We start from the raw sequence: 285,206 nt of genomic DNA on the forward strand, positions 1-285,206 counted from the left end.
TGGTGTCGTCAAAAAAGCAGGTTCCGACAGTGAAAGTGAAAGCAGACAGCCTCTTTGGTGGCGCTTCCGTCTGCGCCGTCGATACAGAATGCGATGCAAGACGCGATGGATACCAGTTATACCCTCGACTCTCCGACGCGTCTGACTGCCGGGATGTATCTGACCAGTGGACGGCGTAAAACCAGAGCCCAGCCTAATGTCAATGCGGTGCTTAAGAGAAACACGCACCGAAACTCTAAAGACAACGTGTCTGCCGGTCACGGCAAAGACATCCATTCTGCAAACAAAATGGATTTGGAATGTGATAAGACTTTTTAGTCAGTTTTAAGGGATCGCACTGTGATCAAGACCCAAGCATATAAAATAGTCTCCCTGAATATAAATAAAATTAAATCTGCATTAAAAGCAGCATCACTCCAACAATTTGTTTATGAATCTGAAGCAGATATTGTTTTATTTCAGGAAGTTACTATTTTAAATTTGTCTCTAACAGGTTTCAAAACAATAGGAAACGTGACTCCTGAAGACAGCACAGGTACAGCTATTTTATGTTGGGGGGGGGGGGGGGGGGCAGTCCAATAACCGAGATTGAGTTTTTAGATTCAGGCTGAGGGATCGGCTGTAAAGTCTACAATGTAACCCTGGTTAAATTACGCACCGTCAGGCAACAGCAACAAATCACGAGATCCAGTTTTTACAAAGAAGTTATTTATCTGTTACGGAGAAGTCCTTGCTATCTTCTAATGGAGATTTTTAACTGTGTGTTACACGAAGATCAGGCCCCTAATTTTAACTATTGTAAAGAGCTACACAAGCTGGTTCGAAAATTAAAGTTGAAAGACGCTTGGGCACTTAAGTATCCGACCTTGGTGAAATACACATTTCTCACCTCAACCTCGTTCAGCCGACTGGATAGAATGTATGTATCCGACGGCGTAAGTAGTAAAATTCTTGCAACTGGTATTATCCCTGCATGTTTCACCGATCATTGCGCCCTTGCCGTAACTGTCAACTTAGACACACAGCCTACAAAACGGTGTAGCTCCCAGTGGATGTTAAATATTTCGCATCTGGGAGACCGCGAATTAGTGGATGTTATCACCACCACGTGGAGTACATGCTTACGCTCCATCAATAATTATTCGTCTAAGGCTGGTAGATCCATTTAGCGAACCAGAAACTGAGGCAAAGTTAAATTATGGATCACGCACAGCAAAGGACACCAAAAAAACCTTTGAGTTTTGTTACGCTGTACTGCGAGAATTGTACGATAAATCTAGCATGACAGGCAACACCATTTCTGAAATTAAGCGTGTCAAGGCCAAACTTTTGAGCTTGAAACGGAAGAAAATGGAAGGTCTGAAGATATTCAAAACCTAAATTCGTTGCAGATGAAGGGAGGACATCTATGTGTCATTTAATTCTGCACCGGTCATGCCGTCGACGCACGTTCTTTGATGATTTGGAGACGAACAGTGTGATATTACTCGCCAATCAAACGGAGATCGTTCAACAGATACAAAGCCATTTGGAACAAATGTATTCCCTTGAGGAAAGCGATGAAGCTTCTATCGATGAGGTAGGGCACGTTTTTCATAGAGAGGGTACTCACGCCGATAATGTGGAATTTTTATCGGATGTTGCTTCAGATGATGTTTTAGAGTTAATCACCAAATCGCCATCTAACAAATCATCTAGACTAACGGTCTGCTCAAAGAATTTTATCTCAAGTTTTGGAATGTCATTGACGGTATTTTTACTCAGATTATCAGTGAGAGAATGAGAGGCAGTCCTGTTCCCATGGCTCTCAAATTAGGTGTAATTATATTACTATCGAAGCGAACAGGTCACGAGACGGTAACGAACTTGCACCCAATCACGTTAACGAACTCTGATTACAAAACGATTTCCAGAGCAGTCAATAGCAGAATGAGACCCCTCCTTCAAAAAATAGTGAAAACTCAGCAAACCTGCCTTCCAGGGAGGCCCATTATGACTCCAGTCATGGAATACCAAGACGTTATTTCAGTAGCTATCGTGACAAGTGTGAAACGGGCCTTAGTTTTCCTTGATACTGCAAAGCTTTTGACCGTGTTATGCATCAATACCTAACTCAGATAATGACACAAATAGGATTTGACCAATGGATAACCAACGTAATCTGGAATACGATCAGTGGTATCAATGCCAGGATCACCATCAACGGACATCTAACAAAGGTCATCAGAGTCCACAGAGCCGTACCACAAGGCAGTCCGCTTTCGATATCGCTTTTTGTGTTATCACTGGAGCCACTGCTGAGGATACTATGTGCAGACCTAACTGGACTAACTATCTTCATTGCGAACTTCACTGCCCAAGCCTGTGCAGATGATGCAGTTCTCTTATGGCATGAACCTGGTGTCGCAGTACTGTAAACTAAGACTGATACCTACAGCAAAGCCTCGGGATCTAAACTGAGCGAGGATAAATTCAAACTTTTGAACATCAGAGGCTTTGACATGGTCATTGTATCGTGGGCAAAGGTTGTGGCAAATCATACAACATGAGGTGTCATCACAGATCGGTGCCCCTTAAAAATGGCAACAAAAAATTGGAAGCATGAAACGAATAAAGTACGGGGTGACCTATTCGAAAACAACTGTCGTTCGACAGATCTCATCCAGAAAATCAGTATTGTAGACACCTATTTACTATGCAAAGCATATTATGTGGCTCAGATTCACTACGATACCCTCGTGAAGCCACGAAAGACAAGAGGTTTGGAACCAATTGATGTCAGTATGAACGCGACAGAACTGTACGTCTGATCATTAACAGCAACACAGACAGTAATATGTCCAAGCTGTTCCACCTTGTCTGCCCCACCATTATGAAACCATCAATTCACATAAGTAGCATAAATTACAAGCTGAAGCATATTAGTGCATTTTACCTCGAAACGAGCTACTTTGGAGATACTACTCGTATTTTACGGACAACTATTGTAGCGACAAAGGCGCTGATTGCCAGTGGCAGAAGACAGGTATTTCGAACCCAATTGAACACAAACACCCGAACGTCACATGGAAGAGAGTGTGGGAAAATATAAGTTTGAAAACTCATTTGTCGGAAGTCCCTTCCACTTGGTTCAGAGTTACAGTGTCATTCCAACCAACGATAAACTAAACCGTATAGGATTAAGTGATATTGACAAATGCTACAAATTTTCGACATACTGCAACACAGATTTACTTATTTTCGGTCATAATGGCTATGTTTGTGAACCGTGACTGTGTGGCATAATTATTTACTTCTAATTTTTGCTACCAGTCACTTTTTTATTTTATCTTTAATCTAACATAATACAACGCTTTTCGAACATGTTCTGTTCATCTTCAGGCGTTTATACATACATACGTACATACATACATGTTACTTAAAAAGAAAGTCTTAAACTAGACCCCCCCCCCCCCAAATGCCACACCAGCCGCTATAGTAACAAACAATGGACAAAGAGTAAGATGAACAGAATATGTGCGAAGCGCGTTGTATTATGTTAGATTAAACATAAAATGAAAAAGTTACTGGTAGCAGAAATTAGAACAGATTTACTTGCTGTGGACAACTAATGATCTGCTCCGGAAGAGATTAGCGCTCCTCGCAAAAAGTACTGAAAACAATTTTACCACAGACATACTCCTCTGGCCGGACTCAGAATACTACACGAAAACAAAAAAAAAAGTCGGTGCTTGGCTGAATGGAGATACCAGCATATACAGGGTGAGTCACCTAACGTTACCGCTGGATGTATTTCGTAAACCAAATCAGATACTGACGAATCGATTCCACAGACCGAACGTGAGGAGAGGGGCTAGTGTAACTGGTTAATACAAACCATAAAAAAATGCACGGAAGTATGTTTTTTAACACAAACCTACGTTTTTTTAAAAGGAACCCCGTTAGTTTTGTTAGCACATCTGAACATATAAACAAATGCGTAATCAGTGCCGTTTGTTGCACTGTAAAATGATAATTACATCCGGAGATATTGTAACCTAAAGTTGACGCTTGAGTACCACTCCTCCGCTGTTCGATCGTGTGTAACGGAGAGCACCGAATTACGTAGGGATCCAAAGGGAACGGTGATGGACCTTAGGTACAGAAGAGACTGGAACAGCACATTACGTCCACATGCTAACACCTTTTTATTGGTCTTTTTCACTGACGCACATGTACATTACCATGAGGGGTAAGGTAAACGTACACACGTGGTTTCCGTTTTCAATTACGAAGTGGAATAGAGTGTGTCCCACTGGAAACGCGTCGACGTATGTGGTATCAGCATGATGGTGCACATGGACATTCCGCAATTAACACTAGGCTGACCCTTGACAGGATGTTCGACGGGCGTTTCATAGGACGTGGAGGACGCATAAATTGGCCAGCCCGTTCTCCTGGTCTTACACCTCTGGACTTCTTTCTGTGGGGTACGTTAAAGGAGAATGTGTACCGTGATGTGCCTAAAACCCCAGAGGATATGAAACAACGTATTGTGGCAGCCTGCGGCGACATTACACCTGATGTACTACGGCGTGTACGACATTCATTACGCCAGAGATTGCAATTGTATGCAGCAAATGATGGCCACCACATTGAACATCTATTGGCCTGACACGTCGGGACACACTCTATTCCACTCCGTAATTGAAAACGGGAACCACGTATGTACGTGTACCTCACCCCTCATGGTAATGTACATGTGCGTCAGTGAAAAAGACCAATAAAAAAGTGTTAGCATGTGGATGTAATGTGCTGTTCCAGTCTCTTTTGAACCTAAGGTCCATCACCGTTCCCTTTGGATCCCTACGTAATTTGGTGCTCTCCGATACACACGATCGAACAGCGGAGGAGTGGTACTCAAGCGTCAACTTTAGGTTACAATATCTTCGGATGTAATTAACATTTTACAGTGCAACAAACGGCACTGATTAAGTATTTGCTTATATGTTCAGATGTGCTAACAAAACTAACGGGGTTCCATTTAAAAAAACGTAGGTTTGTGTTAAAAAACATACTTCCGTGCATTTTTTTATGGTTTGTATTAACCAATTACACCAGCCCCTCTCCTCACGTTCGGTCTGTGGAATCGATTCGTCAGTATTTGATGTGGTTTGCGAAATATATCCAGCGGTAATGTTAGGCGACTCACCCTGTATACTTTTCAAGATTACATGAGAACAGCTTACTGGCACAGGAAACGATTGCACAACGTCAGAAAACACTTTGGCAATAAGTTAGCAGTATTATTTGAGAAAAAAGGAATTGAATAATGCTAGTTTGTGTCCATTCATTTGAGAAAATAGCAGAAAAACTATGTAATTCTGTCAGTTCACTTTCGTTTAGTTATTATTGATTTGTCATTATTTTAAGAAGAAAGAAATGTAGAAAATGAAATAACAAGACGAGAATCACTTCGTCGCCAACAACCACTGAAGGAGAAATGTGTTTGTTTAGTACATAGACAGTTTTTTCGTTGTTTTTTTTCAGTTGCAACCACTTTCAGCTCCAACTAACTTTCAGAAAGTGTTTTATTTACACCAAGAAGCAAGAGCATGCTTTTCAATTGTATATACAGTAAATATCGGAGAGCCAAAGGAACTGGTACATCTGCCTAATATCGTGTAGGCCCCCCCCCCCCCTCCGGAGCACGCAGAAGTGCCGCAACGCGACGTGGCATGGACTCGACTAATATCTGAAGTAGTGCTCGAGGGAACTGACACAATGAATCTTGCAGGGCTGTCCGTAAATCCATAAGAGTACGAGGGTGTGGAGATCTCTTCTGAACAGCACGTCGCAAGGCATGCCAGATATGCTCAATAATGTTCTTCTCTGGGAAGTTTGGTGACCAGCGGAAGTATTTAAACTCAGAAGAATGTTCCTAGAGCCACTCTGTAGTAATTCTGGACGTGTGGGGTGTCGCATTGTCCTGCTGGAATTGCTCAAGTCCGTCGGAATGCACAACGGACGGGAATGAATGCAGGTGATCGAACAGGATGCTTACGTACGTGTCACCTGTCAGAGTCGTATCTAGACGTATCAGGTGTCCCATACCACTCCAACTGCACACGTCCCACACCATTACAGAGCCTCCAACGGCTTGAATAGTCCCCTGCTGACATGCAGGGTCCATGGATTCATGAAGTCGTCTCCAGATCCTTATATGTCCATTCGCTAAGTACAACTTCAAACGAGATTCATCCGACCGGGCTACATGTCTCGAGTCATCAACAGCTCAATGTCGGTGTTGACGTGCCCAGGCGAGGAGTAAAGCTTTGTGTCGTGCAGTCATCAAGGCTACACGAATGGACCTTCGGCTCCGAAAGCCCGTATCGATATTTCGTTGAATATTTTGCACGCTGACACTTGTTGATGGCCCATCATTGAAATCTGCAGCAATTTGTGGAAGGGTTGCACTTCTGTCGTCTACAGTCGTCTTTGTTTCCGTTCTTGCAGGATCTTTTTCCGGCCGCAGCGACGTCGGAGATTTGATATTTTACAGGATTCCTGATATTCACGGTACACTCGTGAAATGTTCGCACGGGAAAATCCCCATTTCACCGCTACCTCGGAGATGCTGTGTCCCATCGCTCGTGCGCCGACAATAACACCACATTCAAACTCTCTTAAATCTTGATAATTTGCCATCGTAGCCGCAGTAACCTATCTAACAACTGCGCCAGACACTTGTTGTCTTACATAGACGTTGCCGGCCGCGGTGACCATGCGGTTCTAGGCGCTGTAGTCCGGGACCGCGCGACCGCTACGGTAGCAGGTTCGAATCCTGCCTCGGGCATGGATGTGTGTGATGTCCTTAGGTTAGGTTTAAGTAGTTCTAAGTTCTAGGGGAGTGATTACCTCAGATGTTAAGTCCCATAGTGCTCAGACCCATTTTACATAGGCGTTGGCGACCGCAGCACCGTATTCCGCCAGTTTGCATATCTCTGTATCTGAATACGCATGCCTACACCAGTTTCTTTGGCGTTTCAGCGTGTGTGTTTGTGTGTGTGTGTGTGTGTGTGTGTGTGTGTGTGTGTGTGTGTGTGTGTGTGTGAGTGAGAATGCTAGAGCATTCGAGTACAGATCGAGAGGTCCCGAGGTCCCCGTTTCACTTCTGGGTGGTCCCTTCATTTTTCAGTATCCCGTTTAAAAAATAATAAAAATATAAAAACAGCGGTCTAATAGTCCAGGTAAATATGCCGATGTTGCAAGCAGAGGAGGAAGAGAGAAAGTATATGGGGATACTGAATGGGTGATTCACTACATGTGAAGAGAGATGAAAATCAAATAGTCGTGGGGGATTGGAATGCGGTGGTAGTGGAGGGAGTAGAAGAAAGGGTAATGGGAGAATGTTGGCTTGGTAGTAGAAACAAGAGAGGAGATAGACTTAAGCAACAAACATCGGTTAGCAACAGCGTATACTCTGTTCAAGAATCACAAGAGGAGGCGGTATACTTGGAATCGGCCGGGAAATATGGGAAGATTTAAGTTAGATTACATCATGGTCAGGACGACATTCAGAAATCAGATTTTGGATTGTAAGGCGTACCGGAAGTCCTAAAGAATGAATAAATACACTTGAAATTCTCTAAGACTGTGGACACTACGATAATTATTAGTTCAGTAGGTAATATAGTTGGAGAGAAGTGGACATCTCTAAAGAGGGCAGTCATAGAAGTTGGAAGTACAAGGAAGGAAACTGCGAAGAAAGCATGGATAACAACTGAAATACTTCAGTTGACCGATGAAAGAACAAAATACAAACGCGTTCGGGGAAATTCAGGAATATACAAATACAAGTCAGATAGAACGAAATAAATAGGAAGCAGAGGGAAGCTGAGGCAAAATAGGTGCATGAAAATGTGAAGAAATCGAAAAATAAATTATTGTCGAAAGAACGGATTCAGCACATAGAAAAGTCAAAACGACCTTCGGTGAAATTAAAAGCAAGGGTGGTGACATTAGGAGATTCCACTGTTCAATGCAGAGGAGAGAGTGGGTAGATGGAAAGAGTACACTGAAGGTCTGTACGGGAGGGAAGACTTGTCTGATGATGTGATAGATGAAGAAACGGGTATTGACAGGAAAGATATAGAGAATCCACTGTTAAAATCATATTTAAAAGAACTTTGGAAGACTAAAGATCAAATAAGGCAGCAGAGATAGACAACATTCCATCGGAATTTCTAAAATAACTGGGTAAAGTGGCATCAAAACAACTATTCTCGTTGGTGCGTAGAATGTATGAGACTGGTGATATGCCATCAGACTTCCGGAAAAACATCATTCACACAATTCCGAAGGTCGCAAGAGCTGACAACTGCGATAATACCGCACAACAGCTTAACATCTCATGCATTCATGTTGCTCACAAGAATAATATACATAAAAATGGAAAACAAATTCGAAGATCTGTTTGATGACGATCAGGTTGGCTTTAGGAAAGCTAAAGGCATCAGAGAGGCAGTCCTGATGTCGCAATTGATAATGGAAGCAAGACTGAAAGATTCAGGACACATTAATAGGATTTGTCGACATGGAAAAAGCTTTGGACGATGTAAAATGGTGCAAGATGTTCGAAATTCTGAGAGAAATAGGGGTAAGCTATACGAAAAGGCGATTAATATACAATACGTACAAGACCTAAGCGGGAATAATAAGAATGGAAGATCAATATCAAAAAGGGTGTAAGGTAGGGATGTAGTCTTTCGCCCCTGTATTGTTCAGTCTATACGTCGAAGAAGCAATAAAGGAAATACAAGAAAGGTCCAAGAGTGGAATTAAAATTCGGGGTGAATGGATATCAATGATAAGATTCGCTGGTGACATAAGTGAAGAGGAGTTGCAGGATGTGTTGAATGGAATGAACAATCTAATGAGTACAGAATATGGTTTGAGAGTAAATCGAAGAAGGACCGAAGTTACGAGAAGTATCAGTAATGAGAACATCGAGAACCTTCGTATTACAATTGGGAATCACGAAGTAGGTGAAGTTAAGGAATTCTGCTACGTAGGGAGCAAAATAACATATGACAGATGGAGCAAGGAAGACATAAAAAGCGGACTAGCAGTGGCAAAAAAAAAAATCCTAAGAGATGTCTGCTAGTATCAAACATATGTCCAAACATCAGGAAGAAATTTCTGAGAATGTAATTTTGGAGCACAGCATTGCATGGTAGTGAGACATGGATTGTATGAAAATCAGAACAAAAGAGAATTGAAGCCTTTGAGACGAGGTGCTACAGAAGATATTGAAAATTAGATGGACAAATAAGGTAAGGAATGAGAAGGTTCTTCGCAGAATCGGCGAGGAAAGAAATGTGTGGCAAACACTGGCAAGAAGAAGGGACAGTATGATAGGACATCTGTTAAAGCTAACTTCTGTGGTACTAGAGGGAATTGTAAAGGAAAAAGCCTCTAGAGGAAGACAGAGATTGGAATACATCCAACAAGTAATTGAGAACGTAGGGTGAAATTGCTACTCTACGACGGAAAGGTTGGCACAGAAGAGGAGTTCGTGGCAGGCTGCATCAAACCAGTCAGAACCGTTTTGGCAGAAAGTTTTCTCATCCCTTGATTTACAGTCAACGTCAGGTGAGAATTTTTACAATTAATGTTCAGTTCGTTTGCAATCATTTTGACGGATAATCTCTGATCAGCTCACACAAGTTCCCCCCCTCCCCCCCCCACCCCCACCCCTTGGCCGAGTTGTCATCTGTTTATGCTGTTGATGGTCGCCCACTGCGGAGCTCATCTTCGGCAATGGTTTTTCCTTCTTACCAAAAATTTTGTTTATATGAAACGCTTATACCCCGATAAAACTTCGTTTCCAAAATCCTGCAGAAGCTTTCTGTATTGTCACGTAGAAGGTGTAATTAGATGAATGACGAACACTAATTTCACTTAACGAAGGTTTATTCAGCACTTGCACATAAAAGATCGCGGAGCGAACTGCCTACGGCCAGAACACATACAGTACATATACAGCTACAGAACATTCGAGTGCAATGATTCTTGAGATTTGTGGATACTTCTAGAATGTACTCGAACTGAATACAGAAATTAAAATTTTAGAGTTCAGGTGAGCTTAGAACTCACGACCCTCTCTGCAACAGTTTTGTATCACATCCACCACACCACGGTGCTACTCACAAGGGAACCTCCCCATCGCAACCCCCTCAGATTTAGTTAAAAGTTGGCACAGTGGATAGGCCTTGAAAAACTGAACACAGATCAATCGAGAAAACAAGAAACAGTTGTGTGGAACTATGAAAAAAATAAACAAAATATACGAACTGAGTAGTCCATGCGCAAGATAGGCAACATCAAGGCTGACCTGAGCTGAGGAGCGTTGTGGTCCCGTGGTTAGCGTGGACAGGTGTGGAATGAGAGGTCCTTGGTTTAACTCTTTCCTCCAGTGAAAAGTTTAATTTCTTATTTTCAGTTTATGTGACAAACTCTTATGTTTTCATCACTTTTTTGGTAGTGATTATCACATCCACAAGAAAACCGAAATCGGGTAAGGTAGAAGAATCTTTTTACCCATTCGCCAAGTGTACAAGTTAGGTGGGTCGACAACATATTCCTGTCATGTGACGCACATGCCGTCACCGGTGTCGTATTGAATATATCAGACGCGTTTTCCTGTGGAGGAATCGGTTGATCTATGACCTTGCGATCAAATGTTTTCGGTTCCCATTTTTCTACTAATCGCACGGTTTTGCGGTGCGGTCGCAAAACACAGACACTAAACTTATTACTTTCAACAGAGACGTCAATGAACGAACGGACAGATCATAACTTTGCGAAAATAAAGAAATTAAACTTTTCACTGGAGGGAAGACTTGAACCAAGGACCTCTCGTTCCGCAGCTGCTCACGCTAACCACGGCACCACGGCGCTCCTGAGGTCACTTTAGCCTTGATGTTGCCTATCTTACGCATGGACTACTCATTTTGTATATTTTGCTTATTTTTTCATAGTTCCACATAACTTCTTCCTGTTTTCTCGATTGATCTGTGTTCAGTTTTTCAAGGCCTATCCAGTGTGCCAACTTATATCTAAATCTGAGGGGGGTGCGATGGGGAGGTTCCCTTGTCAGCTCCTTCCGCGACATTGCTCCTTCCTTAAGGGAACAGTGTCTCGGTGTTACGTCGTCCTAGTGCGGGAACGAGTCATCGGCCCTGCATCCTCCGACTCCCGATGACTGATGCTCGCCCTGGCGGTGATCTTCTTAGAACTTCTTTTGCCGTTACGCTCTTCGTCACCTTTCCGCTTGTGGCTGGAGCTTCGAATTTACCCTGGATTGCAGGATCCTTATAGAGCTTCATTCGAAGGACGTGGACCGTATTTCTGCTCTTTTTTCGTCTTGTGCCAGGGTCGAAATCTTCAACTTCATAAGTACCGGTAACATCAGACAACTGTCTTACAACCTTATAAGGTCCAAAGTAGCGCCTGAATAGCTTCTCAGAGAGACCAACCTTCCGAACAAGAGTGAAGATCCAGACGAGGTCACGAGGCTGGTAGACAACAGGGCGGTGGCTCACGTCATACCTTCGGCGATCGTTTTCTTGACCCTGCAGCGTGCGGAATCGAGCTAACTGGCGAGTTTCCTCAGCTCTGATTAACACCTGGCCGATGTAGTCGTCGTCCACGTCATCAGAATGTAACGGAAACGCAGCGTCCATCGTCGTAGTCGCCTCACGCCCATGCACCAGGAAAAACGGTGTAAATCCTGTGGTGTCTTGTTTGGCGGTGTTGTAGGCAAACGTCACGAAAGGTAGCACCTCACATCAGTTGCTCTGCTCAACATTGACGAACTTTGATAGCATGTCGGCCAAGGTCTTATTAAGGCGTTCAGTAAGCCTGTCAGTTTGCGGATGGTAGGCAGTCGTCATGTAATGAGTAATGTTGCACCGACAGTTTATCTCTGTGACAAGACTCGATTGAAAAACTTGCCCTCGATCGGTAATTATCGACCTTGAGGCACCGTGTTTTAATACAATGTCTTCCACAATGAATTTGGTTACCTCAGATGCTTCGGCTGTTTTCGTGGCTTTTGTAATGGCATAGCGTGTCAGATAATCAATCCAATCTTTAGTATGGACAGGGACTGCGATTGTTGTGTGCGGATGTGAGCCGAGTTGGTGACACTTTGCTCTCAGCTTCAGGCTGTGATGGCTTCGGTTACACAATTTGAGGCTGCAGTGGATGGGCACCACTGTTGTGGGCCGGCCGTGGGGATCCAACGGACGTTCAGCAAGTCACGGTCCTCTGATCAATCCTCACCGGTGGCCAACCCAGTTACTGCTCGCACTGAGGCTGACCCTTCACCTGTGGTCGAGTGGGAGGTCGCCCCAGGGCGAAGCAGGTGGCGAAACACTTCCCAGGCGGCCGCACGTAAGGCCTCCCAGGTTTGCATGACAAACAGGTTCCAGCTGCTGTCTGTGGCTGACACTGTCACTGAGCCAGATGCTGTCGCCTGTCCTGTTTCAGAGGAAACCACTCAGCCTGCAAGATCTGGACAATCGCAGAGGGTGGGATTATGGGTAGTTGGGGGCTCTACGTTAGGCGCGTTATGGAGCCCTTAGGGACTTAGCTGACAAGAATGGTAAGAAAAGCAATGTGCACTCTGTGTGCATACCGGGTGGGTCATTCTAGATGTGGAAAGGGTCCTCTCAGATGCCATGAAGAGCACAGATTGCAGCCATCTGCAGGTGGTTACTCATATCGGTACCAATGATGTGTGTCACTTCAGATCAGAAGAGATCCGGCTAACAGAAGTGGTAAAGGCTGCCAGTCTTCCTTGCAAGATGAAAGCAGAGCTGACAATTTGCAGCATAGTCGACAGGACCGTTTGCGGACCTCTGGTACAGAGCCGAGTGGAGGGTCTGAATCAGAGGCTCAGACGGTTCTGCTACTGTATAGGCTGCAGATTCCTCGACTTACGCCAAAGAATGGTTGGGTTTCGCGTTCCGCTGAATACGTCAGGTGTCCACTATACGCAGGAGGCGGCTACACGGGTAGCAGGGGCTGTGTGGCGTGGACCGGGCGGTTTTTTAGGTTAGAGGGTCTTGGGAAAACACAAGAAGGGCTTCAGTGACAAAGGGTGCAGGCCGAACACAAGAAGAACGTAGATACGGGTACAATTGGTATAACAGTTGCAAATTGTCGTAGCTGTGTTGGGAAAGTATCAGAGCTCCCAGCGCTAACAGAAAGCACTGATGCTCAAATCGTTGTAGGCACTGAAAGCTGGTTAAATCCGGATATAAGATCAGCCGAAATTTTTGCGAAGAGCCTAACGGTGTTCCGAAAGGATTGGCTAAACACGGTTGACGGTGGCATGTTTGTTGCTGTCAGAAGTAGTTCATCTTGTCGCGAAATTGAAGTTGATACTTCCTGCGAGTTAGTAAGGGCAGAGGTCATTGTTGGCAACCGGAATAAAATAATGATTGGATCCTTTTACCGACCTCCCAATTCAGGTGAAAGGTTCAAAGAAAACTTGAGTTTGATTTCAAACAGGTACCCTACTCATATGATAATAGTTGGTGGTGACTTTAATTTACCCTCGATATCTTGGCGAAAATACATGTTTAATTGCGGAGGTACGCATAAATTATCATCCGAAATTGTCCTAAACGCATTCTCTGAAAGTTATTTCGAGCAGTTAGTTCATGAACCCACGCGAATAGTAAACAGTTGTGAAAACTCACTTGACCTCTTAGCAACAAATAATCCTGAATTAATAACAACCATCAAAACCGATTCAGGGATTAGTGAACACAGGCGTGACTGTATATTGTAATCCCCAAATTCTCGAAAAATAAGCCTATTCAAAAAAAGCAGATAAAAATTCACTTGACGCCTTCCTGTGAGACAATCTCCACTCATTCCACATTAATAATATAAGTGTAGACCAGATGTGGCTTAAATTCAAAGAAATACTATCGGCAGCAATTTAGATTTATACCAAATAAATTAACAAACGACGGAGCTGGTCCTCCTTGGTACACAAAACGGGTTATAACACTGTTGCAGAAACAAAGAAACAAACATGCCAAATTTAAACAGATGCAAAATCCCCAAGATTGGCGATATTTTACAGAAGCTCGAAATTTAGCATGGACTTCAATGCGAGATGCTATAACAGTTTCCACGAAAAAACTTTGTCTCGAAACCTGGCAGAAAATCCAAAGAGATTCTGGTCGTATGTGAAGTAAGTTAGCGGCAAGAAGCAATCAATGGCTTCTCTGCGTGATAGCAATGGAGATACTATCGAAGACAGTGCTGCCAAAGCAAAGTTACTAAACACAGCCTTCCGAAATGCCTTCACAAAAGAAGACGAAGTAAATATTCCAGAATTCGAATCGAGAACAGCTGCCAACACGAGTAACGTAGAAGTAAATATCCTCGGAGTAGTGAAGCAACTTAAATCACTTAATAAAAGTAAGTCTTCTGGTCCAGACTGTATACCAATTAGGTTCCTTTCGGCGTTCGCTCGGCGAAAGATTCGTACCCAAAGACTGGAAAGTTGCACAGGTCACACCAATATTCAAGAAAGGTAGTAGGAGTAACCCACTAAATTACAGGCCCATATCGTTAACGTTTATATGCAGCAGGATTTTAGAACATGTATTGTGTTCGAACATTAGGAATTACATCGAAGAAAACGGTCTATTGACACACAGTCAACAAGGGTTTAGAAAACATCGTTCCTGTGAAACACAACTAGCTCTTTATTCATGTGGAGTGTTGAGTGCTATTGACAAGGGATTTCAGATCGATTCCGTATTTCTGGATCCTGGGAAGGCTTTTGACACTGTACCACACAAGCGGCTTGTAGTAAAATGGTGTGCTTATGGAATATCGTCTCAGTTATGTGACTGTATTTGTGATTTCCTGTCAGAGAGGCCACACTTCGTAGTAATTGACAGAAAGTCATCGAGTAAAACAGAAGTGATTTCTGACGTCCCCCCAAGGTAGTGTTATAGGCCCTTTGCTATTCCTTATCTATATAAACGATTTGGGACACAATATGAGCAGCTGTCCTCGGTGTTTCGCCGATGACACTGTCGTTTATCGACTAATTAAGTCATCAGAAGATCAAAACAGACTGCAAAACGATTTAGAAAAGATATCTGAACGGTACGAAAAGTGGCAGTTGACCCTAAATAACGAAAACTTTGAGGTCATCCACATGAGTGCAAAAAGGAACTCGTTAAACTTCGGTTACACGATAAATCAGTGTAATCTAAAAGCCGTAAACTCAACTAAATACCCAGATATTACAATTACGAACAACTTAAATTGGAAGGAACACACAGAAAATGTTGTGGGGAAGGCTAACCAAAGACTACGTTTTACTGGCAGGACACTTAGAAAATGTAACAGACCTACAAAGGAGACTGCCTACGCTAGGCTTGTCCATCCTCTTTTAGAATGCTGCTGCACGGTGTGGGATCCTTACCGGATAGGACTGACGGAGTACATCGAAAAAGTTAAAAGAAAGGCAGCACGTTTTGTATTATCGCGAAATACGGGAAAGAGTGTCAGAGAAATGATACAGGATTTGGGCTGGAAATCATTAAAAGAAAGGCGTTTTTCGTTGCAACGGAATCTTCTCACGAAATTCCAATCACCAACTTTCTCTTCCCAATGTGAAAATATTTTGTTGGGGAAATCAGAGCTCGTACGGAAAAATATAGGTGTTCATTCTTTCCGCGCTCTATACGAGACTGGAATAATAGAGAATTGTGAAGGTGGTTTGATGAACCCTCTGCCAGGCACTTTGCAGAGTATCCATGTAGATGTAGATACAATAATCCATCTATTGCCACTAGCAGACGTTGGAAATCGTCCGAGGAGTCCAATCCGAACACGCTGGAAAGGCGTTTCGGCTGGTGGAATTGGTATGAGTCGGCTAGGTGGTTTCTGAGGAACTGCCTTTCTCCTCTGGCACTTACCACAGTGTGACACATAGTGACGGACACTTAAATAAACCTGGCCAGAAAAAATCTCTTGTGGATCCTATCGTATGTCTTAATAAATCCTGAATGTCTGCCCTCAGGTGTGTCATGGAATTTCTGTAGAACATCTAAGTGCATGTGTTTAGGAATAACTGGTAGCCACCTATTTCCAAACGGATCAAACTTTTTCTTGCAAAGTAATCCATTAACTACCTTAAATTGTCCATTCACATCCTCCGACCGATTTAAGGCAAGCGTAATTTGAGATATCTTGGCGTCCTTCTTCTGCTCATCAGAGAGATCCTGAAGTGCAGCGAGACAGTCACTATCTTCATCAAAGTCTTGATGGTTTTGCACAGGGTTTCTTGAGAGACAGTCGGCATCTTGGTGTTTTCTTCCACTTTTGTACACTATGGTAATGTCATATTCTCGACGATGTAGTGCCCACCTGGCGAGTCATCCTGTTGGATCCTTAAGACCTGTCAACCAACAAAATGAATGATGGTCTGTCACGACTGTGAATGGCCTTCCATAGAGATACTGTCGAAATTTGCACATGGCCCAGATCACAGCAAGACATTCTCTTTCTGTAGGTGAGTAGTTTCTTTCGGCTTTTGTAAGTGTCCTTGAAGCATAAGCTATAATCTTCTCTTTTCCATCCAAAATTTGTACCTGAACAGCACCAATCCCATACCCACTGGCATCTGTGTGTAGTTCTGTAGGTGCTCCCTCATCATACAGACAAGTACAGGGTCAGTCGTCAGAGCTTTTCGCAGCACATCGAAAGAATCTTGTTGAGCACCACCCGAGATAAATTTAGCATCAGCTTTTAACAACTCCTGGAGTGGCCTGGCCTTGATCCAGAAGTCTTTGGTAAAACGGCGGTAATAAGAACATAGTCTGAGGAAGCTTCTCACATCTCTAATAGTTTTAGAAATAGGAAATTCCGTTATAGATCTCACCTTTTCTGTGTCGGGCCGCACACTTTCATTTGACACAAGGTGTCCAAGTATTTTGATTTCTTTTGCTCCAAAGAGACACTTTCTTAAGTTTCAGTCCGCCTTGTTGGAGACACTTAAGAACGGCCCTCAGTCTTTTTATATGTTCATCAAATGTCTCTGAGAACACTATAATGCCATCTAAATAACAAAGACACATCGTCCACTTCAGGTGACTTAGAAGATTATCCATCATCCGTTCAAAAGTTGCTGGTGCATTACGCAAACCAAACGGCATTACCTTAAACTCATACAGAGGTGATCAAATCGGTTTTCTCACGAACAGCCTCATCTACTTCGATTTGCCAGTATCTCGAGTACATGTCCATGGTTGAGAAAAACCTATCCCCCTTCAGACAATCTAGTGTATCGTCCATTCGTGGAAGAGGTAAAGGTCCTTTTTAGTTATCTTATTAAGCTTCTTGTAACCAACACAAAAGCGCCAAGTGCCATCCTTCTTCCTAACGAGGACCACTGGTGACTACCATGGGTTCTCTACCTCGTCGCGAATTATTCTGTGTTCCATTGCTGACGCATGGTGTGCTCTCTGGCTTATTGGTTGATGGTCTCCAGTGCTAATCCGGTGCTTCACCGTTGATTTGTCTAATTTGGTCTTCACCTGTGGATTGAAGCATTCAGAGAACACTTGAAGAATGACAAGTAGCTTCTTCTGTTGCTCCTTACTGAGATCTGATGATAGTCGAGCTAGAAGATCTCGTCTCGTAGTAGTAGCACTAATTTCGCCCACTGACTTGGCGTGGGAGGTTTCTATGACGATCAGCTGTTCTTCAATTAACGGCTCAGCGTTTGCTACGCTCATGCGTCTTGAAAGGGTCTGCGGTTCTCCGCGTCAGTTAACTATCCACAATTCACCGAATCCGTTCTTAAACGAGACAACAGAGGCTGGGATGACAAAGTTATTCTTCAGTGGTATGCTTCTCTTGCTTTCCACTACAAGATCCATGGCATGACACGTGACAGTTACCTTTCTAGCACTGACTGCGGGAATGATCACTTCATCCAGCACACATAGTCTCCACACACTTGGATGCGCATCTTCCTGTCCACAAAATCTCATCTCATCTAGCATAATCTTCGAGTGACCACAATCTATAATTGCCTGAGAAGCTTTCAAAATGTCCCATCCGAGAATGACGTCATGACTACACTCTTGTAAGACGATGAATCCGAAGGGCTTTGTATGGCCACTTATACCCACATGAATGGTGCATCTTCCTGTAGGTTTTACATATTTCCCATTAGCCACCATCAGCAGAGATGTTTTGCTGTCGATGAATACGGTTTCCTGCAGATGACGCCGGTACTTCTCCGAAATGACTGAATATGATGCTCCAGAATTCACAAGAGCTTGGGCTGGTCGGCCATCCATGAGGGAATTGATGTAGTTTCCTATCATTTTCGTTGTGATCGACAGCGGAGGATTTTTCTCTTCGGCAGCCTCATCTCCAGGGAAGGTGGCACTCTTTTGTTTTCCAGGTTGCGGCAGCTAGGTAGTCAGCTGGAGCTTCTAAACGGCGATGGAGATCTTAATCGTCGTGTTGGGGAGCGTCCTCTCCAGCAGCTACCTTGCGGCGATGGTGACCTAGGTCGTCCTGCACCACATCTTCTTGTTCATCTTCATTGTCCCAGAGATGGTGTCAGCTAAGATCAGTCTACTGTCTTCTGGCGCGGGCGTCATCAAATATCCGCCGCCTTTCTCGACAATAGAGCACCACATAACCCCATCGTCCGCAGTGGCAACATAGTGGTTGGTTATCCTGGGTCCTCCAGATGTCAGTTTTCCTTGGTGCCCAAACAGGTTCCTCATGAAGCATAGTAGGAACGTATCTCCACCTGGGTCTAGACTTTCTCACTGTTTTAAAGGGAAATGAAGGACGAGAGATTGGGTTCAATTACTGTTCCACTGCCTCCCTTATGACCTCTTGAAGCGTCTCGGTTTTTTGCTCGCCTTGCAATCCAAGTGCCTTCTGAACTTCCTCTCTCACTATCTGGTAAAGAACACTTGTGAAATCAGTTGCTTCCTACATCACAGACATCGCTACGACATTTGGAAGCCATTCAAACTTCTTGCATGTAATTCTTTTTTGATGCATTGTCTCGATATACTGGCACCATTTTAAGAAGTCGTCTGCTGTCGAAACCTCCTTCAGGAGTAGGGCATGATACATGTCCCTTCATCATGATATGTGCAACCTTATCTTCCTCCTTCATTCTAGGATTCACTATTTTACACAGTTCCAAGACGTCTTGAATTTAGGATGCTGTAGTTTCTCCTGAACGCTGTGCCCTGCACTTTATCTTCAGCCTTGCACTTCTGTCATTATGTGTCCCCAAAATAGTTAAGCAGTTCCGACTGGAATACTTCCCAGCTTGTGAACTTCTCCTCGTTGTTCTCATACCATTGCTTGGCAGTGCCTTCCAAGTGGAAAAATACGTTAGCCAAATACATGGTGTCATCCCATTTGTTAAATCTGGCTGTATGCTCATATACCTTCGGCCACTTGTTTGGAGCTTGGCCATCGTCACCAGAGAACCTGGATGGATGTCTCATGTGGTGGCACGCAGTTGCTGTCATCATAACGTCTTCTTCTGTCTCCGATAGATTGCGATCTGTTGAATATGGCTCGAACTTGGGTTTCTCGCCACGTAAACGGCGGCTCTATCGTGGCCCATTCACTGTGTCTTCGATAATGTGCACTGTCACAAATTCCAATACCCAGCGCCTCCACCAGCATAATGTCACATAGAAGAAGGTGTAATCACATGAATGGCGAACACTAACTTCACTTAACGAAGTTTATTCAGCACTTGCACATACAAGAGTGAACTGCCTCCAGCCAGAACACATACAGTATATGTACAGCTACAGAACATTCCAGTACAATGGTTCTTGACATTTGTGGATACTTCTAGAATGTACTCGACCTGAGTATAAAAATTAAAATTGTACAGTCCAGGTGAGTTTTGAACTCCCGATCCTCCATGCAACAGGTTAGTATCATACCCACTACACCACGGTGCTATTCAGCTTCTTCTGCGACAATATCACAGCATTCTCACAGAGTTTCAACAGAAAGGGCTGGGACATCACTGCAGAATGTTTCGAGATTCCATTGCTGTGATGATGGGCAAATACAGTACTCCACTTTTCAAGTTGCTATTCCCGATTGAAACATTGTAGGTGCACGCCACTTGACGATGTGGTGAGGAAATACCAAGGTCATGCATTGCCTGAGGTAGCAGGATGTAGGGTTGCCACCCTAAGGAGGGAAAAAATCAGTCCCATTACTTTATTGTCACCCCCCTTGTACAACCATAAAAACCCTAATTAGTTAAGCTACTACATAAAACCTCTAGGATAGTTCCTTAGAAATAAATTTCGGTGGTCATGGAAATGCTTTCTATTCACGAAGTACAGGGTTATTCTAAATGGTGGACCTGTGGCGACTATTGACTCTACGATTCGTATATCTCTGCCATAGCAGGCTCTCTGCCCATGCGGACCTATTGTGCGCCGCCATATTGTTTTCCATTCTGTTTTGTGCTGCCGACTGTATAAGACGTAAATATTCTCGCATAATAAAGTTGTATCACTGTATGTTGGTTTGTTATTTAATGATCGCCGCCGCTCCGCATATCAGGAATAACCACATTGATGACCCCGATCTGTTTTAGTTCAATTTGCGAGTGGTATTAACAGTGATTTGTGTTGTGCTATGAACAATGTTTCAACAACTGTTCAGTCCCTGTGATCTGACTTCTCAGACGCAGTTTTTCAAAGTGAAAAATGAACCCATACCGGAAACCACGCCTCAGTTTCAGTGCCAAAGTTGAGTCCGCTGTTAACCGGATTTTAACTTACTTGGCCCCGAGATAACCTCAACGGTTCCCACTTGGCCGCCGCAGCATGTTCCCGCGCCTACGGCTGCCTCACAACCGTCGGACTGCATTCTGATTATCGACGCCCCAGCACTGCCAGCGCCTGCCATTCCTGCTCATCTGCTGCACCCACACATGACGCCTGCTCTACAGCCACAGACTACGCAACTCTCCATGGACATCTTACATCCGCTCATGTATGATGCAGCCGCGTCTCCCATGCCACGCGCCATCCCGGCTCCTGTTCGTCCTCCGCACGTTTTCCCGATGGTTTCGCCCATCTCTGCCGCGTCGGTTTCAACTGCGCCTGCTACACTCCCGCACCCATTGTTACCAGCTCCCACATGCCTACCGCCCGCTCCCGCAGCAGTACCGGCTGCCCCATCCGCGCCGGCCCACAACGTTTCATCGACTTCTGCGACGGGTTCTTTCGCTTGGCAGACACCGGTCGCATGCTCACCAGTCCAAACTGCACCTGTTTCCACGGTACTGGAGAGTCTTCTGCACCCAACCGTGCCCCCACCAGCCGGGGCCCCAGCAACTGTACCTACCCACACTATGCAATGGAACTCACATGTCAATACTGAATTTTCTTCTTGCACTCCTGCTGCTTGTAAATCGTGTGGTTTTGTCCCTAATAACATGATTAGTACAGCTACTGTGTGCCAGTCTCCTGGTGCCTACAATCCCGATTTGGCACCACTCTACACTGCTACACCATCTGCACCTCCAAGTAGTGTGTTCGCTGTACCGACCGTTCCTCAGTACCTCGCGCCTAGCAGATGTCCAAAACTGCCAGCCCTACAAATAGAGAACACTAAGACATGGTTTGCATTAGTGGATAAAATGTTGGACATTCACGGCGTCCTAGACGATGAAGCCCGATTTGTGTACCTTCTTAGTCACCTGCATGATCACACGGATCTTAAGAGCGACCTGCTGCTTTCACCTCCCGTGGTACGAATTTGCTAAAGCTTGTGTCATTGAACGTTTATCCTGTCCTCCTGCTGAGTCGATCCAACGCATTATTCATGAGGAACATATCGACGACCGTATCCCATCACAGCTGTGGTGCCACTTACGCGCCCTTGTGGACACAGACTTTCTACCAGATGTCGCACTTTGAACAATTTGGTTACTTAAACTTCCTTCTGAGCTACAACTGCAGCTATTGTCCCATGTCTCTGAGCCCCTCGAAGCACACCTGCGCATCGCTGACCGTGCCTACAGCATCATTCAACACCGATACCTCCAGCATTCGAGTCCGGCATCCGCCGCCCCCACGCATTATGCAGTAACAGAAGCCAAGCCTACCCACGGCCATGGCAAGACACGTGCCTCACTGGTAGCACTATCAACGACCCCGCCACCCCATGGTCGCCCGACTGAACTACCTACTTTTACGTTGCCGCCCCAAAGGTCACCGGAGACGGCCATCCGAGCACCTGAGTTCACTCCGGCCACACAGCTGGCCACCTCACCACCCAGCCATGCTCCTGCACCGCAAGCTGGCTCTCCTTATTGCTGGTTCCACGCTAACTTTGGTGATGCGGCTCGCAACTGCAAGCCCCCGTGCGCTTTCCCAAATGCTTATGGTGAGCACGTCTAGCCGCCACGTCCCGCCGCGCTGCCTCACGGTGCCTACTGGCATCTCGTCTGACGCCTGCTGCACTGTCATCCGCTTCGTGCCTCTTCGTCGAGGACACCAACACCAAACTTCGTTTTCTAGCGGACACTAGAGCCGAAATTAGTGTTATCGCGCCCTCCCTCGCCACTAACATAGATCCCTTATCTGCACCGCCACTGATAGCTGCTAGCAATTCCCCGATTCCGGTGCTAGGTTCCTCACATCTCTTGCTTAAATTTGCCACAGATTATGTTTTCCCCTGCACATTTTACGTCACGAAAGTTGATGCACCTGTACTGGGCCTCGATTTTCTTCATCTCTATGCCCTCTTGCCTAATCTGCAAGCTGGCTGTCGGACTCACGTCTCCGGTTCGAGTGTTCCTGGTGCGTCACAACATTCCCCCCCTCAGCTCGAAGTTTCTACTGACTGTTCACACTCTGCCCTTTCAGAGTGTATGTCACTTGCTGCAAACCTTTCTACTGCTCTCTCAGCTTTCTTGTGCAAGCATTCAGATGTCGATGTGTTGCACACTCAGAATGCCGACCTGCGTCTTCACATTGACGAAGTCTATGCACAACTGTTGCAGACACAACAGCAGCTTCTACAACTCTGCATACACACTCTTGCAATCTTGGACACGCCTCCTCAGCCTGGACATTGTTCTGCAGCTGTGATCCCATTAATGGTTCGGCCAGCCTCTGCCCCTACCCCCCCCCTGCCACTACCCCCCTGCCACCACCCCCTCTGCTTCTCCCACGTTTTTGCATGCAATTGCCAATGGCACGTGCAACAGAATAAACACAACTGAAGGACCCCCTATGCGGCATAAGGCGCACCACCTAAACGCGCAGAAATTTCGCCGTGCTAAAGACATTGTTAAAGATCTTTTGGATTCCAACATTCTCCGTCAATCTGATAGTAACTGGTCCTCACCAATCCATCTCGTGCCGAAGAAGGACGGTACTTTCCGCCTCTGTGGTAACTACCGTGCTCTTAACGCACACCGAGCGAGGTGGCGCAGTGGTTAGAACACTGGACTCGCATCCAGAATGACGGCGGTTCAATCCCGCATCCGGCCATCCTGATTTAGGTTTTCCGTGATTTCCCTATATCACATCAGGCAAATGCCGGGATGGTTCCTTTGAAAGGGCACGGCCGATTTCCTTCCCCATCCTTCCCTAACCCGAGCTTGTGCTCTGTCTCTAATGACCTCGTTGTCGATGGGACGTTCAACACTAATCTCCTCCTCCTCCTCCTCCTCTTAACGCACGCATACCATCGATAACTACCCTATCCCCCACATTCAAGATTTCACCCAGATGCTGCATGGTTCCCAGATCTTCTCCATTCTCGATTGTAGCAAAGCATATCATCAGATTCCCATGTTCCCTGGCGACATCCCCAAGACAGCCATAATCACTCCATGTGGCCTCTTCAAGTACTGTTCCATGCCATATGGTCTCAAAAACGCCACACAGACATGGCAACGCTTCATCAACGCACTGTTGTTTGACCTCCCTTTCCCCTATGCCTACTTAGACGATATACTGATTTTCTCTCCCTCACCTGAGGAACCCACTCTCCATCTTTCCAGAGTGCTTGCACTGCTCGCTGCTAATGGAGTGGACATCAACCACGAGAAGTCTCAGCTTAGCAGTCCTGAGGTCACCTTCTTAGGTCACACAGTCACGGCCGAGGGCATCCGCACTACCTCCTCTCGGGTTGAACTCATACTTAGCCTCCCTTCCCCAGAGGACTTCGCTGAACTTCGCCATTTCCTAGGCATAGTGGACTTCTGCAGGCGCCACCTGCCCCATGCTGCGTCTATCCAGATCCCTCTGACCGACGCTCTGGTGGGTAAGGATACTGAAGGCAAATGCAAACTAGTTTGGGCACTGGAGATGGCCGATTCATTCAAAAATTTCAAAACCGCCCTCTCTAAAGCTGTCACACTCGCTCACCCCGCTTCTGACGCATCCATTTCTATTACAGCTGATGCGAGCGACACCACAATTGGTGCGGTCCTTCAGCAACATGTATTGGATACCCCCCAACCCCTCCATTTCTTCTCCAAGAAATTAACCAAATCCCAGTCCAAATGGTCTGCCTTCAACCGTGAACTCCTCGCCCTGTACAAGGTGATCAAATATTTCAGAGCCGATGTCGAGGGTCGCCCGTTCACGATTTATACAGATCACAGACCCTTGGCAGATGCAATCCGTAACCCCTCACGCGATCTCCCGCCACGACACTTCCGCCATATGGATTTCATATCCCAATATACCACTGATGCACAATATATCCGAGGTGCTGACAATGTATTCACTGACTACCTGTCTCGCGCCAACATCATCACTAACCCACTTAACCTTACCGACCTGGCCCGCCAACAAACCGAAGACCCCGATATTCGTGCCTTGCAACAAGACACAACCTCTTCCCTTCAACTGGAACAACGTGCATTCCCCGGCACCACAGAACCGGTCTGGTGTGATGTTTCCACTGGTAGCCCTCGCCCTCTCATACCCGCAGCTCTCCGCCGCTCTGTTTTTGATGCACTCCACAACCTAGCTCACCCAGTCATCAAAGCCTCCACCAGATTGGTCACGGAAAGGTACGTCTGGCCCGGTGTTAAACATGATTGTAGGATGTGGGCTCGCGCCTGCATACCATGTCAGAGAGCTAAAGTGGGCCGCCATGCACTTCCTCCACCAGGCACTTTCGACATACCTAAAGGACATCTACAACATGCCCATATTGATATTGTAGGTCCCCTCCCTCCCTCCCTTCAAGGGCTTTCGATATATCCTGTCCGTTATTGATAGGGTCACTAGATGGGTCGACGCAGTCCCTTTGGAAGATACTTTGGCTGAGTCTGTGACTCGGGCCTTTGTTGCCACTTGGATTTCCCGATTCGGAAGCCCCAACTCACTGACCAGCGACCAAGGTAGGCAGTTTGAATCACAGCTGTTCGCCTCTCTCTGTTTGTACTGTGGTGTCGCAAAGTTTCACACAACCACTTATCACCCCCAGGCCAATCCACTTGTGGAGTGCTGGCACCGCACGCTTAAAGCCGCGCTTATGTGACACAGTGGCCAGTGGTCTGATGCTCTCCCCTGGGTTTTGCTAGGCCTCCGCACCGCATACAAAGAGGACTTGCAAGCCTCCCTCGCCGAGATCCTTTACGGGGAGCCTCTGGTTTTACCAGCCGAATTCGTCAAGGATACGCTGCTACCGAGCTCTTCCGAGCTCCCAGCACTCGTCGAGAGCATCCGAGGGCACATCGTACTCATCAAACCTCCCTTGCCCACTGTAGGCCTCGTGTGCTCATGCATAAGGAACTGGCCACATGTGAATTTATAATGTTACATGTCGACACAGTACGGACAACCCTGCAGCCTCCCTACACCGTTCCGTTTAAAGTCCTGTCCCGAAGCCCTTCCACATTGTCGATACTTAACAATGGCAAACCAGTAACTGTTTCACTCCACCGGGTGAAACCTGTGTGGACCTTGCAGGAGCACTCTGCAAGTGACCCCGACGTACATGACACCTGCCCTCCTTCCCAGGAATCCCATCATGATTTGGACTGGCCCAACACCCCTCCCCCCCTTCCTCCCCCCTTGCAGCCTACATCACGGGCCAGACGACTGGTGGTTCCACTCTGTTGGCACAGTGATTATGTCCTAGCTTCAGTCGAGCTTGCTACAGCTACTCCCAAGTGTTGTGCGTGTGATTTCACCATGGACAAGTGCTTTTGTGACCATCAAGTGTCCCACCCCCACAGGGCTAGCACAGGACTTGACACACCACTGTGCTCCGCACTGCAAGGGGGGGGCTCTGTGGTGACTATTGACTCTACGAGTAGTATATCTCTGCCATAGCAAGCTCTCTGCCCCATGCAGACCTATTGTGCGCCACCATATTGCTTTCTATTCTGTTTTGTCCTGCCGACTGTATAAGACGTTGTAAATATTCTCGCATAATAAAGTTGTATTAATGTATGTTGGTGTGTTATTTAATGATCGCCGCTGCTCCGCATATCAGGAAAAACCACAGACCCATTTTCAAAACTCCATATTTATTCAAGTACAAATCGAAAATAAACAAGCTTTACACTAATGAAGAGGAAGTTTTTTTCGTAATGTTTGACATCAATTTAATAAATTTAATAATTTGTAATTGATTACTTTCTAATAATTATTTAATAATTAGACATGTGATAAATTTTATAAATGTTCAATGTGGCTACCATTGGCTGCACGACAAACATGACACTGTAGCCAAATTCGTCCCACACATGCAAAAGCGTATCTGCTGTTACTGAGTGCATAGCAGCAGTGATCTGGTTATGCAGATCATTCAGAGTGGTTGGTAGAGGCAGGACATAAATAGCTTCCTTCACACAAACCCATACGAAATAGTCACAGGGGGTGATATCAGGAGATCTCGGTGGCCAGAAATGCAGAGCCAGGTCCTCAAGTCTCCTTTGATCGATCCAGTGCTGAGGAAAGGAGTCATTCAAAAAGCCTAGAACATCACAGTGCCAATGGGGTGGAGCTCAATCCTGTTGGAAATTGAAGTCCTGGGAATCTTCCATAACTTGAGGAAGCAGCCATTGCTCCAATATATCCAGGTATGTGATTCCTGTCACAGTTCTTTCCACAAAGGAAAATGACCCCTAAACCTTTGTACAGGATACAGCACAGAAAACGTTAATCTTCAGTGAGTCTCTTTCATGTTGCAATGGTGAATGTGGATTTTCCAAACCCCACATGCAAACATCTTGTGTGTTGGCTTTTAACCACTAAGGTGGAATGTCACTTCATCGCTAAAAATTACATGCTGTAGAAATGTGTCATCCTCCATCTTTGCTAGCACATAACCATAAAATGTGAGAAACTTCTCTTTTTCATTGGGGGTGAGAGCCTGCGCAAGTTGAAATCAATGGGGCTTGTACAGCAACCGCTGTCTCAGAACTTTCCATACAGTTGGCTGGGATATTCCAAGTTCTCGACTGGCTTTATAGGTAGACTCATTGTGACTGCACACCAAACTTTCTTGAATCCATCGGATATCATCCTCTGACACACGTGGTCAGCTTGTGCTTTTTCCTTTGCACACACTCCTAGTCTGTTTAAATTTCTTAAACCAATGACTAATGCTTTTGCAAGCTGGGGGTTGAATACCAAATTTGGTAAAATGCCTGCTGCAATGCAATTTGTGACTCACTTTTCACAAACTCAAGAATGCAGAAAACCCTGTGCTCCACAGTCGCCATCTCACTCACAACTGACAGTGAAACAGAATGACGGCCCTATTGCCGTGAGAACTCTACTGGTCGCTTCTGAAACCATCATTGCACCCGCCGCTGCTCACCAAGAACTTTGAAACTTCCTCTTTTTATTGGTATAAAGCTTGCTCATTTTGTATTTGTACTTGAATACATACAAATTTTTGAAAATGGATCTATTATTTAGAATAACCATGTACTATAAATCTGCCGTATTAATCATATTCAAATTCTGAGGTGGCTTGTTAATGTGACATTCTAGGGGAGTACTATTACTTTCTATCCAGGTTTTCTTGGTTCCAATTCTTGGTTTATCTGCAAACTGATTGCTCCTGACAAGTATTCTGGATGCATTCCTATCCTGTACTATGTCATCTGTGATGCATATTTTGCCTGAACATCTCTTTCCATTTCAAAGTGCCAGTTCTTCTCAACTTAATATTAAGCTGTCAAGATACAGAATTCTCTGGCAATCATTCTGAGAATATGAGCATAAAATTTAATTCTCTTTTCCTGAATATGTCAAAAATTTTCTCAGAATGCTGATGTACTTCCTGAATCTCCTTGTCATCCAAATTCTACCTAAGCAGAACAAACTAAAAACATTCCTAATGATTTTTCTTTCTAGTTTTTCTATATCTTAAACTACTAATTGGCCTCCAATAAGAAATGTGATTTTATTTTGTATTGTTGTATCTTGTATCTTAATTTTTTTTTTTTTGGGAGGGGGGGGGGAGAGGGGAGGGAGGATGATTAGTTTCCATTGTATCTGTTCCTGCTGAACTTAAGGCTTTTTGTAATTTAGAGTTTATCTGGTTGTTTGCTTTAATACTGTAAAGGAAAGAAGTTAAACAGGACTCAGAACAAGCAAAGAAGTGCCAGAGCAGAATCCAACCACTACCAAAGTCAGTTGGTGCTGGCCAGTGGACTGCACTGTCAGCAGCTTTGCAACCAACTCTGCTGAAAGACTACACATGCTGTTGCCAAGCAAACCTTCAGGGAGGTATTGCACCCTGATTACGGTAATTAGGTCATGGGATGTGGCCCAGAACTTTCTGTGCAACCCACTAATGCTGGTGGAATGGAGAAGTAGCATTTAAGGATGTGCCGAACCAGGTTATCATGAAACAGACTGATGACCTTAGCAAATTGGTCCCTTAGGTATTCACACACACACACATCATCAAACAGCTCAGCAATAACATAACATCGAGCCTCTGCTACTCCACGCCATGCCAATGATGCAGACAGTTTGAACAGAGCCAGGACACTAACTGCTGCCTATGGTCTAAGCATCCAAGCATCAAGGGAGCCTCGCACATGGGCACCATCCAGAGAGTATGACAAGAGGCTCCAGCCATCCCTGCCCCCACTGTGGTACCTACAGAAGACCACTAAGCTCTGAGTGTAAAGAAGCAAGTTTTGGCGCAGGTCACTATTCAGCAGTTAATAAACCAAGTAGATCAGCTGCTGGCAGAGTTATGGTAGGTAAGGGAGGTGAGGAGGGAACGGTTGCTTCCTAGTACCCCTATCCTGAACATCAACACTGCTGCATTGGTCACACTGTTTTCAGAAAAATCGGGAAGGATGTCTTTGTATTTTTCAATAATTTGGATACAGCTGCTAGGTTGGGAAATTGGAGTAATGAGCAATTATTGAATGTAGACAAGCTAAAACTAGCAGTGCATGCTACAACATATGTGATGTGCCATGAAAAGATAAGAGAAGCATAGTCATTCATTTTCTTCAGGGAAAGGCTGGTCGACAGATCCAGGAGGAAGAATACATCAAGATACCACTGTGAGACACTTAATGGTATATTTCAAAAGCATAGGGAATCAATAGTGAGTTTTGTAGACTGTATTCCCAAAATTAATGTCAATACAAATGAGTTCGTGGAAGGTGATAATGTTAACAATGCCATCTTGCAGGAAGCTGAGTAGAGAGCACTTGAGACGTTATTATGAGGCTTACTATCACAAAGTATTTGGATAGAGCTCCCAAAAGCTGTCATCAAGACATAATAAAATAAGATAATATTTAATACCGATGTTAATTGAGATGTGGGGAATCTGTAGTGTAATTGTAGAGAACAGTGACATGTGGACAATTTGGACATTTTACGCAGATTTGTAACAACAGAAATTCAAAGATGCATAGGAGTCATAGGAGACAGTCACAGGATGGCCCTGGCACCCTGCAATTAAATGGTGCAGGAGCTGTATGTCCATTGTAAAAAGCACTCAGTAAGAGTTATCCCAAATCAGTGGCAGACTTTTTCTGATCAGTTACGTAAATGAAAGTTCTGTAAATATTTATTAGATGCCATCTCTGGTATCTGCAACAACTATGTTTATACTACATAAAGAAAAATTAAATCCACTGCACTGCACATTAAGCAGTGTAATTGGGGATCATGCGAATTCACTGCAGCATTCACAGTAACAGGTTTCTGATAGAGAAAAAGGTAGCTTCCAGTTTCACGTAGAACTTCTTCCCTTGGTTGGCAGAGGCTACAAACTCATTCTCAGTTTTGATCTCCTAGTTGCACATCAAGCCAAAGTTGACTTGAACGGTGTGTAGAGGAACTGAATGGAGCACTGTTTCATCTGGGTTCTGTAGCCGGAATACCATTACTGTTGCAAGGTTCACCATTAGGCCAGGGGCAGCTGCATAAACTGCTTACTATGTCCCTTAAAGTTTACTCAAGGTGTATCACACTGAAAGGTACTGGAAAGATAGAAGAATTATACAAGATGAAGTGTTTTGCATGGTGTAGTTTATCTCATGTACAGGAAATTGAAGAATGCAAAGTAGTGCCTGTCAGTATCGATGACTTTATCCCTGAGGAGGTATGGCTGCAAAGTGCATTTGGAGGTTCAGGACAAGGAGGATGTGGAAAAACTTTTACAGGAATATGTGGGATTGTTTGCTCCTCCTATCTCATTCCCTTCCATGCCACTAGTTCATCATCACATTTCCACTGTAAATGAACTGCCTGTTTATAAGAAACCATACTGTGTTCCCCAATCCCTACAGGCTGTCATGGAACACTTTATACAACAACAGATTCAAGCTGGGATAACAATACCTGTAACAGCCCCTGGCCAGCTCCTATAGTTGTCATACCGAAAAAACCACCAAGTTGCAACAAAGTTTATCAGTTTTGTTGTGACTACTGCCACTGCTCTATTAACGAGACTAATTGTTGTCCTAAGGCATTAGGATACTCAAAAAACTAGGTAATTGAATGTATGAAGAAAATAAATTTTTCTGCCACTAACTTTAGGAAGATAAGTTACGTCATCTGTGTAAGGTTATCTTTTAAGCAGATTGTCATATGGTTACCTTCCTAGACCAATATATACCGTTAGATGTTAATTCAAATCAACAAAAACAAATTAAACTTGGTGAAATCAACAAGAATCAATTACAGACATATTTTCAAATGTGTGTACATTTTTTTTTTTTTTTTTTTTTTTTCAAATACTAGATTACTGCAACCTTGATCATTAAATACAGAACAAAAGTCAGATAGGACAGTCACTGTAGTTAAATTGTTTGGTAATTGTCATTTGATGTAAACAATATTTTTTCTTCATTCCTGCATCACAAATTTGTTTTAACTGTAGTAAACTCAGGGTTTCACACTCAGCTTGCTTTTCGAATCATTTGACAGCTGTTTCCAGGTCTTGAAGTTCTTCCACAACATGGTCCTGCATCATTTTCTGCATCTACATTTTCTTCTATGTTCGCTTTCGGCATTTTCTGCTGTTCATTTGCCTGCAATGTTTTCAACTACTCTGGCATGTGATGTGATCTGTCACAAGTGAGTCATTCTTCCATTTGATAGACATCACATATGTGGCATATTTGTCATTAGCTCATCTATATTTTCCGAAGAAGAATCATCTATATTGGTTATTGAATTTTTGTGTTCCTGTTTTAATAATCTGTTCCAAGCTTTGTTCAGTCTTCCTTTCAATCAAATCCAATTCATTCCCAGCCACAACACAACATTCACTTAAGTTGTTATCTTCGTCAACAGATAACAATTTACATGAAAGTGTCTTCCGTAAACTCATTTTAATGTTGTGGTAACACTTTGATCCATTACTTGTAGTAAGGATGTTACATTGGGAGGCAAAAATTTTACAGTAAACATTCCATTTTCTCTCTCTCTCAGTTCAGCCAAAGGATGTGTGAGCACATTATCAAGTAAAAGTAGGACTTTTCTTTGTTTACCAATTTGGTTTTGAATTTTATGTACTTTGGAGATAAAAGTGTAGTCATATCAGTCAATTAATATTTCAGTGGTTTTTATAAATTAAGGGAACCCTGATATTTCTGAAACATCTGGGATTTTTTATTTTTCCGTTGAGGGGCAAAGGGATTTTGTAGGTACCAGTAGCATTTGTGCAAACTAATATTGTTACTCTCCCTTTACTAATTTTATTTTCTGGAACTGAACTCATTTGCTGAGAAGCTATGGATTTTGATGCCAGTGGTTTCCAGTTTAATCCAGTTTCATCAGTATCATAAACAAAGTTAAAGTCATAGTCATTTTCAATCAGCTCTTTTTCTAAATTATCTTTAAATGTGTTTGCTGCTTCTACATCACCTGACACGTTTCCCCTTTTATTTCCAATTTGCAAATTCCATGGTGAGGTTTAAATATGTACAACCATTCTTTACCTGCCACAATCAATTCATCACCATTGATTTATTTATTTAACAGTAATTCCCTTCACAGAACAAGGAAACAGGTATCGGTTGCCAGTTTATCATTTTTGTAAGAAAATAACAATACAAAGCTTCCTCCAAAAGTCCATTTTTTGGTTTCTTCATCAATTTGCGATGTTTACTGCTGTCCTCATGGTCAAGTTGTGCTTCAAACTTGAATCAGTTAGGTATTCTTCTTAATATTGCTTGCTGGTATCACAGAAGTACCTACACCATACTTACCAGCAACTTATGAACAGTTTTTCCGTTTTTAATGAATTAAAAATGTTTATTTTACCTTTAAGCTATTATACCACTGTCTTGTGCTTTGATAGTTTTAAGCACAGATACAACATGGTGCAGTGGTGTAACGATTGTGAATCGTCTAACTCAAATAATAATGATTATAATAGAGGGAAACATTCCACGTAGGAAAAATATATCTAAAAACAATGATGATGTGACTTACCAAATGAAAGTGCTGGCAGGTCGACAGACACACAAACATACACACAAAATTCAAGCTTTCGCAACAAACTGTTGCCTCATCAGGAAAGAGGGAAGGAGAGGGAAAGACGAAAGGATGTGGGTTTTAAGGGAGAGGGTAAGGAGTCATTCCAATCCCGGGAGTGGAAAGACTTACCTTAGGGGGAAAAAGGGACGGGTATACATTCGCACACACACACATATCCATCCACACATATACAGACACAAGCAGACATATTTAAAGACAAAGAGTTTGGGCAGAGATGTCAGTCGAGGCAGAAGTGCAGAGGCAAAGATGTTGTTGAATGACAGGTGAGGTATGAGTGGCGGCAACTTGAAATTAGCGGAGATTGAGGCCTGGTGGATAATGGGAAGAGAGGACATATTGAAGAGCAAGTTCCCATCTCCAGAGTTCGGATAGGTTGGTGTTAGTGAGAAGTATCCAGATAACCCGGACGGTGTAACACTGTGCCAAGATGTGCTGGCCGTGCACCAAGGCATGTTTAGCCACAGGGTGATCCTCATTACCAACAAACACTGTCTGCCTGTGTCCATTCATGGGAATGGACAGTTTGTTACTGGTCATTCCCACATAGAATGCATCACAGTGTAGGCAGGTCAGTTGGTAGGTCACGTGGGTGCTCTCACACGTGGCTCTGCCTTTGATCGTGTACACCTTCTGGGTTACAGGACTGGAGTAGGTGGTGGTGGGAGGGTGCATGGGACAGGTTTTACACCGGGGGCGGTTACAAGGATAGGAGCCAGAGGGTAGGGAAGGTGGTTTGGGGATTTCATAGGGATGAACTAACAGGTTACGAAGGTTAGGTGGACGGCGGAAAGACACTCTTGGTGGAGTGGGGAGGATTTCATGAAGGATGAAACACACAGGTCATGGTGGCATCAGCATGAGATGTCCATGGGTGCATGGACTAGACGACAAAGATATTTGCTCACAGCTGACAATCCATATAATTGTAAATCTGTATAACTGATGTCTGGTTAATCAAATCTCCACTGCACTTAAATCAGTAAACAGTGCCAGATGCCTATCCAACAATGCTGAATATAAGAGAAACACTAGATAATCTGTGCCAGTGCAAATATAGTACAACTATGTACCTATGAACTATGAAGTGGATACCATCAATTAGAGGTCATGCCTAAAGATCATCCAAAGACAGCATTCCCTATCCTTCTGGTGATTGTCAATATTTTTTCATGCCTTTTGTGCTGAAAAACACACTAGCTACTTTTAATCTGTGCCATGAAGGTGTACTGTGGTTAAAATGAGAGCAGTTCAGGTCTATTTGGATGATGTAATTGTATTCTCCAAAGATATCCAGGAACAGATATTGCATTTACATGAAGTTTTTGGTCATTTAGGTTCAGCATGGTTAACTCTTAGCATGCAAAAGTGCCATTTCGTTTTACAAAAATATGTTACTTGGGTCATTTTATTGGCCAAAATGGGGTTCACACCAATCTGTGACTTGTTGATACCACGAAAAAATTTTTGACACTCATTTCAATAGAGGAATTGCAATCTTAGTTAGCCTCACAAATTTTTTATCAAAAATATGTATAAAAATTTGCTGAAATTGCAAGTTGTGTCACACAGTTGCTAAGAAATAGCATAAACTTTCATTTGAGGCCAGATTGTGAAGCAGCATTTCTAAGACTCAAAGGTTTGTTAATGTCTAGTTTGGTACGTGCCTTTCCAGATCTCCAAACACAGTTCATATTGTCCTGTGACACTAGATTACTTTCAGTCAGGAAACAAATGGACAGGAACACCCCACAGCATGCGCATCCAGGCAGCTAAATAGGATAAAAAGGATTTATACAACTGACAAAGAAATGCTGTGATTAATATTTGGAATAATGTATTTCCAATTATATTTATATAGAAATAATTTTAAACTATTAACTGATCATACAGCACTCAAATGGTTATTATGGTAAACATTCTATTATAGGTTAACTAGGTAGTCACTGGATCTCAATAAGTTTGATTTGAAAGTAATACATCATCCAGGACAGTCACACACAAATGCAGGTGGTCTGAGCTCCAAAGTACATGCTGTGGAATACACTGCTATAGACAAGAAAGAAGCGATGAATCACAAAGCAATGACCCAGATTGTCATTGGTTTGCCAGGCAACTACAATTCAGCACAGAGGACAGAGTATTGTACAGCAAGACCAGATGTAGCTATACTTTTGAGTGCCAGAGAGATTACAGAGCAAAGAATTGAGACATGTGCATGATTTTATTTTGAAATGACACGCTGGTCACAGTGCAGCTGAATGCAGAGTAGCACAAAATTACTGGTGGGTAACACAAAGATGACCTGAATCTTTACATAAATAACTGTGTACCACGTGCATGAAGGGTGGAGCTCACTCACTAAAAGCTTGTGTTTTGAAGGTTACCTGAGGCAGAAAAACCATCTTTTTTTTTGGACCATTTACACAAACACCAACAGCAAATCATTATATTTTGATGGTAATTGATCATTTTTCACATTTCATTTCTATTAAATAATTTAATACCACACCGTTCACTCATATCTCACTATCAGTCACTGCACACACTATACACACATTGTTTCATAACACTTCCCTCACTACACTACACACACACACACACACACACACACACACACACACACACACACACACACAAAGGATCTCTGGGCCATTTTCTATACCACAACTTCCGATTTCCTATCCTGAAAAACTGAGTCAGCATCCCTCCATAATGAGTGAGATGTTGAGCTCAGAAAGAGGAAGAGGTGTTAGTATTGTGCTATGTATAGCTTGGGGTTAAGTATTTCTAGAAAGGAAAAAAGAAGGAAAAAACATAAAGGTGTTATGTGCAATGCTGGATGTTTTATAATCATTATTATTATTATTATTATTTATTTGTACAACATTTTTTTATCAAACCCCTACTCTGTTTTATCTAAGTAATCCTTCAATGTATAAAATGTATTGTATGACAGATAATTTTTAGCTGACTTTTTAAATAAGTGTATTTTTTGCAATTTCTTTAATCTCTTTTGGTAATTTATTGTACAGTTTTATTCCTTGGTAGAAAATGCTGTTTTGAGTTTTATGTTTATTTTTTCTTGGTCAATGTAAGTTGAGTCTATCTGTTGTTGCACGGTCATGGACACAGCAGTTTGTGCAGTAATTACCAATGTCATTTTCATTGTGTATAACTGACTGGTATTCACATGGAGCAGTTAAAATCCCCAGTGTTTTGAACAGATCTTTACAATGAGCTTGACTAGTATTTTTGGTTATTTTTCTTATGGCTCTTTTCTGGAGTCTGAAAATTGTGTTCATATTTTGTGTGCTTGTTCCCCAAAAAAGAATGCCATATCTAAGAATTGAGCATACATATGAATAATATGTAACTAAAAGACACTGCATGTTACACACTGATGATAGGATTCTAAGGGCATAACATTCTGATGACATTCTGTTTGCAAGTTCCTTTGTGTGTTCACACCACTTCAACTGAGAATCAATATTCATTCCTAGAAATTCTGCATTTGTTACACAGTCTATAGAGGTGTCATCTACATTTAATTTAACATTGTCATTTTTCCTCTTCAAAGTGAAATTCATGGCATTAGTTTTCTTTATGTGCAATGTCACTTTATTGCTTACTGATCAATCATAAACTTCCTTGAGAGTTTCATTTGCTTTCTCGGCAAGGAGTTCTCTTGTTTTCTCAGTGACTATAATATTGCTGTTATCAGCAAAGAGAATTTTTTCATCATGAGTAACACTAGTGGGAAAGTCATTGATGTATATCAGGAATAGTATTGGTCCTAATATGCCACCTTGTGGAACCCCTATATTAATGTATATTGGTACTGATAAGTGTTTTACTAAATGTTTGGATCTGTTTGAAGTATGTATTATCTCTACTCTTGGTACCCTATCTGCTAGGTATGATCGAAAACAGTCATTAGCTACCCCTCTTATTCCTAATGCTTCTAATTTATTTAATAGAATCTTGTGATCAACTGGATCTAAGGCCTTATAAAGATCCAAAGATACGCCTGCGACACACTCATCTTTGTCAAGACCATCAAGTACAACTTTTGTGAATTCTATTACGGCTGACTCTGTATTTTGCCACTTCGGAAACCAAACTGTGATTTGCTTAAAAGATTGTATTTATTCAGGTAATTCATTAATCTGTCTTTCATAATTGCGTCTATTGTTTTTGACAATGCTGACAGCAGGGAAATGGGCTGGTAATTTTCTACGTCTTCTGCATTACCTTTCTTAAGCAAAGGTACAACTCTTGCTTGCTTTAACTGCTCTGGAAATGTCCCTGATGTGAAGTATTCATTTATTATATTTGTGGGGGGGGGCCTTGTATAATCCCTATGCATTGTTTCAGTACACAAATTGGTACTTCATCTAAGCCTAACTTTTTATTTTTTATTTTTTGAACAGTTTTATTGACTTCATTCTCTGTGGTTGGAAGTAACCTATTGTATTTAATGCAACATTATTTACAGGGGCTATCTTTGTTTTGGGGAATTTTTGGGGAAGTATGCTTGTGTACTTTGCAGCATTGGCACGAGTCACAGCACAGGAGCATGCCCATTGCTGGCAGTCCTTGTTGACATTTCTCCACACAAAGCGTTCCGCTACGAGGCGGGCGGACGCATGAACACCGGGGTGGGCTAAATTATGCAATGCATTGAAGACAGCTCGACGGAGTGTGGTTGGGATGATGGGGTGTAACGTGCTTGTATTGTTGTTGCACCAGATCTCTCTCCAGAAATGCCAGGGAAGGTGGTGCAGACGAAGTGTAGTGAAGAGGTAGAGTCTGAAATCAGATTTTGTGTTTCCTCGTTGGTCTCGTTGGTGGGTTGGAGGTTAGGCAGTTCAGAGAGGTCTAACAGCAAATGGACAGTGTTGACTCATGAAAGGAAATCAGTAACTATATTGTCAGCACCCTTTATGTGTCTGACATCGGTGGTGAACTGAGATATGAAGTCCATGTATCTGAAGCGGCGAGGAGGCAGGTCAGCTGGCGGGTTTGTAATGGCCGCAGCCAGGGGTTTATGGTCCATTAAAACATAGAAAGGGCATCCCTCAACATCCGTCTTAAAATGCTTGATTGCTTCATAGACCACGAGCAACTCCCTGTCAAACACGAAATATTTCCGTTGTGCATTGGTGAGCTTGCGCGAGAAGAACTGCAGAGGCGAAGTTTGGCTGTTGACTGTCTGGCAAAGGACAGCGCCAATGGCAGTATCGCTCGCGTCTGTGGTGATGAAAAGCTGCGCATTGGGATGAGGATGCGTAATGGTGCAGGCCTCGGCAAGAAGATTTTTGAGGGCAGTGAAAGAGGCAGTCATAGCAGGGGCCCATGGAACGGGCCGAGATCCAGAAGTTTTGGTGCCTGCCAAGGAGTCCGTCAGTGGAGCCTGAATCTCCGCAGTCTGAGGTAGATGTCGGCGATAATAGTTAACTGTCCCCAGAAAGTGCCGGAGCTCTTTGAATGACGAAGGTCTGGGTAGGTTTAGTATTATTTGTACTTTCTCAGGGGGCAGTGAAATGCCATCAGCAGACACACGAAAACCAAGAAAAGTGACAGCGGGTTAATGTAGCTGCAATTTGTCCTGGTTGGACTCGATGCCTGCTGCCGCGAGAGTGTTCATAACAGTTTGCACGTGTCGAATGTTGTCCTCGATGGAGGAGCTGAACACAAGAATGTCATCAAGATATGCATAGCAGAATTTTAGTTCGAATAGCACTTCGTTGATGAAGCGTTGCCAGGTCTGGGTTGCATTTTTCAGACCGAAGGGCATGAATCAAAACTGAAATAACCAGATTGGGGTGGTGATTGCTGTCTTCTTGATGTCTTCAGGTGGCATGGGGATCTGGTGGTAGTCCCGTTTGCAATCAGTGACAGAGAACGTGGTCGCACCTGCGAGGGAACTGGTAAAGTCGGCAATGTTGGGTATGGGGTAGGTGTCCATAATTGTTTAGGCGTTTAGTTGACGGTAGTCTCCGTACATGCGCCATGACCCGTCTTTCTTGGGTGTCATGTGTATAGGTGTATACCAGCTACTGGCAGAGGGTTCAATGACGCCGGAGCTTAGTAGTTCAGAAATCTGTTTTTTAAGGTCGGAGAGGCGCTCAGGACAAATTCGACGTGGTTTACTGGAGATTGGGGGGTCTGGCATGACGCGAAGCTTGTGAACCGTGCCATTGGTGACACCGGAAATGTTGCCGGCGGCACGGGAGGCGGTTTGTTTACAATGTGTGGCAGGTGAGGCGTCGTAGTGGTGTTCGGAGCCACTCGACGGATCCGACGGGAGCCGAGGAGGCGAAGTGTCCCAGGAGTCAATGTGACAAGATGGCCACTGGCCCGAAGCAGTGACACCATGGTCGGGTGAGCTCGGTAGAGCTTGTGAAGCGTTAGTGAGTCCATTGTTCTAGTACACGGCCTGTGGCAGCATGGTCACGGGCGAAACGCTTGGCGTGAGTGCACTGTTTGTGTTGTCAGTGGCAGCCGCACGGCGGCGCGCAGGAGCCGAAGTTGCATTGTTTGAGGTGCTGTCCGCGAGGGGCGTGGTAGGAGCTGTCAGTTCGGTTTCATATGACGCTCGACACGCATGCATACTTGTGTCCGGCCGAGTGTCAAACGCTGCCATGTTAGGGGGGTGTGGCCTTGCGGAACTGTTATTACATGTTATGGCAGTCTTGATAGCACAGTTACGAGGGGTAGTGGGAGGTAAACACACGGAAGCTCGATTGGTGGGATTGCAAGCAGATTCGGCGCACTGACTGACCTTGCTTTGCCCTTGCTGTAGTGTCTGTAATTCCTTTGCTGCATCAGAGGGCTGGAGCTGTGTTTTGTGGAGCTGGAGGGAGAGCTCGAAGCTTTCCTTGCGTAGGTGAGCGACGTTTTCAAGCTGGACAAGGCACTTATGTGTGGTTTCTTGTAACATCGTCGACAGAGACAAGCATGTACGGATGCGATGAGCCCGGACCGATGTTTCATTGGGGGGGGGGGGGGGGGGGCGGGGGGGGGGGTTGCTCAACGGAGCACAGGGGAAGTGAGTCTTGGACGTATGGTGGAACACAGTGTTTCGCGCTAAATTCGGTGAAAGTTTGTGGTGTCGCAAGAAGTCAATGCCTAGTATAGGTTTGTCAATTTTGCACACTAAAAAAGTCCACTCGAGGACTGCAGTTTGCAGAGAGAGAGACGACATGTGAAGTTGAACCAGAGCATTGTAGTTTAGTTGTATTCACAGCTTGCAGTGAAGTATGAGGAGGGCGGATGTTCGACGACGCTAAGGACGTGGGCAGCAGTGAAACATCGGTGCCTGTGTCCACTAGAAAAAGGTATCCCGACGAAATGTCTTTAATTTAAAGTCGTCCACAATTATCCGGTCGTTCCTGGACAGAATGGAGCACTGGGAGGTGCCTGTGATGTTGTGCACAGGAGGTGGCACCCGAACCTACCTGCGATTGGCATTTGGGAAGTAGCAGGGTGGTCTGCATTTCCATGCCGCCTCACCAATCCGTGTGTGGAAGTAACAGTACGGGTAGTGCGGTTGCATTTCCTGTGGAAAGTTCGTTGCCAGTGGTGGTGGTTGAGGTTCGGTGGCCACAGGTTCGGTTGCAGGAGGGGGCATGACCACGGGAAGAGCTGATGACTTCTCAGTTGCTTGTTTACTGCTTCCCAGAGCGAGTGGAATGGTCGGCACAGTACGGCCCCGGCTGCATCCGGCCGCAGGGCGATGAGCCTTAACCTGAGACTTGTCAGATAGGCAGTGGTTGGCGAAGTGGAACAGTGATGCATCATGCAGCTTGTCAGCAATCGTCATTCTTTGCTCGATGGGTTCAGGAGGCCTTTGAGTCAGATCAAAGCGGATGTGAGGAGATAGTTTATCTGACCAGATGGTGAGGAGAGTTGTGTCAGACAATAGATCGGTGCTGACCAGGGCACGTAGCCATCTCCAGAACTGGGAAGGTTTGTCGTTGCATAGTTGCTCAATGTGGAGCACTTGCCGTATTGCTGCCGCAGTTGAGCATGCAAGCCGATGTAGAACTGTCTCTTTGGCTAGAGTGTACTGGGTAGATGAGTCCAGGGCGTCGACCAGGTCAGCAACCAAGTCCTCCTGGTCGTGCAGATGGGTGATGAGGCACAGAAACCTGGTTGACTCATTGAGTTTGTAATGGTCGAACACTTCGTCCGCAATTTTGAACCAGGTTGTAGCTCTGTTGGGATTAAACAGCGACAGCATCGGTAAGCATTGTAGAATGTTCGGAAGAACAGGTTGAGTTGAGTTCTTCGGGGCACTGCCCGAAACAAGCTGTTGTTGCTGTAGTATTCCAGGGGAGTGTGCCTCCAGGGGATGTGCCAACGACGGCTGTTCGGGAGGCAGCGTGAAGGTGACACATTATGGTATAGTGCGATCTGTCGCGACGTGGAAGGCCGACGCGGGTGAGACACCATAATGTGTTGATTGAGGTTGCAGAACCTCAAAACGTTGTGGGTGTGTTAGGATTGATGCGTCGCGGAAGACTGACGCAGATGAGGCACCGAGATGTGCCGAGAATGGTAGCAGAAGCTTGACTGGAGTTGGCGCGTGGGCGACAGATGAGAAATCGATCAAAGTTTGAGAACGCGTGTTAGTCCGCGGAAAGCTCGACGTATGATCAGAGCCAGGGCCACCTGTGTTGCAGGAAGGCTGCGGAGGTGCGGGCAGTCCAGAAGCACAATGTGGGAAATGATGTCGAACATGGTTCAAAATGGCTCTGAGCACTATGGGACTTAACGTCTATAGTCATCAGTCCCCTAGAACTCAGAACTACTTAAACCTAACTAACCTAAGGATGTCACACAACACCCAGTCATCACGAAGCAGAGAAAATCCCTGACTGTCGAACATGGGGCGGAATGTGCGAAAGTTCACTGTTCATGGTCACTCACTCAAAACGGTGTGTAGATAAGGTGAATGTCGTGGCACGGATGTGGAGGTTAGGCACAGATAACAAGTTGTTGTTCCTATTGCAGTCCGAGGTATCGAAGTAGGAAGGCAAGTGCTGATGCTGAACCAAGGCAGGAGCGGGCGTGGTCAGATGCTGAGTAGGTTGACCTTAGAATGAAGCAGTTTCGGCCATGTGGCAGGTATCCGCATCGTACTGCACGGATTGCGGCGTGGCAAATCGTTGTCCTGGCTGTGGTAGGTTGTCAAACGAAGCATTTGCAGAAATCGGCATTGGTCCCGCACTGCACGGAGATCCGTAAGAGGTAACTGCACAGTTGATGAGGGAGGGCACATGTGGTGGGAACAAAGGCACACTCCTAACCTCACTTATTATTACAGGCTCGAAAACGTCCAGCGAAATTGGTGTAATCATCGAGTGAGAGGCATCGTGTTGCAGTTCTGGCAGGTGTACATCGCCCGTAACACGATGCATGTCAATCACAAAATCCGTCATTAGGCATTGGGCTGAAGTCATTGTTCGAATGCTGTGTTAAAGTAATACACATGAGAATAACTGACGCGGAGGTCGCGGACACAGTAAAACGGCAAAAACGGAAGATGTTACAACTCGCGGTCACCAGTGAGGAGGAAGTTCGGATCGGTTACACCAAACAACAATCCCATTTTCCAGTAATTTGTTCATTCACTTGAACATATCAAAGGCTTACAAAGAACTGACATGGCAGAACTGCACAAAGATAATCTTAGCTTAGTTCAAAGACAATACTCAGATCAATGCTGGTGTCAACCTCATCGGCGCCACATACAGCTACATCACATTTTTCCCTGTCCATATTTGTGGTGTCAAAGAGAACCACTTGCATGAATATCAAGAGCTCAGATGGAAACCCAGTTCTAAGCAAGGAAGGGAAAGCAGAAAGATGGAAGGAGTATATAGAGGGTCTATACAGGGGCAATGTTCTTGAGGACAATATTATGGAAATGGAAGAGGAGTAGATGAAGATGAAATGCGAGATATGATACTGCATGAAGAGTTTGACAGAGCACTGAAAGACCTAAGTCGAAACAAGGCCCCGGGAGTAGACAACATTCCATTAGAACTACTGACAGCCTTGGGAGAACCAGGCCTAACAAAACTCAAAACTCAAAACTCTACCAGCTGGTGAGTAAGATGTATGAGACAGGGTGAAATTCCCTCAGACTTCAAGAAGAATGTAGTAATTTCAATCCCAAAGAAAGCGGATGTTGACAGATGTGAAAATTACCGAACTATCAGTTTAATAAGTCATAGCTGCAAAATACTAACACCAATTATTTACAGACAAATGGAAAAACTGGTAGAAGCTGGCCTCAGTGAAGATCAGTTTGGATTCCGTAAAAATGTTGGAACACGTGAGGCAATACTGACCCTACGACTTACCTTAGAAGAAAGATTAAGGAAAGGCAAACCTACGTTTCTAGCATTTGTAGACTAGAGAAAGCTTTTGACAATGTTGACTGGAATACTCTCTTTCAAATTCTAAAGGTGGTAGGGGTAAAATACAGGGAGCGAAAGGCTATGTACAATTTGCACAGAAACCATGTGGCAGCTATAAGAGTTGAGGGGCATAAAAGGGAAGCAGTGGTTGGGAAGGGAGTAAGACAGGGTTGTAGCCTCTCCCCGATGCTATTCAATCTGTATATTGAGAAAGCAGTAAAGGAAACAAAAGAAAAGTTTGGAGTAGGTATTAAAATCCATGGAGAAGAAATAAAAACTTTGAGGTTTGCCGATGACATTGTAATTCTGTCAGAGACAGCAAATGACTTGGAAGAGCAGTTGAACGGAATTGACAGTATCTTGAAAGGAGGGTATAAGATAAACATCAACAAAAGCAAAACGAGGATAATGGAATGTAGTCGAATTAAGTCGGGTGATGCTGAGGGAATTAGATTAGGAAATGAGACGCTTAAAGTAGTAAAGGAGTTTTGCTACTTGGGGAGCAAAATAACTGATGATGGTCGAAGTAGAGAGGATATAAAATGTAGACTGGCAATGGCAAGGAAAGCGTTTCTGAAGAAGAGAAATTTGTTAACATCGGGTATTGATTTAAGTGTCAGGAAGTCGTTTTTGAAAGTATTTGTATGGAGTATAGCCATGTATGGAAGTGAAACATGGACGATAAATAGTTTGGACAAGAAGAGAATAGAAGCTTTCGAAATGTGGTGCTACAGAAGAATGCTGAAGGTTAGATGGGCAGATCACAGAACTAATGAGGAGGTATTGAATAGAATTGGGGAGAAGAGGAGTTTTTGGCACAACTTGACTAGAAGAAGGGATCGGTTGGTAGGACATGTTCTGAGGCATCAAGGGATCACCAATTTGGTACTGGAGGGCAGCGTGGAGGGTAAAAATCATAGAGGGAGGCCAAGAGATGAATACACTAAACAGATTCAGAAGGATGTAGGCTACAGTAGGTACTGGGAGATGAAGAAGCTTGCACAGGATAGAGTAGCATGGAGAGCTGCATCAAACCAGTCTCAGGACTGAAGACCACAACAACAACAATATTTGTGGTCACATGGTCAATTACTTATGCAGCCATCTACTAACCCTTGTTACACTATTGACCAATAGGGACATGCTAAAACTTTGAATGATGTTTATGAAGGTGCTGCTGGATTCATTTATGATATTAGTGTTGATGTTAATGTCCCCACACAGAATTATGCTGACCTTTGTACTAGAGACTTTATCTAGAACTTCTGTTAATTTATTGAAAACAGTGTCCACACTACCACTGGGAGATCTATACAGACACAAAATGATTAATTTCTTGGTGATATCAAGCCCTGTTAATTCAACAGCTGATATTTCTAATTTGTTTGTCTTCACTTACTGCTTGCAATGTTAGACAAAGTATGTACTTGCAGCACAATGGGACACCAGCCCATTTCAGCATTGTTGTGAAGAATCACCTGAGAGCCATCTTCAGGAATCAGTGGATTGGCCAAGGTGGCCCTGTGGCCAGACCACCCAGGGCTCATGTGTATGGATTTCTTCCTATGGGCCATACAATGCACCTTGTGCATGAAACCATTGTAGAAATAGAAGAAGACCTCATCCCTAGTATTGCCATCACTGTTCATGCCATTGCAGACACACCAGGAATTTTTGAAAGGAAACAACAGTCCATGGTCTGATGACGTACTGCATGCATACAGGCTAATGGTCATGCATTCAAGTATCCTCTGTGAATGCCACTGCTGTAATTAGCAGGCTAAACCACTTTCTGTGCAGATAGTTTAGCAGCAGAAACTGTCATATGTAACATAACTAAATATGTTTGTTTTGATGTTCTCTACCCCCTGTATTACTGTGAATGAATGGTTTCTTTACCTCTTACATCCTGCTGATATGCTCAAACCACCTCCTCCCATCCACTTCTGATGACACTGCTTTCCTCACCCTCTATCCTAAGATCCAGAAATACCAATGAATCATCCAAATCCATCTCAGTCAGTTTATCTTCAGGTGTAACAAATGGTCCTTAAGACTAACCCATCCAAAACCCACACAATATTACAGGATGCAACACCCTCTCTTTCTGTCTCCCTGACTTCTACCTCACCATTTACAACCATCCCATTTACCTAACTAACACACTAAAATACCTAGGACTAATCTTTGACTGGCAACTCCCCCACAAACCATCCAACAGAAAGCCTACAACAGACTAAAACTACTAATTGGCCGAGCTTGTGGACTACTCTCCTCCACTGTCTTTCACACATACAAATCTGTGACCCACCCCATCCTTTGCTACGCAAATGTTCAAATGTTGCATGGATATCTGTCTATGTCCCCTCCCCCCCCCCCCCCTACCCAGTTCTATTAGCTCTCCAGTTTCTTGAACGCCATGCTCTTTGCTTCACTTTCTGCATTCTCTTACCTTCCCCCACAAGAAACTTTTACAAACTCATCAAATTCCCTCCTCACCTCACTCAGACTGAACACCTCCTAATCACCTACATCATCGTTAAACTTGACTCCAACAATCCTTTTGTTTCTCTTCTCCTTTCCAATCCTTCACCTGCATTCCTTCTGCTCCCTCTCCCAGAAATGAACTCTGCCCTAACATATATACATTGTACTAACTCTGACTCCACCCTACCCTATCCACCCCCCCCCCCCCCCCCACACACACACACAGGCTCCCTCTCCCTCCTCCTCCTCCTCCTCCTCCTGCCCCATCCACACCACCCCATATGACACCAATATCAGTTACTTTTCTCACCCCTTGTCCCCTGCAGCCACCCGTGTCAACACCTCTTACCAGTCTTCAGTGCTCATCACCACCATTCTCTTATCCTCCTCCAAATGCACCCTTCTTTTCTCTCAGTCTACCATCCCACGACAGGGCCTTTTCCATTTTTAGTGAAAGTGCACGGTGCTCTGTTTGTAATGGTCATTGCATCTTCTGTCATGTTCATTGTTTTTCAAGTGTTCTTTCTAGTACTTCATGTTAAAGCATTTCTAAAGTGTTTTTAACTGCACTGCGTGTCCACATTTCATCATTGTTTTTAAGCAATTAATCAAGACAGCATTATATTGTTTATATTTCTCCCATTCACATTACCTTTTCAAATAATTTTAAATTCTTATTACACATGTCTCATATTTTTGGTTTGAGCATCTAAGTTAGTGTTAAGTTCTACTGGCTGAAGAGTGGGTTATTTGTGCTACTGCCAACCCCACCCACAGGTGGGGGGGGGGGGGGGGGGGGGGGGGGGAGAGATGATAAAGGAAAAAAAATGAAGTTTCAGCAAAACCTGTATAAGCAGGTTATTAACTGTTTCATGCAATATTAAAATAGTCTTAAAAGAATTATATTGTACAACATTATGATTTGTCATATGTGTGAATGAGCTTCAGGGGCAAATCTGCCACCACTGTTACAAATGTCAGACATGTTTTCCTGCAGACATGCCATTACCATCAGAAGAATAAAATACCAACTGAGAAAATGTTGACCACCAAAAACTACCAGCTTGATGAGGGGCAGTGAAGCTGAGTTGTCTTACATATGGGAATGCATGTAAATAAAATCATTCATCCTTACAAGTGAAACAGTATCACTTCAATGGAGATTCACTGAAGTGTTTTTTGAGTCACTTGAGTACGTGACTCTCAACTGTCCATGGCACAAGCTGTTGTAAAATGTAGATAAAGATGTACTGTGTATAAGAGCCATTCTTGCAGTCATTTCAGTAAGGTGACTTATTTCTCCCTTAAAGATTAGGTACTATTGTTTACTGTATGATCACTTAATTATAACCACACGAAGTCCAATAAATGCTCAGTGAGACTGGCTTCTGTGTAGTTTTGAGAGGTGATAAATTTCTGTACTCTTTCTTCGAAATATGCTTGCACTTGCTGGTCAGATTCATGCATTTTACATAAGAGCTTGTAATACTACAAACTGGTCACAACTTCAGCTGCAGCCAACAAATGGTCAAAGTTATTGCCACAAAAAGTTGCTCCAAGTGATTTACCTTACACCATGAACCCACTTTGTGAGCATGATGCCATTTGGGAGAAATGGACTTCCAGAAAAGTGATTTACATCCAGTCAATGTAAAGTTCTTTGGAGACGTAGAATTTGCTTGGACTGTATGAGAATTGGGAAGAGGATTAGTTGTGACCTACAGTCCCAGCACTGAACCCAATGGAATTAAGGGGAAAATTTGAGCCATGATGTTTGCACAGGAATTTGAACTATGCCCCTCCAGACTATCAGTTCACAGTCTTACCCTCTGCATCATTCCATTTTCCACTGTAACCTCATATTACTAGCAGCATTCTTGCATGCACACACATGTGTGTGCACACACATGCATGCATCCATGCACGCACATATGCACACACACACACACACACACACACACACACACACACACACACACACAGTAAAAATCATTTCCCTATAGACTCTACATCCTTGTCTAGGTTTCAGAAAAAGAGTTTTATATTCCGCTGCAAAATTCTGCAACAGCTTGCTGGTAGAAATCCAATGGGAAATTGAAATTCCCTGGATATTCACAAACAGATTGAAATAGAACTTCACCAGCTGCTGCTGCTATAATAACAATAATGTACTTTACTAGAATATTTGGTTTCAAGTATATAAGTTCTGACTATCATTAATGTTCATATTAAACAGATTTTTAGCTTATCCCATAGAGAGAAAGCTATAATGATCTGTGAAATCAACAGAGTTATCTAATTACTATGTAGAAGGTAGTAGGCAACACTTAGATTATTCAAAAAATTCTCTATCTTTTTTTTCCCATGAAGCTTCCCTGAAACTTTCACTACAAATGAGGTGTTATCTGTTACATGCAGATAGTACAGTAAGAAGTGGTGAACCTGTGTTTATTTAATTTAAGTCTATCCATGTTTTTCAGTTTTAGTGCACTGAAGACACAGAGTATATTAAATGATGCCTTCAGTCACTAATATTTGTTTTATTACACCACACTATGCATTTCAGTCCCTGTGATCCCACCCTCAGGTGTGTCTAGATGGTCATATTAATTTACTTCCTCCTGAGTGAGTGATGCTCTAGGATAATGTGTTCCTGTTATTCAAAGGTTAGGTTTCACCTTTGGATATTGTGAAAAAAGAACAATGAAAATCAGTATAACTGAAGAAACATGAAATTTAACAGATGCCACAGTTCCTGCATTTGTCCACTAGTTGCATGCTCGAAGGTTGATAATTTTCCATATTTAGGAACATGTGCATTAAAATTCTCTTCGCTGTAAGTAGTCTTAAAACTCCATGCATCGCTTTTCCTTTACATAGGGTTAGATGCACTTACAGAGGAAGAACTACATCTACATCTATACTCTGCAAACTACTGTGAGGTGCATGGCAGAGGCTACGTCCCATTGTACCAGCTATTAGGATTTCTTCCTGTTCCGTTCAAGTATGGAGCACGGGAAGAATGATTGTTTGAATGCCTATGGGCATGCAGGAATTATTGTAATCTTATCCTGATGATCCCTTTGTGAGCGATATCTGGGGGGTTGTAGTATATCCCTAGAGTCATCATTTATTTAAAGCTAGTTCTTTAAACTTTAATAGACTTTCTAGGGATAGTTTACATCTGCCTTCAAGAGGTTGCCAGTTCAGTTTCTTTAGTTTCTCTGTGACACTCTCCCATGGAGTTAACAAACCTGTGACCATTCATGCTGCCCTTCTCTGTATACACTCAATATCGCCTGTTAGTCCTATCTTGTACAGGTCCTACACACTTGAGCAATATTTTAGAATGGTTTTCCCAAGTGATTTGTAAGCAATCTCTTTAGTCGACTGATTGCACTTCCCCAGTATTCTACTAAAAAAATGAAGTCTACCACCCGCTTTACCCACGACTGAGCCTATGTGATCATTCCATTTTGTGTCCTGCAAAGTGTTACACCCAGGTATTTATATGAATTGGCTGATTCCAACAGTGACTCATTGATATTATAGTCTTAGGATACTACGTATTTTATTTTGTGAAATGCTAAGTTTTACATTTGTGAACACTTTGAGCAAGTTTCCAATCACTGCACCATGTTGAAATCTTATCAAGATCTGACTGAATGTTTATGTAGCTACTCTCAGATAGTACTTGTATAGATAACTGCAGCATCTGCAAAAAGCCTGACTTTACTATTAATATTGTCTACAAGGTCATTAATATACAACATGAACAGCCCCAACACACTTCCCTGGGGCATACCCATTGTTACTTCTACATCTGACGATGACTCTCCATCGAGGATAACATGCTGTGTCCTACCTACCACAAAGTCCTCAATCCAATCACAAATTTTAATTGATACCCATATGAGCATACTTTTCACAATAAGCATAGGTGTGATACTGAGTCAACTGCTTTCCAGAAACGAAGAAACACTGCATCTACTTGGTTGCCTTGATCCAAAGCCTTCAGTATGTCACGTGAGAAAAGTGGAAGTTGGGTTTCACATGATAGATGTTTTCGGAATTCATGCTGGTTGACACTGAGGAGGTCACTCTGTTCAAGATATCTCATTATCTTTGAGCTCAGAATATGTTCTAAGATTCTACAACAAATCGATGTCAACAATATTGAACGGTAATTTTGTTGATCACTTCTACTACCCTTCTTGTAGAAAAATGACTCCCCCTATAAAATGGAATGCCGTCCTTGGAGGAAAGGTCAAATCAGACTGGAAGGAAACCCAAGAGATCAAACCAGTCGTGTGGATGCAACTTCCTTTCTTAGAGCCTGCTAACAACTGGATGCTGCAATTCGAAAAGCAGCCATAATTCCTCCTTGTTAGATCTAATTCCATGAACCTTCCATTGGAAAAAGATATATAATGGGGAATAGGGAAGGGGGCAGCTGCCGATTGACAGCCTTCAAAGATTCACAGCTACAGGGCAAAGACGCTGGAGGATCCTCTTCAATAAAATCACTTTGTGTGTCGGCATTATCCGTGGGTCGGCCTGTGGACTCCACGGCAGAAAAACAGTAGGCGGTGCACACTGGCGAATTGGAGGTTGACTGGGTGGGGATATCACGTGGCAACACCAATGAAGATGATGTTCTAGTTGGGGAAGGAGAAGAGCATTTGCCTTTGTTTGATTTCTTAGGGCCTTTATGGTTGGCAACCAAAGACCCAGACGTTTGTCAGCTGGAGGGACATAAAAAATCTTTGCGGGAGCGTTCCTTTTGTTCTTTTTGGCCTGCCGGTTGTGACGGGACACTCGTGGGATGAGGCAGCATGGTCGCCATTAAAATTGATACAGCGGGGAGGAGGTAGGAATCACCTCATGAGCATCTCTACCACAAGGAACACATTTGGCTGTGTTTGGACAGGACCTGTGATTGTGGTTATAATATTGACACTGGCAGCAGTGCTTCAGGTTTGGAATGTACAGTCAGACCGCGATGACTTCATAGCCTGCCCTAATTTTACATGAAAGCACTACTTGATCAAGCGTGACAAAAAGAGTATGAGTAGGCACTAAGTTCGCATCAACCTCTTTCATTACCTGATGGATCACAGTGATGGCCTGATCAGAGAGATAATTCTGGATTTCCTCCTGCTCAGACCATCTAGCAGCTGAGAGTGAATAACATCACATGTAGAATACAGCATATGGTGTGCCTCACCATGAATAGGATATCCACGGATGAGCGAAGCTGTAAGCATTTGTGGGCTTGAAAATCACAATTGGTCTCCAGAAGCAAAGTTCCATTATGTAAATGAGAGCAGGATTTCACAGGACCTGCAATTTCATCAACACTTTCCTGAATAATAAACAGATTAACCACAGCAAAGGATTGACCACTTTTCAGAATAATGAACAGATTAACCATAGCAAAGGATTGATCTCCTTCAGTGAGTGATACCAAGAGGATCCGAGTTGCAGCTGGGAGAGTCTTTGAATCTTTAGCCTCATTTTGTTTATCTTTAGTAGACACAGACTGAGATGGCAATTGGCTCATTGTGGCAAAATTCCCCATGATTGCCAGCATCTCCATAGTGCACTCCTTCCATCTGGGGGCCCCCTTGGAGGGGGATCTCACCAACCTTAGGTGATTGTTCACACCTGTCACATCTCCCGAACTCCATACTCAGGGACCAATTGGTAATTTGAAAAGTAACAGCTGAGGTAATTACCCCTCCCTGGGCCTGGCCTGTATCAGGGGGTGCGTGTGAACTCTACCGGTCGACCCAGGGCTGGGAATTACGCATTACTTAGTCACTTGCTACACGTCAAATGCATGGGCTGGCCTTCAGGAGCACACAGGGAGGACAAAGAAACAAAGAACGTTGATGCAAATGAAGAGGAGGAGATGGAGAATGCAGAAAGAAGATAAAAACAGATGAAGGACTGTTCCAATGCCAAGCTATCAAAGCTTCCCAGAACACATTGGCAAAAATTACCAAGACTTCTGCCACAGGGAAGAGAGGGGTTAAAGAATAGCAGGAGGATAGACATGCAGCAGAGAGAGGGAAGAGTTGTTCCAAAGGCTGGGGCCCTTTGGTAGCCAAGCACTAACACACCAATGGGTGGTGAGTCCCCTGATGGGGTGGTCAAAAACTGTGAAGTTTTCTGGCATGCTTCCACCAACAACAGTTTTCATAATATCAGGACTGCATTATTACTATTACTGGGCTGATTATGGAAGTTGCTGACACCAATATGAAGGGTAACTCCAACCTGGCATCACTTCTTGCACTATCACAACATATACAAGACGACAGCACCATCGACCTTCAAGTGATCACCAAGTCATGCCAGCAGCACCACATGACCTCAGTGGTTCTGTTCATCCACAACTATAAATTTCGTTGACCATAATCAGATTCCGTGTTTCATTCTCATCATGCTCAGTAAGCCTCAAGTTTTGTACACCACTGTTGACAAGGCTGTCACCTGGACTGCTTACAGGGCAACTGTGATCGCTGTGCATTGGGCTCTGCTTACGGACAAATTATCTAAATATAAGTGGGTGCTGTCCCAAATATTTTATATGTACCAAGTTTGTAGAATTTATGGTGTTTCCATTGTTTCATTTATTTTAAGATTAGTTCTAAAAACCTAGTTTAATATTTCAGTATTCTTATAAGCCATAATCAACAAGTTTCTCTTTAGTGTGTAACTTTATCAGTTTAAATTAGAAGCTTTTTTTTTAGCTACATGTGTTCCACAATTTAAAAAATCTCAGTGAAAACATTGTCTTCTCTGTTGACATAAGAAGTGTTATCATAAGAAAAAATGTACCGTATTTACTCGAATTTAAGCCGCACTCAAATCTAAGCCGCACCTGAAAAATGAGACTCGCAATCGAGGAAAAAAAAAATTTCCCGAATCTAAGCCGCACCTGAAATCTGAGACTCGAAATTCAAGGGGAGAGAAAAGTTTTAGGCCGCACCTCCAAACGAAACAAAGTTGGTCCATTGTAATATGAGACACAATTTAGGTCAAATGAATGACGATACAGCTATAGTAGTTTGGCTCGAGTCGTAAGCTTAGCAGTTAAGCTTTACCAGGTAGCCGTTGCTAAGCGTCAGGCGCTCCGTCCGTATTTATACGGATACCCTTCCTTTTTCACGTGCTTGGTCTGGTTTGAATTGATTGATTATTTTTCTTTGATCTGATAAGTGCCGTTCTCTTTGTTATAGGTGCTTACGTCACTCAAAGCTGACAATGCATTACTGTACTGTGTCATGCATTGTTTGTCGCATTCAGATAATGAGTGTTTACGACCTGTCGCTGCTCGCGGCATTGCTTGCTTTTGTGCGCGCTACCACCGCTTACAATTTTTTTAAAAAAAGAGAGGAATCGTCTCATTAGGCGAAACAATTGCAAGAGACTGCTATTTGTTGTTACTTACACTGCTGCTTTCTTTGATAATAATCAACAAGAACCATATAATAGACTGCGTACGATAGAAGATGTTCTGAACGAGAGTTAGGTGAACATTTTTCTCCGTTTGAAAGTCTTTGCAGGCGCCTCTTTAGTACATTACATTCTGCACAGAAATTAGAGTTATCTTAGATTAAAAAATCTAGTCAATTGCCGTGCTTCAATTCTGACTGTATCACTATTCGGCATAAGAATAATACGAATATAAATATGACATGATATGTATTTTCGTCCGCGTTTGCTGTTGTCTCACTCTAGTTTTGTAGTTTATTAGCCAGACAGGATTTAAATGAGATAGCAGCAAACACGGAAGAATACATGGGAAAATGTTTATATTCGTATTATTATTATGGTGAAGAGAATACTGCATGTGATTCACAATTCATAAAAGTTCCTATTAGCAACCATCTCTTCTCACAGGTAGGAAAAAATTCAGAACGCAGAGTAGGCCATATTGACAAACATCCCAATCAGTCTTGCCAGTCGGATTTTCGTAGTCATTGAAATGCTGCTACATTCGAAGTTGAACAATACTGAATTTTTTTTTTTTTACTTCGTTGGATAATGTATGAAAATGCAGTGGTCGAAACTCATGGCGGAGAAAAAAGGCTCGTCTTCGACCTTTTTTCTTTAAAATTTATTTACTGACGCAGAGGTTTTAGTGCCAGTGTTTATCTTTGTGCCTGCGAAACGCTACATATATTCGACAACAGAAGTTAGTTGTGGCGGCACCTACCAACATTTTTCAGAACTTCCGCTTTGCACTCGATTCTAAGCCGCAGGCGGTTTTTTGGATTACAAAAACCGGAAAAAAAGTGTGGCTTAGATTCTAGTAAATACGGTAAATGTTTCCAGAATGAGATTTTCACTCTGCAGCGGAGTATGCTCTGATATGAAACTTCCTGGCAGATTAAAGCTGTGTGCCGGACAGAGACTCAAACTTGGGACCTTTGCCTTCTGCGGGCAACTGCTCTACCAACTGAGCTACCCAAGCATGACTCGCGCCCCGTCCTCACAGGTTTGCTTCTGCCAGTACCTCATCTCCTACCTTCCAAACTTTACAGAAGCTCTCCTGGCAAAGTTCCCGAGTTTAAGTCTCAGTCCGGCACACAGTTTTAATCTGCCAGGAAGTTTCAATGTAAATGTTGTCCCACATCTATAGTGTCAGCAACAACTGTTAAATATAGGATAGTAACTATGGTCCAATGATTTTCTGTCTCTAATACCAGCAGTGTGTTTTTTATTTAGCTTGAAAAGATTTACATGTCCAAAATCAATCATTTTACAGCACCAAACAGCAAATTAACATTCAGTTTGTATGGAACACATACAAAAATATATTCCAGACACACTATGCAATCTTATTTTCATAAATGTGCAGATAGTGACAGTAATACATTAGTTTTACAACTCTGCCATTTTTTAAAAAATTTTACCACTACAGCCAAATAAACAATAATAAATTTTATTTAATTTTGCATAGTCCATTAAAAGGTTAAGTAATCACAATTTAACTGTAATTAACCCTTCATGCATGTTTGACAGCATGTGCTGTGCTATCTGCTACTCTGCTATGCATTCAGTGTATGAAATGGTACATGCCATCACATTCTGAATATATTTTTGATTTCTTTCATTATAATGTGCGGGAAACCTTTTGTTGAATGACATTTTCTTAGCTACAATCAAGAAAGTTTTAATTTTTAATGTGGGAGGTGAAAGATCACGAGATACATCTAGATTAATAATAATCTTCACAAATTTTTGATATAAAGTGAAAATACGGGCAACAGGTTTGATTCCTCTGTTGTCAAAGTGATTTCAGAACACAAAAAGTATTTGTCTTGAGTGTAGCTTAATATGGAAATAAAACAATAACGATAGACAGCCCAGAAAAGAAGAAAATACAAGTTCTTCTCAGTTGTGGTGCTACAGATAAAGTCTAAAGATTAGATTGGTACATTGTGTAACTAATGAAGAGGTACTGAAGCTGTGAGCAGAAAGTAACTTCCCAGTGCATCTTTACTAAATGAAGGAACAGCTTGATAGGAGACATCAAGAACCAACAAAGAATAGGTAATTTGGTAATGATGGGTTATGTTAAGGTATCAGTTGTAGAGGAAGAGCACAGCTTGAATACAGTAAGCAAGTTTAAATGGTTGTAGGCTGCAGTACAAGTCAGGATAGAATGGAGACCTGCACAGTAATGTTTGAACTGGTAACAACAAAACGATGACATGATTAGGAAAAAGTTAATTTATTTCTCCTCTGTAAGCATTTATTTTGTGCTTTACTGAAGATGGCACAGAACGGTCAATACTGATTCCTGCACAAAACCAACTTATATTCCATTACTTACACACACACACACACACACACACACACACACACACACACACACTTTGAAATGTTCTTTTTAAAGCCATGCTACACTGTTTGTAACTGAAGAAATTTGTCCATTTCATTTTTATAGTACTGTTTGTACTATCTTTCTCAGAATGCTTCCTTGTGTAGTTTAGCAGATGTAGTGTTTGTAGTGTGCATTGTACATAGCACCCTCAAATACATGCAGTAAAAATCACACTACAAGGGTGGTTGGGAATTCACACCTAAGGGGTTAACCAGCTTAAATATAACTTCATCATGAGGCCATTGATTACAAGCACTTTTTGAATGGAATAAAGAATCACTGAAGTGCACACATTGTGCTAAAAAACAACACACTGTAATACTGTTCACAATAAACTAAATGAAGACAGATAAATGAAGCTGCAACACTGTCCACCATCAACTACACAACTAAATAATGTTAAACAGAAATTACTTATTTACTCTTATAAATTCCACAAGTACTATTTATTACTGAGTATTCAATATCACACATAGTAAACTTTCTTTTATTTCATAGATAAAGCTCTAAATTTGGTCTCTCCTCTACTGATGTCAATATATAAAAGAGCTAAACAATTATTTAACAAACTTCCTGGCAGATTAAAACTGTGTGCCCGACCGAGACTCGAACTCGGGACCTTTGCCTTTCGCGGGCAAGTGCTCTACCATCTGAGCTACCGAAGCACGACTCACGGCCGGTACTCACAGCTTTACTTCTGCCAGTATCTCGTCTCCTACCTTCCAAACTTTACAGAAGCTCTCCTGCGAACCATGCAGAACTAGCACTCCTGAAAGAAAGGAATATCAGCGCACACTCCGCTGCAGAGTGAAAATCTCATTCTGGAATTATTTAACAAGTTTGAAACAAAACAGATGAATGTTTGCCCAGAAGTACAATGAAGAGTAATCAAACTAATTAACTGTTCAGTCAACAAACAGCAATGTATTCTCATACATAAAAGTAACAGGTTCATTACATGAACTATATATATATTCTCATTTTACACTCTTATCATCTCCAAGAAAGGAAAAAAGAAGTACAGAACATTCTTCATACATTTTATTAATAATCTGATTTGAAAGTGGCATGTCAGTATCTTTTTTTATGAGCAACACATATGTGAAGAAGATATTAGTACATGGACATTACAGAAAACTGGTTTTCGGACAGTAGTGACAATATCTCTAGTCTTTCATTCAAACTACCAAAATGCCGAGTCATCAAAGTTTTGTATTAAACATGTTGTGTACAAATATCAACATATCTCAGTCTGAGTAATGGAATGTTGAACAAATTGTGGCTGAAAGACACAATTCACAATTATTGTAAAATATATATTTTTGAAACATATGAGTAATATGCATTAACACTGACAGAACAGGAAAGAGTAATTACTAAGAAAGAAATACAGGAACTATCACAAATTTTGAGTCAGGTACAATAGATATCAGATGATTATAGTTTTATCTACAAGCAGATATCTTCAAATATAATACTATATGACAACTTTCAAATATGATCACAAATCTGTTATTTACATATATATTAATGTGACCAAATTTTGTACTGCACGCATCACAACTTTAAAAATAATGAGCAAAGCATACTAGCTTACAATTCTATCATTCTGTTCCTGAAGGCTAGCTTTTGTACAGACTTCCTAAAGCAATGTACATTGTGTACTCTTAACAGACTGCCACATGATAGAGCCATGTAATAGCGACTGTTGGCACATCATTGTTTTATATCTACCATTTAGAAAAAGTTACCAGGACTGTCACCTGAAAACACTAGTGTTCATAAAAAACTTTGGAAATGTTAATCTGAGTTCTCTGCTGTCTCAAGCACCACTGAGTAATTTGCTGCAAACTAAATTTACAGAATAGTTTTATTGACTAGTCTGTGTTGTGCCGAGCTGTAAATGTACAAAAAAATCCAGACCTGGGTTACACCAAATAAACTCAAAACCACTGCTTATTGTTCTGAGTGCACGTTCATACAATAAAGCATGCACATTATGCACAGCTACATTCATCATTAAGCATTTAAAGCTATCAAAATGTAATTGTCTGCTGTAAACTGCACACTCCACTATACATCAAAAACCAATTTCCAAAAAAATGCTTTGACTATTGCATTTCAACTAATTCTGTTAAGTTTGGTCACAAATTATGTCATTCTCACCTTCCCATACCGTTCTATGGTCTAACAGCAAATTATTCCAGTGTAGTACTACAAATAATACGTTACACAAGTGAAATTTTAAAAGGTGCTAGTGTAAGTGTTGCTGGGAGGCACCATCTTTGTTTTCCTTGTGCTCTCATCTAGTCAGCTTTTGTTATCAGTCCATTCTGTTTAGTGCCCTTTCAATGACTGTGACATAAAAGAAGATGGTCAGCATTATGCAAAATTTTGGGGCTGGGTATATATGTCACAATATTATCATATATAATCACATCACAATATCTGCACCAAACTCCACTGTCTGCATGCATCACAAGCACAATATTCTTCAAGTAAGACACGCACAGAATAACTTTCAACTACACATAAATACACAACAGGAAGTTCTTTTCTCTTTTGTCCAGAAACTAGAATCTTGAACAGATGTTTTACTAATCAAGTTCATGAGATACATAGTGATCTGCAGTATTTGAAATTTAAAGCAACAATTGTACACCTTTCTTACAAACACACACACGCACACACACACAGTATTTACGTCAAACAATCAGAGGTGATAGATTGTATCATGGGAAATAACATTTTAGGACATCTAACATTGCCAGAAATTGTCAGTGAACATTTTGTCTCTAACAGAAGTTTTCTCTTGACACAATCTATCGTCCCTAGATGTTTGATGCAAAGACTTTGAAACACACTGACAACCACTTTCCTTGGTAACACAGTCTACATAATGACATTAGTCTACTGGCTGGCCATTATGTATTCTATACATTTACATAACTGTACAATAACATTCGAAAAGGAATCTAAGTCAGTGTGTCAGATAATGTTTTTAAAGCCAATTTATGAAACCAGAGACAATCTTTCTCCTTCAATTCGTTTCAGATCAGTAATCATGGGAGACATAATTTAAATGCTTTTTTTTTTCAGTCACAAAATAAGCAATAAAGCTTACAGAATCTCTTATGATTGATTTCTCCAGCTTTAAAAGCATTATTATGCAAGTGTACAGATCATCTTTTCTGTATAACATGTGTAATCTTGCTGAACAAGTCTGAATTAAAAGCTTGACAAACATAGCTCACATTAAATAGCATATATATCCAGTTCATGAACTCTTGACTAGCATAGCTTTCCAGTCTATACCTTTGAAGAAAGGATGTGACTTCAGTTTTTCAATCCCATTAATGCCAGAACCAAGTCTTTCTTCAGGATCATACCTCAGAAGCTGTAAAATACAAAGATATAGTTAGTGTTAAAACACACAGATTTATCTAGGTAGCTGGTGAATAAACTGTGAATTGTACATTATAAATAGGAATAACAATGTAATAGCAATCTCATTAAAATTCTTTTGGGTGTACCACCACGTCATCTTGTTGTTGTTGTTGTTGTGGTCTTCAGTCCAGAGACTGGTTTGATGCAGCTCTCCATGCTAATCTATCTTGTGCAAGCTTCTTCATCTCCCAGTACCCACTGCAATCTACATCCTTCTGAACCTGCTTAGTGTATTCATCTCTTGGTCTCCCTCTACGATTTTTACCCTCCACACTTCTCTCAAATACTAAATTGGTGATCCCTTGATGCCTCAGAACATGTCCTACCAACCGATCCCTTCTTCTAGTCAAGTTGTGCCACAAATTTCTCTTCTCCCCAATTCTATTAAATACCTCATCATTAGTTATGTGATCTACCCATCTAATCTTCAGCATTCTTCTGTAGCACCACATTTTGAAAGCTTCTTTTCTCTTCTTGCCAAACTATTTATTGTCCATGTTTCACTTCCATACATGACTACACTCCATACAGATACTTCCAGAAACGACTTCCTGACACTTAAGTCTATACTCGACGTTAACAAATTTCTCTTCTTCAGAAACGCTTTCCTTGCCATTGCCAGTCTACATTTTATATCCTCTCTACTTCGACCATCATCAGTTATTTTGCTCCCCAAATAGCAAAATTCATTTACTACTTTAAGCATCTCACTTCCTGAGATCTAATTCCCTCAGCATCACCTGACTTAATTTGACTACATTCCATTATCCTCGTTTTGCTTTTGTTGATGTTCATCTTATATCCTCCTTTCATGACACTGTCATTTCCGTTCAACTGCTCTTCCAGGTCCTTCCTGTCTCTGACAGAATTACAATGTCATTGGAAAACCTCAAAGTTTTTATTTCTTCTCCATGGATTTTAATACCTACTCCGAATTTTTCTTTTGTTTCCTTTACTGCTTGCTCAATACGCAGGTTGAATAACATCGGGGATAGGCTACAACCCTGTCTCACTCCTTTCCCAACCACTGCTTCCCTTTCGTGCCCCTCGATTCTTGTAACTGCCATCTGGTTTCTGTAAAAATTGTAAACAGCCTTTCGCTCCCTGTATTTTACTCCTGCCACCTTCATAATTTGAAAGACAACATTCCAGTCAACATTGACAAAAGCTTTCTCTAAGTCTACAAATGCTAGAAACATAGGTTTGCCTTTCCTTAATCTATTTTCTAAGATAAGTCGTGGGGTCAGTATTGCCTCATTTGTTCCAGTATTTCTACGGAATCCAAACTGGTCTTCCCTGAGGTCGGCTTCTACTAGTTTTTCCATTCGTCTTTAAAGAATTCGTGTTATTATTTTGCAGCTGTGACTTATTAAACTGACAGTTGGTAATTTTCACACGTGTCAACAACTGCTTTCTTTGGGATTGGAATTACTACATTCTTCTTGAAGTCAGATGGTGTTTTGCCTGTCTTATATATCTTCTCACCAGATGGCAGAGTTTTGTCAGGGCTGGTTCTCCCAAGGATGTCAGCAGTTCTAATGGAATGTTGTCTACTCCTGGGGCCTTGTTTCGACTTTGATTTTCAGTGCTCTGTCAAACTCTTTGCACAGTATCATATCTCCCATTTCATCTTCATCTACATCCTCTTCTATATCCATTATATTGTCCTCAAGTATATTGCCCATGTGTAGACCCTCTATATACTCCTGAGCTCTTGATATTCATACAAGTGGTTCTCTTTTCTCCAAAGGTCTCTTTAATTTTCTTGTAGGCAGGTATGTATCTTACCCCTAGCGATATATGCCTCTACATCCTTACATTTGTCCTCTAGCCATCCCTGCTTAGCCATTTTGCACTTCGTGTTGATCTCATTTTTGAGAAGTTTGTATTCCTTCTTGCCTGCTTCATTTACTGAATTTTTGTATTTTCTCGTTTCATCAATTAAATTCAATATCTCTTCTGTTACCCATGGATTTCTATTAGCCCTTGTCTTTTAGCCTACCTGATCCTCTGTTGCCTTCACAATTTCATCTCTCAAACCTAACCATTCTTCTTCTACTGTATTTCTTTCCCCCATTCTTGTCAACAGTTCCCTAATGCTCTCCCTGAAACTCTGTACAACCTCTGGTTCTGTCAGTTTTCCCAGGTCCAATCTTCTTAAATTCCCACCTTTTTGCAGTTTCTTCAGTTTTAATCTAAAGTTCATAACCAATAGATTGTGGTCAGAGCCCACACATGCCCCTGGAAATGTCTTTCAATTTAAAACCTGGTTCCTAAATCACTGTCTTACCATTATATAATCTATCTGAAACCTTTCAGTATCTCCAGGCCTCTTCCACATATACAACCTTCTTTCATGATTCTTGAACCAAATGTTAGCTATGATTAAGTTATGCTCTGTATTCACCAACTACATTTCCTTCTCTCCCTTTTCCTACTATCAAATTCCAGACACCCATGACTATTAAATTTTCATCTCCTTCACTATCTGAATAATTTCTTTTATCTCATCACACATTTCATCAAATTCGTCACATCTGTGGAGCTAGTTGGTATATAAACTTGTACTACTGTGGTAGGTGTGGGCTTCGTGCCTATCTTGGCCACAATAATGCGTTCACTATGCTGTTTGTAGTAGCTTAACTGCACTCCTATTTTTTTTTTTTTTTTTTTTTTTTTTTTTTAGATTCATTATTAGACCTACTCCTGCATTACCCCTATTTGATTTTGTATTTATGACCCTGTATTCAACTGACCAGAAGTCTTGTTCCTCCTGCCACCAAACTTCACTAATTCCCACTATAACTTTAACCTATCCATTTCCCTTTTTTAAATTTTCTAACCTACATGCCCAATTAAGGGATCTGACATCCCACGCTCCGATCCGTAGAACGCCAGTTTTCTTTCTCTTGATAAGGACATCCTCCTGAGTAGTCCCTGCCTGGAGATCCAATTGGGGTACTATTTTACCTCCGGAATATTTTACCCAAGAGTACGCCATCATCATTTAACCATACAGTAAAGCTGCATGCCCTTGGGAAAAATTACGGCCTAAGTTTCCCCTTGCTTTCAGCTGTTCGCAGTACCAGTACAGCAAGGCCGGTTTGGTTAGTGTTAAAAGGCCAGATCAGTCCATCATCCAGACTGTTGCCCCTGCAACTACTGAAAAGGTTGCCCCTCTTCAGGAACCACACATTTGTCTGGTCTCTCAACAGATACCCCTCTGTTGTGGTTGCACCTACGGTAAGGCTATCTGTATCACTGAGGCGTGCAAGCCTCCCCACCGACAGCAAGGTCCATGGTTCATGGGGGGCATGTCATCTTATGATGTACTAGAGACGATAAAATATTAAAACAAGTGTTTCTTTGAGTGGGAGGAAGGGGGAGGGAGTGGGGGTGGAAGAGAGAGAGAGAGAGAGAGAGAGAGAGAGAGAGAGAGAGAGAGAGATCGGTATTAGGAGGATAAGTGATAGACTGATTAATATATTCTTTCTGTAATGACCAGAAAATAATTTTCTGCATCTATATGCATACTCCACAATTCACCATATGGTGCATATTGGAGCTAAATGATGTCCTCTCATTACCTAGGTGGGAGGCTAACAACTGCTTATCTGCTTTCTCTAACATAAATACTCTCCTAACCTTCTTGACAGATTTAGCATCTTTATTTTGCTTTTTTATATAGACTGGAAAACAACAATGAGATTCATAATTTTTTGTTTTCTTAAGAAAAGTTTCATCCCTAGTAATAATGCATAAAGTAACAGCTACTGTTGCTGTCATCACTTAAGCCATGAAAATTACTGCACATCAGAAAAGAACATCTAGTGACAGAGGTTTGATTAAACAAGCTGTGTGATGCACATAAATGTCTGTGTTGCAGTGCCATATGCCATTTAATTTCTTTTATATATGTGGAGCCATGCAGATGTTCAGCATGTTGCTTCAATATACTGGGTGTCCCACTTTAATCTATACTGGCTGATATCTCTGGAGTGGCATAATTCTGCAAAAAAGTCTCTAATAAAACTTGTAAGCTTTGAAGGGGGTCATGGAATGGTTACCTCAAAATGACCTTGAACCCTGTTTTCAAGATCAAACCATGGTCAAGTTCATTCTTGCAAATAGTAACCCCTATTTTTATTTCATATTCATATTCTACATGAAAAAATATGCATTGTTTGTAGGGATCTTTTTTTTTTTTTTTTTTTTTTTTTTTTTTTCAAAAAACCAATGGTCTGTTGTGAGGGAGCACTTTATTGTAACTTTTCCAGGTTACCAGTATCTCAAGAATGAAGCGAGAGCAGGAAAATTTTCAATGAAAATCTTGTATGGTTTCTGAAATCTGTCCACTGGTGAAATTTTCGTGAACTTGAAATGGCCTTGAAATTTTGTTAGTAGAAATTAAATTGAAATCAAATACCATGGGCATTAGTGGAACCCAATGTGCACCACTTACAGGGTGCCGAATCAGAGACCTGCACTGTGCTTGTGCCGGCACAGTCAGAGAAGAGAAGGGTGGAGCTTTGAGGCTAACTAATAAGCATCACTGTAGGAGAATTGGAAATCGCGACTGGGGGTTCAGAGAAATTTTACCTTTGGAGACTGAAAGTTTCTCAGCTGTGCTCACTTAGAAGGATTCTTGACTTTCGTGACTCCCATAAATTTTTCTCTTATGGACTTCGAAAAAATCTGTTTTAAGTAAATTAGAAATATTACACCTTGTTGAAGTCTGATGAATTACGCCTCATGGGACTCGGAACAAGCTCGTCTCAAAGACTCTAATGAGTTCCTGTGAAGTGAAATTATTCCAAATCTGTACAAGCAAAATTATTCTCAACATGAATGTTTCGAGCCCACAAGAGGGGGGGGGGGGGGAAACTTTATGTGAGTCACCTTGTCACTCAACTGACTTTCTTGGGCCCATCTTTCGTTTCTGCTTTCTCTCCATATTTGAAAAGGACACATTACCATGGATTATTTCATTATTTACATCAATATCAAGATATGTAAAATGTGCCCTCTTGAAAGACACCCATCTGTTAGACACCTAAGTAATTTTCTGAAAGAGCGCACTTGGATACTGTATATTTTGATATTTTGGCTTCACATTGTGGCATACACAACAGCAAGCATGTGTAAACAAACAGATCATGTATAGTGTAATAAGTCAGTTGTCTTGCAACACACTTACCGGATGTTTCATTGAAGGAAAAACCTAAGAAAACCAATAATAGTAAAACTAATTGCTACAATTTATTGTTTGACTCTGATCTCTCCGAAATGGCTGATTACATGCCTTTAGAATTAGCGAGAATGATAAAAATTGTTGGCGAGTGTCATGACAATTATGGAGCCGTGCAAAGATTGTATGCCAAGAGATACCCCGATGCCCGTCATCCCACGAAGGTTACAATTAGGTCTTTGGTAAGACGAGCTGAGAGAGAGACCTTGAAAAGGCAGAGATGAAAGATGGGCCCGAGAGAGGCGACTGCACTGGGAGTTCATGCTAGCGTCGCTGAAGATCCACAGCTTTCAGCTCATCAGATTCAGTGAATACATGGCATGCCTCGATCAACAGTATCTTGTGTTTTAAGATACTTTAAATTCCACCCATATCACTTCCATATCACCCAAGCAATTGAGCCAGGGGATCCTGAGAGATTCCAGGCATTTTGTCGATGGGTCGATACGCAAATAATTCGTGATCCCTTTGTCTTCGCACACTCTCTCTTTACAGACAAGACGAACTTCGACAACATGGGAGGAGTCAATCTCCACAACGCACACTACTGGGCAGAAGCAAATCCTCACTGGCAATGAGATCACCAAACACAGAGATGGTGGTCAATCAATGTCTGGGCAGGTGTAATTGGAGGTTACACAATAGGTCCTGTTTTTTATGGTGAAAAGTTGAACAGCTTGTGCTATCTTCATTCCAGAATCCGGTGCTCCCTTTACTAGAAAATATCCCCCTAGACATAAGAGCATGTATGTGGTTTCAAACATGACGGTGACCCTGCACATCAGGCCTTACCTGTCAGAAGATACCTTAATGCAACTTATCCGAATCAATGGATTGGTATCGGTGGTGCAATTCATGAATCCCCACCAAGGTCATCAGACTGAACACTTCTTATGGGGAGCTGTGAAGCAGGAGGTGTACTCCACTCCCCTGACGACACAAGAGGATATGAGAGAAAGGATTGTGTTAGCTTTCCAGGCAATCACCCATCAGACATTGAATGATGTTGAAACCAGTTTCCTACAGAGAGTGCAAATGTGCATTAGGCAAAATGGGCAGTTGATCGAGGATCTGAGATCCTAAATTTACAGTGAGAAACATGTTAATCAGCCCTTTTCAGGGCTAACGATGTGCTAAGTCCACTGGGCAACCTCCATTTAGTGCGCATTGGATTCTGCTAATGCCGACAGTATTTGCTTTAAGGTTAATTTCTACTGAAGAATTTCAAGGCCATTACAAGTTCGCAGAAATTTCACCAGTGGACAGATTTCGGAAATCATACAATATTTTCACTGAAAATTTTTCCCGATCTCACTTCATTCTCGAGATACTGTTAACCTGGGAAGTTACAATGAAGTGTCCTCTGGTGAAAAACTACTGGTTTTTTGAAAAGAAATGTTCCCTACAAACACTGCGTATTTTTTCATGTAGAATACGAACATGGAATAAAAATAGGGGGTTAATATATGCAAAAACGAACTTGACCTTGGTTTGACCTTCAAAATAGGGTTCAAGGTCATTTCGAGGTAACCATTCTAGACCCCCTTCAAACTTTATAACTTTTACTAGAGACTTTTTTTTTTTTTTTTTTTTTTTTTTTTTTTTTTTGCAGAATCGTGCCACTTCAGAGATATCAGCTGGTATAGATTTAAATGGGATACCCTGTATATGAAATTCATGCCTGGCACTTACTATCTACATCACCACCACTGTGAATGTTATTTATCATTGTGATTCTCTTGCTTCATTTCAGAACTTCTTGTACTTTTCCGGAAGTATAAAATTTGTTATGAAGGACATCAACCCTTTGTAATAGAGAAGTATGGCAAACAAACTTATTTTATCACCAAATGAAAACTACAAAATATTCTAACATAACTACACAGTAAGGTGAAATGGTACACTGTGTCTTTCAATACACAGAAATTAATTAAGGCAGCTCTGTCCATTCATTATATGACTGGGATGCTAATAACTGCTTCTTTGATTTTTCTAGGATAAATACTCTCTAAGCCTTCTTCACAGATTTAGTAACTTTATTTTGATTTTTTATGTAGACTGGAAAACAAGAACAAGATTCATAATCAGGAAGTTCTAATAATATAAAATCCTAATATGTAAAAAATTTGAATGGAAAGCAAAATATTAAACGATGCAGCTCTAAATAACATGTGCCATTTGGAACAATTCAGTAAATGTTACTGACTATATTGATTATCCTACTTACAGTAGATAAATCAGCCATCCACAAAATTTCAGGCTTGTGGCAATTCAGTGCCATTTCTTCAACAGGTCTAATGATAAATATCAAATTACACTATACCAGTTGTTGAGTTTGCTCATATTAGAGCTGGCTAGTAGAGACTGCACAGGATAGTGGTAAACCACACTCAAAAGGCAATTTCAAGACTCATAGTGGATTTTTTTATTCGCACAATGAACTCAAATCCTTTATACCATTGCTTGGACACTTCTACAGCTGGATATGCAAAAGCAGTATACTTGAAGACAATGTCACGGTTACAACCATTTGAATACACTTTCGCTCAACAAATCAGATAGCCTAGCATTATACATTAACAACATGGGTTTTAAAATAGTGGACAAAAGATTTTACTGGTATATTTTAACAAGTTTCAAGTGATTATGATTATGACAGGACAGAGTTTACAACAGACTCATCAAATTTTGTTTGCCTCCATCTGAAAACGTAAGACTGTTTCAAAACAACAGATCAAATAGACAAATTCACTTACAGTTCTGGTATGCACTGCAGACACACAAGATTTTTTCTGCATTCAAACAAGACTGCAAAAGTCAAGCATGGAAATAATTTCTTTTACAAAACTAGCAAGATGAGAATATATTGCACAACCAGAAATCATCCACATACTGAAGTAATCTGTACTGTAGTACTCATCATGTTCAGTAACTGGGTGGTCAAGTTTGCAGTTAGTCACAGTTTGGCAGTGCTGATCCAAACAGATAGGCAGTTGATTAGTAATGGCCCTAAAATTAACAGAAGAAGGCAACTGCAACACAGTTGGAATGTAACATAACTACTTTCACACGTGAGACTACCGTCTATAAGATAGGAAATGGCCATGACTGGGTTGTAGTACAAGGTGGTAGATGGATATATAGGACCAGTTTTGTACCTCAATCATCCAAGGGCAAATGACTTGTGTGGTTCAGGATTTGGAGCAGTTTTGGCAGACGTAGTGAGATGGGAGTAGAGCGGGAGTTACAACCCATGGGCCCCAGACTGCTGCAAATACTTATTTATTATACTTTTTTAAGTGTGGATGTAAGAAGGAAAGATTAATTTATAGAAGCATCAATTTTGTGTGATAAGAATATCACAGTCTCCATTAGAATTTAGTGACAAAATGTAACACAGACACTCGGTAATGTTTCCTTCATCTGTGCATCATTCTCTCCTCCATCTATTATGCAGCGGTAACGCAGGAAAAACCACATTTTTCTGCATCATTGATTTCCCTTATTGCCTTCTTTGATACAATGCTGTCAAATTAACTATGGAGCACAGTCAACTTAGAGAGCCCTACAAGACCTACACAATGTGATCAGACATATCCAGACACCACCAAAACACACATTTTTCATATTAGGTGCATTGTGCTGCCACCTACTGCCAGGTACTCCATATCAGCGACCTCAGTAGTCATTAGGCATTGTGAGAGAGCAGAATGGGGCACTCCGCAGAACTCACAGACTTCAAATGTGATCAGGTGATAGGGCATCACTTCTGTCATGTCTGTGCACGAGATTTCCACACTCCTAAACATCCCTAGGCCCACTGCTTCCAATGACATAGTAAAGCGGTAATGCGAAGGGACACAAACAGCACAAAAGCATACAGGCCAACCTAGTCTGCAGATTGACAGAAACCGCCCACAGTTGAAGGAGGTCGTGATGTGTAATACGCAGACATCTATCCAGACAATCATACAGCAATTCCAAATTGCATCAGGTTCCACTGCAAGTACTATGACAGGTAGGTGTGATATGAGAAAACTTGGATTTCATGGTTGAGCGGCTGCTCATAAGCCACACATCACGCCAGTAAATGTCAAATGATGCCTCGCTTGGTGTAAGGAGCATAAACATTGGATGATTGAACAGTGGAAAAACGTTGTGTGGAGTGACGAATCACGGTACACAATGTGGCGATCCGATGGCAGGGTGTGGGTATGGCAATCTAGTGAATGTCATCTGGCAGCATGTGTAGTGCCAACAGTAAAATTTGGAGGAGGTGGTGTTATGGTACAGTCGTGTTTTTCATGGAGGGGGGCACCCCTTGTTGTTTTGCATGCCAGTGTCACAGCACAGGTCTACATTGATGGTTTAATCACCTTCTTGCTTCCCACTGCTAAAGAGCAATTTGGGGATGGGAACTGCATCTTTCAACATGATCGAGCACCTGTTCATAATGCATGGTCTGTGGCAGAGTAGTTACACGACAATAACATCCCTGTAATGGACTAGCGTGCACAGAGTCCTGAGCTGAAACCTACAGAACACTTTTGGGATGTTTTGGAACGCCGACTTCGTGCCAGGGCTCACCGACTGACATTGATCCTCAGTGCAGCACTCATTGAAGAATGGGCTGCCAGTCCCCAAGAAACCTACCAGCACCTGATTGAACTTATGCCTGTGAGAGTGGAAGCTGTCATCAAGGCTAAGGGTGGGCCAACACCATATTGAATTCCAACATTATTGATGGATGGCGTCATGAATTTGCAAGTCATTTTCAGCCAGGTGTCTGGATACTTTTGATCACATAGTGTATGCCAGGGACCATCCTGCCTCTGCAAGGCCTGTATGTGATTCTGAGATGGATGAAGTAGAGCATAGTTTAGGTAGGTGACAAAATATTATTTTGAATGATGACATTTATCACTTCTGGACATGACAAAAGGTAACAGATGCAATGAAAAATCATGTGGAAGACTTTTTCCAGACCTCGGTGGTAAGCAGAGTACTGGTCAGTGAATGGTTCAGTGTTGTGGTTAGGTTTGTTAGTGTCACAGGATATCTACAAATGTATTCTCTTGTGGTGACATCCATTAATAAATTATTCTCGGGTTTCAAACTGTGTCTAGTGCTTAATTGCTCACAAGCAAGCTTTGAAATATGTGAGATTATGGAATGAATTTTGTGTCAGATTTAATTAAGCAATTGTGCTGATTATCACGCATTAAAAATCTCTGGACTAGCGCATTATCCCGTCAGGAAAATGGACAAACTTAGTCTACCGTACAACAAGAAAAATGTTAAGTTACTATGTTAACAGTCAACACAATGACTGGGATGCCCTATCCCTTATGTAGTAGTGGCAAGTAACTCAAAAATCCACACGAGGACAGAGCCGTCCCTCTATGAAGTTGTTTTCACTCAGAAGATGCTGTTCTCCTTTCACACTATCTAAGACCCCTCCAGAAAAAGATATATCACCAGTAAATAATTTCTCAAAAATATTTGGAGCCAGGTTAAAAAGATGGAGACTAAAGCCTTCAAATGACAGGGAAGTACCCATAATAAAAAACCAGTATTACCAAAGTATCATATCAGAAAATTACTGCTTCACACCCTGTGCCATATGGATCCTTCCCACGAACAGCATCTTTTCTGAATTGCGCACGAGGGAACTTTCCCTGCAATACATCCTATGTTTCCGTAACCCTCCAGGCTCAACCTTCGTTAGTCACTGCCCTCACCCATCCAGCTCCTTCCCTGTTCCCATTCTAACACTACACAGCCACCATTCCACCACCACACCCAGTCTTTTTATTTCTCTCTTTTTCCGCTACTCCCTCCCCCCCTCCCCCACCTGTGCCCTCCATCTAACCTGCTGTACTTCACTGTCCGCCACCCCCACCATACAATCCCCCCCCTCCATGCCCCAGCCTCCTCCTTACCCCCACGCAGACACCACTCCCATCATGCACTGGTGCTGCTGCTTGCAATGTGGTTTCAGTTGCCTGAGACTGCAGTCATGTGTGTGAGTTGCATTTGTGTGTGTGAGTTGTTTTTGTGTGCAAATGTGGGCGTTCATACACGCACGTGCTTATGTGTGTGTTGTTAATGAAGGCCAATGGCCGAAAGCTTTAATTGTGAGAGTTTTTTGTTGTACCTATCTGCGACTCAGCATCTCCACTATATGGTGAGTGGCAACTTTCCTTCTCATAATATTGTTACATTCCATCCTAGATTTTCTATTGTTTGACATCAGAAAATGGGTTATGTTAACCAACTCTTATGAACCAAAGGATAAGCCCAAAAAAATCTGTTACAATTTACCAAGGATTTTACCATGTGATACAAATAATGGCAGCTGTTAACTTTAAATTACAACGGGTAATGCATGCCACAGTGGTCCATGTAAGTTATGTCCACCTTTTTTGAGGAACCACAGAGGCACTGCCTCCATTCCCAGCAGCACTTTCAGAGGAGGGGAGGGGAGTGGCTGGACAAAAGGAAAATAAGAATAAAATTAAGCAAGACACTCTTACAGTTATTCCAGCACATCACTAAGCACTTTGGCCGCAAGTTGGAATGATAAGCTAACAAGAGGATTGCAAGGTAACTGAGGATGTGAATTTTGTGTGTTTACTTACTAATTATTAGGACCGCCCTTGTTGCACATGTTATTGTTATGTGTATGTTTTAGTAATTGCCGGATTATAGAGGGTATTGTTTTCAAGGAGGCAGCTCTCAAGTGGGCATAAAGGGAACATCATCTTTATGTACTAGGTTGAAGGAACTTCTGAGCAAAAGCTCCATTCACAATGTTGTTAATGGTAGTAGAACCTTATTGCTTAGGCTGGTATGAAAACATCCATGATATGTGGTACCATAGTTCAATTATTATGCGAAGAGAGTAGTCTGCTTGATGTGAAAGTAGTTTATCATTCTGTGCAGGCTTGTAACAGCAAGAAAGTCGTGACTGAGTGCAAGTGTGTATATAAATATGTGTTAGTCATGGGCCTTTAGCTCTGAGGGTAAAGTTTTTTTTGCTGAAACAGTATACCCATGAAACAGGATGGGTAACATCTGCCAGAAAGCCCTAATGACCACTCTCCAGGCAAGAATTACTGCATTTCTGAGCCAGGCCAATCTACCTGCCCTACACAATGGGTACACACAGTTCATGTGAGTTGACCTGCACTTTCACTCCCAGAAATCTGTGACAGTTTCTTCAAAAGAGATAATTAAAAATTAAATGGAATTCTTCCAAAGGTTATAACTGCACCAGTTATACTCTGTGGCAAACCCAGTGGTCATCATTTTTCACCTGTTACGAGGAAAGACATTACTGTGGCACCATGAGCACAGAACATAGGGTCAAGGATTATTGATCAGTGGCACCCGATGTGATATTTCCAGACCTTCTTTCTGATTATACGCTACTATCACTGGAATAACTACCTTAAATGTCACCCACACATTAATTTACATATCCAATCCACTGTTTAAGATCCTACCCCCCTGGAAACATCCAGTAAGCTTCTACAAGTTGACCGACTGGTGCATAACAACAGCCAAATGTAGGTCATCGGACACTGTTCCAGACAGTTCCTAATGGCACACAAATGCACCCTCTTCTACAAAGTCAGTCTGGAGCAGATGAATTTAAAACTCCTGGGCAGTCTGTGCTGGTCTGCGCCATACTGACATTGATGACACCAGTCCAATTGCTGGGCCTCGAACCTCTATCCGCCCCCTGAGCATCTGAGTACTCACACAGCTCGGCATTCTACCAGCTTCATGGAACTACGATGCATAGGACCCAGTCATCCCCATCTTTGCAGGGGTATCAAAGGAGGGATTCCTCGGCCCAAACAACAGGAGGTGGGTTGCAGCATGGCCTGGTCAGAGCGACATCCATATTCAATGGGCCAACAACGCTCAGCATTATCAACTATGAGACCAGGATAGAAGTTTGCTTTCTGGGAGATGCAGTATCAGCATATTTGCATCACTCACCATCTATGCTATTAGTTGTTGAAATTGCTGGGAATCCACTTTGCTTTGCTGAGTAATAAGTACTTTGATCCACTGGCAAATGGGTACATACCAATGGCACTTTCAGTGACAAGACAGTGTGCTTACCTCTGTTAGAATTTCTACTGCTTCCTTTGAAACATAATCTGGAACATTTAAGACTGTATGAATCTGAATTCCCGCTGGATGACAAGAAGCTAGTGCCTGTAACAAAAACATATACTCTCAGTAGACTGTAAATCTTTTTTGTTTGTTTACAAACCACATTATGGCTGAAGTTCTACCTTTCCTGCCAGTAAGTCGAAAAGGATAGCACCGAAGCTCCACCAATCAGCAGCTGGTGTCACTGGAAATATGGATTTTACTTCAGGTGCACAGTACAAGGAGTTCACAGCTTCTTCATTAATAACAGAATCAACTGCTCCCAACTGGCACATATATGATACCAATAGAGAGCCTCTTTCTCCCAACAGAATGTTATCTGGATGCAAATCCCTGAAAAATTGAAAAATTATTGTGCTGATTTACAGAGAAAGGAGCTTTCTGTAGTTTAAATCAAATAGCTAGGATTAAAATAAAAATTTAATTTAGTCAAAGTTGTATTTCTTTACATCCAGAATCAGATGCCTGGAAAAATAGCTTACACGTCAATATATTAACATACACCAGTAAAGCTCACAATTTTATATGCCGCAGACTAGAGTTGAAAACTTGACAAAACAAAAAAGAGAAATTTTGTAAAGAAAACACAACAGTGCAAAACATCACAAAGTAAGAGGAATCTTGAGGGTAAGCACAGAATCATTTCTCCCAGCAGATAAAAGCCACACCATTATTTATAACCATTGATTCTAATCACACATTCCAAATCAGTACTGCTTAATTGTCTAACTTACTGATGGCCAGAAAACTTCTATTGCGTTCAAACAACAAAGCAATCTGAATGTTGACAACAAAACTTAATGAAGTACATTACACATATTATTAAACAATAAAATTTGCTAATTACACTGAACAGTCAAAAGAGTAAAAGTTCATTCAAATTTACTTTATTAATTAAGGTCATTCCATGCCAAGTAGTGTAGATGATCCCGCATGACCATCACAGATTTTTCTGAAATTTTGTGTGAACACCCGCATACATTCCCAATAAACACTGGTATAGGTTCACAATCACCAGTCCAATTCTTTCAGAGATATAGTCATGTGTTCAACGGCATACGCAGCTATTAACAGTGCATCCCTGAGATTTCACCAAATTTGAGACCCAATATCTATGGCAATATTTTGTTGAAATAAACAGAACTATGCCATATTGTATAACTATTTGCACTCTCTTAATTTAAACCATAAAAAAGATTGCTTAAGCAATTTCATACGAATACAAGCAAACCTACTGGAGGATCGACTCTGTTTTAGAAGCCTAAATGCGATTTTATTTTCTACCACACAGCCGAGAACCAAACTACTATCACTTTTAACCGCAAAGAAAGGTGTTTTTTAAAGAAGCCATAGTACTAGTTTCCGATTTAATCAAAATATGGCCTCTTCATAGGCGTCCCATACTATTGCTGCCCTGAAGCAGGCTGAATCTGATAACCCCACAAAATACTCCATCTCGCAAAAGCTGCAGAAAGCCATTACACTAGAACTTGGCACAATAAATAATCAAAATCAAAAAGTGTACAATCCCCACAAGAAGTATGTCCATGTGCAAGACCAATTCATTTTGCATGGTATTATTAGGAAGCTTCTGGAAAACCAAGACATCATTGTGTGGGTAGACAAGGCCGATTATGTATAGAAAGCACAGGACTTCTTTTACACCCCATTTTAAACCTCACAGTTAATTTTGTGGCAGAAATTGTGATGACTATTAAAGAAATACATGTTTTATTCACCCCATTTCTTAAAAAAACTTTGGTACCAAAGGAGCTGAGAATGTCCAGTTTGAGAGGTGTAGTGATGCTTCATACCACTCCTTTAAGGCCATTAATTAGCACTATTAATGCCCGAGGTCATTTAATGAGTACGGAACTGCAAAGTTTCATCAGTAAGCATTATTTTTTTTCCATATACAAATATCCCTACCAAAGAGTTGATTTCTATTACTGAATTCAACTTGTGGCAATAGTCTTGTCCAAATTCACAAAAAAATTAATGAATTATTTGGTTGCTCAGAACTGTTGTGGATCATAGCTACTTTGCCTTCAAAGACACCGTATATGGATGAACTGAGGTTTAGCATGGGATCTCCCATTGCCAGTACAATAGCCCACATTTAAATCAATCACATTTAACATCAGCTCCCCCCCCCCCCCTGCCCCCAACCCACCTCCACCTCCTAGACTGGTAAGTTACAAAAGATACGTCACTGACGTAATACCTTTGTATGATGGGATCGATGCCCAGCTGCAACAAGTCTTTAATAAAATTCACCCCAAGATTCAGTGTACTACAGAACACTGTTCTGGCTTTACACATTCATTATTAGGTTTGGAAATTATGATACAGGACAGTAAAGTTCTCGACTGGTGCTATTATCCATTGCTCCTCAGTTGATCCAAAGCAGCAAAAAATTACTGCTCTTCATGAAATGCTTTACCTTGCAATTAGGTTCCCTCTCTCACAACAAAACTACACTACTGATCAAAAGTATCCGGACACCCCAAAAACATATGTTTTTCATATTAGATGCACTGAGCTGTCACCTACTGCCAGGTACTCCATATCAGTGACCTCAGTAGTCATTAGACATCAGGAGAGAGCAGAATAGGGTGCTCCGTGGAACTCATAGACATCAAACGTGGTCAGATGATTGGGTGCCACATGTGTCATACATCTGTACATGAGATTTCCACACTCTTAAACATCCCTAGGTCCACTGTTTCCGATGTGATAATGAAGTGGAAATGTGAAGGGACACATACAGCACAAAACTGTACAGGCTGACCTTGTCTGTTGACTGACAGAGACTGCCGATAGTTGAAGAGGATTGTAATGTGTAATACGCAAACATCTATCAAGACCATCATACAGGAATTCCAAACTGCATCAGGACAGTGAGAAAATTTGGATTTCATGGTCGAGCAGCTGCTCATAAGCCACACATCATGCCAGTAAATGCCTAACGACACCTCGCTTGGTGTAAGGAGCATAAACATTGGACAACTTAACAGTGGAAAAACGTTGTATGGAGTGACGAATCACAGTACACAGTGTGGCGATCTGATGGCAGGGTGTGGGTATGGTGAACGCCCGGTGAACATCATCTGCCAGCATGTTTAGTGCCAAAAGCAAAATTCGGAGGTGGTGTTATGGTGTGGTTGTGTTTTTCATGGAGAGGGCTTGCAACCCTTGTTGTTTTGCATGGCACTATCACAGCACAGGCCTACATTGATGTTTTAAGCACCTTCTTGCTTCCCACTGTTTAAGAGAATTTGGGGATGGTGATTGCATCTTTCAACACGATTGAGCACCTGTTCATAATGCATGGCCTGTGGCAGAGCGATTACACAACACTAACATCCCTGTCATGGACTGGCCTGCACAGAGTTCTGACCTGAATCCTACAGAACACCTTTGGGATGTTTTGGAATGCCTACTTCATGCCAAGCCTCACTGACCAATATCGATACCTCTCCTCAGTGCAGCACTCCGTGACGAATGGGCTGCCATTCCCCAAAAAACCTTCCAGCACCTGATTGAACATATGCCTGTGAGAGTGGAAGTTGTCAACAAGGCTAAAGGTTGGCCAACACAATATTGAATTCCAACATTACCGATGGAGGGTGCCACAAACTTGTAAGTCATTTTCAGCCAGGTGTCCAGATACTATTGATCACACAGTGCACCAGCGTGAATTGGATGTCGTTAAATTTATAGCACATGCTAATGGTTACCAGCTGAACATTGTTGATGATGTTCTCCTGCAAATGGAATCTAACATTGCTTCTAATGCTTGGTACCAGTTTACCCTATCATCTAATAGAGATGATAATTCTTAAAAAAAAATAAAAAAATAAAAAAAAAATGAATAAAAATAATTTTGCAGGATCCCATATGTGGCTGTTATACCCAATAGGAGCAGCAAATGGCTTAGAAAAGAGGGTATTATAGCTGGCTTCTATATCCTCAATAAGGTCAGGCACCTATTAAAGCACCACGAAACCAGAGCAGACAATTGCTATGTACAATTGGGGATCTACTGCATTCAGGGTAGTGAGTGTCCTTCCGCCTACATAGGCCAAACTGGCCGCTCCTTTAGCATACAGTTCAGAGAGCATCAGGACATTAGCAATTCTAAATCCACCCTCACTAACCACCTGAAGGATGACAATTGTTCCAATTCAGATATAAACACGGTTGTAGCAGTTTACATATTTAATAGGGTGAGTCCAGCAACTGCCTTCTCTCTATCTTTTCTGTGTAGTTAGACATGTCGAGAGTAACGTTAAGGGATGTGAGAGTGTCATTTGAAAGGCCTAGCAGCCCTGTAGACTTATCGCAGTTTCGTGGGAATGATAGTCACGTTAACTTAGTACCATCTAAAGGTGTAGTGTGTTGATTAACAGGTCACGTCGCTCCTTGCGATAAATTTGTACCAAGCGCTTGTGATGTGTGTGGCTTCTATGGTCATGTAACGGGGCAATGTGGTAAGTCTGGATGGCTTGCCATTAGACGTGCTAAGAATTAACTTGCTTCTGGGTAATACAATTTTATTTTTGTGAGGTGAGGTATGTCACACGGAAAATGCCAGACACACGGGACAAGTGACGCCGTAGTCGCATTGACAGAGCAAGTTAAGAAACTGACTGAAGAAAATAAGTTGCAAAAGAGCAGCACATGCAGAGAATAGAGCAACAGCTGGAAGATGGGATAATCCAGCACAGTAATAATCCTTGGCCTAGTAGCGTGGTCCTAGTTCCGATGAAGACACTGGACGGGTCGAAAAAATTTCGCTTTTGTTGCGATTACAGACATTTGAATGAATGGACAGTAGCGGACGTATATCCGATTACGAATATCACAGATATGTTAGACAACCTAGGGCAGTGCAAATTTTTTCCCACTATGGATTTGCGAAGCGGTTATCATCAAATTGAAGTATGTCCGGAGAACAGGTCAAAAACAGCATTGCGGTCACTTCAAGTATAAAAGAATGCCGTTTGGACTAAAAAACGCCCCAGCAACATTTCAGAGGTTGTTGGATGGAGTCCTTTCGGGTTGAAACCGAAAAAATGCATGGTGTATCTGGAAGACATTACAGTTTTTTCAAGAGATATAGAGCAGCATGTGGAATGGTTAAAGGAGGTGTTTAAAAGATTAGAGGCAGCACGGCTAACATTAAGTTTGGACAAATGCCATTTTGCACAAGCACAAGTAAATTATCTTGGGCATGTTATCAGTCAGGACAGGGTACGGACACATCCTTGTCTCACTTCTGCAGTATGAGATTTTCCAGTTACGCAAACCGTTAAACAACTGCAATCATATATTGGTCTTGCGAGCTATTATCGAAAATTTGTACAGGGGTTCACAGAAATAGCGAGGCCACTTACTAAGTTGCTAAGAAAACGTGTTACCTTCCAGTGGACCTCAGAGTGCAAGAAAGCATTTCAAGAGTTGAAACGGATACTGACATCAGATCCAGTTTTGAAGTTTCCAGACTTTTAAAAGGAGTTTATACTACAATGTGACATGTCTAGTCACACTCTTGGGGTTGTACTTGGGCAAGATATTGATGGCAAAGAACATCCGATTGCGTTCGTGTCTTGTCAACTTAACAAGGCGGAACAAAATTACTCCACAACGGAGAAGGAATTGTTAGCGGTAATATACGGGATTTCGTACTTTCGATGTTACCTGTATGGTAGACGGTTTAAGGTTGTGACAGATCATTCAGCTCTGAAATGGTTATTAGGTCTGAAAGACCCAGCGAGTAGGCTAGTGAGATGGGCGCTGAAACTCAGTGAGTTCGATTATAAGGTAATACACAAGCCAGGTGTGAAACATGCCAATGCTGATGCATTGAGCAGGAAAGTGGCAGTATTACAAGTAACAGGGGTGATTGAAGATGAGTGTAAAAGGTCACAAGCCGTGGATAGTGATTGTCAATTGTTCAGAAAGCAACCGCAGTGCCTAGTACAGGACAGATTACTTTGCAGGTCGACGAAATGCGGCCCGCATGTCGTCGTACCAGCAGCGTTAAGATCTGAAGTTTTGCAACAGGCGCATGACCATTTTCTTTCAGGACATGGCGTGAGAAGAGCTACGGATAGGCAGATAGCGGAAAAGTTTTGGTGGAGGACATGACGTGAAGACGTGGACGAGTACGTCAGGAATTGTGTGCCACGCGCACAGTGTGCGGACTTGAGCCATCAAAGGTTCAGCTTCAAAGATTACTGAGGCAGACAGACCTTTCCAACAAATAGGAATTGATATATTAGGTGCATTTAATAGGAGTGCAGCAGGGAATAAGTATGTGTTAACAGTGATTGACCACTTTTCTAGGTATTTAGTCATGGTTGCATTACCAGATCAAAAAGCAAGTACAGTGGAACAAGCTTTAGTTAATAATTGGTTACTCAGGTATGGGATACCTCAGTCCTTAATCTCGGATCAAGGTACTAATTTACTAATTTCATGTCTGATCTGATGAAGCAACTGTGTAAGTTACTGAAGGTAAAGAAACTACGGACTAGTCCATTCCATCCGCAAGCAAACGGACGAACGGAGAGAGTGCATCGCACGAACGCTAAGATGTTGAGTCACTATGTAAATAGTCAACACACTGACTGGGATGTGTACTTGCAATTCGTAACCAGTGCGTGTAATAGTAAGGTACATACATTGACAGGATTGTCGCCGTATGAAGTGGTGTATGGGCGGAAGATGCCATCACGTTTTGACATGCTTCATCCAAGGCTGGGAGCGGAGGGCGAGCATGTAAGGCAATTTGCAAAAACCATTAAGGAAATATGGGAGGGAGTGTGTGTGTGTGTGTGTGTGTGTGTGTGTGTGTGTGTGTGTCTCATCTATTTTTGACAAAGTCCTTTATTTGTGACAGTCTTTTCATTATGCCTATCTGCAACTCAGCATCTGCGCTATATGATGAGTAGCAACTTTCCTTTTCATAGTATAATTCAAATAAAGTAATAGATGGCACTGTCTCCAATACAAGATACCTGTTTCAACACACACACATACATGTGGCTACTACAGGTACCTGAGACTGCAGTGTGTGTGTGTGTGTGTGTGTGTGTGTGTGTGTGTGTACTGTCTGTTTTTGACAAAGGCCTTACAGGCTGAAAGGTTTATTTGTGACAGTCTTTTTGTTGTGCCTACTTGTGACAGCATCTCCACTATATGGTGAGTAGCAACTTTCCTATTTATAATATTGTTACATTCCATCCTCGATTTTCCATTGTTTGATTATTTGAATTATTGTTTTCTGCATGATAAATACCTATGTGTGTGGCATCATATAACTAAGTAAACTATTCCCAAACAATTTCCATAAATCGCTCAAAGACTACCGTATTTACTCGAATCTAAGCCGCACTTTTTTCCGGTTTTTGTAATCCAAAAAACCGCCTGCGGCTTAGAATTGAGTGCAAAGTAAGTGGAAGTTCTGGAAAATGTTGGTAGGTGCCGCCACAACTAACTTCTGCCTTCGAATATATGTAGCGCTACACAGGCTAGCTTTGCAGGCACAAAGATAAATACTGGCGCCTAACCCTCTGCGTCAATAAATAAATTTTTAAAAAAAGGTGGAAGACGAGCTTTTTTTCTCCGACTCGAGTTTCGACCACTGCATTTTCATACATTATCCAACGAAGTAAATACAAATTTCGCACCGAGCGAGGTGGCGCAGTGGTTAGACACTGGACTCGCATTTGGGAGGACGATGGTTCAATCCCACGTCCAGCCATCCTGATTTAGGTTTTCCGTGATTTCGCTAAATCGCTCCAGGCAAATGTCGAGATGGTTCCTTTCAAAGGGCACGGCCGACTTCCTTCCCTAATCCGATGTGACCGATGACCTCGCTGTCCGGTCTCCTTCCCCAAAAACAACCAACCAACCAACAAATTTCGCATTGTGCATCTTCGAATGTAGCAGCATTTCAATGTACTACGAAAATCCGACTGGCAAGACTGTTTGGGATGTTTGTTAATATGGCCAACTCTACATTCTGAATTTTTTCCTACCTGTGAGAAGAGATGGTTCCTTATAGGAACTTTTATGAATTGTGAATAGCATGCTGTATTCTCTTCATCATAAGAATAATACGAATATAAACATTTTGCTATGTATTCTTTCGTGTTTGCTGCTAACTCATTTAAATTCTGTCTGCCTAATAAACTACAAAACTAGAGTGAGACAACAGCAAACATGGAAAAATATAGATATCATCCCATGTTTATATTCGTATTATTCTTATGCCTAATAGTGATACAGTCAGAAATGAAGCACGGCAATTGACTAGATTTTTAAATCTAAGATGACTCTAATTTCAGTGCAGAATGTAATGTACTAAAGAGGCGTCTGCAAAGATTTTCAAACGGAGAAAAATTTTCGCTAAACTCTCGTTCAGAACATCTTCTATCATACGCTGTCTATTATTTGGTTCTTGTTGATCATTATCAAAGAAAGCAGAAGCGTAGGTAACAGCAAATAGCAGGTTCTTGCTATTGTTTCGCTAATGAGATGATTCCTCTCTCTCTCTCTTTTTAATTGTAAGCGGCAGTAGCGTCCACAAAAGCAAGGCATGCCGCGAGCGGCGACAGGTCGTAAACGCTCATTATCAGAATGCGACAAACAATGCATGACACAGTACAGTAACGCATTTTCAGCTTAGTGTGACGTAAACACCTATAACAAAGAGAATGGCACTTACCAGATCAAAGAAAAATAAACAATCAATACAAACCAGAAGAAGTACACGAAAAAGGAAGGTTACACGTATAAATACGGACGGAGCACCTGACGCATAGCAATGGCTACCTGGTAAAGCTTAACTGCTAAGCTTACGACTCTAACCAAACTACTGTAGCTGTATCGTCATTCATTCGACCTAAATTGTGTCTCATATTACAATGGACCAACTTTGTTTCGATTTGGAGGTGCGGCCTAAAACTTTTCTCTCCCCTTGAATTTTGAGTCTCAGATTTCAGGTGCGGCTTAGATTCGGGAAATTCTTTTTTTTCCTCGATTGCGGGTCTCATTTTTCAGGTGCGGCTTAGATACGAGTGCGGCTTAGATTCGAGTAAATACGGTAATGTATTTTGTAGTTCTTACTTGTATGAGTTGGTACAACTGGAGCAGTTTAATGGCATAGTTTACAATATAAACTGTAATTCTTGAATTACCACACATCCTGATATACCAACTTAGTGTACATGTACAGTCACTGCATTAAACATGAAAGACTTTATATTTAACTAGAATAATGGCACTCTTCTGAAGAAGAAGCACAACAAAGATTTAATGTCACACTGACAACAAGGTCATTAGAGAAACAACACACACCCAGCCTGTCAAAAGATGGGAGAGGAAATCAATCATTTACTTTTTCAAAAGAACCAATCAGGCTTTTGCATTAAGTGATTAAGGGAAACAACAGAAAGCCTAAACATGGATTGTCTTATGGGAATATGAAATTGAGTTAGTATTTTACCATTGTCACCTTGATCAAGTATTCTGAACTAAAATTACCACCACAGAGCAGTTTTTGACAGCCTTTGCCACATTACGTTACCGAGGCACCCTTTTGAATGGCCATGTTGTGTCTACAAACTAGAGGTCAATATGATGTAAATGAAGTTTCAACTTCAATTTTCAAATTTCAATTTTTTTCCACTTGTAACATGTAATTGTACAGGTGTAGGCAATGTCAATAACATATAATTACAGCATAATTTGTGCACATAGACAATGTATTTTATATTATTCTACAATTAATTCACACATTAGGTCAATAGTTCAGATCACAGTGAACAGCTGTTTTTACATGCAATTTAGTAGTACACTTACCACCAAGACATGATTGTTACTGAAACTGTTATTCATGTCTCCAGTCAAAATCTTATGCTCATTTGGTAGAAAATTATGAAAAATAATTCCTTTAGTATGTGAGCACAGATATTTCTTTTATTTTCTTCCTCGTATAAGTGTGCATTCTTGTTATCACAGGGTGGGAAAGAAGTTTATGCACTGCACTGTAGCACTGTTACTTTTTTTCTAAGCACAGTAAGACCGTTGAGTTGTTCTACATACCACAGCAGCAGTTATTGAGCATGGCCACAGATGACTGATTCTTGCATGACCACACGAGTAATCTTGTGAACAAAGATGTGAGTGTTGCTTTAGAGATTGCCATGATTGATATAATAACCAGACAACAATCACAGGACTGACTCATACAAGCACTAGTTTCCAACATAATCAATTGCAACTGTTTTTGTACAATTCAAACCTCTGTTTGTTGTCTAGTTAAATAAAAGAAAAATAACATGAGAGCAATTCTTTTATTATTAGGCTACACACAGGGAAGAACCTTTGAAAATACAAATGGACAGGAAAAGCAAAACAGATGAGGTCATAAGTGTCCAAATAATAAATTAACAAAGACTGATTTCTGAGTAAATCATTCCATGGTTCTTGAAGTTGGGGACACATACGATCATAAGCAGCATTAGGACTAATGACAGTGGACCTGGAGCTCTAGTTAATAACTGGAGAGAGATGGAATGAAAATTAGAATGATGCACTCTTGTAAGAGGTTCCTTGGTTCAAAGTGTCTAAGACAACTGGCATCCACAATCAAAAATTAAATCTCCTCCATCATGTTGCTATACGGTGAATAGAATGTTTTCTACAGCCTGTGCTACATCTGCTAGAATGTTATACATTAAAATGTATAGATTTCAAAAACTGATACTGGGTTAGAAAGTGGCATAATGTCAGTGGGTTGTTGCCATGAATGCAATGTCGTGTGGAGTGGCCACGTAACAGCTGATTACAGCTGGAAAGATAGTTCCCACGAAGCCCTAGAGACAGTCCCAGAGAGGGACCACCAGCATTTGTGCCAGAACAACTGAATGTTCTTATGTACATTGAGATGATGAAAGTCACGGGATAGCAATATGTACATATACAGATGGCAGTAGCCTACTATCTCATATGCAAAGTATAAAAGGCCAATGCACTGGTAGAGCTATCGTCAGTACTTAAGTGATTAATGTGAGAAGGTTTCCTATATGATTATGGCCACACAACAGCAATTATCAGACACTGAATGCAGAATGGTAGTTGGAGCTAGACATATGGGACATTCCATTTTGGAAATCATTAGGAATTTCAATTTTATGAGAGTCACAGTTTCAACAGTGTGATAAGAATACCAAATTTCAGGCATTACCTCTCACCACGGACAACACAACCTTCAATTAATGACCAAGAGCAGTGTCATTTACGTAGAGTTGTTAGTGCTAACACACAAGCAACAGTGTGAAGTAACTACATAAATCAATGAGGGATGTATCACAAATGTATCCATTAGGAATGTATGGCAAAATTTGGCATTTAGGGGCTATGACCGATGCGAGTGGGCAGGCGGCCAATGCAAGTGTCTTTGCTAATAGCACATCATCTGCATTGTCTCTCCTGGCTCATGACCATATGGGTTGGACGCTAGATGACTGGAAAATCATGGTCTGGTCAGATGATTCCCCAATTTCAGTTGGTAAGAGTTGATGGTAGGGTTCAAGTGTAGTGCATACCCCACAAAGCCATGGACTCAAGTTGTCAATAAGGCGAAGTGCAAGCTGGTGGTGACTCCAGAATTGTGTGCAATGTGTTTACAAGGAATGGACTGGATTCTCTGTTCCAACTGAACTGTTCAATGACTGGAAATGTTTATATTCAGCTAATCGGAGACTTCATGTTCCCAAACAACGAAGGAATTTCTATGGATGAAAATGTGCCATGTCACCATGTCACACACAGTTCACGATTGGGTTCAAGAACTTTCTGGACAATTCAAACGAATGCTTAGCCAGCCAGATTGCCTGACATGAATTCCATCAAACCTTTATGGGACATAATCAAGAGGTCAGTTCATGCACAAAATTCTGCAATGTCAACACTTTCGCAATTATGGACACCTACAGAAACAGCATGGCTCAGTATTTCTGCAGGGAAATTGAAACAACTTGACGAGTCCATGCCACATCAAGCTGCTGCACTAAGCAGGGCAAAATAAGGTCTGACACAATATTAGGAGGCATCCCATGACTTTTGTCACCTGAGGGTACAGCAACACTGAAACTGTATGGGGAGACAGAGTACCTAGAAGGCCTGGGTAGTAGAAATGCAGACTTGTAAGTAGCATCATGAGCCACATCCTTTATGGACAGGCACCCCAGGTGACACTGCCCAATTAGTTCAGTAGTGACACTCTGGGCATACAGTGTGTGTGTGTGTGTGTGTGTGTGTGTGTGTGTGTGTGCGCGCGCGCGCAGTGACTGTATCCTGCCACCAGCATGTGTAGCATTTTGTGGAAGGTCACAATGCTATGGCAATTTCAGGAATAGGTTACTGCTATAAACAATGAGCTGATTCCTAAGTTTCTGTTTATATGTTGTCAACATTTGTCCTTGGTGGAATCAACAACAGTCACAACACTCCATCAGTGGCAAGTGAAAATATTGCTGTGAACAGTAATTTTCAGTGTAATTTATCAATTAATAAATTTATTAGTATTACAAGTGTAATTTACTTGGTAATAAAGGCTAGAATGTACGTCAGCATTTAGAAGCCCCTGCACACCCCTCAAAACCAGCAGTATGATACAGCAGTCGGACCTGTCCTAGACAATTCGTCATAGCAGTTCTTTTAGTGGACCAGCAATATCACCTGAGGTTTCTTCATGTGGAAACTGGAGGTGTCATTTTGAAACACTAGTTATGAAGGTGAATTGAAAATAAAATATAAGAAGCAATGATTTCATAATTTATCATCACTCTGTCATACACACACAAACAATGTCAAATAGATTTATCCTGGGAACAAGGGATGATGGAACATATAACTTTACATGATATTTGTTGAGCTTGTGTGAATGTGTGAGAGTTCTTCACTTGTGAAAAAGGACTTCGTCTGAAAATTGAAATATTTTTAGTAGCCATCTTCGATGTGCCTGCCTGCAACTCAATGCCTCCTGTATGTGGTGAGTAGCAGTCTATATTTTCCACCTTGTTGCTTATAGCAGTAACCTATTCATGAAATTCCCATGGCATTGTGTCCTTCCTCAAAGTGCTACACAATTTGGTGGTAGGATACAAGTGCTGCACATACACACATTGCCTGCCCAGAGTAGCTCCATTGAATTAATTCGACAGTCTCACCTGGGGTGCCTGCCTATCGAGAATGTGATTAGTGATGCTACGGTAAGTTTTAATTTATACTACCCAGACCTTCTCGGTACACCATCTCCACACACAATTTCAGTGTTGCTGTAGAATGAGGTGACAGAAGTCATGGGATACCTCCTAATATTGTGTCGGACCTTCTTTTGCTGTCTATGCTTTCCACCTTGTTGTTTATATGATGCTTTCCCTTCATAATTGTCCATATTATTATCTTTTCAATTTATGCCTTTTTCCTTGAGAAACTCCAAAAACAAACAGTAAGAGAATTCATACAGGAGCCCCTCTTAACCAAAAGTGACACATGAATGCTGTGAGCAAACACCTAATGCAAAGTAAGAGTATGCAGACCAGAATTGCAAAGAATAAAAAAGATATTTACCTGCAAATAATTCCCCACTGATGCAATGATTCCAAGCAAAGAACTAACTGCGCAGCCCACTCACGAACTGTAGCTTCTGGCAGCAGTGGTCTATGACAATCATTCATTGAAAGAAATCTCGACCATTGATGACCTCGATCCAGACTACCAGACATGGTCCTTGCACGCCCTTCACACATATCCTGTGGAAAAATAGACAGTAAATATATTACTGAAATTATATACCACATATAGACATTTGTAACATTATCATTTTCGTGGTGTCCTGCTTATGAATTACTCAACAGTGACAAGAGACATCATATCTCAAATTTTAAGCATTTCATACAGTGTACTGAATATGAAAAGGTAGTTTGTTTATTGGCACACTGGTTTCACTTCTTTTATTTGTGGAGCTCCTTCAGTGGTCTGTAACACGTTTCTTTTTATACATATAGTACACATATTATGTGGTAGTTACAGTATGTTGCTATGTTACATTTTGTCATGCTTTTCTCTTGTTTTTTTAGGTCAGAATCAACTTTTGTAGCACAAATTTCATGATGTGAAATTATCGTTCAGTGTTGCGATTTTCAGCGCTGTTAGCTCACGCGGGTAATCCTGCAGATATATACGTTAGTTTCCACGCTCCAGTTGCCTAATTGCCGGCGTTCTTTCACCCACATTTCATTCAACACATTGCATACATCACTTGCACTTTTCCATTTTGTGGTCAACGTATGTTTGTTTTCAGTTTGTACTGTTGCCGACTGTTGTTATATGTTTATCTGTCATCTTTTGTTTGTGGTGTGTGTGTGTGTGTGTGTGTGTGTGTGTGTGTGTGTGAGAGAGAGAGAGAGAGAGAGAGAGAGAGAGAGAGAGAGAGAGAGAGAGAGAGAGAGAGAAGATTCATTAATTATTTATTCTGGCTACATTTCGGATATCTATTTGTTATTGTTTTGGCTAGCATGATCAGAAAGTAATTGCTTATATGGATTTGGTCATTGAAAACCTTCTTTTCCATTGCAATGACTCCTTATATGTGAAAGTTTTCTTGCTATGTCAGGAGCTTTCTGCTGTGATTATTGACTCTGATAAATGTCATGTCACTTACCATGTTGTATGGTTCATGTCCATGTTTTATCAGGTGTTTAGCAAAGGTATAATGGCTATTTTCATATTTCCAACTTCTTATATGTTCTTTATATCTAGTTTTGAAGTTCCTGTTTGTCATCCCCAGATACACAAATTTACATTCTTGGCACTGTAGCTGGTATATTCCTGCTCCTTGGTATTTATCTGGTTTGTTTGTTTTTGTAAATGTGACTGGAGTGTGCTTCTTGTTCTGTAAGCTAGGTGTAATCCATGTTTCTTTAATATATTTGATATCCTGTGTGTTGCTTTGCTTTTGTACGTAACAGCGTACCATTTCTTTCTTTTAGTCTTGTCATGAGTGTTACTGCTTTGTGCTTCCGAGTGAACCTTAATATCTTTGTCACAAAATTTGTGCTGCAGAAGTTGATTCTAACCTAAAAAACAAGAGAAAAATATGACAAAATGTAACACAGCAAAATACTGTAACTACTACATAATATGTTTATCATATGTATAAATAGAAATATATACTACAGGCCACTGATGATGCTTCACAAATAAAAGAAGCAAAACTTGTATGGCAATAAACAAACTGTCTTCAATTAGCCACATAGATGGAACATACCTCCACAAACTTTAAAGCAACTATCCAAAGATGGAAAACAGAAATAATGACAACTCTCTCTCTCTCTCTCTCTCTCTCTCTTGTGCACACACACACACACACACACACACACACACACACACACACACACACACACACACACACCAGGATATACTGAAAGTTGAGGCCAGAGGGTTACAGGAATGAAGGATATATTGTAGGGAGAGTTCCCATCAGTGCAATCTGGAGTTGGTAGTAATGATCCAGATGGCACAGGCTGTGAAGCAGTCATTGAAGTGAAGCACACCGTGTTCAGCAGCATGTCCAGCAAGTGGGTGGTCCAACTGTTTTGTGGCGAAAGTTTGCCATTGGCCATTCATGTCAGCAGACAGCTTATAGGTTGTCATACCCACATTCGAAAGTTTGCCATTGGCCATTCATGTCAGCAGACAGCTTATAGGTTGTCATACCCACATTGAAAGCAACACAGTGGTTGCAGCTTAGTTTGTAGAACACATAGCTGCTTTCACAGGTGGCCCTACCTTTGATGGGATAGGAGACCCCTGTCACAGGTCAGGTGTCGGTAGTAGTGCAAGAATGTATGGCACAGGTCTTGCATCTAGGTTGATTGCAGGGATATGAGTCATGAAGCAAGTGGTTGGTTGCAGCAGTGGAACAGGGTTGAACAAGGATATTGTGTAGGTTCGGTGGGTGGCCGAATATCACTGTGGGAGAGGTCTCGGGAGTATAGTGGGTAGGATAATCCTCATTTCAGGGCATGACAAGAGGTAGTTGAAACCCTGGTAGAGAATGTAACACAGTCAAACCAGTTCCAAATGGTGCCGAGTCATGAGATGAGTGCTCCTTTATGGCTAGACATTGGGTACATGAGATGTGGTAGGTGACTGGAAAGACAAGGCGTGGAAGATTTGTTTCTGGATAAGTTTGGGAGGGTAATTTCAGTCTATGAAGGCCTCAGTGAGACCCTTGACATATTTGGAGAAAGACTGCTTGTAACTACAGATGTGACAACCATGGGTCATTAGGCTGTATGAAGAGACTTGTTGGTACAGAATGGGCAGCAGCTGTCAAAGTGGAGGTATCACTGGACGTTGGTAGGTTTGATGAGGCCAGACGTACTGACGTAACCATCCTTGAGATAGAGGTCAGCATCAAAGAAGGTGACTTCTCGTGTTGAGGAAGGCCAGGTGAAGCGAATGGGGGAAGAGGTGCTGACATTCAGGAGGAATGTGTATAATGTGTCCTCACCCTCGGTCCATATACTGAAAATGTTGTTAATAAATGTGAAACACTTGAGGGGTTTAGGATTCTGCATGGTTAGAATAGATTCCTCTACACGATCCACAAATAGGTTGCCACAGGATGGTGCCATGGGTATGCCCATTGCTGTAACATTGGGAATGGTAGTGTTCAATAGCAGCAAGGCAATGGGTTTGGTTGGCTGATTTGGGGTAGGGGTCCAGACAGTGAGATCACCAGTCCCATCGGATTAGGGAAGGATGGGGACAAAAACTGGCCGTACCCTTTTAAAGGAACCATCCTGGCATTTGCCTGAAGTGATTTAGGAAAATCATGGAAAATCTAAATCAAGATGGCCGGGCACGGATTTGAACTGTTGTCCTCCCAAATTTGATTCCAGTTTGCTGATCACTGCATCATCTCACTCTGCAAAGCCATGGACATTAGGGCTATTAGTATAAAGGAAAGATGGCATCTACAGAGACTAACAGGCCACCCGTTGGAAAAGGAACAGGAACTGTGAAGAGTCAGTGGAGGATGTGGTTGGTGTCTTTTTATAAAGGAGGAAAGTTATGGGTAATAGGCTGAAAGTGTTAGTCCACAAGAGCAGAGATTCCCTCTGTGGGGGCACAGTAACTGGTAACAGTGGGGCATCATTTGTGGTTGAGTTTACGGACTTCAGGAAGCATGTAGTAGGTAAGAGTATGGTAAGTGCTGAAGGTAAGGTGAGAGCGAGACTCAGAGGAGAGGTTAAGGGATGGACCTCATGTGAGGAGGTGGTGGATACCCTGATGGATTTCTGGAATGAGGTCACTGTTGCAGGGCAGAAAATGGACGTATCAGACAGCCCCTCACAGTTCGTGATAGTGACAGAGGCTTTGTCAGCCGGTGGGATTATAGTATCAGGATCAGTTTTTAAGTATTTATATGGATATGGTGTCTGTTCTTTCGAACATGTTTGAAAGAACAGACACCATATCCATATAACTATATAGTTCTGGCAATACCGGCCATGACCTCCTTCAACTATGCAGATATTCCCCAAACTCTTACGGGTCTCGGTAAGAGTGTCTTCCACGAGTAATGAGTGTGTTGGGGTGGGACACTACGAATGTAGTGTGTGGACATGCAAGGTGAGAATGTGGGTCTCACGGGAGCCATTGCACGAGATAGCCCCTGCAGTCACACTATCCTCTGTGCCCTCGGTGGCTCAAATGGATAGAGCGTCTGCCATGTAAGCAGGAGATCCCAGGTTCGAGTCCCAGTCGGGGCACACATTTTCACCTGTCCCTGTTGATATATATCAATGCCTGTCAGCAACTGAAGGTATTAATATAATTCTAATTTAATTCAGTTTTTAAGTGGTGGAGTATGATTCTTTCTGTAGATTTGAGGTTGGTTTCCACATTGAGAGATTTGGCGGATCATGGTGAGTCAAGGTTTGAGGTTGGGAAATTCCTTAAAGTTAACAGTGGGTGATTTGGGGGTAGTAAGTGGTGGATCACAGTTAGATGGAGGAGTGAATCTGTTTGGATTGAGTCGGGTTAGCAGGGCTGGTTGCAAAACGTGTTTCAACTGTAGGGACCAGCAGAGGGAGAGAATGTCTTTAAAAAAAAGAGAGCATGACTAAATTTGGGAGTGGGGAAAAAGCTAAAGCCTTCAGAAAGGAACAATAATTCTGTGGGACTGAGGCTCTTGGAGGACAGGTTCATGAGTTGGTTGGTTGGTTGGTTGGTTGGCTTGTTTGATGTTTAAAGGGACCAACTACATGGTCATTGGTCCCTTGTTCCATCAAACTAAGTCCATGGGATAAAATGGAAAACACACAAAGCTGAACACACTAGAGACAACTGACGACAAGAAAAGCACAGACAGACAAGAAACAGGCAGAAGAGTTTAAAACAGTACAGCAGATGTCCTGGGCTGGCTGATCACGAGGAGAAAAAAAGGCCAGCCACTCTGCAACACATTAAAATCTCTAACCTGAAAATATTAGGGTAGAGAGTACAGAGAGACAACGGACAGGAACTAAAACTTAAATTGAAGAATAAAAACCAGCGTCATATAGAAAATTTAAAACCAAGTTAGCCGTGGAGGCATCGGCTCCTAAAATCGAAGGAAGGGAGTCAGGGAGATTAAAATTCACTCTTAGAGCGGTGAGATATGGACAGTCCACCAAAAGGTGGGCCACTGTCGAACGTATACCACTGCGACAACAAGGTGGGGCCTCACGCCGGAGAAGATAGCCATGCGTCAGCCAAGTGTGGCCAATGCGAAGGCGGCAGAGGACCACAGAGTCCCTGCGAGAAGCCCACAGAGAAGACTTCCAATTACTTGTGCTCTCCTTGATGGCGCAGAGTTTATTGGGCATAGCCAAGCCGCGGCATTCACCATCCTAAATCCGAAGAACTTTGTGGCGTAACGCCGATCGGAGGTCAGGTTCGGGTATTCCAATCTCCAGAAGCAGCGTATGAGTGGCCTGTTTGGCCAGTCTGTCAACGAGCTCATTTCCCGGGATTCTGACATGTCCCGGGGCCCATAAAAAGACTACTGATCGACCAGATCGTTTGAGGGCATAAACTGACTCCTGGATAAAAGCTACCAGAGGATGACGCGGTTAGCACTGATCAATGGCCTGTAAACCACTCAGCGAATCACTGCATAATATGTAGGACACGCCAGGACAGGAACGAAGATGCTCAAGGGCACGGGAGATGACTACCAGCTCAGCAGTGAAGACACTGCATCCATCCGGCAAGGAACACTGTTCGATATGGGCCAAGTGAGCATAGGCAAAGCCTATGCGACCATCAACCAGCGAGCCGTCAGTATAGACGACTTCAGAACCATGGGAGTTATCAAGGATCGAGAAGAAGTGACTGCAGAGTGCCTAAAGAGGAACAGAGTCCTTATGAGAATGCGATATGTCCAGCTGTAGTTTCGGCCAAGGCATACACCATGGAGGCGTATGTGTATGGACCTGCACAGGATGCTGGAAACGAGAGAACTCAAGTTCCAACAGTGCGGAATGGACACGGACAGCGATTGTTACCCGATTGAGGCTGCCATTCCGGGAGATCAACCACAGTGCTTGGGAACAAAAGACGGTAATTCAGATGCTGAGGAGAGCTATGGACATGCGCTGCATAGTGGGCGAGCAGATGGCTGTGCCTGATGTGCAATGGAGGGACTCCAGCCTCCACTAGTAGACTGGCCACTGGACTTGTTTGAGAAGCACCCGTCGCTAGACGGACCCCGCAGTGGTGCACAGGATCAAGCAGCTTCAATGCTGAGGGCACTGATGAACCATACACTACACTCTCATAGTCAAGTCACGACTGAACTAGGGCTTTGTAGAGCCGCAACAATGTAGAGCGATCTGCCCCCCCAAGCGGTGTTGCTCAGGCAGCAGAGAGCATTAAGATGCCACCAGCACGTCTGTTTAAGCTGCCGAATATGCAGCAGCCAAGTCAACCGGGTATCGAAAACCAATCCCAAAAACCAATGCGTCTCCACCACAGCAAGAGGTTCGCCATCAAGATAAAGCCGTGGCTCAGGGTGTACAGTGTACCGCCAGCAGAATTGCATAACGCAGGTCTTGGCAGCCGAAAACTGGAAGCCATGCTCTACAGCCCAAGATGCGCCTTGCAGATAGTGCCCTGCAGCTGCCGTTCAGCAGCTGCAAAACCAGTGGAGCTATAGTATAGGCAGAAGTCGTCAGCATACAAGGAAGCTGAGACAGACGTTCCCACTGCCACAGCAAGCCCATTAATTGCAATTAAAAAGAGGCAGACAGTTAAGACAGATCCTTGTGGAGACCCCATTCTCCTGAACTCGGGAGGAACTATGTGAGGTCGCAACTTGCATGCGGAAGGAACGAAGCAACGGAAAATTTTGTATGAAAATCGGGAGTGAACCCCGAAGACCCCAACCATGAAGTGTGGAGAGGATGTGATGTCGCCATGTCATATTGTATGCCTTCTGCATGTCAAAAAAGACGGCGACCAGGTGCTGACGGCGAGCAAAGGCTGTACGAGTAGCAGACTCCAGGCACACCAGATTACTGGCAGCAAAGCAGCCTTTACAAAACCCACCGTGAGACGGAGCCAGAAGGCCCCGAGACTCAAGTAGCCAACTCAACCACCGGCTCACCATCGTTCTAGCAACTTGCAAAGAACTTTGGTGAGGCTAATGGGGCGGTAGCTGTCCACCTCCAGTGGGCTCTTGCCAGGTTTCAAAACGGGGATTACGATGCTTTCCCGCCATTGCGACGGGAACTCACCCGCAACCCAGATACAGTTGTAAAGGTCTAGGAGGCATTGCTGGCAGTCCACTGATAGGTGTTTTAGCATCTGATAGTGGATGCGATCTGGCCCGGGAGCCGTATGAGGGCAAGCAGCTGGGGCACTTTGGAATTCCTACTCACGTAACGGAACATTGTACAATTCAGGGTGGCGCGTGTGAAATGAAAGGCCCCGACGTTCCAACCGCTCTTTCAGGGAGAGGAGGGCCAGTGGATAATTCACAGAAGTGGAATTCTGAGCAAAATGCCCTGCTAAGCAGTTTACAATTGTGTCGGAGTCAGTACAGACTTCTCCATTCAGTGAAAGTGCAGGTTCACTGACAGTGGTCCAATAGCCATAGAGGCACCGAATCTTGGCCCAAACCTGCGATGGAGAGGTACAGAGGCCAATGGTGGACACGTATCAGTCCCATCACTCCTGCTTGCGATGGCGAATGAGGCGGAGGGTTCGCGCACGGAGCCGTTTAAAGGTAATGAGCTGTTCCAATGAGGGATGCCGCTTGTGACGCTGAAGTCCTCGCCAGCGATCTTTAATTGGCTCAGCGATCTCGGGCGACCACCAAAGCACAGTCCTCCGCCAAGGGGACCCAGAAAACAGGGAATGGCAGAGTCTGCGGCAGTAAAGATGCCGGTGGTGACCGAGTGAACCACCACATCAATAGTGTCATTGGAAAGAGGCTCAATAGTGACAATGGAGGCGAACAAGTCCCAGTCAGCCTTATTCGTAAGCCCATCTGCAGGGGTGCCCAGAAGAGTGTCTATGCAGCAGTGACAGAAAGATCAGAAAGTGGTCACTACCACACAAGTCGTCATGCACACTCCATCGGACAAATGGTAATAGGCTAGGGCTGCAGTTTGAAAGGTCAATGGCTGAGTACGTGCCATGCACCACTCTGAAATGTGTGAAGGCACCATTATTTAAAAGAGAAATGTTGAGCTGTGCCAACACTTGCTCAACAAACCTGCCTCGGCCTGTTGCCGAGGGTTATGGGCATTGAAGTCGCCCAGTAACAGAAAAGGAGGTGGCAATTGGGCTATCAGTGCAACCAGGACATGCTGCGGGATATCTCCATCTGGTGGAAGGTACAGACTGCAGACAGGAACAGCCTGAGGCGTCCACACCCGAACAGCGATAGCCTCTAAAGGTGTTTGTAGAGGGACAGACTCACTGTAAAGGGAGTGAAGGACGTAGATGCAGATGCCACCAGATACCCTCTCATGAGCTGCCTGGTTCTTATAATAATCCTGATAGCCATGGAGGGCGGGGGTCCACGTTGCTGGAAACCGAGTTTCCTGGAGAGCAATGCAGAGGAAAGGGTGAAGGCTGAGAAGTTGTCGGAGCTCAGCAAGATGGTGGAAAAAACCGCTGCAGTTCCACAGGAGGATAATATTGTCCATGGCCGAGAAAGGCGTGAAGGGACCGAGGAGGCAAATTACGCTGCTGGGTCACCTGCTGCCACAGACTGAGTACCGACGGGAGCGACATCCATCATGTCCGAGGGACTGGCGAGATCAAGGTCCTCAGCAGACGCAAGAATCTCCACCTCATCCTCAGACGCAGAGCTTGTAGGTAGCGATGGAGTGGGTGCCACCGCAGGTTTCTTGGTCTTAGGGGTCTTCAATTTCACTGTCTCATGCTGTTCCTTTGGTTGCCCTTGCTGGGAGGGCTTCTTCGATTCAGTCTCCGGGACTGAAGAGGATCACGAAGCTCGAAGACCAGCGACCTGTGGCTTCTTCAGCCACCGGCGGGTGTCTGCTGTGCCGCTGGTAGGAACCTGGGAAGGGAGTGACTCAAGGGATCCCTTCCTAGCAATAGAAGCCGAACAAGACTTATGCTTCTCTGGCCTAGAAGTGGGGACTGGTGTCCCAGGTGGTTGAGGGGGTGCTGCTCCCGAGGTCGGTGGTGCGGGAGCAACAGGGAGGGAAGTGCCCCCCACCATCAAGGGGGCAGGTGTGGTCCTTCAGTATCTGAGAGCTGACTGTAAGTTGTGCAGCTGATGGAACTGTAACAGGAGTGACAGTGGTGGCATAAGATGATGTCATGCACACGGGATGAAGCCGTTCAAATTTCCGCTTAGCCTCAGTGTAGGTCAGTCAGTCCAGGGTCGTGTATTCCATTATTTTCCTTTCCTTCTGTAGAATCTTACAGTCCGGCGAGCAAGGGGGATGGTGCTCTTTGCAATTAACACAGATGGGAGGCGGGGCACATGGAGTTTCAGGATGGGATGGACAACCACAATCGCGACATATGAGGCTGGAAGTACAGTGGGAAGACATTGGCTGAACTTCCAACACTTGAAGCACCACATAGGGGAGGGATATATGGCTTGACATCACAGCGGTAGACCATCACCTTGACCATCTCAGGTAATGTATCACCCTCGAAGGCCAAGAAGAAGGCTCCGGTGGCAACTTGATGATCCCTCGGACCCCGGAGGATGCGCCAGACGAAATGGACACCTCATCGCTCTAAATTGGCGCGCAGCTCGTCATCGGACTGTAAAAGAAGAGCACTGTGGAAAATAATGACCTGGGCCATATTTAAGCTTTTATGGGGCATGATAGTAACGGAAACAACCCCCAGCTTCTTACAAGCGAGCTATGCTCGTGACTGGGCAGAGAATGCTGTTTTTATCAAGACTGTCCCAGACTGCATTTTGGACAAGCCCTCCACCTCCCCAAACTTGTCCTCTAAATGCTCTACAAAGAACTGAGGCTTCACAGACACAAAGGATTCCCCATCAGATCTGGTACAGACGAGATACCGGGGTGAATACGTTTCGCTGTCATTCATAGCCTTTCGTTCCTCCCATGTTGTGGCCAGGGAGGGGAACGATTTGGGGTCATACATGTTAGCTTTAAAGTGAGCCCTCGAATGCTTAGAGATTGCTGGCGGTTGGCCACCAGCAAGAGAAGATGTGCCACACTTCATTGCGTGTCATCCACCCTGATGCCACCTACTCCGACCAAGGACCCTCCCCACGGGTGCCGCCCAGCCACAACAAGGGCCACCTGACAGGATGGCCATTGCTGGGAGTCCTGATGCCCCAGGGAGATGGGCATCTACTCCTTGGCATATGCGGGGAGTTAACAGCGCAGGCATCAGTAGAGCGATCCCTGTGTTGTCAGGGAGCTACAATCAACAGGGTACATGGCGTCCCACCACAACAGACTGGCTACCATCCAGTAGTCCATGGTCATCATCAGTGCATAAAGCAGCACTGCACATTGCATGGCGGAAAGCGCATGCAGGAACGTATCCATGCCCAAGAGATGGAGAGCGGGCAGGACTGCAATGCAACAACGAATAAGCTGGCGAAAGGTCTCAACGCACGATGGATACAATGCACCAAATAAGGCGCCCTTCCCCAATCAGCTCGCTCTTCGGAATTATTTTGGGATATGGAGGTCAAACCCGACATGGGACCATCACATAAGGGTCGAAACGTTTGAGACTCCTTTTAGTCGCCTCTTACCACAGGCAGGAATACCGCAGGCCTATTCTTAACCTCGAACCCGCAGGGGTTCATGTGTTGTTTCCGATCTGTTTAGGTTCTGGATTCTGTATGGTAGAGGAGTTTTTGAGGATGTGGTAAATGAAGATCTGTGAGGCAATGTTTGTGGGCTATGAGGAGATGCTAGGGAGCGTTCCTGCAGGCTTTTGTGGAGGTACTTGACTGTTACAGTCCAAGAATATGGATACAGAGGAAGTGTTGCAAGGAGATCTAGGCCTGATTTACGTGGTTTTGCATAACTAGGTTGCTGAGGACTATGGACAGATGGAATTTGAACAAATATAAATCATTGTGGATGTCAAGCTAACCTTACATCCAGAAAAAGGACCATACATCACAACCCAAAACCTGATCCCGATGTTATAATTCTACCTGCTGACAAAGCCTCACCACTTCGTTAGTAACTGGTGGGATCATCTGCTGGAGGAACTAAGCCAGCTGTCAGATCCTGCCACAATTACACCATTCCAGAAGTCCAACAGGCTCTCCAGCCCTCCTTAAATTCTTGGGTGCATCCCAGAACCTCTCCCCTGAATCTCTCTCTCTCTCTCTCTCTCTCTCTCTCTCTCTCTCTCTCTCTCTCTCTCACACACACACACACACACACACACACACACACTCCTACCTTCTACAAGCTTCCTAAGCCCATAAACTCAACCACTAAGGATGTCATTTCACAGCCAGATACTGTACTGCCACAGAGAGAATCTCTGCTCTCCTGCTCTCGTGGACCAGTACTTTCAGCCTATTACCTGTAACCTATCTTCTAGTATAAAAAGACACCAACCATTTCCTCCATCTATTCTCCACAGATCCTGTTCCTTTATTAACAGCTGCCCTACTTGTCACTGTGGATGCCACGCCCTCCTATACCAATATCCCCAGTGCCCATGCCTTGATACTATGGGACACTACCTTTTCCAATGCCTTGTTGACTCCAAACTACAATGTCTTCCCTGCTCACAATGATGAATTATATTTTCTCCACAATTACTTCTCCTTTGAATGCATCATCTACAGAAAATTCTGTGGTACAGCAATGGGCACTCACATGCCATCACCCTACACCAACCTATTCACAGGTCATCTCCATGATCCGGACTAATGGTGAGCGCACCCTATCCACATTCCTCCAGAACCTCAACTCCTTCTCCCCCATTTACTTTGCCTGTTCTTCCCAATCTAACAAGCCATCTTCTTCAATATCTTGAACAATAACAACTTAGCTGCTCTTATAAATAATTTATTTAATAACTGGTTCTGTAGCCTAAAGGCCACAGGTTAGACCTGTTAAATTAGAAAACGTGTTTGCTACAACCACTCATAGTCTAATTAAAGTTACAATCAACAGTGAGAAACAAGCAAATTACTTGTATGTTAAATCATGACATTAAAGGGCAATGTGGATGGGACCAAATATTCCTTGTCTATTAATAAATGACAATTAGTGAATCATCTTTTAAGAAGAAAGTATGAGTCCACAGTCCCTCAAGCATATATATATGGAAACATTCCACATGGTATATATATACTAAGGTAATCATCAGGAAACATGCGGCAATCTAATACGGTGTAAGATCAATCAAGGGCTAGAACACCCAGTCAAAAATTAAAAACACAAAACACCTATCATGAATCCAGAATGGAAGACAGTAAGTCAAACATAACCAGTTAACCATTAGATATAGGGTCACAATCCATCCAGTAATAGTTTCATTTGATTTTTCAGTGTTGTTGGAAGCCTACTGAAAATGAAACCCGCTGAACAATGTACACCTCGTGCACCTGGTTTAAGTAAGTGCTACTGAAGTGCAAATCATTTCCATCAAATGGTCATGGAATGAATGTTGCCATTTCTTCTGAATGAGTCAATATTACCAACAACAAATTCCATGCTGGAGTATAAGGTATGGCAGAATTAGCAATCTTGTGACACCTTAACAGCAACCTACATGAAGTTCACAAACTGACAGTGCAGATCTGTCTGATCAAGCTTTTATGGATAAAATAATGACATTGTTATCAAAAGGATAGATTGCTACTAACCATACAGAGAAGATGTTGAGTAGCTGTCTATTCTTTTCATAATTGTTGCTATTCCATCCTGAATTTTCCACTGTTTGTTTTTTTCTGGATAAAAGATATCCTTTGATTAAGACTGCAGTAAGATGCCATAAACATACATTCAACAGTGACCTATGTAACACGACCAGACAGATCAGTGTTATGTAAAGCTCTAACACTGAAGAGTGTAATAAAACTGGTTATGGTGAGATAAAAGTACTAATCGATATTAGATCATTTGAAATGACCAATTCCCAAGTTGAAGACTCAGAACCCAGAAATTCACTACCTTACAGCTTTATGAAAATGTATAAATGTCAACATACATAAATACATAATCTAATTATGATGATTATTATGGACTTCTTAGTAAGATAAGCAGTGACAAAACAATTATTTGTACTTTATTTTTGATTGTATGTTTCAAAGATGGCTTAGCACAAATAGATCAATATACGATAGTATTTTCTTTGTTGCATGCTGTTAGTGGTAAATCTTTGCCTTTGGGCAGTTAGTAGTAAGAGCTAGAAGTGCACAGAAGGAGTACAAGTTATGTTTGTAGTGTTAGCATGGTGGTTGATGTTGAACTGTATTGTGAAGTGAAATGACTAAAAATATATCTATTCAACAACAGAAAGTCCACCAGTGTTCATATTATTTAACAAAATTAAGCCGAGCATCTTCTATTCCAGTATAAAAAAGTTGCCTTCCAGAATGGACTACGAGCCTACAACTTACAACAAAGAAGAATAATAATAAAAGATGATCATTATGAAAACTGTTCATTCACATTCTACTGTTGCTATCTTTCTCTGCAGTGAGTCACTATCTCACCATGCCAAGTACTGTCAAAATGTGATCAGCCACCCAAATTATTAAACTCACTGCACAATTAATAAACTGACTCTGGGCTACAGGAGAGTGGTGATGATCAGAAGAGCCATAACACAAAACAAAAAAAATAAAAATAGTACCTAATGCCAGTACACCTGATTAATGTTTAAGAGTGCAATGACAGTAAATGAGTTACCTAGAATGGTGCAGAATAATCATTTCTAGGAAATACACTCCTGGAAATGGAAATAAGAACACATTGACACCGGTGTGTCAGACCCACCATACTTCTCCGGACACTGCGAGAGGGCTATACAAGCAATGATCACACGCACGGCACAGCGGACACACCAGGAACCGCGGTGTTGGCCGTCGAATGGCGCTAGCTGCGCAGCATTTGTGCACCGCCGCCGTCAGTGTCAGCCAGTTTGCCGTGGCATACGGAGCTCCATCGCAGTCTTTAACACTGGTAGCATGCCGCGACAGCGTGGACGTGAACCGTATGTGCAGCTGACGGACTTTGAGCGAGGGCGTATAGTGGGCATGCGGGAGGCCGGGTGGGCGTACCGCCGAATTGCTCAACACGTGGGGTGTGAGGTCTCCACAGTACATCGATGTTGTCGCCAGTGGTCGGCGGAAGGTGCACGTGCCCGTCGACCTGGGACCGGACCGCAGCGACGCACGGATGCACGCCGAGACCGTAGGATCCTACGCAGTACCGTAGGGGACCGCACCGCCACTTCCCAGCAAATTAGGGACATTGTTGCTCCTGGGGTATCGGCGAGGACCATTCACAACCGTCTCCATGAAGCTAGGCTACAGTCCCGCACACCGTTAGGCCGTCTTCCGCTCACGCCCCAACATCGTGCAGCCCGCCTCCAGTGGTGTCGCGACAGGCGTGAATGGAGGGACGAATGGAGATGTGTCGTCTTCAGCGATGAGAGTCGCTTCTGCCTTGGTGCCAATGATGGTCGTATGCGTGTTTGGCACCGTGCAGGTGAGCGCCACAATCAGGACTGCAAACGACCGAGGCACACAGGGCCAACACCCGGCATCATGGTGTGGGGAGCGATCTCCTACACTGGCCGTACACCACTGGTGATCGTCGAGGGGACACTGAATAGTGCACGGTACATCCAAACCGTCATCGAACCCATCGTTCTACCATTCCTAGACCGGCAAGGGAACTTGCTGTTCCAACAGGACAATGCACGTTCGCATGTATCCCGTGCCACCCAACGTGCTCTAGAAGGTGTAAGTCAACTACCCTGGCCAGCAAGATCTCCGGATCTGTCCCCCATTGAGCATGTTTGGGACTGGATGAAGCGTCGTCTCACGCGGTCTGCACGTCCAGCACGACCGCTGGTCCAACTGAGGCGCCAGGTGGAAATGGCATGGCAAGCCGTTCCACAGGACTACATCCAGCATCTCTACGATCGTCTCCATGGGAGAATAGCAGCCTGCATTGCTGCGAAAGGTGGATATACAATGTACTAGTGCCGACTTTGTGCATGCTCTGTTGCCTGTGTCTATGTGCCTGTGGTTCTGTCAGTGTGATCACGTGATGTATCTGACCCCAGGAATGTGTCAATAAAGTTTCCCCTTCCTGGGACAATGAATTCACGGTGTTCTTATTTCAATTTCCAGGAGTGTAGATGTTTCATACTGTAACATTTTAGCAACTAAAGACCTGATTTCATAAGTGATGTGTGTGTATGTAAGCAGTGGATAGAAGAAAGTTATATAGCAACAAGAGTATACAAACCAAAATTTGAGCAAAGTGCTGGATGACTGCCACTTTATCTGCATAGCAGTAACTGCCTGCACAGCTTCAACCACAGTGGTTGCTACAAACTGGAGCAACATTTGTAGTTTGGTACTGTTTGATGCAGAAGGAATTATTAACACAAATGATGTAGCACGAAATTTTATTATACCAAAACCACAAATGTCCCAGACTAAGAAAGAAGCATCAACACCACCACGCCAGCATGCTGGGCAGCAAACTTAAATGTTCACATAAATGCCATTTCACCCCCTCCTACAGTGAGGGCCACATGTAAGTTAGTGTTGTGATAGTAATCTCAGAGACAACATTGTTGAGCAGCATAGTGGACAAAAACTGTTTGGCACACAACTGGATACAATTTGCAATCTCAACTTCTATTTATTGAGAATAAGGCAGGAAAGTTTTAGTCATAGGTCTTGTCCTATTTCAGGTAACTCCACATGCCTTATTTCATCAGGATAATTAGTAGTCACATTTGCTGAGGAATGTGCTAGCATTAATCAAAACGACATGTGCTGGTGTTTCCCTGGCCTGTGCATGTGCACGTGCTTGACATGCTGTCAAATTATTCATCAGAGCCTTCCAGAAACCACTGTTAATGCTTTGTGGACTTAGCATGCACTAGATGTGAAGTGAGATTCTCCAGGCCCACTTTGGTTTCATGGTATGACATTTATATTGAGACTGCAGTATGTGAAAGCTTCACGCCATAATGAATTCTCACAGTTCATGTACAGCTCCACAGTTTTAATAATTTGTGTATTGACACATACGGAATTTGCAGTTTAAGATTTACTTCAGTTATGTGTATGACTAATGATATATCCATCGTGTACATGATTATTAAACACCAGGAAAAAAATGGACCAGGAAAGATAGGTTGTCTTTCCTCAAATAATGTGTACTATAACTGACATTTGTCTTCACTTGGAATAACTACAACTATAATTTTACTGCTGTAAGTCAACTATCTGGGCTATGATATCACTCATACTTATGACAATAATCCTGAAAAGAAATTACAAAGGTACTTGCACATGTTAAGTATGATCAAAAGATTGCTTCTGCACAAAACCCGGAGAAAGTACTTAAATTGTGTTATACAACAATGGAAAATTCAGGTTGGAATGTAATAATATTATGAAAAGAATAGTTGCTACTCACCATATAGCAGAGATGCTGAGCCACAGATAAACGTGTGTGTGTGTGTGTGTGTGTGTGTGTGTGTGTGTGTGTGTGTTGTCTATTTTTGATGAAAGCCCTGCTGGCCGAAAACTCATTTTCTGGCAGTCTTTTTGTTGCACCTTTCTGTGACTCAGCATCTCTACTATATGGTGAGTAGCAACTATCCTTTTCATAAGATTGTCAAATTGTATAATACAATGACTGTAACTTTACTGCCCTACGACTGATCTGAAGAACTGACTTTAACAACCAGACAATTGCAGAAAACTGAATTGGCAAAAATGATACTTCTAAGATGTTTGACTAGAAGATCATATGATGAACAGTGAGGTATGAGAGGAGCTCCATGTTATAAGAATAGCAGAAAATATCCAATAGAATAAAAAGGAATGGCATGACCACCACCTATGAAGAGGATGGTGTGATCAGCTTTAAATTGCCTGGTTTTGTAACAGACAAAGATGTTTAATCCAAAAACGTATTTGATAATGATTATGTTAGTTTTACAAGAGCTCAGTTACATATATAAACACCACACATACTTACATCAGTACTAAATCTTCGTTCTGATCGACTATTAACAGACCGTCGTCTATTGGTTGAGGTCCGAGTCTCTCTTGTTCTACCAGCTGGTTCTGAAGACTTCCCTCGAATCACATTCTTTGATGTTTTCTTGTCTGTCTTGCTGCAGACAACTCTGTCAACAGTGTCATTTGGTTGGCTAGTATTCTTTACTTCATTATTCCCATTTTCTGCATGTATATTTGAGTTTGTGCTCCTTTTCTCACAGAGTGATGTATAAATGCCATTTGAATCTGAAACTGGGCTGTCAATGTGTCTTAGCTCGACTTCACTTTCAAGAAGTGTTTCATTCACAGATCTGATCAATTTCTGAGCATTCTCTAGCAAATCATAAGTCTCTAATCTCTCTAAATTCTTCCATGAAAAGGAGAATGCATCCACTGCAGGATCTGAATTAGAAGATGGCTGGTCATGCAATTGCTTACTTGCAGCTTGTATGTCCACAGCTCTGTAAGTCTCCCCTGTTTCACCATAGCTTGGAAATGGTCTTTCTGGCCCATTTTTTACACTTACACTTGGAACAGGACACTTGATGGAATTACCATTGGCATCAGTCATATTAGCTTCAGTTCCACCAAGCAATTCATCAAGGTTCCTTAAATCCTTTCCAACGAAAGAAGAATCATCTCTATAGTGGACAGATACTGTTTTTGATGCAGACTCATAATCACGTATCAGATCCAGATAACTATTATCCTGACTTGATACTGAACAGGTGTCATTGCCTTTAGGAGTTTCTTCAACTTCCTTCACTTCCTCAGGTGAAGACAACATTTCTGTCTCATAGCCATCTTGTTTTCCTTTATGGGTGACATTTTTACCATAATAAGCATTGCCTTTGGTTGAAATGTGTATAGGAGTATTGGGTAGTGATTCAAAATAAGAGCTGATATGGTCCCAAAGTCTTCCACCACTGGAAAATATGACAATTTATTTTAGCAGTAATTATATCAGCAGCAACAGTAGCAGGAGTAGTAGCAAAAGTGGGAGTAGTACTAGCAGTAGTAGCAGCAGCGGCAGCAACAACAACAACATGTTACTAACAATTTATTTTCATCAAAACTAGTACATATACAAGTAATCATAAATGAATTCTGTCTAGGCAGTCAGAAACTTAGTACCAGTCTCACAAGAACGACATACACATGGGCAGACCACACTATGATTGTGTGTTTCTAAAAGTTTCAAGTTCCTTCACATTACTTTGTGAAACACAAGGAAATAATTTTTATGCATACATACCAAGAAATATTGTAAAAGTACACATAAAGAATAAATTATAAAACCCGCATTAGTGCTATTACATTTATTGTCTTCCACAGCGTCACTGTCTGGCCACACATTAAAGATCTGGTGTATGTACCGCCTCTACCATGCGATGTAACAGAACTCCGGGAGAGAATATGGGAAGTGACTGCCACAGTCAACGATGCCACGCTGGGACAGGTATGGCAAGAATTTGATTACCGTATTGACGTCTGCCGAGTCACTCATGGTTCACATATCGAATGTTTTTAATTAAAGCTTTCAGAGTTTCTCTTCAAAACGCAATATGTACGACATCTGTACAATGTTTAGTTCTTGTGCAATAAATAACTGAAAGTGTTCGCAGACTTTATGAACACCCTGTAAGGCTAACATTCTATGAACTGGAGTCAACAGTGTCAGCTGTCTGAACGTTGCAGGGAAATTTAAGAATCTGAAATGAGAGAGTAACAGTCTAAAATTAGACTTAGCGGGGATCAGTGAAGTGGAATGAAAGATGACATATTTCTGGCCATGTGACTATAGGGCAATAACAACAGCTTCAATGACTGATGATAAATGTAATGCCATCACTACAAATAGAAATGGATAGAGGTATAATTACCATGAGTAACACAGTGATCAAATTATTCCTGAGGACTGAAACCAAGCCAAAACCAACCAGCATGGTGCAAGTGTATGGCCAGTTACTGGAGAATACAGAGCTGGGAGAAAGGACTGGAGAGGGTGAGATGTTTCTGAACTTCTACTGTAGGTTTCAACGGGTTGTAGCGAACACCCTCTTCCAAAAACACAAGAGAAAGAGGCTCACTTAGAAACGACCATGTGACACAGGAGATACCAATAAGACTATCTCAGGGTGAGACAACAATTTAGAAATCAAAGAAAGCATATCAAAGAGTGCATATAGGCTCAGATCATAACAGCACATTGAAATCCAATACAGTAAGAAAGAGAAATACGTATTCAAGTCAAATACCGAACATTTAGAACAGAATGAAATGAAATTATACTTATCAGTGAGTGTGACTGTTGGCCTTAGTAACAGTGTCAAGATTAGCTCAGTTGAAGACAAGTGGAGAATAATAATGAAGAAAATAATTAAGACAAGCCAAGATACAGTAGGTTGAACTTTAATCTCAAAACTAAACCCTTCTTTCATCTCTGTCTTTGCATAACAGAAACTACAAAATATTTTATCACAATGTGTAGCAGTTGCAGGTACTTATGAGAGAAGGCCAATAAAATATGAGCAGCTGCATCCCTAAATTCAAAGTCAGCAATGAAATACAAAGAGTTGTTCATTTTTTATCAACAGTTATGCAAAGAGTGTGTTTCTTACAAGCCTTACATTTCATTAACAATCTTTTTATTACAATAAAATTTCTGAAGAATATGACACTGGAAAAAATATTTACACTAATATCTAAGAGCAGTAATTAAAAATAGAATTTGCAATGCACTGTAGACATAAATGTCCTCCAAGTCTTTCCTGGTGGCATGTCTGAATAAAATCACCTTGGTTTTCGTGGCATGTCTGAATAAAATCTTCTTGGTTTTCAAGTTGCATCAATTCAAATAAAATACCCAAGCATTTGACAGCTATCTCCACCATCATCACAGGAGTAAAGGCCACCAACTGGACCTGGTATGATTTTCTGCTTATACAGTCATGATTGCAGCTTTTGGCACTAATCATAGAGTCCAAAACAACACGTGTAGAAAGGTGAGTCGGGCAGCTCATAACAGCTCTGGCTTGCTGCAGGACAGAGTGGTGCAAGGGGCTGTCACCATGTTTGAAAGTGCTGCTCTCACCTTCCTACAAGTGTCAAGCATCAGTCTTTGCTTGACAATTATTGCGAAGCAGGAGTGGAATTTTCAAACGTGCTGCCAGCCCCTTGCGCCACTTGATTTCATTCAGCCCAGCAGCAGGTTGGAGCTGCTATGAGCTATCCTAACTCACCTACTGTGCTGGAATCAATTTGGCCCTCTTTCATCAGTGCCAAATGTTGAAATCTTGCCTATATAAGCAAAAGACTGTGCCAGATGTGGCTGAAAACCGAGATTTTATTGCATACACATAAATGTCATATTATTATCCATCCATCAGCCAATGTGAAAATTGTATTGGAAATATCCAACTGATTTCCACTTTGTATTGTTCTTGTTGTCTTATGAATATGTTGCTGCACAATGTTGACTGGATTCATCTACAATAACAACCTGTGCCTATTTTGTGATGTCTGCATTCAATGAATATGTATTAGTCATTTGAAGTGAAGCAGATACTGGGATTAAGAGTATTCAAAGTGAGGAAGCAGTGACAAACTGGAGGAATGTGCTATGAATACTACTTTCTGTGTGTGGGCAAATATAACAGATCACCAGCAGCACCAGTATCTTCATTACTTTCAAAATCTGAATTTAATGGCTGGCATCAAACTATTATCATTATTCTTCCAAATCTAATAAATACAGCCCTGCCAATAAAAGTATTAGGTACAGTCACATAAAAACAGGTCGCAACAGAGGGAAATCATGCAGCTGTCAATTAGCATTTATGGCTAAATGGAGACAGCACCGTCACAACTGACTTGTGCACAGAGAGAGTTTAATGTCAAGTACAGTGATGTAAAACCAGAAACAAAAATGTGTAAAGAAGAACAGAAGGGTCTGATTTGTTTATAATCCCTGAGGATGTTGCTTCAAAGACTTAGGACACATTCCTTCGAAGGTAGTTATCCTTGCAGCATGTTCTTCACTCCTGTAACCTTCCTGGTCCCAATCTCTGCAAACACACTGTCCCCAAACCCTCCATCCAATAGTTTTCCTCTTCCCCTGTTCTGTCACCCATTCCCAATCCATGCTCTCACATCACCCTCATCTGCGCCTTATCACACCGGCTCCAGTACGCATGCATCATGTGCATTGCCTGTGCACCTGTCACCCCTTCCTCCCACATTCCTAGACAGCAAACCTGCTGACTCCATCTGACACCCACAGGCGTCAGACACTCAGATTGGTACCAAATGTTGTATGTACACTCCTGAAAATTGAAATAAGAACACCGTGAATTCATTGTCCCAGGAAGGGGAAACTTTATTGACACATTCCTGGGGTCAGATACATCACATGATCACACTGACAGAACCACAGGCACATAGACACAGGCAACAGAGCATGCACAATGTCGGCACTAGTACAGTGTATATCCACCTTTCGCAGCAATGCAGGCTGCTATTCTCCCATGGAGACGATCGTAGAGATGTTGGATGTAGTCCTGTGGAACGGCTTGCCATGCCATTTCCACCTGGCGCCTCAGTTGGACCAGCGTTCGTGCTGGACGTGCAGACCGCGTGAGACAACGCTTCATCCAGTCCCAAACATGCTCAATGGGGGACAGATCCGGAGATCTTGCTGGCCAGGGTAGTTGACTTACACCTTCTAGAGCACGTTGGGTGGCACGGGATACATGCGAACGTGCATTGTCCTGTTGGAACAGCAAGTTCCCTTGCCGGTCTAGGAATGGTAGAACGATGGGTTCGATGACGGTTTGGATGTACCGTGCACTATTCAGTGTCCCCTCGATGATCACCAGTGGTGTACGGCCAGTGTAGGAGATCGCTCCCCACACCATGATGCCGGGTGTTGGCCCTGTGTACCTCGGTCGTATGCAGTCCTGATTGTGGCGCTCACCTGCACGGCGCCAAACACGCATACGACCATCATTGGCACCAAGGCAGAAGCGACTCTCATCGCTGAAGACGACACGTCTCCATTCGTCCCTCCATTCACGCCTGTCGCGACACCACTGGAGGCGGGCTGCACGATGTTGGGGCGTGAGCGGAAGACGGCCTAACGGTGTGCGGGACCGTAGCCCAGCTTCATGGAGACGGTTGCGAATGGTCCTCGCCGATACCCCAGGAGCAACAGTGTCCCTAATTTGCTGGGAAGCGGCAGTGCGGTCCCCTACGGTACTGCGTAGGATCCTACGGTCTTGGCGTGCATCCGTGCGTCGCTGCGGTCCGGTCCCAGGTCGACGGGCACGTGCACCTTCCACCGACCACTGGCGACAACATCGATGTACTGTGGAGACCTCACGCCCCACGTGTTGAGCAATTCGGCGGTATGTCCACCCGGCCTCCCGCATGCCCACTATACGCCCTCGCTCAAAGTCCGTCAACTGCACATACGGTTCACGTCCACGCTGTCACGGCATGCTACCAGTGTTAAAGACTGCGATGGAGCTCCGTATGCCACGGCAAACTGGCTGAAACTGACGGCGGCGGTGCACAAATGCTGCGCAGCTAGCGCCATTCGACGGCCAACACCGCGGTTCCTGGTGTGTCCGCTGTGCCGTGCGTGTGATCATTGCTTGTACAGCCCTCTCGCAGTGTCCGGAGCAAGTATGGTGGGTCTGACACACCGGTGTCAATGTGTTCTTTTTTCCATTTCCAGGAGTGTAGATAGAGTATCAAACAAAACATCAATTTAGTTCATACTATGTGCTGTTGTCCAGTAGAACATGCGTAAATGTTAATTAAAAGTAACACTAGAACTATGAAGCATAAGAAAGGCATATCTGTGAGTGTTAGTTTTGTAGATCTTGTGTGGGTGAGTTGGTAGAACGTGAGGTGGTTGTACCGAAGCTCTTTGATTATATAATGGTAAGACAGAGTTAGGAAAATTGTAAGACATTTTCAGTGGCAGATATGGACTCTGACCACAATCTATTGGTTATGAACTGCAAAAAGGAGGGAATTTAAGGAGATGGAACCTGAATAAACTGAAAGAACCAGAGGTTGAACAGAGTTTCAGAGAGAGCATTAGGGAACAATTGACAAGAAAAGGGGAATGAAATACAGTAGAAGAAGAATGGGTAGCTTTGAGAGATGAAATAAAGAAGGCAGTAGAGGATTAAGTAGGTAAAAAGACAAGGGCTGGTAGAAATCCTTGGGTAACAGAAGAGATATTGTATTTAACTGATGAAAGGAGAAAATATAAAAATGCAGTAAATGAAGCAGGCAAGAAGGAATACAAACATCTCAAAAAGGAGATCAACAGGAAGTGCAAAATGGCTAAGCAGGAATGGCTAGAGCACAAATGTAAAGATGCACAGGCATATATCACTAAGGGTAAGATAGATACTGCCTACAGGAAAATTAAAGAGACCTTTGGAGAAAAGAGAACCACTCGTATGAATATCAAGAGCTCATATGGAAAACCACTTCTAAGCAAAGAAGCGATAGCAGAAAGGTGGAAGGAGTATATAGAGGATCTATACAAGGGTGATGTACTTAAAGGCGATATTATGGAAATGCAAGAGGGCGCAGATGAAGATGAAATGGGAGATATGATACTGTGTGAAGAGTTTGAGAGAGCACTGAAAGACCTAAGTCAAAACAAGGCCCCGGGAGTAGACAACATTCCACTAGAACTACTGATAGCCTTGGGAGAGCCAGCCCTGACACAACTCTACCATCTTGTGAGCAACATGTATGAGACAGGCAAAATACCCTCAGACTTCAAGAAGAATATAAGAATTCCAATCCCAAAGAAAGCAAGTGTTGACAGGTGTGAAAATTACCGAACTATCAGCTTAATAAATCACAGCTGCAAAATACTTATGCGAATTCTTTACAGACAAATGGAAAAACTGGTAGAAGCCAACCTCGGGGAGGATCAGTTTGGATTCCATAGAAATGTTGGAACACGTGAGACAATACTGACCCTATGACCGCTCTTAGAAGACAGATTAAGGAAAGGCAAACCTACGTTGCAAGCATCTCTAGACTTAGAGAAGGCTTTCGACAATGTCGATTGGAGTCCTGTCTTTCCAATTCTGAAGTTGGCAGGGGTCAAATACAGGGAGCGAAAGGCTATTTACAATTTGTACAGAAATCAGATTGCAGTTACAAAAGTCAAGGGGCATGGAAGGGAAGCAGTGATTGTGAAGGGAGTGAGACAGGGTTGCAGCCTATCCCCAATGTTATTCAATCTGTATATTGAGCAAGCAGTAAAGGAAACAAAAGTAAAATTTGGAGTAGGAATTGAAATCCAAGGAGAAGAAATAAAAACTTTGAGGTTTGCCGGTGACATTGTAATTCTGTCAGAGATAGCAAAGGACCTGTAAGAACAGTTGAATGGAATGGACAGTGTCTTGAAAGGAGGATATGAGATGAACATCAAGAAAAGAAATGCAAGGTAATGGAAAGTAGTCAAATTAAATCAGGTGATGCTGAGGGAATTAGATTAGGAAATGAGACACTTGAAATATTAAATTAGTTTTGCTATTTGGGAAGCAAAATAACTGATTTCGGTCGAAGTAGACAGGGTACAAATAGACTGGCAATGGCAAGGAAAGCATTTCTGAAGAAGTAAAATTTGTTAACATCGAGTATAGATTTAAGTGTCAGAAAGTCTTTTTCTGAAAGTATTTGTCTGGAGTGTAGCCATGTATGTAAGCGAAACATGGACGATAACTAGTTTAGACAAGAAGAGAATAGAAGCTTTCAAAATGTGGTGCTACTGAAGAATGCTGAAGATTAGATGGGTAGATCATGTAACTAATGAGGAGGTGCTGAACAGAACTGGAGAAAAGAGGAATTCGTGGCACAACTTGACTAGTAGAAGGTGTCGGTTGGTAAGACATATTCCGAGGCATCAAGGGAGCACCAATTTATTATTGGAGGGCAGCGTGGAGGGTAAAAATCGTAGAGGAAGACCAAGAGATGAATACACTAAGCAATTCAGAGGGATGTAGGTTGCAGTAGTTACTTGGAGATGATGAAGCTTGCACAGGATAGAGTAGCATCCAAGCAGTCTCTGGACTGAAGTCTACAACAACAACTTTCTTTTGGCAGTCTGCTTTCGCTTTGTTGGTTGAAAGTAGAAAGTTAGTACATCTGTATAGATAGGTATGGTGTTCTGTCAGACATGTGCGACAGAATAGACACCACTCATGATGAAGCAGTTAGTGCATTTGTAGTTTCACAGAATAAACATGAACAATCAGAACAGTAGAATAAAGATATAGATGTGGAAGTATTAAGAGTCCCATACAACAATTTCATGTGTAACAGAGTAAAAAAAAGTCATCACTGGGGTATGAACCTAGGATCCTTGGTACAATGATCCAAAACACTAAGAACTTCCCCACGGAAGCTATCATATTAGGTACTCACAGTTATGCTTTTTCTGTGCTCCATAGTTCTGATGTTACTTTTAATTAACGTTTACACCTGTTCTACTGGATGGCAGCACATAGTACAAACTAAATTGGAGTTTTGGTTAATACTCTCTTGACATACAATGTTTGGTAGCAATCTGAGTGTCTGACATCTTGGGGTCTGGAGAGAACTGCTGCTTACCCACTCCCAAGCACCTTCCCTTGCTCCTGCCGCCTCTCTCCCTCTACCCACTCTGACCAAAACAACCACCATCCCACCCAAGGCACCGGCTGAAATGCAACCACAGCACTGTATGTTCAGTGGGCGCAATGTAAGAGTGTGGTGTGTGTGTGTGTGTGTGTGTGTGTGTGTGTGTGTGTGTACACTCTAGCTTGAAAAGATTTGTTCCAACTCCTAGCAAGGTTTTTTTTCCCCCCCTATTTCATATGTGCCCTTTCAATGACAATGCTTCTGCTATTTGGTGACTGGCCTCCTTTTTACTAAATTATTTACATTTTAACTGAACCTCCCTACTGTATTAATTAATTACACATTTGTATGAGAGGCATTTCATAGATAATGCACAGGTTGGTATTCCTGTGGACTGTCTGATGCAACAACATTGAAAATTATGTCAGATGATGTAGTTGGGAGCTTGAGGAAGAAGCATGTGTCTGTTGTTTCACTGTGTACTCTTCAAGAGAGAAAAATGGATCTTACAGGGGTCTCAGGCACTTTGACTGTGACTGTTGAAGACCAGATGTCGTACATCAAGATCAAAACTTTACAGCAAAAACCTGACAGAAATCCACAGTGCATTACGTGAATTTTGTCATGAGTTTACAGTGCTAAAAACGTCAACAGATGAATTGAGTGTGTGGCAGATGCTTTTGAAGAAATCTTAGCGCAATTTATGAGGAACTCACAGAAGCCACAAAAATTCCTTCAACATCAGTATTGATTTCTGTGAGATAGTCTCTCACTGTTTAACTGCTGTAGACAAGCAGAAACACCTGCACATTGCAGCCTTGCTCAAGCAACAATTCAATCGTGAAGGTCAAGAATTCTTGTGTCAAATTGCACTATTGATGAAATGTGGATTAGGAACTTTGAACTGGAGTCCAAATAACAGCCCAATGAGTGGAGAGTTCCAGATCCTCCACATCTAAAAAAATTTTGATGTGCAGTCAATCAAAGCTCAAGCAAATGATAAATTTTCATTTATTATCACCGAGGAATCATCACCATACATAAGAGTCCCATGTGGAGCACATGTCACAGCAGTGTATTATCATAAATTCATGCAAAACCTGTGCAGAAAAGTGCACAAAACCTGACCTCAGTTGCTCGAGACAAGGCCCTCATTTTCCACGACAGTGCTTGCCAGCATATTGGCAATGTTGTTGCCCAAAAACTGCACGAATACCGACGGTTGGTTAGTGTTGTTGAACCCCTCCTTACATCCTGGAAATGAGTCTACCAGACTTTGACTTGTATCCGAAGTTGAAAAGCCTATGCGTGGAAGTTGTCATCTCTCTCTGGTATATCTTTCTACCATCATTACTCGAGCCTTTCAACAGATTAACAAAAGTGATGTCCTATATGGACATACTTCCAGATGCTAGGATTCAGTCACAGAGTAGCACAGAGACTGTATTAAAGGACTGCAAAGAGATATTGAAAACAAAATAAACATGTAAGTAAAAAAATTTGTGTGCATTATTTATAAAATATCCCTCGTATTAGAGTGGTACACACAATTCTGACATTTGTGTGATTTCTTTACATTTGGATTACATGCAGCAATAACATGATGAGGGAAGCAAGCTATTATCATGGGTGAAACCAATGCCAACATTTTTTACACCTACAGATAAATGAAAATATTGAAAAAGGAAAAACAGGAATTTTTTACTGTCTAAATGTCTGAAGAAGCATAGTCTAGTTCATGAACAACCATGACAACACTGGAAAGCTTCCTGCCTACTTATTTACTTTTTAATGTGAGCCAACGATCAATTCAAAGTGCAAAGTAATATAAATTGGAACACTGTGAAATGCAGTAACGGAATCCTTTTCCAAGAACACAGCTGCTCATGCATTTAAGAACTGTTGAATGACATGACTGACGGACCTCACTGAGGAACATATTAAAATCTTTGACTTTTTTCATTGTGCGTTCAGTTCCGACAATGTACATACAGTCTTTCACATGAATCTTCATGTTTTTATGGCATTACGAATTATTTAGGAATAAAGGAAATGACTCAAGAAAAGGCAGAATTGCTGCATCGTCAGTAGATACACAAACAAAATGTACAGAGCTTGGCTAGCTTTCGGAATGCAACTCCTTTTTCAAGTCTCCCTACATTGTGCTCAGTTGACTGCCAGCTCTTTCCTGGCCCACAGTGAGTGTACCGTGGTGAGGTGCGGGTGTGGGGTGGGATAGGATGATGGATGGAGAGAAGCAGGAGGCAGGGAGGAGGTTGAGGGGAAGCATGTAGCAGCTTATGGGAGAGTGGGGACTTGTCTGTGGGCTAGCTAGAGGTGCAGGTAGAGGGACAAGTGGCTGACAGCTGGGCACACCATTTCATAGATTAGGGTGCGCGCCCACACATACACACATACACACACACACACACACACACACACACACACACACACACACACACACACACTATTGGATGGGGGGGGGGGGTGAGGGCAGCGAGTTATGTTATTTTTAGGCCAGGAAGGTTATGGGAGCGAAGGATGTTCTGGAACGATGGCTCCCATCTGCACAGCACAGGAAAACTGTTGGTGGTGGGGAGGATCCACATGGCATGGGTTGTGAAGCCGCCATTGAAATCTCTAATGTTGTGCTCTTCTGCATGTTGTGCCACTGGGTGGTCCACCTTGTTTTTTGGCAACAATACAACAATTTGGTGGTGGCCATTCATTCTAGTTGACAGTTGTCTCATTATCATACCAATATAAAATGATATGAAGTGGTTGCAGCAGAGTTAGTACATTGTGTGGCTGCTTCCACAGGTGGCCCAGCCCCTGATGGGGTAGGTAGGATAAGTCTGTGGCGGGACTGAAGCAGGTGATGCTGGGTGGGTGGATTGGGCAGGTTTTACATCTGGGTCTTCCAGAAGAGTATGATACCTGCGGCAGGGGACTGGGGGGGGGGGGGGGTGTAGTGGTATGGGATGGACTAGGATGTTGTGGAAGTTACGTGGGTGGTGGAACACCACATTCAGAGGGGTTGGAAGTATCTTGGTTATGATGTCCCTCATTTCAGTGCGTGATGATAGACAACCAAACCCCTGATGAAGGATGTCGTTCAGTCATTCCAGTCCGGGGCGGTACTGGGTGACAAGTGGGGTGCTTCTTTGTGGTTGGTTCTTAAGATGGACATAAGAATCAGGTGCATGTGAGCATATGGCATGGGAGATCTGTTTGTGATTTAAGTCTGGAGCATATTGCCTGTCTGCGAAGGCCTTTTGTAGGGCCTGCAGCATATCAGGCGAGGGAGTTCTTGTCACTATAGACATGTCTACCATGGATGGCCAGGCTATATGAGAGAGATTTTTTGGTGAGGAAGGGGTGGCAGCTGTCACAGTACAGGTGACTGATGGGTTTGATGTGGAGCGAGATGTGAGTGGAGGCATCTGAGACGAGATTGACACCTAGGAAGGTGGCAAGATCGGCGGAGGAGGACCAGGTGAAGTGGATGGGAGAGAAGGTGTTGAGGTTGTGGAGGAATAAGGATAAGGTGTCCTGGCCTTGGGTCCACATTATAAAGATGTCATAAATGAGCCTGAAGCAGAGCATGGTTTTGGAGTTTTGGGAAGCTAGGAATGTTTCTTCCGGGTGGCCCACAAAGAAGTAGACACAGGAGGATGCCTTGCAGGTACCCATGGCTGTGCCACGAATTTGCTTTTATACTTGCGATTCGAAGGTGAAGTATTTATGGGTTAGGATGTTGCGAATTCTTAACTTTCAACCTGGCCTCACCATCCTTCTTCAGGTCCCTCCTCAAGAACAACAATCTTTCACCAGAAGAAAAGACTGACCTACACAACCTAACAACTGATCCTGACGTGATCATTGTCCTGGCAGACAAAGGTTCCACCACTGTTGTGATTAAACAGAGTCACTACCTGGTAGAAGGCCTCCACCAGTTGTTCAATACCTCCACCTACAACCTCTACCAAAGAGAACCCAACCCATAAGGCCAACACAACCTCCATTCCCTGCTGAAATCCTTCAGCCCTTCTTAGAACCCGTCCCCTAAATCCAACTTCCTACTCACCCCAGCAACAGCCCATGCACCCACCTTCTTCTACAAGCTCCCCAAAATCCACCAACCTAACAATCCTGGGTGCCCCATAGTGGCTGGTTACAGTGTCCTCACCAAAAGAATCTCGACCTTTGTTGATCAACATAGCCTACAAATTGTCCAAAACCTAGCCTTCCACATTAAAGATACCAACCACTTCCAGCACCAGCACTCCGCCATCCCTAGACCCTTACCTCCCGGATCTCTACTCATCACTGTTGATGCAACCTATGCATATGGCCTTTTCATGACTGAACACTACCTCTAACAATGCCCAGCAGATCTAGACTCACCACTTCATTACTTGTAAACCTAACTGACTACATCTTGATCCATAACTGCTACACCTTCGAAGGGAAAGTATACAAACATATTTGTGGCATACCCATGGGTACCTGCAAGGCACACTCCTATGCTATCCTCTTCATCGGCCACCTAGAGGAAACATTCATAGCTTCCCAAAACCCCAAACCCATGCTCTGGTCCAGGTCTATTGATGACATCTTTATAATCAGGACCCAAGGCCAGGACACCTTATCCTCATTCCTCCACAACATCAACACATTCTCTCTCATCCACTTCACCCGGTCCTCCTCCACCCATCTTGTCACATTCCTAGGTGTCGATTTCTTCCTCTCACATGGCTCAACTCACATCTTGCTCCACAACAGACCCAGCACTCACCTGCACTTTCACAGCTGCCACCCCTTTCTCACCAAAATATCCCTCCCATACAGCCTGGCCATCCGTGGTAGACAGTGGCGAGAACTCCCTCACCCAGTATGCTGAAAGCCTCACAAAAGGCCTTCACAGACAGGCAATACGCTCCAGACCTAATTGACAAGCACACCTCCCATCCCATTCCCCACAAACATCTTATTCTTACATCCATCCTAAGAAAAAACCACAAACAACTTTCCTCCTCGTCATACAGTAACACCCTCGACTGGAACGGCTGAACCATGTCCTTTGTCAGGCTGTTGATTGTCTATCATCATGCCCTGAAAGGAGGGACATCCTAGCCAACATACTTCCAACCTGTCTCAAAGTGATGTTCCACCACCCACCCAACTTCCACAACATCGCAGTCCACCCGATACCACTACCTCCTCCACCAACCCCCCCCCCTCACCATTCCCCTGCCACAGGGATCATACCCCTGTGGAAGACCCAGATACAAAACCTGCCCAATCCACCCACCCAGCACCACCTACTTCAGTCCCATCACAGGTTTATCCTACCCCACCAGGGCCTGGGCCACCTGTGGAAGCAGCCACGTAATATACCAACTCTGCTGCAACCACTTCACAGCATTTTACATTGGTATGACAATAAACCATCTGTTAACTAGAATGAATGGCCACCACCAAACCATTACCAAAAACAAGCTGGCCATCCAGAGAAGTACAACATGTAGCAGAGCACAACATGAGAGATTTCAATGGCGACTTCACAACCTCTGCCATCTGGATCCTCCCCACCACCACCAGCTTTTCTGAGTTGCGCAGATGGGAGCTATCCTTACAGCACATCCTTCACTCCCATTACCTTTCTGGCCTAAAAATAACGTAACTCACTGCCCCCTCCCCCCATCCAGTAGTGTGTGTGTGTGTGTGTGTGTGTGTGTGTGTGTGTGTGTGTGTGTGTGTGTGAGCACACGTGTGCATGTGAGCCTTCCCCTGCCACAGCACCCCTGGCCAATTTGAGTCCTTCATCAGCTAGTTGTGTGCTGTTATCTCATGCCCTAGTGCCCTAGTCTACAAAATCAAATGTCCAACTGTCTGCCACCTGCCACCTCTACCTCTACCTGTACCCCTATCTAGCCCACAGACAGCTCCCCATTCTCCCCCAAGCTACTAGACACTCCCCTCCCCCCAAACCCTTCCCTGCCTCTCCATCCCACACCCACCCCATCCCATCCCATCCCATCCCAGTAAAGTCACTGTGGGCCAGGAAAGAGCTGACAATCAACTCAGCACATGGTAGGGTGGAGGCATGTGCATGTAAGTGAATTTGTGTGCATGTTTTTCCTAGAAGCTTGAAAAAGGAAGTTCCTTCCAAAAGCTAGCCAAGCTCTGTACTTTTGTTTGTATGCCTTTCGATGACACAGTGCTTCTTCCTTTTGGTGAGTCATCCCCTTTACTCCTAAATAATTCATAATTCTGAACCATAACTTTTTGCATTTTGCTTTTATGGCATGTTACTTGATCTATAGCATTGTGAGAATTCAGCCGTAATCAAACGTTGTCTTCCTTCAGTAGTTTGGCTATAACCCATTCTGCCATTTTCGGATTGAGGCATTAAGACTGACTGTTAATTGCTTTCACCCTTCTTGTAGGCTGGTAGGAATAACAATATGAATTAAGCCAGATTGCTACTTGTTAGATAGAAGAGATGTTTAAAAGCAGACTGGAATATTGAAAAGTAGACTATTGGATATCTTATAGCTGTCGGACAAAGTTCTTCATCAGATGATGGAGCACACATTCATACATGCACAACTGACGTGTGTGGCCACAGTCATCTCCAGGCACAGTGGCCCCATTGGTGTAAGCAGTGATCCCAGCTGGGGTGGATACTGGGAATACAGAAGAAGTGTTGGGTGAGGAGGAGAGGGGATGGAGGAAGACGTTGTAGCACTGCCTATGGGAATGTGCAGGGACATGGTGGGGACTGGATTATGTGCTGTTAGGAACAACATTGGAGGAGCTGGGAGAGTGAGGGGGAGGAGGGGTGGTGAGAGGGAGAAAGGGGGGTGAGGGGTGAGGTGGGAAGAGAGGAAAGGAAAGGAGCACAGAGAAAGGCAAATGACTATGCAGGTGAGATGGGGGTAACAGAAGGAATGTGTGAAGTTGAAGTAGGAGCACAATGGGTCTAGCGAAGGTTGAAACCAGGGACATTACATGAACAAAAGGTATGTTGCAACTCAGTTAAGCTATACCTAGATGGCACAGCCTGTGAAGCCAATGAGGTTATATGGCATGCTCCATTTATTTTCATGATGCTGCCTGATTATCAGCTACAGTAACTGTCTTTCCAATGGCCAATACACTGAAAGCTTGGAACTTGTCACAGTTTATCAGCATCTAAATTTTTCTCTTTATTTCTGTTCCTCTTAAATTTCTCAGTAAGAATTCTACTCCTGAAAGATAACTCTTACAAGATATTCTTTATGGCAATTACGACTACTATGTCACTCTACACTCACGAACCAAACATGTATTTTCATGTAAGCTGATCAGCAGTTGCTAGATTAATTCCCGTAATTATTTCTTTACTTTTTCTTTTCCATATAATTTTTTGGAAATTGTACACATAAATCATATTTATTTTTATAGTTATTGCACATCCAAGAAAGAACTATGTGAAATGACTTGTGAAACACACAAGTGATTTTGTGTATGGGAGCATTTATAAAAATGTTAGAGCTTGTACATTACTTTTACCACACACATTAATTTGGAAATAAAATTAAAGAATACTTATTAGGGATGGGATGGCTAAAAGGAGTCTGCATTATAATTTATGAAGAACAATATGAATTTCACTCACCTTGCATGCTGTAGTATAAGGAATACAGCAGACTCTGTATCTATGTAATGGTACATTTTTACCATGTATGGTACATTCTGAGGAAGTATTGTTTTTCTGTTTTGATCGGCAGGACATGGTGACTTGTGCAGAACCTAGAAGTACATTTTCACAGTAATCAAACTCATTGCAAAAAGCTGAACAACGAAAAATCCCGGATGGAATAACAATACAGTAGGGTGTTGATTATCTGAACTAACTGGGGGACATGAATGTTAAGAAAATTAGTTTATTCAGATAATCTAACTGTATACTTTTATTTACCAATTTACCAATAAAAACTACATACATTTACAATATCATGACTCTTTTATTATAACAAAGGCATGTACAGTAGGAATGTATGTGGCAAAGCCTATTAAACAAAAAATATGTAATACATATTCATTTTGCATGTACACTACATACATACAGGATTAGTGCCTAACATCCTTAATTTTGGTTTGTCCAAATAAGAGTATCAACTTACGAGCAGCTAAGTCACTTTTTTTTCAAAGACAGATATCTAACACTTGACACTTTCCTCTTGAGCTTCAAACCTTCACAAGGCAGTATCCAAACAGATAAATGCTTCAGAAGTAGATGATATATTTTTGCCTTCATTTTCGGGACCACTAGTTACTGAGACGCTGGTGGTGTCAGTTTTATCAGTGACAAGATTTACAATTTCTCTATCCTGCATGATGTGGTACCTTGGATCTGCATTGTCAACATTCATCCATTTTTGAATGTTGTTTTCATCACATCCATGGCAACTGAGTTCGTTTTAGCATATTGATCATTTCGGATGCATATTGATCAGCCAGAACATCAGGACCACTTACCTAATAGCCGGTATGTCCACCTTTGGCACAGAAAATAGTGGAGACGCATCGTGGCGTGGAAGCAATCATGTCCTGGTAGGTCGCTGGAGGAAGTTAGCACCACATCTGTACACACAAGTCACCTAATTCTCAAATTCTGGGAAGCAGGTGATTAGCTCTGACACCATGTTCAATCACATCCCAGATATGTTCAAGCGGGTTAAGGTCTGGCATGTTGAAGGCCAGCACACCAATTGGAAATCGTCACTGTGTTTCACAAACTATTTTATCATCACACTCCTGGCCTTGTGACAAGGTGAATTGTCTTGTTGAAAAATGCCACTGCCATTGGGAAACATGATCATCATGAAGGTGTGTATGTGGTCAGCAACCGGTGTGCAATAGTCCCTGGCCATCATGATGCCTTGCATGAGCTCCACTGAACCCATGGACGCCCACGTGAATGTTCCCTAGAGCGTAATGGAAACACCGCCGGCCTCTCTCGGCCCCAAAGTACTTATGTAAAGGAGCTGTTCTTTTGGAAGATGACAGATTCGCGCCCTCCCACTGGCATGACAAAGAAGGTATTCGGATTCGTAGGACCATGCAATGCTCTGCAACTGAGCCAATGTCCATTGCCCATTTCAGTCATAGTTGCCAATGTCGTGATGTTAACATTGGGACATGCATGGGTCGTCGACTGTGTAGACCCACTTTTAGGAGTGTTTGGTGCACTGTGTGTTCAGACACACTTGTACTCTGTCCACCATTAAAATCTGATATCAGCCCCACAATGTCTGAACATGGTTTCACAGTGTGTTGAAGACACTAACCACAGCACTCCTCGAACATCCAATAAGTCGTGCAATATCCAAAATGCTTGTGCTGAGCCTCTGGGCCATCACAATATGCCCTCAGTCAAACTCTGATAGATTGCACACCTTACCCATTACACATACAGGTAGCACGCACCGTGCAGCTGTCACTCCTTGACGGGGGATGCTGGTATCACCTGGAGAGGTTTATATTGATGGTAGGTCAGTGGTCATAATGTTATCGCTGATCAGTGTATAATTGTGTCTGTCATTTTAATTAGACTTTGCAAACTTTATGACATACTCAAAATTTTTCAGGCTTTTATCAAATTCTGTTGTTTTAAACTATCCCATGCAGCTCAAATTATGTATTATTGAAGTCTCGTGTGTGTGTGTGTGTGTGTGTGTGTGTGTGTGTGTGTGTGTGTGTGGGCGCACGCGCATGTGTGCGCATGTGCGTGCGTGTTTGCCAAAAGCCTTATGGGCCAAAAGCTTTATTTGTGGCAGTCTTTTTGTTGCGCATATTTGCAACTCAGCATCTCTGCTATATGGTGAGTAGCAACTCTTGTTTTCATAATATTGTTACATTCCATCCTGGATATTCCTCTATTAAAATAAAATACAGTTAGCAAAGGAAAGGAGAAAGATGTGTGTGCCTTCCTAAAGTATTCTGAAATTCCAGATGATGCAAAGGAGTGTTACAAAGATGTCCTAGATAAATAATGGACAGATATGAGAGAAAACTTGACAATAACATTGAACTATACCATGTAATACTTTTTGTAGCACAGCTATTCATTTATTATTATATGTAGTACAGATAATAATGATATAAGTTAAACAATTATGTTAAAATAGTTGTCATTGTTACAATTATATTATGTCACTGTATTTCCATTATTATTATTATTATTATTATTGTCATTATTATTATTATTATTATTGTCATTATTATCATTACTACTGTGTTCTCAATTAAGTTAAAAACTGTAAAATAAAATATGCAATACATAATAATTTATGCAAAAATACACATTGTGCAACAATGCAGGCATATAATTATAACTACAACAAATTTAAAAAATAGATTGCAAATAAAACTAAAAGTTACAAGGAAAAAAAAAATTGGCCAGGTGCGGGTAGGACTAGCGCTTTGAGGGTTTCATGCAAACTCATTCATCCATTACAGCAATCAAGAATCTCTACCATTTTTGCCTGTTATCAACATGGATACTGGTAAGATATTCATCTCAGGGATTCCAAGATGATAATGTTTTAATTTCAGTAATACATGTGTGACATAATGTCATGCAGCAGACAGGTGGCCATTATTATAATAATCTGTAGCTGTGCATTGAGGCTGACTGGATCACAACGAAAAGTCAAACACCAGGCAATGAAAGACTTTACTGCTCAAATGACATGTTTCAGAATTTATCCACCATCAGGTACTATGGAGTGATTGCTGCATGTAATGTGACGTTTCAAGCTGTAAAAGAAACAAACAATGGCAGACTAACCTGAATGTAGAACTACTGACCATTTTAATTTCAAGTCTGACGTCAGATACAAATGACGACAAAATATATATATTTCATGTAATATCATTACAAAATAACACTTTCCACATTTTTTCCTTTACTTGTACCGTGAAACATCCTCCTTTCCAAATTTCATGATTCTAGGTCAACAGGAACCACCCTATATGTTTTGATGGGTTTGTTTGCATGTACCAAAATATATGACATAAATGGTCATATCTTTTGGGTGTATTTGTCACAGCACCAAGGTCCTAACAGACCAGATGTGACACAAATTAGGACTTGGTACATCTACAGTCCTGAGAAAAAGGATTCTTAGTAGTTGGACGGGCAAAGAATAAAGCAATTCTATAAGGTTTCCATTTTTACAGACTGAGGTATGGAACTCTAAAAGGCAAAATAAATGACACCAGCAATTATTACACAAATTTATCAACTTTTGAAGGGAAAAAAATAACCTGGAAAAATCATGCCCTAATATATATTTCTTTCAGTCCTCATACCATGCCTATTATTACTGAGGACAGAGATTACTATAAACAAAATGTAATGCTTGCCCTGAGGAGAATAATATTTATTCACATGGAATTATGAACAGTGCAATGAATTAAGACTTTTATGAATCTTGAAAGACATATGTAAAAATGTACAGAAAACCACATTTATCATTTAATATAATTGTATTTAAAAACAATACTGATTTATTATGTACCGTATTTCCTCGAATCTAAGCCGCACTCGAATCTAAGCCGCACCTGAAAAATGATACTCGAAATCAAGGAAAAAAAATTTCCCGAATCTAAGCCGCACCTGAAATTTGAGACTCGAAATTCAAGGGGAGAGAAAAGCTTTAGGCCGCACCTCCAAATTGAAACAAAGTTGATCCATTGTAATATGAGACACAATTTAGGTCGAATGAATGACGATACAGCTACAATAGTTCGGTTCGAGTCGTAAGCTTAGCAGTTAAGCTATACCAGGTAGCCATTGCTATGCGTCAGGCGCCCCGTCTGTATTTATACGGGTACCCTTCCTTTTTCACGTGCTTTGTCTGGTTTGAATCGATTTCCTTATTTTGCTTTGATCTGATAAGTGCCGTTTTCTTTGTTATAGGTGTTTACGTCACTCTAAGCTGAAAATGCGTTACTGTACTGTGTCATGAATTGTTTGTCGCATTCTGATGTGCGTGTTTACGGCCTGTCGCCGCTCGCGGCATGGCTCACTTTTGTGCGCGCTACCGCCGCTTACAGTAAAAAAAGAGAGAGAGAGAGAGAGAGAGAGAGAGAGAGAGAGCAATCGTCTCATTAGCGAAACAATGGCAAGAGACTGCTATTTGTTGTTACTTACGCTGCTGCTTTCTTTGCTAATGATCAACAAGAACCAAATGATAGAGGATGTTCTGAATGAGAGTTTAGCGAAAATTTTTCTCCGTTTGAAAATCTTTGCGGCCGCTTCTTTAGTACATCAAATTCTGCACAGAAATTAGTCATCTTAGATTTAAAAATCTAGTCAGTTACCGTGCTTCATTTCTGACAGTATCACTATTACGCATAAGAATAATACGAATATAAACATGACACGATACGTATATTCTTCCGCGTTTGCTGTTGTCTCACTCTAGTTTTGTAGTTTATTGGGCAGACAGAATTTAAATAAGATAGCAGCAAACACGAAAGAATACATGGCAAAATGTTTATATTCGTATTATTCTTATGGTGAAGAGAATACTGCATGTGATTCACATTTCATCAGGTTCCTATTACCAACCACCATTTCTCACAGGTAGGAAAAAATTCTGAACGTAGAGTTGGTCATATTGACAAACATCCCAAACAGTCTTACCAGTTGGATTTTCGTAGTAAATTGAAATTCTGCTACATTCGAAGATGAACAATACGAAATTTGTATTTACTTCGTTGGATAATGTATGAAAATGCAGTGGTCGAAACTCGGGGCGGAGAAAAAAAAGCTCATCTTCCACCCTTTTTTTTTTTAATTTATTTACTGACGCAGAGGTTTTGGTGCCAGTATTTATCTTTGAGCCTATAAAGCATGCCTGTGTAGCGCTACATATATTCGACGGCAGAAGTTATTTGTGGCAGCACCTACCAACATTTTTAAGAGCCTCCGCTTGCTTTGCACTCGATTGTAAGCCGCAGGCGGTTTTTTGGATTACAAAAACCGGAAAAAAAGTGCGGCTTGGATTCGAGTAAATACGGTATATTATTCTCTGTTCTATGCTAAAAATATTGTCACAGAGAAGAAGGTGTAATTACAGGAATGACGAACACTAACTTCACTTAACGAAGTTTTATTCAGCACTTGCTCATACAAGAGCGTGGAGCGAACTGCCTCTGGCCAGAACACATACGGTATACATACAGTTACAGAAAATTCCAGTACAATGATTCTTGACATTTGTGGATACTTCTAGAATGTACTCAAACTGAATATAGAAATTAAAATTTCACAGTCCAGGGGAGTTTTGAACACACGACCCTCTATGCAACAGTTTAGTATCATAACCACTATACCATGGTAACTGTGCTACTCAGCTTCTTCTGTAACATTGCTCCCTCCTAAAGGGAACAGCGTCTTGGTGTTACGTCCTCCTAGTACAGGAACGAGTCATTGGTCCTGCATACTATGACTCCCGATGATTGATGTTCGTCCTCGCGGTGATCTTCTTAGAACTTCCTTTGCCACTAAGCTCTTTATCACCTTTCCGCTTGTTGTTGGAACGTCAAATTTACCCTGGGTTATAGGATCCTTATAGGGCTTCATTCGAAGTACGTGGACCGTATCTCTCATCTTTCGTTGTCTTTTGTCGGGGTCGAAATCTTCAACTTCATAAGTAACATCAGACAACTGTCTTACAACCTTGTAAGGTCCAAAGTAGTGCTTGAGGAGCTTCTCAGAGAGACCAACCTTCTGAACAGGAGTGAAGATCCAAACGAGGTCACCAGGCTGGTACACAACAGGGCAGTGGCTTGCATCATACCTTCGGCGATTGTTTTCCTGAGCCTGCAGTGTGTGGAGTCGAGCTAAAAGCCAAGCTCCCTCAGCTCTGGTTAACACCTGGCTGATGCAGTCGTTGTCCACGTCATCAGAATGTAACGGAAACACAGCGTGCATCGTCGTAGTCACCTCATGCCCATGCACCAGGAAAAACAACATAAATCCTGTGGTGTCTTGTTTGGCGGTGTTGCAGGCAAACATCACGAAAGGTAGCACCTCATATCAGTTGCTTTGCTCAACACTGACGAACATTGAAAGCATGTCGGCCAAAGTCTTATTAACGCATTCAGTAAGCATGTCAGTTTGCAGATGGTAGGCAGTCGTCATGTAATGAGTAATGTAGCACCGACGGTTTATCTCTGTCACAAGATTCGATTAAAAAACCTTCCCTTGATCCATAATTAACGACCTTGGGGCACCATGTTTTTATATAATGTCTTCCACAATGAATTTGGCTACCTTGAATGCTTCACGGCTTTTGTAAAGGCACAGCATGTCAGATAATCACAGCAAACCATAATCCATCTACTGCCACTAGCAGACGTTGGAAATCGCCTGAGGAGGTCAATCCCAACACGCTGGAAAGGCGTTTCAACTGGTGGAATTGGTATGAGTCCGCCAGGTGATTTCTGAGGAACTGCCTTTCTCCTCTGGCACTCTCAACAGTGAGACACGTTGTGATGGACACTCTTAAATAAACCTGGTCAGAAAAATCTCTTGCAGATCCTATTGTATGTCTTAATAAACCCTAAATGTCTGGCCTCAGGTGTGTCATGGAATTTCTGTAGAACATCCAAGTGCACGTGTTTAGGAATCTCTGGTAGCCACCTCTTTCCAAACAGCTCAAAGTTTTTCTTGCAAAATAATCCATTAACTACCTTAAATTGTCCTTTCACATCCTCTGACCAATTTAAGGCAAGCATAATTTGAGATATCTTGGCATCTTTCCTTAGCAGAGAGATCCTGGAATGCAGTGAGACAGTCACTATCTTCATCAAAGTCTTGATGGTCTTGCACAGGGTTTCTTGAGAGACAGTCGGCATCTTGGTGTTTTCTTCCACTTTTGTACACTATGGTAATGTCATACTCTTGAAGATGTAGTGCCTACCTGGTGAGTCATGCTGCTGCATCCTCTGTAACAACTGTGAATGGCCTTCCATAGAGATACTGTCTAAATTTGCACATGGCCCAGATCACAAGACATTCTCTTTCTGTAGTTGAGTATTTTCTCCTGGCTTTTGTAAGTGTCCTAGAAGCATAGGTTATAACCATCTCTTTTCCACCCGAAATTTGCACCAGAACAGCACTGATCCCATACCCACTGGCATCTGTGTGTAGTTCTGTGAGTGCTCTCTCGTCATACAGACCAAGTACAGGGCCAGTTGTCAGGGCTTTTCACAACACATCGAAAGAATCTTGTTGAGCACCATCGGCTTTTAACAACTCTTGGAGTGGCCTAGCTTTGATAAAACGACAGTAATAAGAACATAATCCAAGGAAGCTTCTCACATCTCTAATAGTTTTAGGAATAGGAAACTCCATTATAGATCTCACCTTTTCTGGGTATGGCCGCACACCTTAGTTTGACAAAAAGTGTCCAAGTATTTTGATTTCTTTTGCTCCAAAGAGATACTTTCTTGGATTAAGTTTCAGTCTGGCTTGTTGGAGACACTTAAGAACGGCCCTCAGTCTTTTTATATGTTCATCAAATGTCTCTGAGAACACTACAATGTCATCTAAGGAACAAAGACACACTGTCCACTTCAGATGACGTAGAAGATTATCCATCATCCGTTCAAAAGTTGCTGGTGCATTACACAAACCAAACGGCACCACCTTAAACTCATACAAACCATCAGGGCTGATGAATGTAGTTTTCTCACGATCAGCCTCATCTACTTCGATTTGCCAGTATCTCGAGTACATGTCCCTGGTTGAGAAAAATTTGGCCCACTTCAGACAATCTGGGGTATCATCAGTTCGTGGAAGAGGGTAAACATCCTTTTGAGTTATCTTATCAAGCTTCCTGTAATCAACACAAAAGCACCAACTGCCATTCTTCTAACTGATGAGAACAACTGGTGACTACCATGGGCTCTGCGAAGGCTGGATGATTCATTCTTCATCATTTTCACTACCTCGTCGCGAATTATTCAACGTTCCATTGCTGACACGCGGGACAGTCTCTGGCTTATTGGTTGATGGTCACCGTCGATTTGTCTAATTTGCTCTTCACCTGCAGATTGAAGCATTCAGAGAACTCTTGAAGAATGGCAAGTAGAATCTTCTGTTGCTCCTTAGTGAGATCTGGTGGCTATCGAGCTAGATCATCTTGTCTCATAGTGGTAGCGCTAATTTTGCCCACAGACTCGGCGTCGGAGGTTTCTGTGATGCTCAGCTGATCGGCAATTAACAGCTCAGCATTTGCTATGCACATGTGTCTTGGAAGAATCTGCAGTTCTTGGCGACAGTTAATTATCCACAATTCACCAAAACTGTTCTTAAATGAGATGACAGAGGCTGTAAAGACCAAGTTATTCTTCAGTGGTATGCCTCTCTTACATTCCACTACAAGATCCATGGGTTGATGCATGGCATGACACATGACAGTTACCTTTCTAGTGCTGACTGCAGGAATGACCACTTCATCCAGCACACATAGTCTCCACACACTCGGATGCGCATCTTCCTGTCCACAGTATCTCATCTCGTCTAGCATAATTTTTGAGCAACCACAATAATTGCCTCAGAAGCTTTCAAAACGTCCCATCCGAGAATGACATCTAGACTACACTCTTGTAAGACAATGAATTCAAAGGGCTGTGTATGGCCACTCATGCCCACACAAATCACACATCTTCCTTTAGGTTTTACATATTTCCCATTAGCCACCTTCAGCTGATTTGTTGTCAATAAATACAGTTTCCTGCAACTGATGATGGTACTTCTCCAAAATGAATGATTATGATGCTCCAGAGTCCACAAGCGCTTGGGCTGGTCGGCCATCCGTGCAGATATCAGTGTAGTTTCCTATCATTTTTGTAGTGATCGACGGAAGAGGATTTTTCTCTTTGATGGCCTCACCTCCAAGGAAGGTCGCACCCTTTAGTTTTCAGGTTGTGCAGCTAGTTGATTGGCTGGAGCTTCTAAATGGCGATGAAGACCTTGATCAGCATGTTGGGGAGCGTCCTCTCTAGTGGCTAGCTTGTGGCGATGGTGACCTACATCATCCTGCACCCTACCTTCTTGTTCATCTTCGTCGGCCCGGAGTTGGTGTCGGCTAAGATCAGTCTGCTGTCTTCTGGCACAGGCACCATCAAATATCTGCCACCTTTCTTGACAACAGTGCACCACATGTCCCGGTCGACCACAGTGGAAACTTATAGGTTGGTTATCCTGAGTCCTCTAGACTTCAGTCATCCTTGGTGCCTAAACAGGTTCCTCATGCGGCATTGTAGGAGCGTAACTTCACCTGGGTCCTGACATTTTCACCGTTGTAAAGGGAAATGAAGGATGAGAGATTGGGTTCAATGTCTGTTCCACTTCCTCCCTTATGACCTCTTGAAGTGTCTCAGTTTTTCGCTCACCGTGCAATCCAAGTGCCTTCTGACCTTCCTCTCTCACTATCTGGCGAAGAACACTTGTGAATCAGTTTCTTCCTACATCACAGACATCGATACAATGTTTGGAAGCTGTTCAAACTTCTTGTAATTCTTTTTTAATGCATTGTCTCGATGTACTGGCACCATTTTATGAAGTCGTCTGCTTGTCGAAACCTCCTTCGTGAGTAGGGCTTGATACATGTCCTCAGCAACACACTTCATGAGATGTGCAACCTTCTCTTCCGCCTTCATTCTAGGATCCACTACTTTACACAGCTCCAAGACGTCTTGAATGTAGGATGCTGTAGTTTCTCCTGGACACTGTGCCCTGCACTTCAATTTATTTTCAGCCTTGCACTTCTGTTGTTGTGTGTCACTGAAATACTTGCCCAGTTCTGCCTGGAACACTTCCCAGCTTGTTAATGTCTCCTCATTGTTCTCATACCATTCTTGGCAGTGCCCTCCAAGTAGAAAAACACATTAGCCAAACACATAGTGTCATCCCATTTGTTAAATTTGGCTTTATGCTCATATACCTGCAGCCACTTGTCTGGATCTTTGCCATTGTCACCAGAGAACCTGGAAGGATGTCTCATGTGATGGCACACAGTTGCTGTCATCGTAACGTCCTCCTCTTCTTCAGTCTCTGATAGATTGCGATCTGTTGAATATGGCTCGAACTCTGGTTTCTCGCCACGTAAATGGCAGCTCTGTTGTGGCCTGATGGGAGCCACTGTGTTGTCAATAGTGTGCGCAATCACAAGTTCCAATACCCAGCGCCTCCACCAGAATAATGTCACATAGAAGAAGGTGTAATTACATGAATGACGAACACCCACTTCACTTAACGAAGGTTTATTCAGCACTTGCACATACAAGAGCATGGAGCGAACTGCCTCTGGCCAGAACACATACGGTATATATACAGTTACAGAACATTCCAGTACAATGATTCTTGACATTTGTGGATACTTCTAGAATGTACTCGAACCAAATATAGAAATTAAAATTTCACAGTTTTGAACTCATGACCCTCTATGCAACAGTCTAGTATCATAACCACTGTACCATGGTGACCCTGCTGTTCTTCTGTGACAATATTAATAGCTGTGAAATAGTCGAATAACTTATGTAATTACCTTCTCTCATCTTGATATTGGATGAGGACAGGCGTGAGAGACATTTTAAGGGTACTTATGTTGCATTTTGATTAAATGTGTCTTTATTTGCTCTTAAAACCCTTATTTATTTATCTTTAGCATCCCTAAAAACAATTTATTTTTTCAAAGTAACAGAATGTGCTATACAGCGTGAGCCATTTCTAAGCACATTGTACGTAACAGAGGTGGGAGGGGGCAGTGAAAAATAGACAAGTAAGACAATGAAAGACACATAAAACTGAAACAAAGAGAGGAAAAGAGTACTTACTGTGAAGAAATGCCAAGACAGAAGAAATTAATGTAAATTAAGGATAGGTTGGTGGTGAGAATCAAGGACATGTTGTGGCGCTAGTTCCAACCTGTGGAGTTCTGAGAAACTGGTGTCTGGGGGAAGAATCCAGATGGTACGTGTGGTGAAACAGGCACCAAGGTCATGATAGTAATGTTGTTGAGCATTCTCTGCAACAGGATATTGCGTATTGCCAGTATACACCCTCTGCCTCTGTTGTTGAGCATTCTCTGCAACAGGATATTGCGTAAAGCCAGTAAACACCCTCTGCCCATGCCCATTCATCCTAATTGATAATTTGGTGATAGTCATGACACTGTAAAAGGCCAAATAGTGTTAACGTAACAGCTGGTATATGACGTGTTGTTTCACACATGGCTCTCCCTTTCATAGTGTATATTTTGTCAGTTGCAGGGCTGCTATAGCTGGTTGTAGAAGGATGCATAGGGTAAGTCTTGCAAGGGGGATGGTCACAGGGCAAGGAGCCATAGGGAAGGAAGATGGGTGCAGAAGGAGCATAGTGTCTGACAAGAATATTGAGGAGATTGGGAGGGCAACGAAAAGCTATTCTAGGTGTGGTGGGCAAGATTTCAGACAGAATGGATCTCTCATTTCAGTGCACGATTTCACAAAGTCATGGCCCTATCAAAGTAGGTTATTAATACATTCCAGACCAGGATAATACTGAGTCACCAGTTGTGTGCTCCGAAGTTGTTTTTTGGAGGGATCAGCAGTACCAGGATTGGATGTGATGGCAGGAAATCTGCTTGTGAACTAGGCTGGTGGGATGAATACGCACAAGGAAGTATGAGGTTTCTTCACAGTAACTACTCTTTTCTTCATTCCGTTTTAGTTTCCTATGTCTTTCATTGTCTTTCATGTCTATTTTTCAATGTGCCCCTCCTACCTCGGTTACATACAATGTACTTAGCTTTTCACTCTTATTAACTCATGCATGGGGTTTAAGCAGTAATCTCTGTCTTGCATATTACCCTGCATTCCACCTTTAAGCACTCAGGTTTTCAAATCTTGGCTGATGCAGTCCCCAACAATCAGTTTCCTCTGACCTGCAGTTCTGGGTGACTTTCCCAAAATCTACCACATTTCCTAGACTTCTCCAGTCCCGTTCCTTCACTACTCTTCCTTCCCCTTCAACCCTTCAGCCTGAAGAAGGAGCCATTGGCTCTGAAAGCTTGCCTCATTACAACCCTCTTTTATGTGTGTGTGTGTTCTACCACCACTTGGTGAGTAGATTTTTTATCTATCCAATTAAATTATTTTGTCAAATATTGATATTTTCTCAGTTACAGAGTTACTTTTAGTTCTGCTTCTACACTGAGTGACTTGTCAGTTCTGCCTGCACCATTGTCAAGTATGGGTCACATTGTTATGAATGCCAACAAAAGTTCAAAATTAATATTCTATAGTTTGTAAATATTGAATTGGGTGGGTAAAGAAAAATAATGTTGAGAAATGCCTTAAATTAGAGATGCACCCATTTCACTGGCAGGAAAATCCTGATGTTTCTCATCAGAAACAGTCATTTGTGAAAGCTTCAATACAACATATGGAAGAAAACAAATTTCATTCTGGAGAAAGAACTGTTGAAATATTTGCAAAAGCAAGCATTCAAGTTAAAAAGTTCTCCAACTATGATTTTCTTTTTAACAGTCGATTTCAAAGCACTAAGACTTCATCTTCAGGCACACAGCATGACACAAATTTTAAATATGTATATGGTGAAAAATAAATAATAATAATAATAATAATAATAATAACAATAATAATGATGATGATAATAAAGGAATTTTGCCAAAAATAGATGCTACATTTTCAGGTCCCTAAATAATTAGACACAACCGGTATGTTCATCTCTTCACTGGCAGCTTGAAGAATTAGGTTCCTGCAACAAATGGTACAGTGATAATAGTTTTAAAATATTATGAACCTTGTATAACCACGAGATATATACTGACTGAAATGGAATTATTAATGCTTCTTACACTGAAATTTTAATATCTTTGGTGTATGTGTGGTGTCACCGCCAGACACCACACTTGCTAGGTGGTAGCCTTTAAATCGGCCGCGGTCTGGTAGTATATGACGGACCCGCGTGTCGCCACTATCAGTGATTGCAGACCGAGCGCCGCCACACGGCAGGTCTAGAGAGACTTCCTAACACTCGCCCCAGTTGGACAGCCGACTTTGCTAGCGATGGTTCACTGACAAATTACGCTCTCATTTGCCGAGACGATAGTTAGCAGAGCCTTCAGCTACATCATTTTCTACGACCTAGCAAGGCGCCATTATCATTTGCTATTTATCTTGTGATGCATGTACCGTCAGACCGATGTTCACCAATTATGGATTAAAGTTAAGTATTCCAACAGATACGTACTATTTTTGCTAGTCTCATATCCCTGACCTGTACCAGACCTCACGCCATCCTGCGTGAGCTTTAACGCGTGCCTTTCGGCTTCACCTCGTAGTGGCTTGGCTGTCTTGCCAAGTCACAACAGTATGGGCTACGTGGAGGAACTGGCTTTAACTCCTCATCAAGAAAGTCATTTGGCAAAACCTCAGAGATCACCATAAGCACCACTCTCAGTAGGTCTCATGACTAATGTCTCTTGTGACGATCCATGGATAAAAGAATTTGCTCAATTCACTACACCCTGTTCTGGGTAAACAGTAAAAGACTGTGTCCGCCTCCATGTTGAAAGAGTTTATTGATCTACACAAAGGAATCTGTTTCTGCCAGGGCTTATCATTGGCTGGTTTGTGATAAATTGGTATTTCGACTTGTATTACGAGCTACCATATATTTGAGTAAATAATAATGTGCAGTGCTAACAAACAAGTTATAAACATGACAGTTTTATTTGATGCAAATATCAATAATGAAACAGCTCAGAAATGTGTGAAGTACAGGGAGTTGAGCATAAAAATTATTAAAATGTGCCATTTGAAACTGAGTCATCTCTATCATAAATGGTACCTCAGAATCACGGCCACATGGAATATATAGTAATGTTTGGAACTGCTCGAACTGCTGACATCATGGAAGAAACATTGTGAATTCACCTGAATGATTTGTGATACTAGTTCAGAACATGAAAGAAACTTTTCAAGTTATCTGTTACATAGATAAGGGTATCATCACTATTATTATTATTATTATTATTATTATTACTATTCACCAACCAAAATTTATAGAAGAAATCATTTGCAGATTTCTTCCCAAACTGTGCTTTTATTTTTCCCTAAAAATGTAAATGAAGTTTCTGATAGTGAAGAAGTACCTTAAGAAAGAAAACTGTTTCTGTGGTGTATAAAATCTTTGGACATTAAAATTATTTCACTCACCTTAATAACATAGCACTTGTTTTCTTGTCTATTTAGAGCCAACATCACTCTATCAATAATTCCAAGGACTTTGTAGGACTTCAGTTCTGAGGAATGTCTTGATAGCTGATGTTCAGACTCCTGGTATTAACCACACAGATAGATATAACAGCAACATAAAACACAGAAAACATGGCTGTTCATCAATAAGAAGAAATGCTTTTAGAACACAAAGATGGTGTCATACAGAATAAAATAAAACACAATGATATTTATAAAACAACTGAGGGTGGATAAGTTTTAATATTACATACTCTGGATAAAAGGTAAACATGAGCAAAGTAAACTGACAGTAATACCATGAATGACAACTACTAATCACAGTTTATTTACTTGGGATGTAACAACTTGTCTGTCTTGTAGCTTGGTCCTAGATAAACAGTAATCCCAAACTGGATATCAGTGTCATGCCAATGTTACTCTGCTAGCACCATGTGAGACTAGCCACAAGCTCAGAACACTAGGTGGCAATCACACTGAAACACAAGTAGATTAGGTGACAAGAATCTGCTATACTTACATCTGCCTTTAAACTTATTGAGGCACAATGGTACAGAACTTGACCTCTGCCTCAAACTCCCCTACTGATCTACATGGCAGAGGTGAAGGATAACTGTTGCAATAAGTGTTGGGGGCCGAGTACCAGGTCATCAGGATTGTGAAGCAAAGCATAGTGCAAGGTTGGCTCAGGTGATGGACAACATAAGGGAGTTATATATAAGATTTACAAATGAGGATCAGATAGCGACTGTGGGTGGAGGTGGTAACAGACTGGATAGGGACAGAAGTATGAAGTAAGTTGTGGCCTGTAAAAGATAGCTATTCAAAATGCAGCTGTCTCGGGGTCATGATTCAACTCATCTTATTACAGCTGTAAGATGTATGGGGGTTGGGAATGCACTGATGAAGAAGGGTATGGTTCACATTGTATTGGTGCCAGTTGAGTCTATTAAGAGATCAAGTTTCACTGGGCACGGCCTTCATTTCAATAAGTATGGGAAGGGGAGATTGGCAAATCTGATATTTAGTGTGTGCAGTGTGTGGTGTGGCACCTTCCAGCAAAATGTAAGGGGTACTGAAGATAAAGTTAGTGAACTGCTCGTAGATGTTGACTCTGCCATTACTGGTATATCACAGCACCACACGAACAATGTGACATTTCAGAAGCTTTCTGTACTACAATACAGACTAGCTCCCCCACTCTGCAAAGAGCTCCTGTAAAAATATCTATGAAATATGTACAGTATTTAACAATCACTTGACGGATAAAGCAGTTGAACTACATAAAAACTTAGTTTCTACAGGTATCATAAATCTCTCTTGAAAATGGCTTTCCGAGACTGCTATCTGATGTACATCTCTGTGGTACTTACAAGGGGGAGACTGAGTCAATAATTATATCAGTGAAGACTAAGGAGTCTCATGGACGTGACTGAATATCTAGCACGATACAACAGCACAGCCCCTGCACATGTTAGTCCAGTAATTTTTCCTTTAGGAAATGTTTATTTTCCTTTAGGAAATGTTTAAAGTACTAAGTACTGAAACTGCTTCGTAAAAATGGAGAAAGCAATAACATAGACTATTTTAGACCTATTTCTATGCCACTGGTGTTTGCAAAAATTTAATTGTCATTTCAGTTCACATAATTTTCTGTTGAATGTACAGTTTGTTTTAGATGTGGTTTAAGATTTGAAAATGCCCAATTCCCGTTCCTTTGTGACAGTCTGGATAGATTAATCAAAAAGTTGTGAACATTAACATCTTCTTTGATTCAAGTATTTGGTTGTGTTGATCGTAAAATATTACCGCAGAATCTCAACCATTAAGGAATAAGAGAAGCAGCTCATTAGTGTTTCAACTCATATTTTAAAAACATAAAGCAAAACGTCATCCTCCAAAATAATAAGAACAACTTTGAGTTGCTGTCAAATTGGGGCATGTTTAAGTGGCTGGTGCCTCGAGGATCAGTGATGGTTCTACTACTGTTTCTCACAAAAACTAACCTGGCATGCATTGCAGAGCATCTTTTTCTTTCTAAGTAGGTACACGTATACAAAGCAGACACATTTACCTATACAAAATAAATGAAATACAATGATTTTTTGCGTATCAATTTTTCCAAGTGACTTCACCCATGTAACGTGTATGTCACATACATTTAACACATTTCACATACATTTATACAAGACATTTCATCCGTATCTTTAGCTAATTTTTTCTTGCAGTTGCAGCTGAATTCTAAGGAAACTTAATTCTGCCAGTAATTGCTTGTCACTTTGAGAAAAAGAATTGACACTGGCAACCGTCTTATCCTCTGCTGTTTTGCACCATCTACATCTACATCTACATTTATACTCCGCAAGCCACCCAACGGTGTGTGGCGGAGGGCACTTTACGTGCCACTGTCATTACCTCCCTTTTCTGTTCCGGTCGCGTATGGTTCGCGGGAAGAACGACTGTCTAAAAGCCTCCGTGCATCCTCGAATCTCTCTAATTTTACATTCGTGGCCTCCTCGGGAGGTATAAGTAGGGGGAAGCAATATATTCGATACCTCATCCAGAAACGCACCCTCTCAAAACCTGGCGAGCAAGCTACACCGCGATGCAGAGCGCCTCTCTTGTAGAGTCTGCCACTCGAGTTTGCTAAACATCTCCGTAACGCTATCACGGTTACCAAATAACCCTGTGACGAAACGCGCCACTCTTCTTTGGATCTTCTCTATCTCCTCCGTCAACCCGATCTGGTATGGATCCCACACTGATGAGCAATACTCAAGTATAGGTCGAACGAGTGTTTTGTAAGCCACCTCCTTTGTTGATGGACTACATTTTCTAAGGACTCTCCCAATGAATCTCAACCTGGTACCCGCCTTACCAACAATTAATCTTATATGATCATTCCACTTCAAATCGTTCTGCACGCATACTCCCAGATATTTTACAAAAGTAACTGCTACCAGTGTTTGTTCCGCTATCATATAATCACACAATAAAAGATCCTTCTTTCTATGTATTCGCAATACATTACATTTGTCTATGTTAAGGGTCAGTTGCCACTCCCTGCACCAAGTGCCTATCCGCTGCAGATCTTCCTGCATTTCGCTGCAATTTTCTAATGCTGCAAATTCTCTGTATACTACAGCATCATCCGCGAAAAGCCGCATAGAACTTCCGACACTAACTACTAGGTCATTTATATATATTGTGAAAAGCAATGGTCCCATAACACTCCCCTGTGGCACGCCAGAAGTTACTTCAACGTCTGTAGATGTCTCTCCATTGATAACAACATGCTGTGTTCTGTTTGCTAAAAGCTCTTCAATCCAGCCACACAGCTGGTCTGATATTCCATATGTGATTCAACAGAAAAATGTAGTTGTGGTATTGAACCAAGTAGCATGATCTTTGGCCACAAAACATGCAGGCAAAATTTTTGGCTGTCTGCAATGCTAATTAACACAATTACCCCCAACCCTAGGGATAGTAAGGGTATCTCACTCTTGCAGTAATTTTTATACAAATAATGACCCCTGTACATACCAAATCTGGTTCAAATTGCTCCAGGCATTATTAATTTACATTTTTATGTCAACTGTTTTCACCACAAATTCTTAGTGCTAGGGATGTCTCACTACCACATTGAATTTTTCCATATAGCAAGTGATATATATGCCAATTTTGGTAGAAATTCCTTGAGACATTACAGAGCTATGTTGATTTGTCATTAAATCTGCACCCCCCCCCCCCCCCCCCCCTTCCCTGTCCCCAAGTCTCTGGGTGAAATGTTAATGTTATTGTCACTGTCATAGCCACTGTCACCAAGAAGTCTAGTGATCCCAAAAACTAGGGATTTGATATTAATACTGCTTGTTACTGAAACTCCTCACATGTCATGACTTCCCACCCCCACCCCCGCACACACTGGGATAGTAGAAGTATACTAACAAACAATATGAGCCACATACATGCAAAATTTGACTGGAACTGCTCCAGATGTTCCTGAGCCAAGCTTCCTAGACATCCCCTCTTCACCCCAATCCCTATGGATGGTAAGTGGTTTTTACACCCACAAAAAGCTTCACCTGCACGCACATAAGGACATGCCAAAGTTTCACTGTAACTAGATTTTATTTATTTATTTATTTACATGTCAAGTTCCGTAGGACCAAATTGAGGAGCAAATCTCCAAGCTCATGGAACATGTCAGTACACAAAATTACAACATCAAAGTAATAACAGATAAAAATAAATGTTCATGAACCCGAAAAGAGTCAATCCATAAATTTAAGTAAACGCAATCAACAATACAACAAGAATCAGCTTACTTTTTCAAGGAACTTCTTGACAGAATAGAAGGAGTGATTCATTAGGTATCTCTTCAGTTTAGATTTGAAAGCGCACGGATTACTGCTAAGATTTTTGAATTCGAATGGTAGCTTATTGAAAATGGATGCAGCAGTCTACTGCACACCTTTCTGCACAAGAGTTAGGGAAGTCCAATCCAAATGCAGGTTTGATTTCTGCCGATTGTTAACTGAGTGATAGCTGCTTATTCTTGGGAATAAGCTAATATTGTTAACAAGAAATGACAGTAAGTAATATATACGGGGTGTTACAAAATGGTACGGCCAAACTTTCAGGAAACATTCCTCACACACAAAGAAAGAAAATATGTTACGTGGACATGTGCCCAGAAACGCTTACTTTCCATGTTAGAGCTCATTTTATTACTTCTCTTCAAATCACATTAATCATGGAATGGAAACACACAGCAACAGAACGTACCAGCATGACTTCAAACACTTTGTTACAGGAAATGTTCAAAATGTCCTCCGTTAGCGAGGATACATGCATCCACCCTCCATCGCATGGATGCGCTGGTGCAGCCCTGGAGAATGGCGTATTGCATCACAGCCGTCCACAATACGAGCACGAAGAGTCTCTACATTTGGTACCGGGGTTGCGTAGACAAGAGCTTTCAAATGCCCCCATAAATGAAAATCAAGAGGGTTGAGGTCAGGAGAGCGTGAAGGCCATGGAATTGGTCCGCCTCTACCAATCCATCGGTCACCGAATCTGTTGTTGAGAAGTGTACGAACACTTCGAATGAAATGTGCAGGAGCTCCATCGTGCATGAACCACATGTTGTGTCATACTTGTAAAGGCACATGTTCTAGCAGCACAGGTAGAGTATCCCGTATGAAATCATGCAAACGTGCTCCATTGAGCATAGGTAGAAGAACATGGGGCCCAATCAAGACATCACCAACAATGCCTGCCCAAACGTTCACAGAAAATCTGTGTTGATGACGTGATTGCACAATTGCGTGCAGATTTTCGTCAGCCCACACATGTTGATTGTGAAAATTTACAATTTGGTCACGTTGGAATGAAGCCTCATTCATAAAGAGAACATTTGCACTGAAATGAGGATTGACACATTGTTGGATGAACCATTCGCAGAAGTGTACCCGTGGAGGCCAATCAGCTGCTGATAGAGCATGCACACGCTGTACATGGTACGGAAACAACTGGTTCTCCCGTAGCACTCTCCATACAGTGACGTGATCAACATTACCTCGTACAGCAGCAACTTCTCTGATGCTGACATTAGGGTTATCGTCAACTGCATGAAGAATTGCCTCATCCATTGCAGGTGTCCTCGTCGTTCTAGGTCTTCCCCAGTCGCGAGTCATAGGCTGGAATGTTCCGTGCTCCCTAAGACGCCGATCAATTGCTTCGAACGTCTTCCTGTCAGGACACCTTCATTCTGGAAATCTGTCTCGATACAAATGTACCGCGCCACGGCTATTGCCCCGTGCTAATCCATACATCAAATGGGCATCTGCCAACTCCGCATTTGTAACATTGCACTGACTGCGAAACCACGTTCGTGATTAACACTAACCTGTTGATGCTACATACTGATGTGCTTGACGCTAGTACTGTAGAGCAATGAGTTGCATGTCAACACAAGCACCCAAGTCAACATTACCTTCCTTCAATTGGGCCAACTGGCGGTAAATCGAGGAAGTACAGTACATACTGACGAAACTAAAATGAGCTCTAACATGGAAATTAAGCGTTTCAGGACACATGTCCACATAACATCTTTTCTTTATTTGTGTGTGAGGAATGTTTCCTGAAAGTTTGGCCGTACCTTTTTGTAACACCCTGTATATATATATTAAGAGGCCAATGTCAAAATACCCAGACTCGTGAACAGGGGTTGACAAGAGGTTTGTGAACTTACACCACATACTGCCCGAACCGCCCATTTCTGAGCCAAAAATATCCTTTTAGAATGAGAAGGGTTACCCCAAAATATAATACTATATGACGTAAGTGAATGAAAATAAGCAAAGCAGACAAATTTTCATATCAAAATACCACTCACTTCAGAGACCGTTTGAATAGTAAAAATGGCAGTGTTAAGTCTTTAAACAAGATCCTGAACATGGGCTTTCCACGACAGCTTACTATCTATCTGAACACCTAGAAATTTGATCTGTTCAGTTCCACTAATCATATGCCAATTCTGTGAAATTAAAATGTCTGGTTTTGTTGAATAGTGTGTTAGAAACTGTAAAAACTGAGTCTTACTGCAATTTAGCAATAGTTTATTTTCTGCAAGCTATGAACTTAGGTCATGAACTGCACTATTTGAAATCGAGCCAATGTTACACACAACATCCTTTACTACCAAGCTAGTGTCATCAGCAAACAGAAATATTTTAGTTACTCATAATACTAGAGGGCGTACCATTTATATAAATAAGGAACAGGAGTGGACCCAAAACTGATCCCTGGGGCACCCCGCACTTACTGTACCTCACTCAGACCCCACACCACAGCCAGTCTCGACATTGTGAATAATGACCTTTTGCTGTCTGTTGTTGAAGTAAGAGGTGAACCAATTTTGAGCTACTCCCAGTATTCCGTACTGGTCCAACTTCTGGAGCAATATTTTGTGATCAAACAACTTAGTTAAATAAAAAAATATGGCTAGCATTCGAAACCTTTTGTTTAACCCATCCAGTAACTCACAGAGGAAAGAGACTACAGTATTTTCAGTTGTTAAGCGACTTCTAAAGCCGAACTGTACATTTGATAGCAAATCGTGTGATATAAAATGATCAATTATCCTTACATACATAGCTTTTTCAATAACTTTAGGAAACACTGATGGCATAGAAACAGGTCTATAATCTCTACATTATCCCTTTCTCCCCTTTTATAAAGCAGCTTTACTACTGAGTACTTTGATCATTCAGGAAACTGGCCATTCCTAAAGGAAAAATTACAAACATGGATAAATACCGGGCTAACATGTGCAGCACAGTTCTTTAATATTCTGCTAGGCACTTGCATCATAACCATGAGAGTCCTTAGTCTTCACTGATTTAATTATTGACTCAATCTCTCCCTTGTCTGTAACACAGAGGAGTATTTCAGACACCAATCTCAGAAAGGCAGTTGCCAAGAGTGTTATATGATTCCCTGTAGAAGCTAAATTTTTATTTATTTCACCAGCAATGCTCAGAAAATGATTGTTAAATACTGTACATATATTTGATTTATCAGTAACAGAAATATTTTTACTGCGAACTGACTTTGTATCGTCGACCTTGTGCTGCTGACCAGACACTTCCTTCACAACTGACCATATGGTTTTAATTTTCTCCTGAGAATTAGCTATTTCCTTTGCAGGCCACATACTCTTTGCCTTCCTTTTGCCTTTTTAAGCACCTTACAATACTGTATGTAGTAGGATACTGCAGCTTGATTGTGACTACTTCTAACATTTTGATATAATTCCCGCTTTATTCTACATGACAGCCTTATCCCACTAGTCAGCCACCCGGGCTGCCTATTGCTGCTAAATACCTAGAAGACAAACAAAATAAATATTCATTTTTAAATATTAGAAGGCATATCATGCCTTCTAATATGACAGATGATTCTAAAATATTTCTGTTTGGTGATGACACTAGCTTGTCAGTAAAGGATGTTGAGTGCCACATGGTCATTGTATCAAATAGTCCAGTTCATAAGTTCATGGCATGTAGAAAATAAAGTGATGCTAAATCTCAGTGACATCCATTTTTTTACCATTTTTATCATGCAATTCAACTTGTTTAAACAAAATGGGCCTGTGATTAGTGAGTCTGAACAATCGAAATTCCAAGGTTTCAGATAGATGGTATGTTACAAAGAAAGCCCATATTCAGGGTCTTGTTCAAAAACTGAGTACTGCTATATTAATCATTCAAACAATATCTGCAATAAGTGATAGTCGAACAAAAAAATTATTCTACTTGGTTTATTGTCATTCACTTACAACATACGGCATTGTATAGTGTGTTTCAAAAAGAATGACCTGATTTCAAACCTCTATATTTGTCAATAAGAACATACTACAAACATGGGACATATTGCAAAATACTCACAAACACTTGAAGTTGTAGCTATACTATCACAGATGCTCTGTGTGTTCACCAGCAGCAGCATGAACAACACCTAATCGATAATTAAATTCGTTGTGAACATTACACAATGTATCTGCTTTTACAGAAGTTACGGCATCTGTTATTCTGTTCCCCACGTCTTCTATTTCACAAGCTAAAGGGGGGATGAACATGTTTCCCTTCACATATTCCGACAAGGAAAAAAATTGCATGGGGTCACATGTAGCATTTTAGGCCACGAATGCAGGGCAGGGTCTAATGCACCCTCTCCAGCACTGAGGCATAGTGTCATTGAGAAATTAGTGTACATTATTGTGCCAGTGTATAGAGCAAATGATGCCTTAACACTCACCAGACAGTCATATGAACCACTGCCAATTCCCTGGTTGCACGACAAATAGACTTTCGTGGACTCCGCTCAAACGTTTACCGCATTCTTTCCACCATGTTGTCAGATGTACAAAGTCGACCTGGACTCATAGCTTTGCACAAGCATCCTGTTGGTGATACCAACTACAAATGCATTTTAGTGCAAGCAGATCAGTGCCAAAACACTGACAGGAAGCATCTGGACCAAAATCACTGGCTCACTCTTTGAAAACTGGAGCATACAAAATGCATTCTGTTGAGCGGTCACCGTCTCAATTCTGATTAACTGCAAACTGACAGGAGGCACTGACTGATATCTAATAGAGATTTTCAGAAACCTAGGTCATACCCATTCAAACAACACACATTTCCTCGCCAGCTCTTCCTATTTTTGTAGTTATTACCATCCAAAATTGGGTCATTATTTTTTAAACACCCTGTATTCTGGAGTAACAAATGGTATTTTTGGCTCAGAAATGAGCTGTTTAAGCAAAATGTGATACAATTTCGTGAATCTCTTGTCGACTCAAGTTCAGGAAACTGGGAATTCTGACAATGGCCTCTCAATATACATTCTCTTTAATGGCCTTTCTTGTTAATAATATGAGCTTATAGTTTGATTCCTGGCAGGGGATTGGGTGTTGTGTGTCCTTCACCATCATTTTCATCACCATTAACATGCAAGTTGCCAAAGTGGCATCAGCTAAAAAGACCTGCAATATGGTGGACAAACCCTGAAGGGGATATCGTGGCCAATAAATGCCATATGATCATTTCATTTCCCTGGGATTAGCAGCTTTCATTCTGTTAATACTTGCCAGAAATCCAATCTGCACCTGTATTCCACCACCTAGACTCTTGTGCAGAAAAATGTACAGCATCCTGCTGCATCCATTTACAATAATCTACCACAAGAATTAAAAAAACTTTCACAGTAATCCTTGTGCTTTCACATCTGCACTGAAGAATTTCATCAGGGCTCATAACTACACATATCAAAAAAAGTTTTACATCACCTTGGTTCCAAGAGTTCCGGAACCTGTACAGAAAATTGGAATAGAGATCAACATAAACATCATTTCTGCCCTTTTTATTGCTCATGAAAGCCACACATCGCATGTTGTACCACCACACAACATGACCTTCAGAGGTGGTGGTCCAGATTGCTGTACACACTGGTACCTCTAATACCCAGTAGCACGTCCTCTTGCAGTGTTGCATGCTTGTATTCGGCATGGCATACTATCCACAAGTTCATCGAGGCACTGTTGGTCCAGATTATCCCACTCTTCAGGGTGATTCAGCATAGATCCCTCAGAGTGGCTGGTGGGTGTTGTCCATAAGCAGCCCTTTTCAATCTATCCCAGGCACATTTGTTAGGGTTCATGTCTGGAGAACATGCTGGCCACTCTAGTTGAGCGATGTCGTTATCCTGAAGGAAGCCATTCACAAGATGTGCATGGTGGGGGCACAAACTGACGTCCATGAAGACGAATGCCTCGCCAACATGCTGCCAATATGGTTGCATTAATGGACGGACGATGGCATTCACATATTGTACAGCCGTTACAGCACCTTCCATGACCACCAGCAGTGTAAGTCAGCCCCACATAATGCCACCCCAAAACAGCAGGGCTTGCTGCATTCACTGGACAATGTGTCTAAGGCTTTCAGCCTGACTGGGTTGCCACCAAACACGTCTCCAGACAATTGTCTGGTTGAAAGCATATGCAACGGTGAAGAGAACGTGATGCCAATCACGAGCAGTCCATTCAGCATGTTGTTAGGCCCATCTGTACTGCACTGCATGGTGTCATGGTCACAAAGATGGACCTCGCCATAGACGTCAGGAGTGAAGTTGCGTCGTAACATGACGTCCTGTGGCTGCACGAAAAGCATTATTCAACATGGTGGCATTGCTGTCAGGGTTCCTCCAAACCATAATCAGTAGCTAGTGGTCATCCATTGCAGTAGTAGCCCTTTGACACCTTGTTCAAGCCTTGTCATCAACAGTTCCTGTCTCTCTGTATCTCCTCCATGTCCTAACATCGCTTTGGTTCACTCCAAGATGCCTGGACACTTTCCTTGCTGAGAGCATATCCTGGCACAAAGTAACAATTTGGACGCAATCAAACCGATGTATTGACCATCTAGGAACGATTGAACTACAAACACAAGCCGTGTACCTCCTTCCTGGTGGAATGACTGGAACTGATCGGCTGTCAGACCCCCTCCGTCTAATAGGCGCTGCTCATACATGGTCCAAGAGCCATCAGAGTACACTAAGGCACTATCACTAAGTTATATGCAAAGGTCGAGAAACTGATGGCAATAGACTGAATCTGGAGTAGTTTCCTTAGGAAGTGAATGAAGTTCCAGGGGAACACAGGCTGCCATATGAAGCCAAGGTGGTGAAGAGTTCATACCCATTGGGAAAGTGTCACGGAGCATGAAGTAAAGCTGCCGGAGCAATAGCCGAAAGCAAAATCCAGAAAGTAACAGAAAAGAGGGACACACCCCATACTGTTGGTCAAAAAAGTCATCAAAGGAGGAGTCATAAGAAGGGTGGCTGGGCATGGCAGACAAATGGCATGTGTATCTGCTGAGTAGAACATTATACTGGTATGGCAGTGGTAGTTCAGCAGCTTCTGCATAGACACTCAACCTGGCTAATGTAAAAGGCGTCAGTTGCCAAACACATTCCATGATGGTGGATTTTATTTAGACAGCGTAAGATGGATGGATGTGCAGATCCATACACGAAACACCCATAGACTAGTTTTGAACAGACAAGGGATTGGTTCAAATAGAGGAAGGTGGTCCGATTCGCTCACTACCCAGGAAGTACCACTTAGGGCTCGTAGGACACTGAGGGACCATGTACAGCAGGCAGCCACATAAGACATTGGGAGGACCAAGAAAGTTTCCTATCAAGTGTGAGCCATAGAATTTTTGTAATTTCAGTGAACATAAGAGCAACAGACCCAGGATGTAAAGACAGTGGAAGAAACACATTGCACTGCCAGAAATTCAAACAAATGATTTTGTCAGCGGAAATGCAAAATCCACTGTTGATGTTCCAAGAGTAAAGATGATCGAGATATAGTTGAAGATGCCGCTCAAGGAGGCAAGTCCATAGAGACTGCAACAGATCGCAAAATCATCGACGACAAGGGAGCCAGAAATGCCCGGTGGGAGACAGGTCATAATAGAGTTAATAGCTACAGCAAAGAGGACGATACTCAGGATGGAGCCCTGGGGCACCCCAGCTTCCTGGATAAATGTGTCCAACAAGGCAGAGCCCACATGGATCTTGAAAACTCTGGCTTTTAAAAATTCCTGAAGAAAACAGGGCAAGCGGCCTTGGAAGCCCTGGAAGCCCTATGTGTAAAGAGTATAGAGGATACCAGTCCTCCAGCAAGTGTTGTAGGCTTTCTCCAAATCAAAAAACACAGACACATCCTGGTATTTCCACAGAAAACCATTCATGAATGGGTTGACAAAGTGATGAGGTGGTCAACCGCAGAATGGCACGCTCAAAACCCACACTCACCTTGTAAACATATGTGGTGAGAGAAATGGGGAGGTAGCTAGAAGGGAAGTGTTTGTCCTTACTGGGCTTAGGTTTGTGTATGACGGTGGCTTCAGGTCAGCACTGGGAAACATGCTTTCTGCCCAGTTGCAATTGCACATATAAAGCAGAAAACGCTTTCCGCAAGTGAAGGATGCTGTAACTTCTGAATGTGAACATTGCCTGACCCTGGGGTGGAAAGTCAGAATGAAGAGAGAGCATGATATAGCTCCCTCATAGTAAAGGTGGCATTGTAACGTTCACAATTCTGAAAGGAGAATCGTCGAGCCTCCTCCACTCGTTTCCAATAGAGGAAGGCAAGGTGATAGTGGATAGCACTCCAAATCTCTGCAATACAGCAGCCTAAGGTAATGAGGATACCAATGGGGTCTTCAATGACATCATCTGCTATGGTCAGGCTGGAAATTGGGAAATGGACCTCATTCCCAAAGAGCCACCAGGGGTTGGCCCACATGATGTAAGAGGGAGTGGAACTGTTAAAAAAACAAATAAACTGAATCCAGCTAGCTTTTTTGCTGTGCCGAAGAATGCGATGACACTGCGCGCACAACTGTTTATAACGAATACAGTTCGCCATCGTAGGAGATGGTTAAAAACGCAGAGAGCATGTCTTTGCACATGAACTGCATCTTGGCATGCCTCAGTCCACCAAGTTGTAGGGAAGCAGCCCACTCATGCCGTAATAATTTCACATCAGTCTTTCCATTGTGTGCCAGCCTAGTCCGCTGTAACTAGCTCTGACGTCATGAATGTTGCGCAATACTTTAAAAATTAAGTAAATAACCTGAAACGTTTCTATCATGTCAGGAGTAATACTAAATCAATATGTGTTGAATGTCAGTTAAATAACTCTAAGCATTTTCAAAATTTGGACTTTTTCTGTAAAAATCATTGGCACAACAGAAAAGAGCTAGAGACTTAAAAATTTATATTTGGATTCCTTTTTCATAATTATTTAATACAAACAGTGTTCTAGATCTCACAAATTAAGATTTTAGTTGAAATTCATAATTTTCTGGCTTTTGTCTTAAAAATTAAGGAAGCAAGATAGATTAAGTAGGCGAATAAATAAGGCTAGGATGTTTAAACTTAAGTAGAATGGAGATTCGCTATAATCATAAAGATGTGACAAGTTTCAATTGAATAACTATAAAACTATAGCGATAGCGTATCTCCAAGGGGCAAGTTCAGAGCTCGTCTACTGCGTGTAGTGTAATTAAATTAATTCTCTCGCCCAAAATATTTTACTTAGCCACGTCAGACTGTTATTATGATTACTTACCTGTGTGCTGAATGCACATTTAAATTGAGAGCTTCATCTGCCATCAGCAAAGGAAGCAATGATTTATTCAATAACTTAAAAGTGGTGCATTACTAGCCCAGAGGCTAGTAGGGAGAGCCGATTTGATCAGGCGTTCCCTTAGCCGTCTGCACCGCGGCTTTATATATAAGAACGCTGCACGAGGAAGCAAGGCCCCAGTTCTCTCCAGACACTGGATAGCACACCATCTGTGTCGGGAGTCGCGTCGCGTCGGTATCATTGCTATAAACAGCCTCGAATGCCTTATTAAGTTACTCGGGATACGCGTAACCATGAAATCATTTTTGAGAGAAGTGTTAATTCTGGGACGACTTTAATTATCTATCTTCAGTTTGCGTATGTCGTATTTTCACGTGCCGCCGCGGGACAGACATTCTACCATTATTTGTTTGATGAACATTATCATCAAATTATGGCGAGCATTCACTTAAACATTTAATTTGGACAGTTATAGTTGCATCAGCGCATTAGACTCTGAACTGCTCTGTTAGTCAAATTGTGTGGATTCTTTTTTTTTTTTCATCTGTGACTTTCAGAATATAGAGAACGTTCTTTCCACGATCGTTTTTGATTATGAATCCCAGACAATCTCCTAACTCCTCAGAGCTTTAAGCTGTAGCTATAAGAGTATTCCTCAGATGAAGTGGGCACTAGGAATTCTAATTACAGGCTTCACGGTTTGCTAATCACTTTCTGGTTGCCAATATTGTAGTTAGAGAGCCAGTGTTGAGAACGGCAAAACAACAGCATAAATAATAGGAACATTTTTAAACAACATAATTTCACCAGCAGCCCCACATATGGTTAAAATGGCAGGGAATTGCATCTTTTCTACATTACAAACAAAACATTACAATTCAACATTTAATCCACCCGCCGCCCCACAAAGTGACCGCGACATAGCATGATACAGATGAAGTACAATGAATGTAACATTCTGCTGTGGTGAGGACAACATTTCTAAGGTATTCTACCTGATCATCACAACTGAGGAAATGTTGTTCAGCGAAGGTTGCCAGGGAGGAGTAAAGGCTTCAGTCAGCATTCGATAGCTGCCAGTTGCGTTTACACATAGGTGGTGTAGGAGTCAGCAAACCAATAGCACACAGGAAATGGTCGCTCAAGTACGTGTCAGAGAGAATGGACAACTTGATACGACAGGCAGGTTGGGCAGTGCAGAACGAAAGGTCCAGACGGGAATAGGTGTGCATGGAGTCTGACATTAACGCAGGTCCTCCAGCGTTAAGGCAGATGAGGTTGAGTTGACTGAGGTCAGCCAAGAGGGCACCTCTTGGACAGGTTCTGGAAAAGCCCCAGAGGGGATGGTGTGCTTTAAAGTCACTGAGCAGTGAAACAGGGTTAGATAGTTGACTAATAAGCTGAATGAAGTTTTCCGTGATGACACCGAATGATGGAGGGATGTGGACCATACAAGGAGAAAAGGTGAAGCAAGGAAAGAAAATACAGTCTGCATCAGCTTGCAGCTGGGTGTTCAGCAAGATGGTTTGATTACGAAAATCATTCCCGATGAGCAGCGTGAGATGGAATGCCGTCCTCGGGAAGAATGTCAAAGCGGGCCAGAAAGAACTGAGAGACGTCAAAGTGGTCACGAGGATGCAGTTTTGTTTCCTGGAGGCAGAAAACAAGTGGATGCTTTGATTCCAAGAGCAGCTGTAATTCCTCCATGTTGGATCTAATGCTGCGAACATTCTATTGGAGGAGTCTCATGACAGGGAAAGAGGAGAAGGGAAAAAATGAAGGGTTGTCCTAGTGGCTGTAGAGTGCCAGCCTTTAAAGACTCACTCCTACAGGTCATACAGGCTGGAGGACCTTTTCCTTGAGATCTACAGAGCCACCGGCATTCTCCCTGTCTTTGTTTGATTTCTTGAAGTCTTTCTGGTTGTCAGATGAAGTTTAAGATGTTTGTTGGCTGGAGGAATGTAGAAAGTCTTTGCAAGAATATTCCTCTGTCCCTTCCGGCCTGCCAGTCACGTATCAGGTGATTTCGCTACTGGAGGTGAAGATGTGGTGGCTTGTTGCACAGCTGTTGGAGGAGAAGAATGGGCTGCCACCATGACACTGGGTGGTTTCACAATTTGAGGTCACAAGTCTGTGTGGCTGTGTCCTTCATGGAGCAAGGTGTAGCAAGAACAGTACTGTAAGTGCCAGTTGTTAAAAAACAGGGTTTTTGAGTAGCCAACAACTTGCGAGCAACAGGGTAAGGCAATTTTTCCTTAACCCAGATCTCCTAGAAGGCACACTCATTGAGATACACTGGACATTCTCAGGATGAGGCTGTACGGTCGCAATTGCAATTGATACAGTGGGGAGGAGGCGGCACGCAATCGCCCTTGTCAGCATCCCTACCACGTGTAACACATCTGGTCATGTTTCGACAGGACATTCGAGTGTAGATGTAATGCTGACAGTGGTGGTAGTGCATTGGGTTAGGAATGTAAGGTCAGACTGTGATGACTTCATAGCCTTCTTTGATCTTTGATGGAAGCACTACTCTTCTATCAAACATGAGAAAAAGAATGTGTGTAGGCACTAAGATTGCATCAACCTTTTTAATTACTGAATGGGCTGCAGTGATGCCCTGTTGAGAGAGACAAGTTTGGGTTTCTCCCTCAGTCAGAACAGAAAGCAGCCTAGCATAAATAATAAAAAATAACAAATAATAAAAAATAATAATTAATAATAAAAAGTAAAAAATAAATAATAACAAATAGTGTAAATAATGCTCGATGGGGCTCAACATGAACACGATAGCTAGGGAGGAGCAAAGCTGCAAGCAGTTGCTGGGCTTGAGAATCGCAATTTGTCTCCAAAAGCAAAGTGCTATTATGTAAATGAGAGCAGGATTTTGCAGGGCCAGCAATTGCATCAACACCTTTCTGAATTATATACGGATTAACTGTAGCAAAGGACTGACCTCCTTCAGTATGTGATACCACGAGAAACCAAGGTACAGCAGATACAGTCTTGGAATCTTTAGGCTCATTCTATTTACCGCTCACAGACATAGACGGAGATGGTGATCAGCTCATTGCAAGAAAATCCCCCCCCCCCAAATTGCCAGTGTCTCCCATGGCATGCTCCTTCCAACTGGGGTTCCCATCAAAGGAGGGCTCAACTGCCATAGATGATTGCTCACACCCCAGATCACACCTCCTGAGCTCCTGACAGATGGACCAACTGTCAGTTTGGGAAGGTAACAGCTCAGGCAATCACCCCTTCCTGGGCCTGATCTATACCAGGAGGTACCTGCGAACCCTACCTGTCGACCCAGGGCTGGCAATTACACGTTACCAAGTCATCTGTTGCATGTCAGATGCATGGGCCGGCCTTCAGGAGTGCACAGAGAGGAAGTAGAGACAAAGAGGAACCTCAAACACCAAAGCAGAGGAAGGACAGGAGATGTAGAATGAATGAATGAATGAATGAATGAATGAAAGAAAAAACGTTGGAGGACCCTTTCTGATGTCAGGCTACTAAAACTTCAGAACACATTCCCAAAAATATCCCAGACATGTTCCCCAAGGGAGAGGAAAAAGAATAGCAAGAGGATAGAAAGGCAGCACAGAAGGGAAAAGGTGCAGGGAAAAGGTGCTGTAACTGTTGGGGACCTGTGTCAGCCAAGTATGAACTAACCAAAGATTGGTGAGCCAACTGGGGGGGGGGGGGGGGGTGGATATTTTGACAGTAGCACACCCTGCCATTTTCACTGCAAAACTGCGGCAAGTTAAGTGCTGTGTGAGCCATGGTAGCTTGTTGTAGTGTACTGATATCAATATGTTCTTATCTTTGGCTCTAAGATGTTGCCAGCGAGCACAGCTCCCTCTGGATTGACAGTCCCACTCATTCTGGGCTCAGTCGGCTGTTTATGTGATTCTGTGCACAAGCCTTGGGCAGCAAAAGCTCGCACTGTTCATCTTCTACATTGTTATTTCTTCCAATCACAGCCATGGCCTTTAATGTTGCTGTTTGAAGTTAAGTTGAAATTTTAGAGCAATTTAGATTCATTCTAATTTTTAATTAAAAAAGGCCCACTTTTTATAAGCTTATTGCTTCTTTAAGTTATTTAAAAAAATTACTAGTAGTTGAGATCTCAACAGTCATTCTTATTTAATGTAAATTTTAATTATTTGAATATTATTGTGGAATCCTGTATGCCTAGCTACTATGTCCGTTTTATGATGTTTTAAATCTTTTGTTCTCCTCCTTTGGTCACTTTGTGTTTTAGTATGAGAACTTTTTGGCAGTGGCCTCTTGTGTGGCCACAATTTTTTAATAAAAAATTTTTTATTGGTGTCTTCTGCTCACGAAGTTTTAGTAATTTTTATGGCTGTTTAAATTTGCCTTAAGTTTCTCTTTTACCTCATGGTCTGGCAAGCAGTGACTGCGTACGAGTTATAACTGACATTTTCTGCCATCACTGACTATTGTTCAGTGTTAAAATTAACTGTTGTTTAATTAAATTCTTAATCGAGTTTAGGTTTAATGTACTACAGTATGTGCCAAAAAATCTGTATGTTATACCAGTGAATGAACTGTGCCAAATCCCCATTGGTTTAGCCCTTTCTAGTTTTCCCTCCAGGCCAAATTGAGAGGTCATATTTTAACATGTCACTGTGAAGCAAATTTAAAACCTTGGATTCCACAGAAAGATTATCAAACTACGAGGACTGTGGAGGACCAGTGTAGTGAGCAAAAGCAGCACACATGTTTAAAACAGCTGACAAATAAATGGTCATCCTATGGCATACAACAATATAGAGATTCTAGCACGCATTTCCAGCTATTGGGATAGTGTTATTAAGGAAGCTGTTCAAATTAAATTATCAAGTAACCTTATAAATAGAGATGGCGGTTTTGTTTGAATTCTGCATGAAATGCTGCTCTCTCATTTGCCAAAAAACAGAGGGGCAGAGCTTGTGCTACCTCACCCATTGATTATTAATTTCATTATCGATAATCTCTGATGAACCGTGGACCTTGCCATTGGTGGGGAGGCTAGGGTGTCTCAGCAATACAGAGAGCCGTACCATAGGTGCAACCACAATGGAGAGGTATCTGTGACAGGCCAGACAAACCCGTGGTTCCTGAAGAGGGGCAGCAGCCCCTTCTGTAGTTGCAGGGGCAACAGTCTGGATGGTTGACTGATCTGGCTGTGTAACATTAACCTTGCTGTGCTGGTACTGCAAACAGCTGAAAGCAAGGGGAAACTACAGCCATAATATTTCCCGAGGGCATGCACCTTTACTGAATGGTTAAATGATGATGGCGTCCTCTTGGGTAAAACATTCCGGAGGTAAAACAGTCCCCCATTTGGATCTCCGGGCGGAGATTACTCAGGAGGATGTCATTATCAAGAGAAACAAAACTGGTGTTCTGCAGATCAGAGTGTGAAATGTCATATCCCTTAATCAGGTAGGTAGGTTAGAAAATCTAAAAAGGGAAGTGGATAGGTTAAAGCTAGATATAGCGGGAATTAGTGAAGTTCGGTGGTAGGAGGAACAAGACTTCTGGTCAGGTGAATACAGGGTTATAAATACAAAATCAAATAGGGGTAACGCAGGAGTAGCTTTAATAATGAATAAAAAAATAGGAGCAAAGGTAAGCTACTACGAACAGCATAGTGAAGTCATTATTGTAGCCAAGATAGACACGAAGCCCATGCCTACCGCAGTAGTACAAGTTTATATGCCAACTAGCTCCACACACAAAGAAGAGATTGAAGAAATGTTTCATGAGATAAAAGTAATTATTCAGATAGTGAAGGGAGATGAAAAGTTAATAATCATGAGTTACTGGAAATCGATGGTAGGAAAAGGAACAGAAGAAAAAGCAGTAGGTGAATATGGAATGGGGGGGGGGGGGGGGGGGGGGTAAGGAATGAACAAGGAAGCTGCCTGGTAGAATTTTGCACTGAGAATACCTTAATCATAGCTAACACTGAGATATTCCTGGCTGTGGCTGCCAGTATTTTATCTTGCTAGAAGCTCGCCTTGATGCACCTTGATACACATGAAGTAGCATATGGTACAAAAGTGGAGTGAGGTACAAGCAGATGGTACAGTATGTACCGGAGAGTCCGCCAATTGTACTGAACTTGCTTCTGGTTGCTAGGCACATAAGGGTGTTAGGCGCAAAATACCTAACTTCTCTCATTTATTATTTATATACTTTCATTGTATTTCACACAGTTTTTAGTATGACAATCTCTCACGGTTACCCTACAAATCTACCATTTTTGTTTATTAAATTTCACTAGTTTTGAGGAACATAAGAGTAATGAGTGCTTCAGACACCTTCAGGTTGTTTTGGCATGGCTGGGAGATGAAGTTCTTCAGCTGCGCTAGTCTCTCTGTTTTGGGTGATCTTCAGAGCTGGACACGTCTCAATCTACAGCGAAAGTTGTCAGAAAAGTTACCGCACTATTAAGAAAACTATCTTGAGTGTTGTAGAAGACAGTGTAAAAAACAGCATATATTAATGAGAGGTGTCACCCACCATCATTGTCAGTACTACAGAACTCGCACTCTGTAGATACAGAGACTAACCTAGCAAGTGGCATCCCACAAAAAAAGCACAAACTGGAAGGTTTCAGATAGATTATATAATGGTAAGACAGATTTAGGAACCAGGTTTTAAATTCAAAGTCACTTTCAGCTCTGACCAATATCTATTGGTTATGAACTGCAAAAAGGAGGGATTTAAGGAGATGGAACCTGTATAAACTGAAAGAACCAGAGGTTGAACAGAGTTTCAGAAAGAGCATTAGGGAACGATTGACAAGAAAAGGGGAATGAAATACAGTAGAAGAAGAATGGGTAGCTTTGAGAGATGAAATGACGAAGACAGTAGAGGATCAAGTAGGTGGAAAAAAAAAAGGGCTGGTAGAAATCCTTGGGTAATAGAAGAGATATTGCAGTTAACTGATGAAAGGAGAAAATATTAAAATGCAGTAAATGAAGCAGGCAAAAAGGAATACAAACGTCTCAAAAATGAGATCGACAGGAAGTGCAAAATGGCTAAGCGGGGATGGCTAGAAGACAAATGTAGGGATGTAGAGGCATATATGACTAGGGGCAAGACAGATACTGCCTACAGGAAAATTAAAGAGACCTTTGGAGAAAAGAGAACCACTTGTGTGAATATCAAGAGCTCAGATGGAAAACCACTTCTAAGCCAAGAAGGGAAAGCAGAAAGGTGGAAGGAGTACATAGAGGATCTACACAAGGGTGACGTACTTGAGGGTAATATTATGGAAATGGAGGAGGACGTAGATGAAGATGAAATCAGAGATAAGATACGGTGTGAAGAATTTGACAGAGCACTAAAAGTCCTAAGTTGAAACAAGGCCCCGGGAGTAGACAATATTCCATTAGAACTACTGATAGCCTTGGGAGAGCCAGACCTGACAAACTCTACCATGTGGTGAGCAAGATGTATGAGACAGGCGAAATACCCTCAGACTTCAAGAAGAATATAATAAATCCAATCCCAAAGAGAGCAGATGTTGGCAGGTGTGAAAATTACCAAACTATTAGTTTAGGGTAAGTCACGGTTGCAAAATACTAACATAAAATCCAAGGAGAAGAAATAAAGACTTTGAGTTTTGCCTATGACATTGTAATTCTGTCAGAAACAGCAAAAGACGTGGAAGAGCAGTTGAATGGAATGGACAGTGTCTTGAAAGGACGAGGATAATGGAATGTAGTCGAATTAAATCAGGTGATGCTGAGGGAATTAGATTAGGAAATGAGACACTTAAAACAGTAAATGAGTTTTGCTATTTGGGAAGCAAAATAATTGATGATGGTCGAAGTAGAGAGGATATCTGGCAATGGCAAGGAAAGCGTTTCTGAAGAAGAGAAATTTGTTAACATCGAGCATAGATGTAAGTGTCAGGAAGTCTTTTCTAAAAGTATCTGTATGGAGTATAGCAATGTATGGAAGTGAAACATTGACGATAAATAGTTTAGATAGGAAGAGAATAGAAGCTTTCAAAATGCGGTGCTACAGAAGAATGCTGAAGATTAGATGGGTAGATCACGTAACTAATGAAGATGTACTGAGCAGAATTGGGTAGAGGAGGAATTTGTGGCACAACTTTACTAGCAGAAGGGATTAGTTGGTAGGACATGTCCTGAGGCATCAACGGATCACCAATTTAGTATTGGAGGGCAATGTGGAGGGTAAATATCAATGAATTTACGAAGCAGACTCAGAAGGCTGTAGGTTGCAGTAGATAGTTGGAGATGAAGAAGTTTGCACAGAATAGGGTAGCATGGAGAGCTGCATCAAACCGGTCTGGATCGAAGAACACAACAACAACAACAAAATTCTCTGATGCTGGTTATCTTTGGTTTGTGATGGCAGTAGTCTTTACAGAAAGAGAGAGAGAGAGAGAGAGAGAGAGAGAGAGAGAGAGAGAGAGAGAGAGTGACTCAGAGTGAGTGAGTGTGTGTGTGTGTGTGTGTGTGTGTGTGTGTTGTAGTGCCCCCAGAATTTCACGAAAAGCAGGGCGTAAGGATGAGCATGGGATACTGCAACCATTTATTGTTTGTACAGGCGAAATTGGAAGGGAGATAATTCGTCGGCGCTGGCAAGTGTTCAGCTCGACCTGCCAAGAATAATCAACTATGGCCCGGAAGCTCCATGGCCGGCTGCAAAGAGTAATGTGCTTTGTATTGTTGAAAAACAAATGTAGTGACTCAAGATAGTGACTGTTTACTAGATACTGAACTGCTGTTGAGAGTACATGGACTGGATGTGGATAGTCAGCCATGATAAAAGCTTATGTATTAATGTTGTTGTTGTGGTCTTCAGTCCTGAGACTGGTTTGATGCAGCTCTCCATGCTACTCTATCCCGCACAAGCTTCTTCATCTCCCAGTACCTATCGCAACCTACATCCTTCTGAATCTGCTTCGTGTATTCAGCTCTTGGTCTCCCTCTACGATTTTTACCCTCCATGCTGCTCCCCAATACTAAATTGGTGATCCCTTGATGCCTCAGAACATGTCCTACCAACCGATCCCTTCTTCTAGTCAAGTTGTGCCACAAACTTCTCTTCTCCCCAATCCTATTCAGTACTTCCTCATTAGTTATGTGATCTACCCAATCGTCAGCATTCTTCTGTAGCATCACATTTCGAAAGCTTCTATTCTCTTCTTGTCCAAACTATTTATCGTCCATGTTTCACTTCCATACATGGCTACACTCCATACAAATACTTTCAAAAATGACTTCCTGACACTTAAATCTATACTCAATGTTAATAAATTTCTCTTCTTCAGAAACGTTTTCCTTGCCATTGCCAGTCTACATTTTATATCCTCTCTACTTCGACCATCATCAGTTATTTTGCTCCCCAAATAGCAAAACTCCTTTACTACTTTAAGTGTCTCATTTCCTAATCTAATTCCCTCAGCATCACCCGACTTAATTCGACTACTTTCCATTATCCTCGTTTTGCTTTTGTTGATGTTCATCTTATATCCTCCTTTCAAGACACTATCGTTCAATTGCTCTTCCAAGTCCTTTGCTGTCTTTGACAGAATTACAACGTCATCGGCGAACCTCAAAGTTTTTATTTCTTCTCCATGGATTTTAATACCTACTCCGAATTTTTCTGTTGTTTCCTTCACTGCTTGCTCAATATACAGATTGAATAACATCGGGGCGAGACTAGAACCCTGTCTCACTCCCTTCCCAACTGCTTCTTCCTTTTCATACCCCTCGACCCTTATAACTGCCATCTGGTTGCTGTACAAATCGTAAATAGCCTTTCGCTCCTTGTATTTTACCCCTGCCACCTTCAGAATTTGAAAGAGAGTATTCCAGTCAACATTGTCAAAAGCTTTCTCTAAGTCCACAAATGCTAGAAACGTAGGTTTGCCTTTCCTTAATCTAGCTTCTAAGATAAGTCGTAGGGTCAGTATTGCCTCACGTGTTCCAACATTTCTATGAAATCCAAACTGATCTTCCCCGAGGTCAGCTTCTACTAGTTTTTCCATTCGTCAGTAAAGAATTCACGTTAGTATTTTGCAGCTGTGACTTATTAAACTGATAGTTCGGTAATTTTCACATCTGTCAACACCTGCTTTCTTTGGGATTGAAATTATTATATTCTTCTTGAAGTCTGAGGGTATTTCGCCTGTTTCATACATCTTGCTCACCAGATGGTAGAGTTTTGTCAGGACTGACTCTCCCAAGGCCGTCAGTAGTTCCAATGGAATGCTGTCTACTCCGGGGGCCTTGTTTCGACTCAGGTCTTTCAGTGCTCTGTCAAACTCTTCACGCAGTATCGTATCTCCCATTTCATCTTCATCTACATCCTCTTCCATTTCCATAATATTGTCCTCAAGTACATCGCCCTTGTATAGACCCTCTATATACTCCTTCCACCTTTCTGCTTTCCCTTCTTCGCTTAGAACTGGGTTTCCGTATGAGCTGTTGATACTCATGCAAGTTGTTCTCTTATCTCCAAAGGTCTCTTTAATTTTCCTGTAGGCAGTATCTATCTTACCCCTAGTGATACTCGCTTCTACACCCTTACATTTGTCCTCTAGCCATCCCTGCTTAGCTATTTTGCACTTCCTGTCAATCTCATTTTTGAGACGTTTGTATTCCTTATTGCCTGCTTCATTTACTGCATTTTTATATTTTCTCCTTTCATCAATTAAATTCAATACATCTTCTGTTACCCAAGGATTTCTACTAGCCCTCATCTTTTTACCTACTTGTTCCTCTGCTGCTTTCACTACTTCATCCCTCAGAGCTACCCATTCTTCTTCTACCTTACTTCTTTCTTCCATTCCTGTCAATTGTTTGCTTATCCTCTCCCTGAAACTCTGTGCAACCTCTGGTTTAGTCAGTTTATCCTAGTCCCATCTCCTTAAATTCCCACCTTTTTGCAGTTTCTTCAGTTTTAATCTACAGTTCATAACCAATAGATTGTGGTCAGAGTTCACATCTGCCCCTGAAAATGTCTTACAATTTAAAACCTGCTTCCTAAATCTCTGTCTTACCATTATATAATCTATCTGATACCTCCTAGTACCTCCAGGATTCTTCTATGTATACAACCTTCTTTCATGATTCTTGAACCAAGTGTTAGCTATGATAAAGTTATGCTCTGTGCAAAACTCTACCAGCCGGCTTCCTCTTTCATTTCTTATCCCCAATCCCTATTCACCTACTATGGTTCCTTCTCTCCCTTTTCCTACTCTCGAATTCCAGTCACCCATGACTATTAAATTTTTGTCTCCCTTCACTACCTGAATAATTTCTTTTATTTCATCATACATTTCTTCAATTTCTTCGTCATCTGCAGAGCTAATTGGCATATAAACTTGTACTACTGTAGTAGGCGTGGGCTTCGTATCTATCTTTTCCACAATAATGCATTCACTACGCTGTTTGTAGTAGCTTACCTGCACTCCTATTTTCCTATTCACTATTAAACCTACTCCTGCATTACCCCTATTTGATTTTGTGTTTATAACCCTGTAGTCACCTGACCAGAAGTCTTGTGTTCAAAAATGTGTGATTAACTGATCCTTGGTTTCCGGTAATGTGTGGGCTTACGTCATAAAGTTTAGTTGTTTTTTTTTACAAAATGGAAATAAATATGTTCTGGTGCATTTAATGGTTTTCCAAGAGTACCGTATTTTTTAAATAAGAAGAGAGAGAGCGAGAGAGTGAAAATTTCTCCTTCCTAGCAGTGAAATCTTCGGAGAAGCATCCGGTGCTAGCAGAAGACAACGGTGCTGCAAGAAAGCAGAACTAGCATTCTTCAACAAGTAAGTCTACAAAAACGGTAAACATTACACCAGGCCACCGCATTAATGTGGCGACTGTAAAGAAAGGACCTGAGAAAGAAGGGCAAATATAATAAGAAAAAGAAAAAAACAGTTGGGAGTTGCCATAGCAACCGATAACAGCGAGGCTGAAGAAGGATTCCACGATACTTATCCAGAAATATCGTGTTGATAAATGGTGAAATGATTAAGGGAATCAAGAAAATCACACAAAGCTGCAGTTAGTCTCAAATTGCCGCTGCCACTGCCGCCGTCTACCGACGCCGACGCACACCAACGCCGATGCTGCCGTACACCAACGCTGACGCAGCCGTCCACAAAAGCCAACGCCGTCGTCCACCTACGCCGACGCCAACGTCCATCGACGCTGACGCCGCCGTACACCGGTGCCGTCACCGCCTTCCACCGACGCCGGGTGAGCTACTACTGACCTTTGATTGCTTGTGAAGTGTGGGGGGTTGTGGAAATAAGCAAGTGTACTTTTAATGATAACTAGATTAAAGGCAAAACAAAACACAATGGAGAAGGAACATGAAAAACAGGGGCCAGATTTAGGCGAATTAATGAGGTTTATCAAAGTGTAGTTTGAATCACAAAACTAGAGGCTCAAGTTAATATCCTAAGTAATCAGATGCAAGAATGGAAAAAAGAATTGAAAAAAGAATTGTCCGATTCCCTGAGTGAACAGACAAGTATTTTATTTAAGGATGTAGGACAAAGAAATGAAGCTAAACTAAAAGGGTTAGTTCGAAAATTAGAATATGATGTAGACTGTAAATGTAGTAATTTGGAAACACAAGTTAACGAAAAATACAGCTTATAAATTTGAATGGCTTAGAAAAACAAAGTAGAAGAATTAATAGGACAAAAGGTTGAAGAGAAACTAAGTGTTGATATCTCTTCGCCTATAGTAACTTCCGATTTAGATAAGACCAAGAAAGACTTAGAAACGTTGAGGAAAGAATTCAAGCTTATGCAGGAGAAACTTTCTGATAATGGACCTCAGTTTACCAGGCATGAAGTTAAGGAAGTTTTAGCCTGGGAAAATATATGACACATTTTAATACCCAACTATAATCTATCTTCGAACCCTTGTGAAAGAGTAATGAAAGAGATTGGTAGGTTATGCCGCACTTATTGCCACGACACTCATACCTCATTGGCGGAAATAATTAAATATTTTGAGCTTATTCTAAACAAACTACCGCATTTGTCTACAGGAATGACACCCGTAGAAGTCGTTGGCAAGCCATTTATAGGAGAACCTCTAATTAAGTGTTTTATGTGGCCGGAGCAAAAAACTACTGATCACCAAGCCATTCAGGAAAGAGTTGGTAGAAACTTACATAGGAGCGCCCAACAAAGGGTAGATAAAAGCAATACAACCTCAACTGACCCAGAATACCATGTAGATGACTTAGTAAAACAACACCTTCGAAGTTCAGCACTGAAAAAAGAAATACACAATTTTTTTCTGAAGTACGTAGGACCTTATCGTATTCAATCAATAGTACACCACAAAACCCTATATTTAGTAGATCCTGTGATGGGAGAGGAAAAGGGAATGTATAATGTTAAAGGATATAAAATAATATGTACAAAACCCCCAGGGACGTTGATGTTCTGTGTCAACGGGCGGAGTGACGTCCGCCAGTTCCCGAGTTGGGTTTGGTGTTGCTTCCACATTAGTTTTCCTACACCGAACTCCCTTCAAATCTTCGACTATCCTGTAACCTGTTTATAGCCCTTAAGCTATCCTATCATATTAGTATTAAAAGAGACCAATTATGACTACACGATTATGACTAATTTAAGGAGTCACAATAAACAGTAACCTCTAAGCATGAGATAATACTAACACGGTAACATTCTAACAGGAGATATAATTTGATGGCACTGTTTAGGAAGAATGATACCTAGATGACATGAACTGAACATGTGTATGAAATATAGAGGAAGTGACTAACTGAATAACTATTTGATTATAGTGTATATAATTTCTATTTTTATAGAATGTTTTATATTTTTTGTAAAGTGTGATGTGATTGGGGAGAGTTTATATCTAATTTTGAAAGGGGTGGGTAGCATAGGCACAGAAACGACCTACACACCACGCCCTTCATACAAACCTCACAAACAAGTGTGACTGGTTCATCATCATTTCCCGTTCCATAGGAGTTGCTAAGATCTTTTCTTCTGGGACTTCAAAGGAGACGGTGAGAATGTCCGTTCTGCAGGAGACGTCGAACATTATACCTCCCCCAGCTTCTCACTTAAGTGCCGGCGAAGTGGGGATCCTGGGGAACGGGGGGTGGGAAGGATTTCCTGTATTTGGGGCTGTCTTCTTTCTTTCTTCGATCTTAGCAACCAATTCTTTTATTTCCTTTCTTACTTCTCTTAAGAGTACCAATCTATCTTTCCCTCTGTCCACATTCATATACTTCTATCGCTGAAGTCCTTCTCTTTTCAGTGATTTCTACAAATCTTCAACTAAGAACCTTAGTGGGCCGAAGAATCAGGACGCACGATCACACTTCCACACTCAAATGATTAAATACAAAGACACAGACAAGTAATACACAGGGAGATGTAACAACCGTCTTAGATAAGGGGGGAGGTAGTGCTCAGGAAAGGCTTGAGCACATGCGCTAAGTAATGACGGTTGCACATCTCAAATGAAATGGTATAGTAAGCTTAAGCTAAAGGAACAAGGGGGGACGAAGTGTATATCCACCTGTGTTCATAGCTATAGTAGTACAAAGTAATATGAATGGAGATAAAAAGAAATAGATATTAAGCCAGAGGTATTGAGTCAAATAAGTTTCTGATGAATAATAGGATTGTGCAGACCGAATAGCCCGATGAAAAGAAATAAAGTTACAACCATGGACGAAACATATTTAGTTATTAAGGCTATATAAGTGAGCTGTAAGCAATGAACAAGCAAAGAATTTAAGCAGGTAGGCTGAAGGACTCAGGAGGAGGAAAGGAGAGGTAGATAGAAATTTTACCAGGAAATATTAAATAAAATAGTGTGCACAGGAGTACGAAAGAGGCAAGGCTATGAATCATTGTTAGAGAAGATAGGGAGGGCGCATCCGATATAGATGACATAAGAGAAAGAGAGGCAGGTAGGCAGACCCAGAGGAGGCTGACCTATACTGTGCGGGCAGGGGCACCAAAAAGGGGATTGACCTGTACCATAGTTTTGTATAAATGGAAGGGGCATACCTACCCAAGGATGAGGAAGAAGATGTTGCCATAGTATCAACCCTTACATAGATTGGAACCCAAAGGGAAAGGGTGGTATAATGACCTGAGATTGTAGTGGAAAGTTTCTCCTGGTAAATTTGAATTCTAAAATTTTTTTAATAGAAAAGACGAGTCCTGCACGAGGAGATAGAAAAGAGAGAAAACCTCCAGTATAAATAATTTTTTTCAGACCCGGAAAACCAGTGGTTATCATTGCAACAGCTTCTAAAAAAAGAAAAAAAAGTAAAGACTTGACTCAGAATAATGCCTGAACTTTGAAACTGGCTAAGGGGAGGGATTTATTTTGGCCCAATCCTGGAAGCAAGACTAGATAAATCTGTTGGAAATAGATAATACTTGTTGTACTATTAGTTTATCACACTACGATATCTATGAATGATATTACCAACAGCTTAATGAAATACTGGAGATGGAAGAGAGTTTTTGTACCTAATGTTTTTATGTAGTACAAAGTAACAAGATAAGTGTTAAGAAAAGAAATTATTATAATATATGTTGTGTGCAAAATAACGAGTGTTCGAGCTAAGGGGAGGGATATGTAGTGCCCCCAGAATTTTACAAAAGTCTGGAGAGACTTGTGTTCCAGCCGTTTCGAACACACATTATTTTAAAGCAGGGCATAAGGATGAGCATGGGATACTGCACCCATTTATTGGTTGTGCAGGCGAAACTGGAAGGGAGATAATTCGTCGGCGCTGGCAAGTGTTCAGCGCGACCTGCCAAGAATAATCAAATATGGCCAGGAAGCTCCGTGGCCGGCTGCAAAGAGTAATGTAGCTTTGTATTGCTGAAAAACAAATGGAGTGACTCAAGATAGTGACTGTTTAGTAGACATTGAACTGCTGTTGAGAGTACATGGGCTGGACGTGGATAGTCAGCCATGATAAAAGCTAGTGTATTGATTGTATTCAAAAATGTGTAATTAACTGATCCTGGGTGCCCAGTAATGTGTGGGCTTACGTCATAAAGTTTGGGGGTTTTTTTTTTTTTTTTTGTACAAAATGGATGTAAATATCTTCTGGTGCATTGAATGATATTCCAAGAGTAGCTATTTTTTAAAAAAGAAGAGAGAGAGCGAGATTCTTCAGCAAGTAAGTCCACGAAAACGCTTAACATTACGCTGGGCCACCGCAGAGAGTGAGTGAGTGAGTGTGTGTGTGTGTGTGTGTGTGTGTGTGTTATCTTTATGGAGTTTCTGTGGAAACCACGGTTTTAAATTCACAGCACTTACTTGCTGCAGTTTTGCCTTTAAACTGGCAGGGTATGCTCCAGTGAAATATCGGCAGTTGTCTATGACATTATCTGGCTGCATTCCCGTAAGTTATTTGAACATTATATATGTCGGGAGAAAATAAGGTCTCACATTGTGTCCTTTGGCTTATCAGGGAACACAAACATTTCTCTAAAATTCATTGTTTGTTATCTTCTCCCCATGAAACTACGGCTAACGTAACATCAGCTATGCTCAAATTTTTGCATTGCAACAAGAAACCTAAGCAGCCATACAGCCCCCGGAGGGAAGCTCTCAAAGCACTGTCACACAAATGTCTCTTTGTATGCTTCACAACAATGTCGCCATTCCAAAGATATGATGTGGACCTCTACAGGAGTTGTATTTGTTGTACTGTGTACAATAAAGAACTGTATTGCAGGATAAAAACTGCATGTTGATATCTAGCCCAGAGTTATATCTTTTGATAAACCATTTCTCTGAACTGCAAGGTTAAACCAGTCTATAAAGTGAAATGAACAAACGAACTGGATATCACAGATGGCAATTCAAGCCGCCAGTAGAACTTGAAGGGAATTTCATGTTTCATAAATGCTGTGGAGGAAATTATCTGAGAACAATGGTTTGCAAAATGTTGATTATGTGTTCAATAACTTCAAAATACCACAGTAACATAATCTGTTATTTCTTCAGTCCCTTTGATTTGTCATGGACACAACTTTCTGGAAAATAATATTTAGGACAAACCAGAAATTAAATGATTATTTAATTTTGATAAGTTATGTAACACACTGTTTCTGGAAGACAAATATTATATTCACGAGAATACACTAAATGTTGCAGGTTGATAAAAAAACAAGTAACAAGCAGTCGAAGTGTTACAGTAACACTGTAATCACGTTATTTGCTGCCACAACCCCTCAATATTGATAAGATTCTATCATATTTCAGCAACCTTTCCTAAAGCTAAGGCTGTCATTCTTGTGTATTATGGCACACCTGGAAAGCTACTTATTACTAATAAGGGTGATGTGCTTTTTTATGCTATAAAGTGATCCTCCATTAATCTGGTTTATATCCAACAAATCTTGTTACTGCCCAATTCTCTACTATTGTCACCAAGTATGGTTAAACATTGCCTATGTCTGTAGATATGAATACCAACCACATCAAAATTAGAATCTGACAACTCTAGTCAAAAATCCTAAGAGTGCAAGGCAGCTATAGGTCATAATACTGTATTTTATTGCTCAACACCAGCCATTATATATAAATACCTTAAATGCTGCAAATGGGAACATTACTTGCTTGTTATCTTAAAGAATGCAGCTTATATGATGGTAATTACTTCCTCGCGATCATATGCCTCACAGGAAATCTGACAGTTTCTAATCTACTTGGCTGAAATACAAAACTTTTTATGGGACCACCTGTGTTAACCACAGTTAACCTCTCTTACAGTAATATGTAAATTGAATGACTGCTGTTATTTCCATTCGTTATTGTAAATATCTTATCAACACTGCAACAGACATAAGAAGAAAGTGTTGTGTAAAATAGCTTACATTCCAGTGAAAAGACTCCTTCAATTTTGGTGCTAAGTTTTCATTATATAATTTTTCTGCTTGGAGGAGGTATTTTGCTGTTTTGTCACGTACAAACTTTTTCCGTTGTGAGTCTGGGTCATCTGTAAAAAAAAGATCACCAAGCATGTTGAACAGATAAACACAGTTAATGAATGCACACCTGAAATCAACAAATCTGATAAAATATATTTTCCCATTAACTACATTCATATGACATCGGACTCAGGATTATACTGATTAGGTCAAAAATGTTCATTTTGTCTGGGACCATGCAAAAAATAAATGTGATCTTTTTCATTGTGGATAAATTTAGTTAAGATGATGTGACAAATACAAAATAAAAAGAAGACTTACAAAAAGTAGTTTAACTCTTCATCAGGAGCAGTATTAGCAGCATTTTACATCCATTTCTGGATAAAGACCTCCTCTAGACTTGACCATGCATTGTGCTTTTTAACTACACACACCTATATCGCTCCTGCGCATTTTCCAATGTCATCCATCCAACTTCCACTGGGTCAACATTTCAGTCTTTATCTTGAAATCCAGTACATAACATCCTAGGTCCATCTACCACCCATTCACTTAGCAATATATCCTGCTGACCTACACTTCATTTTCATTAAGGTCCTAAGTATACGTACTACTACAGTCTGTTCCAGGATCCATTTGTTTCATTTCTTGTACTTCCCATAATTTTCAACATGAATCTTTCCATCTGTTACTAAGCAACCCTCAATTATTGAATGGCTTTTGCGTTAAAAGTGTTTCACAGTTGGTCATACAAGCAGATTGTAGGCTTTCCTTTTTACATACTTTAGTTGTTTTGTTTTGAAAGTCTCATTTAGTTTACCAAAAGCAGTCCAGGCCATTTTTATTCTTTTGTTTGTTTCTTTTGCTGTCCATCCACTTGTCTTAAATTGCTCTAATTACAACACTTGTGAACTGGTTCTATGATTTCTTTATTACAAGGTGCAACATTCTTTTCGATGTGTTATTGTACATTATTTTAGTCTTATTATGAATGATTTTCAAGCTTACATTCAAATCTGTTGAATACAGTTGTTCTATACATGTTGAAATTCATCTCTATTAGCAGCAAACTGTAAATCAGCAGTAAAACAAAGAAGTGTCACTTATGTTCCATTAATGTCTATTCCCCATTCACTCTCCCAGAACAAACACTATAATGCTAAGGATAGTTTCAAACGCTGTAGCACTGATTTCACACATTCTTTAGTATACTAATAAAGATTGAGTCAAGGTCTTTTAAGGATTGTTAATAAAGTTTCAATGAAAGTCGTAAGTTTTCTCAAAATATGTGAATGCCACTTCGATGGTAGGCAATGAAAAACTCATAATTCCACCTGTCTCTGGAAATCTCTAATTACAGTGACTCCATTATCAAAGAGAGACCTGAAAGTGCTTTGATTTCTCAAATTTGACAATAACTAGGCTTCTACTATATAGTTACAAATGTACTAACATTATCTGTATCACTTTATATATTTTTTAAGAAACCATTTTTGCTTCCACTGTAAAATTTAACAAAATGGAATTACAAGATTTCCACTGCCTACCACTGACTTCCTGCTCCATTCCACAATTTCATTTATGGCTGTAAATTGTCGATTGTAGATTGGCACAACCATAAGACACACATTATCTTTTACACACACACACACACACACACACACACACACACACACACACACACACACACACGTACACCTCACGCGCACATGATGCCATCTTCAGCAGCTCAGATCAGAACCAAACTGTCACGTAGAACTGAAGCAGCAATCTGGAGGGTGTGGGAAATGGGAAGGGATAGCAGGGTAGGGGTGGGGGAGAGAGAGAGAGAGAGAGAGAAGAGCACTGTCTGGTGAAGTGCGCACGGACTAGGTAGCCAACAGGCACCTGTTGGCTGTCTAATCTCTGCATGCTCCACTGGACCGCAATCTTCTCTCGCCCCACCCATACCCTGCTATACATTCCCTAACCCTCCCAGATTGCTGCTTTCATTTTATGTGATAGCTGCATTGCAGTCTGAGCTGCTGGAGATGGCAGTCGTGTGTGTGAGGTGTGCTTACTTGTGGGAATAAATGTGTGTGTTTTTTCTTTTCTGATGAAGCCTTGGTCACAAGCTAATTTGTGGCTTTTTGTTGTGCCTATCTGCAACTGAAAGTGTCATCTTTATGGTAAGCAGCAGTCTACCTTTTCCTTATATTGCTAATATTCCAACCTGGAGTTTCCATTGTTTAAATTGACAATTGTGCTATATTCACTTCTAATGTCAGTTTAAAAACTCATATTTTAATGAGTGTACCTTTTACAATAAGGAAAGGAGTGAATAGTAGTTTGTCTCTCATCTTTCTCCATTCTTGGGAAGCAGAGCAGTTAAAAAATAATTCCAATTTTGAGTAACTGTCTTCTTTTGCAAACATTCTTTAAACCATTGTGCAAGTTTCTTTTGTAACATTTTTACACCATGATTAACCATTTCCATTCAGTAATCATCTGTACAGCATTTGTGATCTTCATACCTCAAATGGCTTTGCACTCCTTATCTAGTATTACTTTTGGATTGTAATTATTTTCACTGTCAACTGACAGTGTTTATGACTCATATGTTAAGTTATAGCAACATCTAAATAAATTGTGGAGTGTTGGTACAATTTTCTATCTGTTGTTATTGTTCCACCTACCATCTTAATAGATAAACTGTAGTTTCTATCTGACTTAAATTTCAGTTTTGTTTTCGTCATAATTTTATTGTTTTTTGATTGTTTCCCATCACCAAATTTTTATTGTATCTTCTCACATCCCCACAAAGATATTTTGAATAGCTTTGTTTAATTCATTGTGTTCTGTCAAGTGTATATGAGTATTACTAACTGTAAGTATTATTATAACAAAAGTAAAAATCAGTGTCAAAGGAATCTCTCATAGAATGTTTAGAACAATTCTGTAAAGATATTTCTCACAAATAATATACAAACAATGAAAAAACAGAAGCAAACTTGGAACGAAACTCACTATTACATGGAACTTTGTGAACAAATTGTTTCACAAAATTTCAGACAGAGAAACATGACAACATAGAATCAATACACACGAATGGAAAGGCAAAAAAAAAGAGACAGGATAACATTTATAACACATTCAGTACAGTAGAATAAGCTGTCATAATTGAAAGATTTCTGAGTTGAATTTCAAAAAGTAAGAGGTATGGTAATTTAACCATTGAGGTCAATATGTCCCTACAAGCATAATAGAAATTTGTATCTCACTTGTTTACAAAATTATTATTTTCAAAACATACAACATTCTCCCTCTTAACAGGGGGACCTTCCGATCTCAGAAATTCAGTTCAGTATGAGACTTCACAGATCAGTAGTAAACTTCAAGGGTGTTCACTCATAGATGTCTTAAAGCACACTATCCAGAAAATTCTGAAAAAAAAGGGCTCTAAGTTTCAAATGTATTTCATACACACTTCAAATATGGGTCATAAGCAGCAAGATGGCAGATAAGTCAAGTAGCTCAACCAGTAGTGTGCTAGACTGTCATATGGCTGATCTTGTTTGATTCTAGCTACCTACCAGAACAGTATCATTATGTTGTATTAATTGTTTTAAAAATTATTACAACTGTTAAATAAAGTTAATGATCAAAATTATTATCAATTAAATCATAAATAATTTCATTTTGTTTATGACAAGGTTGTCACAGTTACTTAAAATGTGAATTACCCTCATCAATATTTTCCTTTTAAAAAGTTGAACAGTTTCAAATGTATTTTTAATGGAGGTAAATTAATTCCCACTGTCACAAAATTCTGGGTGGAGTTTCAGTTATACATATATACATATTTTTTACAATATCATGTTAATTTGTCAATTTTGTATTTTATGTGCAGGCACCAGAATGATAACTGTCATAAAAACAATGAAAACAAAAAGCATTTTGGCATCTTGCACAATTTATGAAGGATGAATGTTTGTAGGAACAACCCTTTTTTTTAAGATCTGTTGAAAACCATACTTCGTTAACATTCTTGAAAATTTTTGTTTCATTAGAAATCATGGAAGCATATAAGGCATATCGGATCATTTCCTTAAAAATTGACAGTGGCAGCTTATGATGGACTATTGATTGTATTTTTATAGTTTTGCAAGAATTTATTTCTCTATTATTTTCAGTAGGGTAAGTGCAATTTTGTATATGAATTATCAGATTTTTTACTTGTCTATAAAAACAGACATCACATGTTTGAACAAGTGGAGTACATTTTGGAGGAATCACTAATTGTAAATGTTAGTGATTTCTCATCATCCTGAAAGATTTTGTTGTGTAATTCAGGATTTGCTTTTCCAGTCCAAGAGTCAATAATTAACAGAAACCATTTTTGACCGACATAAGACTTCAAACATCGGTTGAGAAAGTCAGTATAGAGTTCTGTTGTTGGCTTCTCAGATTTTGAAGACACTATTACAAAGTTTTTATAATTTTACTTATATTATTTTACTGTTTTTTTTGTACTCAGGTACCAAAGTTACTGGTTGTCTCTTGTAAACAAACACTTGAGGTAGAATGTTTCCAGACAGTGAGAGCATATTGAGTGATGTATGTATGTTTGGGTGTCCATTTCATTTTCATTGAAAAAGGGGACATTTAAAATAAATTAGAGAAAAACCTGGGACAATGAAGGAAAAAAAAAACTGGACATAAATATTGTATAGACTAATTTAATACACATACAAGTTACCTTTAAAACGTGCACTCAGATGACCCCAAATAACTTTTTACAATTATTCTGCCACACTATCGCCGTACTTTTCACTTTTATGTACTTTATTAAGAAGTGCATATTCATTTGAAATTGTATCATAAAAGTCAGTACACGATACACCATTAAAGTGTGTTTTGACAATGAGCAAGGCCCTCACTGTTTCAACTTTCATTTTTTTTTTTTTTATCTGACCACAAAGAGTTCACTTACAAAAACACACGTTCCACAGCAGCATTTGGCCCAGGAATTGCCAGACAAAACTCCACCAAATGAATCATGTTTTTAATGTTAATGTTTTTACTTTTGAAATAAGCAAATATTTCAAACCATGTTGCACTAACACTTTCTTTGTCTCCTTCTTCACTTTTTATGAAGTTCTGTGCACATGAAAATTCATCAAACAGTTCGTCTTCATCAACAGGAAAATTTGGTACAATACTTTTAACAAAAACACAACAGTCCTGAATATCCTTTACTGTAGCTGCTCCTTTTCAGCATTAACCCAGTCAAATGCTTTAAAAGGCGTGAGAAATGGTAAACACCATTCTTTAATATACTCAATGCAAGAGTCATAGAAGATGTCAGCATAAATATGAAATTGTTCTACAGTAATTTCACCCTCTTCTTCCAGCTTTCTTAGAGTCTCATGTACAAAGGATGTGGGAAATCTTTCAGATTTTCTACATTGCAATTTGCCCAATTATTTGATTAGTTCTTAATAAACTTCCACTAATGTGATTTCTTGTTTCTCAGTACATTTAATTGTTGTGGAGAAAGGTTTTAGCTGGCTAGCAAGAAAATGTAGAAGAACAATAGACACAAGGTTATCAAAGAATTCTTTAAGGATAACAGGACACTTATCAAGGGAAATGAAATATGATTTCAACGCAGGAAATTTCTCTACAATTCTTTCCAATGCTGGTAGCAGAGATACCCACCTTGTCTTGCTGTGCCCAAGTACAGTTTTGTATACAGTTTCAGTTAACTTACAGAATGACTTCAGAGATTCAACCCTTACTGTATATACGCGGAAATGCTGGTAGGTTCTGCTTACAATTAATTGGCAGTCGATGGGTAGGCAATCTGAGACAGTTTGTAAGGAATTGTGCACCACATGTGCTGGACAGTCAACACCTACTATATTATTCACTGTGTTCTGTTGCAGTTTATAGAACAAATTGTTTTTTTTTTTTTTTTGTTTTGTTTTTTTTCCTTTCCTCTGCTTGCCACCAAAATTGGTGTTAGTGTTGTCTGCGGAAACTACAATCACCTTTCCCTCAAGATCATATTTCTTTAAAACCTCCAGCACATAATTCTGAAGTAAATCTGAAGTTTCTCCGGCTAAATTAAGCAATTCGAGCACTTTCACCATGATGCCATTTTCAGGGTGAAAATACCTAATAAGGAGAGGAACCAACTTCAAATCCAGATGATTCGATGTATCAATCATTACAGAAATGAATCGAGCACTTTTCAGTTCATTTAAAACCTGCTGAGCTGCATATGGTGCAATAACATTTGAAATGATTGCATTACATTTTGTGTGTCCACATGTGAATTTAGGATTGAAAAGTTTTTTATCAACTGCTGTAGTACAGTCCATTGACTTAAAGCTATGGTTATGCATTGCACTGTGGTATGCAAACATAGCTTCTTGTGCTGCCAACTGCCTATCCATTTCTGCTACTAATTTTAAGTTTACATAGTAGTCGCTCACGCATTTGTTTGCTCTTTTCGTTTGATCACTCATGCGATGTTTCTTAATCTTAATGTGATTCACAATGTCAGACCTTACACCATGATCAATAGTAAATTTTGATCTGCACAATATATGTTGTACAGTTTCTCCGCAAATAGTGATAATAGGAAGCTTGCTTTTTTTATATTGCTGTTAAAATTACACTTTCATTTTGGCATAATGAAATAGTGATTGCACAGTGCAAAATATTAACAGTGAGGTGATGAAAGCCAGAGCGCAAGTATTAGTGGTAGAGTGTATCTCTGGACTGAAAGGACGGATTCAGTGGATCGATTTAGAAGAGAAGAATCTTCATTGTTATTCGTAACCTATAGTGTGTTTAAAATTACTTGCGATTGTTGACAGTTCGGTACATGTTTGGGGTATGCTGAAAGTCATCACACGCTTCCTAGCGTAAATAATTGAGCAGTTAATAGCAAATCAAACAACCAGTAGCGTAAAATACTCTAGCCAAGTGAAATCATAAAAAAACGGGACATTTGAGTGTCCCCAAAAAGACTTTCGGGACAGCGGGACACTTTGGTAAAAAACGGGACTGTCCCGGGAAAAACAGGACGAATGGACACCCTAATGTATGTGTCACTTTGTTCATGTCATGTCTTTTGACGAAAACATTTTTACTTCCTCTAACAGCCAGGTCCCTGTTGTACAGTGAATGATACTGACGTCCTGGAAAGGAAAAACAACCGAAATTGAAGTGTTTGTCAGAGTAGAGGAAAATGAATTTTTAAACACCCTGCAATAAATACCTGCTTGGTCAGTGTTGATAATAAAATCTTTACTGAAATTCTGTATCAGTTTTAGTTTATGGGTTTGAAAAGTATCTGCAGCAGCCAAGGTTTCTTTGATCGTTGCTGTTCATTTTTCGAAACAAATCTTGTCACCTTTTCCTGACGAATTCCGTGCTTACTTTTGACTCTATGAATCCAGCTGTCAGAAGCTTTAAATTCAAAATCTGTAAACTGTTATGCAGCTGCTAAAGCCAAATGTCGTAAATCACATGAGGTCACTTGCTGATAATTCTCTCTGGCTTCAACAAAATGACCATACATCCAGGAACTGATTGCTGCATATGTATCAAATTGATTACCTCCTCTTTTTATTTCTTCTTCCCATTGGGATAAACATTCCTTCTTTCTTAACCAGCTACTTCATTTTCTTTTGTAACGTTTGTAGTTTCAACACAGGGGGAGCCTTTGCGATATTAACAATGTTAATTTTATAATCCAAAGAAAGACGGTCTACTTCTTTTGCCTTCTTTTCTTCTGGTTCATATTCATCTGATGAGCTGCAGTCTTCATACTTTTCAAAAGATTCACCTTCACAGTTTTCATTTTTGTGAGCAAGTTCATCATCAGTCACAAGTATTTTTTCAGTCAACGTATCCATAATATGTCTCTAACTTTCTTCACCCACCAACATTGGTTCATGAGAAATTGCCATTGAAGATTACAATGTAATCAAATTATTTGCAGCAAGTATGCTTTCATAATAAACAACTGCATCTTTTAACATCACCTTCGACACTTAATCGTATAATGAGTCTGCAGCTTCTGATACTATCATGATGTCTTCATTGACAGCACATTTAATCCATAATATTGTAAAACTTCTGATAACATTTCACAGTACAGAATGTTCCAATCACTGTGTAAGTCAGGAATGAACTGGCACTGCTTGTTTGGTTTTGTGCAGATCCTGACACTTCCTAACCACCTACCAATAAAGCAACAGCTATACTCTACTTTTCCACGAAGGTACTGGTTCCACGAATTTACTACGATTATTTATAATCTTTTTACAGCTTATAATATCACCCAATTTTGTAATAACACTGTAATGACAGTAATGAATACTTTAATTTACCTCCATTACAAATGCAATTATTATTCAACTTTTTAAAAAGAAAGTACTGACAACTGTCATTCACATTTTAAGTAGCCTGTGACAGCCCGGATAGGCCTTCTGACATTCTAGCCTGCTACTGACTGAGCCATTTCACCTGTATACTGGAATGCTATTTCTGACCTCATATGAGGTGTGTATAAGCTATGCTTAAAACTTTAGAGCCCTTTTTCTCAGAATTTTTTGGGTAGTGCGCATTAAGACTTCTATGAATGGACACCCGTGAGGTATACTACCAACCTGTGAAGTCTCATCCCAATCTGAGATGGAAAGTCCCCTTGTAAATCAACTGTATCCAGTGATGTTTTTTTCACTTTCATATTTTCAACACATTAAAATTTATTCATGGTTTCTGCACTGAGTAACACTGGGGTCAATATGACCCCAATCTGAATTTATTTTTGTTTCTTGAACATTAATATTTATCAAAGCAGAATCATTATTGTTAAACTGAACAGCTGCAATGTATGGTTTTTTTCCATTAAAGTGCTGTAAGTATATCTGGTGTGAATTACTGGGAGTCTGTATGATCCCAGTGGTACTCAGTGGACAAAAAATCCTGGTAGTAGGATGGTTAAGCAAACCAAAAAGGGATCTGATTTGAAAAGGACTGTGATGATAACTATTAATGTTCCCTACATTCTCATGAATTACAGTTGTCATAAAGGTCATGTAATGTTAAGTACCTTAGGTCATAGTAAAATAAAACTGAAGCACCATTTCAATATTCGAAAACACTGCCAAGCAATAAAACAATAAGCATGATCACCTACTTTGTACTCCATTCAGAAGACAGGCAATTCCTGTTTTGTAGCAAGTAAAAGCTGCTTCATAGTTCCCATTTGCCTCCTGCTGCTGGGCTAGAGTTACATGATGTGCTGCTTCAAATATGTAGCCAGCTTCCTGACCAGAAGTAGTACCAAATATGTCACCCAGAGCTACATCCTGCCGGTTGCAGTTGCTTAGTTCTGAGGCACAATTTACTTGCTCAGAATGCCCAGTTTCTTTTGTCACAGTTTCTAAAGCTTGGCTATCATACAGAGTAAGCTTACTAGCATCAAGTATCAAACAATTTCCATCACTAGATGCCCTGATGGTCTGTTCATTGCTGTATGATGTGAGGTCATCTTCTGTTACTGAAGATGTTGGCATTGAAAGTAACCAGCTATTGCTGACTTGTGATGATGTTGCTCTACTTGTTCTTTCCGGAGATTGCAAAGGATCAAAAAACTGAAGATCTGAACCCTGAAACAAGTACAAAATGGAAAAAAACACTTGAGCAATACACAGAAAGTTGCTCAAACAAAGTAAAAACAAAACAAAACACTTGTGGCTTTCACATTAAAAAATTATGTAATTTTTTTCACTTGTCCAAAAGCAATCAGTAGCTTTTGTTAGAATATTTTCAGCATAGACTATACAGCCTTACTCAATTTGATTAATATATTATTTATCACACAGAAATTTGGAAAACAGAGAAAGCAATGAATGCTGAACTCTCCAACATTTTACAAAATTTTGTGTCAGAAAGCAGCATTTTAATAAAGTTAGATACAGGGAACAGAATTTTATTTCCACACCCAGATTAATCTAGCATACAACTTTGTATAAAAGCTTACACACATAATGTTTCTTTAAATGTAAAATTAAACATTTTATTGCAAACATTATTATTTTTTAATTATGATATGTATTTAAACAGCATTCCACACAAAGAATTGGCAATTCCTTACAAATCAGGAAAAAAGGTAGTTACTTTCTGATTAATCTTGTCTAACGCACAATACAGCTTTGCAGATGGTATTTTTCTCTTTGGCAAATATGGCATCTCAATAACAAATTAATATTCTGTCCCAGTTCTCCTCCTAGTGACTGTCATCTTATTTCTTACCAATTCTTAAAAATACACACTTGTTAAAACATATTTTATCTTTGGTATCCATTACAGGTGCCTAAATGTAAAATTTTCTACTCCAAATATGAACTAAAATAACTGGTAGGTCTCATTTCACTGTCGTTTTTTTAAATTTTATTTTGATGGTGTAAAAGACCAAGTGAAATTAATAACAATGCAGTTAAAAAAACCTCGATGCTTTGCACAAACAATTCTCATTTTGGCTTGGTGGTAGACTTAAGTCATATTGTTATCTGTACCTATAGAAATAAAGTTTCAAAAATGAAACGAAACTATGTCAAAGACATAAGAAAACTCCCACTCACCACTTGGCACCAAACAAACATATGAGCAAAGTATAAATATTACCATACTTTTAATCAGAAGCTCATTTGCCAAGTAAAGACAAGTAATAGCAGAAGGACAGAAAAAAACAGATCTAGCATGACATATAGAAGTCATTCACAATGGATGATGAAGGAAAAAAGCATAGTAGAAAAGGAGGAGGAGGAAAACAGTAATGAAATGCCACCAACGTTTGATTATCTGAGGGATCTGAAGTTGCAGAATGGACCGGAGACAGTGGAAACAGAAACTTTTCTTAGACAAATATGGCTGACAGAAACAAAGGAAAGAAATGGCAGCAAGGGAAATCACAAAATATTAGAGGAATACAGAAAAAGAAAATGTGGGTATGGAATGATAAAAAGGGAAAGGAAGTCAAAGACAACTAAAGGGATTAGGGAAAGTGAAGGTGCAAATCAAGAGAGCTGTAGAACAAGTTGGCACTTGCTGAGTTATAGATACAAATGTTCAGATGAAAAACAAAAACCTGCCTAATCATAAAAGCAGAATCTTAAGTCATGGCAGCTGTGGTTCACAAAATCCTTCATGACAATACTAACAGTAAGCTCACTCTCTGTCCATTCATCCTGACATTATACTGGGAACCATTCCTACAGCATTTGAGTTGGAAAATACGATGGGTTGCCTCACAACTAGGTCCCCCTTTCATGCTGTGTATATTGGTAGTGAGGGAATAGAGTGGGGAGTGGTTCATTTTATGGAAATGCCACAGAAAAACTAAATAATACAAAATAAACACAGCTTCAGTGGTAGAGCCAGTTCGAGAATATTTTTCCAGGACAGCAACATCATTTGGTGAAGTATCAGACATTAGTTGCTTTTCCTTGAACTCTTAGTAAGAACTCCAAAAATAAATACAATTTCATGATTAAAACAGAGAATTGTACAGTATTTCTAAAATCTATTACATGGACCAGAGGTACTTGAAAGAATTTGTAACTCATTGTAGAGAGGAGTGCAGTGTTGTATCCAAATATAAGGACAGTACGAGGTGCGAAAATAAAGTAATGAGACTGATGTGTGAAAAAAAAAAGTTGCTTACCATTTTAGTCAAGTTTAGTGTTGTCTCCTTCAGAGTAGTTCCCTTCTGATTGCACACACTTTTTCCAGCGCTTCTGCCATTGATGGTAACATTTCTGGAACCCATCTTCTGTAATATCCTCCGAGACCCTCATCACAGCTTTTTGGACATCTCGTGTTGTTTGAAAATGGTGTCCCTTCGCTGACATTTTGACTCTTGGAAATAGAAAAAAGTTGCACGGAAACAATATCTGCTGAATAAGGTGGCTGTGGTAGTACTGAAATTTGTTTTGAGGTTAAAAATTGCTGTACTGACAGTGCAGTATGGGATGGCGCATTATCGTGATGCAGAATCCAATTATCAGCGATGTTGGCACGGACACGAAGAACTCTTTTACGAAGTCTTTCTACAATTTCTTTGTAGTAATATTGGTTAACTGTTTGTCCAGGAGGCACCCACTCTTTATGAACACTTCCCTTGGAATCAAAGAAGCACACAAGCATGCATTTCACTTTTGACTTTGACGTGCGAGCTTTTTTTGGTCTGGATGATCCCTTTGAGCACCATTGCGAAATTCGGCATTTTGTCTCTGGATCGTGCTGAAAAAAACAACTTTCATCACCAGTGATAACAGAGCTCAACAATTCGGGATTGATTTCCAGTTTGCTCTAACAGATCGGCTGCCACATTTTTCTGTATTTCTCGCTGCTGTGGTGCAAGAGTTTTGGGGACCATTCTTGCACAAGTCTTTCTCATACCAAGATCTCCAGTTATTATTAGATGAACCGTTTCTTGATTGATGTTCAGTTCTTCTGCAATCATTTTCATGGATAATCTTCGATCAGATCGTACGAGTTCACACACCCTGGCCAAGTTGACATCTGTCCATGAGGTTGATGGTCGTCCACTGCAGCCTTTATCTTCAACATTCATTCTGCCTTCACTAAACATTTTATGCCAATGAAAAACTTGAGCTCTTTACATAACCTCCTCTCCAAAAGCCTTCTGAAGCTTACTGTAAGTTGTCGTCATGTTTCCACCCAATTTAATGCAAAAAGAAATGGCATACCGTTGCGCAATATTATGCAGTTCCATTTCGGTGATGAGAGACACAAACACGGGTTAACTTACTACAGCACAACTCATTACTGAGCAGTTGCATCGATGTGCCGCTTAGATTAGAAGCAGCTTATACACAAAGGTCAAAGATATTGCACCTACCCAAGCCTGCAGGGTTGCCACATCTTGCAAAGAAAATCAGTCTCATTACTTTATTGTCGCAGCTCGTACGTGCAACACCACCCTTAGCAAATACAAGTTTACGGCTAATTGTAATATATAACACATGCTGTAGTAGTGTTGTATTTCTTATTAAGACAGGCTTTAGGTGCAATTTTATCCCTATTTTTAGGGTGGGGACTTAAAATCAACAAAAGTTAACATTAAAATACTAATATCCTAACCTTGGCATTATTTGTTAGTGAAGTCATTGATGCTCATAACCATAAATTTGCAGCTACCTCACCAACAGCTTACTCGTGTGCCTATGTTCACTGAAACATTTTTGCTTATATTACCTATACAATGATGTCAAATTTTACTACTAAGAATAATACACCCTATAAACAATTTCTGACCTGTTCCTGCAGCTGATGTCACTAAAACACCCGTGTGCCACGACACTTGACTTAGAGGTAAGCTGGTTCGAATCCTGGTGGTAGAAAATTATCACTGCCAGGATTTGGCCAGCAAGGGAGGAGGGGGAGGGGGATGGAGGAGGGGGGGGGGGCGGGGTGATCACCAGTCTTCCTGCCAATGTCCTGGATTAAAGTCAAACCTCTCATGAACTGAGGGCATGTGAAACAGTTGATGGTGATCCATCTGCTGGATGGTGACTTGAAGCTTGGCAGCCTATATGGTGCTATTTGAGAGGCTTAGGCTATGTTCTAGCACCAGGTTTTGCCTTCTCCCTTCCCTGCATCCATAACATCACAAACCCAACACTACAATGCACAAGCACATCAGTAATAAACAAAAAATAGATCTACACTTGAAACTTCATAACAGGTCAGATGAAGCGACAAAAACCACATACACGTGGACCTTGCCGAAATGATGATTCAGGAATCCTGTACCTGCACCCCTATGCTAATTCTCTCATTATTTCTTTGACTCGATACAAGTTCTGCACATAGGCACATCTGATAGCTGTCTCAGCTTGGAGCCCCAAGTGACTACTTGTGTCAAGTGGGCCTTAAACTGTCCCCTTCTCCACAGAGAAGAATGAGATGTATTGCTGGCTGACAATGTATTCTGTATCAATACACACACTCCTGCATGTCTACACTATGCCAGTAATTGTAGGGACAATGTAGTCACAAAAGGGCTCGAGAAACCTTTATTTAGTTCACTTTACCGATTTTGACAGTTTCAATTGTCATCTTCAGAAGTGAAATATGCTAAGATCATTAACAAGCCAACATCAAAATAAGAATTCGACAGTGGTGTCCTTCACTACAAAGTCAATAACACAAACTGACACTGACTGGATAGATAAAAAAATTTACTCACCAAACAGCGGCAGAAAACACACATAAAAGACTGCTGTGATTGGGAAGCTTTTGGAGCCAGGGGCTCCTTCTTCAGGTGGAAAGGTTGAAGGGGAAGGAAGAAAGGTGAAGGAAAAGGACTGGAGAGGTCTAGGAAAAGGGGCAGATTCTGGAAAAGCCACCCAGAACCGCAGGTCAGGGGAGACTAACCATACGGGATGAGAAGGAAAGACTGATTGTTGGGAACTGCGTTGGACACGATTTGAAAACCTGATTGCTTAACGGTGGAAGACAGGGTAATGTGCAAGACAGAGTTTACTACTAAAACACTGTGCACGAATTAATAACAGTGAGAAGCTAGGTGCATTGTACATAACAGAGGTGGGAGGGGGTGGTAAAAAATCGAGTGAAGCAAAGAGTGGTTACAGTGAAGAAAAGAGTAGTTACAATAATTGACTATTTTCATCGTTATATTAGCCCAAAGTGACACTGATGTCATTTTGTTTTACTGATTCTGTAGCAAGGGACACCAGCGTCTGATTCTCATTTTGACATTGCCTTGCTAATGATCTGAGCCAATCTCATTTCTGAAGGTAACAATTTAAACTGTTGACACAGGTAAAGTGAAGCAAGTAAAGGTTTTCTTGTACAGCTGATGACTGAGTTTTTTATCTTTATTGAAATATTCTACAGCTGTGAATAAAATCTAAATATATTGTTGTTTGTTGACTCTACTCCACATTTATATTCCAACAAGTACTTTTAACTACAATATTTATAAATTGCTTTCATTCAGTTGCACGACAGAGACAATCTCAAAATTATAAATACAATGGACCTCCTTTTGCCTGGCATAGTGCAGCAACTCAACGTGACGTATACTCAACAAGCCATTGAAGTCTCATGCAGCAGTATTGCGTCATGCTGCCTCTATTGCCTTCCATAATATCGAAAGTGTTGCTGTTGCAGGATTTTGTGCACGAACTGACCTCTCGATTATGTCCCATAAACGTTCATTGAGATTCATGTCGGGCAATCTGGCTGGCCAAATCATTCACTCGGATTGTGTAGAATATCCAAATCAATTGCGGACAACTGTGGTGCAGTGAAATGGTGCACTGTCATCCGGAAAAATGAAGTCCATGAATGGCCGCAATGGCCACTTCCGGACAACAATCAGTTCAGCTGGGCCAGAGGACCCAGTCCATTCCATGTAAACAAAGCCCACACCAACATGGAGCCACCTCCAGCTTGCACAGCACCTTGTTGACTACTTGGGTCCATGGCTTCATGGGGTCTGTGCCACACTTGAACGCTATTGTCAGCTCCTACAAACTGAAATCAGTACTCATCTGACCAGGCCAGTTTTACAGTTGTATAGGGTCCAACCGATATGGTCACACGAGCCCAGGAGAGGCACTGCAGGCAATTTCATATTGTTAGCAAAGATATTCAGGTCGGTTACCTGCTGGCATAGCCCATTAATGTCAAAATTTACCCTACTGTCCCAATGGATATGTTTGTCATAAGTCCCACACTGATTTCTGTGGTTATCTGATGCAGTGTTGCTTGTCTGTCGGCAGTGACAACTCTATGCTGCTCTTAGTCTTTAATTGAAGGCAATCGGCTGCTGCGTTGCTGTGGTGAGAGGTAATGTGAAATCTGGTATTCTCAGCATACTCTTGATACTGTGAATCTTGAAATATTGAAATCCCTAATGATTTCTGAAATCGAATTCCCCATGCATCTAAATCCAACTAACATTTCAAGCTTAAAGTCTGTTAATTCCTATAGCGCAGCTATAATCATGTTGGAAACCTTTTCACATGAAACAACTGAGTACAAATGACAGCTACATCAACGCAATGCTCTTTTATATCTTGTGTACATGATACTACTGCCTCCTCCAGCTACTGCCCTTCTATACCTTTCGTAAGTGATACTACTGCCATCTGTATATGTGCATATTGCTATCCCATGATTTGTCACTTCAGTGTGCAATATTACTAATAATGGGTTACCAGCATACTGTTTGATTATTAAGGTCAGCATGTAATGGAACTGAAAAATAGACCTCATTTTGTTATATTATACACTAATTAAAGTTCTGTTAAAAAGCATTTGCTTAATATGATATTAGGATAGGTGTTACGATCACTAATCAATACTGAGACTGTATGTTCTTTACAGCTGTGACAGTTATCTTTGGTCAGTTTTCAGCCACTTGAGTTTTGGCCGCGGCCGAGTGTAGTCGTTTTCAAGCTCTGGCAATAAATGTGTTTTTGTTTTAAACAAATCGTGGAATACTGCATCATAATTTTGTTAGTCCAGTGATAATTAAAAACCTGCACCTTTTCTTGGACCCAGAGCAGCAAAGGAATCATCGCCTAGATATCGAGAAGCCACATGGACAATGCACACTCAGCAGCATCAAAGAAGAATATATCAAGGCCAGCTCTACAAAGTACTATACAGCCATTAGCCACACTGTAACAGTGTCCTTATGGAGATAACTTTTGCAGTGTAGTAGAGATGGCCCATGATAACTGGGGGCTCATCCGGGATTAAGACATTTATATGTACACGGATTGACAAAATCTATTTTGCAGGAGCCTAAGAAAAAAGTACGATTTTCTTGTGTCTAATAACCACATGGTGCAAAGAAGTGCAATACGTTGAAGTCAAGGGTGACGAAACAAAATGGTAAAGTGGACTGACCACATGAGTGAAGACCCACTGAAAAGATAATTACATTTTTGTAATGTTTTTTATTCCTTTTATTATTTTGCTTGTGAAATCTCACAAAAATTACTATTTTAAAAGAGGTAAGTGGTGCTGAATCCAAGCAGTATTGTGAAAATTTGTTAGTCTCTGGGGACATACACATGCCAATAAAAACAGAAGACGAGTCATTCAAAGAAGCGGATCAAAGTCTTAATTCATCACAAAGGGAGATGTCGGACATAAAATCAATGTTACAAATGATGATACAATCGTCAGCTTTAAATCAAACAGTTGCAGCACGCTTACAAGCTAATGAGGAACAGTTACAAAACATGAATCAGACGGTCGTGAACAGTTTTCGGGTCGTAAGTCAGAAAGTATCACATCTCGAGGGAGTGATGAACAAAAAAATTGACAATGTCTTACTTTGGCGCAATAAACTTCGAAGTGACATATCTGAGATAGACAAGAAACAAGCAGGGTAGAAACAAAGATTTGGTGGCAGAATCTGAAGGGCAGAAGTAAAATCTAGTCTGAGTAACAAAATTCAATCCGTAAAAAATGAACTGGTCACAGACAGAGAGAAAAATGCAAAGTGTTTTGTTAATGTTAACAGGCAAATATATACAGTTTGTGTAAATGGTAAAATCTAAGGCTGTAGATCTTGAAAGCAGAGTAGATTCAATACTAACTGTTGTCAATGATAAAGTGGAAACAGTCAATAACAGTGTAAAACTCCATGAGGTTGAAACTAAGACAAACATTAGTGAACTAAAAAGTACATATCAGAGTTAAATCATAAGTTTGAAATACTTAGCAATGATCTACATTTACATCTACCTCCATACTCTGCAAGCCACCTGACGGTGTGTGGCAGAGGGCACCTTGAGTACCTCTATCGGTTCTCCTTCTATTCCAGTCCCGTATTGTTCATGGAAAGAAAGATTGTCAGTATGCCTCTGTGTGGGCTCTAATCTCTCTGATTTTATCCTCATGGTCTCTTCGCGAGATATACGTAGGAGGAAGCAATATACTGCTTGACTTCTTTGTGAAGGTACATTCTCAAAAATTCAACAAAAGCCCGTACCAAACTACTTAGCGTCTCTCTTGCAGAGTCTTCCACTGGAGTTTATCTATCACCTCCACAACGCTTTTGTGATTACTAAGTAATCCTATAACGAAATGTGCTGCTCTCCATTGGATCTTCTCTATGATGGCTAACAAAAATTTTTCTATGAACACATGTACTTTATTATCCAATATCCCAGTTAAAAACTTTTCTAATGAGTGTAGTTTGCAATCTGTCAACGTTCTGCAGAGTTGTAGGGACAACTTTTTGCCTAATATGAGTGAAAGTTCAAAAATTAAGTTTGTGAAAAAAATTTTGGAAGGAGAATCTTTGTCATGGGCCAATCAAAATTTTTCTAAGGACATGTCTTATGCAGAATTTGAAATAGAGTTCTTAAAACGGTTCTGGTCTGAAACTGAACAAGCCAGGATAAAGAGAAAGTTTATGAATGGGCCAAATTATACGGACTATGAAACAGTTTTGTAAAAATGAATTGAAGAAACTTGTACATTTGAGTAAACCCTTTGATGAGCTCACACAGATTGATGCTTTAAAGAGAAGGTTGCCAACTGATGTGCAATGAGACCTAGTTTATGGACAAGACGACAACATTGAACAATTTCTAAACTACGTGGACAAACTAGACAGAATTATAGACAATGTGGGGAAACCAAAAAACTATTTCAATCACACACAAAGAGGTGGGGATCATAGTTGGGGAAATGTTAATTTTAACAGAAGGGAAAACAGTAGGTCTAACAACCATAGTTTTCATCATAGGGAACAAAAGAGTCACAATAATAATAATTTCTATTCAAGGGAAAACAATAATTTCCATTCAAAAGGACAATCTGGGTACTATTGGAACAGAAGTAATAACAGGGAGTTTGAAATTAAAATTGGCATGAACATAGTGACACAAGGAGTCAAAATGCTATTGGAAGTCATGACGTAAAAAACTAGCATGTGCCCCGTTGTCGGTCCACATGGTAGGGGCGAAAAGCATAGATAATAGATGGACGAATAACAGTGACTACGCTGTACCAAAAGATACATCTGAAGTAATGAGTAGAATGTGTACTACCCTGTAAACACAGTATCTGTTCAGAATGAATACATTGGTTGTAATAAAGAGCCAGAGGAAGTAATTGACTTAGTTGAATTTTATGAATGGGCAGAAACTTGTAGTTTGTCAGAGACCAGCAGGTTAACGATTTACATTATTTAGGAATTTAAGCACTGATGACGGAACCAGGTGAGCAAATTGTTGACACTGATTTAATGAGCAAAGAATTAAATAAACTTGGGTGTGAAAGCAACATTGTAAGTTTTCAGGAGAGAGAGGTTGATGATTGTAGTATTTGGGAAAATGAAATGGTACATGATGATAGTGAGAAATATTTTGTTTGTTTGAAAGAGGAAATGAAAGCATTAGGGGTTGTGGGAGAAACTGATATGCATGTTGTAGATATACCCAAGGATGTTGTTGACAACTTAAGTGGTGTTAATGTCAGTGTCACAACCAATAGATTCTGTAATCCAACATGTTATGAAGGAACATGTGTAGATGATAAAGATTCTCTGAACAGTAAAACTGACTGTGCAAGTAGGCTACCATTTGCAATGAACAAAGGTGAATTGATTTCTTTATAATATGTGGCTAAATAGTGATGCAATTAGAAACGATAGTAGTTTTAGAAAAATGACTCTTAATACGTCTCATATTTTATATCCTGACTGGTAACAAAATTCTAAACATATTATTGTTGAACAACTGAAGAATAAATACTTTAGTGATGAACAATTATACACTGATGAAAATGTTTGGATTAATGAAATTATCAATGCAAGTGACAGTGTTAAAGATGTGTATGTTAATGTAATGACTGTAGGTAATAAAGGTGACAGTAATATAGGTAATTGTAATTCAGGATGTCTGTTTTAGTGAAACTGAAAATGATTTGTTGTATGCATATGTTCAGTCTGAAAAAGGTGATGGCATATGTAGTTCATTCATTAGAGTATAAGTTGGTATCTGGGAAGTCAAGTGCCTTATAGACACAGGGAGTCAAGTGTCAGGAATATCTTAAATACTAAGCAAAAAGCTGAAGTGCAAAAAAGGTTACACTGAAATGCCAGTCACTGGGGTGAAAATAACGGGTGCTACAAGAAAACTGTTAAAAGTCAAACTTTGTTATCTTTTACAATTGAGGGAGTCACATTTACACATGGATGCCTAATTATACCAGGACTCAGCGAGGACTGTATTCGTGGGATGTCGTGGATTAGGAGTGTAGATGCGAGATTTGACTGGGGAGGACAAAAACTTATCATAACAACAATTAATGGGGGGTGTATCTCCACCAAGTTTGTCAGATCAAATACAGTTTTGTGTAACTACAGATTTAATACTATAAATCTTGTAAAGGAGAAAAGATATGATGACAAAGACATAACAGAGCTAGACTTAGGTGAAGTAGATTTCAAAACACTTGTAAAACTAAGATTTCAGAAGCTAGTGGTCTAAACAATGGGCAACTCTGATCATAAAGCCTTAAGTTATTTACAGGAATGCAAGCTCTATCATGATAGGCTTACACGGTGGGCGTTGTATTTACAATTCAGCTTTGAAATTAAGTATATTAAAGGCACTGACAACATAGTTGCAGATGCTCTATCAAGGGCTACCACTAGGAGGGGAAACAGAAATTTTTGATCAGAATGAAGAAAACAGTTTCAAAAGAGGTATATTAAAGGGGTCACTGATGAAAAAGTTGTTTGATCACTCTGTGACAAAATCAGGAGGAGCCAGAATCGTGATACAAATTGGAAATTAATAAAGAGCTGTTTAGGGGAAAAAGTACTATGAAAAATTAGACAAGTACTATAAGATGTGTAAGGGAACTCTATTTAGGAAAGCTGATGAAGACTTGGCCTGAAGATGAAGCTGAGACGTTAATTAGGTATACACATGAGAGCTATGGTCATTGTGGCATTCAGAAACGTATGCAGAAATTACAAGAAAATATCTACTTCTTCAATATGGCCAAGAAAGTTAGAAAATAATTGTCAACTTGTGATAAGCGCCAACAAGTCAAAGAAAGTAACAGAAAATGTCAAGGTGAAATGCAAAACGTTACTCCTGCACAACCTCTAGGCTTAGTCGCTGTTGATCTCTATGGGCCTCTTCCAAGGAGTAGGAGTGGCCATTCCTACATTTTTGTCACGGTGAATGTATTTTATAAACTAATCAAATTGTACCCTGTCAGAAAAGCCATAGGTAAAGAGATAGTGAAAAAAAGTTAAATGTCGGGAAAGCAAAAGTGTTCTTGTCAGATAACAGCTTGCAGTTTTTTGTCATAAGTTTGGAAAGCCTTTGTTGATAAATCATTAATCAAACATGTTCAAATATCTGTATATAATTCATCGTCAAACCCAGCTAAGAGGTATATGTGCAAGATTGGTCATTAATGTCATACATATTGCAGTCATAAACATCCTACATGGTATGACCATGTAAGAGACTTTGAAGACGTTATGAACAGTTTGCAGCACACTTCACAGGATTTTCACCTTATGAAATTATGTTTCATCTAAAACCAGACAACATCATCACTGAACTCGTATAATTTCTACCATGCACAATGATGACTATGCGTGAATGTGAAGCCATAGTCAAAGAAACCATGATGAAATGGGGGAAAATTAGAAAAATACAACATGATAGCAAGATGAACGCGACCAAGTTTAAAGTTGGAGATTATGTTTTAGTAAAATCATATGAGAAATCAAAAACGTTAACTTCTGAAATTAAGAAATTGTTTGATATCTACATGGGTCCATTCGAGATTGTGGAGAATCCACATCCTAATGCATACTGTAGAATGAAGGCTTTCAAGACCGGGTGACATGGCTGTTGATATACTTTCCGGGATGTGAGGTCGTGGTCCAAGAACTTTTCTGCTCCTTACGTTTCGTCCAGGACTGCGCTGGACTTCCTCAGAGGCGCTGCTCCGCTGAGTCTTGCCGACTGACTGGTCGGGTGTCTGAGAGCGACTTATATATTGTGAGAAGGGGGGGCGTGGTTCAGGTGACACGTGATGAGCAGTGATAATCCATAGCAAAGATAAGGTTGACTATCGATTACCACCTTGTCAAAGATAAAAATTGTAAGCAATTTTGTAGAGCCACTGTCCATATATCGCTAAGTTTCATAGCCTCCTCTTTCCTATTAAAATTATCGTGATGTTTATAAATTTCAATAGCTTCTCTATATAACCGTGGATAGTAATTTAACGTTGTAGATAAAACTTCGGTATCCGAAAACTTCACTTCGTGGTTGCCTGGTTGAAGAGCATGTTCCGCTACAGCTGATTTTTCTATTTTTCCAAGTCGACAAAGACTTTTATGCTCTTTCAGTCGCGTGTTTACGCTTCTTTTGGTAGTACCAATATAAACTTTACCACAGGTACATGGAATTTTATACACACCACATGTCGACAGGGGAGGGCGTTTATCCTTCACAGATCGTAGTACTTCACTTATTTTCTTTGTTGGTTTAAGGACCGGTTTTATGTCGTGTTTTTGTAAAATCTTACCGATCCGATCTGTTACTTTTTTAATAAAAGGGAGAACTACTGTATTTTTCTGTCGTTGTGGTTCATTCTTATCTTTTGGTCTTCTGTAACTTGGACGTAAAATTCTATTTATCTCTTTTCTTGAGTAGCCGTTTTTTTCAAAAGCCTGCTTCAGATGTTTCACTTCAGCATCCAAATGTTCAGGTGTACATATCCGTTCCGCTGGATCAACAAGACTTTTTATGACACCCCTTTTTTGTTGTGGATGGTGATTAGAATTTTTATGTAAATATCTGTCCGTATGTGTTGCCTTCCGAAAAACTTTATATTCCAAGCTTCTATCGGACCGTCTCATAACTAAGACGTCCAAGAAAGATATTGTGTTATCCTTTTCTATTTCCATGGTAAACTGTAATTTTGGGTGTATTTTATTTAGATAATCAAAGAAATCGTCCAAGGCCTTTCTGCCATGGGACCAGACCATAAATGTGTCATCTACATATCGATACCAACGAGATGGTTTGTTATTAGCTTTGTCTAGGGCTGATTGTTCAAATTTCTCCATGTAAAGATTGGCAATCGCAGGGCCTAATGGATTACCCATTGCTACTCCATCAAGTTGTTCATAAAATTCACTATCCCACTGGAACTGACTTGATGTAAGACAATGTCTGAAAAGAACAGTCAAATCTTTTGGAAAAATATCCGCTATGAAAATCATAAATTCGTTAACAGGAATCATTGTGAATAAGGACACAATGTCAAAACTTACAAGAATATCTTCAGGGGCCAGAGTTAGTCCCTCTAGTTTTTTCAATAAAATGACGTGAGTCTTTTATATATGAGTCAGTTTTTCCAATAAATGGTTGTAAACAAGTTGTTAAATATCTTGCTATTTCATAAGTGGGAGAATTGATGGCACTGACTATGGGTCTTAAAGGAAAATCTATTTTATGAATTTTAGGTACACCATACAATCGAGGACACATAGCTTCACTTTTCAACAAAGTTCTTTTATCTTCTTTTCGGATAGAGGTAGATGACTTAATCAAATTATTTGTTTTCCTAAGTACACTGGCTGTAGGATCCCTGGAAAGTTTTTTATACTGTCCTGACGTTAAAAGGTTCAAAATTTTCCTTCGGTAATCTTCTGTATTCATAACAACAGTAGCGTTCCCTTTATCTGCAGGAAGAACCACTATTTCTTCATCCGCATTCAAATCCATAAAAGCCTTCCTCTCACCTTATGTTAAATTACTTTCTAGAGGTCTGCTGTGGCTTAAAACTCTAGTGGTTTCAATTCGAATTGCATTCGCGGTTGCCTTAGGGATATTTCGTATACCTGTTTCTATATTCGCGATAATATCTTCAAGTGGTACTTTGACAGGTGTTATAGCGTAATTTCCTCCTTTTGCAAGGACGGAAATCTCGTCTTGAGATAACACTTTCTTTGACTTGTTTATAACAGTATCGGTCATCATCGTATTACTTGTAGTTGTTACATTAGCTTGTAACTTTCCGAACATTTTCTTATGTCTACTAGTAGTCATTTCTATCGTAGCTTCCATAGTTGAAAACGTAAGATAATCAATTTTCTTCCACAGGTCTATCTGTATCTTACAAGCTAAGAATAAATGAAGCTTCAGTAACTCACAGTCAACAGAATTCATTTCTCGTCTTGTGTAATGTATCCTTTCTCGAAGTAATGCTCTTTCTATTTAATCATAATTCCGATGTACACGGGCTGTCCGGAACATCCTCTCCAGCTTTAAAAAATTCAGTATAGAAGACGAGTCTCTACAGCGTAACAAAAAAGTTAAAGTACAAATTAAATGTGCTCTCTTCTTACGTTAAAATTCCAGGCGTCTAACTGATTTTGAGAAATCCTCCCCGTAGAGTCTTCTGATTGTAGAATGATGGCTTTCACCACCGGGTGACATGGCTGTTGATATACTTTCCCGGATGTGAGGTCGTGGTCCAAGAACTTTTCTGCTCCTTTCGTTTCATCCAGGACTGCGCTGGACCAGTCAGTCGGCAAGACTCAGCGAAGCAGAGCCTCTGAAGAAGTCCAGTGCAGTCCTGGACGAAACGTAAGGAGCAGAAAAGTTCTTGGACCACGACCTCACATCCCGGAAAGTATATCAACAGCCATGTCACCCGGTGGTGAAAGCCTTCATTCTACAATCAGAAGACTCTACGGGGAGGATTTCTCAAAATCAGTTAGACGCCTGGAATTTTTACGTAAGAAGAGAGCACATTTAATTTGTACTTTAACTTTTTTGTTACGTTGTAGAGACTTGTCTTCTATACCGAACTTTTTAAAGCTGGAGAGGATGTTCCGGACAGCCCGTGTACATCGGAATTATGATTATACAGAAAGAGCATTACTTCGAGAAAGGATACATTACACAAGACGAGAAATGGATTCTGTTGACTGTGAGTTCCTGAAGCTTCATTTATTCTTAGCTTGTAAGGTACAGATAGACCTGTGGAATAAAATTGATTATCTTACGTTTTCAACTATGGAAGCTATGATAGAAATGACTACTAGTAGACATCAGAAAATGTTCGGAAAGTTACAAGCTAATGTAACAACTACAAGTAATATGATGATGACTGATACTGTTATAAACAAGTCAAAAAAAGTGTTATCTCAAGACGAGATTTCCGTCCTTGCAAAAGGAGGAAATTACGCTATAACACCTGTCAAAGTACCACTTGAAGATATTATCGCGAATATAGAAGCAGGTATACGAAATATCCCTAAGGCAACCGCGAATGCAATTCGAATTGAAACCACTAGAGTTTTAAGCCACAGCAGACCTCTAGAAAGTAATTTAACAAAAGGTGAGAGGAAGGCTTTTATGGATTTGAATGCGGATGAAGAAATAGTGGTTCTTCCTGCAGATAAAGGGAACGCTACTGTTATTATGAATACAGAAGATTACCGAAGGAAAATTTTGAACCTTTTAACGTCAAGACAGTATAAAAAACTTGCCAGGGATCCTACAGCTAATGTACTTAGGAAAACAAATAATTTGATTAAGTCATCTACCTCTATCCGAAAAGAAGATAAAAGAACTTTGTTGAAAAGTGAAGCTGTGTGTCCTCGATTGTATGGTGTACCTAAAATTCATAAAATAGATTTTCCTTTAAGACCCATAGTCAGTGCCATCAATTCTCCCACTTATGAAATAGCAAGATATTTAACAACTTGTTTACAACCATTTATTGGAAAAACTGACTCATATATAAAAGACTCACGTCATTTTATTGAAAAACTAGAGGGACTAACTCTGGCCCCTGAAGATATTCTTGTAAGTTTTGACATTGTGTCCTTATTCACAATGATTCCTGTTAACGAAGTTATGATTTTCATAGCGGATATTTTTCCAAAAGATTTGACTGTTCTTTTCAGACATTGTCTTACATCAAGTCAGTTCCAGTGGGATAATGAATTTTATGAACAACTTGATGGAGTAGCAATGGGTAATCCATTAGGCCCTGCGATTGCCAATCTTTACATGGAGAAATTTGAACAATCGATTGCCAATCTTTACATGGAGAAATTTGAACAATCAGCCCTAGACAAAGCTAATAACAAACCATCTCGTTGGTATCGATACGTAGATGACACATTTGTGGTCTGGTCCCATGGCAGAAAGGCCTTGGACGATTTCTTTGATTATCTAAATAAAATTCACCCAAAAATACAGTTTACCATGTATGATGTATCATGCAGCGTAACTTGCTGTGACAGTGCGAGAGAGAGAGAGAGAGAGAGAGAGAGAGAGAGAGAGAGAGAGAGAGACAAAGATATTGTTTATTACTCTGTGGCGGTCAGAGTTCACAAAATTATTCTTAGGAAATAGAGTTTTTTGTTCTTGTTAAGAGTAATTTGAGGAGAGGGGAGCCATTCTTGTGATGTAAAAAAATCGACGCCATTGCGAGTTTTTGATTCACATTGTAAAATATAAGTGTATGTGGAAGGAAATCCGTTAATAGAACAATAAAATATTGTTCATTTCAAAAAGGTACGTCTTATTATACACCCAGCGATATACTGCTATTGTGATTTACTAATAAACACCAGCTTGAGAACAGTTCTGACGGGAGCGTTCAGTTCTAGTGAAATAGTTCGATGTTTTCTTCGGAAAAGAAGTCACTTCATGGATCATTCAAACCCACAATAGTAACTGGACATTTCTCAGAACTGAAAGCAATCTGATTGCTATGCAACAGAGCCCCGAAGAATATTTCTCCGTACTTTGGTTACCACTTTCAGCTCAACACGGTATCTGCAGCATCTGGAGCAGATTTCTACAACAGCGGAAGCATGTAATCGCTATCAGTTTCACACACTGCCCTGTGTACGCTGTATGTATTTACCCACAACAGTGAACATACAGTTACTCACACACATAGAAAGACAATACTAGGTGGTGTGGGGAAACATTTCAGTATAAAGGCCCTGTAGAGCTAAACAGTAATTAGCCTAGTAAGAATGGAGTCTTTATACATGGAAATAGAAAAGGATAACAGAATATCTTTCTTGGATGTCTTAGTTATGAGACGGTCCGATAGAAGCTTGGAATATAAAGTTTTTCGGAAGGCAACACATACGGACAGATATTTACATAAAAATTCTAATCACCATCCACAACAAAAAAGGGGTGTCACAAAAATCTTGTCGATCCAGCGGAACGGATATGTACACCTGAACATTTGGATGCTGAAGTGAAACATCTGAAGCAGGCTTTTGAAAAAAACGGCTACTCAAGAAAAGAGATAAATAGAATTTTACGTCCAAGTTACAGAAGACCAAAAGATAAGAATGAACCACAACGACAGAAAAATACAGTAGTTCTCCCTTTTATTAAAAAAGTAACAGATCGGCTCGGTAAGATTTTACAAAAACACGACATAAAACCGGTCTTTAAACCAACAAAGAAAATAAGTCAAGTACTACGATCTGTGAAGGATAAACGCCCTCCCCTGTCGACATGTGGTGTGTATAAAATTCCATGTACCTGTGGTAAAGTTTATATTGGTACTACCAAAAGAAGCGTAAACACGCGACTGAAAGAGCATAAAAGTCTTTGTCGACTTGGAAAAATAGAAAAATCAGCTGTAGCGGAACATGCTCTTCAACCAGGCAACAACGAAGTGAAGTTTTCGGATACCGAAGTTTTATCTACAACGTTAAATTACTGTTGTTGTTGTTGTGGTCTTCAGTCCTGAGACTGTTTTGATGCAGCTCTCCATGCTACTCTATCCTGTGCAAGATTTTTCATCTCCCAGTACCTACTGCAACCTACATCCTTCTGAATCTGCTTAGTGTATTCATCTCTTGGTCTCCCTCTACGATTTTTACCCTCCACACTGCCCTCCAGTACTAAATTGGTGATCCCTTGATGCCTCAGAACATGTCCTACCAACCGATCCCTTCTTCTGGTCAAGTTGTGCCACAAATTTCTCTTCTCCCCAATCCTATTCAATACTTCCTCATTAGTTATGTGATCTACCCATCTAATCTTCAGCATTCTTCTGTAGCACCACATTTCGAAAGCTTCTATTCTCTTCTTGTCCAAACTATTTATCGTCCATGTTTCACTTCCGTACATGGCTACACTCCATACAAATACTTTCAGAAACGACTTCCTGACACTTAAATCAATACTGGATGTTAACAAATTTCTCTTCTTCAGAAACGATTTCCTTGCCATTGCCAGCCTACATTTTATATCCTCTCTACTTCGACCATCATCAGTTATTTTGCTCCCCAAATAGCAAAACTCCTTTACTACTTTAAGTGCCTCATTTCCTAATCTAATTCCCTCAGCATCACCCGACTTAATTAGACTACATTCCATTATCCTTGTTTTGCTTTTGTTGATGTTCATCTTATATCCTCCTTTCAAGACACTGTCCATTCCATTCAACTGCTCTTCCAAGTCCTTTGCTGTCTCTGACAGAATTACAATGTCATTGGCGAACCTCAAAGTTTTTATTTCTTCTCCATGAATTTTAATACCTACTCCGAATTTTTCTTTTGTTTCCTTTACTGCTTGCTCAATATACAGATTGAACAACATCGGGGAGAGGCTACAACCCTGTCTTACTCCCTTCCCAACCACTGCTTCCCTTTCATGTCCCTTGACTCTTATAACTGCCATCTGGTTTCTGTACAAACCGTAAATAGCCTTTCGCTCCCTGTATTCTACCCCTGCCATCTTTAGAATTTGAAAGAGAGTATTCCAGTCAACATTGTCAAAAGCTTTCTCTAAGTCTACAAATGCTAGAAACATAGGTTTGCCTTTCCTTAATCTTTCTTCTAAGATAAGTCATAAGGTCAGTATTGCCTCACGTGTTCCAGTGTTTCTACGGAATCCAAACTGTTCTTCCCCGAGGTTGGCTTCTACTAGTTTTTCCATTCGTCTGTAAAGAATTCGTGTTAGTATTTTGCAGCTGTGACTTATTAAACTGATAGTTCTGTAATTTTCACATCTGTCAACACCTGCTTTCTTTGGGATTGGAATTATTATATTCTTCTTGAAGTCTGAGGGTATTTTGCCTGTTTCATACATCTTGCTCACCAGATGGTAGAGTTTTGTCAGGACTGACTCTCCCAAGGCCGTCAGTAGTTCCAATGGAATGCTGTCTACTCCGGGGGCCTTGTTTCGACTCAGGTCTTTCAGTGCTCTGTCAAACTCTTCACGCAGTATCATATCTCCCATTTCATCTTCATCTACATCCTCTTCCATTTCCATAATATTGTCCTCAAGTACATCGCCCTTGTATAGACCCTCTATATACTCCTTCCACCTTTCTGCTTTCCCTTCTTTGCTTAGAACTGGGTTTCCATCTGAGCTCTTGATATTCATACAAGTCGTTCTCTTATCTCCAAAGGTCTCTTTAATTTTCCTGTAGGCAGTATCTATCTTACCCCTAGTGAGATAGGCCTCTACATCCTTACATTTGTCCTCTAGCCATCCCTGCTTAGCTATTTTGCAATTCCTGTCGATCTCATTTTTGAGACGTTTGTATTCCTTTTTGCCTGCTTCATTTACTGCGTTTTTGTATTTTCTCCTTTCATCAATTAAATTCAATATTTCTTCTGTTACCCAAGGATTTCTACTAGCCCTCGTCTTTTTACCTACTTGATCCTCTGCTGCCTTCGCTACTTCGTCCCTCAAAGCTACCCATTCTTCTTCTACTGTATTTCTTTCCCCCATTCCGGTCAATTGTTCCCTTATGCTCTCCCTGAAACTCTGTACAACCTCTGGTTCTTTCAGTTTATCCAGGTCCCATTTCCTTAAATGCCCACCTTTTTCCAGTTTCTTCAGTTTTAATCTACAGGTCATAACCAATAGATTGTGGTCAGAGTCCACATCTGCCCCTGGAAATGTCTTACAATTTAAAACCTGGTTCCTAAATCTCTGTCTTACCATTATATAATCTATCTGATACCTTTTAGTATCTCCAGGGTTCTGCCATGTATACCACCTTCTTTCATGATTCTTAAACCAAGTGTTAGTTATGATTATGTTGTGCTCTGTGCAAAATTCTACAAGGCGGCTTCCTCTTTCATTTCTTAGCCCCAATCCAAATTCACCTACTATGTTTCCTTTTCTCCCTTTTCCTACACTCGTATTCCAGGCACCCATGACTATTAAATTTTCGTCTCCCTTCACAATCTGAATAATTTCTTTTATTTCATCATACATTTCTTCAATTTCTTCGTCATCTGCAGAGCTAGTTGGCATATAAACTTGTACTACTGTAGTAGGTGTGGGCTTCGTATCTATCTTGGCCACAATAATGCGTTCACTATGCTGTCTGTAGTAGCTTACCTGCATTCCTATTTTCCTATTCATTATTAAACCTACTCCTGCATTACCCCTATTTGATTTTGTGTTTATAACCCTGTAGTCACCTGACCAGAAGTCTTGTTCCTCCTGCCACCGAACTTCACTAATTCCCACTATATCTAACTTCAACCTATCCATTTCCCTTTTTAAATTTTCTAACCTACCTGCCCGATTAAGGGATCTGACACTCCAAGCTCCGATCCGTAGAACGCCAGTTTTCTTTCTCCTGATAACGACATCCTCTTGAGTAGTCCCCGCCCGGAGATCCGAATGGGGGACTATTTTACCTCCGGAATATTTTACCCAAGAGGACACCATCATCATTTAATCATACAGTAAAGCTGCATGCCCTCGGGAAAAATTACGGCTGTAGTTTCCCCTTGCTTTCAGCCGTTCGCAGTACCAGCACAGCAAGGCCGTTTTGGTTATTGTTACAAGGCCAGATCAGTCAATCATCCAGACTGTTGCCCTTGCAACTACTGAAAAGGCTGCTGCCCCTCTTCAGGAACCACACGTTTGTCTGGCCTCTCAATAGATACCCCTCCATTGTGGTTGCACCTACGGTACGGCTATCTGTATCGCTGAGGCACGCAAGCCTCCCCACCAACGGCAAGGTCCATGGTTCATGGTTATCCACGGTTATATAGAGAAGCTATTGAAATTAATAAACATCACGATAATTTTAATAGGAAAGAGGAGGCTATGAAACTTAGCGATATATGGACAGTGGCTCTACAAAATTGCTAACAATTTTTATCTTTGACAAGGTGGTAATCGATAGTCAACCTTATCTTTGCTATGGATTATCACTGCTCATCACGTGTCACCTGAACCACGCCCCCCCTTCTCACAATATATGTCGTCGTTCTCAGACGCCCGACCAGTCAGCCGGCAAGACTCAGCGGAGCAGCACCTCTGAGGAAGTCCAGCGCAGTCCTGGACGAAATGTAAGAAGCAGAAAAGTTCTTGGACCACGACCTCACATCCGGAAAGTATATCAACAGCTAATGCATACTGGTTGGTGTATTCTAAATCCAGGAAAGTTCTTGGGCTAAGGAATATTGTTTCATTGAAACTGTATAAACAAAAGGGGTGCAACTATTCTGAGAAAGTTAAAAGGTGACTCAATAAAAGTTTTTCACTGGAAATTATGAAACGTTGCATATAAACATTGACTAATTTTGATACAGTTTTGTATCCTTGAAAATGTTTATTATTTGTTTAAAATGTATTTTCTGTATGAAGTGTTTGCAATGAATTTTCTTTGTGTAATATGCTTATCGTGTTAGTTATTGATATTTCTATATGTTTACGCAATTTGAATGATATTTCAAAATATGTGTAATTTTAGCTTGTGTAACCTTCTCACACCACACTCGTTGGGACATCATTTAAAATATGAACCTCTAATCAGCGCTAAATCTGTCTCGTAACAATAAAGTTTTTCTAATTTTTTTTTTTTTTTCTTAAAGGCAAAGTCCTAATTACTACACACCTAAGTTGTTGCAATGTCTAACTAAACAAGGGGGAGAATCATTTTAAGTAAACAACATGAATTACTGTATATTTCTTTCCCAACCACTACAAAGCATAGGCAGTAATATTTTCCTTATTTTGATATATAGATATCATCCTAAAATGTTCAAACAACCATGATCCTACCCTTGCACTTTTACTGTGAATATGAACCCTTGTAACTGATTGACTGACTGTAGCTTTACTTTTGAAAACAATTTAATTTTTTGGTTATCCTTGGTGTACGTGTTGTAGTTTGTGATAAGACATTTTACACCCAATATGTTAATGCATTTGTATTGCAAGTTTATTGAATGTATTGTTAGTTAAAGGATCCTTTTGGACCAGTCCATACCTGCGTAGTATCACTCAGACAGTGCCTGTAAACTTCTCCCACTAGAGAAACATTACCAAAAGGATAAATACGTATCCTAACCATGTACTTACATATCAACATTATGTAACCAAAATGTGATCTCTGTATTTGATTTTTAGATAACATGGCATTATAATCAATGAAGCAATACAAACAGCTAAGCAGTGGAAACGGACTTGCTGCAGTACAAGCCGAAATCAAACCTATTAGAGGGGGGGGGGGGGGGGGGGGTCAGCTAAGTGCAGATGGACAATGTGGGACATTACTGTGACTAGCGAGGAAAGTGGTCAACAAAAGAAAGTAAAACAAACCAATAGTGAAAAGTTACAACTTTTCAATGGTTTAATGTGAAGTGCTACGACATTATGGACTCATCTAAGTGAAAATTGTAAATCTTCTATTGTATTTCATTTACCTTAAAATTAACGATTGTTTGTCTTCCTTTACTTCGTGTAACACAATTTCAGTGTTAAACCTAATGTAATGCCAATTGCTATTGGTGAAAAGTTAGAAAAATTGAAAGAAAGCAGCCCTATTAAAAATTTTAATTTATTTAAAATCATATTCTTGGCAGTTCCATTATTCTGGTGTCAGAATTTTGTTTGCATGTTCATACATACAAAATACTTGGGGGGCTATTGTAATTGGAACTGAAAAATAGACCTCATTTTGTTATATTAGACACTAAATAAAGTTCTGTAAAAAAGCATTTGCTTAATATGATATTAGGACAGGTGTTACGATCAATAATCAATACTGAAATTGTATGTTATTTGTAGCTGTGACAGTGATCTTTGGTCACCAACAGGTTTTCAGCCACTTGAGTTTTGGCCGCAGTCAAGTGTAGTCATTTTTAAGTTCTGGCAATAAATGTGTTTTTGTTTTAAACAAACCATGGAATACTGTGTCATGATTTTGTTAGTCCAGTGATAGTTAAAAACCCGCATCTTTTCTTGGACCCAGAGCAACAAAGGAATCATCGCCTAGACATTGAGAAGCCACATGGACAACGCACACTCAGCAGCATCAACAAAGGAGACATCATGGCCAGCTCTACAAAGTACTATACAGCCATTAGCCACACCGTAACGGTGTCCTTATGGAGATAACTTTTGCAGCATAGCAGAGATGGCCCATGATAAGCAGCATGTGCAGATGAATCTTCAGCAGCCTAAAGCATTCCAAATTCGACTAAGATGTTGACAAATAGTGCATGGATAATACTTTCAATCACAAAATGACCATCTCTGAGATGTAGTTCAGCTACAACAAATATATTTAAAAAAATGACCAGATGGAAATTGCCTGAGAAAAAGAATTTACTTGTTCTTAAAATTTTAGCAATTTAGTTTCATCAGAGATTTGGAAGTCAACAACATACAAGTCGATGCTTACACAGTGCTTGCTTCCACAGCACATCATTAATATCACAGACAACATGAAACATCACCATTCCATAATAGTTTCAAGCCTCTCATTTCACGAAAGATGGGAAAAAACTTTTACTCAAAATGGCCAAGATCTCCTATTCAGTAATAAGCATATTAATAATGCCCATATGGGAATTTAGGCTTTGATCACTGAACTGCGGTGTAGTCAGGACTATGCTGAAATTTAAAAACAATAACGCTACAGAACAAACTGAAATTGTTGCCTCCAGTGCAGCTGTAAAATGGTCATACTACTTCCACATCATACTATGTAGCAGCTACAAATAGACCCGTAAGACTCTGATTTAATTTATGCGTATCTTCTCTCTGATCAGCAACACAGCTAGAATTGGTTGCAAAGAAACATAAATTAATTTTCAACAGTCATGCCTATCGCAGATCACAAGGCACGGATTACATGTTTCAACTGCACTAGCCAATCAAGAAACAAAACCCACTTTACAGACAAGTTGAAATTGTTCCCTACCAAAGAATCTTAGTACACTAAGATACTACTCTAGATTGGGAAAGCAAGAGGAACTAGGGAATTGGGAAAACAAAAAATGAACTAGTAATGTTTATAACTAAAGGAGATCACTAAAGAAACCACACATGCCAGTGCGTGCATGCACGCACACACACACACACACACACACACACACACACACACACACACACACACACACACAGAACACTACACTATATCAGCTGAACACAGACTGCCAGGATTGCAGTTCGGGAAGTGCAGTGCACTGAGGGGTTGTGTCGGGTGGAGTGGGTACAGGGAGAAAGAGGTGGGAATTGGAAGGAGCAGTTGAAAAGGGGTAGCTGGCAACTGTGAGGGAGGATGACAGTGTGCTGAATAGGAATGCGACACTTGGGCACTGGAGCTGGTGAGTTGTGTGGCATACAATGATGATGACATGAAAGTGTTGATTGGGAGGGGGAGATTGTTGGGTAGATGATGTGGTGCAGTGGCTTAGCGAAGACTGATGGTAGGAGGATTACTGGTAAGAAGGACATCTGGAAGAACCCACATCTACATAGTTCCCAAAAGTTGGTGGGAGGGATCAGAGCAAATCCAGATAGCATGGATTGTAGATTGTAAAGCAGCCACTTAACTCTGGCATGCTGTGCTCAGTGGTTTGTTCCACTACTAAGAGGTCAGCTCTGTTCTTGATCATAGTTTGGTGGTGGCCATCCATTCTGTTGGACAGGCTACCTGGTCATTGACCTCCACCTCTCTCATGTCTCCATCCATACCTCTGGCCGTATCAACCCTGCCAACCACCAACAGTACCTTACATGTTTTGTCTAAAGGCTGCCAAGTTCTCATTCTTTTTTGTATGCCTATCAATGACTCAATACTTATCCTATTCAGTGAGTGGCCTCCTTTATTCCTAAATTATTTAATTTTGACCACAACTTTCCTTACCATACTTAAACAGTAATGCTTCTGTTATTTACCAAATCTATAGAATTTGTACCAAGCTGCAAAATTAATGGACAACAATTTTTTATTGTATTCAGGTATTAGGACAAATACACTAAACACTTTGAGCACACTCGTGGCAACAGAGATAGGAACTAATGAGAGAGTATTTTCCTACATTCCAAATTTTCTTACCTGTAAAGGAGTACTAACACCACTGATAGCAGAATCAGTATCTGTAAAAGTAGTCCTTTCATCTGAACTATGTGAGCTCCATGATATTGAATCAGGGACTTGCGGAAATTTCCAAGTACCTTCTAGCTTCAGATAAGGACCCTCTGCATCAGTCCTGAAACAATGAATAGGTTGATCAATGGGATTTTCACTGACTCTCCAGAAAATACAGAATACAAATTACCAACTAAGGAAACATTGAAGTATCTAAACTGCTGAGTAGAGAATGTGTGATTTATCATTTGACACCCAAAATGAGTGGAAGGAAATTTTAGGAAACAGAAGTTTTAAAGGATTAAGTTGAAAAATCGTCTGGACCACACATCATTGGAAGTACAATGTACTGTATGTCACTGAGGGAGCAAAGCATTCCTAAGAATTAGAGAACAGTCAAGGTCATTCCCATTGAAGCATCAATGGATATACGCACAAAACTATAGGCCTATATCCCCAATAACGAGTTGTTGTAGAATTTTGGAACATGTTTTATGCTCCCATAAATCTTCTCAATTAAGAATCAGCATGGGTTCTGAAAGCAATGATCTTGTAAAACCCATCATGTCCACGAGACCAAAAAAGCAACTGATACTGGAATCCAGACTGATGATGTGTCCCTAGAATTCTGAAGGGTGTTCAACACAGTTCCATAGTAGCATCTAACGGAAAAAAAAAAAAAAAAAAAAAAAAAAAAAAAAAAAAAATGAGCATATAGAATATCAGATCAGCTGTGTGACTTGATCGTAGAGTTTCTAACAAAAAGAACACAGCATGTCATTCGGAATGGAGAGACATAAAAGTACCTTCAGGCATGCCCAGGGAAGCACTATAGGACTATTACTTTGCACAATATGTACAATGATCTAGTGAATAATGTTGAAAGTTCTATGAGCCTTTTTTGTGGATGAGGCTGTTGTATAGGTAAAGTGACAGTGTAGTACACAAAGTACCCTCTGCCCCCAATAGTAAGGTGGCTTGCAAAGTGTAGATGCGGAAGTACTGTCATTCTTGATCTTTATACCTTGGACTTGTCTACTTAATCTTTTTGGGTGTTTGATAGTGAATTGTTGTAGATCATATAGACCTATATCTCTAACGTCGATCAGTTGTAGAATTTTGGAACACGTATTATGTTCAAGTATAATGACTTTTCTGGAGACTAGAAATCTACTCTGTAGGAATCAATATGGGTTTCGAAAAAGACGGTAATGTGAAACCCAGCTTGCGCTATTCATCCATGAGACTCAGAGGGCCATAGACACGGGTTCACAGGTAGTTGCCGTGTTTCTTGACTTCCGCAAGGCGTTCGGTACAGTTCCCCACAGTCGTTTAATGAACAAAGTAAGAGCATATGGACTATCAGACCAATTGTGTGATTGGATTGAAGAGTTCCTAGATAACAGAACGCAGCATGTCATTCTCAATGGAGAGAAGTCTTCCAAAGTAAGAGTGATTTCAGGTGTGCCGCAGGGGAATGTCGTAGGACCGTTGCTATTCACTATATACATAAATGACCTTGTGGATGACATCGGAAGTTCACTGAGGCTTTTTGCGGATGATGCTGTGGTATATCGAGAGGTTGTAACAATGGAAAATTGTACTGAAATGCAGGAGAATCTGCAGCGAATTGACGCATGGTGCAGGGAATGGCAATTGAATCTCAATGTAGACAAGTGTAAGGTGCTGTGAATACATAGAAAGAAAGATCCCTTATCATTTAGCTACAATATAGCAGGTCAGCAACTGGAAGCAGTTAATTCCATAAATTATCTGGGAGTAGGCATTAGGAGTGATTTAAAATGGAATGATCAAATAAAGTTGATCATCGGTAAAGCAAATGCCAGACTGAGATTCATTGGCAGAATCCTAAGCAAATGCAATGTGAAAACAAAGGAAGTAGGTTACAGTACGCTTGTTCGTCCATTGCTTGAATACTGCTCAGCAGTGGGGGATCCGTACCAGATAGGGTTGATAGAAGAGATAGGGAGGATCCAACGGAGAGCAGCGCGCTTCGTTACAGGATCATGTAGTAATCGCGAAAGCGTTACGGAGATGATAGATAAACTCCAGTGGAAGACTCTGCAGGAGAGACGCTCAGTAGCTCGGTATGGGCTTTTGGTGAAGTTTTGAGAACATACCTTCACCGAGGAGTCAAGCAGTATATTGCTCCCTCCTACATATATCTCGCGAAGAGACCATGAGGATAAAATCAGAGAGATTAGAACCCACACAGAGGCATACCGACAATCCTTCTTTCCAGGAACAATATGAGACTGGAATAGAAGGAAGAACCGATAGAGGTACTCAAGGTACCCTCTGCCACACACCGTCAGGTGGCTTGCAGAGTATGGAGGCAGATGTAAATGTAGATGTAGATGTAGTCTTGAGGAATCAGATTATAAGGGCTAGATTTTTAATCAGAGGTGTCAAAGCTGCTGTTTACTGTCTGTCACATAGACACTGCTATCCTTGATCCTGATCATGAAACTGTTCTCAGTGGAATGAACTACTGAGTCAGAATTATTTTTTTGGATGTGAAAAAAAGTCTGCTGCTAGAGATAAGCCTCCATAGCACTGATCCACATTTTTTCTGAGGCTCATATCTGCCCCCCGCCCCACTCTCCCGCTCCTTCTCATACACACATCTACTCCTTGTTGTCTGGCCTTCCTCCCCCGACTCCACATTTACCTTGACGGGAGGGAGGGAGGGAGTGAGTGAGTGAGTGAGTGAGTGAGTGAGTGAGTGAGTGAGTGAGGGAGGTAGGTAGGTTTCCAACAGTTCTAGTTGAATCTTTTTATTCCATGGTGTAAATAAACAAAAAACATCCATTTATTTTCCCATGTATTTGTCCTATGCAAAATACAAAATGGTGCTCAACAAATCCAACTCCTAGCAAAACAAATCCACATAGCACACTTATTAAAGGACCCAAGGAAATAATTTCAATACGCTAATTGCAAAATATAGATATCACAACATAAAATCCTTCAGTAGTATGTACAATACGTTACACCTATTGCAACCAGAAAAAGGTCTACACTCAGTTTCAATTTTACATGCAATTACAGCAAAAACACTTAACTGTACTATCATCAATAATATACCTTTCCAGTAATTTTAGGCAAACAGCAGTTAAAGAAAGGTGCAGCTTTCACTCAATAAAGTATAAGCTCAATATACAAATATCTTGTGTCAAGAGAGCTTAAACCTTAAAAAATTCTGTAGTTACAGATTTTGTCCAGCTCACTGTTATTTACTTTTGACTTTTGTTTCTCTCTGTCTCCAGCTCCAGAGAAAGAGCCCCCCCACCCCCCACCCCCCCTTCTCCTAGGTCTACAGAATGAGGTCTTACAATAATCTTTGCAAATTTATATCACCTTACTTCACTCGGGAAATTTTGCTGATGATCTCTTTTTCTATACAAGTAAAACACAGGAAACATAAAAGAGTACTCATATGCTAATCAGTCATCATGAACTAACCTTGGTACAACACTTTCCTGTGGCATTCTGCTGCCCAATGAGTCCAACAATGATGGAGTATTATTTGTTATTTCATCACTTCCTGTAACTAGAACAATAGGAGCTTCCTCCACTATATTTTCTGTGACTGTGTAACCAGACTGAAAAAGAGCAGAAGATAATGTTAATTCAACATGAAAAATAATTTCTCAGTGCGCCTGAAGGAACCCAAACTATTGTTCACAAAAAACATGTACGAGGGTCACTCCAAAAGAAATGCACACAATTTTTGTAAAAATACAGTTTTCATTCTGCATGAGTGAAAGTTTTACAGTGTGTAGATACATCCTTCCTGCTTGTTTTCAAACTTAGTTCAACCTGTTCCCGTGAGTGGCACCATCACAGTATGTCTTCAACATGGTTGCTACACTTGACGTTCGTCAGAAGCAACATGCTGTCATAGAATTCCTGTGCTGTGAAAATGAGACAGTGGGAAACATCCACAAGAGGTTGAAAAAGGTGTATGGAGATGCTGCTGCCAATCGCAGTACAGCAGGTTACGTGATGAAAACGGGCACAGCAATATTGAGGATTGTCCTTGGAGCGGCAGGCCTCATACTGCACACACTCCACACAATGTGGAGAGAGTTAACGAATTGGTAACTGCTGACAGATGCATCACAGTGAACAAATTGTCTTGCTATGTTGGGATGGGGGAAGGAAGTGTTTGCAGAATTCTGAAAGTGTTGGCATTAAAAAAGGTTTGTGCCAGGTGGGTTCCCAGGATGTTGACAGTGGCTCACAAAGAAACAAGAAAAATGATATACAGCGAGCGAACTTTTGGAACAGTACAAGAATGGTGGAGATGAATTTCTTGGAAGAATTGTGACAGGCGATGAAACATAGCTCCATAATTTTTCACCAGAGATTAAGAGGCAATCAATGGAGTGGCATCATGCAAATCCACCCAAGAAAAAAAATAATTCAAAATCACACCTTCTGCTGGAAAAGTTATGGCTATGATGTTTTACAATTCCGAAGGACTCTTGCTTGTGGACATCATGCCAAGTGGAACCACCATAAACTCTGATGCATATGTGAAGACACTGAAGAAACTTCAAGTTCGACCGAGTCGTGTTCGACCACATCGGCAAAAGCAAGATGTTTTGCTGTTGCACGACAATGCACGGCCACATGTCAGTCAAAAAACCATGGAAGCGTTCACAAAACTCAGTTGGACAACACTGAAACACCCACCTTACTGTCCTGACCTGGCTCCACGTGACTATCATCTCTTTGGGAAACTGAAAGACTCTCTTTGTGGAACACGGTTTGAAGATGATGACTCCCTTGTGCATGCTGCCAAACAGTGGCTCCAGCAGGTTGGTCCAGAATTTTACTGTGTGGGTATACAGTCGCTGGTTCCAAGATGGTGTAAGGCAGTTGAGAGGGATGGAAATTATGTGGAGAAATGAAAATATTGTTTCTAAAGGATGTATCTACACACTGTAAAACTTTAAAATATGTAGAATAAAAGATGGATTTCTTAAAAAATTAGTGTGCATTTCTTTTGGAGTGATCCTCGTAATATAGCTACACTTGGAAACTGTAATTTCCTCCTGATGGCTCTGACAAACTGCATTGCTGGTACATTTCATACACGGAACAATATTATGATCTGTGAACGCATGCATCACATGAGGGATGAAGGCATGTTACAATAAAAGAATTTTCATGAAGGGAAGGGTGAGTGCACTTGACAATATGTGATCTAAATTAATCAGTTATTTCTCTCTTCAAGGAGCAGTGGAGTGAAGTGTCCCTACTGACTGGAAACAAGCACAGGTCAGTCCCATTTATGACAAGGGTTGAACATAAGAAAACTATGGGTTTATATCATGTGAAACCCAACTCGCTCTGTTTGTTCATCCACAAGACCCAGAAGGGGCAGATAATGGTGCTATGGATGATATCATCCTCCTTGATTTCTGGGAGGCATTCAATACAGTCCTGCACTATCATCTAATCAACAAAATAAGAGCATACATAATATGAAACCATTTGAGTAACTGGAGTGAAGAGTTTCTAGCAAATAGAATACATCATATCATTCTTAATGGAGAGAAATCTTCAGATGTAAAAGTCACTTCATGTGCCTCCCAAGGGAGAGACACAGGACATTGCTTTAACTAATACGTATATAAATGAGATGATGTTGCATACAGATTAGATGCAAAGCTAGAAAATTGAACTGAAATCCAGGAAAACCTGCAGAGGATTGACATTTGGTGCAGGGATTTGCAGACAACCCTCAACGTAAACAAATGTGATATATTGTGCATAAATAGACAAAAAGACCCATTATTCTATTATTACACAATTGCAGAAAAATCACCAGAAGCTGACACATCCACAAAACATCTAGTAGTGTGCGTATGGAGCGATATGAAGTGGAACAACCATATAAAACTAAGTGCATGGAAGACAGATGCCAGGCTGAGATTCGCTGGATGAATCCTCAAAGGAAGTCGCTTACGAAACCCTCGTCCAACCAATACATACATAGAGCTCACCAGCCTGTGATCCAACCAACGTAGGACTCATAGAAGAAATAGAGAAGATCCAGTGAAGGGTAGCATGTTTCAATACAAGCTCATTTAGTAAGCATAAAAGTGTCACAGAGTTGCTCAACCAACTCCAATGCCAGATGCTGCAAGAGAAGTGTTCTGCATCACACTGAGATTTCTCGTTAAAATTCTGAGCATGTACATTCCTACAAGAGTTCAACCAATATATTGTTTCCTTTTAAATATTTGTTGTGAAAAGACACTGAAGATAAAATGAGAGAGATTGGAACCAGAGATCTATCAGAAACCTTTCACGAATGGAACAGGGAAAGGGGGAAATGGCACTGATACACAAAGTACACTCCACCACACACCGTGAGGTAGCTTGCAGACAGTAGATGTAGATGTAATGACAGCAATAACCTTTTTACAATATTAACTTGAAATGGCCAAGTACAGGAGCCAAGATATGTTGAGCATGGGTACAAGCTAAGATAGAGTGCAGGGCAATGAGTGGGACTGAAAGATGCGTTAGAGGAAATTTTCTCTGAGAAAATTTTGATAAAAGAGAAGACCACAGGAAACCTAACACAAGATGATCTGATGGAGAAATGAATACCACTTGTCCCAAAAAGACATTCAGTTCCTTTAGGTAAATTAAATTTGGATAAAGTCACTTTTCAAAAGGCTCCTAACCTGCACTCACAGGCACACCTACAATCACAGTGACTCTGTGGTGCATTACCTTGAGGGAGAAAGAGAGAAATATTGCAAAACTTCAAGGTCAAAAAACAAATGAAAAATATTTTGCTCTAGAAATTTACAAACATGGGGGGAGGGGGGAGGGGGGTGGCAATTAACAGAGTAAAGTTCCTGATCACTGACTCCTTGGTTCAATACTGGTTCTATCTGCAGTTTAGTTTTTTACTGTGAATGAATATATCAGACAGACATATTTTCCATCCATAAGACAAGAAGTTAAACAAGTCAGTCCTTCCCTGGTTTATGAATAACATACAACTGTTTGCCGAAGTGCACTTCTGTAGTGCTTATTAAGTAACTTGCATTTTTCCTTCTTGGGAGAGTTCAAGTAGTGCAACTCATAAGAACACAAAATCCCCAAGACTGGCTAAGTTTCATGGAAGCTCGAAGTTTAGTGTCGATGTCAATGTGAGATGCTTTTAATAGTTTCCACAATGAATATTGTCTCAAAATATGGTAGAGAATCCAAAGAGATTCTCATCATATGTAAAGTACACCAGCAGCAAAAAACAGTCAATACCGTCACTGCACGATAGCGGTGAAATGTTACCGATCATGGTGCCACTAAAGAAAAGTTACTAAATACAGTTTTCTGTAATTCCTTCACGAAGGATGATGAAGTAAATATTCCAGAATTCCAAACCAGAACAGCTGTTAGCATGAGTGACATAAAAGTAGATATTTTAGGTGTTGCAAAACAAATCACTTAAGAAAGACAAGTCTTCTGGTCCAGATGGTATACGAAGCAGGTTCCTTTCAGAGTATGCAGACACAATAGCACCTTTCTTAGTAATCATATACAAATGCTCACTTGATGAAAGGTCTATTCCTAAAGACTGGAAAGTACCACGGGTCACACCAGTATTCAAGAAAGGAAACAGGAGTAGCCCATTGAATTACAAACCCATATACTGGCCTCAATTTGCAGTCGGATTTTGGAGCATATACTGTACTCTAACATAATAAGTCACCTTGAAGAAAATGACTTATCAATACAAAACCAACAAAGATTCAGAAAATATTGTTGCGCAATACAGCTAGTTCTTTATTCCCATGAAGTAATGAGTGCTGTCGACAAGGAATCTCAGATCGATTCCATATTCCTAGATTTCCAAGAAGGCTTTTGATATCGTTCCTCACAAGTGACTATTAATCAAATTGGATGCATATGGAGTATCATTTCAGTTGTGTGACTGGATTCGTGATTCACTCTCAGAGAGGTCACAGTTCGTAGTGATAGACTATAAATCATCGAGTACAACAGAAGTGATATCTGGCATTCTGCAAGGTAGTGTCATAGGACCCCTGCTGTTCCTGATTTACATAAATGATCTAGGTGATAATCTGAGCAGCCTCCTTAAATTGTTTGCAGATGATGCCGTAATTTACCATGTAGTAAAATCATCAGACAATCAATTCCAATTCCAAAATTATCTAGAGAGAATTTCTGCGTGGTGCAAAAAGTGGCAATTTGCACTAAACAAAGAAAAGTGCAAGGTCATCCACATGGGTACTAAAAGAAATCTGATAAATTTTGGGTTACAATAAATCGCACGAATCTAAGGGCTGTCAATTCGACTAGATAACTAGGAATTACAATTATGAGCAACTTAAATTGGAAAGACCACAGATAATATTGTTGGGAAGGCGAAGTAAAGACTGCGCTTTGTTGGCAGAACACTTAGAAGATGTGACAAATTCACTAAAGAGACAGCCTATATCACACTTGTCCATCCTCCGCTGGAATATTGCTGTGCGGTATGGGATCCTTACCACGTAGGATTGACAGAGGACATAAAAAGGTGCAAAGAAGGGCAGCTCGTTTTGTGTTATTGCACAATAGGGGTGAGAGTGTCACTGATACGATACGCATTATAATAAAATAAGAGAAATCAGAGCTTGAAGAGAAAGATTTAGGTGTTCCTTTTTCCCACGTCCCATTCGAGAGTGGAACGGTAGAGAAGTAGTATGAAAATGGTTCGATGAACCCTCTGCCAAGCACTTAAGTGTGAATCGCAGAGTAACCACGTAGATGTAGATTGTAAATCTCACTTTGGAAAATTATGTTCTGCATTAGTGGATTACAAGAGTAAAAGACTAACCGTGGTTTAAGAACAAAATTCCAAAAATACTGAGAAATCCAATATCTATGTAATCTCAATTGAAATACAGAAATATAAACAGGCAAAAGTTTGTAGACATTCACTGCAGGATTCTGTGGACATGGAAAGCATCACTCTTGCTAAACTAAGCTTGTCCTTTTCTGGCGGAAAGGGGGGGGGGGGGGGGTTGACCCACACATAATAGCAGCAATGGACATGTATTGATGAAGCGGTTATAACATGCACATGCAGCTCTTCCTTATGTGTCTATTCTGTGACACACAATAATGTGCTGTTTCATTTTGTGATCTCCCAAACTAAACTTGATCAGTATTGTAGCTTTGATTATATTACTGAATGAGTAGCAGAGTTACATCGTGGTTACTATTAATGTGGTGCAGAGCCAATTCAGTTTACATGTTAGAAAGCCAATTTCTCACTCACAAATGTTTTTGCATTTTTTAAGTTATTTTTTTCAAATTCACAATACAGAGCGTGTCTTTTTATGACAGTGCTGAGAGGGCAATATAAACGATGTAACATTAATCTCGCTGCACTGTGTAGAATCCCTCTGCTTTTTGGGATCAACTAATAATCCTGAAAAATAAAAGGAAAATTTCTTATGTCTTTATTGCTGTTTCATTTGTTTCATCAATTTAATTAAAAATTATTAAACTACTCTTGCAAGACAATAGCACTGAATAGTCACTAGCCTTACAATGCTGCCTTATGCAGAGATAGTTACACAAATATTATCATGTTTTAATTTGATTGATAGTTCAACTGGAACCACTTCTGCTCTGAGCAATGTATTCAAATATCAACCATTTCTTGATGTTGTTGTTGTTGTTGTTGTTGTTGTGGTCTTCAGTCCTGAGACTGGTTTGATGCAGCTCTCCATGCTACTCTACGAGGTTTGTCCGGAAAATACATATAAAAGTTGAATAATGTCTTTATGTTACAAGTTGCAGTCACCGCCAGGTGGGACTACTGCTATAATCAATCCCATCAACGCTCAGTTTGAGTCAGAGCACTCTGCGTGAAGGTGGGAGTGTGTGGCAGCTTGTTGACAGTTAGCCTTTTTCACTTGCCGTTGGCATGGAGCTCTCACTGATTGAGGAACAGCGTGTCAACATCAAGTTTCTTGCAAAGCTAGACAAGAATGGCCGTGAGATTTTTGAGTGTTTGAAACAGGTTTACGGGGACAATTCTCTGGAGGAACCAACCGTGAACAAGTGGTTAAAAAGGTTCCGGGATGGCCGAGAAGAAGTGAACGATGACCCTCGCCCAAGACGCCCGTCGACATCGAGTTCCGATGCAAATGTTGAACGAATTCGGGCATGTGTTCTTAAAGACCATAGATTGACAGTCAGAATGATTGCTGATGAGCTATCAACCCCCAAAACAATCGTTCACGAAATCCTGACACAAAAACTTGAAATGAAGAAATTGTGTGCGAAAATCGTACCGAAGCTCTTGATGTCAGAACAGAAAGCAACGAGGGTTGAGTGCTGTGAGGATAGGTTGGAAGCAGAGGAACGAGGGTACTTTCTCAACCGAGTCATCACTGGAGACGAGTCCTGGTTTTACGAATTCGATGTGGAGCTCAAATCTCAAAGCAAGGAATGGAAACTAGCAGGAGAACCGAGAACAAAAAGTCGCGAAAATAAAGGTCCAATGTGAAAACAATGTTGATTGTTTTCTTTGATTCTAGGGGCATTGTTCATAAGGAATTTGTCCCTCCCGGCCAGAGAGTGAATGGAAATTTTTACGTTGAATTTCTGACACGTCTCAGAACTCATGTAGCCCGAGTTCGACTGGAATTGGCAAAAGGGGGCAGGTGGATCCTTCATCACGACAATGCGCCCGCTCACACGTCGCTCGTTGCGTGCAAGTTTTTGGCCCGAAGCTCAATCACAGTGACAGACCACCCGCCTTATTCACCCGATTTAGCCACGTGTGACTTCTTCATGTTCCCAAAATGCAAAATGGAGCTTCGGGGGCGGCACTTGGGAGATGTGGAACCCATTAAGGCGGAAACGACACAGCAACTGAACAACATCACAACCGAAGACTTTCAGCAATGTTATCAACAGTGAAAACGGCATTGGCAGAAGTGTATTGCATCTCAGGCCGAGTACTTTGAAGGAGACCAAATTGTAATACCTAAATAACTGTAAAATAAAGTTATTATTCAACTTTTATACGTATTTTCCGGGCAAACTTCATATTCTGTGCAAGCTTCTTCGTCTCCCAGTACCTACTGCAACCTACATCCTTCTGAATCTGCTTAGTGTATTCATCTCTTGGTCTCTGTCTACGATTTTTGCCCTCCACACTGCCCTCCAGTGCTAAATTTGTGATCCCTTGATGTCTCAGAACATGTCCTACCAACCGATCCCTTCTTCTAGTCAAGTTGTGCCACAAACTCCTCTTCTCCCCAATTCTATTCAATACCTTCTCATTAGTTATGTGATCTACCCATCTAATCTTCAGCATTCTTCTGTAGCACCACATTTTGAAAGCTTCTATTCTCTTTTTGTCCAAACTATTTATCGTCCATGTTTCACTTCCGTACATGGCTACACTCCATACAAATACTTTCAGAAACGACTTCCTGACACTTAAATCTATACTCGATGTTAACAAATTTCTCTTCTTCAGAAACGCTTTCCTTCCCATTGCCAGTCTACATTTTATATCCTCTCTACTTCGACCATCATCAGTTATTTTACTACCTAAATAGCAAAACTCCTTTACTACTTTAAGTGTCTCATTTCCTATTCTAATTCCCTCAGCATCACCCGATTTAATTTGACTACATTCCATTATCCTCGTTTTGCTTTTGTTGATGTTAATCTTATACCCTCCTTTCAAGACACTGTCCATTCCGTTCAATTGCTCTTCCAAGTCCTTTGCTGTCTCTGACAGATTTACAATGTCATCGGCGAACCTCAAAGTTTTTATTTCTTCTCCATGGATTTTAATACCTACTCCGAATTTTTCTTTTGTTTCCTTTACTGCTTCCTCAATATACAGATTGAATAGCATTGGGGAGAGGCTACAACCCTGTCTCACTCCCCTCCCAACCACTGCTTCCCTTTCATGCCCCTCGACTCTTATAACGGCCATCTGCTTTTTGTACAAATTGTAAATAGCCTTTCGCTCCCTGTATTTTACCCCTGCCACCTTCAGAATTTGAAAGAGAGTATTCCAGTCAACATTGTCAAAAGCTTTCTCTAAGTCTACAAATGCTAGAAACGTAGGTTTGCCTTTCCTTAATCTTTCTTCTAAGATAAGTCGTAGGGTCAGTATTGCCTCACGTGTTCCAACATTTCTACGGAATCCAAACTGATCTTCCCCGAGGTCGGCCTCTACCAGTTTTTCCATTCGTCTGTAAAGAATTCACGTTAGTATTTTGCAGCTGTGACTTATTAAACTGATAGTTCGGTAATTTCTCATCTGTCAACACCTGCTTCCCCTCATGAACCATGGACCTTGCCGTTGGTGGGGAGGCTTGCGTGCCTCAGCGATACAGATGGCCGTACCGTAGGTGCAACCACAACGGAGGGGTATCTGTTGAGAGGCCAGACAAACATGTGGTTCCTGAAGAGGAGCAGCAGCCTTTTCAGTAGTTGCAGGGCAACAGTCTGGATGATTGACTGATCTGGCCTTGTAACAATAACCAAAACGGCCTTGCTGTGCTGGTACTGCGAACGGCTGAAAGCAAGGGGAAACTACAGCCGTATTTTTTCCCCGAGGGCATGCAGCATTACTGTATGGCTAAATCATGATGGCGTCCTCTTGGGTAAAATATTCCGGAGGTAAAATAGTCCCCCATTCGAATCTCCGGGCGGGGACTACTCAAGAGGATGTCGTTATCAGGAGAAAGAAAACTGGCGTTCTACGGATCGGAGCGTGGAATGTCAGATCCCTTAATCGGGCAGGTAGGTTAGAAAATTTAAAAAGGGAAATGGATAGGTTTAAGTTAGATATAGTGGGAATTAGTGAAGTTCGGTGGCAGGAGGAACAAGACTTTTGGTCTGGTGATTACAGGGTTATAAATACAAATCAAATAGGGGTAATGCAGGAGTAGGTTTAATAATGAATAAAAAAATAGGAGTGTGGGTTAGCTACTAAAAACAGCATAGTGAACGCATTATTGTGGCCAAGATAGACACAAAGCCCATGCCTACTACAGTAGTACAGGTTTATATGCCAACTAGCTCTGCAGATGATGAAGAAATAGATGAAATGTATGACGAGATAAAAGAAATTATTCAGGTAGTGAAGGGAGACGAAAATTTAATAGTCATGGGTGACTGGAATTCGAGTGTAGGAAAAGGGAGAGAAGGAAACATAGTAGGTGAATATGGATTGGGGGGAAGAAATGAAAGAGGAAGCCGCCTTGTAGAATTTTGCACAGAGCATAACTTAATCATAGCTAACACTTGGTTCAAGAATCATAAAAGAAGGTTGAATACCTGGAAGAATCCTGGAGATATTAAAAGGTATCAGATAGATTATATAATGGTAAGACAGAGATTTAGGAACCAGGTTTTAAATTGTAAGACATTTCCAGGGGCAGATGTGGATTCTGACCACAATCTATTGGTTATGAACTGTAGATTGAAACGGAAGAAACTGCAAAAAGGTGGGAATTTAAGGAAATGGGACTAGGATAAACCGAAAGAACCAGAAGTTGTAGAGTGTTTCAGGGAGAGCATAATGGAACAATTGACAGGAATGGGGGAAAGAAATAAAGTAGAAGAAGAATGGGTAACTCTGAGGGATGAAGTAGTGAAGGCAGCAGACGATGAAGTAGGTAAAAAGATGAGGGCTAATAGAAATCCTTGGGTAACAGAAGAAATATTGAATTTAATTGATGAAAGGAGAAAATATAAAAATGCAGTAAATGAAGCAGGCAAAAAGGAATACAAATGTCTCAAAAATGAGATCAACAGGAATTGCAAAATGACTAAGCAGGGATGGCTAGAGGACAAATGTAAGGATGTAGAGGCTTGTCTCACTAGGGATAAGATAGATACTGCCTACAGGAAAATTAAAGAGACCTTTGGAGAGAAGAGAACCACTTGTATGAATATCAAGAGCTCAGATGGCAACCCAGTTCTAAGCAAACAAGGGAAGGCAGAAAGGTGGAAGGAGTATATAGAGGGTTTATACAAGGGCGATGTACTTGAGGACAATATTATGGAAATGGAAGAGGATGTAGATGAAGACGAAATGGGAGATAAGATACTGCGTGCAGAGTTTGACAGAGCACTGAAAGGCCTGAGTCGAAACAAGGCCCCCGGAGTAGACAACATTCCATTAGAACTACTGATGGCCTTGGGAGAGCCAGTCCTGACAAAACTCTACCATCTGGTGAGCAAGATGTATGAGACAGGCGAAATACCCTCAGACTTCAAGAAGAATATAATAATTCCAATCCCAAAGAAAGCAGGTGTTGACAGATGTGAAAATTACAGAACTATCAGTTTAATAAGTCACAGCTGCAAAATACTAATGTGAATTCTTTACAGACGAATGGAAAAACTGGTAGAGGCCGACCTCGGGGAAGATCAGTTTGGATTCCGTAGAAATGTTGGAACACGTGAGGCAATACTAACCCTACGACTTATCTTAGAAGAAAGATTAAGGAATGGCAAACCTACGTTCCTAGCATTTGTAGACTTAGAGAAAGCTTTTGACAATGTTGACTGGAATACTCTCTTTCAAATTCTGAAGGTGGCAGGGATAAAATACAGGGAGCGAAAGGCTATTTACAATTTGTACAGAAACCAGCTGGCAGTTACAAGAGTCGAGGAGCATGAAAGGGAAGCAGTGGTTGGGAAAGGAGTGAGACAGGGTTGTAGCCTCTCCCCGACGTTATTCAATCTGTATATTGAGCAAGAAGTAAAAGAAAAAAAAAGATAAATTCGGAGTAGGTATTAAAATTCATGGAGAAGAAGTAAAAACTTTGAGGTTCGCCGATGACATTGTAATTCTGTCAGAGACAGCAAAGGACTTGGAAGAGCAATTGAATGGAATGGACAGTCTCTTGAAAGGAGGGTATAAGATGAACATCAACAAAAGCAAAACAAGGATAATGGAATGTAGTCAAATTAAATCGAGTGATGCTGAGGGAATTAGATTAGGAAATGAGACACTTAAAGTAGTAAAGGAGTTTTGCTATTTAGGGAGTAAAATAACTGATGATGGTCGAAGCAGAGAGGATATAAAATGTAGACTGGCAATGGCAAGGAAATCGTTTCTGAAGAAGAGAAATTTGTTAACATCGAGTATAGATTTAAGTGTCAGGAAGTCGTTTCTGAAAGTATTTGTATGGAGTGTAGCCATGTATGGATCTGAAACATGGACGATAAATAGTTTGGATAAGAAGAGAATAGAAGCTTTCGAAATGTGGTGCTACAGAAGAATGCTGAAGATAAGCTGGGTAGATCACGTAACTAATGAGGAGGTATTGAATAGGATTGGGGAGAAGAGAAGTTTGTGGCACAACTTGACTAGAAGAAGGGATCAGTTGGTAGGACATGTTTTGAGGCATCAAGGGATCACAAATTTAGCATTGGAGGGCAACGTGGAGGGTAAAAATCGTAGAGGGAGACCAAGAGATGAATACACTAAGCAGATTCAGAAGGATGTAGGTTGCAGTAGGTACTGGGAGATGAAGAAGCTTGCACAGGATACAGTAGCATGGAGACCTGCATCAAACCAGTCTCAGGACTGAAGACCACAACAACAACACCTGCTTTCTTTGGGATTGGAATTATTATATTCTTCTTGAAGTCTGAGGGAATTTCGCCTGTCTCATGCATCTTCCTCACCAGATGGTAGAGTTTTGTCAGGACTGGCTCTCCCAAGGCTGTCAGTAGTTCTAATGGAATGTTGTCTACTCCCGGGGCCTTGTTTCGACTTAGGACTTTTAGTGCTTTCTTAGCTTTAGTAAATTATTTTCCAGTCCCAGAAAGTAAGTTTGCTTTGAGAGTTACAGGGCAATAGCTTTTTCATCTTCTTATTCTGCTAGGTGCCCACTACTAGGTCATTACTAGGCCACCATCATTAATAGCATATAATTTCAGATGGCAAAATAATTTCTGTTGCATCACACAGGTGCATGTCTGAAGGATTATTCCCAAGGATAGTCAGATTGCACAATATTATTGTTTCTCCTTTGTGCTACATTCACTTGTAAAGAGGTCATCAGTTATTAACACAATTTCAAATGGAACTTTTATGCCCACTGCCACTAATGAAGTTTAATCCAATTTAACAGACACCATACATCTGCCAAGTTTCCTGTCAGGATTGAAAGAACATAGGTTTCTGGTTTTATATAGGTTGCTTGATTAAAAGGATAAGGGCTTTGTTTCTCTATGTTATTAAACAAGTATTTTTTTATATTTAATGAAATATATTAGTGTGCACCTTGTTGAAATTTTTGTGTTGATCTGATACCAATTTCCTTGCAGGAGTGGCCGTACTTGTTCTAAATGCTGAAAACTGTTTTTTGTTGCAGTGTTCCATTTTTGAACAAATCTGGAATTATAAATGTTTGTAACTCAGTTTTTGCGAGATGATTTTGAGATTGTTGCTCTTTTTTTTTCAGTGTCATTAATAACTAGTACAGAACAGACAAAACTACTTTTAGTTAGAAAGGAACCAAGAGAGACCACTTTGAAAGAAGCAGGGAATGAGAAGAATCTCAAGCTATGGCCCATTCTGATTCACAGATCTTGTCAGTTGCTGCTACCTAGGGAAATGATGATGGACTTAAAAGGTAGTTTAGTTGCTGTGCCTAACAGTCAGAGAGTGTTGCAGCTAGTGATGTTACTGCTGAAAGTCAGTAAGTGAAAATATGACCATTGTGATTTGTTTCAGCCACCTGAATCTGTTGATGGTTGTGGTGCATCAGCAGATCCTCTCCTTGCTTCCACAACTTGTCCTGCTCTGTTTGAATAGCAGAGTGTTAGGTCAGTTACAAAACAGGAATTTGATCAGTCTGTCTCTGAATTACTACTGGCCATGATGGAGCAAAAAAAGAGTAACTGCGAGAGGATTCAATAGAAGACTAGAGGCCAATGGAAAACAGTTTGAACAGATGGAGGTTAGTAGCAAGAGTAACAACAGAGGGTTAAGTAGGGAGTTATCAGAGAAGACAGAAAATAGTGTGAAATGACTAGATGAGAACTTAGGGGAAAGTACAGAAGCAAATGCAAAGAAATATACAGATAAATTGGAGACAAATGCTACTATCTTACGGGGTCAAATACATGGTTTGGAACAAATCTGTGAATAAGTTAGTGAGATTACAGGGGAGCTTACAGAACTGGGTGCACAATTAAAGGAAAAATTACATAGGGAATTTCACAATAGAATTTCTCATTCTAAAGTCAAATTACTACTTGCAAAAAGTTAGTCAGTTTCAGTTTGTTATTAATGTGTGAATCAAGCCTTTGGAAAATAATTTACAGCAAAGAAAGTGAAACAAATTAAACAGAACTGTCAGAGATTTGACAGGTTATCTATTACTGACATTCAAGAACAATTTTTTTAAGTCATGGCTCATTTTTGGGAGGTTTGGAAAAGAATTTTGAAGGAAGAGAGAAAGATTAGAATTTACTGTCCCATCAACAGTGAAGTCATTAGAGATGGTGCACAAGCTCATTACAAAAGGAGAGGGAACGAAATCAACCTACCCTCTTCACATGAAACATTACACCATTTGCCTTGAGTGATTTTAGGAAATCATGGCTAATTTAACTCTAATGGCTAGATGGGGATTCGAACTTCCGTCCTCCTGAATGTGAATCTAGTGTGCTAACTACTGCTTTGTATTGAAGAAGAGTTCAAGCAAACTGAGAAGAAGTTTGTTGAGTTATTTTCTTCAGTTGCTTAATTAGCGGATAATGCTGAGCAGAGCCCTAGTGATACAGTCCCTGTCAGGACGAGGGAGTCAGAAGAAGTAGGATTTAAAGAGGGGCAAACGGAGATTAATAGGACAAGAAGAAAATTCATGCAAGAGGTAAATACGGGACTGTCAAAGGTTGAGGAGGAAATAGGTAATGGTGTTGGTCAAGGTCCATTCCATAATAAAGGACTTGCACCTAATGATAAGGTAGACTCATGCTACAAAGATGAGTCAGATCCTTTGTCTCATAAGAGGAAGAAAATACATCCTAGTTCTTGTGAGTTTCATCACGAAAATGAATGCAGTGAGTCTATGTCTAGTTTTGACTATAATCATATTTCTTAACTGTAAAAAAGTTTCTAGTACTTAGAAATTCAACCATTGGTATTCATCCTCCCACTTGGTTGGAGCACTTTGAGTTTTGACTTCCACCTACTTGGCCTGACACTCACAAGATTTAACTTTTGTAGGGTTACTTGGAAGATAAACCTACAATACATATGTACACTATGATTAGAGATTGTGAATCATACAAAGTGTTTAGCACTTACTTTTGTCTGCATATTGGTCTGAGACAACACAAGACAGGGTCAAATATAGTGTTCTACTTATGCAAAATTTTAACACTTCTGGATTTTGCAGGCCTGCAAGATTATTTGAACATATTTTGTTCAAAAATCAATTTCTATATAATAATCCTTATACAATCCTTACAGTCCTGCTGAAATGATTCATATTTGTCTTACAAACTTCCTTCACATTCACAAATAATTTTTGCTGTAATGTGAAAGAATACTTCAAGGGTTTTCAAAGTTTGCTTCAGATGTTAGAGTATGGCAGTGGTGATGAGAATGGTCATGGGATGATAACCAATTTGTTTATTCAGATTCTAAGACACAATGAAACAGAAATTATGATTGTGGGCAATATGATTCACGATGTGACAGCTATGACAATGTGAAGTGGAGGCATCAGGATAAAGGACAATATCGCAATATAAAAAGTGATTATAGAATTTGGAGGAGCAATTGGAATGTTACACATTTTGATAATTACACAGACAACAGAGGTAATGACAGAGACAGTCATGGGAATGATAGTGATTTGAGGTCCGAACATTGTGGAAGTCCAATCACCTGATCAGCAGAATAATACCCATGCAGAGAACCCATTGCCAGGTGACTAACAACTGCAGTTTGCAGCTGTATCACTTACTGTGAGTACGACAAATACTGGTTTGAACAATTGAGTGGGTTGAATTCTGAAGATGTGGTGGAGCTTTTGCTTGATGAGAGACAGCAGGAAAATGTAAATTGTTTAGCGAGTCCACGTTTCAAATAGATATTAAGGAAGTTACTTTGTCTTGTATTCTTGATGCCAGTAGCCTAGTGTGTTCAGTGAGGCAGACTTTCAGAGGTGTGAAGGTGTAAGTTCATGGCTTACTCATCCTTTATGGCAGACTAAGATGGAGGAGGCAATCCTTGGAAAGAGTACTGAAGTGAAGAAGGAGTGTAAGAGGTTTCCCGTGAATTTTGTGATTGTGACAATGTTAGCAATTGACGCAATAATAGGAGTTGATTTTTTGTCAATTCACCAAGCAATGATGGGTTTGGATCACTGTGAAAGTGCTGCTGAAGTATAATGGTAAGTACAATGTGTGATTAGGGAGGAGGGTTTGTACCACTGTCTTAAATTTCTCACAAGGTCTATGTTGTTTTTTGAATTGAGATCTGTTGCAAATGAGGGTATGGCTAATGCAATTTTTGTTAATGGTGAACAAGAGACAAGAAATCGGATCGAGTGTACGGAGGAAGCAGATGAGATAGTGCAAGGAAATTTGTCTGTGGTACTGCATCATGACCGTCCGGTATTTCCTGAAAACCCTGTACTGTCAAGGGATTTTTATATCCATTAAAATTTAAGGAACATAAGATATTCTTTGTCAGACCATTACTATACCAGTAACCTACAAGGAAAGAGAGATGAAGCAAAAACTGAGAAAATGTTGCAGCTATGGGTGACTGAACCTGCTGCCAGTACTTATAATAGTCTGTTGCTAGTTGTGCCAGAGGGATGTGGCATGAGGTTGGTGTTGGATTTCAGGCAAATTAATACAATTGTTGGACCATAAAATGATAGACCACTGACATTAGATGACTTATTGCAAACTGATCTGAGACATAGCTACAGATTGAGCAGCATCCTTCACATTGGAAGTTCAAAGATTCTCATGTTATGGCAGTCGCTATTTGTTTTGCAAGCTACTTTTCAGATTGAATAATATCAGTTCCACTGCATTTATCAGAAGTTTCAATAGCATTCTTCAATTAGATTTAAAAAGACGATGACAACTTTCTCTGTGTCTTACTTGCAGAAGAGAGGTTGAAATGTAACAATATCCATTAAATGGGTTCAGAATGAGGGAGGGGATTAGAGGAATCCCTTTCACCTTGGATCCCTTCTGCTTGCCCTTTGTCCTTTTGTGCTCTTGTAGTTCAAGCTGAGGAGTGTCAGAGCAGCCATTTGGAACTGAAGAGGAGTGTGTCACTCTGAAGCCTGCTGGCTGTTTGATGACAACTTCACACTACTAGTTTTTGTACGTCCATCCTTGTGATTGAAGGTTTGAGGGACTTTAGCCGTTCACCTATGTAGTAAAATGGAACACCAAAAGCCATCCTTATGATGTTATTCATTATTTGGCTGTCACTTTCTGTGCTTCAGTGCGCCATCTTCAGGCCTTAGCTGATGTAGACAGGGTTAACACCATCCAGACATATAATTCATCAGTGGCCAACATCTATGAACTGTTTTTCACACACTGCATGTAACAACGATGTTGTGTCTCCAACTATCAACTACTACAGTTAGTAGTTAACAGTTGGAGATACAACATCAGTTTTACAGGTAGTACAGTTGGTAGCTGATAGTTGGAGACTCAACATCATTGTTAAATTTAGTCTGTGAAAATTAGTTCATAGATGCTGGCCACTGATGAATTGTGCATACAGAGGGAATTAACCCCCTGAGCATCAGTTAAGGCCTGAAGACTGTGCACTGGAGCACCAAAACTGATAGCCACACAATAAATAACATTGTAGGATGGCTCTATGTGTTCCATTTTATTACATACTTCACATTACATCTCATCAGATGTATTCTCTAGTGAATCACCAGGGGTCACAAGAGAAACATGGGGGGGGGGGGGGGGGGGGGGGGGGGGGCAGATTACTTTGGGGCTATTCATAAATGTTTGTTGCTGTTCTTGATTATCAGTTTACCTTTGGTGATGGTAGTGAAGCTCTGGTGTGGGTCATGCTTTTCTTTTCTTTGTGATACAGTTGAGCACAAGCAATAACCTTCATGGCCTGCAGTCTACTGGCCACTGGTTGTCCAGTATTCTTTCTGATGGCTGAGAAAAGACTGGTAACACCCAGCCGCACGTGCAGAGATGTGGAGCGAGTTACAGGAAAGGGGTAAAACCTGATTTGGGAAATTTGGACAGCAGTCGCTCAATTAAGAAGACTGTCAATGCACCAGTAATGACAGATTTTCAGACAGTGTTTCGTGTGTTTACATTTTGCAGCATGTAGTGCAGCTGTAGTGGTTATAAAGCTAAGTACTGACAAACTTATTTGTGCACTGTTATACAGTTATTAAATTTAATAGTTTTCAGCGGTGTTTCATGCTGTTTGTGGAGAAAACAAGATTTAATAAACTTTTGGAAACATTCACTCGCTGTGTTTTTTTCGAGTTTTCTGTGCGTTGAAGTTGTTTAGTACATTTTGTGCTCTAGTTTTCAGCTGTCGTTTCTTATTGTTTTTAGTGAAATATTTCAGTAAAATTTTCATTCTCTGTTTTAACTTCGTTGAGTGTTCCAGTGGCCATTTGAATTTTTTGGTTTTAGCTAATAATTTTGTGAAGCATTGTTGGTATTGGTATTAGCTGTGGTGTAGTAGTATTAATACAAGAATTTTGAGGCCACTATTGTTAGTTCTGTAAATAGTTCTACTGGTGTGACTGAACTTTGGTAACGTAGATGTATATTTTTTTTTAGTAACTGTGAAATTTTACCATGAGTGGGAAGTGTGGGCTCTGTCATAGGTTTGTGAGTAGTGGGTTACGGTGTGGGATTTGTTCAAAGTATTTTCATTGGTAGGAATGCAGTGGAGAAGCCAGTGGGCATTCTAGCGAGACCCTCTCGTGGGAATGCTGAATCTGTAGTAGAAATAAGTTGATAGAGGAGCAGGAGCGCAAAAAGTGTGCCCTTCAGGTGCAGTTACAACGTGCAAAGGAGGAACTAGATAGGTTGAGGAGGGTGACGGATGGTGGGGAATTGGAACTAGCAGTTGGCAAGAAGGCAGCTAGGAAGAGGAGGTATTCAGACAGTTATACTTTGTGTATATGCAATAGATTTGACCAACTGTCAGAGTTGAGTGGAGAGGAGCCTCGTGTAGCTTAGATGTAGGGAACATGCAGCAGTCCTCAGCAGTTAGGAGGCCTAGGTCAGTTGCAAAGCCTAACAGAAAGAAGAAGGTTCTGCTTAAAGGAAGTCCCTCTAACTACGAGCTCACCTTCAGAGGATGTAATGTTTCCAAGTAGAGAAGGAATTAGAATATTTCATCAAAATATAAGTGGTATTAGAGATAAAGCTAGTGAACTGCTCATAGATGTTGACTCTGAAATTATTGATATATCAGAGCACCACTTAAATAATTTGACAATTCAGAGGCATCCTTCACCAGGATACAGATTAGCTGGCTGTTTTCCAAGGAGTTCCTTACAGGGTGGGGGAGTGGCTATGTACGTAAAAGCAGTATTCCATTTGAGTTCATAGATGTATCATGGCACTGCAATGAACAGATATTTGAATGTTGTGCATGGGCAGTTGAACTAAGCGAAACTAAACTTCTAATTGTTGTTGTTTATAGGTCCCCTAAATCAGTCTTCAGAGCATTTGTGTTCAAGCTAGAGAGGATACTTCATTCACTTTGTAGGAAGTACCAGAAATTAGTTGTATGTGGTGACTTCAATATAAATTTTGTATATGATGGTGCAAGAAAAAGGATGTTGGTAGATCTCATAAATTCATATGATCTGATGCAAACAGTGTTTTTTCCAACTAGGGTAAACAGTAGAACAGCCACAGACAATATTTTTACTCATTCTTCATTACTAGATGGGTGTTCTGTTAGTAAAAGGGTGAATGGCCTTTCAGACCATGATGCACAAATTTTAATACTAAAAGGCTATAGAACTCAAACATATGTCACATTCAATAACAAACTATCTAGGAAAGTTAATCCAACAGCAAAAGAGAGTTTTTTAAACCTTGTCACGGAAGAAGAGTGGCAGGATATTTGTAGTGCCGATAACATAGATGATAACTACAATGCATTCCGTAACACATTTCTCATGCTCTTTGAGAATTGCTTTCCATTATAACATTCTAAATGGGGTACTAGCAGGAATAGGCAGCCCGGGTGGCTGACTAGTGGGATAAGGATATCGTGTAGAACAAAGCGGGAACTACATCAAAATGTTAGAAGTAGTCACAATCAAGCTGCAGTATCCCATTACACACATTATTGTAAGGTGCTTAAAATTTTATTAGGAAGGCAAAAAGTATGTGGTATGCAAATAGAATATCAAATTCAAAGGAAAAAAAATAAAACCATATGGTCAGTTGTGAAGGAAGTGTCTGGTCAGCAGCACAAGGTCAACGACAAAGTCAGTTCGCAGTAGAAATATTTCTGTTACTGATAAATCAGATATATGTACAGTATTTAACAATCTTTTCTGAGCATTGTTGGTGAATAAAATAAAAGTTTAGTTTCGACAGGGAATTTCTCGGCAAATGCCTTTCCGAGATTGATGTCTGAAATATTCCTCTGTGATACAGACAAGAGGGAGATTGAGTCAATAATTAAATCACTGAAGACTAAGGACTCTCATGGTTATGACGCGAGTGCCTAGCAAAATATTAAAGTACAGTGCTGCACATGTTAGCCCTGTAGTTAGTGATATTTGTAACTTTTCCTTTAGGAATGGTGAGTTTCCTGAGTGAATAAAGTACTCAGTGGTAAAGCCACATTATAAAAAGGGAGAAAGGATAATGTAGACAATTCTAGGCCCCTTTCTATGCCATCAGTGTTTGCTGAAGTTATTGAAAGGCCTGTGTGTGTAAGGATAATTGATCATTTTATATCACACGATTTGCTATCAAATGTACAGTTGGGCTTTAGAAGTCATTTAACAACTGAATATGCTATATTCTTGTGTCTCTGTGAGGTACTGGATGAGTTAAGCAAAAGGCTTCAAATGCTAGGCATATTTTTGATTTAACTTAGGCATTTGCTTGCGCTGATCACAAAATATTGCTCCAGAAGTTGGACCACTGTGGGATACAGAGAGTAGCTCACAATTGGTTCACCTCTTACTTTAGCAACAGATAGCAAAAGGTCATTATTCACAATGTTGAGAGTGGCTGTGATGTGGGGTCTCAGTTGGGTACTGTCAAGCAAGCGTGGGAGGGGGGTAGGGATCAGCAGTGTTTTGGCACTGACGTGCTTGCCACTAAAATGCATTTGCACATCTGACGACATGGTGGAAAGAATGCAGCAAATGTTTGATTGCAGTCCATGAAAGTCTGTTTTTCGTGTAAGCAAGGAATTGTCAGTGCCTCATATGACTGTCAAGTGAGTGTTAAGGCGTCATTTGCTCTATACACTGGCACAACAACGTACACCAATTTCTCAATGACACTTTGCCTCAATGCGTTCGTGGTCTAAGATTGCCAGATGTGACCCCATGCAATTTTTTTCTTGTGGTGATATGTGAAGCGAAACATTTTCATCTCCCGTTTACCTTGTGAAATAGAAGAGGTGGAGAACAGAATAACAGATGCCATAACTTCTTTAAAAGCAGATACATTGTACAGGGTTATTACAAATGATTGAAGCCAATTTCACAGCTCTACAATAACTTTATTATTTGAGATATTTTCACAATGCTTTGCACACACATACAAAAACTCAAAAAGTTTTTTTAGGCATTCACAAATGTTCAGTGATTCGGCAGACATCAAGCCGATAATCAAGTTCCTCCCACACTCGGCGCAGCATGTCCCCATCAATGAGTTCGAAAGCATCGTTGATGCGAGCTCGCAGTTCTGGCACGTTTCTTGGTAGAGGAGGTTTAAACACTGAATCTTTCACATAACCCCACAGAAAGAAATCGCATGGGGTTAAGTCGGGAGAGCGTGGAGGCCATGACATGAATTGCTGATCATGATCTCCACCACGACCGATCCATCGGTTTTCCAATCTCCTGTTTAAGAAATGCCGAACATCATGATGGAAGTGCGGTGGAGCACCATCCTGTTGAAAGATGAAGTCGGCGCTGTCAGTCTCCAGTCATGGCAAGAGCCAATTTTCCAGCATGTCCAGATACACGTGTCCTGTAACGTTTTTTTCACAGAAGAGAAAGGGGCCGTAAACTTTAAACCGTGAGATTGCACAAAACACGTTAACTTTTGGTGAATTGCGAATTTGCTGCACGAATGCGTGAGGATTCTCTACCGCCCAGATTCGCACATTGTGTCTGTTCACTTCACCATTAAGAAAAAATGTTCCTTCATCACTGAAAACAAGTTTCGCACTGAACGCATCTTCTTCCATGAGCTGTTGCAACCGCGCCAAAAATTCAAAGCGTTTGACTTTGTCATCGGGTGTCAGGGCTTGAGGCAATTGTAAACGGTAAGGCTTCTGCTTTAGCCTTTTCCGTAAGATTTTCCAAACCGTCGGCTGTGGTACGTATAGCTCCCTGTTTGCTTTACTCGTCGACTTCCACGGGCTACGCTTGAAACTTGCCCGCACGCATTCGACCGTTTCTTCGCTCACTGTAGGCCGACCCGTTGATTTCCCCTTACAGAGGCATCCAGAAGCTTTAAACTGCGCATACCATCGCCGAATGGAGTTAGCAGTTGGTGGATCTTTGTTGAACTTCATCCTGAAGTGTCGTACAACATACGCTTTCTCGGCTCTTGTCACCATTTTGTCTCGCTGCGCTCTCGAGCGCTCTGGCGGCAGAAACCTGAAGTGCGGCCTCAGCCGAACAAAACTTTATGAGTTTTTCTGCGTATCTGAAGTGTGTTGTGACCACATGTCAATGAATGGAGCTACAGTGAATTTATGAAATCACTTCAATCATTTGTAATAGCCCTGTATAATGTTCATGAATTTAGCTATCGTATAGGTGTTGTTCGGGCTGCTGCTGGTGGACACATAGAGCATCTTTGATAGTGTAGCTACAACTTCAAGTGTTTGTGAGTATTTTGCAACCTGTCCAATGTTTGTAGTATGGTTTTATTGATAAATATGGAGGTTTGAAATCAGGTCATTATTTTTGAAACCCCCTATATAATGCCGTATATCATAAGTGAATGAAAATAAACAAAGTAGAATAATTTTTTTGTTTGACTATCACTTATTGCAAATATTGTTCTAGTAGTAAATATAGCAGTACTCAGTTTTTGAACAAGACTCTGAACATGGGATTTCTGTCATAACATACCATCTATCTGGAACCCTGGAACTTTTATTGATCAGACTCACTGATCACATACCTATTTTGTTTAAACAAGTTGAATTGCATGATAAAAACTGTAAAAAAAAATGGATGTCACTGAGATTAAGCATCACTTTATTTTCTACAAGCCATGAACTTATGAACTGGACTATTTGATAGAATGTCCATGTTGCAATCTACATCCTTTACTGTCAAGCTAGTGTGATCACCAAACAGAAATATTTTAGATTCATCTGTCATATTAGAAGGCATGATATGCCTTCTAATATTTAAAAATGAATATTTATTTCATTTGTCTTCTAGGTATTTAGCAGCAATAGGCAGCCTGGGTGGCTGACTAGTGGGATAAGGATATAATGTAGAACAAAGCGGGAATCATATCAAAATGTTAGAAGTATTCCCATTACATGCAGTATTGTAAGGTGCTTAAAATGTTATTAAGAAGACAAAGCGTGTGTGGGATGCAAAGAGAACAGCTAATTCACAAGATAAAATTAAAACCATATGGTCAGTTGTGAAGGAAGAGTCTGGTCAGCAGCACAAGGTCAATGATATAAAGTCAGTTCACAGTAAAAATATTTCTGTTACTGATAAATCAGATATATGTACAGTATTTCACAATCATTTTCTGAGCATTGCTGATGATATAAATAAAAATTTAGCTTCTACAGGGAATCATATAACTCTCTTGGCAAATGTCTTTCCGAGATTGGTGTCTGAAATACTCCTCTGTGATATAGCCAATGGGGAGATTGAGTCAATAATTAAATCACTGAAGACTAAGGACTCTCGTGGTTATGACGTGAGTGCCTAGCAGAATATTAAAGTACTGTGCTGCACATGTTAGCCCTGTATTTAGCCAAATTTGTAATTTTTCCTTTAGGAATTGCCAGTTTCCCGAACGATTAAAGTACTCAGTAATAAAGCTGCTTTATAAAAGGGGAGAAAGGGATAATGTAGAGATTATAGACCTGTTTCTATGCCATCAGTGTTTCCTAAAGTTATTGAAAAAGCTATGTATGTAAGGATAATTGATCATTTTATATCACACGATTTGCTATCAAATGTACAGTTCGGCTTTATAAGTCACTTAACAACTGAAAATATTATAGTCTCTTTTCTCTGTAAGGTACTGGATGGGTTAAACAACAGGTTTCAAACACTGGGCATATTTTTTTGACTTAACTAAGGTGTTTGAGTTGGGTTATTTTGGGGGAGGAGAACAGACAGTGATGTCATCTGTTTCATTGGATTAGGAAAGGACGGGGAAGCAAGTCGGCCGTGCACTTTCGAAGGAACCATCCTGGCATTTGCCGGGAGCAATTTAGGGAAAATCACGGAAAACCTAAATTAGGATGGCCGGACACGAGATTGAAGCGTCATGCTCCCGAATGCAAGTCCAGTGTGCTGCGCCATTAACTAAGGCGTTTGATCACAAAATATTGCTCCAGAAGTTGGACTATTACAGAATACGGGGAGTAGCTCACACTTGGTTCACCTCTTACTTTAGCAACAGACAGCAAAAGCTCATTATTCACAATGTTGAGAATAGCTGTGATGTGGGGTCTGAGTGGGGTACAGTCAAGTGGGGGGGGGGGGGGGGGGGGTTACCCCAGGAATCAGTTTTGGGGCCACTTCTGTTCCTTATCTATGTAAATGATATGCCCTCTAGTATTATGGGTAAATCTAAAATATTTCTGTTTGCTGATGACACTAGCTTGGTAGTAAAGGATGTTGTGTGCAACATTGGCTCAATTTCAAATAGTGCAGTTCATGACCTAAGTTCATAGCTTGTCGAAAATAAACTCATGCTAAATCACAGTAAGACTCATTTTTACAGTTTCTAACACACAATTCAACAAAACCTTACATGTTAATTTCACAGAATGGGCATATGATTAGTGAAACTGAACAGTTCAAATTTCTAGGTGTTAGATGATAAGCTTTTGTAGAAAGCCCACATTCAGGATCTTGTTCAAAGACTTAATGCTGCCATTTTTACTATTCGAATGGTATCTGAAGTGAGTGATCGTTCGGCATGAAAATTAGTCTACTTTGCTGATTTTCATTTGCTTATGTCGTATGGTATTATATTTTGGGGTAACTCTTCCCATTCTAAAAGGATATTTTTGGCTCAGGACAGGCAGTTTGGGCAATATGTGGAGTAAGTTCACGAACCTCTTGTCAACCCCCGTTCACGAGTCTGGTTATTTTGACATTGTCCTCTCAACATTTATGTATTCCTTATTCTTGTTAACAATATTAGCTTATTCCCAAGAATAAGCAGCTTTCACTCAGTTAATACTCCTGCATTTGTAAGGACTTCTGTAACTCTTGTGCAGAAAGGTGCGCAGTATACTGCTGCATCCATTTTCAAAAAGCTACAACTTGAATTCAAAAGTATTAGCAGTAATCCACACACTTTCAAATCAAAACTGAAGAGTTTCCTCATAGGTCACACCTTCTATTCTTGCAAGGAGTTCCTTGAAAAGCCGGCCGGTGTGGCCGAGCGGTTCTAGGCGCTTCAGTCTGGAACCGCGTAACCACTGCTGTCGCAGGTTCGAATCCTGCCTCAGGCATGGCTGTGTGTGATGTCCTTAGGTTAGTTAGGTTTAAGTAGTTCTAAGTTCTAGGGGACTGTTGACCTCATCTGTTAAGTCCCATAGTGCTCAGAGCCATTTGAACCAGTTCCTTGAAAAATCAAGCTGTTTCTTGTATTGTTGATGGCATTTACTTAAACTTGTGGACTGACTTTTTTCAGGTTCATAAACATTTATTTTTATCTGTTATTACTTTTACGTTGTAATTTCATATACTGACATGTTCCATGACCTTGGAGATTTGCTCCTCAATCACAGCTCTTAAAAATTTGACAATAAATAACAGCCAAATAATAAATCACAGAAAAATGAATTGCAGCAGCATGAGGACAGAAGGCACACCACAACAGCATGTGTCCCTGCATTAGAAGAGAGTGATTAGGTCCCCTGGGAGGGTTAAATGGAAACTGTGGCTCTTTCAACAGTGATGCACCACAAACAGGTGTGTCCTCTGATGTAAATAGTCATGTGATGAAGCCACACATGGAGTGCATCGCATCCAGCAACTCTCTCATCTAACGGCTCTTAAGTGTCTCAATAAAAGATGACATTGTAACTCACAAGGGAGACAGCATATTGTACAATACTGTAGTTTCTCACAAGTGTCATACTGAAGTACAGCAACACATAATGTATCTCTGTTGAAAGTTTGCGGAGATGCACATAGTCTATGAATCAATGAAAACTAGTTATGAAAGAATCAGTGCAAATGGGATTTGTGGGTAGATTAAAATGAGATGACTTATAGTTAACAATGTTTTGCAAGGTAGAAATAAGAAGCCACAATGCTAAAAACTAGTTTTTATTGTGAATACATGCAATTTACTATATAAACTGCCGCCAGAATTGAGAAATACATAGGACCACGAAGTGCTTATATGATAATGATAAAATAATAGTTTTACAGGAACAAGGTAAGGCAAGTGGGAACAGTAATAATATGAACTTTTTTCTGTATGCTAAGTGATCTTGGCTTGTGCCAAGGATCCTGAATGTGGAACTGGATGCACAAGTTCGACAAAGGAGACAGGGACATAAAAATTAACTTTTACTTTGAGCTTCCTTTCCATCAGAATAAAAAATAATGAATATCACCTTAGACAAACTATTAGTTACAAGTCAACATTCAACCTTTTTTTTCCTACTGTCACAGTAGAAGACTGAACAATATTTCAGTTAATACTACCACACAATACTAATGCCTAAGAAAGTAAGTTAGCATAACATGACTTTGTGAAAAAGGATCAAAGGAACATCTTTGGTTTCATATGTTGTTAAATTCCCACTGTGCTCAAAATGAAGCACACATCCACAGAACATGATATGAGCAACACACTGATTTTTGTTATCTTCGAATCAAATGCCTATTCTGTGCAGAGATTGCCGTTTTCCTACACAGACAGTGCAATTTCTGTGTAGAAAGAAATCTACACTGTCATTCACATTGATTGCTCATTTCTTTTTCTTTCTTTTTTTCTTATTCATTTTCCCTTCACTCAGTCATCTTAACTTTTGGCACTAGTGTCAAAAGTTGCACACTAGTCCCATTAAGTCTATAAATGGAGTAACTGCATGCAATATAATTTGTAATAATGAAAGTACAATGCTCACCTCAAAAAATTTAACAAAAGCACTGCATTTATACAATGCAGAGTGCTGAGATGCAAACTGCAACAATGACTCTGCACACTTCCTCCTTTCCTCAATGACATCATCTTCAAACCTGTAAATAAAGACTGAAAATCTTTCTGTGAAAATATTTAAACTGACGGATTTAATGAGAAAAAAGTAATACACACCGTCCAAAAAATTTTGCTTTCACAAATGGTGGAAAAGTGTCCTTCAGATACAGCTTTTTATGTTTTATCTGCAGTTGGTTATGAAGTTTCTTGAAGTCATTGTATCTCTTCCATACAACTGTCTTTGCCACTGCCTCAGGAGATGACTCTGCATATACCTATTTTTTTTAAATAAATAAATAAAATGAGAAACTATTTACACATTTAAACAAAATACCAATGAAAGAATAAAATATTCAACAATCTAAATTTCCTTAATACATACTTTTTACAGCATTTTAAGAAGAGACAGAGACAGAGACAGAGAGAGAGAGAGAGAGAGAGAGAGAGAGAGAGAGAGAGAGAGAGAGAGAGAGAGAGATGATGTGCCACGAAGGAATTATCCAAATGGGACAGAAATCTGTAGATATGCTTACATGTATGGACAAACAAAATTCAGAAAAATTGGACAATTTATTAAAGAGAAAGAGCTTCATAAATAACACACAACACTTTGATCCACCTCTGGCCCTTACGCAAGCAGTTATTTGGTTTGGCATTGACCAATAGTGTTATTGGATATCCTCCTGGGGGACGTCATGCCACATTCTGTCCAATTGGCGTGTTAAATAGTCAGAACCCTGAACTGGTTGGAGGGCCCTGCCCATAATGCTCTAAATGTTCTCAGCTGGGGAGAGATATGACGAGTTTTACTGGGCAAGGTACGGTTTGGCAAGCATGAAGGCAAGCAGTAGAAACTCTCACCATGTGTGCGCATCATTATCTTGCTGAAATGTAAACACATAATGGCTTGCCATTAAGGCCAAGAAAATGAGGCATAGAATACTGTTAATGTACCGCTGTGCTGTAAGGGTGCCACAGATGATGTGCAGAGGGGTCCTGACATGAAAAAAAGGCTTCCCAGATCATCATTTCTAGCTGCTGAGCCATATGGCAACAGCATCAGGTTAGTATCCCAATGTTGTCCAGGGCATCTCCAGACAAATCTTCAGCCTGGAATCTCATTGACTGGAGTAGAAATTTCTTCAGTGATGAGAGCCCTGATAACCAGGGAAGGTGCGTCTGGAGATGCCCTGGTCAGTGGTGGGATACCAACTTGACCGTTGCCTTTCGTATGGCCCAACAGCCAGGAGTTATAGTCAGGGGTATCATTTCATTTCGTAGCAGAACTCCTTTGGTTGTCATCTGTGGCACCTTTGGTTGTAATCTGTGAAATTCTAACAGCATAGTGTTACACTGACAATATTTTATGCTCCATTTTATTGCCCTTTATGGCAAGCCTTCCAGTGCTTACATTTCAGCAAGATAATGGCTGCCCACACACACAGCGCAAGCTTCTACTGCTTGCCTTCATGCTTGTTTGGAGCATTATTGGTAACACCTTCCTACCATCATGGTATTTTCATGATCTGACATGCCAACTGTCCATAATTTGGCACAATGTCACTCATTAGAACATCCAACAACTCTATCAAAAGTATGCCAAGCTGAATAATTGCTTGCATAAGGGCTAAAGGTGCATTATCGTGTTATTGACTTGCTCAATTTGTGGAGCTCTTTTTCTTGAATAAATCCTCCAATTTTTCTGAGATTGTAATCATTTGTTTGTCTGTACGTCTACATCACGTCTACCAACTTCCATCCCATCCACATAATTCCTTTGTGGTGTGGTTCTTTACAAAAAAAATAATTTAAAGAATCTTAGAGTGTATTTTGTTATCAGTTGTGGTAAAAAACAATCGGTATTTACAGATGAACAAGACTGATACTAAGAAGGTACAAGTGGTAGTCAAAAAATTACAGAACTATTGTTTTGTTTGTTTCCAGGTTAATTATTTGGACTTTTATTGGTCCCGTTACATACAAAAGCAGCTATGTGTACGAGCACTGGACAAGTCGATTTATATGTATACAAGTGAAGGCGAATTAAAAATAATGTACTTCATATTTTAAAATATTCTTAAATGAGTACAAGCAGTGACAGTGTAAATATGAGTTGCAAAATTTACAAAAGGTTTTGATATCAGTATTTGCTTTCTAGTTTTTGAGAATTTATCCTATGTGGGAAGTATAGTTTTGGTACAGGGCTCTGTTGATTTATGTAATACTTGTACATAAGTTTTATTGTGTCTAATAAAGTGATCACAGATTTCACATTTTTTTTCAAATCTATTTGGTTTAAAGAATACTGAAGTTTCAAATGAAGATACATGGCAAAGGAGAAATAACAGAGATTGTAAACAATGTTTTATCCTAATCTCAAGGTTTGCATCCATATATGATTCTAATGGCTCTTTTTTGCAGTTTGATGTTCTGATAGGTGCTTAAGTTTTACCAAAGCGTGACCTCATATTTTAAGGTGAGAGTGAAAGTCAGTGTGAAATGCATTCTTTGGTATTCTCTCTTAACAACACTAGGATTTTAGTGAGCAAAAAGAAGATAGGAGGTCTTGCCCAGTTTTTCATAAAGATACTGAATGTGTTCCTTTTTGCAGTCATAATCCAAAGAAATTGGTTTATTTACTGTTAACATCTGGTGCATTATTTGCAAAGAGAAATGCAATGTGCATATCCTTGTTCAGAACACTGTGAAATTTTCTGTTGTTTTAATAATAAAAATATCACGAGGTAAGCTTTTGGCTGAAAGGCCTTTTGCAAAATTTATACAAAACCCACACACACATACGTTCATGCAAACGCAACTCTCACACACGACAGCTGTCTCAGTCTTGCCTCAGCAGCCAGACAGAGGTCATGTGTGTGAGAGTTGTGTTTGTGTGAATATGTGTTTGTTATGTTGCCTAATGCAGAAGGAAGACTTTTCGCCAAAAGCTTCTTTGTTTAGCGTCTTTTGATGTGCCTCTCTCTTACTCAGTATCTAACCACAAAGGTTAGGTAAAATCTCACAACAAGAAGCGATAGAGCAATTAGATGAAAAGAAGCAGAAATTACAAGCATTGGCCGAACGACTTAGAAGATACAAAAAAAGTGAAAATAGAAGGAAACAAAACCAAACATTCAACACAAACCAAAAGAAATTTTACCAGACAATAGGTAACACACACACATTAAAGTAGACAATCCACCAAGCATAACAGACATGGAACACTTCTGGAGCAACATATGGTCAAACCCGGTACAACATAACAGGCATGCACGGTGGATACAAGCAGAAACACACACATACAAGATGATACCGCGGATGCCTGAAGTGATAATTTTGCAACATGAAGTCACCCAAGCAATTAATTCTACTCACAATTGGAAAGCCCCTGGAAAAGATAAAATAGCAAATTTCTGGCTAAAAAAGTTCACCTCAACACATTCACATCTAACTAAATTATTTAACAGTTACATTGCAGACCCATACACATTCCCTGATACACTTACACATGGAATAACTTATCTGAAACCTAAAGATCAAGCAGACACAGCAAACCCAGCTAAATATCGCCCCACAACGTGCCTACCAACAATATACAAAATATTAACTTCAGTCATTACACAGAAATTAATAACACATACAACACAGAACAAAATTATAAATGAAGAACAAAAAGGCTGTTGCAAAGGAGCACGAGGATGTAAAGAGCAACTGATAATAGATGCAGAGGTGACATATCAAGCTAAAACTAAACAAAGGTCACTACATTACGCATACATTGATTACCAAAAAGCTTTTGATAGTGTACCCCACTCATGGTTACTACAAATATTGGAAATATACAAAGTAGATCCTAAACTGATACAGTTCCTAAACATAGTAATGAAAAATTGGAAAACCACACTTAATATACAAACAAATTCAAATAATATCACATCACAGCCAATACAGATTAAGCATGAAATATACCAAGGAGACTCATTAAGTCCTTTCTGGTTCTGCCTTGCTCTGAACCCACTATCCAACATGCTAAATAATACAAATTATGGATACAATATTACTGGAACATACCAACACAAAATCACACATTTGCTATACATGGATGATCTAAAACTACTGGCAGCAACAAATCAACAACTCAACCAATTACTAAAGATAAGAGAAGTATTCAGCAATGATATAAATATGGCTTTTGGAACAGACAAATGTAAGAAAAATAGCATAGTCAAGGGAAAACACACTAAACAAGAAGATTACATATTGGATAACCACAACGATTGCATAGAAGCGATGGAAAAAACAGATGCCTATAAATATCTAGGATACAGACAAAAAATAGGAATAGATAATACAAATATTGAAGAAGAACTAAAAGAAAAATATAGACAAAGACTAACAAAAATACTGAAAACAGAATTGACAGCAAGAAACAAGACAAAAGCTATAAATACTTATGCTATACCAATATTGACCTACGCATTTGGAGTAGTGAAATGGAGTAACATAGACCTAGAAGCACTCAATACACTTACACGATCACATTGCCAAAAATATAGAACACATCACATACATTCAGCAACAGAAAGATTCACATTAAGCAGAAAGGAAGGAGGAAGGGGATTTATCGACATAGAAAACCTACATTATGGACAGGTAGACAATTTAAGAAAATTCTTTCTAGAACGAGCAGAAACTAGCAAAATACACATAGCAATCACTCATATAAATACATTGGCTACACCACTGCAATTTCATAACCACTTCTACAACCCTCTAGATCACATAACATCAACATATACGAAGAAAGTAAATTGGAAAAACACTACATGGCAAGCACCCGTATCATCCAACACAGCCACACATCGATCAAGACGCATCCAACACATGGCTAAGAAAAGGCAATATATACAGTGAGACGGAAGGATTCATGATCGAAATACAAGATCAAACAATAAACACCAGATATTACAGCAAGCATATTATTAGAGATCCCAATACCACAACAGATAAATGCAGACTTTGCAAACAACAAATAGAAACAGTAGATCACATCACAAGCGGATGTACAATACTAGCAAATACAGAATACCCCAGAAGACATGACAATGTAGCAAAAATAATACATCAACAGCTTGCCTCACAACATAAACTTATAAAACAACATGTTCCCACATACAAGTATGCACCACAAAATGTACTGGAGAATGATGAATACAAATTATACTGGAACAGAACCATTATAACAGATAAAACACCACCACATAACAAACCTGACATCATACTCACCAATAAAAAGAAGAAATTAACACAACTAATCGAAATATCCATACCCAATACAACAAATATACAAAAGAAAACAGGAGAAAAAATTAAAAAATACATCCAACTGGCTGAGGAAGTCAATGACATGTAGCATCAGGATAAAGTTGACATTATACCAATTATACTGTCAACTACAGGAGTCATACTACACAATATCCACCAGTACATCAATGCAATACAGCTACAGCCAAACTTATATATACAACTACAGAAATCCCTAATTATTGATACATGTTCAATCACCCGAAAGTTCCTAAATGCAATATAGAATATACCGTACAGTTAAAAGGAAGTCACGCTTGATCAAGGTCCACGTCACATTCCATTTTTGACCAGACATAACATCTGAGAAAAGAAAGAAAGAATAATAATAACAATAACATAAATTTTGAAACTTCCTGGCAGATTAAAACTGTGTGCCTGACCGAGACTCGATCTCGGGACCTTTGCCTTTCGCGGGCAAGTGCTCTACCATCTGAGCTACCGAAGCACGACTCACGGGCGGAAATCACAGCTTTACTTCTGCCAGTATCTCGTCTCCTACCTTCCAAACTTTACAGAAGCTCTCCTGCAAACCTTGCAGAACTAGCACTCCCGAAAGAAAGGATAGAGCAGAGACATGGCTTAGCCACAGGCTGGGGGATGTTTCCAGAATGAGATTTTCACTCTGCAGCGGAGTGTGCACTGATATGAAACTTCCTGGCAGATTAAAACTGTGTGCCCGACCGAGACTCGAACTCGGGACCTTTGCCTTATGCGGGCAAGTGCTCTACCATCTGAGCTACCGAAGCATGACTCACGCCCGGTACTCACAGCTTTACTTCTGCCAGTATCTCGTCTCCTACCTTCCAAACTTTACAGAAGCTCTTCTGCAAACCTTGCAGAACTAGCACTCCGCTGTATCCTTTCTTTCGGGAAATATTTTAACAGAATAACTACAATGATAGTATCTGAACAAGGTGAAGCCTCCCGTGGTGGAGATGATGCAGATTTTGCATCAATAGAGGAAGAATTAAATACCCTGAATCAATCAACTACAGAGGAAGCTGTCAGTCCTGTTAAAAAACTGTGATCAGTGAAGTTGAGTCATAAGCTCTATGCATCAAGAAAGTGCAGAGAAATTACTAAAGCTATGGATGAATACACTACAGCAAAACAGACCACACTCTTCAAAGTAGAAATTCCATCTTCAGAAGAAAATGAACCAAAGCACCCTTGCCCCTCTTGCCAGGAATTTTTAACGAATATCAATTCAGTTGTTGAATATTGTGCACGTTTTAACTATTATTCAAGGGACATTTTCAAAGAAGACAATTCTGGACCATGTTCCATCAGTATCAAAGTACATGGTAGACAAATCAAGAAATGTGAGATCTGTAAAAGGAGTCTTTGGAAGACCAGATACCTATTATCGTCATCCTGTAGAAGCAGCTCAAGTTCAAATAGTGCAGCCATTTTATCTGGAAGATAAATGGGACTGTTCTCGCCAGAGTGCCAACAAAAAAGACACTAGAACTCTTTAACAGTTGAAGGTCCAAAAGTTATGAAAGTGAAGAGGTACATGACTCCCAGTATTAAAGAAACTTTTGCAGTTTATAAGAGCAACTATACAACTTCACATATTGGAAGATCATAATTTTATGCACTACGACCTAAGTAGGTAGTTCCACACCCATCTACAGTGTCTGTTTATGTTTGTAATTCACGAATTTTGAACTTTGTTTGCTAACTTTGAAGAACTTACTGGAGTACATGACGTATGACACCTCTGTTGGGAGTGTGAAGTCATTAGTAGTCTGTGACATAAAGCGACAGACTTGTTAGCTTCAAGAATGTGGTGACTGCCCTGGAAAGGGAGGACTGCCTTTACAGACACTTGTCTGGAAGACGTAGCAGATAACTCTGCAGAAATTACATATACAACATGGGAGTAAAATAAGCTAATTAAGAAAACTGTTACCTTTGACAGTTTAACTGATGAACTCGGTAAATGGTCAGTGAAAGCAGTAACACACTAGCATCTGAAATTGCAACAACAACACATTGCAGAAGTAAAAGGGTGTGTACAGGCTGAAAAACTATGTTTAGTGTTTCACTGTGATTTTGCCGACAACTGGTTAGTAATTATCTCACAAGAAGTACAAGGGAATCATTGGAGCAATGCCCAGGTTTCAATTTTTACAGGAGTGACATATTTTCAAAACAAGACCACAAGTTTGCAATGCACAAAATTCTTCAACTGCAAACAGGGGCAGAGAAGCTCATCATTATTTCTGATGGTGCTCCTAGTCATTTTAAAAATCGTTACCAACTGTTTGAACTGAGTAAGTTGCTTGTGCCAACTGACTGGGTATACAGTGCTACTGGTCAATGGAAGGGGCCTTGTGATGGTGTAGGAGGACTGCTGAAGCACCATGCTACACCACAGCCCTCATTCTTTTGTCCAAAGAGGAAATCGAAGAATTCTGTGAGCAGAAAAAAGAAGAATGGTCCAACAAACTATTCCTGTGAAAGGAATTCAGAAGACACATTTTTAGAATCAAAGTGATGGGCAAACTCATATTGCATGCACTTAAAGAGCAAGAAAGAAGAAATTTCATTCATTCGGCCAACACCTCAGAAACAGCAGGATAATATTCAAAACAAAAACCTGAGAAGGGGGATGTTTGTGGTATGTGTGTATGACTTTGTGACTGATGGATTGCAGAGGTTATAGACACCAGTTATGAGTTAAACAACATTGTAGCGAACTTTATGCTACCACATGGACCAGATGCTGGATATAGATTTCCAGCTGAAGGACAGCAACAACGCTATCAATGCTCACTTCCAGTTTACAATGTTTTGAAGATTGTAAGTACTCCAGTTCCTATTGGTTCAACAGGAAGGCATCACTCTATATCAAAGAAAGATATTGAAGCAGTGGAACACATTTTTAGTTCATTGACTGGCTAATTTAAATACAAAACAGAGTGCACAGAAGTTGCATAAATTGAAACCTTTTAAGTACCTGAACCTTTCACATACATTTTGAAACCATTTAAAATGCATGAAAAAGGAGAGTCTTACTCATCTTTTAAAACTAAAATTATGTTAAATAAGGCTACATTTTGATTTTTATGGGCCTGTTATGTGATAATATGTGATAATATAACAGGTTTTATGTATGGCAAAAATTTCAATTGTTTATAAAACCTGTTCAACCTAAAATTGGAAGCTCTCCTTTTCAAGGAATGTAGAACTATATGGTACTAATCAACAGAAAAAAAATCAAAATTTTATGGACAGCCATTCTTGAAAAAAAAATTTTCTCCGTAAATTCTACAAAAAATGTTCAGAATGATACAGTAAAAGAACTTTTACAGGTAAGTCCAAGTGGAGGAATTATTTTTAATCATGTAGCAATTAATTTACAAAAAAAAAAAACCAACAAAATATCTAGAACTGTTCCAGAAATACAGCATTTTACAATTTTTTTCCAGAATTCACATCTTCAAAATGGTATGCCCAGCATCATCTTTGGATGGTTATATCTCTGAGCAGAATTTTTTTTTGGAGAAAACAAAAAATATGTGTTCCTTCCTTACTAATGTAATCCTTATAAAGTAGGCTATTTGACTGTGTAAACAACAACATCCTTTTAAGTTAATTAGAATTTCATTGCATCAATGTAACTTCCGTGACATGGTTCAAAAGTCATATATATCTAACCAGACACAAGAAGTGTCAACAGGAAATAGCCTTGTATCATGTTGTCAATCGTCATCCGACGGGAAGACAATCAACATGGCATTTTAATTGCAGTGTGGTCCACAGACAAAGCAAAAGTTTTGGATTACAAAGATTTGCCACACTTACAGTCATTAGCTACATTTTATTTGGTGATGATAGCAATAGTTGTGCTATTTTGGCTGCGTGACAATTTTCAAGTGACTCCAAAACAATCTGCATAAGTTTTCAGGTAAAATATATTGTAAGAAAGTTCAATACTATAAATCTGGACAAGTTTCAACGTAACTATTTGCTCCCTTACAGAACTGCATCATATAAATTTTACAAGCACAGTTGTTCTTATTTTTGCTAACAGTTGAAAAGGCTCTTCAAATATGGATGATTAGATAAAAGAATTAGTTAAGAACAGACCGCAATGTGTGAAAGTGGAAACAGAATATATGATAAATGCTGAAGAGAAAGGGTCAAAGATACCACTGAAGGCCATAAAACCAGTAACATTCTAAAAATTTAAAGAGAAGCCACAGAAGATAATGATGAAATGAACTGTTAAGAAAAATGTGTTGAGAATGGTTGTCTTCTAAAAAGGATATACAAATCCAGCCAGTGACCCAAAAGAGCGCCGTGGTGTAAATATCAGCGATGTCAGTATACATGACTACTCAGAAAAAGAAGTGAAATAGCAGGAAAATTATCAACTAAAAAATTATTAGCGTAATTTTGCACATGATAAAAACTTTATACCATGCTAAAGTTGTGTGAACAATGAACATAAATGAAGAACTGGAAATAGCTAATTAATTGCATTTAACTGCTCTTAAATCTGACATAAAAATTTATGGCTATGATGTTAATCGTAATGGTATCGGTGATTCCAGGACGGGGTGGGCTTGGGCTATTAAAAAAAAAACTATTTTACAATGCCTAGAAACTTAACAGCCTCAGAAATTTTCTCATTATTGTCGTTTGTATTGTAATAGATTCAGAAAAAAACTTCGCTTACTGTAGCTAATTTGATACATAATTTCTGAACTCAGACCCTCTTCCCCCAGTCCGAAATCCAGAATTCGACTCTGGATAATTCTAAACAAATGAGTCTTTAAAATTCACATCAATAACATTAACTTGGGAGTTTCCGATACAGATTTGATACCTAAATGATTTATGTAACGGGAACTTTCGACTCGATTTACACCTTATAATTTTCGAACGTCTAAACCGACACTATCTGTACTCCCATTAGTTTGATCCTTTTCGTATCAGGCCAACAGGTATGTCGTTAACAAATTATGATACACTGTCTTTGTGCAGTATACTAGCGTTGTACGTGCCAGCAGCATAGTACATGTGATGAGCGACATCAGTCAGTTAATATTTCCTGAAACTAATTAGCAGAGGTAGATTAAATATGCTCCTGAACTCGTCGGAATAGTGGCTGCAAACATTAATCAAATTTCTGAAGGACTCTCAGACAACAATCTGAATCGATGGTAATTGGAATAATAATATGCATACTTACTATTGACGTTACTTTGTAAACGGTGAAACCTTTTTTATGTTTTCTCGGATCAGATACAATAAATTTTCTAATCCAGTTATCATGACTTGGTGTCATTATCGTCGCGTTCTTCAATCCATGAATCAACAGTCATCAATTGCTTGTGTATCTCTTCTGGAGAACTATGTAATCATTTTCATAAATATTACATAACAACACAGGCACAACACAGTCTGCTCTATTTACATGCCGCACCTAAACCCTTCAATACTTGACACCTTGCGTCAAAACAAAACGTCACATGCGCAAAATATTATCTTTGGTATCCCAGCAATGAACAAACCTCTCTGACCTTTTTAAACACGAAAACATAGCAACCCCGTTTACATGGGGCTCCCAAGACCGGATTACGTAAACCGATTTCTCAGTGTCGCTTCTGGGTTGCCAAGGCCACTGGTTTAGATTGTCCAGTTACATCTTGTTTTCAGAATATTCGGTTAATATGGACTTATTGTGAAGTCAACGAGAAGCAGAAATATTAGACTGAACAAGTATCTGTAACATATAAGTGAAGAGAAATTATGTTGATCTGCTGTTTTCCAGACGCCATATTTAACTGTGCTAGCAAACCCACTTCAGACCACATGTAAACACGAGAGCGAAAAGCGGTTTTCAAAATTCAGTTTTCGTCTTTCTGAAGATGTGTCGCATGTAAACGTAATGTACAGCCTTATACTGTACAAATGAGTCCTACAATTAGTACATAATAATAAAAATAAATATTCTTACCGCACTCCAGGACACCGGTAGTGTTTAATTCAGACACTATGCATATATCGTTCAGAACAGAAGAAGTTATCAGCACGGGGACTCAGCAAAGTTAAATTCTGATATTTGGGCATAACAACCAACAGAAACAACAGAAATCTTAAAAAAACAAAAATAGACTTCAAGTAGTAACCTCTTGCCAATATAATCAGCGCTGTCACATCTACTGAAAGCCACTGAGCTGAGTTTGACACAACCACTAGATAACAGACAAATTTCCACTGAATTTGTACTTCTTGTAGTCTTCACATCATATCAGTTCAGAAGACACGTGATGATTAATAATAATTTCTGATTTTTCCTTCACTGCGGCACTGAACAAACTCTGTAGTGTGGGTTTGTAGTGTTCTGAATGAAAGCTTGGGTACTTTAATATCTTGATATACACAGAAGTGTAGCCTGTTACTACCGCTAGTCATTCGAGATGCGACCAATACTCGTAATTTTGTATTATAGATTAAATTTCCTTTACTTTTCCCCTTATAATACACAAAATAGAAACTTTTAGCTATATTTCAAATCTTGGGAGATCGTATTATGACAGATTCTTTACTAGAGAACAAACGTATTTTCAGACTTTTTTGCTATGCCAGCTAGCTTGGTCATTTGCCTTGATTAGTTCTAATAGTTCATGATAAGCTCCTACAGTAAATGTCAAGAGTGCTGGCAGGGCTGAGGCAGAGGCTCCATCTCCATCAGATTCCACACCTAATGTGCTATCCATTCAATATCTGGAAGTAATAGTCGAAGGGATGGCATTGCTGGGCACTGGTGTGGAAAGCACAGTTTATACTGGTGCTATAGTGGAGCCAGTGGCAAAGCAATATGGTGTGCAGATCAATTGCGGTACTGAAATAGTGCTGGGCATGGCATCTATGCGTCCTCTGATGCTCACAGACTCATATTTTTGCTGAGTCAAACTAGGGTCCCGCTTTTGGCCGTGACAAAGAACATCGAGTGTTCTTGGTGAGCTGTGAATGTGTCTAGTGTTTTCCCAGGACTGCGTTCGAATATCTGTGCCCATATTGATCTTCATCTCGAAAAAGGGTCTCTTCATCATCGTTGGAAACGGGAGCTGCAGGGAGGAATGACAACTGCCATGGGAAATTTCAGTTGTGCAGCGCCTGTTGACAGGATTGGAGTTGAAGGTGAAGGGATCACGCTTCATTTCCATCTGCATTGGCTTTTCCATCTGTGACTTAAATTCATAACAAAGCACTCAATCTTCAAGCTTAACATTGGGTGCAAAGATGTCATTGTTAGGTGTTCAGTCCACATCTGCAGCAGAGAAGTGCAAATTTAATGGACGTGTCTGGAAACTATCATTTGAAAAGGTGATATCAGGGACAACTTCAACATTTAAAAGTGGTCGCAAACACTCTCCTGAAGCCTGCAATTGTGGTGGTCGCCATGCTTGTCATATATGGAAAACCAGATTACACATCCTTCACCAGGAGCCATATGGAGTTCAAGAAAGTACCTGCATAGCCAGTCTGAAAGTGCTCATATGAGTGATGTGGGACTGCCAACAGTGAGTTGTGTCACAGTGTAGATGGTTCTGCACACAGTGTGTGTGAATCTATACCAAAGTGTTAATTTCTTTGTCAGTTCCCAAATATGGGCAATTCCACGCTAAATTTTTCCTCCATACATGTTCGCCAGATTGGCATGATGCAGCTGCAACATCTGCAGGTGGAGGGAGTCTGGGATGAGCATTATTTAATCTGCCAATTCAGCAGGCAGCAGGAGCACACGTCACTGGGCACTGAGGCAGTGCTGCTGCAATAAAATTGACTGTACAGAAGACAGACCTGTGTATAAAGGCCCTCAGGCCACTCTGCAAGAAGCCGAATGTGGAGCCTTGATTTAAACTATCCAGTGTGGTGACTGATCCCATGTGGATTTCTGAGAAGCAGTACCCTCCCCAGCAGTTAGTAAGTGTAATGTAAAAACAATGTTTCACAATGAATAACAGAAAATAGCCCTCACAAATATAGCGTGGATGCCTATCTTTCAACAGCATTTAAATAGGAAAAGGCATAAGGATTGTGTAAATACAAAAATACACAATAAATCCAGGCTGCCTAGTTTATTTGCTCTTGTGAGCATACAAGTGATAAGGAAACATAAAGATATTGACATATGAAATAAGATAGAGAGAGAAGAAAACAACAATAAGCACAAGGGGAAATTACTTAATTACACTTTAAGCATTGCCAAGTGGGCCACATGGAACTGAGGAAACAGAAAGGAAAATCGTCATCCTAAAAATTTTGCTCAAACCATCCATTGGCGAAGGGACAGAAACAATCGCACTGAACATTCTGTATAGTAATGGTACTTAATCATTCAGTGGGTTGATTGTTACGAATTGGGCATCATATGAGCAGACTCACCAAGAAATGTGTGCACAACAATCCGCTAGGGAAAATTCAATCGGAAGTTAAAAACTTGAAAGGCAAACGTTATCAAGGTACCACAACGAATCATGTGTCCGCATGAAATCCCTCATATCATTTCAAACATGTACTCGAATTAATGTTCCATTTCCTGACTCTATATCGATCACAGGGCAAAGTAACACTTCTATGAAGATATGCCCTCAGGGGTCTGAAAGCAAAGTCTGCGTCTATTAAAGAACTTGCACTGGGGGCAAAGTCTACTCTTATCAGAATCTAGCACAAGAGAGTAAACATCTGAGTCTGCCACAATCTAAAACCCAAAGTGTTGGAAGTCTTCTCTCTGTAGAAACTTCTATCAGAGATACTATTAATTTCGCTCCTCTATTGTCCTAGGCATTTCACAAAAAGGCAGCCCCACTAGTCACTTTCTCAGCCAATCAAAACTGCTGAATTGTGGTCAACGAATTACATATAGAGATTGGGATTTTTAGTCCCACACAGCTAAATTTTGAGGAAAAAAGTTCCAGTTAATACTCCTACACAATGAAGAAGAGAGAGAGACAGAGTGAGAGAGAGAGAGAGAGAGAGAGAGAAAATTGTATTTAACAACTGTGATGGCTTCAGAATGTTGTGATATTCTGGTATTCAGAAAGCTTTAACATTTCATTGTTTATTTGCATCGGCAGTAATGGAAAGGATTGCATATCTGGCCATGCTCCTGACTTTGCGGCGCCACCAGTAAATGACTCTATCTTGAAATGAAAGAACAGTTTCGGCTCAGCAAGAGTTATGTCTCACACTTAGCTATTGAAAGCCATTCACTTGGAAGTTTTTTTACAATGACAGAGACTCTAGCCTGGAATGAGCACAGCAACAATTCTCAAATTTGTGACTGCCTTGAAGAAAGGTCATTCCTTTGGGCGGCTCACGACACCTTGGCACTGGATGATGACCTCTTGGAGCGGAAGTATTTATTTCTGGACTACATCTCTAAACAGTAAAAAAAGAAGGCGTAATGTAACGCTAAAATTGATTTGCACAAATAAAATAAAACTAGAAATTTAGATGGCTGAAGATGTTTTGAATTGACATGTTATACTGAACAGCTGAGGTCCCCCAACCATCTTGTTTATACTAGATGGTCTTACAGCGTCTCTCCAGAGTGTTCGAGAGTGAAACAAAATGCATACAGTAAAAGAACCATCTTTACACTCCGTGGGCTGGGCATTTTTGCATCTTCTTGTCACAGGGATCATGGAGGCAGAACTTGTTTCGTGTCTCCACCCTTGAGAAGAGAAGCGTTTCATTCTGTGTTACTACACTAAGGACATCAACTACCTCGACTTAGGCATGGGCCAGTTCCAGGACAAAAGTGTCCATCTAGTCAGCAAGTGGAATTTTATCCCTTTATTAATGATGAATTAAACTTGCTCATGCATTGCCTCTACCAGGAGATTCAACTAAATTACAGTGGGAAGAAAGAGATGAGACAGGCATTTTACCGGCCCCCTGTAATTGTCTCTGATACTTTTTGTATCCCGTGTTTATTCTTGTTGTCCATTGGGAAGTACGATAAAGCATCAGTGTTAGAGTGTTGCACTATGGGATGGTACGAAAAATAGTGTATTGAAATTGCTGTAATAGAGTTATCATCTTTGTAACTGTTGTGCCACTTTTTTATTGTAGTCTGGTGCATGGGCCAAACAAGCTTATGAGAGTGTGAACAGTTACCAGATAAAGTTTAGTACTATGTAATAACACTTGTAATTTTTAACACACTTTCTGAATTTTAGAATAATTAATCTGTATTGCCAGTAACATCTTTGACACACCAGCTACTTTTTGATCTGATCCTGTTATGAAATAACTGGTTAAATGCTGTTGTCAGATGGCATTTCTCATGCTAAAAGAAGAGATTACAATACTCCTCATATGCCCACTTACAACTTAAAGAAATGGTTGATTTTAGTTATGAATGAAATGCATTTCCAAAACTAGCACTTGTGAAGTGCTTCACTCAAAGGATTCAACTGTAGATTGGAAAAAACAAAGATATCTTCAGGTTACGTTTAAGACCATTGTGTTGCTGATTGCAAAATAAATGTTCCTAAAATTTTTAAATAACTTTATCATGATGAACCAATGACACGTAGTGGAGGTAGTTAAAACAGTGAAGAATGTTGTAAATTAATTGCTCTAAATAGATCTGGAATACTTGCAATCCCAATTGTTTTAACGTATCTAAACATAATGAAATAAGAAAGAGTCATATTTTTTCTTTTATATTTCCATCGATTGCGACGATACCGAACAGAGCAGAACTACCACCTTCTGAAATTAGGATGATAATAAACTCTCTCAAGAATAAAAGCTCACATGGAATTGGTGGCATTTCCAGCAGGATAATAAAAGCTTGTTCCCAAGAGAGAAGTGGGATTCTTAGCCACATATGTAATAGCTCTCTGAAGAAGGGTATTTTCACAGATAAACTGAAGTATGCCATTGTTAACACACTGCATAAAAAAGAGCATACGTCTGATGTCAACAACTACCGCCCAATCTCTCTTCTGACTGTCTTATCCAAAATTCTTGAAGAAGTAATGTATTGTACAGTAGCTTCACACCTTTGTAAAAATAAAGTTTTAACAAAATGTCAGTTTGGTTTCCAGAAAGGTTTTTCAACGGAAAATGCTATATACATACTTTCACTAATGAAATATTAAATGCTCTGAGTAACTGGAATTCACCCGTTGGGATTTTCTGTGATCTCTCAAAGGTTTTTGATTGTGTAAATCATGGAATACTTCTAGATAAGCTCAAGTACTGTGGAATGAATGGGACAGCACTCAAATTGTTTAAATCATACCTAACTGGAAGAGTGCAGAAAGTCGAAATAAGATGTTCACGTAATATGCTAAAAACTGGTGATTTCTCAAACTGGGGAACAATCAAGAATGGGGTGCTGCAAGGTTCAGTCTTGGGTCCTCTACTGCTCTTAATATATATTAATGACTTGCCATGCTATATTCATAAAGATGCAAAGCTGGTACTTTTTGCCAATGATACAACTATAGCTATCACACCCAACAGACAAGAATTAACTGATATTGTTAATGATGTTTTTCAGAAATCATTAAGTGGTTCTCTGCAAATAGGCTCTCATTAGTCTTTGACAAAACACAGTATACACAGTTCCACACAGTCAATGGAAGGGCACCAACAACAAATATAGACTTCGATCAGAAATCGGTAGCTAAGGTAGAATATTCAAAATTTCAAGGTTTATGCATTGATGAGGGGTTGAACAGGGAAAAACACACTGAAGATCTGTTGAAACTTTGAAGTTCAGCTACTTATGCTATTAGGGTCAGTGCAAATTTTGGCGCTATACATCTCAGTAAATTAGCTTCCCATACCTATTTTCATTGTCTGCTTTCGTATGGCATCATATTCTGTGGTAACTCATCATTGAGTGAAAGAGTGTTCATTGCACAAAAGCGTGTAATCAGAATAATTGCTGGAGCTAATCCAAGATCATCCTGCAGACACTTGTTTAAAGAGTTAGGGATCTTCACTGTAGCCTCACAATATATATATTCACTTATGATATTTGTTATTAACAATCCAAATGAATTCAAAAATAATAGCAGTGAACATGGTTACAACACTAGGGGAAAGGATGATCTTCACTACTCAAGGTTAAATCTAACTTTGGCTCAGAAGAGGGTAAATTATGCTGCCACAAAAGTCTTTGGTCATTTACCTAATATCATCAAAAGTCTGACAGATAACCATATAGCATTTAAAAGGAAATTAAAAGAATTTCTGAATGGCAACTCCTTCTACTCATAAGATGAATTTTTGGATATAGTAAGTGGGTAATTTCACCACCCCCACCAAAAGAAATCAGGTGTCATGTAATATTTTGTGTAATGTAATAGCTTGGATAGACACCTTTTATTACCTGACACGTTCCACATCATTATGAAGTGTCGTTTTCATGATCTATGGAACAAATACTAATCTAATCTACTATCAACAAATTAAACGAGAGATCCCCACACCCACCCTTTGGCACGTTTGACAGTGACAAATGATCATAACTTTTCTAGAACATTTATTTTATTGGTAATAGGCCTACAGCAATTTAGAGACTCTAGTATTGGGACTGTTATTTTCATAAAAATGGCGTTTGCAACTATACTGACAACTGTTGTTTGTGCGCTTGGCTCTATTTTCAGCGTTCTGATGTTTTACATGCATACAGTTGTCTGTCTCAGATTTAAGTGTTGGACTTATTTTCAAAATATTCGATTAACATTATGTGTGACAGCAGAGTGCACATTGTTTTATTTTCATGAAAGTTAGGGTATTTTGCTTGTGTAGGTACTAAAGGTACCTGTGATTCTGTCAGCCAAATCTCTTTATATATACAAACAATCTGTTGGAAAAACATCACCAACTGAACATTATACCAGAGGTTGAAAATACAGCTTCAGTTGTAAATTTCTTTTATTATCATACCGATTAAGACCGAAACTGGTCGTGATAATAAAAGAAATTTACAACTGAAGCGGTATTATCACTACCAGTTTCGGGCTTATGAGAGCCCAAAACCGGTCGTTATGATAAAAGAAATTTACAACTGTAGCGATATTTTCAACCTCTGGCTCTTTATATATTTTTAAATCAGAGATAGGTTACAAAAATCTAAAAGCAATTTAGTACTTCTACTGTCAATGTTATTTAAAGCTTTCCTTATTCATATAAACAAATCTTAGTAGGTATTTTAATTATTTATTTCTAGCATAATGTTAAGTTATGACATACATCTGACATATAGAAGTGATCTTAAAAATGTAAAAGTGATGAAAAATTTGTGGAAGAGCAACCGAAAATAAAGAAAATAGGTTGATACTTTTTGCAAAAGATCTTTCTGCTTAAATTTGTTGATTTGTTGTTTCATCCAGATGTTTGCACCAAGCCTCGTAATATATTTTATTAAGTTAATTTTTTCTTGCACTTTTGTGTACACATACTTAGTTAGTTCTTTTCTTGTAAGACACTGCTTGTTGTGTTTTATGCTTTCTTCAGGTTTTATCATTTCAATTTTAATACAGTACTGCATGAGTTCCTCATTGCTGTTCTTGGTAGTAGTGCAAAATGTTTTTAGATGGGCCCACAGTGTGCTTTAGGTTAGTGTATGATATATTAAACATTTTTCCATTCCCCAGTACAAACTGATTTTATTATCTCGTTATTTACATACGATGAGCCTCGTTTTGGCAGTTTTCAATTTTCAACTAATCCTGCAATATATGGCAAACAGTTTTTTGTATAAAGTTATAACAACATAAGTTTGATGATTTATACCTACTTTGGAAGTTATTTACGTTTTCTGGGTTACAATATAGTGTCATGGAGTGTCTGTTGAGATTTTTGTTCAGCTTCATCTCTGCTCAAATTTGTCAGAAATTTGTGTATTGTGTACATTTTTTTGTTTGTACTCATAATTTGTGTTGAGAACTATATTGTTTTTTGGGAATGAGATTTTCACTCTGCAGCGGAGAGTGCGCTGATGTGAAAATTCCTGGCAGATTAAAACTGCGTGCCCGACCGAGACTTGAACTCGGGACCTTTGCCTTTTGTGGGTAAGTGCTCTACCACTAAAGCACTTGCCCGCGAAAGGCAAAGGTCCCGAGTTCGAGTCTCGGTTGGGCACACAGTTTTAATCTGCCAGGAAGTTTCATATTGTTTTTTATTTATTTCTTGACATTGTGAGGTGCTGAAAATAATCCTTTCTCTTTTAGGAAATCAAGAAAGTTTGTTCACTAATAGTTTTGCCAGAAATGTGTCTGTGTGATATAAATATCTATTTCTTCCATAATAATAAATGAAAAGCACCAGTTTGCTTTTGTTCTACAATAATAGTTTTATTGATAACCGATTTTTGGCTTACAAGGCCATCTTCAGACATTCACTGAGTATTATCACCAAAGAAGTTACAATAATATTTATTATGGTTTCTTTAGGTACATGATGTAGAATTTTTATTGCATTTTCTGTTTATTCTGCTTTGTGATTATGGTTATATAAGTGTTATTTGCTAAAAGAAAACCACAACCCAGCTTTTTGACCTCTGTCCCATCTTCAGATGGCTATAAAATTTGAGCGCGTAAAAAGTTAAAATAAGTACAAATAGTGTATCCTTGGTACATGGCATAAAACTGAATTTAACGTCTGTCATTCGATTTTTATGGACACATATTTCATATGCAACTGAAGATGAGACACAGCCCCCCGAACTGGCTTATGGTTTCCTTTTAAGAAATAAAAAGTTTTGCAACTATAATGAATCTTATCATTGCTGATACAAAGATCGAATTGTTCTGTGCTTTCATGTATTGTACAGAGATATAATTTGTGTTGAGTGTTCTGTTGTTTTGATTTATTTCTTCACATTGTGAACTGCTGAAAATTATCCTTCCTCTTTCAGGAAATCGAGAAAGTTTTCTAAATGTTACTGTGCTTTAGTTCCCTTTGTTCATTAAGAATTTTGCCCAGAAATGCATCTGTGTGATATAAATTTCGAGTTCTTCCAAAATGTTCAGTATGGTTTCTTTGGATACGCAATGTAGAATATTCATTGCACTTTATATTTCTTCTTGCGAAAGTATGTGTTTTCTGTTTTGTTACACGTGTGTTGCATTACTAATCTTTGAAAGTAGTGTGTCACATGGCATTATTGCTCCTTTGGCATTCATTTTGAGTACTGAGTGGTGCTGCTTATTAACAGATGGCGTTGTTGTACTTTTGTGGTTTTTAAATAAATGGTTCATTTCATAAACTGCATTTGATGTCTTGACAACACAGTTGTTGGAGATGGCTGATAAAATTTTAATAAGGCATCAGTTTCAGCTGTTCCGTCTGATTAATCCAAAACAAAATGGACAAAATACGAAACTAGTCTTGCTAAATGAAGGACGGCTAATGCTGAAGCAAGGAAATTGCTAAACCTGTCACTTGACCTTTACTTTGTGCTGGAGAATACGAGGCTACTAAAGAGATTTGGGATCAGCTACATTAAATTTTGATGTTCACTCAGGCAAAAATATTGATCTGCTTAGACCCAAATTTCAGAAAATTGTATGGGAAGCATCTGGTGCTATGCAAGGCCATTTTGCCAAATTTGCTAAAGTACAAATTCAGCTGTCATTGTTAGATAAGCCAATCGACAATGGTGATCTCGGTGCATGTTTTCACAAACTTTAGCCTAAGAATGCAATTACATTGACGTTACGATTAACCTACTGAAGAGAAGACATGGAAAAATTGCAAATACAGTGTTTAAACTATATACTGAGAATAACAGATCATGATGACAAAAGTTTTGCTACAGCAATGATGTCGACAATGAAGATTAAGGAATAGTGACAAAGGTGCAAATAAACGTCATCTCGAGCAGATACCTTAAAAAAGACCTCATTATAAAAGGAATGAAAATAGCAAATGCTTTTCATGTGGCAAAGTAAGTCAGTTATCAGAAGAGTGTAAAATAGGGTAGTAGGTAGTCACAGGGTGTTCTAGTTTGTTTAGGTCCTTGATGACATCCTGCACGAGTCGTGTGATTCCTCCCCCCCCCCCCTCTTTGTCAAATGCCAATTGTCCTATGTATAAAATAGCGAAAAATTCAAATTTTGATGGGAAATTCAAATTTTGTTGTGATTTTCCCCTACTCTAGTGTAAGTAGGTCTGTAGTCCTATGTAAAACTTGGCAGGAAATTCAAAAGCGCAAAATGGCGATCGATCATAGCACCAGTATATACTGGTGCAGCTCTATGATGTCAAAATCCAAGACTTGAAATACTGTTAGATCTGAAGCTGAGAGCTAGGATACTGAGGCATCCTCAGTATGACACCATAATCTAAGATGGCTGGTCTAGGTACTGGATAGGCTCTAAGATGTGAAAGCCCAAAATCTAGAATACTGGCCCTGCTCTATGACATCAAAGACAGAAGGTGTTTGTGCAGATCCAGGTGTGTCTGCTGAACTATTTGGCATGTTTCCTCAAGCTGCTACTCACTCAGAGGTGTACTGTCACTACACACTGCGTCTCAGCACACATGTCATACAGAATCAGAAACCTGCTTCTTCTTTAAGTTTATATCTTTTTGGTTTACGCCTTTACCACCAAACTGTGGCAGGGAAAGGTTTCTCTGCCCCTGTTTACATTGCCCTCCTAACTAAGACTGAGTCTGATAGCGATCAGCCACTGTATTGCACAACATGGAAAGAGTCCTTTGCTGTGTTGGCAAAACACTGTTATAAAATCACAACCCACAAGCTACTGGCATCTGACATGAAGTGTACACACAAAGTGGAATATAGAAGCTCCCAATCCCAATTATACTATGCTGCAGCTGCATAAGTCATGATGGTCAACTCCTGAACCTCGCAATGCAGGGTAGCTGCACGGTCTAAGGGCGCCTTGCCACGGTTCGTGCAGCTCGCCACCGTCAGAGGTTCGAGTTCTCCCTTGGGCATGGGTGTGTGTTTTGTCATTAGCGTGAGGAAGTTTAAGTTAAGTTAAGTAGTGAGTGAGCCTAGGGACCGATGACCTCAGGAGTTGGCCCTGTAGGAGCTTACCACACATTTCCAAATTTGCTGAACCTCATTCATCTCCCATCCCAAAAGCTCAATAACAATAAATCAGCCATCTCTGTCTACCCTGACATAGAGAAAGCATGTAACTGCGTATGATATTTTGGTCTCCTTTTTAAACTCCAGATTTAAGCACTTCCTATCAACTATGTCCATCTTATTGCATCCTTTCTCTCCATTTTCCCATCCTATGTCATTGTTAATCACAGCAATTCCCATATCTTCCACTCCAATGCAGTAGTGCTCCAGGGTTCCATTCTCTAGCATCTCTTTTACCCCCTATACATTATCAATATGACCAAACCATCTCCTTCCATTCACTTCTTTCACCTCGGGTATGGGTATGTGTGTTTGTCCTTAGGATAATTTAGATTAAGTAGTGTGTAAGCTTAGGGACTGATGACCTTAGCAGTTAAGTCCCATAAGATTTCACACACACACTTCTTTCAGTATACAGATGACACTTCTTCCCTCACCCTTTATCCTACACTCCAGAAATCTCAAGGATTCCTCCAAATCCACCTCTTTAGTTTACTTTCTAGTGTAACCAATGGCTCATTAAGATTAGCCCTCCAAAACCCTAACAATAATTATAGGACTCACGACCTGTACCTTCTATCTCCATGACTTCTCCCTCACCATTTTCAACTGTCCTATCCAGTTAACTAACATACTAAAATAGCTTGGGCTAAACTTCGACTGACAGCTAATATGGAAACCTCACCTACTAACTATCGAACAGCAAGGCCACAGTGAAGTAGAACTACTAAAGCTATTAACCAGCTGAATGTGGGGACTACACCTCGCCACTTTCCTTCAGATGTACAAACGCCTGATCTGCCCTGTCTTTTGCTATGCAAGTGTTGCATTGAACTCCACTCCTCCTAAATTCTGCAAGTCCCTCCAGATTCTTGAACACCATGCTCTGTGCCTTGCTTTCTGCATCTGCTTACCTTCCTCCAAAAGGATCCTTTACCAACTCATCAAATTCCCACCTCTCCTCATTCATATTGAAAACCTCAAAGTAAACTACACTATTAGGAAACTAGACTCCAACAATTCTATTGTGTCCCCTCTCCCTTCCAATCTTAGTGTGCTGCCACACCTGTCCCACCAGCCCTTCACCTATACACCCTCCACATCCTCCCTCAAAGACCATCTCCCTCTCATGGACCAGAAACTCCACCCTGGCGTATAGCTGTCCCATCAACTCTGAATCCATCCTGCCCTATCCACCTCCCTCAGGTCTCCCTCCTCCTCCTCTCCCTCTACCACACCTAATCATTTTCATCTTCCCCATCGCCCTTCTTCCCCCTTTTACTCTCTAATCTATAGCTCCCAATATCAGTTGCCCCTTTCCTTGTCCCCCTCAGCCACTCCTGTTACCAATTCTCCATCCTTATTACCACCACGTACTTATCTCCCTCCATGCCCATCCTCCTTTTCATCTACATTCCATCGCTCCAGGGTAGATACTTTTCTAGTTTAGTGAAAGTGCAAGGTGCTCCGTTTTTAATGGACAGACTATCTTCCGTCATGTTCAGTGTTTTCCCAGTGTTTAGTGTCCAAGTGTTTCTCAAGCTTTTTTTAACTGTGCCATGTGTCCAAATTTGTATCACTGTTTTTAAACAATTCATGAAGACAGCACATACAATTTATATTTCTTCTGTTAATGCCACCTTTTAAATTATTTTAATTTCATAGTACATGTGAATCCTTATTTTTCGTTTTAGCATCTAAGTTAGGATTAAGTTCTATTGCCTGAAGAATGGGTTATTTGTACTGCTGCTGACCCACTCTGCCTATGTGTTACATGGGATGAAGGGAATGAAATAACAATGAAGGAAGAAATAGCAGTACTAGGGTGAGTGGCTGTGTTACTATCAGTAAAATAGCAACTGTCCATTCTACAGAAAAAAACTTTTAGCGAATTTTACAAGCATAGTACCTCAACCAAATTTTTTAAATTTTTTTCTTCAGAACCAATGCCCAAGTGTTCATCAGGATGCACACGCATCTCTTGATATTTCAGTTTCGATGCAGAATGTATCTGTGGGTCATAGGTTATTATCTACTTGTGTGGATTTTGAACACCTGTCATTTTGGCCTAAAGTACAAATATGCTTCCTGCATTTTTATTATTTCCCATCACTTTAACTCAAGTCATCCAGGCTGTGGCTGCTGTGCCATCACAACAGCATACTAGCATCGTGAATTGGAGTTTCTATAACCCATTTTGCATGCACACTTAATGTCTGATGCCTGCAGATTGTGATACAACACCAATCAGGCTGCAGGGTCGTAATGCAGCGTTTTATCTACAATGGAGGGGTCTCTTTCCACATTGCTCACTGACCGTTCATTACCACGCCCATCTCTCTTGAGGCAGCTGGTGTCTACAGACTGTCTCTAATGGTGATGGTATGTCCAGAGGATCCATTCCCTCCCATATTGTAGAATTAAAAATACAACTGGGAAAAGACTGATCTTAGAGGAGAATCATGGTTATGATGTTTTATGGCATATAATGACAAGTAAGCTATGACAACTATGATTGGATGGAAAATTCTGAGATGTGAGTTCTACTTTATTGTTTAAACTTTGTTCATAATTTTGTCTTATGATGCACAATAATACCATTTACCTTATGATAGCCACAATTTTTACATGGCATTTAAGATAATTTTGTTATAGGTAGAGGGGCCATCCCTAGTAATCTGATAAGTTCAAACTCCAGCAGTAGCAGAAACATCAGCATCACATCCTGGATGAAGACAATAATAAGAAGAGGAAATGGCAAACAAGCATCATCAAAACTAAATAAGAACAGGGCTACCATCACATCTGTGGAATATTCTGGTAAAGATAGTGTCAGAAATAATACATGCTGTGCAGAGATGTTACAATAGTTGGAGTCTCAGGATCACACAGATGTTGGTCAGAACTTGTATCCAAAAGAAGGAAAAAACGGAAATGTGTATTACTTCTGCAAAAAATAATTGGCACCTAAGTATTCAGAACACATCAAGAAAATTGGTGTAGACAATAATACTAATGACTGCTTCATTATCATATATTTATTTATAACTGAACACACACTGAAGCTAAAGATAGTAACTGATAGCTACAAAACCATAAAAGACAACTCTACAGAACAGGATTAAATCATAAGTAGTCTTAATAGCAATGAAATCATGGGCAAAACCCAATGGATTTAGAAAATTTGTAAAGAAATGCTCTTTGTAACAGATAAGTATGCAGAGAGTGATGTTTCTCATGCTATGTCCATACTTACTGTCTACTTCTGATGTACACATTTTATAAAGGAAATAAAAGTAGCTCTACAAGGTGTTTTTGAGGGATCACATACGCAGTCACGTTAAATAACATAAATACAAATGTGCTGATCGATAGCTGTCATACAAGACGTTTTTGTGATATCATCAAATGTCATCAGCACACCCTCCATAAATTGTAGCAAGACATCTCACACATTAATAGTCCATCCAAATACTAATACAGTCACTATGGACAATCTACACAAATCATAGCTACAGGAATCTTCTAACGATTCTGCTTTTTGTTCAAAGTTTTCAAGTATGTTGCAGTATTCTTGACATGTCCAAAGATGGATACCTTCAGGACCTTTACGTACAAACAAAGCCATAGAATAGTGAGCATCACTAAGATGAGACAAGAAGCTTGTCGTTGGTGGAGGACCTGAAGGACAAATTGAGACAGATATCTTCTATGTTGTTCTATAAACTAAAATACTGACGTTTATTACTAAGAACATAATGTTTTATTTTAAACTAAGAAAGTGCATAGTAAGTTTTTGTAATATTCTTACACATGCAAAGATGTAAAATATTAACATAAATAAGTAGGTTGGAAGATGACCAAAAAATATTGTGGTGGTCCTTGTGTGGGGGCATCAAAAGGTGTCTGATGCTGCCAGCAGGGGTTCTTCAATGTGGCCTTGTGAAGGAGAATGTGTCCACTGCTTCACTTCATACAGCTATCAAACGTCAACTTTTTGCTGCCATTTTGAAGACTCCATCCAGAATACCAGACTCAAAAGTAAAGAAAGCTGCTAAATGCTGCACCACATAAAGAAATGGACCACCATCATTTTGTGACACAATCCCTGTGGATTCAAAGACTTGCTGAAGATCATTTTATTAACTGACATTGACAGTGTAGCAGGGGTTCAGAATTGCTTTTACATGTTTTCTTGGAATGTATGATTCAGAAAAATGTTTTGAACAATTGATTTTTATCTCCCTAAGGAATTGTAAATTACTGACTTTGTCCATTATAAATTTTCTTCCAAAAGTGCAGAAACAATATCAGTGCAGGTAGGGAGCTGCCTGAAACAAACTTGACGAAATCAATCCTGTGAAGACATAAAAAAAAAGTCAATTTATCGACTATACAGAACTGTAACAGAATAACTGGAAAGCAAGGACTTAGCTGCCTTAAATATCTTTCACTTAATTAATGTAATCACTGCTGTGGCTTGTTGCTGGAGTATTTCAGGAGTAAAACTAATAAGATGTTTTATTTTCCATTTCATTCATGAATAAGTGGTCTCAGCTTCTGCCTTGCAGTTGAGGGTCGTCTTTCAGCACTATTGGCCAGTGCATTGTGCTCAGAACTCAGGTTGATTTGGGTACTAGTATTACTGAAGCAATTTGTACTTATCAGTGAGACCACAATGACAGGGTGTGTTGAAGACAAGAGGGGAAGGCTGCAGAGAGCGAAAGTGGAGAAGGTTATGGTGTGATGTGTCGCCAGAAGTGGTTTTATCTCTCCCTCTTTCTTGTTTTTTTTCTTTTTACTTTTTTTACAGAATTTACAACCCTCGGTGCAGTGGGAACAGGGAGAGACCTGTATCTCCTTAGAGCTCACTTTTCTGCCATCAGTAACTTTCACACTGAATGAGTGGATGTTAGAAAATTGTATACGACAAAATATGCTAACCATAATGAAGAGTGATAGCCTTAAAATTGTTGCAATATGAACAAATTTGTGACATTTAGCGTTTGGTGCATTAAAAGTCAAAAATTAAATATTTCAAGTGTAAGTGAACTTTACAGTCTCTTTCATTTTCTTGTACATTTGTCATGCACTTATTCAGGGTCAGTATGGTTATTAATGGATTTTTCATGGTTAATTTAAGTGGTGGCCAGATGCCCTTCCTGTTGCAACCCTATAACCCCTTCCCCCAGGATGGAATATGAGCATCCCAATTATCAGCACGTAGTATTATTCATATTAAAGTGAGCAGAAGTTCTCTAAATGTTTGCAAATCATGTAACCAAGGTAAACTTTACCAGCCAAGAATTCATCTTGTGGGATGTGGAAAACCACCTAAAAACCACATTAAAGCTAGTTGGCGCACTGATCCTTATTGTTAATCTGCCAGGATTATTCTAACTGTGACAAGTGCACCTCCCCATTCTGTAAGCAATACTTTAAAATGCATGGCTATTCTGGTGGATAACTGTACTCTCAGTTAACTATGGTGAAATAATCGATATCCTGGACACAAAAGAGAACACAAGAAAAATATTTATGGAGATTGGGTCAATAAAACAAAGAAGTATATGTAAGGTATTGATTGATTGACTGATTTTTATTTGATCCAATCTGATTACATTATTAGGGAGTGTGTACTTCTAATGTAGGACAAGTCAAGTTAATTTAGTTTTTACCTTAGTCAGAAGACTTTAAAGAAATTCTACAATGTGAAAACATAGAGAAGAGATGAGAAAATTTCTTCTCTGTGTTGGGTTACTTGACAAATATACCAGTGAACACAGAAATATAAGTACATAGAAGAGTAAGAGATGTATGACTATAGTAAATAGTGTTTTATTCGACTCATAACATACAATTTCTAATCATATGATTAGTATACGGGAGACACATCAAAAAAATGGATAACACAACTTAGGCCTAATTGGTATAAAGAATTTTAATATTAATATAAACTTTTATTTTTCTTTCCTCCCTTTTGTGAAGGACAGCTACATTTACACACAAGACTATATGTAAATTTATCCTGCTCAAATGTTCAGTTCATCCTTCATGAACTCCTCAACAGTGTAGTAGCATCGTTTGACAAGTATATCATATAGCTTTGTTTTCAGTGTCTCTAGGTTCATACTCAGAACATTCTTTCCTTTTAGCTTGTTATGAATTTTCATTGCCATATACTGAGGAGATTGTGCATATAGGTTTAAGTGATGAGTGGGAAGCATAAAATTGTCTTTGTTTCTTGTGTTATACGCGTGATTGAAACAGTTTTTCTCGAATAACTCTAAATTGCTATGTAGAAAGATGATAATATCATATATGTATAAGGAGGGAACTGTTAATAACTGTTGTTTTTCAAATAGTCGGCGACATGATGTCATGGATGGGCAGTACACATGTTCCTTACTATTCTTTTCTGTAACTTTAGTATGCGCAATATATTGCTTGAATTTCCTCAAAACATAATACCATACCTTACAACTGATTGAAAGTATCTGTGCTATGCAATTTTCCTTGTATTCATGTCTGTTGCACCAGCTAATATTTGCATAGCAAATGCAAAGCTACATAATTTTTTTTAACAGGTAGTCAACATGTTTATTCCTATTTAAATTTTTAACTAGGTTTAACCCTAAAAACTTCACAGAATCTACTTCTTCTATATCCTGATTTTTATGAGTTATTTTAATTTCTTGGGGCCTTGACTGTTTTGTTCTGAACTGGACCATGTGCGTTTTGGGGATGTTCAATCTTAATCCATTCAGTTGGAACCATGTTTCTAGTTTGTTCATTGTGTTTATTATGTAGAGAGGGATGTTTTCTGGCTCCTGGTTTTCAATTAATACAGATGTGTCATCTGCAAATAAAATCGATGGAGCATTTATATTGTTTGGTAAATCATTAACATAGAACAAGAACAAAATAAGTCCTAGAATAGAGCCTTGAGGGACACCTTGGGCTACTGTTTTCCATTTTGAATAGTAATTTGCTGCATTTGATAAGACAATCACTCTTTGTTTCCAAAAGTATGAAGTAAGCCAATTTACAACATTACCCTTGATCCCATCATTGTCAAGCTTATAGATGAGCAGTGCATGATTTACAGAGTCAAAGGTTTTTGTGAGATCACAAAAGATACCTGCAACTTTATTATGGTTGTCTAACGATGTGCTGATCTTGTCGATAAACTTGTTAATTGCATCAGTAGTACTTTTGCCACGCTGGAAACCAAATTGGTTTTCCATAATAATATCATATTTCTCCATAAAAATTCGAATCTGCATAGCAGCAGCATTTTCAAAGATTTTTGGTAGGACTGGAAGGAGGGACGTGGGACTATAATTCCCCGTATCCTCTCTTGACCCTTTTTTGAGCAACGGTTTTACTTCTGCATACTTCAGCACCTCTGGGAAGCTTCCTTGTTCAAAGGATTGGTTTATTATTTTAGATAGTGGGTATCCTATTATTTTACACACAAATTTAAGGACTTTTGCTGGTATTCCATCCCAACCTGCAGAATTTTTGTTTATTAGTTTTAATATAATTTTTTTCTACATCTATTGTTGAAACTGTTTTGAATTTTGTGAGGCATTCAGAATTATGATTTAGTCCAAATGGACATACATTGTTCTCATAATCTGCAACATTAACCTCTGGTTTCACTACATTAATGAAGAACCCATTGAAGCATTCTGAAATTTTAGCCGGATTTACGATGATCTCATCTTCAAGCTTAATTGTACTAATTCCATGTCTAGAGGCTTTGATACCTAATTCGGGGTTTACCACTGACCACACTGCCTTTGATTTATTCTAATGTTTTAAGATTAATTTATTATTTGTCATTTGCTTTGCTGCTTTGATAACTTTCTTAAATGTACTTTTGTATTGTTTAACATATTCAATAAATTCAATTTTTTTTATTATGTCTTAGTTTCTTATGTAGCTGCCTTTTCTTAGCACTGGAGATTTTTATACCTTTAGTGATCCATTTTAATTTTGTCATTTTATTAAAATAAGATTTTTGTGGAAACATTTCATTGAAAACACTTAGAAAATCCCTTAGAAATGCTTCAAAATTTGCCGTGCATGAAATATTTTTATCAAAGTGCCATTCTGTCTCCTTGAGCTTATCACGGAATAGAGTCAAAGTTTCTTGGTTGAAGATACTTTTTACATAACCTTTTTTTCATGGGACTTCTCTACCTGCTCTGGGTAGCTCAATGAATAATGCTGAATGATCAGAAATTCCTAGATCCAGACAAAATTTTTATCCATCTTCAAATACATAATTTGTTAAAATATTGTCAATGCATGTAGCTGAATGAGCATTTTCTCATGTAGATTCAGAAAAATTTAATTTGGAGCCATATTTTTTTATTAAGTCTGTAAATTTTGATACCTCACATGTTTCATTCAACACATTGATGTTGAAATCAGCAGCAACCACAATTTTTTTCCTCTTTTCTTTACTGAGGTATTATAACAAACTCAGAAATTTATGCAGGAAATGCTCAGTTGTCACCTTCCCTGGGATTCTATAAATTGACATTATAACAACATTTAAGTCCTTTAAGTCAACACAGCAACTTTCAAAAATACACTCTTCATTGAAACAATTGAAGTCACATCTTACATGGTAATCTAAATCAGAATGAATGAGTATGCATGAACCTCCTCGTGACTTATTTATCCTACAAAAGCTGGTAGCTACTTTGAAGTTTTCAATTTTATTTAAGATTTTTAAGCTATCACTACTAAGCCAGTGTTCATTTAAACAAATTACTTTAACATTTAGAAATACAGATAAAAAAACTTGTAGCTCATCTAACTTAGAGCTTCTGTCACATGAGTATTCAGCACTTAAACCGTTTATATTACAATGCATTATATAGTTACTACTAAGATCATTTACAAATTTAGTGGAAGAACTAACATATGTATGTGAAACCTGTTTCTTAAAGTAAATCTAGATCAGTTCTGAAATTTACAGGGAGAAGAAGAATGCATGTAGTAAGCTAATCCAGAACATACCAATATGAATAATATTTTGTAGACTTTTGACAGCAACACAAATACTAATAAGATCCTGATAAGAGAAATTGTGATAATACTATAAAAGTAGGGAATGAATTAAGGGGCCATCTTACATCACTAACATACCCAATCAATTTTACTTTGAAGTTATGGTTAAGTTAATATCTTAAAATTATAGATTATATGTCCCTTTGGACGTCAGATCTGGAAGCTGGAGAGATTGGATAAGAATCTCTAACCTTCTTTCCACCAACCTATCGTCAACTGAAGTTGTATCCCCAGTGCAGAAGACAGCTTGTCGGTTGTGGAATCTTCTTTGGTGGAGGCTGCTACACTGTTAACTCGAACCTGTGATTGTGCTTTTTTATGGGATGCCACTTGCCTAAGTTAGTCTCTGTATCTACAGAGGGCAAGATCTGTAGTACTGACAATGATGGTAGGCGACACTTCTCATCAATGTATCCTGTTTTGTTATTATTTAAGTATTCACACATTTTACATTGTCTTTACAACACTCAACACAGCTTTCTTAATTGTACAGTAACTTTTCCACCCAACTTCCGATATAGAGTACGAAATGTCCATCCCTGCAGAATGACCGAAACAGTTACCCATCCATCCCTCTAGAACGCCCAAAACAGAGTGACTAATGCAGCCGAAGTATTTCATCTCCTAGGCGCGCCAAAGTGACCTGAAGGTGTCCAAAGCACTTCAGTTGCAATATCGTTACTCTTATGTTTCTCAAAACTGGTGAAATTTATTTAAAAAAGAAACAATATACTCGTTGGGTGATGATGAGAGACTGTCATACCAAAAAGTGGGTTAAATACAATGAAGAATATATAAATAATTAATACAAGAAGTTAAGCGTTTTGGCACTTAGCACCCCAATTTGCTGACCAATCAAAAGCAAGTTCAGTACAATTGGTGGACTCTCACATGGAATGGTACATACTGTAGCATATGTCACTTGTACCTCTCTCGCCCTTTACCTTGGTGTGATGGAAATTTCATGAGAAGGGTCATCAGAGATCCACCACCTCCAAGAAGAAGAAACTGACTCACATACTAGATCATAAGTATTAAACCATTCTTCCGGTGTCTCATTAGATCCCCTACTCTGTGATTCATGGAAATTCTTTAAAAACATTAGGAAATTGTTGTTCCTAAAATATCACCCCAATTAACCAAAACCATTGACTTACTAATGCTAAACATGTACTTTCTCATCTTAATTTTATCAGGAAATCTTAACTAAGCACTGATTACATCATGAACTTCTTGCTACAAAGTATCATTTATGATTTTCAGCACATAGCTAACCCTTAAAAATTTTCTGTAGTCTTCTTCTTTCAGCAATACACTTCGGCACCTGGAAAATTAAATCTACACTCAAACACTCACTACATTTATTGATATTTATGTATGATAAGAACTATGCTTATGCCAGATATAGGCCGTCCATGTATGTTGTTTACTATCACATTGCTCAGAAATTCTCTAAATTATGTGAGCATATAAATGTCCTTACATAAAATTCATACTTAAATATTGCATAGTTCTACAATATACAAAACGTTGCATTGAATGCAATAAAGTAATATTTACAAAGTTACTGTCACTGATGTGGTGACTACTGGTCTCTCATTTGAATTAACTCCCCATGTTTTGTTTTGTTTTCCTAACCTTGACTCATCAGTCAATGCTCTCTCGCACCACTTGTTAATATTTTACCGTTACACATCACGTGTGACTCATCCCAGTTAGCACTTACTTCCTTTCAAGTTTGTAATGGCGCTTGACGCACCGCTATTTTACGTCTACTTATTGAGAAAGGAAATGATATGACAATAGCTCTCATTTTATATTTCAGGTTTTATTTTCATTTCATTCGATAACTTAACATTCAAACATAAGTAACAGGTCTTTTGACAGAACTGAAGATACCCTAGAACGTAATAACAGAGAAACCAGCAATACAATCCTGTTGCTTTGATTCACTTGTAGCTTATTATGGACTTCGCTGTTCAAACATGTAAACACTATGAATATAACAAACATTTCCCATGTGCTTTAGTTATCTGTACCTCAGTACTTATTATTGTCTGTGTCCTATGTGAGATTCATGTCTTGTGTTCATTAGCTGTGTGGGTAACATTTCTGCATAGTGACACAATTAATTATAATACTTCGGCGGAAATACCTCGCCTACTAATCCCTAAATGTGTGATCGACTCTCACGTCGCCTATTACCTTTGTATTGATTTTATATGAGTGGTCGACTTCTCTGGTCGATCCTAAACATCATTTTAACCGTGGCTGGACTCATCCTAGCCTAAATATATTTGTATTGCAGCAGAAACCTCATCACTGTTTGTAATCAGTCGCAGACCATTTACCAATTGTTGCTAATAAAGTTTAATCTAGTTGTCTCGGCACCATTGCATACAGTATGTTCTAATTGCATCCATTTACTTGGTTTGGCATCGTACTCCTCCTCTGCATCAGCTGCAAGTTAGCTAAATAAATAAATGTAGAAGATTGTTTTCTCTGTATATGTGTGTATGTAATTTCTTTGTGTTTCATCAATACATAAAAAGTTTCTGTACATAGTTTATAGGGTGTTCTCCTGCCTGTATGAATGATGATTTTAGGCCTTATAGCCTATGTTCTGTACTTGTTTTGCAAACTTTATGCTGTGTGCTATCTTTTTTTATACATAAGTCTAGTCTATGATCGGTTGCTTAACTATTCAATTAGTGTGTATTTTGTTTCAATTGATCCCTTTTCCGTCTCTTTTTTATCTTGAATAAAGAAGGATAGAGGACAGATTTTAGTGTACCTGGTAGGCGTCAGCTACCTAGCACTGCAAAGAGTGCTATTGCCCTCTGAGGTTTTTGTTGCGGCAGTCTGCACGCCACCTGTTCTTACACCAGCCTTTTGGCACTTCTCTGTTGCCTGAAAACAGGTCCAGCTGTTCTGATGTATACAGTCTTGTTACATGAATTAGTTTCTGCTGTACCGACGCTGGAAACTTAGGAATTATTATTTCTACTAGGCCAGATTCAAATAAAGGATCAGTTAAATACTGATTCTTTTTGCTGTAGTGCTGAAAAGAGCTCCTTATAACTATTGCAGCCACTGTTTTCAAAGATCCTAGCCTCAAATATTTCTGATTTTATACCGTTCTGTGTACTTGTGGACTAGTATTTGTTTAAGAATGCTCTAAAAAAATTTTGGTATGTTTCACATGTGTAACTGGCTCCTGTTCCCCTGACATTGCGTCCCTTTCAAAACGACTGGTTACAAATTTGATTTTCAGCTGTTCTCTCCTGTTGTAAGGTACAATGCCCTCAAACTGACGAATGAAAGCAACAGAATGTGTACTACCTTTACTAGAAAAGTTATGAAATTTGTAAGCATTGGCGTTATTGGCTACTTCATTAATATGAACAACACCCTTAAGGTTTTCATGTTCAACCCAAGCTTCGAGTTTCTATTTTAACACAACTTCCATAGTATCTATATTTTTACTCACCTCACTTAGTTGAAGTATATTTCCTACCTATGGATCCGTTTCTCTCAAACTGCACTGAATCGTATTTATATTACTGTTACAAACAGATTCTATTCGTTATACTTTACAGTTAAGGACTGCATTTTCGTCCTTTAAGTCTACAACTTGTTTGTTTTGCCTTTCATGGGTGTCTTTGCAAGATTTGTTTATTTTACTTTGATCATTACTTAATTTAATAACTTCATCCGTAACTGACAATACAAAAGTATCGTGAGTTTGCATGTGATCATTTATTTTCACTACTTCATCATCAGTCTTATAATTAACCTCTTGCTTATATTTATCTGCTTTTTGACCGAATTTTTACTCTCACGTTCAAATCTTTTCTCACAAGCCCCTATTCTATTTTCATGAGAATCAGTCCTGTTCTCTAAATGTTTAAAGTTACGATTAATTTTGGCTATCTCCTCTTTCGTTTCTTCTGTTTTATCAGCAAATAACTTTTGCCCCTGTTCTATCTTTTATTATAGCCCGATTTTTAATTCTTTTGGCCTAGATACTAACTCCATTAATATTTCAAACATACTTTTATTATTATCTTGTGTAGGCAATGTATTAGCTGATGCTGCTCCATGGCTTAATCTACTTGTTGATCCATTAGCAAAGGCAGTGTCAGAGTTACCACTTCTGACATCACCATTCACCTTATTTAACTTATCATTAATATTCTTGTCATCTACGTCAGAATCCACCTCTCAAAATTCACTATTCGTACTATCCAAAATTATGTTTTCTTGGAAAACTTCAGTTTCTATATCAGATGATTCTGGTAAATAGCTATCATCCATTCGATTTTGTACACTTTCATCTTTACTTATATTACTAATTTCATCTGGTATGCCTTGTAATTGATTTGCCTCTTCAATTTCATTACCCTTAGGCTGCATTGTCCCTTTACTTCTAAAATTGTACTGTGTTTCGCTTTCCCCTGACATTTTGTTATTAAAGAAATTATTACAAAAACAATTTAACAATATTTTTAAAAATACATATGGTTGTCAATACTATCTTCCCCTCGCCAGCTGTAAAGTGATTTGCATACGCACTACCTTCTCTGGCGTGATGCTGCTGCTCGCCGTATTGCTTTTTGGCGTGCTGGGTGTCTTGGTCTGCCATAGTCAACCACAGACGCCTATCTCTGCCGTTCGCCGCTCGCTGACATTGGATTGCAGTTGGTGGATGTAGTGTCCTGTGGTCAGCAGGAAAGAACTAATGATCAAATTTGAACGCACTTCATTTTAACTACAGCGCCTTCTTGGCATGAACTAATTTCTAAATGAAAAAACAACAAGAAGCATAACAATTCTTGTGGTGGCAAAAGCCAGATAAGAGTGCAAGACAATGAAAAGAAAATAATTACAAAAATACTACTCTAGACAATTACAAAAATACAACTTTCTACTGAAGACTACAGGACTGTCTACTAGGCTAGAGCTGGCCTAGGTATTGGCCAGAGCTGTTGTAGCTGTGGGTACGCACTACTGGTCTGACTCTGCTGGCGTCCTTATAACGCCGATTCGGCGGAGTGCTACACATAGTCACATTAGTTCCAATTGGTGGATCTCTGTCAAATGGCTTTCCATGAAGTAGTGCTGTGTTTATACAGACAATTTGTTGACGTTTACATCCAATGGCGATGTTTTTATATGAGCTCTTGAAAGGAGGTCGGGAGCCCACCTTGCTTGTCTGTTGTGTGGGCCCTCTAACTGATGACGACGTTTCTCCCCCTGAAAAAAGAATGCACAGCACCACAAACGTCCACAGGAGTAGGGGCGTCCTGGTCGACATCCATAGGTTCGTGGTCAGGAGGGTCTGGAGGCAGCGACACAGCAGTGGCAGCTGGTGGCAGAGGCAATGGCTGAGACGGAGGCTGACATGAAGGTTCTGTCACAGGGTGGCCAGTGACAGGTACTGGCAGCTCCCCCAGGGCATTGTGGTCCACCAGATGGGGGCACAGTTGGTTGAGGTGTCAGTGGGCTGTGGAACCATCAGCCCATAAGAGAGACGCCATTGCCTGGCTGCAAAGCTTGGTGATGAGCCATGAAAAATATTGGCGCAGGGGTGCTGCCTGACAAGTTTGGCCTGTGGTGCAGGCCGACACAAGAAAGGCACTGTCTTCACCCAAGCCGCGCCAATGAAGGAGTTGGTGGGCCTGCTGTTTGGTGAGCATGATTCCCCAGTGGCCAGTGTGGAGGAGGTCGAGTACACGGCGGCACAATGCATGCGGTATACCCACCTGGGAACTGAATCACTATGCAAAAGGATGACGTCACTGTGGGAAAAGAGACTGTGCCGATGATCCCAGAAATGCTGGACTTCCACATCACGGACGCTACAACAGCTGGTCGGCCAACCCGAAGCGTTTTGGCAGTGGAGAGCTTGCAGTGTCTGATCCTGACAGGTGGCCCACCGGGTCGCATCGGCATCCAATGGAAGCACATCCAGAGCTGCGTCCACTTTCGATTCCATATGGAAACAAACCAAGGGGGAGGCGTCAAACTCATAGTCTGCTCCGGCAGGCAACTGGGAAAGAAAATCACCGTCTGCGTGCCGTTCAGAGGTTTGACAGACAATATCAGAGTCCAATGTCTGCGGCGCCGAGGCAAACAAAGAAACCAAAGGTTTGTGGTCGGTCTGCAGAGTGAAATGACGACCATACACGAAATCGTAGAATTTCGTCAGGGCAAAAACCAATGCTAAAGCTTCATTTCCAGTTTGACTATATTTGGTTTGAGCATCGGTCAATTTTTTGGATGCGAATGCCATCGACCTCTCAGTGCCGTTGATCACTTGCGAGAGGACCACACCCAGGCTATAGTCCGATGCATCGGCGGCGATGATCAGGGGCAGGAAAGGGTCATAAGTGGCCAGACAAGGAAAGCAGGAGAGGGCCGACTTGAGGTGTATGAAAGCCTGCTCACTCGCCACGTTTCAAACGCAGCACACACCCTTGCGCAACAACCTGGTCAGGGGCGCGGAAATTTCGTCGGCGTGGGGTATAAAACGCCGATATAATTGATTTGACCATGGATGGTTTGCAGTTACTTCACGTTCGTGGGAGGAGGCAGGTTTTGAAACACTTCGACATACTTCTTACAGGTGTGTAGGCTGCGGGCATCAATCGTGAACCCGAGATAACTGATCTCGCGTGCAAAAAAGTAACACTTTTCTTTCTGGCAACGCAGTTTAGCCTCAGAAAAACCTGAAATAGTCTATACAGCTTGTCCACGAGGCCCACTGCGGACGAGCCACCGACGATGACATCGTCCAGATAATTTGCCACACCAGGCACCTAATTTGTGAGGTGTTCCAAATAACGTTGGAAAATGGCGGGGCCGCTGGCATGCCACATGGGAGGTGGTTGTACCGGTAAAGGCCACATGGGGTATTGTTGACAAGGATCAGCTGCGATTCCTCATCCAATGGCAGCTGCAAATAAACATTTTGCAAATGAATTTTGGCAAAAACGGTGGAGCCCCCAAGACTTGTGAGTATGTCATCCACCGATGGGACAGAATATGTAACGATGACAGACTGAGAATTTACCATGACCTTAAATTCACCACAGATGTGTAAAGCATTGTTCGGCTTTTCGACTAACATGATAGACATCGGCAAGCAACTGTGCACGACGGGAGAAAGTATGCCTTCGTCTTGTAAGCGGCAAAGTTCTAGATGAAGCCTGTCTTGGAAAGCAAAGGGGACCAGGCGGGCCTCAAAAGCACAACGGACAGCAGAGGGAAGAAGCTGAACATGTGTAGTGAAACCCTTCCCCCCTGGCGAGGAGAGTATCTGAGGAGGAGATCGAAACCACCTGTACCTTGTCCAGCACTGACAAACCCAGAGAGCCGGCCGCGGTGGCCGTGCGGTTCTGGCGCTGCAGTCCGGAACTGCAGGACTGCTATGGTCGCAGGTTTGAATTCTGCCTCGGGCATGGGTGTGTGTGATGTCCTTAGGTTGGTTAGGTTTAAGTAGTTCTAAGTTCTAGGGGACTTATGACCTAAGATGTTGGGTCCCAAAGTGCTCAGAGCCATTTGAACCATTTTTGACAAACCCAGACGACCAAAAATGTCTACACCAAGAAGGTTAGTAGTGCCAGGAGAGTCGATCACCAAAAACAGAGCGGTGAAGGAACTACCATTGTATGAGATTTGTGTTGAGAAACTTCCGTCGACTGATATATGCTGATTACTGATACTAGGCAAGGCGCGAGTATATGGAGACAAAGCTGGCGAGCCCAAGCGTTGGTATGTGGCTTCATCCACAATAGAAACGGAAGATGCCATGCAGTTCGGAAAAAAACACAGGAATATGCGCGACCTCCAAGGTAAGGAGGAAAAGGGCTCCCGACAGGGGAATGATGGAGAATACTTGTCCATCAACGGAATGCGAGGCATCCAGGTCCTGCGGTGACGATTAGTGACGAGCCTCTGTGTCCACAGGAAGCATGGCATATATGCGATGTTTCTGCAAAGCCTGACACACAACGGTGATATGGCCCATTCGGCTGCAGCCGTGCACCTTGTTCGCCGGTGGGGGCACTCCGACCGTTGGTGAGTTCGGAAACAGTTCGGACATGATGGTCAATGGACGTAACAACAGACCGACGAGACTCCCGCTGGGCGTTAGGCAATTGGCGAGTCGCGAAAACAACCGGATCCAGACGCGACGGCTGTAGCCTGTGAGACTGTTCAAAGGCACGAATGATCGGCAGGCAAGTGCTGAGGAACGGGTTCTGTAACTTCAAAAGATCAGCCCAAAGACCCTCGTCTGGTGCGTGAAACACCGCTATATCACGAATAAACGAAGAGGCATAAGACGGCTTGCAGGCAACCTTGGCGCACCGGAATTTGCAATCGCGGGAGAGACCCTGGAGCGTCGTAATCCATTCATGATACGTCTGACTTGGGGTTTTTGACAAGAAAAGAAAGTCTGATGGGCAGAGGTGACGTGTGTTTGTGCGTCAAAGTACTCAAAAAGACAGCCCTTATTACGGACAAACGAGAGATCTCAAGGTGACTACTCAGGCTTCAATTGTTGAATTAAACGATACACCCGCGGACTGAATGTTGCTAAAAAAAGCCTGACGTCGATTTTCGTCGTGGATCCCATGTCCCAGTAAATGTTGTTCCAACCATTCGACATAATTTGACCATGGTTCGACAGACCTATCGAAAGCCGGAAACGTTGGTGGAGCCACGTGCAAAATTCTCAGTTTACCCGCGATGGAATCAACTCCATGAGCTACATCTTGCAACGCTGAGGAGTGAGGGCGATGTTCTGACTGCGTGAGCGCTGCCTCAATCTGCTGTAGAGTTTCTGTCAAGGACTGAAGAAATTCTTCTAAGGAGGCCATTTCGTCTGAAAATGAAAGTTTTATCCTCGTCACCAATAAGTGTAGTGTCCTGAGGTCGGCAGGAAATAACTAACGACCAGGTTTGAACACAGTTTATTTTAACTAAAACGCCTTCTTGGAGTGCTCTAATTTCCAAACGCAAGAACAACAAGAAGCACAACAATTCTTGTGGTGGCAAAAGCCAGATAAGAGTGCAAGACAATGAAAAGAAAATAATTACAAAAATACTACTCTACACAGTTACAAAAGTACAACTTTCTACTGAAGGCTACAGGAGTGGCTACAAGGCTAGAGCCGGCCTATGTATGGGCCAGAGCTGTCGTAGCTGTGGGTACGCACTGCTGGTCTGACTCTGCTGGCGTCCTTATAACGCCGATTCGGCGGAGTGCTGCACATAGGCACATTAGTTCCAATTGGTGGATCTCTGTAGTATGGCTTTTCACGAAGTAGTGCCGTTTTTATGTGGGATGTCTGTTGATGTTTACATCCACTGGCGATGTTTTTATCTGAGCTCTTGAAGGGGGGTTGGGGGCCCACCCAGCTTGTCTGTTGTGCAGCCCGACTAACTGTTGGGAGCCGCTACGACAATGGAAGCGACAGCTGTTTCTTTCATGTCATCCGCTTCGCCTGCTGTATGCTGCTCTGCTAACTGCTCCCTGAAGCGTAGTTTCTCGTAGTGGTAAAATAAAACGTTATCACTTTGGACCGCGCACACACTTAATACCTCTACACTTCGATTTGTGTTTTCCCCTTTTTCACTTTTAACTATGTGACGCGGATTAATTAGCTGCATTTATAAATTTTGTTGCCTGACAGTTCAAAGAAACCTACAGAAGTTCAAACAGGATATAATTTCACTGTTCGCAGTGTGTCGCTTTTTATCTTTTTCACTGTTCATACATAATTGATTCTGGCGCTTTATGATAATTATTACAGGCCACTGTTCTCACTGTGATTTTCATCTGTCACCCTGTTCACAGTTCTCGTTAACGGACAGTAGCCTCTTCTTTAAATACACGATCCCCACCAGGGATCCCTGTATAAATTATGCGTCCCTTTCGAAGTCAGATCTGGAAGCTGGAGAAATCTGGAGAGACTGAATAAAAGTCTCTAACCGTTCTTTCCCCAGCCTGTTGTCTTCTAAAATTGTGTCCCCAGCACAGAAGACAGCTTGCGGTCGTGGGATCTTCTTCGGCGGGGGCTGCTATGCTGTTAACTTGGACCTGTGATTGTGCTTTTTTATGGGATGCCACTTGCCCAAGTTAGTCTCTGTAACTACAGAGAGCAAGGTCTGTAGTGCTGACAATGATGGTAAGCTACACTTGTCATTAATGTATCCTATTTGGTTATTGTTTAAATATTCACACATTTTACACTGTCTTTTACAACACTCTACATAGCTGTCTTAATTGTATGGTAACTTTTCCATCCAACTTCCGATATAGAGTACGACATGTCCGTCCCGCCAGAACGACTGAAACCTAGTTACTCGTTCGTTCCTCTAGAACGCCCTAAACACAGTGATTAGCGCAGCCAAAGTACTGCATCTCCCAAGCGCACCAAAGAGACCTGAAGGTGTCCGAAGCACTTCAGTTCTAATATCGTTACTCTTATGTTTCTCAAAACTGGTGAAATTTAATAAACAAAAACGATATTCTCGTAGTGTAACGATGAAAGTTTGTGGTACCAAAAACTGGGTTACATACAATGAAAAGTATATAAATAATTAATACAAGAAGTTAGGCATTTTGGCACCTAGCACTCGAATGTGCCGACCAATCAGAAGCAAGTTCAATACAATTGGGAGACTCTCCCATGGGACTGGTACATACTGTACCATCTGTCGGTTGTAACTTACTCCACTTTCGTACCATCAAGCTGCATCAAGGCGAGCTTCTAGCGAAATAAAATACTGGCGGCCACAGTCACCAACATTACAAAATTCTCTGGAAGTAAAATGCATAAATACAGTAGCATCCATAGTACATCAGATTGCTTGTTCCTTTTACCAACAAATGAATCTCAAGTGACCAAATAATACGCTCCCTATAGTCATAAAGCATTGAAGTTCTATATATTAGCTATAAGGGGCCATCAAAAAGCTTGCATTTTAAGCATTTTTGAAGCCTATATATCACCCAGTGCGACTTTCATGTGCATATATAAGCATCAACATGTAGGCAAGGGGTTAGTGTGGCCTTTGAACAGAACCTTTTTGATTGCCGCTTACATCAAAATGTTGTTCATGTGTCATGGACCAATAAATTCAACAATAAAGGCCAAAGTATTTTCTAAATATGTGAAACAAGTAAGCTTCAGCTCGCATCTAAAGTGAAGACAAAATATTGTGGTCTAGTATTACCATATCGTCGGTCTTATATGAAACAGCGGAAATTGTTGATCAAATACTGAATTTTAGATAAACTAATAAGCTGAATAAGATGTAGCAAGAGTTTAAAATGTGTAGCTCAAGGAGCCATAGCAACAGGGAAATCTTATAACTGACTAAGAAATCTTTGATGGTTAAAGAAGAGTGTTTCGCTTGTTCCATAGATTTCTAAATGAATTTTACTGTTTTTGCTACAAGAAATACACAAAAACTTAATTTTCATGTTTCAAGGGATAAAGCAGTTGACATAAAATAACTTGTGGATAACAGTAACAATACAAGTGTTCAAACGTTATACTGCTCATGGTGTAGGTACAATGAGTCTTCTGACATGAGCTGATAATTGACAGTTTTCAAGCCTGGAGCAAGTGAGGCATAGTTAAATGCAAAAGTAAACGAGATATGCTATCTTCTTAATGTAGTTATTCTGAAGATATGTTAAATGTATCCAAAAACTCTTGACCAGTATTTCAGCAATCATCTGAAGCATACAAAATGCTTCTATGAAGCTCTCCTAAGTACCTTCCTACCGAAAGACATCCTGTAAGGTTATAGAAAGGTATACACACGTAGCCCACTCTTCTGAAATAGCATGTTCAGTGCTTTCAGTAAGGAAATTCTTCACCTATGTAATTTTGAATTCACTATTTCTGAACCTTTCCTCTCCTTTCTGTTGTACACAGATGTATCTGATTTGTCTATGAGGGTAGAGACAGAGGGAAAAAATTACATTAATTTTGCTATGCATTCAACTTTAGAACTGTTTTGAAGTTGCTTTGAACTCTTTCCTTCAACCAATATCTCCACATACGTGTAGAGTCTACATCAGTTATTTGAGGCCCAAAATGCAATACATTATTAAGTTAGTTTAAGTGAGCATTTCAAACTATTTTCCAAAAATCTTCAGTTTCCTGCCACACATAAAGAGAATGTATAGTAATTAGGGTCACCATTACATGTGTTCTTCCACTCATTATACAGTACATTTAAAAATACAATTATCATTTAACCATGGCTAATAATTTTCTTGGAACTTACTATTTCTCTCATTGCATTTTCTACTCACGATTCGAAAATATGTGGTTTTGTACTTATCACAAATCTCATTATCAGATAATTAAAGAATTATTTCACTTTATTCAAATTTAATCTATTTATCTACAAGATATAAATATATAAAAATACATTGCTCTTCTTTTCTTATAATTCATCAAAGATATTAATTTTATAAGAAAATTATTAATTCTTTCTGGATGTAATGCGATTAGTATTTAAGTAATCTAGAATGTTTGCTACTAACTGTTTATAATTGGATGATTTACTGTTGTAGTTTGTAAATGGTAACAAATTCTTTCCCTTGTATCATCATAAGAAAACATTTGACCTTTTAAAAAATATTAATTGAAATTTTCTATCCTTTTTTGTAATTACATTTTTTTGCAGTCAGAAATACAATTATAACATATTCTTTCCATCTTGCAAAAATAAATGCATTATTCTTGTTGTTTTGGATAACAATCAGAATGTTTTCATCAGGTTCTCCTTTCTCCTAAATCGGTTACTGTAGTTTCACAAATTTGTTTCATATGTTAAAACCTATTTCTAAAGCCTTTTTCTCTACATTTATTACAAAAAATTCTTGATTTCCTGATTTCAACAAATTATTATACACTTTTAGTTTTGTTGTAAATCATACATTTTAAAAATCTTATTTTTTCTGATAAAAATACAGCATTTATTTTTTCAGATTCGATTCTCTTATCCCTTTTATTGACACATTTCTTACATAAGCCTTTTCCACTTTTTGTTTTGCTTATTTACACATAAAATAAGATTTCATGTTTTCTATTGCTACACCAATAAATTATTAAAAATGGACTTTTTCTGTCATTTGTTTTTCATGCAGAATACAATAAAAACTTAAGCTTTACTGATAGTGCCAAATTATTGTTTATGAATCGTTTTCAGTAAAATTTTACCATTGGAATTTTTTGGCCATTATTTTTTGTTTAAATATAGTGAAACAAACAGTGTTGAATTAATATAAAATGCTAAAAATTCTAAGAATTGCACATTACTACAGAAAAGGCACATTTAATCTTAAGCATTGCTACATATCATTTGTGGGCTGAGACTTAGTGACAAGTGTCACACTGCAAAGTCAAAGGACTGAGTGACAAACCTTAGTCATTTTACTTTTTAAAAACCAAACTACACTCTCATGGTACTAAATATATTTTTTGAAATTGCAAATTTTAATATGTTGGCATTGAATATGAACACAACCAAAGATGTATTTTAATCACATAAATAATTTACAGTAGGTACACTGTTGGTACAGTAATAATTACATTCTGATAGACATTAGAAAATAAGGAATCATATGCAAAAAATAAAGGAGAATGAAAGGTACACATTAACATTTATGTTCAGAAGATTTATATAAAATGTAAATGTAACGAAATTCAACTAAATGTAATGATAATAATATTAATAATTCCAGTAATGTTTCTTGGAACAAACATATCGGTCTGTCATTAACAGCTTTCTTGGACCTGATGAGTGGACATAAACTTTGTGACAACTGGTTCCATTTTCATCAATTGAATCTCGGGTTTACCTTTCGTCTTTTTCACACTTCCTTTCCAGTTTTCTTCATGGGCTGCTGCACCATATTTCAACCCTCCTCCATAAAGTATTTAGATGTAAAAGCTAAAATGAGAAACTTAACTTGCTGCCACAGCAGAGAATAGGAATTTTTTACTTTCAATGTGAGATATAGTTTCTTAAAAACGACTTGAAGTTTACGATTACGTTCTGACCCTTTCAAATGCTCTTACAGCTCTTAACAAAATTCTGTTGCGTCTATTGAACGTAGAATAAGCACCCACACTGGTATTTTAAGGTTAGATAGATCATGAATTCCAGTTTTCATATGTTATTTCCCTTACATGTGGTATGAACCAGAGCATATCGGTCTGTGTTCCAACTGCTTGAAGAACTGAACAGTGAGCAAGTTCATACAGACTCATGTCCCTGGTGTGGAAGTCCACTTTGGCAAGGAATGGATATACTGGGTCTCTGATCTTCAAGAAATTCGTTTTGTCTCCTTGTAATTTGTTATATTTGTGTGCAGAATTGACAGTGTCAAGATATGATTTGAGTGCCTCACAGAGGATCAGGTCAGTAGACCATATCAAAAGTTTATAAAATTGTCACAAAACTTCCTATTTCATCTCATTTCATTGTGTAGGAGAGAGCAGCTGAATTTTTCGCCATTTTCTTGACGCAGGTTGCAGAAAAGATAGACATTCAAAGAATACGCTTTTGTATGTTAACAGCATTTATGACACAGTATAGTGACTGATGCAATACGTCATTTAAGTTTTCAGCAGTGAGGTTCTCAGTGGATTACCTTTATGGCAAGTAAATCAGATTTTAAAAGGGCTATAGGTCCACTATATCAATGAACTACTGATGCAGCTCCATCAGTTGCACATACAATAATATTTGCTAATGAAATGTTCCAAAGCTTCCATTTATTTGTACACAGAAGTACCTTTGGTGGTCATATTTCTGGCAAACAACCATTCCTCGATTATCTGGTTATTCTATTTAATGAAATGAATGTAAGACAACGGCAGTGCTATATGGTTTATAGAACGGTTCATCAGTTTGCAGCATACATTTTGTGTTCTTCAAAATATCAAAAGTTTTCCTTCCATAACATAGGCAATTGTGCCAGTTCTTCTCGAAACTGTTTCATTATCCAAAAGGAATTGATTTTATCATGACACATGAGTCAGGCTCTCAGCATTACACTAACATTACTTTAAGTGTTCGTAATACAAGTGTATAGTATGTGATATCCCATATTTCAATATTAATTATGAGTCTTTTTAGGAAGCAAGGAGGCCTTTGTCTGTGATGAGAGTAGATTTTTCGAATAACTTCCCAACATTGCCAAGTATCTCACACTTTGGTTCTGAAGCTTGAAAAAATGAATGTAATTTTCCAACATTATCACTTAATCTGGATAGCTTCACTTTATTGGTATTTGCCGATTTTTAGAGGAGGGAATGAATCCATAGTAGAAACATTCATTTTTATCTTAATTACACTCTTTTTATCAGCCATTTCCAAAATACATTCGTTATGTCACTCACTGGACAAAATGGTTCAAATGGCTCTGAGCACTATGGGACTTAACATCTGAGGTCATCAGTCCCCTAGAACTTAGAACTACTTAAACCTAACCAACCAAAGGACATCACACAACACCCAGTCATCACGAGGCAGAGAAATTCCCTGACCCCGCCGGGAATCGAACCCGGGAACTCGGGCGTGGGAAGCGAGAACGCTACTGCACGCCACGAGCTGCGGACACTCACTGGACACCACAGATCTCTACTGTGCCCCATTGACTACAGGCTCAACATGCGGCAACATGGGTGCAAATTCAGCGGTTTCAACATGGAATTCCCTTGTTGGGGCTTTCTGAGTCTGAGCTCTCTCATGTTGTCCTCGCATATTGACTTGTAGACAGAACAGCTGCTGACATTGAAGTTGCTTGAGGGAGTTACTGTATTAATCATTAGAAACAGGTAGTAGGAGGCAGTCGAAATATCACTTTAATCAATGATAAGCTGTCATGTATTAATGAACCAATATTTAGAAAATTAAATTATTGTATGTTCTGCACTGTTAGTAACTAAAAGAACATTCGTCAAAACAAACACCGAACGGTCGTCTCCTCTGTCATTCAGTGTATCAGTTTCTCTGCAATACCTCTGTTCCACCACTTTTAGTCCCACTGCTCCCTGATATAAGGGAATACCCACATCGAGAACAAGTGTAATATGCTGCTGCGACCTTATTAGTGCCTGCTGGAAACTCTCTCTCTTTCCTTTAATAGTTGTCTTGTTCCATCTGAGCTCTTATTTCCTTTTGCTTTCATTGCATCTGCAATAAATTTTGCTGTTTCCACAAGTTTTAGTATTAAATAATTGTACCTTTTATCTGTGTTTGTAATATCACCATTTTCGAAGATGCTGCACCTACTGCTCACCTCAGTATCGTATATCTCCCTATTATTACCCATGTTCCTGTAATCTGCATCTCTGACTTCCTGCCTGTTGAGTCTGTTTCTGTCTATTTCTATTCTGCATTTTACAAGTCTGTGAGAACTACCAATCCAAAATTTGTTAAGTTCCATGCCATTAGCACAAGGTCTTTGATGGCTGAAAAAAATTAATACCATATTTAGTTCCACTTGGCCAAACCCAAATATATCTCCTATTTGGTTTCCTTCTGGAATATTTTGTTAAGAACAAACAATCCGTTCTTCTTAGTCAGTTATACTAAGCGATGACCTCTGTTATTATGACATACAAAAAGCTTCCCATATGGTAATCGTTATACAGGCCTTTCCTCTGTTTTGGTATGTTTGGTACGTGAGATGACGTGCAGAAGAACTGAAAGAACAGAAAGCAAAAAGACTGCAGTCTCAGCAGCTTTTAGTTTGTTATTTGCATGTTCCTTGGGTTATAATTACTACCTTTATTTTTTAATATGATGAATTATAACTTTATGTGCAATCTCTTTCTCTCTCTCTCTCTCTCTCTCTCTCTCTCTCTCTCACACACACACACACACACACACACACACACACACACACACACACTCTCACACACACGCACACACAAAAATTTACTTTTTACTGTTATGTATTCGAAAATTCCTCAGCAAAGTTGGTTGTGGCAAGTACATATGATTTCAGTTTTTAATTGAAGCAATTAGTGCCTGAGACATAGAACATGCCATGCTATACTATACTGAGTATTTATGTTTTTAAGTTTCTCATTTTTGTTGCTAACTCTCCGTTGGTGCCAATTTCATACACTAACAGATATGGAGAAAGACAATATTGTCTTAGTATTTCATAAATTAGGTGGATATGAATTGCAAAACTCTGTTTTGTGGGGACCTGTCAGGAAAAGTGTATGTAAACGGGCCATTAAGAAGAAACAAAGTAATGGCAAAGATAAGCATAGGAGAAAGGTATCACAAACTTATATTTTGAAAAATGGAGATGGTGAGGATATAAGACTGTGTTTCAAATCGTTTTTAGACACATTTTGTATCCCTAAGAAACGTGTAACAGTCATAAGGACTGGAGCTAGGCCCAGAGGAACCATGAGTCCTGTAGGTATCTGTGATCAAAAAAATGCAGATGTCGCAAATCATTCTCTTCAATCGACTCACTCTATGTTATTCTCACATTCAGATAAATGTGGCACACATGGTAACGTCAAAAAGCTTAGTGATTCCCAAACTGCTTTTGTAATCATCAATATTAAAATGTTTCCTCAGCATACCAGTCACCACAGAAGGAACAAAATTCTAACAAAAGTTTCATCAGAAATGTATTATGTGTAAAGGAAGCGTTCAGACCTTACATAAAAGAACCTGAAAGCACATCTAGGGACAATATAGGCCAGCCTGCGAAATATGAAAAATATCAAAACGTTTAATTTTGGGTTTAAACCAGTAGTATTGGACTCTTGTTGACTATGCGATGAATGGAGATATGGGGAGGGAGACCCTATTCCTTATACCGCTCGCTTACGCCAAAGTAAGGCAGAACAAGGCTGTAGGCTACTTTCAGAAGCGAAACGTGAACCACGAAGTCCTTCTTTTGAAGACAGCGTCGTAACGTATGACCCCACAACAAGCAGCGCCACTGCCAAAAATACCCATTGAAAAAGTATTTTATTTAAGGCGGTTGTGGATTTACAACCTTGGTTTTCATGTATGTAATAATAAGGTTCAAGGGTATGTGCTGAGAAAACATAGCCTCTCGTGGCTCCTGTGAAGTTGGGTCTTTTGTGTACAGATTGCTGTTAAACTCTACTACGATGCAAGGTAAAAAGAGGCTGTGGTTCTTTTCAGACTCTTGCAGCAGCCACAATAAGATTATGGTACTTTTCGCATTATAGTATTGTATTTTGGTACACACTGGAAAACTTGATGAAACCATTCATTCTTTTCTCATACTCAGGCGCACTTTCGTGTCAAGTGAGATTGATTTTGGTGTAATTGAAGGAAAAGTTGGAAAAAAGTGACTGCTTTTTTACTGTAAATGATTGGAAAAATGTTGTTAGTGAATACAGTGACAAAAGCCAGTGTGAGTGCTGATAAAAGGAAAGTTGACATTAGAGACGCTAGGTCGGTAAAAGTCCCTAATATCAGTACAGGACATATATTTTTCAAATACTCTTATTCAAAACTTGAATCATGGACTAAAGTCTGCATATTCAAAAAACAACTTTGCTGTTGTACAAAAAAATCAAAAGCAGGAATCTCTGACTGCAACAGTGATAAAGGTTCTTTGATCAATGTACCAGTACTTTATCCTGCTGGAAGAGAAATCAAATCCTTGAAGCACTGTAACTTACTGCCATGTCTATTTTTCATACCACCTGTCTACAGTAACCTGTACAGCAACTTGAAACCAGGAAATAGAAGGGGATAGGAAGAGGATCAAAATGGGAAGCGGTAGTTGACATCTGTGAAACTAATCTTTAGACTTTTGTACAGCTTATTGTTTCATTCAAACCACCCTAAAAACGTGATTCCTGAAAAAATTTCCTGGCGTAAAGAGTATTCCATGAAGTTTCAGGACTGCAGCTGGATAATGTCGATTTCCTGCCACGATATTTCGGCTGACAACTACTGAGCCACCTTCAGATGAGTGTTTCACACTGGATGTTGCCAGTTTTTTTCCTTTATTGTAATTTCATGCCCCAGCCCCACGTGGGCAGGGGAAAGCAGGCAGCAGCACAGTCTGCCGCTCTTCAGCCATATGGCTTTACAAAATGTATAAAAAGGGGAACTCATACATAAAAAGGGGAAAAAGGGAGATATAAAAACGCATAAATGGTGATAATTGAAGTTAAAATATATTCTAACACCGGGACATTCACTGGGGGACAATTAAAAAAGTTGACAAAGTGAAAAGAACACAGATGGCAATTTGTGAGGCACTTAAAATACACAAGTTAAAAGTTGGTCATAGTATGAAAACACATAGAGCAAGAGACACTTACAAAACCACTGTTAATGACAGAGCACACACAAAGAATAAAAACTGCTGGTATGGATATGCTAAGGGACAGGAGGCCTGAGAGGAGGGAAAAAGAGGGGAGGAAGGTACAGTGGGGGGATTGAAGGGGAGGGAGAAGAGCAAAAAGGGGGCAGGGGGCGCACAAAGAGTCAGGAGAAGGGTGGGGCAGGAGATGAAGAGGGAAGACAATGTAGGACAGAGTGCAGAGGCACATAATGAGGGCACAGGAAAGGGGGAGGGGGTTGTGGGAGGGAAGAAAACCACTCAAGGGAAGGGAAGGGGAGGGGAGAGGGAGGCATGAGGAGTAGGGGGGAAGGTGAGGTTTGCGTTGGTAGGAGGGGTAGAGATCAGGGCGAAGCTCATCTTCAGGGAGGGGTAGGTGCTGGAAGTTGTGTTGGGAAAAGAGATGAAGGGTGTGGAGATAGAGAGATGGCTGGTCATAACGCTAAAGGCGCGGCAATGGGCTGGGGGTGGATAGGAGGGAAGACACCAGGGGGTGTGAGGGAGATGTTGCTAGTTTCTGTCGCTGTCTTTATACCAAAAATAGGCATGAAGAGACATGTGCAAAGGTAACCTCCACATGAGCGACCTCTGTCGGGTTACATGCTGTCCTGAATACGACATGCATGCTCTCTGTTGGAATGGACACTAGCGGAGTTAAAATTCAGATGTCAAAATTAACCATATTAAATGTTACTAGATGTATCATTGGTCACAAAATGTTTTCTTTCTGAAGAAATTAAAGAAATCACCGGGTCCCATGCCTTATCCAGCTGAAAGCAGCCATCATGATTAATAAGATCTTGCGCTAAACGTATTTCCACCGATTCTTTTAGTAAGAGAATGCCAGAAGTATCTCGTCGAGGCCAAGATTTCCATGGCAGAGTAATCCATGGAATGTCCTGTGGAGATACAATACTTGGCTATGGCTGCCTTACGGTCTGCTGAGAAAGATGAGGGTGGCGCATCTTTCACGAATTGTGCCCGACGTCTGGCCAATGTAGGCTTTATATATACTAAGATGGTATCTGTTCTATCGGACATGTCCGAAAGAACAGATACCATCTTAGTATATATATAGTTAAGGCTCACCGGCCACTTGACCATCTTCTTCTTCTGTGCGAATGCACAAACAGTGCCCGAACTCTTACGGGAATCGGCAACGCGCCGCGAGTAATGAGTATAATGGGCGGGGGCACTACGAATGTAGTGTGGGACAATGGTGAGAATGTGGATTTCGCGGGAGGCGTGCCAGAGATAAATCCCTGCAGTCACGCTATCCTCTGTGTCCTCGTTGACTCAGATGGATAGAGCGTCTGCCATGTAAGCAGGAGATCTCTGGTTCGAGTCCCGGTCGGGGCACACATTTTCATCTGTACCCGTTGACGTATGTCAACGTCTGTAAGCAGATAAGGGTGTTCATTTCATTGTAAATGTAGGCTTTGCCACACTGTCAAGATATTCTGTAGACTCAAGCTTTCCACAATCTTAGATCGTCCTTTGCCGAATCGAGAAGAGCACAAGCCTTTGGTGGCGGTCTGAAGATTACTTTCAGATGATGTTTTCTTAAGATTCTGCCTAATTTTGACGAAACATTGCGAACTTACGGGAGGAACGCTCTTGACTTAAGCCGCTCCTTCTCCTCTTGCTCTTGTGGGTGGATAGGTTTCTTTTTCCTTAAAGCTGTGCTGATCTGATATGGAGAATATTCATTATCTTTGAACATTG

The 285,206-nt window shown here is 40.5% G+C and overlaps 1 protein-coding gene across 1 annotated transcript; it reads right to left on the minus strand.

The window, feature by feature from the left end:
• Positions 1-56,738: 56,738 nt before the first annotated feature.
• Positions 56,739-243,338, minus strand: LOC124612789 (ribosomal protein S6 kinase delta-1). Its single transcript, XM_047141187.1, has 14 exons — positions 243,083-243,338; positions 232,627-232,784; positions 232,439-232,550; positions 205,300-205,439; positions 201,781-201,934; positions 175,535-176,006; positions 166,282-166,403; positions 134,588-134,707; positions 119,955-120,088; positions 103,608-104,556; positions 86,434-86,615; positions 72,906-73,116; positions 72,730-72,825; positions 56,739-59,295 (listed from the first exon to the last, which is right to left on the minus strand). The coding sequence occupies exons 1-14, from the start codon at positions 243,176-243,178 to the stop codon at positions 59,176-59,178; spliced, it is 3,066 nt and encodes a 1,021-aa protein (XP_046997143.1). The 5' UTR covers positions 243,179-243,338; the 3' UTR covers positions 56,739-59,175.
• Between the last annotated feature and the right edge of the window lie 41,868 nt (positions 243,339-285,206).

This window comes from Schistocerca americana, chromosome 4, assembly GCF_021461395.2.
Source record: "Schistocerca americana isolate TAMUIC-IGC-003095 chromosome 4, iqSchAmer2.1, whole genome shotgun sequence".
NCBI classification, from domain to species: Eukaryota; Metazoa; Arthropoda; class Insecta; order Orthoptera; family Acrididae; genus Schistocerca; species Schistocerca americana.

Coding starts and splice junctions, on each gene's coding strand:
- LOC124612789 (XM_047141187.1), bottom strand. CDS start 243,178: ATGACACCAAGTCATGATAACTGGATTAGAAAATTTATTGTATCTGAT. Junction 232,551..232,626: donor AAAGCAAAATTTTTTGGACG/GTGTGTATTACT, acceptor CTTTATTTACAG/GTTTGAAGATGATGTCATTG. Junction 72,826..72,905: donor TCGACTTACTGGCAGGAAAG/GTAGAACTTCAG, acceptor TTTTTGTTACAG/GCACTAGCTTCTTGTCATCC.